This window comes from Hyperolius riggenbachi, chromosome 1 (assembly GCF_040937935.1).
Source record: "Hyperolius riggenbachi isolate aHypRig1 chromosome 1, aHypRig1.pri, whole genome shotgun sequence".
In the NCBI taxonomy this organism is placed as follows: Eukaryota; Metazoa; Chordata; class Amphibia; order Anura; family Hyperoliidae; genus Hyperolius; species Hyperolius riggenbachi.
In genome coordinates, this window is record NC_090646.1 from 651,246,006 (window position 1) to 651,448,753 (window position 202,748).

A 202,748-nucleotide genomic window follows, 5' to 3' on the forward strand; every position below is an offset into this window, starting at 1 on the left:
AGTACAAGCACTTGTCCTAGAAATGGCTCAGCATGCCCTGGTGCATTCCCTGCTGCACAGGAGCAGCTCTGTCCCTCCCATTGGAGGTACAGTACAAGCACTTGTCCTAGAAATGGCCCAGCATGCCCTGGTACATTCTTTGCTGCACAGGAGCAGCTCTGTCCTCCCATTGGAGGTACAGTACAAGCACTTGTCCTAGAAATGGCCCAGCATGCCCTGGTACATTCTTTGCTGCACAGGAGCAGCTCTGTCCTCCCATTGGAGGTACAGTACAAGCACTTGCTGCATAGCCAGGCTCGACCTATTTCTGGTACAGTATCTCATCCCTAGCTGTCACTGAATAGAGTCAACCACTCACTTCTTCCTGTGAGTGGCTCTGATAAAATCCGTGGGTGGGATTTGCAGGTCGTGTCCTGCAAAACTTTCTGCTCACACTTGAGCCAATCAGGAACCCTCTCTTCAAAATGCAGCCAATCATGATAAGGCACTCCCATCTGTAATGTGAGTGGCTCTGATATCTCCACAGGCAGGACTTATTGCTCTCCTCTCCACTCTCCTAAAGGTGGCCACTAACGGTCCAATTTCTAGCAAAAAATCGTTAGAGCGATCAGAAATTCTGATCGGATTGGTTGTAAATTATCTCCATTGGTGGACACAATCGATTATGAACGAGTGAAAAAAATGTCGTCCGAATGAATTTTCGTCAAACCAAAATGTGGATTTTCTTGTTGGTTGTAATAGATAGGAAGCAAAGATTAATTCGTTGATGGTGTAGTGAACGCTGTATTACAATATTTCACTTCCGATCAGAAGTTCTGATCGCTCGAACGATTTTTCGCTAGAAATTGGACCGTTAGTGGCCAGCTTTAGTTATGCAGCACGTATGCCTGTTCTGATCTGCAATACAAGTGAAAGTAGCCTGTACTGCGCTCCACAGGCTACCAGGAGCGTTATCACTAATGGGGGAAGAGATACTCTGGAGTGAATACAATCCCATGGAAGGACTGTGGTGATACTTTTATCAGTGATTGCAAAGTGGGAGTGGTAATGCTACATTCTCCTTTGTTTACATTCTCATTATTCCTCATTTTCCCAGGCTGCTTATTTGTACAGTACTGTATATCCAGCACTGGGGCCATATTTCTTGGTTTACAAATGTTATCAGGCATTAACTCACCTGCAACCAGCCTGAACAAAGCAGCTGACCATGGGTATCACACTGACATATGACGCATGCACCGACCCCTGACATATGACGCATGCACCGCCCACTGATTACTATATCCAGAGTCAGCATCCCGTAGGGGTCAAAAAACATGTTTACCATAACAGAAGTTTTATTATATCAGTTTACTATACCAGGTGTTGCTCCCGTACACTTGTAATGGAAATTGGGTGGGACCTGCCATGATAGTTTACTATACCCAAATGTTTATTATAACGAGATTACACTACAAATTATGTAGAATTATCAACTCTCAGTAGGACTGTAACATACTGCAGAAGGATTTTGACACCATTACTATTTAGGCAGGCATATGGCAGATAAAATGTAATAAGTTTAGTGACCATATTCCATACTAAGCAGTAGCATCTAAAGTTAACTACTTGCAAACCACCATAGTTGAAATCTACACCGTTTTGATGGCTTTCTGGCTGGCAGGGCGTAGATTTCAACTCGCTGCCGCTGCGTGCATACACTGTTTTCGTCGCTCCCACCAATCTCGCTGCTGAATCCCCGCTGTCTCCCGCTGCAGCTCACTCGCTCTGCCTGTCTATAAGATGGCAGAGCCCTGTGAGCGGGTCAGGAGCTGATTTCATTGGTTCCTGACCCTGTCTTTCAACGTAACTCTGCCGTCATAGAGTGGGTGGCCCGACGTGCGGTGGTGGCGGGTATGTGTGGCTATTCGTCTGTGTTCTGCTATTCCTGGTACCTCCGGTCTCTGGTCCTTAAAGGACCACTATCACGAAACATTTAGTTTTTAATCACCCCCATAGTAATTAAAGCAACAATACAGAAACTTAATTGTGAAATTATTTTCATTTTCTAGCATGTACCTTTAAAGATTCACATAGCACTATATCCTGCAGCGTCAGCCCAGGCCCTAAACGCTGACGGACTTCTGCAACTTGAAAGCCAGCATAGGGGAAGAATTGTTCAGTAAACGAACTGTTGGTCTATGAAAACTCTCGCTGTAACCTCTGTTCATCCAGTGCAGTTACTTCAAAAGGGGGGGCCTCGCATTCTCCTCCCTGCAGGCATTCAGGGAGACAGCGTCTCCCTGCATACATGGCTGTGTAATGAGCCGGTCTCTCACACCATACGATCGCTGCATAAGGGGAAGCAGGGCAGCGGTGATTGTATGGTGTGAGAGACGGGCTCATTACACAGCCATGTATGCAGGGAGACATTGGGCCATATGCAATTAACCTTTTCACCTGAGTTTTCTCCAAGGAGAAAATTTTTCATCTTCGATTTTAAATAACTTTCCAGCACTTTTCAACTAAAAAAGTAGGTGAAAAAGTACTATCAAAATTATTTTGAGTATTTTCTTGCTTTCTGGTGGCTTAAAAGGCATTTTATTGACAAGTTTGAAAATATCACCTAGGAGAAAACTCAGGTGAAAAAGTGAATTGCATATGGCCCACTGTCTCCCTGAATGCCTGCAGGGAGGAGAATGCGAGGCCCCCCTTTTGAAGTAACTGCACTGGATGAACAGAGGTTACAGCGTGAGTTTTCATAGGCCAACAGTTAGTTTACTGAACAATGCTTCCCCTATGCTGGCTTTCAAGTTGCAGAAGTCCGTCAGCGTTTAGGGCCTGGGCTGACGCTGCAGGATATAGTGCTATGTGAATCTTTAAAGGTACATGCTAGAAAATGAAAATAATTTCACAATTAAGTTTAGGTATTGTTGCTTTAACTACTATGGGGGTGATTAAAAACTAAATTTTTCATGATGGTGGTCCTTTAAAGAGAACCAGAGAGGAAAAAAATAACATATTTATACATGGGGCTTCCTCCAGCTCCATCAGCCTGGATTGCTCCCACGCCACCTTTTTCCACCGGTACCGGGTCCCGTCATTTCGGCCTGTTGACGCAAGCACAGTGCGCTTCCTCCGTAATGTGCAGGTGCATGCATACAGAGCCAGAGGGAGCCCCTGTGCATGCGGTAGACTGTACCGGTGATAGAGGCAGCGGAGGATGGTAGCGTTGGAACGATCCAAGCTTATGGAGCTGGATAACATCTTTTTTTCATTTTTAACGGTAGTCTCTGGTTCCCTTTTTAAGGGGGCAGAGACTGCTGGTACTTAAGTGGTTAATAACATATTGGAATCCATAAGAATGAAAATAAATACAGTACCTAGTGTTCAACTGAGCCTGTATAAATCCTCTTTAAAAAGGATAACTGAAGTGAGGATTTGGAGGGTGCCATATTTATTTCCTCTTAAGAAATACCAGTTGCCTGGCTGTCCTGCTGATCCTCTGCCTCTAATGCTGGGATTACACAGCTCGATTTTCGCGCCCGATCATTTTCCGCTCTCTATTCTGCTGTCTATTCTCTTAGCTTTTGCTCATTTTTCTTATCTTTTTCCATCAGGAGATCGGACATGTCTGAAATGATCAAATTGAGGAAATAAATTAAATGTAAAATCTGACAAAAGTTAGGCAAACAGTTGAAAGAGGTGACCTTATTAATATGTATAATGGCTGGAACCCACTAGAGCGATTTTCTGAGTGTCTAGGGAGCAATTGAAAACCGCTAGCGATTTCCCTAAACGCTCAGCTAATGTTAATGGATGGGCCAAATTCCACTGGAGCAATTGCGCAGGAAACGCAGGACATGCAGCATTTTTTGCGTTTAGCCTTTCTGTAATGTAAGTATATAAACGCTGGGGTAATCGCTCATCAAAACCTAAACAGAGCGATTTTGCTAGCATTTTGAAGTTACTGCACACTGTAAACAAAATTAATTGAATGGACCAATCAGAATTAAAAACTTAATCACTACACAATTGCTGGCACAATGCTTACTTTTTTAAATCGCTACCAAAAATGCTCATGAAATTGCTTACAAAACTCTCATACAAATTGCTAGCGATTGCGATTAGTGATAGCGATTTGTAATGGGTTCCAGGCCTAAATACAGTCAAGAGCAATGTTGCAGCTTGGCAGATGCTTTTATCTCTAGGCTGAACCAGACCCTACAGGAGCGTTGTAAATAGTATGGGCCATGTGGGGCAAGCATTACCTACCTTGGGGGTTTGCTTCCTAGCCCCTCTGACTTTATACATTCTGCCATCTTTCTCCGGTCAGACCCCCGTTGCAGCAGTATCCAGCACCACGAATTCTACCGAGTGAGTATGGCTGCAGAAGATGACAGCATGCAAATCGATAAGGCCTCCCCCCCCCCCCCCCAAAGGTAAGTATCGTATGGCGTAGCACAGCTGACGCTGTAATGAGGACAGCACCACCTGCTGACGTTCTAATGCACCCTGCTCTGCTGAAAGAAAACAGGATCGGTGTGTATGGCTCAGGGGAGCTTTATAACATTGGGGGCACATCATCTGGCTATCTAAACTGGGGGGGGGGGGGGGAGGACATAAAGGTGTAGGCACGCCTAGGTGGTCTAAAATTAGAAATTTTAGGCCGATCACAAACCTTGGAAATGCTCTAGTATGAGTCTCATGATTGGTCTGAAGTTTCGCTGAAAAATTCTGCAGCCTATGATTGGCCCAATGCAACTTTGAAGCATTTGGCCAATCAGAGTAATCGGTAGTGTATTGAAGATGTCTGCATAACAGCAGCCAGCTACAAAATATAGCTTTATTAACAAAAATGGCAAAAAAACAACCTCTGTGGTACAAGAAATACTGATTTCTGCAGAAATCCATAATCAGAGATTGCATGAAATCATAAATCTGCATTTCTGACAATCCCTACTGCTTACAGGAACACCATAGTTTCCCATATTCCCTCTAAATATAAAATGAGGCTGTGTTAATAAATAAATGCCCCCTATTATCGAGTACAAACAGGATACTGTTTGTTCACCTTGGTAAAGCAGGTGGCCCTGACATAGTTGTCACTGTGACTGTGGATTACCTGGTTCAGGAATTGGCTGTGAATAAGATCCTGGTGTGCTGTCTTTGCGCTTAGATTACACCATAAACCTTTAGGCCAGGCCCCTTTTACACTAAGGGTACGTTTCCTTTGGTGTGGTGCGATTCTAGTGCGGAAAACGCATGTGCGATTTTGCATGCGGGTGCGTTTTTTCATGCGATTTTGCATGTGTCTTGTGGCCAAGCCGTTTTAACCATATCAATGCTGGTGTGCTTTATACATTGTTTTTACACAAAAATGCATGCAAAAATGCATGCGTTTTTCCTATTAAATACATTGTATGCGAATCGCATAGCGGTATGCGAATTCTGATGGCTCTGCCGTGTAGATTTTTTCTGCACAGAAAAACGCTAAGAAATCCTGATAAGTGGAAACCATCCCATCCACTTGTATTGGTTATGTGAATCTGCATGCAGAAAACGCATGCATATTCGCTGTAGTGGAAACGGGCCCTAATATACCGTGTTGCATCCATTGCGTTGGCCTTTCCATTCCTACTTCAACTCATCACAATGGCTATTAAAGCCAATGGAACATGACACACTTCCTGCGATGTGACGGTAGTGCTCTAACGCAGACGCTGCAGTGCGTTACTGTGCGCAAAGCCCCAAGCAGTTAAAGCCAATGGTAACGCACAAATTTCTGTGCGGTGCGCAGATATTCAGATGTACTTCCTGTCCAGCGTTATACACCTGACTGAAGGGTGCAACTTTTAGAAGGCATTTGGGAAATAAGAAGAGTGAGGCACTGTAAATTGCAATTGGATACCTTCAATCTCAGTGCTTAGACATCGGGAGATGCAGTGGGGGTGAAGGAGGCCTGACAGCCGTTTCACTTTAACAAAAGCTTCCTCAGACCAATAACGTTGGCCTCTGAGGAAGCTTTTGTTAAAGCAAAACGGCTGTCAGGTCTCCTTCACCCCCACTGCATCTGCCGATGTCTAAGCACTGAGATTAAAGGTACCTTATTTGCCAAGTGAATATTGTTTTTCTGAGAGCACGTTTTTGCCGGTACACAATCCAGTGGAGCCAGTTAGCTTCCAGTCAGCATCTAGTGCCAGCTTTTCTCTTCAAGGTTTACGACTTTTAGAAGGCAGGTTGCCTCTAATTTCCCCATCGATGCAGTCTGTCGCATATACTAAAGTGTGTGTAAGGATCTGATGTGTTGCTATTGCTTTTTTTTTTCATGCCAAGCGCAAATTGCACCCCATTATCCTCTCATTACTGGGCCAGGGGTTGCCGGTGTTATGTCTGATCGTGCTGCCCGGAAGCTCCCTTCCACACTCACTTTCACGCATGCTTGGTTGGAAGTTAATTATGCTGCTGGTAATGAAAAACTAAATATCTGTGCTTCCACATCTCCTACATTTCCTAAATTTTCACGGTAGGGAGGGGACCCCAAACTGCCTGTATACCAAATTGCAGCCCCGAGCCCCGCTGGTTCCCAAGATAGGTTACAGAAACCTCGGGAACCAGCGGGGCTAAGAGAGAGTGTAAGAGCAGCATAATTATACCGGAAATGTGGCCGCACAGGCTCCTACTGCCCATGCGGGGCAGCACACATTTCCAAACAGCACAATCGGACACATCACCGGAAGAGCCGGACATGGTCCTTTGTGAGGAGGCCATTTCCTTCATAAGGTGCGCACCACATGCAACAACACTGACAACCATGTGTGGTGCAAATGCAGAAGTACAATGAGGACACTCAGTGCAGACAGTGGACAAGTAACGTATAACTGCTGGGTCCAGGGGCTTCATAAAACATCTGCTTTGAGGCAAGTTCCCACCGGGCGATACTTGCTGTGATGTTAACTGATGTCGGGCAATATTGTTTAACAAAAGCATGTTAAACTATGTTGCCCCACCTCGCACACCTGCCGATCGCCAGCGCACCCGTCTGCACATGCGCAGTAGCAGAAAGCACGGACCCAGCTACACAGGGACAGCGTGTCGCAGGGACACAGGGGTTTTATTATAGAGAATGATCAAATATCAAGTTTTTTCCAACAAGTCTGATTGGATTTTTATTGAAAAAACGAGATAATCGTTCGTTTTTCTTGATTAAAAAAAAAAGTTATTTTTCACTTTCATTCGATTCGATCGTTTTGGTCGAATAAACTGGAAAATCAAACATTTTTATTGTACCGTGTATGGGCACCATTGGTCTAATAGCAATCAGTGTGTGACGGCTGGAGTGGGAGGGATGGAAGGGCGCACTTTGGTGTCTCAGCCTTAGGTGCTGGAGGACCTTGTCCCGGCTCTGCTCCCTGCAGCAATCGCGCATCGTTAAGCGACAGACACTTGGTTCAGATCAGGTAGCAGGGCTGTGGAGTCGGAGTCGTGGAGTCGGAGTCGTGGAGTCGGGCAATTTTGGGTGCCTGGAGTCGGAGTCGGGAAAAAATGCACCGACTCCGACTCCTAATGAATTTGTAACTGTAATTAAAATAGAAAATATGATAAAATGTTCTATTTTTCAGATAATAGTCATTAAAAATAATGTATATATACAGTATATATACAGTAATAGCTGTGCTTAGTCCACAAAAAAGAAATAAACCAATCAAAATTAGTTACTTGTGCTGCTTCAATAAAGCAGTCCCCGTATTTTTAAGGTCAGATATACATATCTGATTGTGACTGTATATATGATGTGTACACAGGAATCTTTTATGTATACTAAATAACATCTATGCTGTAAGAATAAAGCCTGATGTGTAGCTGTGTCACTAATAGAGATAGTCAATGAGATGGAAAGAATTCTGCATTGATGCTGATTTATGCAAATGTATGCACTCCCTTTGCTGATGAAATCAAATAATTTGATATGTTGTTAAAATTTGGTTTGGTGACTACAAATTAAAAGGGTACCTGAGACGGATGAAAAGTAAAGTTTTATACATACCTGGGGCTTCCTCCAGCCCCCTTCAGGCTAATCAGTCCCTCGCTGTCCTCCACCACCCGGATCTTCTGCTATGAGTCCTGGTAATTCAGCCAGTCAGAGCAGTCTGGCTACGTGCCGCTCCCACAGCCAGGAACATTCTGCACCTGCGCAATAGTGCTGCACAGGTGTAGTATGTTCCTGGCGGTGGAGTGTGTGCATGCGCACTACGCCCGACTGGCTCAAGTACCTGGACTCATAGCAGAAGATCCAGGTGGTGGAGGAGGACAACGAGGGACTGATTATCCTGAAGGCGGCTGGAGGAAGCCCCAGGTATGTATACAACTTTAATTTCATCTGTCTCAGGTTTACTTTGTTACACAGTAGTACTATACTCTACATATGCACTCCCCACAGAGCTGCAGGGAATCCACTGAGAATGTTGTGCACATTGAACACAGAGGGGTTGTTTGTCACCCATAAACCTTGTTCAGATTGTGCATGAAGAATGTGTAATAGAGGAAGAATCTCCTCATTCCCCTGCAGAGTACCTGCACATCATTCTTACATGCACCCACACTTACATTGCCTAGGGCCTGATAGATGTTCTTTGTTCCGGTTTGTACCTTTTACAAGTACTCTTACCAAGGACTAGTTTTAGTCTAAAGGGAATAAATATAGTAGTCTACATATCCTTCTCACTTCAGTTGTCTTGTAAAATTCCTAAGCATTGGCAGTTAAGAGACGAATTTCATGTTACATACTTTTAATCAAAAAAATTGTAATATGCAAATTAGAGGAGTCGGAGAGTCGAGGAGTCGGAGTCGGTGGAATCCTAAACTGAGGAGTCGGAGTCGGTGGATTTTTGGACCGACTCCACAGCCCTGTCAGGTAGATGCCTCATGACTCCTGTGCAAAGTACCGCGATTGCTTGAAGTCTTGTCACGCCCGTCGTGTAACATTGCGCATACCCAGCAGCGCGACGATGGAGGAACATGGATCGGCGGAACGCTCATTGTCAGGGAAACGTCGCTGGATGCATCTCCCTGCATCGCGAGGTGAGTACTTAGCTTTAATACTACAAGCCAAACACACAGCTGAACGCTGAAAATGAGGTACAAGTGAAAAAAGGTTCTCCAGGAATATTTGTTTTTGTGTCCAGACAGTCTTGTTGTTCTAATAGGCCTGATATTTGGGGTATAATCCGGTTGCTGTCTGCCTCAGAGAATGACGCATTTATCTAAAGACTCATCTATCCTCTGAAATTCCCAGAGCGAGAGGAGCTTGGAAGTGTTTGTCGAATTGCATTATTGCTATAACATAAAGCGTGAAAATCTATATGTACAGTATCCTCGGAGACCTGACGAGCACATGGGGGGGGGGCGCTCCTAAAGGACGAGGCAAGCTTTGTAACCATGACAATGCCGTGTTACCTTGCACTGAGGCACAAGAAGGGCCATAAGTCTCTTTCAGTCCTGTTGCCTGGCAACCATCTGAGGCCTTTTTTGGTGTTGCCAAATGATCTAATAAGTCTAAAATTTACTTGATAAATATTTCAGAGGCACAGACCAGCAAACTGCTGCCGGGGCTCAAGAATCAGGATGGAACAATGGCCAAAAACCCCAACCTTTCCAGGGGTGGAGGGCAGAGTGTGAATAATCTCCAGGAGTACAATGTAATTTATACCTATTATGTATTACTGTTGTCCTTTTGCCTGCGAATTTGTCAGAGAAATGATTAGAGAGACAAAGGGGTCGTCTCTCATAGCTTCTATCTTGAGCTGTCTTGCTTTATCTGTCTTTCACTGTGTTTAAAAACTTTTCAGTACTCAAGGACCAGAAAAGTTCTAAAAAAAATAAAGTGAAGGTGGCGCCATTTTGCGATTTTTGCAGTACGATCGACCATTCGATTCGATCATTTTATTGAATAGAGAAGGAATCGAGTGTGTTCCAGAAGTCGCAATCGATGAAAAGTGGCTGATGATATGAATCTGCCAGTTTACTCGCTCAAGCAGGATGCAAGATGTCGATCGCACAGGAATCGGCTACTGTTCACATATCGCTCGATCGATTTTTGCATTCAGAGCATGGAGACACAACATTGGTCAGATCGATTAGTAAAGTTGAATCGCATAAGAATCGCTTGTAGTGTAAGGGGGACTAGTCGATCAACTATACTTGAATCGATTCCCCAATAAAGTTGATCGCTTTGTTGATTGAATCAGAATTGCTAGATGTATGGCTACCAGGAACGGATTTACCATAAGGCACTATAGGCACATGCCTACAGGCGCCCGATGATGGAAAAAGGGCTCACTCCCCTCCCTGAGAGTCTTTCTCCCTCCTTCCTTATGCAGATTCCTGATGAGATTGTAAAACTGAGGTTTCTCTAGCTACCTAATACTAAGGGGCCTACACCAGACAGAGGAAGTAGGGAATGGGTGAAAGTTGGGCCAGCCAGCACACTTGCAGTGCGGTTTGTTGGGGTTTGTAGGTTCATGGAGTGAGCCAAGTCAAGTCTAAGGTGTCAGGACATTTGTGCCTATAGGTTTCTATGAGGTAAATCCAGGCCTGCGTTGCAGTGTAACAGAGGTTTTCTAACATGGCATACCGCACTGTAATGCACCACCTATACCATGTTCACAGGGCAGTGGTAGCGTTATGGTAAAACGGGTTGCGATATGGTACTGCACTACATAACACTAAATGCATGTGTAACGGGTTCAGTGAAGCATACATTTCATTGACTGTATCCTTTACTGTATGATATGCAACACGGCTGTAACGTGCAGTATTTCATACCGTTGTGTTCCTGTTGTACAGGGAACGCAAAGCAATGTCCCACTGTGAATGTGGCCTAAAGAGATCGACGATACGACCAATTTCAGGCCAAAATTGGTCACATGTATGGATCGGACGTGCTGCAAGATGACATGCTTGATCCGGTGCGCTGCAGTAATGGCGTGTGATATTGGAAAAAATGCAACAGAACCCCTGGTGCTGCCTCCCTTAATGTAAAATGTGCCCTTGTTTACCTGTTTGTGTCCTCTGTTGGCTCAGGGCTCCGCCCGCAATCCGTGTAACGTGGCGCATGTGGATGGAGCATGGAGCTAGTGGCCGACACGGACAGATAAAGTATACTGCACCGGCAGGCGCATTTTACATTGCGGGGGGAGGCGGATGTGGCGTCACAAGACCGATTCCCGAGATATTTCATCCTGAAATTGATCAGGAATCGGCCTGCGGTGTATGGTCAGCTGACAGATCTTTCTCCAATCAGATTCGATTAGAGAGAGATCTGTCTCTTGGTTGATCTGCCCATACCGTGACCAAGAATTGAACTTCATCCCAATCACTAGCTGATACCCCCTTTCCCATGAGAAATCTATTCCTTTTCACAAACGGGTCATCAGGGGGCTCTGTATGGCTGATATTGTGGTGAAACCCCTCCCACAGTGTGATGTCAGGACCGTGGTCCTGGCAGTTTCCCATCTGTGAACCTCGTTGCGTCGTGGGAAAGAGCTGTTTATAGCTGTTTCCAATCTATATATATAAAATCGGATGTGTGTGTGTGTGTGTGTGTGTGTATATGTATGTGCCGCGATCACTCGAAAATGGCTTGACCGATTTGAACGAAACTTGGTATACAGATCCCATACTACCTGGGATGATATGTTCTGGGGGTCTCGCGGCCCCCCTGCACACCTGGGCGGAGCTACAAACAGCAAATCAGATTTCACCCATTCAAGTCAATGGAAAAAATGTAAAAGGCTGCCATTCTCACAGTAATCAAGCCAGAGTCCCCACACTTGGCACAGTTGGTCACTTGGTGACCGAGGTTACGAATCCAGGAAAAGTGGGAGGAGCATAAAACAGCCAATCAAATTTCAGCCGTTCATCTTAAATGGGAAAATGTAAACTGCAGCCATTCTTAGACTGTTAATCGCAGGGTTCTCAAACTTGCCACACTTGGTCACTGGGTGAATGTGATTAAGATTCAAGAAAATGGGTGGAGCCTACAACAGCCAATCAAAATTCACATATTGATTTTCAAGGGGAATATTTAAACTGCTGCTATTCTTACACTTTTAATGGCAGAGGCTTCAAACTTGCTACAGTCGGTCATTGGGTGACTGGGGTCCAAATTCACAAAAGGGGCGGGGCCACATACAGCCAATCAGTTTTCCTTGGTGGATAAACTGCTTCCATTCACACATTTTTGATGCCAGGAACCTGACAGCTCACAAACTTGGTCATTGAGTGACTGTGTGTCAAGGTTACAAAAAGTGGGCGGAGCCAAAACAACTTTTACTGGGAAAATATAAACTGCAGCCATTCTTACACCGTTCATGGCAGGGTTCTCAAACTTTGCACAGTTGGTCATTGGGTGACAGATTAAGATTTTGGAAGGTGGGTGGAGCCTACAACAGCCAATAAAAATTCACCTGTTGATTTTCAAAGGAAATATTTCATCTGCTACCTGTAACGATTGTGGAACTTTCCCCGTGATCAGCGCACAACGCGTGCGCTGACACGGCGGAAATCCTCCACAAGCGTATAATTTGCAGGAACCCAGCAAAAGGTGCTACGCACCCGTAGAGGGAAAATTCCTGTCGGCAGATGGCGCTGGGGAGTGCAGAGGAACCAATCCTCTGTACCTCCACAAATGCCAGACAGGAATTGTACAAAACGCAGAACGCAATCGCAAGAGAGGCGATTGCGAATGAGAATGAGCAAAGGGACAGGTTGTATGTGTGTGTGCCAATCCAGTCGCCACCCCGCAACCGCACACACACAACAGCAGATATGAAATAGGAACGCGATCGCGAGAGGTGCGATCGCCAGACAAGACACAAGGCAGATCAGAACAGAATACGAGGTTAGCAAAGGCACAGCAAATAATACAATGAGGAGATACGGAAAATAACAAATGCTAGCTAACCGCGAACACCGCACTCATTCGCAACAGTGCACGCGGTTATGCGCGGTCTCCACGTGATAAGCACAATAGAGACAAGCACGCCTAACTAACCATTAACAGACAAACATGAAACAGAGGACGCGAGCGCTTGCTTAACGGTTACCTCACCGAGCCTCCAGCAAGCGTAGCAGACAGACACACGAAAACAGGGACAAGCGAGAGATAGGATCCACAGCACTAGCGAAAAGTGGCTAGCGCGATCCAAGTACAGAGTAGCAGAACAGAAGGATCCCCAGCGCCAGCGAAAAGTGGCCAGCGCGATCCCCGAAGACAGAACAGAAGGATCCCCAGCGCTAGCGCGATCCCAGGAGACAGAACAGAAGGATCCCCGGCGCTAGCAAAAAGTAGCTAGTGCGACAGAACAGAAGAGATAGCTGGTAGCAACCGCTGCACCAGCTATACTCCAAGAACAGAGATCAGAACCATTTCCTGTCAACCACCATAGGGACAGGACAATGGCAAACAGGCAAGACAAGACAGAACAGGCAATACAATCCTAACAGCACTAGGGAAATCTGCCTAGCGCAGATTTAGGAAGCTGATGTTCAAACAGAGAGCTGACACCCCACCAGGAGTGTTACATAGGACGAAATCCTTATGAACAGCCAAGCATTGTGGGAAAGACATAGTACTTATAGTACACGCCTCCAATGAATGTGGCCAGGCAATTTGCATGACAACGTATGCAAATTCCTCTGCAAGCACAAGCTGCAAAACTGACAGAAGCTTTTCTTTCCAGAGTCCTGCAGCATGCAAATCAAAACAATGGTCAAAAAGCTGCCTGCCTGCACAGGCAGCTGAGCAAATCATCACACTACCATTCTCTTATACTGGTAAAAGCAGATGCCTCAAACCTGGTACAGTTGGTCACTGGGTGACTAGGGTCCAAATTCAGGAAGGGAGCGGAGCCACAAACAGCCAGATTTGTTTATTTTTCAATGGGAATATACAAAGTATTGATACCAAGGACCCCAAAGCTGATAAACTTGATAATTGAGTGACAGTATGTCAAGGTTAGAAAAAGTGGGCGGTGGCAACAACTTCATTTTTTACATTGCAGGGTTCCCAAACTTTACACAATTGGCCACTGGGTGACTGGGATGAATATTCAGAAATGTAGGTGGAGCCTACAACAGCCAATCAAAATGTACTTATTGATTTTCAAGGGGAATATTCACATTGCTACCATTCTTACACTGTTAGTGGCAGAGGCCTCAAACCTGATACAGCCAGTCATTGGGTGACTGGGGTCCAAAATCACTAAAGGGGTGGAGCCACAAACAGCCAATCAGATTTGTTAGATTGATTTCAGCCATTCTGTTATTGGCAGGGTTCTCAAACGTGACACAGTTGGCCACTGGGTGACTGGGACTAATATTCAGAAAAGTGGGTGGAGCCTACAGCAGCCAATCAAAATTCACCTTTTTTACATTGCAGGGTTTTTTACATTGCAGGGTTCCCAAACTTTACACAATTGGCCACTGGGTGACTGGGATGAATATTCAGAAATGTGGGTGGAGCCTACAACAGCCAATCAAAATGTACTTATTGATTTTCAAGGGGAATATTTACATTGCTGCCATTCATTCACTCTTAATGGCAGAGGCCTAACATCTGCTACAGTCAGTCACTGGGAGACTGGGGTTTAAATTCTAAAGGGAGCGGGCCAAAAACAGCCAATCAGATTTGTTTGATTTCAATGGTAAAATGCAACTTATTGATGCCAAAGACACCAAAGCTCATAAATTTGGTCATTAAGTGACTGTATGTCAACATTAGAAATAGTGGGCGGAGCCAAAAACAACTAACTTTTTACATGGGGAAATGTAAACTGCAGCTTTTCTTACACTGTTAACGGCAGGGTTCTCAAACTTCACACAGTTGGTCACTGGGTGACTAGGATTAATATTAGGAAAAGCAGGTGGAGCCTACGAGAGCCAATCAACATTCACCTATTGATTTTCAAGGGGAATATTGTAACTGCAGCCATTCTCACACTGTTAATAGCAGAGGCCTCAAACCTGCAACAGTCGGTCGTTAAGTGTTTGGGGTTCAAATTCAGCAAAGGGCGGAGCCAGATTACTTTGCTGCATAAACTGCTTCCATTAGCACAATTTTGATGCCAGGAACCCAAAAGCTTACAAACTTGGTCATTGAGTAGTGGCTGTGTGTCCAGGTTACAAAAAGTGGGTGGAGTTAAAAACAGATTTTTCTGGGAAATTGTAAACTGCAGCCCTTCTTTACTGTTAATTCTCAAACTTAGCATAGCTGGTTACTGGGTGACTGGGATTAATATTCAGAAAAGTGGGTGGAGCCTAAAAATGCCAATCAAAAATCACATGTCACTTTTCAAGGAGAATATTAAAATTGCTTCCATTCTTGCACTGTTAATGGCACAAGCCTCATACCTGGTACAGTTGGTCATTGGGTCACTGAGGTTCAAATTCAGAAAAGGGGACAGAGCCACAAACAGTAAATCAGAATTGTTTCATTTCATGGGAAAATACAAATTATTGATGCCATGGACCCCAAAACTCACAAACTTGGGCATTGAGTAGGTACTTTGTGTCCAGGTTACAAAAAGTGGGCGGAGCCAAAAACAACATTCACTGGGAAAGTGTAAACTTCAGCCCTTCTTACACTGTTTATTTCAGGGTTCCCAATCTTTGTCCAGATGGTCACTGAGTGACTGAGATTAATATTCAGGGAAGTGGGTGGAGCCTATAATAGCCAATCAAAATTCCCCTGTTGATTTTCAAGTGGAATATTTAAATTGCTGCCATTTTTACACTGTTAATAGCAGATGCCTCAAACCTGCTACAGTTGGTCATTGGGTGACTGGGGTTCAAATGCTGGAGAGGGGTGGAGCCACAAACAGCCTATCTGATTTGTTTAATTTCTATGGGAATATACAAATTATTGATGCCAAGGACCCCAAAGCTCACAAACTTGGTCATTGACTGTTTGGGTGTTAGGGTTAAAAAGTGGGTGGAGCCAACACCAGTCAAATACATACCCGGGCAACGCCGGGTCATCAGTGGGTGGAGACAAATACAAATTTCACTGTTAAAATGTAAACTGCAGCCATTCTGTTAATGGCAGGGTTTTTACACTTTGCACAGTTGGTCACTGGGTGACTGGGATTAATATTCAAAAAAGTGGGTGGAGTCTACAAAAGTGAATCAAACTTCACCTGTTGCTTTTCAAAGGGAATATTTAATTGCTACCATTCTTGAACTGTTAATGGCACAGGCCTCAAACCTGGTACAGTTGGTTATTGGGTGACTGGGGTTCAAATTCAGAAAAGGGGGTGGAGCCACACACAGCCATTCAGATTTGTTTCATTTCAATGCAAATTATTGATACCAAAGACTGCAAAGCTCACAAACTTGGTCAGTGAGTAATTGTGTGTTAGGGTTAGAAAAAGTAGGTGGAGCCAACACCAGCCAAATACATACCCGGGCAACGCCGGGCAATCAGCTAGTTGCCAATAAAGCAAGCAGCATCTCCTTCCACTGACATCACCTGCCAGCAGTAAAAATGTCACCATGTGATAAATGCCACAATGTAAATCAGGGAGAGGAAAGATTTTACAATGGGCAAACACTGACTAAATCGTTTATACATAATTATTGTAAAAATGAAGCACTTTTTTATTACATTATTTTCACTGGAGTTCCTCTGTAAGTGTGTTCTGCACATCTTTTTGTCTGCTCTGGGAAACCTTCTGGCAGTGAAACTGGTGTAAATGTAATTGTTTTCAACTCAATGGGGTAACAGGATGGCTGAAGCCAGACATAACTGGAATTCAACACAAAATGAAGGGCCTGTGAGAATCCACACTTGCTGGCTGCAGACTGAAAAAGTCATTTGTGTCGCTTTACATTTCTGTTTACAGGTCATTTGCATTCTGTTGGTATTTACATAGCATTTGATTTCAGTTTGTGCAGCCTTTGAACTCCCATTGAATTCAAAACAACCAGGGAAAGAATTTAAACCCGAGGCTTAGTTAATTTAGAAAAACAAAAACAAAGTAAATTAAATTCAGGTGTAGAATAACATTGTTCCTTCTTTTAAACATTAAACTCATGCTTATACACTCATTGTGTGAGGTTCTGCCATGAATTTAGCTTGTGTACAGATGTCCCATAATGAAGTTTAGTGATCAGGCATACTGGATCACTAACAGTGACATTGTTTGCATACTGGCCATACACAAGGGCATAACTAGAAATGTCTGGACCCACCTAAGAAACGTTGGATGGAAAGGCAGGATATTAAAAAACAAAAACAACTTACAGTATAGGCCCCCTCCCCACCACTGTGTGCCCACTGCCCTCTTTTGCGCCCTCCCCCCTCCTGCTGCTACAAATGGCCCTGGGCGGGCCCCCTATCAGGCTTGGCCCCCCCTGCGCCTGCTTCCCTTGCAGGGTCTTTTGCTATCTCCCCTGGCCATACATCTGTAGACTTGGCGACCAACTATCAGATTTGATTATTATCGAATCTGATGAAATTCGGTGCCGCAAAGAACATGCCTGATCGACACTTTGACCAATTTTAGACATGCTGGAAATATCAGGGAGTAAAGGAGTGTGATAGTTGCGAACAATTAATGTGAGGGAAACCCCCAGCCACGTGCATTAAAAGCTTTCTAAACTTTTACTGCTGTTATGGTTTTGAGTAATCACATACCTTAGGTGCACTGGCCCTTTAATTGCCATTGCCAAAAAGTTGCATGCTGGGGGATCTTTTTATCTATAATATATTCCTCTTCCCTTTAGTTCCCCCTCCATCTAATGACATAAGACTTCCTAGTATAGACCTCAGTGGGAGTGTCTGAAGACTCTGGGAGGAGGGCGGGTAATGAATAAACAATTAGCAAGAGGAGAAAAAAAGTGAGGGAGGAAATTGTCAAGAGGTCAAAGGTAACAAATATGGAAACTGCCTAGAATAGGATTCTCTGCTTTTCCTTTATAAAATTCACAGGAAAATTAAAAAAACCAAGAATAGCATTGGCAAAATTAAAAGCTCCCATTTCACACATCGGTCTTAATTTTCCAGACTTGAGAACATACAACTTGTCAGCACTATTCAGACATGTTCGTGATTGGTTGGGGGGAACATCTTTCTATACGTCCATAGAGCTAGACACAGCAATGGTGACTCCGCATTCTCTCATAGGAATACTCCATACTCCTTGGCGCAACTTACCTGCGAATATCAAACAAAATATACTAATAAGAGACACTATAATCACGTGGAAGGAGGTTAGAAAAAACTATGATTTGCCATTACATATCTCCTCACAATGGCCTTTCACTAAAAACCCTAATTTCAAACCTGGGAGCATGCATGAAGCATATCAACAATGGGAAGCAATGGGAATAACTAATCTACAACATCTACTAGATCCAGAAGGGAAATTACTAGAATGGGAAGAAGTCCTTAAAACAAAAGAGGTACTCTCCAACCATGACTATTATTATAGGCAGGTCAAAAGTTTTGTAATGAAGGCTACTGGAGGAACAGGGATTATTAAAATACACCCTAAATTTGAAGATTTGCTAAGCGGCCCAACACAAAAACAATCCTTGTCCTGGATATATGCTTTTTTGAGAGACACACGAACCCAACGCAGAGGTTATTACTCCCAAATGAATACATGGGCAGATTTAATGAATATACCCAGGGATGAGGTCATAGAATTGGCTAAAAAAGGGTGGGAAACTGTTAGACAAGCGATAACAGGAGAAGAATGGAGAGAAATGTTCTTTAAAACCTTATATAGAGCTTACATTCCTATCATGAGGCCCTACAAACCTCAGAACCCAGATACAGAAGTAAAATGTCCTAAGTGTGGTAGTTTGGCCCCAAATCTAAACCATATGCTATGGCTCTGCGAGTCTATCCAGGAATTTTGGAAATCAGTAATAGACATGATGAACAACATCTCCCATAATCAGAGAGATGTTAATCCCTTATTTTGCCTATTTCATACCATAAAACAAACAGAGGAAAGAGAATCTCCTTTGATCTCTAAATGGGAACACCTATGCTTACTAGCAGCTAAAAAAACAGTCATGAAAAAGTGGCTAGATCCATCTCCACCACTACTACCAGAAACATTGGTACTCCTTAATCATCTACTACATCTAGAACGCCTACTACTGGAACGAATGAAACCTAAGACAATACTAAATTTTTTTAAAACATGGCAACCATATATTGAAAAAACATATAACAGGCCCCAAATAATACAATTGATGAAGTTCTTTGAGGATACTGAGTGGTATCTAAAGGGAAAGATTGGGGGTTATCTGGGCCTGCTGGAAATATAAAAACTAACTACACAAATAACTTAGTTGAGGGGCTCATACAGGAGGGGTGGGGAAGGGAGAGGGAATGATGGAGAACCATAGTAGTGAGTAGCTGTTCATAGATAAAAAGTTGATACATGATCAGAATTAGGTAAGAGTTTAGTTTCACCATATTGATATATGTGTTATTCAACTGAAATGCCTAGTTAGTATAATATACCATATGTTTAGCAGGAGTTAATGAAACATGGTTAAATAGCTATAAAACGAATGGCGTTGCAGAAGTGTTAAAATGTCTGGTGAACTGTATTAATCTGTATGCACAATACTAATAAAAATATTTGAAAAAAAAAAAAAAATTCACAGGAATCATTCATAACGTGGACAGTGCAATACTTATGTTATGTAAGTAGAACTAGTATTTATCTACTGCATTTTGCCAGTGTGTATGGTATTTATCTACTTATATACAGTATGTGTTTTTTATTTCTAGGTTAGCATGGGTGTCACTTGTTCTTTAAGGCCTTGTTCACACTATACGTGCTGGCGTGTGCATTTTGCCAGTGTGTATAGTGTGTGATACGCAAGAATATCAGAAGTGCATAGACAGCACTTCTGACGTTCAGACTGTATGGGCTGCGCAGCAGTGCAATGCGCTATCGCACTGCTGCATGCATTTTTGACAAAGTGTAGCACTGATCCCATTCACTGTAATGAATGAGATCAGCAGCGCAATGCACTGCAACGCAGATGGTGTGTGCATGCATACCAAGCCAAGCGCATGACCATCTGCATTGCCTTATGTAAATTACGCCTCATCATACTGTTGCTTATCCTATAAAGCAGAGAGGAAGTTCTGAGTTCAGTTTCAAGTGTACTGCTGTCAGTCATTCATGTCAAAGAGCCCTTAAGATGAGCAGTTCAGAGCTAATGCAGATTTTCTGTCACATCTGTGTTTACATGGAGATTCAGGATACTATCAAAGCATATTGTGACTGGTTCTCTTTAAAGGGGCACTACAGCGAAAAACTGTAAAATGTAAAATATGTGCAAACATATACAAATAAGAAATACATTTTTTTTCCAGAGTAAAATGAGCCATAAATTACTTTTCTCCTATGTTGCTGTCACTTACAGTAGGTAGTAGAAATCTGGCAGAACTGACAGGTTTTGGGCTAGTCCATCTCTTTATAGGGGATTCTCAGGGATATATTTATTTTCAAAAGCACTTAGTGAATCGCAGATGCTCCGTCCAACTGTCAAAAAACTATGTAGGGAGCAGAGAAGCTGGCCAGCATCATTGTTTAAGTCCTTTTTCGGGAATATCTTTATAAAGAATAAAAGCCTTGCTGAGAATCCCCTATGAAGAGATGGATGAGTCCAAAATCTGTCACTTCTGTCAGATTTCTACTGCCTACTGTAAGTGACAGCAACATAGGAGAAAAGTAATTTATGGCTTATTGTACTCTGGGAAAAATGTACTTCTTATTTGTACGTTAGCACACATTTTAAATTTTACAGTTTTTTGCTGTAGTGCCCCTTTAATGTAGAGAAATTGCTGCATTTGTATTCTCTGTAGACTAGCTCCAAGTGACAGTTATGTCACTATGAGATAAGGGTTAAGGAGTGCGCTGCTGTCCAACAGATAAGGATAGCTAGTAACGGCTTGTGTTGGAGGCATAGCAACCAATCAGGAACTGGCCTTCCGCGGTCACAATATTGGCTGCAGTATTGATTGCGCATGGTTACAGAACAGCACAAGTTTGCAGAGCAGCAGCTAGCACAGCTGAAGTGGGTGGGCCAGCAACAGCTGGAGAGGATGCGCTATTAATAGACTGCCTTCTAACAGACTTCCTTCTAACAGGCTAGGAGGTGTTCACAACACCGCATGAGAGATCCAAAAGTAAAACAATTATCCCTTCCTATCAGCACTGCTGTGTCATAAGCAATGAATCTGCCCTTCAGACACTGCACTGACTTAAAGAGGAACTCCAGTGAAAATAATGTAATAAAAAAAGTGCTTCATTTTTACAATAATTATGAATAAATGATTTAGTTACTGTTTGCCCATTGTAAAATCTTTTCTCTCCCTGATTTACATTCTGACATTTATGACATGGTGACATTTTTACTGCTGGCAGGTGTCGCTGGAAGTAGCTGCTGCTTGCTTTTTTGGCAGTTGGAAACAGCTGTAAACATCTATTTCCCACAATGCAATGAGGTTCACAGACAGGAAACTGCCAGGACCTTGGTCCTCACAGTTTCCTGTGGGAGGGGTTTTACCACAATATCAGCCATACAGAGCCCCCTGATGATCCGTTTGTGAAAAGGAATAGATTTCTCATGTAAAAGGGGGTATCAGCTACTGATTGGGTCAATTCTTGGTCATGGGTACTCTTTAAACAACAATAATCATCCCATCTGTTTAAGGGCCGTTTAACACGGGCTTCTGTCCGGCTTTCAGCGGCGTCCCGTTCTGTGGCGTCTCATTCGGGGGCTTTCTGCAGCTTCCCGTCGCAATCGCGTTTTTTGTCCCCACAGGGGGCACAAAGACATGGCGGTAATCAACCCTGTTCGCCGCATGCAGTGTCCAGGGTCGCCTGGAACTGTGCGTTCGTGCAAATATCAGTAAACTATATACGCCGCCTGATACAAATGCTCCCATTCACTTGAATGGGAGTGTTTAACGATGAGTCCTGGATGCTGGCGGTAAACACCCCGCCAAGCGTCCTTGTAAACTGACCCTAAAGGACACCTAAAGCGTGAGAGGGATATAATGGCTGACACATTTATTTTCTTTTAAACAATAACAGTTGCTTGGCTACCTGCTGATCTACAGCAGCTTCTGGTTCACACACCTTAAAGGGACCCTGAGCTCTCTGTAAAATCGCAATTTGGACTTACCTGGGGCCCTCTTCAGCCCACTGTAGCTCACGAGGTCCTCCGCCAGGTGACCTCATGGGCTACGGTGGGCTGGAGGAAGCCCCAGGTAAGTCCATATTGCGATTTTACGGAGCGCTCAGAGTCCCTTTAAAGAGAACCTGAGATCAAGAAAAAGGGTATATTTATACTTACCTGGGGCTTTCTCCAACTCCATGAGGTCCATAGGCTCCCACGTCCTCCTCTCCGGCCGCTGCATTATCTTTTAATCAGAGCTGGTAACTGGACCGGCTACGCTCTTCTGCATGCACAGCAGCCCGCGACAGGCCAGATTACCTGGGCTGATTAGAAGATGATAGAGCAGCCGGACAGGACAGCATGGACCTCATGGGGCTGGAGGAAGCCCCAGGTAAGTATACCTACCATTCACCCTACCTCTCAAGCCTGCTGTCTGGGTGTCACCCTGGACTCCGCACTCTCCTTCACTCCCCACATCCAAAACCTCACAAAGTCCTGGAACTTCCACCTTCGTAACATCTGTAAGATTCGCCCTTTCCTGACCCCTGCCACCACCAATCTCCTCATCCATGCCCTCATAATTTCCCGCCTCGACTACTGCAATGCCCTTCTGTCTGGTCTCCCTATGACCCGAATAGCCCCACTGCAGTCCATCATGAATGCGGCAGCCAGAATTATCCACTCCTCCCATCGCTCCGCCAGGGCGGCTCCCCTCCGTGAATCCCTCCACTGGCTTCCTATCCAGTCCAGAATCAGATTCAAGATATTGTGTCTGACCTACAAATCCGTCCACAAAACCTGTCCAACCTACATTTCTGATCTTACTCAGAGGTACACACCTAGCCGCTCACTCCACTCTTCCAATGAACTTCGCCTAACCGTCTCCCGCATCACCCATTCCAATGCACGCCTCCAGGACTTCTCAAGAGCTGCCCCAACACTATGGAACTCCCTACCTCCACCCATTAGGGCAGCCTCCTCCTTCAACACCTTCAAGAAGGCCCTTAAAACTCACCTTTTCACTCTGGCCTACCACCCCTCACAATTGCTCTAAATCCACAGCTGAACTCTGGTCCCCTACCTCTCGTGTCCCTACCTCTCCCTCTAGATTGTAAGCCTTTGGGCAGGGTCTTCCTCCTTTTGTGTCCTACCTGATCATGCACCTCCATTACTGTGCACCCATGCTATGCATTTGAGTGAACCAAACTTGCCTAATCTCCATGCTCCCCTCCAGTGACTGACTAAGCATTACCTTGTACTCATACTGTGCTGTGTGATCTCCATGCTCCATCCAGTGACTGACTAAGCATTACCTGGTACTCATACTGTGCTGTGTGATCTGGTTTTCTTGTATTCCTGTATTGTCATATTGCTGTTTGTCACCCCTAAATATTGTCTGTAACCTAAATTAATGTCCATCGCTGCGTAATATATTGGCGCTTTATAAATACAATAAATAATAATAATAATAATATAAATATACCCTTTCTCTTGATATCAGGTACCCTTCAAAGGAAACCCGAGGTGACATGTGACATGATGAGATAGACGTGTATGTACAGTGCCTAGCACACAAATAACTATGCTGTGTTAAATATCAGGTATGTAAGTGGCTGACTCAGTCCTGACTCAGACAGGAAGTGACTACAGTGTGACCCTCACTGATAAGAAATTCCAACTATAAAACACTTTCCTAGCAGAAAATGGCTTCTGAGAGCAGGAAAGAGGTAAAAAGGGGAATTTCTTATCAGTGAGGGTCACACTGTAGTCACTTCCTGTCTGTGTCAGGACTGAGTCAGCCACTTACATACCTGATATTTAACTCTATCAGGCAGAGAAAGAAAAAAAAAGGAACACAGCATAGTTATTTTTGTGCTGGGCACTGTACACACACATGTCTATCTCATCATGTCACATGTCACTTCAGGTATCCTTTAAACAAGCATGCAGCTAATCCAGTAAGACTTCAGTCAGAATCATCTGATCTGCATGCTTGTTCAGGATCTATGGCTAAAAGTATTAACCTCCTTGGCGGTAATCCCGAGCTGAGCTCGGGGTATGCCGCCGGAGGTCGCCGCTCAGGCCCTGCTGGGCCGATTTCAATTTTGTAAAAAGCAGCACACGCAGCCGGCACTTTGCCAGCCGCGTGTGCTGCCCGATCGCCGCCGCTCCGCGGCGATCCGCCGCGTGCAGCGGCGAAAGAGGGTCCCCCCAGCCGCCCGAGCCCAGCGCAGCCGGAACAAACAGTTCCGGCCGGCGCTAGGGGCTGGATCGGGCGGCTCTGACGTCAGGACGTCGACTGACGTCCATGACGTCACTCCGCTCGTCGCCATGGCGGCCTATCTTGTTACTTTCGATTGCCGGAGGCGATCGAAAGTACGCTTCCGGAGCGCCCTCTAGTGGGCTTTCATGCAGCCAACTTTCAGTTGGCTGCATGAAATACTTTTTTTTTAATTTAAAAAAAACCCTCCCGCAGCCTCCCTGGCGATTTTAATAGAACGCCAGGGAGGTTAAGGTAGCCATACATCTAGCGATCATGGGCAGATTTGACCAAGAGACAGATCTCTCTCTCTCTGATCGGATCTGATTTCAATTTCAGCACGTAATCTTGTGCGCCCCCGGTGCTGTTCTGCCTAATGCAAAATGTTGTTCCAGGCCCACCTTGGCACGTGGCTGGAACCATGCATAGCCCGGGCGGGATCCAGCCAGGTTGCAGGCTTTACACTGGAACAACGGAGGACATTGAGGGACCTAACAGACTACGGGGGCTGGAGAAGCCTCAGCTAAGTAAAACTCAACTTTTTTCTTCATCACCATGTTTACTTTAAAGAAAACCTGTAACAAGAAAAAGTTCCCCTGGGGGGTACTCACCTCGGGTGGGGGAAGTCTCCGGATCCTTTCGAGGATTTCCCCATCCTTGTTGTTGGGCTGTGATAGCTCCCAGGATGTTTGTTTTTTTTGTATTTATTCATTTTTTTTAAATAAATAAACATTTTTAAAATTTTAATGACTACTTTTGCCTCCTGGACGTAGAAGCTACGTCCAGGCCATGTGCGCTTCCGCAGCCGATCGCACGCGTGCACGTGCGCTCCCGGCCCGCGGTTCGTTAGCCAGGGAATCAGTGAATCAGGCCATGGTGCCCAATCACGGATTCCTCTCCCCCGCAGAAAAAGCGACAGCTTCTCTCGGAAGCTTTGCTTTTTCTGCTTCCTATGTCCTCCTACGTCCCTCTAAGCGTACATGTTTCGCTTAGAGTGACGTCATTGTAAACAAACTCATGGCTGCCATCTTGTGGCCAAAAAGTAAAACTACATCTAAATGTAAAAAAAAAAAAAAAATACACATATATTTAAAAAAAAAAAATATATTATTTCCATCCCACCCTCCCAAAAATACCCACATAAAATGTTTAATAAAAAAAAAAAAAATTACAATAAAAAAACAAAAAAACACAAATATTTACCTAAGGGTCTAAACTTTTTAAATATCTATGCAAAGATGAAATATTTCTAATTTTTTTTAATTATAAGCTTGTAAATAGTGATGGATGCAAAACGGAAAAAATGCACTTTTATTTCCAAATAAAATATTGTCGCCATACATTGTGATAGGGACATCATTTAAATGGTGTAATAACCGGGACAAATGGGCAAGTACAATATGTGGGTTTTAATTATGGAGGCATGTATTATTTTAAAACTATAATGGCCGAAAACTGAGAAATAATGATTTTTTTTCCGTTTTTTTCTTATTCTTCCTGTTAAAATGCATTTACAGTAAAGTGGCTCTTAGCAAACTGTACCCCCTCCAAAGAAAGCCTAATTGGTGGCGGGAAAAACGAGATATAGATCAGTTCATTGTGATAAGTAGTGATAAAGTTATAGGCTAACGAATGGGAGGTGAACATTGCTCGGATGCATAAAGTGAAAACGACTGAAGGCTGAAGTGGTTAATAACCCTCGCACAGCTGTCCCCAGTGCAACGCTGCCGTACATCATATCGCTGTACCATGTAAATGGATGGCGGTTTCGCCATCTAACAGTCTCTTAGCGGTGATCGCCGCTGGGAGACCGATGACGGAGTAGAGCTCCGTCATCCTCAGAAAGACACGCCCCCAGGACTGCGTGGCTAGCGAGGAGTCTGTACAGCGCCCGCGGTGGCAGCCCCAGGACTGCCTAACGTCTATCGGCGTGATTGACATTAGGCAGTCCTGGGGCTGGCGCCGCGTGAGGCGGTCGTTAAATAGTTAATAATAGCATGTCATGTGACCTGCCACCAGTGGCGTAGCAATAGCGGATGCAGAGGTTGCGACCGCACTGGGGCCCAATAGGCACCCTCCTTGATATATCTTATTAGCTTTTCATTGATGCTATGCTGTTAATTTACCCCTCTATACATGCATTGCATAGCAGTAATCCTTAACAAACCGTTTCCTAAAGGATTTGATTTTGAGTATTCCAATCCAACTTTCTGATTGATTGGAAGTTTTCGATCACAATCTTCGAGGTACCACATACGCATATTCGAGATTTCGGAATAAAAGTTTGTAAACTCTGAAAAAATTGGTTGGTTAGAAAAATTGAGAGAAAAATGTCCTGAATAGCTTTTTCTGGTTGAATGCAATTTGCAATTTCACAATCCATCATACACCATACAATTCTTGATAAAATTGGTCTGAATTTTCCAACATGTCCAATCTCAAAAAAAAAATCATAAAAAAAACGGGAAATTCAGAGTTCTCGATCGAAAACTAAAAAGCTTTCGATTTTTCAGGACAATCGATCTGATTTATTGAATTGGCGCATGGTGCACGCTAAATACACCTCTCAGACAATGCAGCTGTCCTTGATAGGTTTCGGGGCCCCTTATCAGTAGAATGCTTGGGGCCCCAAGCTCCTTAGTTACGCCACAGCCTACCACATTGCTGAATACCGAAGGTCAACAAACGCGTAAGTCTTCTTTAAGATGCCCCCGGCAGACATGATGTACCAGCTGACACTGGCTGCTGAGATGTAGCGGAAGGAGCTGGGTCACTGGCTCCTTGGTACAAAACGTCTTCACAGAAGAGAGGCTGGAGCTCTGATTGTTGTCATGGAGACACAGAAGTTCTTCAGGCATCGGAGAGTGGAGACCTCACGTCAGGTAATAATTCAGCTTCTGCATTTATTTTTTTCATTGTGCGATTTCCTGGGAAACGTCTTCTGAGATCGGCAAAAATACGTCCCGGGTACAGAGCTGGGTGTTACAAGGACGATAAATTGGCCTTTGTATCAGTAAAGGGAACCTGTCACGATGGCTGTTCTTTGTCACAGCTGAGGCTTCCATCCAGTTTTGGCGTCAGGCACTGCAGGACTGCCAATGTCATGTCTTCCCTGTGGCTGCTAAGTGGGCACTCTGGCCCAGCATTGCACCATCCAGTCTCCAGCTCTAGAACAGTCAGAGGCTAAAGTGGCATGGAGAATAGCTTTACTTTTATGTCTGCATCATGCTTGATGGTTCTTGGCTGATGCAACCAGTCGGAGCTGACATCTAGTGTGTGTACAGCGGCTCCAATGAATCGCACAGAACTCCGGAGTACTAGACCATCCTGACTGAGCGCATTGTTCTCCACCTTACCCCACCAACTGGAAGCTGATCTGTCATGTGCCACGCTGACTCCTCCTCTACCCGGTAGCAACAGAATGGCTAGCGATGAGTCTGTACAGCACCCGCCCCAAACTGTCATTGAACGGATTGAGTCCCAGTCCCTGTTGGCAACAGCAGGGCAAACCTCCTCTTAACTTTTTGAGGTGAGAAAGAGGGACACTTAAGCCATGCCCCTGCCACACCCCTGATAACGCCCCCAGCACACATACTATAAAGATTTCATAAGAAAAATATGTTTTATAATTCAAACCAAACTGGTCCTTTCTATCCTGGTTCATTTTCCTCCATATTAACATTTTAAAATTAGTGATATATTCATTTAAAGGGACTCCGAGCAGTGCAGAAACTATGGAAAGATGCATATCATTTTAAAGCTCTCTTTCTCCTGTTTCCGATGATATATAAACCGCTGCCCTAAGCCTTTTAGTTTTCGCTATTTTCGTGATTGAAATTTCCGCGGCCACGATTTTAATCGTGAAAATAAAGAAAACTAAAAGGCGTAGGGCAACGATTTAGGTGTCGCCAGAAAGAGGAGAAAGAGAGCTTTAAAATGATATCCATCTTTCCATAGTTACATTGTATTACACAGGGCGACTTTTTCTGCTGAATGGAGCTGCTGACACTGGGGAAAGTGTCGTCCTGTGTAATACAAGTAACTATGGAAAGATGGATATCATTTTAAAGCTCTCTTTCTCCTCTCTCTGGCGACACCTAAATCGTTGCCCTACGCCTTTTAGTTTTCTTTATTTTCGCGATTGAAATCGCGGCCGCGGCAATTTCAATCACAAAAATAGCTAAAACTAAAAGGCGTAGGGCGGCGGTTTATATATCATTGGAAAGAGGAGAAAGAGAGCTTTAAAATGATATGCATCTTTCCATAGTTTCTGCACTGCTCGGAGTCCCTTTAAAGGATGGGAATAAAGTTTAGAGTCAATCAAACACTTTTTAGTAGAAAATATACAGTGGGATGCAAAAGTTTGGGCAACCTTGTTAATCGTCCTGATTTTCCTGTATAAATCGTTGTTTGTCATGATACAAAATGTCAGTTAAATATATCATATAGGAGACACACACACAGTGATATTTGAGAAGTGAAATAAAGTTTATTGGATTTACAGAAAGTGTGCAATAATTGTTTAAGCAAAATTAAGCAGGTGTATACCTTTGGGCACCACAAAAAAAATAAATGAAATCAATATTTAGTAGATCCTCCTTTTGCAGAAATTACAGCCTCTCAACGCTCCCTGTAGGTTCCAATGAGAGTCTGGATTCTGGTTGAAGGTATTTTGGACCATTCCTCTTTACAAAACATCTCTAGTTCATTCAGGTTTGATGGCTTCCGAGCATGGACAGCTCTCTTTAACTCACACCACAGATTTTCAATTATATTCAGGTCTGGGGACTGAGATGGCCATTCCAGAACGTTGTACTTGTTCCTCTGCATGAATGCCTTAGTGGATTTTGAGCAGTGTTTAGGGTCGTTGAAAGATCCAGCCTCGGCGCAGCTTCAGCTTTCATTCCTGGACATTGGTCACCAGAATCTGCTGATACTGAGTGGAATCTATGGCCTAAATTCACTAAGATCATGCTGGAGATAAGAAGGCAAGAGAAAACTTACCTCCACACAGTAAGAGAGTTATCTTATCTCTTCATTCCTTACGTTGCCTCTTCTGTAGTTAATTTACCTCCTCTGTAGTTAAAATTACCTCCTCTGTAGTTAAGTTACCTCCTCTGTAGTTATTTTCACACGCAGTTAATGAACAGCCTGTCTTTAACTCTGGAGTTATTTTAAGGATTAAAGAGTTAACTTAAAGACAGAAGAGTTAACTTTAGGTTTGCCTTAGGTAAAATGTTTCCTGAATACTACATGCCTTATCACCATGGTAACAACTCTAGAAGAGTTATTAAAGACAGGAGATAAGTTTAGTGAATTGAGGCCAAAGTGTCTCTCAACTTTGACAAGATTCCCAGTCCCTGCACTGGTCGCACAGCCCCACAGCATGATGGAACCACCACCATATTTTACTGTAGGTAGCAGGTGTTTTTCTTGGAATGCTGTGTTCTTTTTCCTCCACGCATAACACCCCTTTTTATGCCCAAATAACTCAATTTTAGTTTCATCAGTCCACAGCACCTTATTACAAAATGAAGCTGGCTTGTGCAAATGTGCTTTAGCATACCACAAACGGCTCTGTTTGTGCTGTGGGCTTCCTCTGCATCACTCTCTCATACAGCATCTCCTTGTGTAAAGTGCGCCAAATGGTTGAACGATGCACAGTGACTCCATCTGCAGCAAGATAATGTTGTAGGTCTTTGGTGCTGGTCTGTGGCTTGACTCGACTGTTTTCACCATTCGTCGCTTCTGTCTATCCGAGATTTTTCTTGGTCTGCCACTTCGAGCCTTAACTTGAACTGAGCCTGTGGTCTTCCATTTCCTCAATATGTTCCTAACTGTGGAAACAGAGAGCTGAAATCTCAGGGACAGCTTTCTGTATCCTTCCCCTAAGCCATGATGGTGAACAATCTTTGTCTTCAGGTGATTTGAGAGTTGTTTTGAGACCCCCATGTTGCTACTCTTCAGAGAAAATTAAAAGAAGAGGGAAACTTACAATTGACCCCCTTAAATACTCTTTCTCATAATTGGATTCACCTGTGTATGTAAGTCAGGGGTCACTGAGCTTACCAAGCCAATTTGAGTTCCAATAATTAGTTCTAAAGGTTTTGGAATCAATAAAATGACAACAGTTCCCAAATTTATGCACCTGCCTAATTTTATCTATCGCTAATCGCAATCGCTAGTGTTTTGTATGAGCGGTTTCCAAGCGATTTCATGAGCGTTTTCAGTAGCGATTTTAAAAAGTGTATTCATTTTGCCAGCGGTTGTGTAGCGATTAGCGTTTTTAATTTCTGATTGGTCCTTTCAATTAATTTTAATTTTGTTACAGTGTGCAGCAACTTCAAAATGCTAGCAAAATCACTCTGTGCAGGTTTTGATGAGCGATTTATGCCAGCGTTTATTTACTTTACATTGTAGAAATGCTAACGCTAAACGCGAAAAATGCAGCATGTCCTGCGTTTTGTGATTTGGTGATCGCAATCGCTCCAGTGGAATTTAGCCCATCCATTAACATCAGCTGAGCATTTGGGAAATCAGTAGCCGTTTGAATCACTCCCTAAACGCTCAGAAAATCGCTCTAGTGGGTTTGAGCCCTTTGCTGTGCTTGCGCAATTATCTTGCTTTCCAGACTGTCAAAAAATAATGTATGTATTTTGCATAATAGGTGTTATTTTTGTCTCATTTTTGTTTGAGTTCACTTTACTGTGCATACAGTGATTCAAGTTAATATCCGGTTTTGTTGCCGATTTTTAATAGGTTTCATGCTGAAATCTATCAGAATTCGGTGTGCTGTGTATGGGCAGGCAACAGGGTTCTTCGCCTTCTTCTGGATCAACAGGGATATGTGAGGGTGCAGGGTAGTGTTATCTTGAAAGGTATGTGGCCAGGTTAGAGCAGGATCATCCACAGGGCAACCTAGGCAGGAGCCTGAGGTCTAGTGGGTGTCATGAGGCCCAACTACCACTTTCTCTGACCCGGCTCCCACCTCGGATTACCAAAAGGGCCATCAGGATGAGCCAAAGCCACTACCTTGCCTAGGGCACTATTTAATTTTAATCCAGGCCCAGGTATGGTAAAGAAATGGGAAGGGGAGTACATGTCCTCCTGGTTGCTGAAGCTGAACGCCTAATTAAGGGTATAGCCTAAGGGCTCTTTCACATCAGAGCTTGCGTTGGAGAACGCTCAAAGCATACGTTTTGTTGTATGCGTTTTTAATGCGTTTTCAATGCGTTACAGCACATAGGTAAACGCAGGTAATTTTTTTTTCTTTTACTTTTCTACTTTCTACATTGTTCCTCTGTTGCATTCTGGGACTGATTGCCTGCGTTAAAGGATTAAAAACGCGCATAATGTGCGTTTTACATTGACTAACATTGTAACGCATAAAGCTAGCGTCGGCCGAAAAACTGCGCCTGCGTGCAGTGTAACGCAACGCACAAAAAGGCTGCGTTATATGAGAATGCTAAAATGAAAGTCTATGGACTTTCATTGCACCTTGGGTAACGCAAACTTTACCCGTTGCGTTGAAACGCAGAAAATCTGCCCTAATGTGAAAGAGCCCTTAGACGTGTGTGTGTGTGTGCTTGTTTGTTTGTTTGTTTTTAACTATGGTTTATGAAGTCTTTTAGGAATCTCTAGGAACTTCCAGAGTTTGATGAAGTCTAAATATTAAAGGATACCCGAACTGAAATGTGACATAATGAGATAGACATGTGTATGTACAGTGCCTAGCACACAAATAACTATGCTGTGTTCCTTTTTTTCTTTCTCTGCCTGAAAGAGTTAAATATAAGGTATGCAAGTGGCTGACTCAGTCCTGACTCAGACGGGAAGTGACTACAGTGTGACCCTCACTGATAAGAAATTTCCCCTTTTTACCTCTTTCTTGCTCTCAGAAGCCATTTTCTGCTAGGAAAGTGTTTTATAATTGGAATTTCTTATCAGTAAGTGGCTCACTGTAGTCACTTCCTGTCTGAGTCAGGCCTGAGTCAGCCACTTGCATACCTTATATTTAACTCTTTTAGGCAGTGAAAGAAAAAAGGAACACAGCATAGTTTTTTGTATGCTAGGCACTGTACATACACATGTCTATCTCATTATGTCACATTTCAGTTCGGGTATCCTTTAAAGGACACTTGAGGTGAAAATAAACTGATGAGAAAAACAATTGTATCTATCCTCCTCCTCAAAATGACTTTTTTTTTTTTTTTTTTTTTAGATATCCTACAGTTTTATTTTATATTTAAATCTAGTTTTTAAGTTTTTACTGTTTCATTGCCTCTGCTCAATGACACCTTCATTGAAATATGCCAGAGCTAACATGTATGAATCATTGCCCCTTTTTATCTCTTTCCTGCTCCTGGAAGCCATTTACTGATAGGAAATTATTTTACGGCTGTAATTACTTATCAGTGAGGATTATACTATAGTCTGACCTAGTCCCGACCTGGACAGAAAACTGTCACTTTCATACCTGATGTTTAATTCTTTCAGGCAGACAAAGAAAAAAAGGAACACAGCCTAGTTATTAGTGTGCTAGGCACTGTACATACACATGTCTATCTCATCATGTCACATGTCACCTCGGTTGTCCTTTAAAGGGAATATCCAAGCTGCCCGAAAAAATTACACCTACTTACCCGGGCGTCCTCCAGTCCCTAGCAGCGGCTATGTCCCTCACCACAGCTCCGCTCTCAGCTGCTGGCTCCTGGTCCCCGATGGTGCAGAGGCCGACCTCGCCAGGTCGTTCTCTACTGCGCCTGCGCTGCTTTCAATCACTCGCACGTCGCGTGGAGTGTACTGCGCAGTAGTTCTGCAATTTTGCAGTACACTACACGCCACAAGAGAGTGATTGACAGCAGCGCTTGCGCAGGCGGGGACGGCCTCTGCACCGTCGGGGACAGCGGCTGAGAGAAGATGCGCGAGGGACATAGGGGCTGGAGGAAGCCCCAGGTAAGTAGGTGTCATTTTTTTGGGCAGTTCGGACATTCCTTTTAACCTCCCCGGCGTTCTATTGAGATCGCCAGGGAGGCTGCGGGAGGGTTTTTTTTTAATTAAAAAAAAACTATTTCATGCAGCCAACTGAAAGTTGGCTGCATGAAAGCCCACTAGAGGGCGCTCCGGAGGCGTTCTTCCGATCGCCTCCGGCGCCCAGAATAAACAAGGAAGGCCGCAATGAGCAACCTTCCTTGTTTGGCTTTCCTCGTCGCCATGGCGACGAGCGGAGTGACGTCATGGACGTCAGCCGCCTCCGATCCAGCCCTTAGCGCTGGCCGGAACTGATTGGTCCGGCTGCGCAGGGCTCGGGCGGCTGGGGGGACCCTCTTTCGCCGCTGGTCGCGACGGATCGCCGCAGAGCGGCGGCGATCAGGCAGCACACGCGGCTGGCAAAGTGCCGGCTGCGTGTGCTGCTTTTTATTTGAAGAAAATCGGCCCAGCAGGGCCTGAGCGGCAGCCTCCGGCGGTGATGGACGAGCTGAGCTCGTCCATACCGCTCAGGAGGTTAAAGAGGTCCTGAACTGTTGCACAGGACAGAAGGAAAACAGAGAGAAATGCACCCTGTATGTATTTAGAGTGTTTAGCCTGTCTAATACTGCTTCATCTGTGACTAATCACAACAGTGCTTCGATCTCTTAGCTGGCTGCCCTGGCAGAGCAGCTTATTTGTAAACACGGGATGTTAACCCTATGTCTGCTTCCATGAAGGCAGGAAGTGGACACACTGCAGATTTATTGCAACCTTTGTAAAAAAGAAATGTGTTTCTTTAAAGGTTATTCTGCTGTTGTATAGCGATTAGCGGTTGTATAGCGATTAGCGTTTTAAAGTCTGATTGGTCCTAATTTTGTTACAGTGTGCAGTAACTTTGAAACGCTAGCAAAATTGCTCCTTGCAGGTTTTGATGAGCGATTACGCCAGCATTTATATACTTTACATTGAAGCTCCAACGCTCCCAAAATGCTGCATGTCCTGCGCTTGCGATTTCAGGAAGCGCAGTCGCTCCAGTGGAAGTTGCCCCATCCATTAACATTAGCTGAGCGTTTTGGCAGAATGCTAGCGTTCTGTAATGCTCCAAAAATGCTCACAAAACCGCTCTTGTGGGTTCCAGCCCTGACACTTTTAAAGAAAAATATTAAATATGCCACTGTTCAAAGTTACAAATCTGTTTCTAATTATATTCATACTCCTTACCTTGCCCAGATAAGGAGTGAAGATGATATCACATTGTGAGTAATCAGGGTCACTTTATACAGAAAGATCACAGCTACATGCACAGGTCCTCTTGTTATCTGCCAGTTGTTGTATACCATCTGTCAGTCAGCCACCTGCCATTACGTGACACCTGTTACTACACCACCTGTTATATACCATCTGCCCTTATATTGCACCAGTCCTGACTCCAGCACACCTGTAATTATTCCATTCTCCTTACAACTCTGGCTTATCCTCTTAAAGTGCACTTTCTTACATGCACAGGACTAAAGAAATACATAGAGAAATGCACCCTGTACGCATTTAGAGAGTTTAGCCTGTTTAATTCCCCCTCATTTGTGTCTAATCACAAGTTGTAATCTGATTTCTCCCCTGTGTCACATGACTGCCTATGGCAGAGATGGCAGATAAGCCCATTTGAAAGCACGGAAGATTAATAATATGTCTGCTTCCATAAATCAGGAAGTAGAAACAGTGCAGATTTATTTTAGGATTTGTATCAGTTGTAACAAAGAAATGTTTTCTTGTGTAAAGGTTATTATGCTGCTGCTTATTTTTTAGATCAGAGAGGAGTTCTGAGTTCAGGACCTCTTTAACTGACCTCTCTTAGATAAAGAGATACTACAGTTTTATTTACTTTTATGCCTAGTACCAGGGGCGTTTTTTAGGTTCCTGGGAGATCTGGGGCACCAAGAGGAAAAGATGGGCGTGGTCATAGCTGGGGCCAAATGTACATGAACATAGCAGTGGTGTAACTTAAATACATTCGATAGGCAGTATTTCACATAAGTAAGCCCCTCACCTGGCTTCTGTCTGGGCTGGTGCACACCAGAGGAGTTTTTCTGAGCGTTTTGAGTTTTTAAATCTGCTGCTAATGTTATCCTATGTGTCTGTGCACACTGGAGCAATGAGGTTTTGTAAAAAAAAAACCCATAGCATTACATTGGGAAGAGCTTTTGAAACCTCTAGCGTTTGGGCGCTAGAGGTTTCAAAGGATCTCCCCAATGTAATGCTATGGGTTTTTTTTTTACAAAACCTCATTGCTCCAGTGTGCACAGACACATAGGATAACATTAGCAGCAGATTTAAAAACTCAAAACGCTCAGAAAAACTCCTCTGGTGTGCACCAGGCCTCTGTCTTGTTTTTGAAGGTAAAGATGCTGAGTAAAGCCCTCCACCAGGTCACTTCGCCTGGTCCGCCGGTGCTCAATCCCTCCGTGGGTCACCACTCCACAGCGATCATACACAAGTTTATGTACACTTGAGAAAGGGGTCCGCCCCGAAACATGTCGTGTTTTGCTACTTGAATATAAACGCAAGTTTATTCGCCACTAGAGTGCCTCCTTCATTTATCTACCTCTGTCTTGTTTTTGGCTGGCTGGCCTGCAGGGCCGGTTTAAGCAACAATGGGGCCCCAGGGCAAAATAAACCTGGGGGCCCCCCCAACAGATACCCCGGAACAAAAATCGGCATTAAGGGACCTTTTTTGCAGCTGGTATAGTCAGGGTGTGAAGCCGCAATCGGTCGGAGCTCCACATTCTGGCTACCCCAGCCTGCATGGGGGACAAGGGGTTAAAAAGTTTCAGGAGGGGGGACCCCACATACTTTTTTTTTTAAAAAATTCCCGCACTCTAAACATAAAAAAAAATTGGGAATATAGGAAAAAATGCCAGGGATCTTCATACAGCCATATTGCGGCTGTATTGTGATCCCTGGCCAAAGCGCTGTGGCTGCGTATAGACCTCCTGGAAACCCCATCAGGAAATGTATTGCTCTTTCTTTTGATGCATGTAAAATTACACTACCGTTAGGTTTGCTACTAAAAGTGACATTTACCGCATTTAAAAGTATACTTTTTTCCTTAGAAATTTTAAAATAGGTTTTCTCAAAAACTATAAGGTCTTTTTGAAAAATAGTTTTTTCCTCTTATTCCCAATGATCTCCTTAACATATCCTGCAAATTTAGGGTTTCTAGCATTTAAGGTGGATTTGCTATTAACCATTAAAATCGTCGGGTTTTTAAATGTGTATTTTTGTTCCTTTGAAACTTTAAAATAAGTTTTCTCAAAAACTATAAGGTCGATTTGAATTTTTCTTTCCTCTTGTAGCTACTGGGGGCCCCTACAAGCTCTGGGGCCCTGGGGCAATTGCCCCCTTTGCCTCTATGGTAGCGCCGGCCCTGCTGGCCTGTGTGCTGTACTCGGCTGGTGGTTATGCTGGGCTTGCTGGTGGTGATGCTGGGCTGCCTGGCTTTGCTGGGTGCTGAGCCTGGGGCTTTGCTGGGTGATTTGTTGGGGGCTTTGCTGGGCAATTTGCTGCAGGCTTCACTGGGCTTTGCTGAGCTGGGAGCTTTGCTTGGCTGTACGCTTTGCTGGGCTGGGGCCAGGAGGCTTTGCTTTGCTGGGGGCTTTGCTGGGGCCCCGGGGCTTTGCTTTGCTGGTCTGGGGGCTTTGCTTTGCTGGGATAGGGCCCTGGAGCTTTGCTTTTCTGGGCTGGGGGCTTTGCTTTGCTGGGCTGAGGCCCAGGGTCTTTGCTTTGCTGGGACCGGGGTCTTTGCGTTGCTGGGGCTTGGCTGGGCTGAGGGCTTTGCTTGGCTTGTCTGGGGCCCAGGGGCTTTACCTTTGCTGGGCCTGGGGGCTTTGCTTCAGCATGGGTAGCTAGGTATAGATGGGGTCCTCAGTATAGGTAGGTAGGTATGGGGCTTTCAGTATAGGTAGGTAGGTATAGGTATGGGGCTTTCAGTATACAGTATGTAGGTAAGTATGGGGCTTTCAGTATAGGTAATGGGGCTTTCAGTATAGGTAGGTAGGTATGGGGCGTTCAGTAAAGGTAGGTAGGTATGGGGTTATCAGTATAGGTAGGTAGGTATGGAGCTTTCAGTATAGGTAGAGGGGCTTTCAGTATAGGTAGAGGGGCTGGGCAGCCCCCCCTGGTCCCTCCGCCCACTCATCAACAAACAGCGGCAGCTTACCTATGCCTGGATTCCAGCGTGGAGCCTGGGACCAAAGCCGCAGACCTCTCTCCTCCTGCTTTTTCCCCGATGCTTGGTTTTTGCTAATGACGCGATCAGGGAGTGAAGGGCGGGTGGAGTCGCTGCGATTTGAGGTCTGAGGAGGAGAGGGCGCTTCGCGGGGGCACATAATAGATCCGGGCAGAGCTGGGACAAGGTCCTTCAGCACCCAAGGCTGAGACACCAAAGTGCGCCCCTCCATCCCTCCCACCCCAGCCGTCACACACTGATTGCTACTAGACTAAGAGGTGCCCCAGGGCCCCCAACCTCCCTAATACCTTAATCTCTAGTTATCTGATTTGCAGTCACTGACATGTATCCCCTTTTCCTATTTCTTTCTGCTTCAAACACAATTGGGAATGACAACTGAATGAATTGTGCGCCCCCTCCTACACTGCGCCCTGAGGCTGGAGCCTCTCCAGCCTATGCCCCGGCCCGGCCCTGGATCCGGGGCACCATGACAACAGGTTTGTGGGCGGTGCCCCAGATCAAACGGCTTAGCGACGCCGCTGCCTGGTACACACAATGCAATTTCCCAGCAGAAAAACATTTCTTTGTTACAGCTGATACAAATACTGAAATAAATCTGCATTGTGTCTACATCCTGCTTTCATGGAAGCAGACATATTGTTAACATCCTGTGCTTTCAAATGGCCTTATCTGCCCTGGCAGTCAGGTGACGGGAGAGATCAAATTACAACTTGTGATTAGACACAAATGAGGGGGAATTAGAGAGGCTAAACTCTCTAAATACATACAGGGTGCATTTCTCTCTGTTTTCCTTCTGTCCTGCGCAAGAGTTCAGGTCCACTTTATTTACCGGGCTCAAAGTGGCAACACACGTTACAATTTTTCTGTGTGTTTTTACCCCAATTCGATTAAGGGTAGGTGCACACATAACATAATATGAAAGGCTGCGTTTTAAAGTCATGTTTTTTTTTGTGTGCGTTTTTGGTATGTTTGCGTTAGCTTTTTTTTACCGCAGATGTGTTTTGCCTGCGTTTTTAATGCATTTGCGGTATTTTTTTTTTTTTACAAAAACGCATACCATTGTGTTTCCATTTACTTTTATTATGTGCGTTTTGCATAGTATGCAACAAAACCAGCGTTTATGAAAACACATATGCGTTTTTTCCTGCGGCCCATAGACTTTCATTAGTGGCAAACCTGCGTTTTCTGCAACGCTAGCGTTGCTGATAAGTGTGCACCTAGCCTAAAACAATCGGTTGTAGCGAAAAATTGAAAGATTTTGTTTGTTTTCGGTTGCGAAATCTGATTAAATTTCCTGTTTTTCTAGATTTTTTTTTTTTTAGAGATTAAATGCGGTAGAAAATTCATACCAACTTTACAAAAAATTGTTAGGTGTGTGACGGACTGACGGATTGTCAAATTGTATGCTGAAACCTGCAGTGCATGTGGCTGGTGTCACATGCTGGGACTTGCAGTGCATGTGGCTGGAATCATACGCTGGGACTTGCAGTGCATGTGGCTGGTGTCACATGCTGGGACTTGCAGTGCATGTGGCTGGTGTCACATGCTGGGACTTGCAGTGCATGTGGCTGGAATCATACGCTGGGACTTGCAGTGCATGTGGCTGGTGTCACATGCTGGGACTTGCAGTGCATGTGGCTGGTGTCACATGCTGGGACTTGCAGTGTATGTGGCTGGCGTTGCATGCTGGGACTTGCAGTGCATGTGGCTGGTGTCGCACGCCAGGACTTGCAGTGAATGTGACTGGCGTTGCATGCTGGGACTTGCAGTGCAAGTGGCTTGTGCCACACGGTGGGACTTGCAGTGCATGTGGCTGGTGTCGCATGCTGAGACATGCAGTGCCTGTGGTGTTGCACGTCGGGACTTGCAGTGCATGTGGCTGGTGTCGCATGCTGAGACATGCAGTGCCTGTGGTGTTGCACGTCGGGACTTGCAGAGCATGTGGCCGGTGTCACATGCTGGGACTTGTAGTGCATGTGGCCGGCGCCACATGCTGGGACTTGCAGTGCATGTGCCCGGTGTCGCATGCTGGGACTTGCAGTGCATGTGCCCGTTGTCACATTCTGGGACTTGGAGTGCATTAGGCTGGTATCGCATGCTGGGACTTGCAGTGCATGTGGCTTGTGTCGCATGCTGGGACTTGCAGTGCGTTTGGCTGGTGTCGCATGCTGGGACATGCAGTGCGTGTGGCCGGTGTCGCATGCTGGGACTTGCAGTGCCTGTGGCCGGTGTCGCATGCTGGGACATGTAGTGCGTGTGGCCGGTGTCGCATGCTGGGACTTGCAGTGCCTGTGGCCGGTGTCGCATGCTGGAACTTGGAGTGCATTAGGCTGGTGTCGCATGCTGGGACTTGAAGTGCATGTGGCCGGTGTCGCATGCTGGGACATGCAGTGCGTGTGGCCGGTGTCGCATGCTGGGACATGCAGTGCGTGTGGCCGGTGTCGCATGCTGGGACATGCAGTGCGTGTGGCCGGTGTCGCATGCTGGGACTTGCAGTGCCTGTGGCCGGTGTCGCATGCTGGGACTTGCAGTGCCTGTGGCCGGTGTCGCATGCTGGAACTTGGAGTGCATTAGGCTGGTGTCGCATGCTGGGACTTGAAGTGCATGTGGCCGGTGTCGCATGCTGGGACATGCAGTGCGTGTGGCCGGTGTCGCATGCTGGGACATGCAGTGCGTGTGGCCGGTGTCGCATGCTGGGACATGCAGTGCGTGTGGCCGGTGTCGCATGCTGGGACTTGCAGTGCCTGTGGCCGGTGTCGCATGCTGGAACTTGGAGTGCATTAGGCTGGTGTCGCATGCTGGGACTTGAAGTGCATGTGGCCGGTGTCGCATGCTGGGACATGCAGTGCGTGTGGCCGGTGTCGCATGCTGGGACTTGCAGTGCCTGTGGCCAGTGTCGCATGCTGGGACTTGAAGTGCATGTGGCCGGTGTCGCATTCTGGGACTTGCAGTGCGTGTGGCTGGTGTTGCATGCTGGGACTTGCAGTGCGTGTGGCCGGTGTCGCATGCTGGGACTTGCAGTGCCTGTGGCCGGTGTTGCATGCTGGGACTTGGAGTGCATTAGGCTGGTGTCGCATGCTGGGACTTGAAGTGCATGTGGCCGGTGTCGCATGCTGGGACATGCAGTGCGTGTGGCCGGTGTCGCATGCTGGGACTTGCAGTGCCTGTGTCGCATGCTGGGACTTGAAGTGCATGTGGCCGGTGTTGCATTCTGGGACTTGCAGTGCGTGTGGCCGGTGTCGCATTCTGGGACTTGCAGTGCGTGTGGCCGGTGTCGCATGCTGGGACTTGAAGTGCATGTGGCTGGTGTCGCATGCTGGGACTTGCAGTGTGTGTGGCCGGTGTCGCATGCTGGGACTTGCAGTGCCTGTGACCGGTGTCGCATGCTGGGACTTGGAGTGCATTAGGCTGGTGTCGCATGCTGGAACTTGCAGTGCGTGTGGCCGGTGTCGCATGCTGGGACTTGCAGTGCGTGTGGCCGGTGTCGCATGCTGGGACTTGCAGTGCCTGTGGCCGGTGTCGCATGCTGGGACTTGAAGTGCATGTGGCTGGTGTCGCATGCTGGGACTTGCAGTGCGTGTGGCCGGTGTCGCATGCTGGGACTTGCAGTGCCTGTGGCCGGTGTCGCATGCTGGGACTTGAAGTGCATGTGGCTGGTGTCGCATGCTGGGACTTGCAGTGCGTGTGGCCGGTGTCGCATGCTGGGACTTGCAGTGCCTGTGGCCGGTGTCGCATTCTGGGACTTAAAGTGCATGTGGCCGGTGTCGCATGCTGGGACATGCAGTGCCTGTGGCCGGTGTCGCATGCTGGGACTTGAAGTGCATTATTATTATTTAGTATTTATATAGCGCCGACATATTACGCAGCACTGTACAGTGTATATATATATATATATATCTTGTCACTAACTGTCCCTCAAAGGAGCTCACAATCTAATCCCTACCATTGCCATATGTCTATATTATGTAGTGTAAGTACTGTAGTCTAGGGCCAATTTTTTTAGGGGGAGCCAATTAACTTATCCGTATATTTTTGGAATGTGGGAGGAAACCGGAGTGCCCGGAGGAAACCCACGCAGACACGGAGAGAACATACAAACTCTTTGCAGATAGTGCCCTGGCTGGGATTCGAACCAGGGACCCAGCGCTGCAAGGCGAGAGAGCTAACCACTACGCCACCGTGCTGCCCCAGTGCATGTGGCCGGTGTCGCATTCTGGGACTTGCAGTGCGTGTGGCCGGTGTCGCATGCTGGGACTTGCAGTGCGTGTGGCCGGTGTCGCATGCTGGGACTTGCAGTGTGTGTGGCCGGTGTCGCATGCTGGGACTTGCAGTGCCTGTGGCCGGTGTCGCATGCTGGGACTTGCAGTGCATTAGGCTGGTGTCGCATGCTGGGACTTGCAGTGCGTGTGGCCGGTGTCGCATGCTGGGACTTGCAGTGCCTGTGGCCGGTGTCGCATGCTGGGACTTGAAGTGCATGTGGCTGGTGTCGCATGCTGGGACTTGCAGTGCGTGTGGCCGGTGTCGCATGCTGGGACTTGCAGTGCCTGTGGCCGGTGTCGCATTCTGGGACTTGCAGTGCCTGTGCCTGTGGCCGGTGTCGCATGCTGGGACTTGAAGTGCATGTGGCCGGTGTCGCATGCTGGGACTTGCAGTGCCTGTGGCCGGTGTCACATTCTGGGACTTGAAGTGCATGTGGCCGGTGTCGTATGCTGGGACTTGCAGTGCATGTTGCTTGTGTCGCATGCTGGGACTTGAAGTGCATTAGGCTGGTGTCGCATGCTGGGACTAGCAGTGCATGTTGCTTGTGTTGCATGCTGGGACTTGCAGTGCATGTTGCTTGTGGTGCATGCTGGGACTTGCAGTGCATGTAGTCGGTGTTGCATGCTGGAACCAGTAGTAAGACATTTACTACATAATGCTGCTGTGTGTAGGTTGGGCCACGTAGTACCCTCAGGCAGTAGCCTGGCGCCGCACACACAAAGGGAGGCGGTAGACGCTGTGCCAGGCCCCGTCTCCCTTGGCAACTAGCAGCGCGCATACCGTGACGTCATCAGGCCGCGCCTCCCCTCACACAGCCCCCAGAGAGAGGCCGGAGCGGAGCGTAAGCCTTGGCGGACAGAGCGGCGGCTGCCGGTAAGTCTCTCGGCACCAAGACGGTGCTGCGCGGGGAGGGGGGAGCACGAGGGGTCGCGGTCCGGTGACGTCATGCCGGGAAGCTGTCCGCGAGGCCGGGGGAGGGGAGGAGTCACGTGACGGCGCTTTGTGAGGCGCATCGTGCTGCAGGTGAGCGGAGGAGCGGCGGCCCGGCACGGTCAGTATGAGCATCAGCACTGCGGCTCCCCGAGACCCCTCGCCCGCCTGAGGAGGGGGCCTCATGCTCGAAGCCAGGGGGAGGGGGGATGCGGCCTCATCATGGCGGACAGTGGACAAAGGAGAGCCGCAATCCCGGCCCGTGGGCCTCCTCTCTGCCCGGTGACCGTTATTGTGTACAGACCGGCCAGCAGCGTGTATGCTAACCCATATACTATCCCATCACTATCAGTAGTGCATCTCCTCATTCCCTCCATACCAACACAACACTATCAGCAGTTTATCCCTGTATACTCTCCCATCACCAACAGTAGTATATCGCTTGTCTGGTGACCCGGCGGCGGCGCATCGCTTGTCTGGTGACCCGGCGGCGGCGCATCGCTTGTCTGGTGACCCGGCGGCGGCGCATCGCTTGTCTGGTGACCCGGCGGCGGCGCATCGCTTGTCTGGTGACCCGGCGGCGGCGCATCGCTTGTCTGGTGACCCGGCGGCGCATCGCTTGTCTGGTGACCCGGCGGCGCATCGCTTGTCTGGTGACCCGGCGGCGCATCGCTTGTCTGGTGACCCGGCGGCGCATCGCTTGTCTGGTGACCCGGCGGCGCATCGCTTGTCTGGTGACCCGGCGGCGCATCGCTTGTCTGGTGACCCGGCGGCGCATCGCTTGTCTGGTGACCCGGCGGCGCATCGCTTGTCTGGTGACCCGGCGGCGCATCGCTTGTCTGTTGACCCGGCGGCGCATCGCTTGTCTGTTGACCCAGCGGCGCATCGCTTGTCTGTTGACCCAGCGGCGCATCGCTTGTCTGTTGACCCAGCGGCGCATCGCTTGTCTGTTGACCCAGCGGCGCATCGCTTGTCTGTTGACCCAGCGGCGCATCTCTTGTCTGTTGACCCAGCGGCGCATCTCTTGTCTGGTGACCCAGCGACGCATCTCTTGTCTGGTGACCCGGTGGCGGCGCATCGCTTGTCTGGTGACCCAGCGACGCATCTCTTGTCTGGTGACCCAGCGACGCATCTCTTGTCTGGTGACCCAGCGACGCATCTCTTGTCTGGTGACCCAGCGACGCATCTCTTGTCTGGTGACCCGGCGACGCATCTCTTGTCTGGTGACCCGGCGACGCATCTCTTGTCTGGTGACCCGGCGACGCATCTCTTGTCTGGTGACCCGGCGGCGCATCGCTTGTCTGGTGACCCGGCGGCGCATCGCTTGTCTGGTGACCCGGCGGCGCATCGCTTGTCTGGTAACCCGGCGGCGCATCGCTTGTCTGGTGACCCGGCGGCGCATCGCTTGTCTGGTGACCCGGCGGCGCATCGCTTGTCTGGTGACCCGGCGGCGCATCGCTTGTCTGGTGACCCGGCGGCGCATCGCTTGTCTGGTGACCCGGCGGCGCATCGCTTGTCTGTTGACCCGGCGGCGCATCGCTTGTCTGTTGACCCAGCGGCGCATCGCTTGTCTGTTGACCCAGCGGCGCATCGCTTGTCTGTTGACCCAGCGGCGCATCGCTTGTCTGTTGACCCAGCGGCGCATCTCTTGTCTGGTGACCCGGCGGCGCATCTCTTGTCTGGTGACCCGGCGGCGCATCGCTTGTCTGGTGACCCGGCGGCGCATCGCTTGTCTGTTGACCCGGCGGCGCATCGCTTGTCTGTTGACCCAGCGGCGCATCGCTTGTCTGTTGACCCAGCGGCGCATCGCTTGTCTGTTGACCCAGCGGCGCATCTCTTGTCTGTTGACCCAGCGGCGCATCTCTTGTCTGGTGACCCAGCGACGCATCTCTTGTCTGGTGACCCAGCGACGCATCTCTTGTCTGGTGACCCGGTGGCGGCGCATCGCTTGTCTGGTGACCCAGCGACGCATCTCTTGTCTGGTGACCCAGCGACGCATCTCTTGTCTGGTGACCCAGCGACGCATCTCTTGTCTGGTGACCCAGCGACGCATCTCTTGTCTGGTGACCCAGCGGCGCATCTCTTGTCTGGTGACCCAGCGGCGCATCGCTTGTCTGGTGACCCAGCGGCGCATCGCTTGTCTGGTGACCCAGCGGCGCATCGCTTGTCTGGTGACCCAGCGGCGCATCGCTTGTCTGGTGACCGAGCGGCGCATCGCTTGTCTGGTGACCGAGCACTAACAGTAGTACAGTAGTATATCCCCGTAAGCTGACCCAGCGACACATCTCTGAGAACACTGACCCAGCACCTCATCCCCGTATACTGAACCAGCGATGCATCCCCTGTATGCTAACACATCACTATTGGTAGTTATGCACATCGTCCATGAGCTAACCCAGCTGCATATTGCCCATATATTGACTCAGCGCCACATCCCCTGTATACTTACTCTTCACTAACAGTAGTGTATCCCCGTATGTTGACCCAGGGGGACTCGCCGGATGGCAGGGCGTCGCCGGTATCATGACCTAGCGGCGCATCCCCTATATACTTCCCCAGCAGCGCATTGCCCATAAACTTATAAATTTCAGACTTCTCTACTCATCAGCACAATTGTCTAGGCTTGCCATCACCTGTATTATTATTATTTATTTTACAGTGCCAACATTTCTATAGCACGCTGTACATAGTACAAAACAAATATTAGGGAACATATATACATGAGAAATTCAAGACACTGTACAGTCCTGACGTTCAATAATACAAGTACAAATAAATACATAGTTAAAGTAAATCTAAAGCAAAATAAAAGCAAGATACAGTTACTCACGTAAGGAGAAGTTCCTCTCACGGTCCCTGCGTTCCAGCGCTGGATCCCCGGTTCAAATCTCCTGCCGCAGGAGACTTTGAAAGTTTTTGATAATTTCTGACTGGTCCAACCTGATTTCTGATAGTTTTTCTTCATTTTTCAGCGCTGGGTAATGTCGGCGCTTTATAAATAGAATAAATAATAAATACATTTTGTATACAAGTGATCGGAGAAGTGATCAGAATCAGATCAAACCTGTCAGAAATTATCAATTTGATCTGACGAGAAAGTGCATGGTGTGTACCAGGCATTAGTGTATGGCATCTCCATGTACTGATTTTTCCCTGTTCTGTGTACTGTACATAGGCATGTCACAAATGGTTATCTCTGTATAACGCATGATGCACATGGTTCCAGTGTGTACCAAGTCAACATCAGTATTTGCAATGTATTATCACTGTATTTAGAATACCTGATGTAGTATTATAAAATGTACTGTAGAATGAGGGCCAACAGATTTTGAATACATTAAAAGTCCCGTTATCCAGAACTCAATTAAAGAAGTCTCAAGCAGCCAGAAAAAAAAATTCTGGCCTTGCAGGATGCAAAAATCTACTTCTACATTTTTTTTATACAGTACTAAACCTCCTGTTACATTATGTTAAGTCTATCCTTTGTCCTAATGGTGAAATACAATAATTAATTAAATACAGAGTTTATGGTAAGTACACAGTGTGGGGTATAGTACTGTTTGTTTTGTTTTTTGTTTTTTCTAGCTAGGCCTAACTTTAACATAGACTCTCAAGCAACCAGAAACTATACTTACCTGGCATCAGCCAATCCCCATTGGTGCTGGATAATGGGGCTTTTACTGTACTATGAACAGATTGCATAGGTAAGCTCTTACATTAAAGGGAGTCTGAAGTGTAATAAAATTAAAAAAGATACTCACCAAAGTAGAGGGAAGGCTCTGGGTCCTATAGAGCCTTCCTGTTCCCCCTACGGTTGCGTTCCACCGATGTGTCCCCTGTTAGCAGTCTCTGACTGATGGGTCAGAGACTTCTCTCTCTTCCGCTGTGGGAGGCTTCGGCAGTCTTCGGGAGCCTGAGTGCTCCTGAAGACGGGCCGCTCTGTATTGCGCATGCACAAGACTGCTAATGGGGGACACATCGGTGGAACGCGGGGACCATAGGAGGAACGGGAAAGCTCTATAGGACCCTGAGCCTTCCCTCTCCTTAAAGAAAATCTGTAATGAAAAAAACTCCCCTGGGGGGTACTCACCTCGGGTGGGGGAAGCCTCCGGGTCCTATTTAGGCTTCCCCGTCGTCCTCGGTCCCACGGTGGCGGCGAAAATCCTCCCGGAGTGGCGGCGTTGTAAATATTTGGCTCCAGCGCAGGCGCAGTATCCGCTCTCTGCACGGAGAAAAATAGCCGATTTCCGTCGGGCCGCTCTACTGCGCAGGCGCAAGTCCCGCTGGAGCCTGGAAAGCTAAATATTGAACAGACTCTCGGATTTGTCGCCTGTGTGTTCTGTGGGCTGCAGCAAGACAGCCGTGGGACACAGGAGGACGGGGGAATCCTCAATAGGGTCCAGAGGCTTCGCCCTAGTGAGGTGAGTACCCCCCAGGGAAATTTTTTTTTTTCAGTACAGGTTTACTTTAAGTGCGTATTTGTTTTTGTTTTTTTATTACACTTCCGACTCACTTTAAGGCCTGGTGCACACCACAAACCGCTAGCAGATCCACAAAATGCTAGCAGATTTTGAAACTCTTTTTTTCTTATTTTTCTGTAGCGTTTCAGCTAGCGTTTTGCGGTTTTGGTGTAGTAGATTTCATATATTGTTACAGTAAAGCTGTTACTGAACAGCTTCTGTAACAAAAACGCCGGCAAAACCGCTCTGAACAGGCGTTTTTCAGAGCGGTTTGCGTTTTTCCTATACTTAACATTGAGGCAGAAACGCATCCACAATCCAAAAAAATGCCTCAACCCGGGAGTATGCGTTTCAGCAAAATGCCTCCCGCTCTGGTGTGAACCACCCCATTGAGATACATTGACCAAGCTTATCTTCAGCCTCAAGCGGCTGCAGAAACGCTGAAAAAGCCGCTCGGTGTGCACCAGCCCTAAATGCAAATTGAAAAATTGGCCAATCAAGATTGAATGTGCGTATGCACCCTTATGCTGGGAATACACGGTTCGTTTTTGCCTTCGTTTAAACCTTCGTTTCGATTGTGCCTTTTGTCCTTTTCGATCCCGAAATAATCGGTCATACGGTTAATATCACCACCCACGGTTTCGTTTTTTTTTTCGATTCTGATGGTTTCGTTTTTCCAATGATCGAAGGCTGCAAAGAAACGAAACGAAAATCCCTTTTTACAGGGACGGACTAGCATAAACGAATATATAATCGATCTGAACAGCCATCAAGCCTACCAATGGCTCGATTAGATGGATAAAGAGAGATAATATCAAACATGTTCGATCACTAGTCGTTCGTTTTTGGGGTCTATTAATCGAAATTATAATGAGATTATGACTATTTTCACATACGTTTTCAACACTCGATTCGTTTACCGAACGAATCGAAGGTTTAAACGAAGGCAAAAACGAACCGTGTATTCCCAGCATTACTCCCTTCCCTTGGAGGCGTGGCTATTACAGAGGTTCCTGCCCTTGAAGCAGGCGAGTCATCATATATCCATAGCAAGAATACTTAGTGTGCAAACAGACGTTACATTACACACATGTGCGCATTCTGTAAAACATTGTCGTTTAACATTGTACCCACGTGGCCAACTGCATGATATCTTACCAACAGCAGATTTAATCCGCAGGATGGATCGGGCAAAATGTCTGATATCGGTCGCTAGTCGTCGTCGTTCGGTTACATTTTTTTGTCACTCGATACGGCAAAATCTGTAGTTTTGTATAGTATGAGATTACATAGCTTTAGATCATCTTACATGGCGGCATTATGGGGGAGGGTCTTGTTGCCGAGTGATGTTTCCACTAAAGGTAAATAATCGCTCTAAAAGAGGAACCATTGTGGCCAGACCAGCTCCTTGGAATTGGGGTTGAGTAGCTGAAACTTAACTTGTTTTTCTGCTTATTTATGCTCCGTTTCCTTACCACTTGAGCAGAAAATATAGCAGTTTGGTATGTTTTTAGTAGTCCCGAGCAACGCAGGAAGCATCCTATCCTTTCATTAAAAATGGGGTCCGCTTCCACTTGCCATGTAATAAATCGGTTTTCTGGACGGGCGGATGCATTGCCCATAGCCACCTAAGCACACTGAACTTGTCTGTGCGCAAGTAGGAGCCGAACCTTAGAGCGCACCTGAGCTTAGAACTTTCTCTGTGTTCTAAAAGATATGCAACAATTTATTACCTTTAAAGAATAACATTTCTTTGTTACAGCTGATCTAAATCTGAAGTTTGTCTACTTCCTGCTTTAATGGAAGCAGACCTATGGATGACATCCTGTGTTTACAAATTTGCTGCTCTGCCAAGGCAGCCAGCTGACACGGCTGAGAGGTCAAATTACAGTTGTGGTTAGTTGAGGGGGGAATTAGACAGGCTAAACTCTCTAAATATATACAGGGTGCATTTCTCTGCAAAAATTCAGGTCCACTTTAATGGCGCATACACACCTTTGATGGCCCTATCCCTCGGGGATCCGTGACATCACTGGGCCAGGCTGCACAGACACGAGTCAGCTGTGTAGCCTGACGTAGCGCTGTGTTGCTATGCAGTGAGGCAAAAGGAGTAGACAGTGGAATTGGCCTTGAAGAAGGTGAGTTGACCCTCCTTGCGGGTCCGGGTTTGCGAGCCTGATTATCGGTTGAGGCGATTATCGCCCGCCTCAGCTGACTAAAGTCAAGCATGTGCAGGTAGTCCCCGACTTACAAACGACCCGCTGACACAAACGGCACGGATTCTGTGTTTCCATGGGAACAAGTCAAAAATTTTTTTTTCAGATTGGACTTGTAGTTTTTGAGAAAATCGATTTTATAAAATTCAAGAAAAAATGCCTTTTAAACTTGTATAAACAGGTACAGAGGGCAGAGGTGACACAGAGGGGGACACTGGAGGCACAGAGGAGGTACAGAGGGCAGAGGTGACACAGAGGGGGACACTGGAGGCACAGAGGAGGTACAGGGGGCAGAGGTGACACAGAGGGGGACACTGGAGGCACAGAGGAGGTACAGGGGCAGAGGTAACACAGAGGGGGACACTGGAGGCACAGAGGAGGTACAGGGGGCAGAGGTGACACAGAGGGGGACACTGGAGGCACAGAGGGCAGAGATGGCACAGAGGGGGACACTGGAGGCACAGAGGAGGTACAGAGGGCAGAGGTGACACAGAGGGGGACACTGGAGGCACAGAGGAGGTACAGGGGACAGAGATGGCACAGAGGGGGACACTGGAGGCACAGAGGAGGTACAGGGGGCAGAGGTGACACAGAGGGGGACACTGGAGGCACAGAGGAGGTACAGGGGACAGAGATGGCACAATGTTCCAACTTAAGAACAGATTCAGGTTAAGAATGAACCTGCAGTCCCTATCTCGTTCGTTAACTGGGGACTATACCTGTACGAGCCCCAAGAAAAGCTTTTATATGATGGAGAAACCTGCTGAAGCAAATGCTGGTGGGTGTTCCGTTTGTATACAAGGAAAAACAAACAAACCTCGTACGAGTTGCCTTGTATTCATATATCGGCTGTAGAAACAGGGCAGATCCTGGAAGCCAACTCCTGAAGCCACAACAGGCAGATCTGTCATCCTCTTCTAGTCTGAGTAAATAAATAAGAGCTTCTCTCAATTCAGCTCTGTGTGATATCATGTCTTGTGGACCCCTCTAGACCCCCCATCCTTTGTGGTCTTAGTAGGAATTGTCAGATGGGGTGAGAAAGTCTTTTACCGTTCACCAGAATAGTGAAAGTGTTGAAAAGGAGTAACAATGGCTCCTGCTTTGTGCTGCATATTAGATGGGAATTTCTGGATAGTTAAGGTAGCCATACACTGGTCGATTTGCCATTAGACCGACCAACTGACAGATCCCTATCTGATCAAATTAACCCCCTCCCCCCCGTATACATTACCTGAAGCTGGCTCCGGGTCCTCTTCTCCGCACCGCATCCCAGCGCACACTGTGTCATTCCGTGACCAGGAAGTTCAAATAGAGCGCCCTCTATTTGAACTTCCTGGTCACTGGAGTGACACAGGAAGTTAATGTACGCTGGGATGGAAGCAGGAACAGAGCGGTGCAGCGCGGAGAAGATGCCCGGGAGCCAGCGTCAGGTAATGTATATCTGTATCGGATCGGCCGCCGCTAGCGATGCGCTCCCTACCCGCGGGCGATCGACGGTAATTTCCCGCACGGCGCGATCCATGGACCGATCCGATTTTAGGAGGAAATTGGATCGGCGGGTGCGTTTAGCGCGAACGATTGGCAGCAGATTCGATCCCAGTGATCGAATCTGCTGTCGAAACGGCGGCAAAAGCGGGCCAGTGTATGGCCAGCTTTAGCGCTCCAGAAAAAGATGCCATACCAGCTGGGATGGCTCCAGGACTTCATTCTCAAACATCTGGCACTTTAACATGGTGGGAGGAGGGTGGATCTGGAATGCATTTGTCAGGTGGAGGGGGGCTTATCTGGGTGATTGTCCAGGCTTAGCCGGTTCCATAGCCCCTCAGAACAGGTGGTAGAGCACAAGAAAGGATGAATGTAGGTCATCATGTCAGCTGACCCAGGCAGGACAGCCAAGCATATGCTATTCGGTCCTGTTAATTGTAAACAGTAAGGGCCCGTTTCCACTTGTGCGGTGCGGAATAGCCGCTGATTCCCGCTGACGGGTGTGATTCCGCATACATTTTTTTTTACCGCGATTTCGCATAGGTTAGTATTTATGCGATTTTAACCATGTCACTGCCTGTGTGATTTAACATTAGTTCCTATGCGTAATCGCATGCAAAATCGCGGTAAACGCATGCCAAAACCGCATGCGATTTCCCTATTAAATACATTAGCGGCGATTCGCATAGCGATGTGCGTGGTGCGAATTCTGAGGGCTCTTCCGTGCAGATTTCTCCCGCACAGAAAAACGCTCAGGATTACTGACAAGGGGAAACAGGGCCATCCACTTGTATCGGCTATGCAGACAACGCATACCCTAACTGGTATTTGCTGCCTACCATCACAAGACCAGGAGGTGGTGCTTTTGAAGAAGGGAGGGGCCTTTTGACGACGCATCTCTCTCTGACAGTGATGGGAAAGGTTCTGTGCCTGGCTGCCAGGAACCACAAAACGGGGAAGTTCTGACCCCACATCTTCTTTCTTCATATACTGAGGAGAGAGGGGTTAATGAGAAACTGTAGTGAAAGTATGATGAATATTTTTTTTTTTTTTTTTTTTTTACAGTATTCATTGATGAATTAGTTATGCACTATTTGCCCATTGTAAAATCTTTCTTCACCCTGACTTACATTCTGAAATTTTCTAAAAGGGAGGAGGGGGGAGGAGGTAATCTTTACTGCTGGCAGGTGTATCACTGCTGAATGTATGTTGTGCGTTCCGAAGTCAGTAGAAACAATACCTGGTCTTCCAGAATGCTTGAGGATGAGAATTCTGCACGGTTAGTCAAAAAATACTTGGAGGGCGGGGCTACCTATCAATGTATAGATATAGGAAGTAAAAAAAAAAATCCTCCTTAGCATTTCCCATTTTAACTGTGGCTATTTTGAAGCCAATCCTGGCGTCATTTCCTCACTTACTCTCCTCTGCCTGATTGTGTATACATTGTTGGCCCTTCGCTATAGAAAGTGCATTGTCTCAGCATGAGAAATACTGGCCAATCAGCGAAGAACAAAGGTGTGGGAGGGGAAAACAAGAGGGAAAGAGGCTTCAGCCAATCAGGCTGCATTTGTTAAGTCTGAGGGGAAGTACAGAAGCAAAAAAGGACAACCCAGCATGCCCTGCAACTTCCCTTTTGTGTACCAAATTGTGTGTGTACCAAATAAGAATCAGGTAAACCGGGGAAAGATCATTTATCAACAAGAAAAGTAATAGTGATTTTAACTTTTGGATTGCCTGGTTAGCATCCTTATTACTTGTTTACCAGATAAAAATAAAGAATTGTTTTTTGTATTTTATGCCTGACAGTTACACTTTAAATATGCATTTCTAATGCATTTTCCAAAGACAAACAGATATATGTACTTAGAGAAATGCTTTCAGCAGGTCTCCTGTAGAGTGTAGTTGATAAATCTGCTAACTGGTCAGCATACTTTAAGAATTTTGTTGTACAATTTCGGTTGTTACAATGACTATAAAGATTTTCTATACTACACTTGATCACTTGGTCACATAACTGACCTCATGGGTCATAATGCCAAGAGAGAGGAACAGACATCTGACCCATACAGTGTTTTTAATGTACATCTGTTTCCATCTTTAGGGTGATGTAACGTTTGTATTTATTGCAGTGCCTTATAGCTGAGCTAAAGCCAGAGTACAAAAACAAGCTGCAAGAGATCTATGATGCACTCTCGGCCTGCTCTTTCCATGCTAAACGCACCTAAAGGAAACTTTGTACAATATTTTAAAAACTTTTAAAATGAATCTTCCCCCTAAGGGAGGTTCAGTAATTGTGTGGGCTTTGGGGGTGCAGCAGGCACTTACTCACAGGGAGTTGCTCGGCAGACCCAATCTATATGGAGGCCTCTCTTTTGTATGTCCCTGTACTGCAGAACCACGGTTGAAGTTCCCTCTGGTATGTCCTTGGCCGCTGCAATGCATGCCGGGAGATGTAGTTCATCGATGTGGCTACAACAGCCAGCGCAGGAGATGTAATCACCGCAATGGAAACTATATCTCCCTGCATGCATTGCAGCAGCTGGAGACGCAGGACATCACAATGGGAAAGTCAAGCTACGGTTCTCGGACACAGGGACATAGAAAATGGATGCCTCCTTATAGATTGGGGGGGGGGGTAACGGGGCACCCGCTGTAGATATGTAAAAGCCTACTGGACCCCCATAAGACCACACAATTTAAAGCGGACCTGAACTCGGAACTTCCCCTCAGTTCTAAAAGATGCGCAACATCACAATAACCTTGTAAAGAAAAACATTTGTTTGTTACAGCTGATATAATCCTGCAACATCTATAGTGGGTCTACTTCCTGCTTTCATGGAAGCAGACATAGGGTTAACATCCTGTGTTTAATAATTAGCTGCTCTGCCGTGGAGGAAAATCCAGAGGAAAATCCTGAGCTGACACAGCTCAGAGATCAAAATTACAGTGGTGATTAGTCAGACGAGGGGGTGATTAGACAGGCTAAACCAGCGCTGGGCAATCTACGGCCTGACTAGTGGGTGAGCGGGCGATGAGTGGGGGGTTAAAACTCACCTGCTCGCCAATCAGCGTTGCGACTGCATGGCAACAGAGTGTCACGTGTCGGGACGTGGCAGCGCGTTACACACTGTCAGCGTGTCATATGCTGGCGCGCCACGTGACGCCCTGTTGCTATGGAGACGTAACGTAAGAAGCAGCAAATAGGTGAGTTTTAACCCCAGCTAATCGCCCGCTCTGCAGGGAGGGAGGGGTCCAGGAATGTGGTCTCTGTGTTCTCCCCAGGCCCTTTTAGCCAGGTGCTTCACCCAGCTAGTTTTGGTGAGCATCCGGCTGTCATTGGCTCACTTCCTCCTATGCTGTAAGCAGAGTTGTGCACAGAAGCACCGGCCCTGCATTCTCTCATCTCGCCCCACCCGGCTACTTTTTCATCCACCCGGCTGGAAAAAAAATCTGGGGAGAACACTGGGTCTGCAGAATGCGGCCTGGGCAGCCAAAGTTTGCCCAGGCTTGGGCTAAACTCTAATTACATACAGGATGGGTTTTTCTGTTTCCTTCCTGTCCTGTGCACGAGTTTAGGTCCACTTTAACAAGCTTTCCTTAGGGGGAGATTCGCTTTAGAAGTTTATTTAGAAAAGTCGTGGCATGTTCCCTTGTGGCGTGCACAGAGCAGGCCTGCAGAGCTTGCGTTAGGATGTTTAGCTGTGTGTGCAGCAGAGGGTAGCTGACTGGGGCTGAGGTCAGGCAGGGTGGGGGAGGCAGCTGCTCCTCGGAGAGAAGAAATTGGAGCCAGACTTTTTCTGTGTAAACGTCTGTGAGTCCTCGCTTACGAAACACATACTCATATTTCAGGTGTGGGGATAGGGATTACTGCTTGCCTATTTGAGGCGCTCCCCACGGGTGCCGCACGGTATCCCTTAGCAAAGCAGAGCCGTCTGTATTTTATTGATCTGTATTTCTTTCTTTCTGTTTTTGTGGAAGCTGTTCATTCTGGTAGTGTTGCATGAGCAAACTGCCCCGAGCAATTCTTGCAGTAGCTGCAGGTGGGAAGATGCTCGAGAAACTATCCTGATAATTTTTGTCAGTTCATTTCTGCTGTATTCCACTGAGAACGGATGCCATGATCCAGGTAATCTGTTATCAGTCAGTGATGGGGAGGCAGGAGAATCTTATGAACAAATGTCTAAAGGGGCCCATACACTGGTCGATTTCAGCGTTCGGTCGATCGCGAATCGAGGCACTGTCGGACGGCCAATCGGTTGTGTGGCCAATTTCGATCGATTTGATCTATCTTGACAGGATGGAAAATCTAGGTCGATCTGGTGCTGGGAGCGGATCGATGGCCAATAGAGTTGATAGAGTTGCATTGGATCTAATGGTGCAGTAATGCCTTTATGCTAGGTACACACCATACAATTTTCTGTTAAGGTGGCCATACACTGGTTGATTTGCCATCAGATTGACCAACAGATAGATCCCTCTCTGATCGAATCTGATCAGAGAGGGATCGTATGGCTGCCTTTACTGAAAACAGATTGTGAATCGATTTCAGCATGAAACCGATCACAATCTGTGGAGCTGCCGCCCCCTCTGCATACATTACCTGCTCCAGCCGGCGCGAGTCCCCTGGTCTCCGCTGTCTCCTTCTCCGCGCTCGGCTCCAGCTTCACTGAACTTCCTGCCGGGGGATGTTTTAAACAGTAGATGGCGCTCTACTGTTTAAACTTCCTGCCGGGACAGGAAGTGAAGCCAGCCAGAGCCCAGCGGAGAAGACATCGGAGACCAGGGGACTCGCGACGGCTGAGTAGGTAATGTTGGTCGTCGGGCATTCGAACGCCGCTATCGACGCGCTCACGACCCGCCGGCGATCGAGCAAAATCTTCCGCACGGACGGCTCGACTGGAATCGACGGGAACTATTGATTTCGGACGGAAATCGATCGTTCTGTCAGCGTTTGCGCAACGTTTTTACAGCAGATTCGATCACAGTGATCGAATCTGCTGTATATAGGCGGGAAAATCGTTAGGTGTATGGGCCACTTTAGATTTGCCTGCCAGATAATTTCCAACATGTTGGAAATGTATCTATCTTTCCATCTATCTGCCGAGCAATCAGGCATTGTTCTATTCAGCAGGAGATAACCAGAAGACAATGCACCAGAGATCATGACCAGTCTCTACAGAAAATGCTTTTTTTTCAGTCGATTTTCCGTCCAATCGATTTCCGATTCGATTATCTCTTCTTATCTATTTCCATTCCCTTTTATGAGAAATCGATCTGAAAAACGATCGAAAATAAGACCGGACATAGCAAAAATTATCTATCGAACCATCTATCTAATGACTAATAATCGAGCGCAGAATCGTGTGCGGAATCATGACGAAAAAATTATAGGATCGCAAAATCGCACGAAACATCGTAATGTGTGTACCCAGCATAACTCAGAATTGTATGGTGTGTACCGAGCATAACAGAAAAATCGAATGCTGGGAATACACGGGTCGTTTCTGATGCTCGATTCTGCGCCCGAGCGTTTTGCCGCTTGATTCTCTTATCTTCCACTAGTTTTTCTTATCTTTTTTTCACATCAATGAGAAATCGAGCGGCAAGCTAATGGAACGGTGATCGGACATGTCGGAAATCATCTATCGAGCCATCTTATCAGCTCAGAAATGATCCGTGTATTCCCAGCATTACAGAAAATTGTATGGTGTGTACTAGATCGATTTCCAATAGATTTCATTCTGAAATCTATTGGAAATCTGTTCCTACTTTGTGGCGCACATCATGCTGGGCATACACGGCTCGATTCTCCCGCTCTATCATTTTGCCGCTCAGTTACGCAGTCTATTCTTTTATCCTCCTTATTCAGCCTTCTGCCCCAGTGCACTCTGGGAAACTGGGTGTTTCTGCTTGCTTTAGATTCACACAAAAACACTTCCTATATCTGTATATTGGTATGTAGTCCTGTCCTCTCAGTGATCTTTAGCCTAGGGCTAGGCTGTTTATTATTTGGAATTCTCCCCCAGAGCATTCTGGGAGACCAGGTATTATTGTTTAAATTCTCAGAAACAAACATTCCGCAGAGATTATCTGACAGGACTAAAGATAACGCCACCTGTGAGACATTTCAGAATGTAAATCAGGGAGAGGAAAGATTTTACAATGGGCAAACACTGACTAAATAATACTGTAAATAAATATTGTGGGGAAAAAAAATGGCTTAAGTTGTATTGGGGGTTGTTCGCATGCCTATAATCTGTACACACTTTGTAGACTGCCTACAAGCTCCTTGTTTGACTGAGCTGACAGCTAAACAGAGCAGGAGCTGATGTTAATCATTTTCCATAGCTGGATCAATCTATTGACTAGTGTGCGAAATCTGGACCCTCCTGTATCAGTTCGTTAGGAACCCTATGAAATAACTTTTCCATAAAGTTTGCCATTAAAGTGGAGCCAAGATGAAAAACTAACTATTACAAGTAACTTGTCTATATATCTTATCTGAATTTTAGATGGTTTATACAACAATTCTAGCCGCAAACAGCTTCAACAGTTTAATTTCTTCCTGTGATATGACAGCAGCCATGTTCTGCTTGTCATCATTACACACAGGCAAGCTGATAGCATCTCCAGCCCTCAGCCTGTAAAAACTTCACTCCCTTCTCCTCCACCCTCCTCCTCCCCTCGTCTCTGGCTAGTAACACCTCCTCCTGCCCATACTGAGCTCCCATAAGTTCTTGCTACATGGCTCTTAGAGTGCTATGGCACTGGAGAAGCTGTGGGCGATGGCTTGTTTAGTTTATAGGGAATTAGAGTTATTAAAACCATAAAAAGTATTTGGCTTGAGGAATGCCCTACAAGATAAGGTAAGAGATGAGAAGTTCATTCGCCAAGTACGGCCGAGCCATACCTGGAAATGCTTTTGGTACACATGGCTTAGGCAAAAAAAAAAAAAAAAGCACTCCACATTAGCGGAGTACAGTGCATGCAACATGTACAGAACATAGACAATGTTAACATTATCAGCACATTGACATTTCTGCAATAGTGTGTGCTACCTATAAACTATATGAAAGGAACACAACTATGCAATGAGTAAGAGATAATCTCAGATCCACTTTAATCTTTGCAGTCTTGAACTGAACTGAACTAAATGGATTGCATATCAGCTGTATTTGAGTTTTACTTTAGAGGCCCTGTAGTGACACATAGTAGGATTTTATTATTATTAATATTTAGTATTTATATAGCACCAACATCTTCTGCAGCGCTGTACAGAGTATATATAGTCTTGTCACTAACTGTCCCTTGAAGGAGCTCACGATCTAGTTACTACCATAGTCATATGCCTATATCGTGTAGTGTATGTATCGTAGTCTAGAGCCAATTTAGGGGGGAAGCCAATTAACTTATCTGTATGTTTTTGGGGTGTGAGGAAACTGGAGTGCCCGGAGGAAACACACACAGACACGGGGAGAATATACAAACTCCTTGCAGATAATGACCTGGCTGGGATACGAACCGGCTACCCAGCGCTGCAACGCGAGAGCGCTAACCACTGCGCCACCGATGCAATAAATTAAAGATACCCACATTTACATTCATTTTCCAGGTTTTAGCATCAGAAACCCTTCTTATAATCTATTGATATGTAGCTCCGCCCTCCCAGCGATTCTTAGCCTAGGCTGTTTAGCTTAGGAGACCAGGCATTATTTTCTCTGGCTTCGGAACTCTGAGTTTTCATTTCCACTACATGTGAATTCGCCAGTTCTGTGAAGTTGGCACAGAAATCATCGGACTCACTGGTTTATCAAACCACTGACTCCAGGTACTCAACATTGCTCCGACGACTTGACTCCACAGACTTGTCAGGGCTATAGAGTGGGTACAAAAATCATCTGCCTCCAAACCTGACTTAGTTTATCAAACCTCCGACTCCAGGTTCCTAAAAAAAAAATTGCTCCGACTCCTTAACTCTGATTTCAGAGCCCAGGAACTCGTGTGCATTTTCTGCACACAAATTTGTACAGCAATGCATATCAATAGCCCTATTTTCGTTCCAGAATCTGTATGCAGAAAAAATTTGCACAGCAGCGTTTTCAGTTTCTGCACACTGCATGCAGGGTAACTCGAATTGCACGTAATGTCTTTGATAGAAAATGTGTAAATGTGTGTTTTTTTTTTTTTTTATCTGCATGATTGTTCCGGGTGTGATTCACTAAATAAGTGGCTTAAAAAAAAAAAAAAAAAAAAAAAGTAATAGTAATGTCAGCCTCCAGGCTTCCTTTAACCTGCCTCCAAAAATGACTTGAAACTGTATGGATGATTCAGGCCTATTCAGCACTTCCTCACACTTACCACTGCCGACCGCGGTGCCTCCACTCGCTTCGTCCAGTTTTGCCGGCATCTTTTTGTCGTCCCACACTTTTGTCGTCCCTCTAGCCGCAGGAATCCTCTGTCCATGCAGGATCCTGGTCCGGTGAGTAAAGATGGCGTCCCCCAGGGAGAGTAATGATGCTGTACGTGCACCACCTACTGACGAGCGCATGCATTACATCATCAAACAAAATTCAAAAGTGTTTGTTTTAACACAGACACCTGTATTGAATCTAATCCTATATAATAAAACCCCTGTCTCTGCGTCCTGTCCCTGTGTGTGCGTGTCCGTGCTTCCAGACTTGACAGTTTGCTGTCTGTGAACCTCGTTGCATTGTGGGAAATAACAGCTTTTTCCAACTGCCAAGCAAGCAACATCTCCCTGTGTGCATATACTTTGGACAGTGGTGGGAGACGGGTGAGCAGGACGCATCAGTATGCGTGTTGCCGGGGTTTAGCGGCCATGGCCTAGCGACCATTTTTTAATGGGCGGGCCTTTTTTACTGTACAATATAAATAGCTTGTAAGTTATTCCCTTTTTTTCCAGAGTCCCAGTGCAAGTTGTTATAACCGCTCCTGTGATTTCTGTGCTTTAGATTGCTTACTTGCCTGATTTCTTAGATTCATTCAGAGTTGCAGTATAGTTGTTCTAACGACCGCTGTAATTTCTGGTGATCTTTGCTGCAATTTTTTTTTATTTTTTTAGTGGACCCTTGACCTTTGGCTGACCTTTGACTGACCAGTGTCCTGCCTGCTGTGATGGCCTCAAGCTCCAAAAAGCGTCTCTCCGACCAAGCACTGATGGACATCCTGGAGGACAGTGATGCGGAGTCCCTGGCGGAGTGGACTGACAGCGAAGGGCCGGTAGACCTGTCATCAGGATCTGAGTCCACCAGTGACAGCGAAAACGAAAATCCAGTTAGTGATGTGAGCACGTGGAGCGAGATGGAGTGTCTGACTCAGGCACCGCCCCCTAGGTTCCCTTTTACTGGGTCACCCGGGCAGAAGCGGGAGTGTGACCACAGCCCCCTGGCCTACCTGGAGCTTTTCCTGAGTGAGGAGGTCATCGGCATGATTGTGCAGGAGACCAATCGCTATGCAGCTCAGCAGCTGGCTGCTCCTTTAAGCATGTTTTCCAGGAGCAGGAGGTGGGAACCGGTCACTAGCGAAGACATCTGGCTGTTCCTGAGCCTTGTGATCCTCCAGGGAGTGGTGGGTAAGCCGCTGCAGAAGTGGTACTGGTCCACAAACCAAATTCTGGCCACACCGTTCTTTGGTTCGGTGATGCCAGAGTACCGCTTCTCCCTCATCATGAAGTACCTGCACTTCACAAACAATGAGGGCTTTGATGAGGCCTCCCATCCTGCACCCAAGCTTAAGAAGATTTGGGAGATATACCAGCTAATCGTCTCCAACTTCAGAACCTCCTACATGCCAGAACGACACGTCACTGTCGACGAGAGCATCATGACCTATAAAGGTAGGCTCAGCTGGGTGCAGTTCATTGCTTCCAAAAGGGTTCGATTCGGGGTCAGATCCATCATGTTGTGTGAGTCCCAGTCTGGTTACATTTGGAACTCCGTGGTGTACACAGGAAAAGGCACCAAGTTTGACCCAAAGTACAATGCCTATGGGTTGGCAACCTCATCTGTGCTCACTCTTATTGAGCCGTTGCTGGATAAAGGGTACTGTCTGACAACAGACAGTTTCTATACCACCCCTGAACTCTATGAGCATCTGTTAGTGCATAAAACAGACGCTTATGGAACTGTAAGGCCTAACCGGCACCAACTACCACACACCTTTTCTGCCAAGAAATTGAAGAGTGGGGAGATCGTGGCTTGGCAGAAGGGGAAGATCATGGCGCTACGGTGGCACGATAAAAAGGATGTGTCCTTTCTCAGCACTGTGCACAATGCCGCCACTGCCCTCACCAGAGCTAGAGGTGGCAAGGAGGCCCAGAAGCCCATAGTAGCGCTCGACTACCATCGCACCATGGGGGATTTGGACCGAGCTGACCAGGCATTGACCTTTTATCCGGCTGTTCGGAAACAGCAGCGGAAGTACTATAAAAAACTTTTTCGCCATCTGCTGGAACAGTGCCTCTGGAACGCTTTTGTTTTGTACAAAAAACGCAACGACAAGCCTGTGCCACACCATGATTTCGTGTGGCAAATTTGTGAGGCGATATGCGTGAAGCATCGTTCGGCGCAGTCTGTGGCAAGCAGAGTGGGACGGCGGGCGTCCTACGTGGTGAATCCGGCCCGACTCACCGGACGTCATTTTGTAGAGTATCTGCCACCGACCGCGCATAAGCTAACACCCACCAGACAGTGCAAGGTGTGCTGCTCAAAAAGAGGCCCTGATGGAAAAAGGGTCCGGAAAGAGACCCGCTTTTATTGCCCGGACTGTGATGTGGGACTGTGCCCGGTCCCTTGCTTCAAGGTGTACCACACAAAGGAGGTTTTCTAGGTGAACATTATAAAGTACCAGTAGTCCTTGACCCATCAACACCTGACTTATGAATGACCTGCCGATACGAATGGCCCAGAAATGTGAAGTTGGTTTCTGTGGGAGCAATACAAAACTTTTTTTTCTCTTTGCTCTCAAAAAGACCTTTGTTTTTGAGAATATTTGTTTTTTGAAAAAATTATGATTTTTAAACCAGTAAAATTATACTTTGCTGTGGTATAGTGCACTATATAGTGAGTTTTTAGCTCTGCATACACATTTTATACATTTTAAAGCAAACCTGAGATCCAGTGTCGGGACAGTCTAGAATTTTGCGTTGATGCTTCCGTCCGTAAACGAGCGCAGGACACCTTACGCCTGTGCAGTACCACGGAGCCGCTCTACTTTTCCTGCCGAGCCCAAGCTGCTTCGTGGTTCTGTACGAGCCATCCTGCACAGTGCGCATGGATGGGAGCGCAACTGCAAATTTCTAGAGGGTCTCAGTACTGGATCGGTGGTCTCAGAATGCAGGGAGCCTCTGGAGGAACTAGAGAAAGGAGGCACAAAGATGGACAGGGAGGCAGAGGTGGAACAGTGGGGGGCAGAGGTGTGGTACAGAGCGTGACACTGGAGGCACGGGGGAACAGAGGTAATGCAGAGGGGTATACTGGAGGCACAGGGGGACATGGGGCAGGTACAGGGGACAGAGATGGCACGGTTTCCACTTTTGGACAGATTAGGAACAGACCTACAGTCCCCATCTCTCTGTGTTTGTTTCTGCATGTGTACATTTTATTTCTGAATCTGTTTCTTCATCAATATAAGAAGACTTTTTTTTCTGTTTGTGATTATTAAATTCCATTCATTATAATTATTTTTTTTTTGACGTGATTTTGTTTTTTTACACTTGAATGCCAGGGAGGTTAAAATGAAGTCATGTGCAATTTTTATACTTACCTGGGGTTTCTCGGTAATAAAAAAAAAAATTCTGCACTGGTGCTGTTACAGAGAAATGGAACGCAAGAACAGGAAGATGTAATTAGTACACACCTGCTGTATCCCGGCAATGTGAGCATTTGTTTACCCCCGCCGCTGCGTCTCCCCTCCACCTGGCTACCTATTCTGGCTGCTTCAAGCCCTGGCTACCTATACTGCGGGCACCTATTCCTGGCTACCTATACTGCGGGCACCTATTCCTGGCTACCTATACTGCGGGCACCTATTCCTGGCTACCCATACTGCTGGCACCTATTCCTGGCTACCCATACTGCTGGCACCTATTCCTGGCTACCTATACTGTCTGCACCTATTCCTGGCTACCTATACTGTGGGCACCTATTCCTGGCTACCTATGCTGGCTGTATCTGTTCCTGGCTACCTATACTGTCTGCACCTATTCCTGGCTACCTATACTGTCTGCACCTATTCCTGGCTACCTATACTGTCTGCACCTATTCCTGGCTACCTATACTGTCTGCACCTATTCCTGGCTACCTATACTGTCTGCACCTATTCCTGGCTACCTATACTGTCTGCACCTATTCCTGGCTACCTATACTGTCTGCACCTATTCCTGGCTACCTATACTGTCTGCACCTATTCCTGGCTACCTATACTGTCTGCACCTATTCCTGGCTACCTATACTGTCTGCACCTATTCCTGGCTACCTATACTGTCTGCACCTATTCCTGGCTACCTATACTGTCTGCACCTATTCCTGGCTACTTATACTGCGGGCACCTCTTCCTGGCTACCTATACTGCGGGCACCTCTTCCTGGCTACCTATACTGCGGGCAACTCTTCCTGGCTACCTATACTGCGGGCAACTCTTCCTGGCTACTCATACTGCGGGCAACTCTTCCTGGCTACTCATACTGCGGGCACCTCTTCCTGGCTATCTATACTGCAGGCACCTCTTCCTGGCTATCTATACTGCGGGCACCTCTTCCTGGCTATCTATACTGCGGGCACCTATTCCTGGCTACCTATACTGCGAGCACCTATTCCTGGCTTCCTATACTGCGGGCACCTATTCCTGGCTTCCTATACTGCGGGCACCTATTCCTGTCTACCTATAATGCGGGCACCTATTCCTGCCTACCTATGCTGGCTGTACCCGTTCCTGGCTACCTATACTGTCTGCACCCGTTCCTGGCTACCTATACTGTCTGCACCCGTTCCTGGCTACCTATACTGTCTGCACCCGTGCCTGGCTACCTATACTGTCTGCACCCGTGCCTGGCTACCTATACTGTCTGCACCCGTGCCTGGCTACCTATACTGTCTGCACCCGTGCCTGGCTACCTATACTGTCTGCACCCGTGCCTGGCTACCTATACTGTCTGCACCCGTGCCTGGCTACCTATACTGTCTGCACCCGTGCCTGGCTACCTATACTGTCTGCACCCGTGCCTGGCTACCTATACTGTCTGCACCCGTGCCTGGCTACCTATACTGTCTGCACCCGTGCCTGGCTACCTATACTGTCTGCACCCGTGCCTGGCTACCTATACTGTCTGCACCCGTGCCTGGCTACCTATACTGTCTGCACCCGTGCCTGGCTACCTATACTGTCTGCACCCGTGCCTGGCTACCTATACTGTCTGCACCCGTGCCTGGCTACCTATACTGTCTGCACCCGTGCCTGGCTACCTATACTGTCTGCACCCGTGCCTGGCTACCTATACTGTCTGCACCCGTGCCTGGCTACCTATACTGTCTGCACCCGTGCCTGGCTACCTATACTGTCTGCACCCGTGCCTGGCTACCTATACTGTCTGCACCCGTGCCTGGCTACCTATACTGTCTGCACCCGTGCCTGGCTACCTATACTGTCTGCACCCGTGCCTGGCTACCTATACTGTCTGGACCCGTGCCTGGCTACCTATACTGTCTGCACCCGTGCCTGGCTACCTATACTGTCTGCACCCGTGCCTGGCTACCTATACTGTCTGCACCCGTGCCTGGCTACCTATACTGTCTGCACTCGTGCCTGGCTCCCTATACTGTCTGCACCCGTCCCTGGCTCCCTATACTGCGGGCACCCGTCCCTGGCTCCCTATACTGCGGGCACCCGTCCCTGGCTACTTATACTGTGGGCACCCGTCCCTGGCTACTTATACTGCGGGCACCCGTCCCTGGCTCCCTATACTGCGGGCACCCGTCCCTGGCTCCCTATACTGCGGGCACCCGTCCCTGGCTCCCTATACTGCGGGCACCCGTCCCTGGCTCCCTATACTGCGGGCACCCGTCCCTGGCTCCCTATACTGCGGGCACCCGTCCCTGGCTCCCTATACTGCGGGCACCCGTCCCTGGCTCCCTATACTGCGGGCACCCGTCCCTGGCTCCCTATACTGCGGGCACCCGTCCCTGGCTCCCTATACTGCGGGCACCCATCCCTGGCTCCCTATACTGCGGGCACCTATCCCTGGCTCCCTATACTGCGGGCACCTATCCCTGGCTCCCTATACTGCGGGCACCTATCCCTGGCTCCCTATACTGCGGGCACCTATCCCTGGCTCCCTATACTGCGGGCACCTATCCCTGGCTCCCTATACTGCGGGCACCTATCCCTGGCTCCCTATACTGCGGGCACCTATCCCTGGCTCCCTATACTGCGGGCACCTATCCCTGGCTCCCTATACTGCGGGCACCTATCCCTGGCTCCCTATACTGCGGGCACCTATCCCTGGCTCCCTATACTGCGGGCACCTATCCCTGGCTCCCTATACTGCGGGCACCTATCCCTGGCTTACATGTGCTGTCGGCACCTATTCCTGACTACCTATACTGGCTGCTTCTATCCCTGGCTACCTATACTGGCTGCTTCTATAGCTAACTAACTATACTGGAGGCACCTATACCTGGCTGCCATACACAGGGAGTTGAGGGAGTGGAGCTCTGTAAAACAGTGCTGGTGATTTGGAAGCCACCATAGGGCATAATAGGAATTATGGCTATAGCGGCGCTCAGTGAGTAATTTGGGCACCGTCAAAAGACTGAGCACAAATTACTATAAAAACACTGTAATTGCTATTGCTGGCAGCCGAGTTACATCTTTCCCCACCCATGGCGACCTGGAGGGGGAATTGTATTTAACGCCACCGGGACTTTTCAGGAGCAGGGTGTGCCGGTTTACACCATTACCATGCGCCCTAATCTCCCGGTGGCTTAATCATATGTATGCCGAGGGAGAGGGGCACATCTGGCTACCATCCTGGGGTGGGGGCACATTATTTAATGTAAGGGGGAGGTCCAGGTCCAAATAAGTCTCCTGCGGCGGGGAGTTTGAATCAAGGATCTAGCGCTGGAACGTGTGGACGGGGAAGGCTCTATAGAATCCAGAGCCTTTCCTGTCCATAGGTAAGTATCTGACACTTTTTTTTTTTTTTGTTTTTGTTTTGTTCAGCTTTACATTCAGTTTATAGAGGTCCTTTAACCCAGGATTGCAGGATTGAACCTCCTCCAAAACTTCTTTTCCCACGAGAATGTGTGTAAGCTTATCACAAAGTTGGTGGGTGTGTGTTTATGCATAAGGGCAGTTGGTGCGGTTTGTGATTTTGATATCTGCCAGAAGTAAAGAAGATATCCTGCAGGCTCACAGTGGGTCAAACTACATGAACATTTTACACAGCGAGTAATCAGAGCTCTGACTTGGGCTATTGCTGGGGGAATGTGTGTGTGTATGTGTGTGTGTGTGTGTGTGTCTTCTGTATTGTTGCTCCTGATAAAGCCCTTTTGTAGGGTGAAACTGTTGAGTTTGTAGCATGCATCCCTTATTTTTGACTCCTACCATTTATATGTTCATCCGCCTTCTATGAAGGATGTGAGCGGATTTTTGCAACGAGTTTGATATTTTGACTTGCGCTATCTACACCTGTAGTGCGAGTGAGGGGTACACATTTGGTGTGCACCACTGGGGCTACGCTCTTGGCTGGTGTATTAATCTCTCCACCTTGTGTGCTCATTTGCAACCACTTTTTATTTTTTTTTAGCCTTGAACACACTACAACTCGCTAGCATGCAATCGCTAGTGCTTTTGAGCATTTTGTAAGCGATTTCATGAGCGTTTTCCGGTGACTTTGGTAACTATTTTAGTGTAAGCTTTTTTTTCCAGCGTTTGTGATAACGATTTGCGATTAGCGGTTTTAATTCTGATTAGTCCTTTCAAATTATAATAATTACAGTTTGCAGTCATTTAAAATCGCACACAAATCGCTATGTGTAGTGATTCATGAGCGATTTGCCAGCGCTTCAATACTTCACATTGAAGCGCACATGCTGGCAAAATGCTGCATGTCCTGCAACTGCAATTTTGCTAATCGCAACAGCTCCTGTGGAATTTGTTACAGGGGCATCTATACTCCCTATACTAGGATACTGGGGCAATTATACCTAGATACCTTAAACGGGGCACTATGAGCTGGCGGCCGCTTCCTCTCTGATTCCCCCCGTAGCCCCTCTCCTCTTTGCAGCATCTTCTATTTACAGCAGCGCGTCCCACGGCTGCTGTAAAGAGGGAAGGAAGCAGGACAGCGGCTTCCTGTAGTGGAGATCGCCATTACCATGGGAACCGCTGTCTCGCTTCCTTCCCTCCTTACAGCAGCCGTGGGACGCGCTGCTGTAAATAGAAGATGCTGCAAAGGGGAGAGCCGCTGGGGGAATCCGAGAGGAAGCGGCCGCCAGCTCATAAGGTAACGAGCAGCGGGGGGAGTGGGTCGAGAGGCCAGACCCGCCGTGGCCCAGCTGGAAACTGCCCACGGACCAGCAGTGGGCCGCGGCCCGGTGGTTGGGGATCCCTGGGGATAAACGTAAGCCGCTTCATCAGGTCATATACGTGTCTCGGGCTATGAGGGCAATGAAGCTTCATTGCCCTCATAGCCTGAGGCACATATTTGACCTGATGAAGCGGCTTACGCTGAGAAACATTTTGTCAGAGTGCTATTATTATTTATAAAAATATTGAAAGTTTTTTTTTTTACTAAAATTCCTTGTTAGTTTCCTGTAAGATATTCAACCTTCTTACAATTAATGGTCTACTTTTTGGGCGCCTCCTATACTAGTTCCATACATTGAGGGCTCCATCGGTGGAAATTGCTACACCGCACAGCCCACACAGGCACAAGAGAGGGGAGATCAGCATAGACCTCCCCCCATTGGTTGTCCGTTGTTGCACCTTGTATACGATACTATTTCTACAGACCATCCAAATTCTGTACGTTTGCAGGCCTCTGCACTATTCACATTTGTGTTCCATTTTTAGCATCCTTTATACTTTTATTGACCTGCCGGTTACTAGTGAATAACGTCGTCATTTATTGTACATAATAGGTTAGGTCCTGATGGACAAAGTGTGACAAGGCTCTATAGGACCCAGAGCCTTCCCTCTCCTTAGGTATGGCTTTTTTTTATTTTTGCTACAGATTTAACAGTGACAGTGAAGCATACTTTTCATTGATTGTATGCTTCACTGTATGCGACGCAACCGTAATGTGCGGTATGACTTTTGCGTTCTGTTGCGTTCCCTTTTATACAAGGAACACTAAGGAATGTCCCACTGTGAACCTGGCCTTAGGCCTGGAACCCACTACAAAGCGCAAATCGCAATCGCTAGCGTTTTTGAGTGTTTTGTAAGTGATTTTGGTAGAGATAAGCATTTTTTATTCTGATTGGTCATTTCAATTTTAATTTTTTTTTTTTCAGTGTGCAGTAATTTTAAAACGCTTGCAAATCGCTCTGTATAGCAATTCATGAGCAATGTACGCTGGCGTTCATATACTTTGCGGAAACGCTAATGCCACCAAAATGCATGTCCTGCGATAGCAATTTTGGTAATCGCAATCACTCCAGTGGAATTTGGCCCATCCATTAACATTAGCTGAGCGTTTAGGGAAATCGCTAGCGTTTTGAATCGCTCCCTAAATGCTCAAAAAATTGCTTTTAGTGGGTTCAGGCCCTTAGAGTTGCTTTTTTGTAGAAAGGGCTGGTGTTTGTGTTCTCTCTATGTCTTATGCAGGACATGACCGGTCCTCTGCTTATTCTCCAGCAGGAATTGCAGTGCTTCTCCCTGCGGTGACAGCCCTCATCTCACTACCTGGAGGGACAGGTGGTGGCTGAACAGCTGACAGGCTGTGACCGCCAGTGTCCGGAGATGTTTGCTGCTGCGGTCTAGCAGAGGCAGCTGTGACGTGCACCTGTGTCGTCTCCTGAAAATCTTGTTTGTAGGAAGCCATTGGGCCGGCTATTTTTAGGAGGCAAGTCGCCCATTTGAGACTGTTCCAGGAATCTCATTTCCTGCCGCTTCCACTCTGGCTCTCTGCAGTCCGAGCTGGGCAGAGGAGCTGAACTGTTTGGCAAGATTCCTTCTTCCTTGCAGGGGGGAGGCCGGATGGGGTTTGATTCTCTCTGCTTTTTGCTAAATGTTGCTTAGTGAGCAGTGTTAACCTAAGAGCCTGCGCTCAGATTCTTCCCTTTATCCGGATTAGCCAGCTGCTTTTCTGGTGGAACGTCTGATGTATGGGTGCTACTATGCTGATGGCAGTAGGATCTGTTCACAGCTAGGGATTTTTTCATTAAGCTCTCTTCCCTAGGCTACGACCAGAGAAACCTGTCTTCTCAGTGTCGGCCCTGCAATATTTCCCGAGGGATCGTGCACTGATCCCCGCCAGGTGACCTTTCCTGTACGTGTGCCAGAGCTGTGAATAAAGTGAGATTCAGTACTTACCTGGGGTTCCTTCAGCCTCCTACGCACATGCGAGTCCCTCACCGCCCTCCTGCGGTCTGCCCTACAGCCTCAATCAGCCCTGCTAACAGGCTCGGTCGCGTCAGTGCCTTCTGCGCATGCCTTGGGAGGTCTGCACATGTGCAGAAGGCACCGGCTGACGCGGCTGAGCATTTCACCGGGGCTGATCGTGGCTGAACGGCAGACCGCAGGAGGACGGTGAGGGGCTCACACGTGCTTATGGGGCAGGAAGAAGCCGTGGGTAAGTATCAAATCTTTATTCACAGCTCTGGTACACTTTAAAGCGGACCTGAACTCAGAACTTCCTCTGTTCTAAAACATAAGCGACAGCATAATGACCTTTGTTACGGCTGATGCAAATCCTGCTATCAATCTGCAGTGTGCCTGCTTCCATGGAAGCGGACATATTGTTAACAATCTGTTTTCCAGTTGGTTCTATGCCATGGTAGTCAGCTGACACAGCTGAGTGATCAAATTACTACTTTGGGCTACTCACAGATGAGGGGGAATTAGGCAGGCTAAACTCTCTAAATACATTCAAGGTGTATTCCTCTGTTTTCTTTCTGTCCTGCGCAAGCGTTCAGGTCCACTTTACATGCATCATTTTTAGATTCCTTCCTACATTCTTGAATTGTTAATTTATTCTCACTTTGAGTGGGCCATAGGAATGTGCCACAGAATAACCCCATGTGCTAGGAACGACTTGAGCGCAGAATGAATGAACTTCCCCCGTAAAGGGAGTTTATAATGGGGTGTGTTGTTGGTGGAGGGGGGGGGGGGAGGTTTGATGGGAGCTACTCTACCTGCGGGGTGCTGACACTCTGGCCATCATAGGCAGCGCGCCCGTAGGCAAGTAGTGAGGTTCACCCCCAACTCCCTCAAACACCCCCCCTCCCCCGCCCCTCTCCGGTGCACACCATTACAGGGTTCCTTATGGAGTTGAAGGACAAACATTCTGGTGCTCAGTCTCTTTAAGGGCTAATAAACACACATGGTTTAAGCACATGCTTCAGCTGTCAGTCAGCTGGGGACTAAATACCACTTGGTTGCTCTATAACTGAATGAGCATGTTTGCATTTGACAAATGGTCAGCAGCTGTTGACAACCATCACAATTAACACGTTACGACTGTTTGTTGCCAGCTCAGAAGACATTACGTACTATTGTGCTGTTGGAGAGATGAAGCACTGTCATCATGAGATGCCTCCGACCACCCACAAAATGCCAGTCGCCATTCTTGTTTAACGAAGCCACAAGGCTACGCACAGATTAGGTTTTTAAGGATATTCAGTAAAATCAAATAGAAAAATTGTATCAAACTGTTCCTTGACATATCTCAATTGATCTTGTACAAAAAAAATAATGGTACTTATCCGTTAGCCGGGCGCATCCGGCAGGTGGCGCAGTTGTAGCTAATTTCGATGCGCGGTTGTAGCGAATTTCATTCATACTTAGTTACAGTAGTACTGTGTGAATGGAAGCGCCGCAGGTGGCGCTAATTACATTGATACGGCACGTAACAATAACAGTGTTAATGGGAACTAATATGTATTTCAAGTGGCCGGAACCGTCACTTAATGCAATTAAAATGAAGGCGGCGGCAATGTAGCAGATGAAGCCGCCGCCTTCGTCTGTTCTTCTTCTTCTCCTCCCCCTTTGCCCTCCTCTCGCTTCTATACAATGCTGGCAGCTGGGGGGACACGCGTGTCCCCCCACAGTCGTTCGTCGCAAGAAAACAAGCAGGATTCCCTGCCGCGACGAACGACTCTGGGGGGACACGCATGTCCCCGCAGGCTGCCAGCATTGTATAGAAGCAAGAGGAGGGCAAAGGGGGATAAGAAGAACAACAACAGACGAAGGCGGCGGCTTCATCTGTTACATTGCTACCGCCTTCATTTTAATTCCATTAAGTGACAGTTCCGGCCACTTGAAATACAATGTATTAGTTCCCATTAACACTGTATTGTTACGTGCCGTATCAATGTAATTAGCGCCACCTGCAGCGCTTCCATTCACACAGTACTACGTTAACTAAGTATGAATGAAATTAGCTACAACAGCGCCACCTGCCGGATGCGCCCGGCTAACGGATAAGTACCAAAATAATAATTGCCTGAATGGGCATGTTAAAAATTTCAATCTGTAAAATTGATAGTTTGAGACCTAGTTCACAATGCTCAGTTGCGTGGCAGAATAATGATGCTTGTCAACTTTGTCCATAGAATTTTATGGGCCTGCATTGTAACTGATTGCGTTAGTCTAACATGCATGCAGGCTTTGTATTAAAGGAGAACTGTAGCGAGAGGTGGATAGAGGCTGCCATATTGATTTCCTTTTAAGCAATGCCAGTTCCCTGGCAGTGCTGCTGAGCCTCTGCCTCTAATACATTTTGCCCTAGACCCTGAACAAGCATGCAGCAGATCAGATGTTTCTGACATTTTTGTCAGATCTGACAAGATTAGCTGCATGCTTGTTTCTGGTGTGATTCTGCAGGCACATAGCTCAGCAGGGCTGCCAGGTAACTGGTATTGCTTAAAAGGAAATCAATATGGCAGCCGCCATATCCGTCTCACTACAGTTCTCCTTGAAAGGGGTTCTGTTTACCTTTTTAAAAACAAAACCTGCCACTTACCTGGTGCTTCTATCGCCCCCCCCTGCAGCCGGAATGTACTGCGTCGTCGTCCTCTTCCGATGCGGCACTAGACCTATAGAAGTGCGGCTGCGTGGCCGCACGTGTCAGCGGGAGCTTACTGCGCAGGCGCCGTACAAAGTTTTCCTGTACTGCCCCTGCGCAGTAAACTCTCGCTGACGCACTGCAGCAAGCAGGCATGTGGCCGCGCAGCCGCACTTCTATTTGTCTAGTTAGACGAATAATTACACCGGTGTCGGCGGCGGGGAAAGGCGCATCGGAAGAGGACGGCGCGGGACATTCCGGCTGCAGGGGGCGGATAGAAGCCCCAGGTAAGTGGCAGTTTTTGTTTTTAAAAAGAGAAACCGAACCCCTTTAAAATCTGTGTCCAGTCTTGTGCTCATTATAACATGTGCGTTACGCAACCTGGCCACAGTGATTCTAGTCTAAAGAAGAAAAATCGAACTGTGTATAGTCATTTTAAAATGACATGTATCTAAAAACACTATGGAGAAAAGAGAGAGTTTTTATAGTGTATCGGGTACAAGAGGCAGCGACGTGCGATTGGCTGGTATATAGCTAAATACTGCTGCAATTGGTACTAAGCTAGTGATGGAGGCAGCAGTATCGAGTTTTTTCAACCTTTTTATACAGAAAAAATAATTCCTACATTTGTATAGCGCTTTTTTTCTGGCGGACTCAGAGCTTGCGAGGCTGCCACTAGGGTGCACTATCAGTAGGCAGTAGCAGTGTTAGGGAGTCTCGTCCAAGAACTCCTTAATGCATAAGTGCTGGCTTACTGAACAGGAAGAGGCGAGATTTGAACCCAGGTCGCCTATGTTGGAGGCAGAGCCCTTAAAGAGGAACTGCAACCTGATTGAAATGCAGTGGACCAAAGCAATAAAGGCCTGGGTACACTAGAATGCTTTTAGCCGCTTTTCTCAACATCGTTGCGTTGCTGTAAAAGTGGACAGAAGCGCGGTTCTGTGCTCAGGGCTGTTTTCCTTTGCAAAATGCCGTGTAGTTTAATTGTGATTTTGTTCTGCGATCGTTAGTGGATGCCGGGAACAGAAGCAATAAATAAAAAATACAGCAGGAAGGACATTTATGATTAGGCAAAATCTGATCATATTGTGATCGGATCGCATCAGTGTAAGGGTAACTGGCAGTGATCCCGGCACAGGCACCCTGTCGTAGGCGCACCACACCGCACAAGTATAAAATAGTCTGAATGCCAATCGTATGCAGCTTGGACCAAGTCAGGTGCACGTCCTACCGGTTTTGATTGGCCAGAGTCTGAGCTGCATGCAGTTTGCGGTAGATTTAGATGCTAGCAGGGGTTATCAGCATTGCCTTGATCCTCTTTGTGACGGAGTGCATGCTCAGCAGGGCGTGCTCTCCTTCACCCAGGCAGCTGCATTGCTCCACACATCACTGACACAGCCACATGCATAATGTATGGAATGTCTCACCTTCACTGAAGTTGTCAGTTGTGAACTCCCCCTGACCCGTTCCTGAAGAGCAGGAGCCACTGGCAAAAATTAACTCAGTCGGGTGAAGCATACTTTTCTTTCTTCTCAAAGCATACAAACCATTTCTGATTCTTGTTTTTTTTTTTTGTTTTTTTTTTGTACTTGTTTTTCTCCTGAACTCTACCAAAACCTCATGCTGACCTGCAGCAGATGTGAGGCAGAGAAAATTGCCTAGATGGGATAATGAGGGATTAATGCATACAGGCAGTTACGTCCTGCATGCAATAACGGCACTGGGAAATTTGGGCACAGGGTGAAGCTGAAACATTGGATCACCCTGTGGTGGCAAATTTCACGATTACGAATTACTCTGTTAGCAGCCACATAAAGTAAAACTTTCTGTGGCTGCAGGGCCGAAATTTTTTTCTGCTGCTGAAGTGTGAATTTCCCAGCCTGGGAAGCTATGCAGAACAGCACAGGGAGCTTTCATTGTTACCTGTTGGGACACTGTAGCAGCTTCTTTTTCCTCCACCCGCGCTGCTGGGGCTCAGAAGATAGTGTTAGCAGTGCAGCACCACCCGGTGGTGGAAGAGGGGTGATGATTACACCTCTTTCACCACCAGGTGGCGCTGCACTGCTAACACTATCCTCTGGGCCCCAATCGCATGTAGTATCATGTGATTGGAAGTCAGAAGAGGATGCCAGGAGTGCAGCGGGTGGATGAGGAAAAGCAGGTCCAATGTCCGGAACAGGTAAAAGCTCCCTGCTGCCCACTCAACATGACCTCATTAGGCAGAACAGCGCATTCTGACCCCCTCTGAAATGTAATTCACTGGGGTAAGATGTCATTTGGCTTCCAGCTATTGTTGGTTTTTGTCAAATTACGGCGTTTTTTTCCCCCGTAATCTGGGCTCTGGCTTTTGGTGGCGCCCAAATAACTCACTGAGCGCCGCTATAGCTGCCAAATTCCCCTCCTCCCCGTGCCCCCGCTCTGCTCAGCCGCAATATTCAGCTGGGCAGATTGTCCATTATAGGCAGGGAGGAAGTGTCAGGTCTTACTTCTCTCTCCCCGTGCTTAGAACCAACCCTCCCCGAACCCCCCCCCCCCCCCCCTTTAGTCGCTTCTTATAGTTCCCAGGAGTACTTCCTTTCACTGAGCTTGCATGGTTCAGAACTGGCGCATGCCCAGTTTTAAAAGCATTTCTTCCTGGTTTTGGCGACGTTCCAGGATGCCGTGAATGAAGAGGCAGAACGGGAGGGACCCTAAAGACGAGCAGTAGGCTTCCCTCTACCACGGTAAGTATGTGACTTTCTCTCTTTTTTTTGAAAGTCACAGGTTTGCTTTAGTGAAAACTCATAATCTGGGTATCCCCTTTTTTCCTTTTTTTGTTAGCCTTGGCTGGTTTATGGGATTCGTCCAGCCCTGTTGGACTCCTTACAGGATACAGTATTAGCTCTCTGGAAAGTATTGAGGCTTAAAATACTTGCAGTGGGGGTCGGGCAGGGGGCAGTGCACGGGCAGCCATAGTTCCTGAAATCTGAAGCCGGCCCTGCTAGCGGTTGTTAAATGACTTGAGCAGATAGTTGTGCACAATGTGCAGTGAATGCTGATTCCTTGTAGCAGCTGTTTGGGTGGCAGGCCTGCAATGCGTGTCGTCAGTGAGTTTAGCTGCTGGTGGGGCAACATCTTATGTCCAGGATGTGTGTCATTAGATGTAAGGTTCATGTTGCTCTCTTTAAATCATGATACAGGATAGTCTGCTTTGTGGGGGTAATATTTGACTCCTTTAAGTTACATATTACCTCATTAGCTAAATCCTGTGACTTTCATGTCCAAAGTATTTCCTAAATGTGTTCCTTGCTCCCATAAGAGGCTCCTACAATGCTTGTGCATGCACTAATCATTGCCCATCTCAACTACTGCAACATACTACTCTGTGGCTTTCCCAAAGCAGACGGGTGCCTCTCCAGTCCCTCCTGGACTTTGCTGCTCATGTCATTCACCTCCCATCCCACTTCTCTGATGCTGCTCCTCTCAGTCAATTCCTCCATCGGCTGCCAAATAAACAGAGAATCCTGTTCAGACTCCTAACCCTCTCGTACAAAGATCTCCATAGATTTCTTCAGTATTATCCATTCATATACCATCCCATCCTGAAAGCATACCTGAAGTGAGGGATATGGTGGCTGCCATATTTATTTCCTATTAATACCAGTTTCCTGGCTGTCCTACTGATCTTGTTTGCTGTAGTAGTGTCTGAATCACACAACTGAAACCAGCATGCAGCTAATCTAGTCAGACTTCAGTCAGAAATACCTGATCTGCATGTTTGTTCGGGCGTTATGGCCAAAATTATTGGAGGCTGATGATCAGCAGGACAGCCAGGCAACTGGTATTGTTGAAAATTAAATGCCAGCCTACATATCCCTCTCTTGCTTCACTTCCCCTCTAACCTTCATCCTCCCGTGAAACTCCACTGTCCTCTAGTTTGGTCACAAGATTTTAGCACTTTCCAGTTCTTTGCAACTCTCTTCCAGAGGTTGTGCACCATAGTCCAAGCATGGTAACTTTCAAACTCTCTTCTTTGGACAGGTAACATATTTTTCAGACCACATGACAAACCTTTTCTCTCACAAAAGTGTGTATGGAAAGGGGGGGGTCAGAACGTGTTATAGTCCAAATAGAGCAATTAAGATGGCACCAGGTATCCCACCACATCTCGATCACAAGCACATACTGCAGCGCCATCAGACCCCCCAACCACCGCCACTCTCTTCTACCTTTGGTAACTGGTGCAAACCTTCTGCAGGGACTGTTCTTATGTCACTGCTACTAAGTGAATACAGTGATTGGTCCCAATGACTGCGCTGTGGTCCCGCCCCCGAGACCATTGTCACCAGTTACCAAAGGGAGTAGCCGGGTGGCTTTGATTGGTAAGGCTAGTAGAAAAACACACACTCAGCGATTGGCAAATGCAGTGTATGTGGATCCCACCCGCGGAGGCATACTTGAGGGCTGGTGTACTTGCAGAACTGGACTTAAACTCTTGCACAGGGCAGTAGGAAAACTGAGAAATTCACCCTGTATGTATTTAGATTTAGTCTAATTCCTCCTTATGTGACTAATCACAAGTGTAATTTGATCTGTGTCAGCCCAGGAATCTCAGTAGTAGTCCTCAGCAGAACAGCTACATTGTAAACACAGGATGTTAACCCTATGTCTGCTTCCATTAAAACAGGAAGTAGACACTGCACATTTATTGCAGGATTTGTATCAGCTGTAACAAAATGTTTTTCTTTAAAGATTATGCTGTTGCTTATCTTTTAGAGCAGAGAGGAAGTTCTGAGTTCAGGTCTGCCTAAAGATCTAAAAAGTGAAACTTTAAGTAGAGCAAAGGAGAGCATGATTTCCTGCTTACACCGAGGAACTTCCTCCTAACTCTGGCTTTTTCCTGACGCTCAACAACAGATTCCTCCAGCTCTGGAAGAAAACCTTTTGTTATGCCGTTTTTCACTGACAGTAACCTCTGATTGTTTACTTAATCTTATTATACTTAATTCAGGGTCACTGAACTGATCACTTTCACGTTTCTTCCTTGTAAATAGGGCCATTGTTTTCCTGTGTTCTTGCTGTGGTGACCTGGCTGTATTGTGTTTCCTGCATTGAGATGTTGACTTGTGGCTCTCGTTCTTTTGTCTGGATCATCCAGCTGTCAGCGCAGGCCGACTCCCCTGGCTGTCTCCAGTCTTGGCACGCAGCGCGGCTGTTGACTGAAACGCGATAGGCACGTTGGGTAACGGCCGTTCACCTGATTTCCTCCCATCGCTGTGATTAAGGATGAACCACATGATGCCAGGAAGGGGGCTCGGCTTGCCTTCGTCAGTCCGCTGGGAGTTTGGGGGATTAATGACCATGTACAGTGCTGGAGGCTTGTGCCTTTGTGTGAGGCTCACATACAGCATTGGCGTAAGCTGTGAACCATGGGATTACAGAGCTCTTCCTGGCAGCAACTGCAGCGCTTATCTTCCATATGTGTGTATTCCATATGTGTCTTTGTTCTGCAATTAGAGCACTGCAGTGCACTCCATTTAATGGGGTCAAAAAAAGTAAACCCGAGTCAAGCTTGGGACGGAAATATGCGGCTCAGCGGTAATCCCGTGCCTGAGTGAGTTAGAGACACTGAAGCGAAAAAAAAAAGATGATATAATGAATTGGTTGTGTAGTACGGATATTTACTAAAACATTAGTAGCAAAGAAAATATTCTCATATTTTTATTTTCAGTTATATAGTGTTTTTTATAACATTGCATCATTCTCTAACATTTGCAGTTTACACACTACTCAGCATTCTAAATGATTTTACAGAGCAGGCTAGTGAACTATTGACCTGTCCTCTGCAGAGAAAAAAATACAGTGACTGACAGTTGAAGATAACAAGCTTCAGAAGACAGACCTCTCTGCAACTTTGAAAGTCGTGGGGCTCAATGGCTCTTTTGCATAGATAACTGGAGTTTAACTCTTCCTGTACTGGAAACAATGTTAGACTTATGTCTCTGCTCCTAATTTTTTATTTCTTAGCTAAACTACACATAGAAATCATTATATATATTTTTTTCCGCTTCAGTGTCTCTTTACATGCAGATCTTGCTGTGGGTTTTTTTTTTTTGAGGGTTTAAAAACTTGTGAAAAAAATTGCAGGGCTTTTAGAACCTAAATTTGGAAATAATCATAAAGCCAGGGGGTTAAAGGTGCATAAACACCTTTGATTGATGTCGGAGGTTGGGGGCTGGTCCCCTTGGGAGACATTGCAGGGTCCGGCTGCACAAACGTGTCAGCTGTGTAGCTGACGACGCACACTGTTGCTATGCAGGGGGCGACTGAGGGACGACGGCACATGCGTGATGTCATGTGGCGTGACCAGTGGCATCGGTATTATGATTGGCATTGCTGGAGTTGAGTAGATCTGCCCGGCAGATCGCTAGAGGGTTGGGGATCGCCAGGTACTGTACACGCGTCGGTTTGTCGGCTAAAGTGGTCGTTATCGGCTGACTTAAAGAGAAACCGTGACCAAGAATTGAACTTCATCCCAGTAGCTGATACCCCCTTTTACATGAGAAATATATTCCTTTTCACAAATGGATCATCAGGGGGCTCTGTATGGCTGATATTGTGGTGAAACCCCTCCCACAGGAAACTGTGAGGACCATGGTCCTGGCAGTTTCTTCTGAACTTTGTTGCATTGTGGGAATTAGCTGTTTCCAACTGCCAAAAAAGCAAGCAGCAGCTACATCACCTGCCAACAGTAAAAATGTTATCATGTGATAAATGTCAGAATGTAAGTCAGGCATGTGTATGAGGCTTTAGACCTACTTTAAAGATCACCCGAGGTGAAAATAAACTGATGAGATGAATAATTACAGGTGTCATCTTTCTTCTAGAATGGACTTTTTTAGACATCCCAGTTTTTTATGTCATATTTTAGTCTACTTTTTAAGTTTTTACTGTTACCCCCCTCCCCCCCCCCCCCCCCCAAGTAACAGAGCGTGTCGCTAGCTACAAAAGTGACTTTGCATCTGTCAGTGTTGGCACAGTGATGTCACCTGATCCCTGAAGGGCGACATCAGTTAGCTGTATGTACGAGGTCTTAAAGTGAACCAAAGATTAATCCCCCCCCCCCCCCCCCCCCCATGTATTTTACCATAAATATCAGTGGGAACATTATGCCGGGCATAGACTGGTCGATCCGGCGGCCGATTAGCCGCCAGATAGACCCGAGCCGCATCCCCGCTCGTCTGCGTGGATCGACTCCCGCTCGTCCCCGTTGGCGGTCCTTATCAACTGCTCGATTCCCTTCCATGATCCGCCGGCGGGAATCGAGCGGGCGCGGGTTGAGCGGCATGATCGGGCCACCTGAATATTATCAGCTGGCTGGATCAGCTTGTCGATACACGGTGCAGAAACGTACCGTGTATCACCAGCGTTAGAGAGGACACCTACCCTGCTCTCTGCTTCTTTTTTCCTTGTTTAGCCTGCTTCTTATCAGCCCTAATAAAATCCCCGACTGAGCATTCAGTCTGGCTTTGCTCAGGAATCATTACAGCTGAGTCATTATAACAGAGCCAGAAGGGGGCAGGCTTGGGCTTGAAAAGACATCAGAGAAGACAGACAGACTCAGCTATGATTCCTGAGCAAAGCCAGACTGAATGCTCAGTCGGGGATTTTATCAGGGCTGGTAAGAAGCAAGCTGAGCAGTGCAGGATGAAGCAGAGAGCAGGGTAGGTGTTTTCTCTAATGTTCCCACTGATATATATGGTAAAATACATGAGGGTGCTTCGTTTGTGGTTCTCTTTAAATTTGACACCTACAATAAGAGAGGCTGTCATGTTTATTTCATTTTTAAATACGGTTATACAATGTGCTATCAGAATTTGTGTTTAGTTGGGTTATAAGAGGCTGCTGATAAGTATGCATACTAGCTGGTTTCCCACCCTGTCAGTGGTGAACGAGTCAGATCAGAATGTAACTGTGACCCAGTTTCAGTTTCGCCCTGGCTTCCTGACCATTGTTTATCTAGCTTGAAATGCTTTTGTCATTCTTTCCAGTGACTCTCTGCAGAAGTGATATCGCTGAGCAGCGTGTTCTGATTTATGGGAGAGGGTAGAGCCCAAAAGTAATGTTGTGTACACACTTGAAAGATTAACCCATTCGCGTTCCGTCGGTTTCACTTGAGAAATGTTCACCTCCCATTCATTAGCCTATAACTTTATCACTACTTATCTCAATGAACTGATCTATATCTTGTTTTTTCCGCCACCAATTAGGCTTTCTTTGGGGGGTACATTTTGCTTAGAGACACTTAACTGTAAATGCATTTTAACAGGAAGAATAAGAAAAAAACTGAAAAAAATCATTTCTCAGTTTTCAGCCATTATAGTTTTAAAATAATACATGCCTCCATAATTAAAACTCACGTATTGTATTTGCCCATATGTCCCGGTTATTTTACCATTAAAATTATGTCCCTATCACAATGTATGGCGACAATATTTTATTTGGAAATAATAAAACAAAATATTTTAATTATAATAATAAAAATTACGGGCAGCACGGTGGCGTAGTGGTTAGCTCTCTCGCCTTGCAGCGCTGGGTCCCCGGTTCGAATCCCAGCCAGGGCACTATCTGCAAAGAGTTTGTATGTTCTCTCCGTGTCTGCGTGGGTTTCCTCCGGGCACTCCGGTTTCCTCCCACATTCCAAAAACATACGGATAAGTTAATTGGCTCCCTCTAAAAAATTGGCCCTAGACTACAGTACTTACACTACATAATATAGACATATGGCAATGGTAGGGATTAGATTGTGAGCTCCTTTGAGGGACAGTTAGTGACAAGATATATATATATACTGTACAGCGCTGCGTAATATGTCGGCGCTATATAAATACTTAATAATAATAATAATAATAATAATTTGGAAATAAAGGTGCATTTTTTCCGTTTTGCATCCATCACTATTTACAAGTTTAAAATAAAAAAAATATAGAAATATTTCATCTTTACATTGATATTTAAAAAGTTTAGACCCTTAGGTAAATATTTACATGTTTTTTTTTGTTTTTGGTTTTTTTTATTGTAATGTTTTTTTTGTTTTATATTAAACATTTTATTTGGATAGTTTTGGGAGGGTGGGAGGTAAACAATAATGTAAATGTGTGTTGATTTTCATTTTTTTTTACTTTTAGTTGTAGTATTACTTTTTGGCCACAAGATGGCGGCCATGAGTTTATTTACATTGCGTCACTCTAAGCGTAACACACGCTTAGAGCGAGGCAGGGGGGAGGTAACAGCCAGAAAAGGCGCAGCTTCCGAGAGAAGCTGTCGCTTTTTCAGCGGGGGAGAGGAATCAGTGATTGGGCACCATAGCCCGATTCACTGATTGCCTGGCTAACGAACCGTGGGCCGGGAGCGCGCGGTAGCGTGCATTGTTCCTGGACGTAGTTTCTACGTCCAGGAACCAAAATAAGTTAATGAAAGATCAGAACAATTTTACCCCCTTCCATGTAATTTGAGAGCCATACTCTACACCAGGGCTGCCCAATAGGTCGATCGCGATCTACCGGTAGATCGCGACCGCCTGATTGGTAGATCGCGGCCTCCTGGCCGCATCCCATTGAATTTTGTGGCCAGCAGCTGTAGAACGCGGCCGCTTGGCCGCGTCCTATCAGATTCTGCTGCTGGCCGCTGATTTGTTCAGGAGAGGAGAGAGGCGCAGCTGAGAGGCCAGGGCGGCAGTGTCATGGCTGGGGGCGGCGCTGGCAACACTTCCGCCTCCTCTCACGCTGGCCATTGGAGCGCTCCCTCAGCAGCCTGTGTGATGAAGGCTGCGCGCACGAGGTGTCATGGCTGCCCGCATCGCTGCTGCACATGGCCTGTACGGGGAGGCCTGTACGGGGAGATGACAAGCCTCCACAGTTGAAGGGAGGTAAGTGATTACATGTGCCCGCCCTATACCTAACTAACCTGTACTGAAGGCACATATTTAGCTAACCTGTACTGAGGGGGACTTATACCTAGCTAACCTGTACTGAGGGGGACCTATACCTAGCTAACCTGTACTGAGGGGGACCTATACCTAGCTAACCTGTACTGAGGGGACCTATACCTAGCTAACCTGTACTGAGGGGACCTATACCTAGCTAACCTGTACTGAGGGGACCTATACCTAGCTAACCTGTACTGAGGGGGACCTATACCTAGCTAACCTGTACTAAGGGGGACCTATACCTAGCTAACCTGTACTGAGGGGGACCTATACCTAGCTAACCTGTACTGAGGGGGACCTATACCTAGCTAACCTGTACTGAGGGGGACCTATACCTAGCTAACCTGTACTGAGGGGGACCTATACCTAGCTAACCTGTACTGAGGGGGACCTATACCTAGCTAACCTGTACTGCGGGGGACCTATACCTAGCTAACCTGTACTGAGGGGGACCTATACCTAGCTAACCTGTACTGAGGGGGACCTATACCTAGCTAACCTGTACTGAGGGGGACCTATACCTAGCTAACCTGTACTGAGGGGGACCTATACCTAGCTAACCTGTACTGAGGGGGACCTATACCTAGCTAACCTGTACTGAGGGGGACCTATACCTAGCTAACCTGTACTGAGGGGGACCTATACCTAGCTAACCAGTACTGAGGGGAACTATACCTAGCTAACCAGTACTGAGGGGACCTATACCTAGCTAACCTGTACTGAGGGGACCTATACCTAGCTAGCCTGTACTGATGGGGACCTATACCTAGCTAGCCTGTACTGATGGGGACCTATACCTAGCTAACCTGTACTGAGGGGGACCTATACCTAGCTAACCAGTACTGAGGGGAACTATACCTAGCTAACCAGTACTGAGGGGACCTATACCTAGCTAACCTGTACTGAGGGGACCTATACCTAGCTAGCCTGTACTGATGGGGACCTATACCTAGCTAACCTGTACTGAGGGGGACCTATACCTAGCTAACCTGTACTGAGGGGACCTATACCTAGCTAACCTGTACTGAGGGGACCTATACCTAGCTAACCTGTACTGAGGGGACTTATACCTAGCTAACCTGTACTGAGGGGACCTATACCTAGCTAACCTGTACTGAGGGGACCTGTACCTAGCTACGTTTCGGGGGGGGGGGGGGGGGTTTGGTGCATTTAAAACGTCGGTAGATCTCCTGGCCTCGGCGAATTTTAAAGTAGCTCGCGAGCCGAAAAAGTGTGGGCACCCCTGCTCTACACAGTCTATTCTATTGAGCTGAACTCCCCATCAGATAAAAATCTTTGCAATATGCTGTACACAAAGATGCTGTACACTTTCATTAATCTTTCAAGTGTGTACTTAGCATTAGATTACTCTCAGATCATATAACTGGAGTTTAGAGGGTCTTGACTGGCTTCCAGATCCTACAAGAGCACTAGTAGCAGCAGACCAGCTGCTGTGCACCTGGGGAACGCATTTGAGGGAGGAATAATAATACAATGGTAATGCAGCACTTTTGGATGAGCTTGTAAACTGTCTATAGTTAACTTAGTTTTCAGTATCAATATCCAGCCAAGTTGATCATAATAATCTAGACTGGCAGAGGTAGATGCTGCTACATGGCCACTTTTCGATTGACCAGGCTGGAATCCCCCCAAGTGTATCTGTAGCCCCCAAGGCCCATGGTTGGTATTGCAGGTTCACCTGTCACACCAGCGTGGCCCTCGCCCCCTTCGGTGTCCTTTTCGGTTGCCTGTACGAGCCACTGTACCACGTGGCATGTACTGACGTCACTATATGCAGCTGTGTCATGGTGTACAGGTGCTCGCAGTGCACACATGATGGTCGATCCTTCTCCACTCACCTCAGGCCCTGAGAGGGGTACACATTCACTTGGTGGAAGACCAGGCGGAGTCCGATAATGGGAGGGGGGACAGCTCAGCTGGAGGAGGTGGCAAGTATTACATGGATGTGGCGCGACCTGGTAGGCAGAGGTGGCATATGTTACCAGGGCTGTGAAGTCAGTCGGAGCAATTTTGGGTACCTGGAGTCGGTGGTTTCATAAAATAAGAAGTCTGAGTTGCATGATTTTTGTACCGACTCCACAGCCCTGTATGTTACGTGGGGAGGTGGGAGCGGAAATTTTTAATATGGCTGCATAAGACAGAAAAATAGATCTTTAGTGCACTGTATAGATGCTTGCTTCTTGGCTTTTGTTCTATAGAAAACTAGTTTGCCTTTTTAAAACAGAAGGTATTTGCGATTCAGGTTGGAGTGAGCATATGCCTCCCACAATGCATCACTGCTGAATATGCAAACCCTCCCTTTGTTGTCCCTGTAAGCTAGCCACACCTCCAGAACAGCTGGAATGCAATGATGTGTCAGCTTGTTAATATTACAGAACCAAACTAATCCATCATGCATACAGACTATTTTGGATTGGGTGATCACTATCAGTGCATGGCATGGATTAATGCGAACTCCTAGGAGTTCTGGGTAATCTGTAACTCTGTATGTTCTATGGAGAGGGCCAGCATCAGGGGGCACTAAATGTCATTGTGGGACACCTATTTGTGCTAGATTTCAGTCCAGCTCTATCTCCCTCTGCTCTGTGTTTAGTTGGAAAATGGCCGCCGTTGTCTGCATTTGTGGACATCGGCACCCATTTTCTTGTAGGCCTGCTCTAAATAGACGGTGGATCTCAGAAGTGAGGAGGGGATAGAGGTGTGTGTGTGTGTTGGGACGTGGCGAGCGGCGATGCTTAGCTCCACCCATTGTTTCGTTCCCCTCCTTTGCCAGCTAAATGCCTGATGTCGTGAGTACGTCATGCGCTTGCACAGAGCACTCCCAGCCGCACACTGTGGGACGCGCACAACCGGGCCAGCGCCTGCGCACTGCTGCTCGACTCCGGCGACCCGGAGGAGGTTGTCGGAGGGCATTTAGCTGGCAAAAGGAGGGGAGCGGTGGGCATCAGGACATCATCAGCTCGTTTCGGCTCTGGTATCCGTTAAGGTTTACTGATAAGTTAAACGCCACCCCCCAACAAAATCGCTAATGATTAATTAGGACAGCATCAGAATCTATTCACAGCGGCTCCCGACGCTTCCCGACGATGTGTTGGTGTGAGATTCAGCCTGCCGGATCAGAACGTCTGGCCAACACTATTGTTTTACCGTCTTGCCCCTCTTTCTCAATCATGCGCCGCGTGTCGTTCCAGGTCGTTTCAGGTGTGTTCAGACGTTGCTACAGCCAAAGCGGTCAGCAAGACTGCCAGACAACTGGTATTGTTTAAAAGGAAATAAATATGGCAGCCTCCCTATCCCTCTCACTTCAGTAGTCCATCAATGCTGATTGTGTACAGCTTGGAATTGGGACAATCAAAGTTGACAGGAAGTGCATTTGATTGGCTCAGTTCCAATGTGCATATAGCTGGCATTAAATTTGCATGCAAGGCAGAACTATTCGCATCTCATTGACCGTCTCTAATGACAGCTGAGAAATGAATGGCAGGGAGTAAATATTTCTTACATAAATACCGCAGAGCATCTCTGGTTCCAGGACAGTTGGCCAAGCTCCATGGCGATAGGCTGCCAGTCTCATAAGCTTACTGTACCTGTCCCACTTCCAAGCCTGGCATTACCGTCACTGGGCCGCTAATCATTAGCTTCATGGCCTCCGCTGAGACTTCACGGCTTTTACAGACTCCAGTTATCTCATTAAACTTTTATATAACAATGTAGCCTGGGCCGTCTGTTCAGAAAGTTGCTCAGCCGGCACTCTGCCCTGTACACTTCATCAATGAAAGCTGGAGGGTTCTTTTTTTAAACACCTAAGCACTAGTTCATTCAGCCCCAGTTTTTCAAATATTTGCGTTAAAGTGGGGTAAGACTGTGACATAACATTCAGTAATAATGGCGTCAATTCACCAGAGGTTACCAACCTATTTATCTCTTGGGAGGTAATTTACCTCCTGTGATATCTCCAAATAGCAATTCTCCAGAAGTATAGGGGAAAATATCGACAGAGAGAAATGCAAGAGATAAATGTGAGATAAGTATGAGATAAATAAGTGATAGTAGTTAGTTTTTCTCCAAATCACAATTCACCAGGGAAGAAAGGGGGTGTGGCCATTCGTTATGTTTTCATCTCTTTATCCCCTGAATGAACCTGGAGATATCGTGGTTTTCACACAGCAGCTGCTGCTGTGGAAGATGGAGCCTTTTGAGCTTACTCTGTTAGGCCTGGTGCACACCACAAACCACTAGCAGATCCGCAAAATGCGAGCAGATTTTGAAACGCTTTTTCTTATTTTTCTGTAGCGTTTCAGCTAGCATTTTGCGGTTTTGTGTAGCGTTTTTGGTATAGTAGATTTCATGTATTGTTACAGTAAAGCTGTTACTGAACAGCTACTGTAACAAAAACCGCCTGTCAAACCGCTCTGAAGTGCCGTTTTTCAGAGCGGTTTGCGTTTTTCCTATACTTAACATTTTTTTTTTTTTAGATTCTTTATTTCTCATAGTGATTTACAAACATAATATACAATCATATCCCATAAAACTCAAACGGGTTATTCTAAATACATAAAACACATCACTTCCCAAAGGCACATGGAGGCCTGCTTTATCCATTTGTTCTTTTTACATGCAATTATATTAATCAGTTCTAATATCCCCCCTTCTAGTTCAATGTTGGCAAATTACCCTCACTCCATTTTCCTTCCCCCTCCTGTTCCCAACCCGCTTGTCACACTTCCCACCCCCTTTCCACCGTGAGTCCGAAGACTCCCAAACAGTCCACATAAAAAAGACCACAAAAAAAAAAAAAAAAAAAAAGGAAAAGAGACCAAAAAAAAGAAAAAGAAAAAAAAGAAAAAAAAGGAAAAAACCCCCAACCAAGACCCTTCACCTGTTTCCCTGCTCCTCATCCCTACCCCCCTGCCCCAGGTCTGCCCTCCCCATATTTTACCACCTCTCTAGAGGGCTTCCGAGCGAGGACCATAATTAATCATGTCTGTGCCCCACCATCCCCATACAGCCTCTTATATTTTTCAGTGTGTTTAAACTCTTCCCATTTCTCCCAGGTTTGTCTATGTTGCTCCTCTTTACCCACCAAATATTTTGTTAGTTCCTCCAGTCTTTGTGTTCTAGTTATTTCTCCTATCCACTCCGTTAGTGTGGGAGGTTGCTGTGTTTTCCAATGCCTTCCGATAAGTATTCTTGCAGCGTTGACCAAGTAACTGCATAGGGATTGTCTATATTTCCTAATTCCCCATTCATTATGGTGCAGGAGAAAAAAAGCTGGATCCGCAGGGAGCTCCTCCCCTAGGATCCCCCCCCCCCCAGCCGTCTCACTCCCCCCCAAAATCCACACAGTCTATTGCAGCTCCAAAATATATGGAGATATGTACCCCTCTCAGTCTGGCACCTCCAGCACCCGGGGTCAAAATCTAAATACATAGTCCCTAATCTATCTGGGGTGAGATGCCACCTGGTTAATAGTTTAAACCCTATTTCTTGTATTCTGGTCGATATTGAGGTTTTATAGGAAAGTGTTATAATTTTGTTCCATTGAGCATCTGTAAATTGGTAATTCAGTTCATCCTGCCATTTCTTCCTGTAGGGCTCACTCGCATCTCTCTTATCATTTATCATTCCATAGATCTTAGCTAATGACCTTCTGCCGTCCCCTTCCAGACTGCAAAGTTGCTCAAATTGCGTCAACTCTCTAGCAAAGTCTTGTTTTCGTCCTTTTGATAGTAGAAACTGCCTAAATTGCATAAAACTCCACCAGTCTAAATCTTCTCGCCCCCTTTGTTCTTTTATTGTATCTAGGAGTTTCCAATCTCCCCCCTCCATCAGTTCACCTGCTCTAACCCCTCCTGAGTCTCTCCATCTCGCATATTGCTTTCTACTAGACCCCTGCATAAACCTGTCATTATCTACTATCGGCATGAGCGGGGGAGGGCAATGGAGACAACTCGTGCTTTACCTTCAGACTGTTAAAGATTTTAAGCGTGTGATTCACATATATTCCTGCCGAATGTGTAGTCCTATAAGTATGTGTGGTCCACGGGGACAGTTGTAGAGGGATACCAACCATATTCTGATCCATTTCCACCCATAATTTATGTTGTATATTTTTATGCCAGTCTACAATTCTAGCTATTATTGCCGCCAAATAATACTACTTAGGGTCTGGCAACGCAAGTCCACCATGGGCCTTCCTTTGGGTCAGCAGTAGGTACTTTGCTCTAGGAGGCTTATCCTTCCATACAAATCTTGTAAATTCTCTTTTTAGTGTCCTGAAGAAGATCTCTGGTACCGGTATTGGTACTGTCTGATATATATAAAGCAGTCTGGGGAGCACATTCATTTTTAATATATTAGTTCTTCCTATACTTAACATTGAGGCAGAAACGCCTCCGCAATCCAAAATCTGCTGCAGCCCGGGAGTATGCGTTTCTGAAAAACGCCTCCCGCTCTGGTGTGCACCAGCCCATTGAAATACATTACCCAAGCGTATCCGCAGCCGTAAGCGGATCGCAAAACACAGCCGAACCGCTCTGGTGTGCACTAGGTCTTAAAGCTTGCTTCTATTATGAGGAGACGAAGGCGCAGGAGGGAGGGTCTGTTTAATCACCCCTCGTATTTTTCATGAGAGAGCAGTTCTTGATAATTTTACTGAGACAGAGGTGGTGAAGAAGTTCAAACTCACTCGTGATATGATTTATGATATGATCCGGCAGTAAAAGGCGGGAATACTCTGGTCAGGTAGTGGTAAAACTCTGCCTCCTACCCACAATGCTTCACTTTCAAGCTTACAGAGAGGAAAAGTATCCCATGTAAATCATTAATACCGATTACCTAACTCTCTGCTTTCTCACACTTTCCTCATGCATATCTCTCCATTATCCCCTGCTATCGAACACTTTTCTCTCTGTCCTCTCACACTGGTGAATTGACTCCAGAGTGTTAAAATACCTCATGAGATAAACTACCTACCTTTTTTCTCTTAGTAAATCCTCTCTGGTGAATTGACGCCAATGTGTTTTCCTACATTTTAATTACCCTTACAGTTACTATATGTAGTTTTGTGCACATGTAATATTGTCTGCCAAATTCCCAAAGTACGGTTTATCTGCTCTGCAAGTTGCCGTTGCATTTAATTGCATCGCTGCTGTATTTATATATTTAAATCTATCTAGTGATCACTTCTCAGCTCTTTCTGCTTCTCAGCTCAGTTTTGGCAGTTTGGTAATATTTATATTTACATTCCTTTGTCGGATACATTTTATTAAACAAAAGATGTTTACTAAACCTCTTCAGATGCCGTTTAACCACTTCGCATCCATACCTTGTTTTCAACTTATTGACCAGAGTAGTTTTGACAGTTTAGCTATGTCCCTATTTAATCAGAAATAACTTTATCCCTACTTATGACACAGAAATGAAATATATATTGTTTTTTTCAAGACAAACTAGGCTTTCATTGTATGCCATTTTTTTCCCTCAAACAATTTTGTTTTCTAGGAGTTTTAATTGCAAAACACAGAAAAAAATAGAAAAAACATGTATTTCTCAGTTTTACCAATTCCAGTTTAAAAATAAAAAGTGCTACTGTAGATAAAACACACAAATTTTGTTTGGCTATTCTTACTGCTTATCACAAAACTTAGATTATGTTCCTGTCACAATTTATGGTGAAGATATTTGATTCTGAAATAATGCTACGGAGTGTGTTTTTCACTATGAAATGAGAAAATACAAGTATTTTTAATAGTAAAAATCAATCTCATTCGCTCAGGAAACTTATATTCCCATTCACCAATTAGTCCTGCATCAGATAGTACCAAAAATGTGCACAGGAGCAAGCCCAATTCTGCACAGCACTGCTTCTGCTACAAGACGTATATCTACTGACCTGTGGCTTAGATGAAGTCCCAGAGGACGTATATCTACTGACCTGTGGACGAAGTGGTTAACTGTCTGAATGCTGTTCTGCTACAAATTTTTTTTTTTTTTTTTTTTTTTTTTTTGTGGTAGTAGATTTTATGCTGTAAAACTTTTAGAACAAAGGGTAAATGCTGGGTTTCATACCCCTTTAATTAGCAATAGGTAAAGTTTTTTTGTGCAAACTGCGGTACATGCAGTTCTGAATAGAGTAGATTGCAGAGTACTACATCTCCCAACATGCACTGCGGTGACTGGGAACACACACACACACACACACACACACACACACACACACACACACACACACACACACACACACACACACACACACACACACACACACACACACACACACACACACACACACACACACACACACACACACACACACACACACACACACACACACACACACACACACACACACACACACACACACACTTCCAGCACAGGCGCTTCAAGCTAGGGAGAAGCCTCCTGAAGGTAAGTAAAGCTTGCCACCGCCCCACACTATTTACGTGCCTCCCTCAGTGAGGTTTGTTTTATGAATTTGAAAGCCTTGTACACGCTGTAGACTGAGCAGAGGCATGAGTTGGACTGCTTCAACTTAAAATCTAGTGTGTGTACAGCGGTCCCCGACCTCCCTCGGTGCCTCGGCCAGCAATTAGTCTGGCTAATCGTCTCAGCTGAGCGCATTTTTCTCCTCACTCACCCCGCCCACTCTCGGTGCTCCAGCCCTTCTCCCCATTGCATAGTAACAGAAGTTGAAAATGGCCTTGACAGCCTAGGCGCTGAACTGTTGCCTAAAGCTAAATACCCACTGGCAGATAATGGCCAGGCGCCAATGGGCAATCGTTCTGGCCAAATCTGCAAGCATCGGTTGCGCCGTCAGAAACAAATGATTGTGTACACAATCGTAGCTAAACCCACGAAAGTCAATGAGGAGCAGATCGGTCCTCTGACTTAACAGGACATGTTGGTGGTTCAAAAATTTAATCGCTGTGGTTGGTGTGCGACATTAAACATTGTTTAACAAAAGTTTAAGATGTTGCACAATAGCATGAAAAATATCCTTAGTCGCAAAAAATTCCTATGCAACGGAAGAGATGGTCGCACCACGTGGCAGGTCCAGAACTACGTTACTGTGCGGCTTCTGCGTTGAGTTGTAGCAGTCTGCATCGGCCTGGAAGTCATGTTAGTCTATGGCGATGCAGGCATTTTCAACCACTTAATGACAACCAGACTTATAAAAACGTCTTGCTAGAGCCTCTTAATGGCTCCAGGACGTTTTTATAAGTCAAACGGTGCTGCTGTGTGTGTGCACGTGTGCGCTCCCGTGCACGTGAGATTAGTGAGGGGAAAAAACACCTTTATTTCCAAATATATTGTCACTATACTTTGTACTAGGGACATAATTAAAATCTTTTGATAACCAGAATAAATAGGCAGATAAAATGTGTGGGTTTTATGCACAGTAGCACTGTTTATATTAAAACTATAGGGGATGAAATTGGAGAGAGTGAATTTTTTCCTTGTTTTCCCTTTAAAATGCATAGAAAATAAAGTAATTACTGAAAACAAATAACCCCAAAAAGCCCAGTTGGTGGTGAAAAAAGATATAGATCATTTCATTGTGACTAGTAGTGATTAAAGAGAAACTCCGACCAAGAATTGAACTTTATCCCAATCAGTAGCTGATACCCCCTTTTACATGAGAAATCTATTCCTTTTCACAAACATACCATCAGGGGGCGCTGTATGACAGATATTGTGGTGAAACCCCTCCCACAAAGAAATTCTGAGTACGTACTCTTGGCAGTTTCCTGTCTGTGAACCTTGCTGCATTGTGGGAAATGGCTGTTTACAGCTGTTTCCAAATGCCAAAAAAGCAAGCAGCAGCTACATCACCTGCCCACAGTAAAAATGTCACCATGTAATAAATGTCAGAATGTAAATCGGGGATTAAAAAGATTTTACAACAGGCAAACACTGACTAAATCATGTATACATAATTATTGTAAAAATGAAGCACTTTTTTTATACAGTATTTTCACTGGAGTTCATCTTTAAGCTATTGGCAAATGTAAGGAATGAGAACGGAAAGGTGAAAATCGCTCTTGTCCGTTAGGGTAAAAATCGCTTTGGGGTGAAGTGGTTAAACAATTACAGCTGGGGCCGCGGAAGCGCATTTTTTTACAATACACTTCCGTGCACTTCCGCACACCCCAAAAGCAGGAAGTGACCGCAAGCACACATCACTTCCTGCTTGGACAAATGCCAGATGGGGAATACCGCGTAGTAACACTGTATTCCCCTAATGCCTGTTTTGTGCGACGTAGCTGCCTCACCGCCATTTTGCAGTTTTAAACCGGCCTCAGGGATCGAGTACCAATTCCCTCCCACTCCCTGGTGACAGTTGCCATAGGTGTTTGAGGATTTAGTATGCAGTTATATTTTTCACTAATTTTATTGGCTTTTTTTTTGTTTTTGTTTTTTTTTCATCTGCTGCAAATTTCCCACAAGCAACGCAAGTGCAGTACTGAAATATAATTGAATAGTATTCTCAGATTCAGATGTAGAAAAAAATAACTTGGAAACTGTTGCTACATTGTAACAGACTTGCGGGTTTCAGTCCAGTTGATGTGCTAACAGAGATTTTCTTTTCTCTCTCTTTCAGATTTTCTATTTTGTACATACATTGTTTTGTATATACTGTATATGATGACTTCGGTGGGAAATGAACGTACCCGGGGCACTCGGGAAAAACCACAGATTCCAACTCCACAGACACAACCACAGAAACAGGTACAGGTAGGTCTTCACCGCTCCGTCGGGTGATTTAATCTGTAAGTGTGTGGGGGAGGAGAGACGGTTTTATGACTTTAGTATGTTTTGCCGTTATTAAAGTGGACCTGAACTCTTGAACAGGACAGAAGCAATACCTAGAGAAATGCACCCAGTATGTATGTATGTGACTGTGTGCTCCCGGCCGCAGGTACTTGATCTAGGATGCCCACAGCCGATCTGGAAAAGGCTGCAGGGAGTCATTTAGGCTACAAAGGAGGGGGGCGGAGGAGAACAGGGTGCGGTGGGCTTGAGGACAGCTTCCCATACATGTCTGCTCCCCCCTGTTTTTCCAATTTCTTTCTGCTCTCATATCCTTTAAGGGTAGTCTGAAACTAAATCCCCCCCCCCACCCCCTGAAAGAAATAAACAGATACTTGCCTAAGGAGAGGGAAGACTCTGGGTCCTATAGAGCATTCCTGTTCCTCCTACGGTTCCCTTTCCAGCACTGGCTTCCCTTTAGACTGATGGGCGGGTGAATGCTCTCTGCCGTTGTGGGAGGCTTCGGAGGTCTTCGGCAGCCCGAGTGCTCCTGAAGACAGGCGGCTCCTTGCTGTGGATGTATGAGTGCGTGAGAATACATGCTAGCGCATGCGCAGTACAGAGCGGCCCCAGCACTCAGGCTCCCGAAGACGGCCGAAGCCTCCCGCAGTGGGGAAAATGAACGGGGGATCCTGCGCGGGAGCGAGTGGATCATGAGAGGAACGTGAAGGCTCTAACGCAGTTCCCCAACCATGTCCTCAAGGTCCACCAACCGTATGTTTAGCTGAAAACCACAAACCTGCACAGGTGGGGTAATTAGTACCTCAGGAAGGGCCCGCTTCTATAGCACTGAAATGTGATAGCCGGGAAATCGCCTGAAAATGGTGCAGGCTACAAATTTGCAATTGGCGATTTGCGTTAATCGCCAGCGATTAAAGCGGAATATAACCCAGAATTTCTTCTTTGCGCTAATAGATTATTCATAGAACATCATTCAAAGGGTTGAACACAGGCTTTAGAAGCTCACAAAGCAAAAAACGGTACTTTTGGGAAGCTATAACTTATAAATGAATAATAATACTTATGCACAAATGCAAATATGATAACCGTATGGCATATAAAAAGTAGGAAAACATGTTTTTATTGAATATTATGTCAGGGTTTTAAACCGCTTTTATGCAGATGGCCCAAGTGAGAATGGGCCTATAGGATATTATTGCACTAGCGCTTTAAAAAGCGCTAGCGCTTGAGCAGTTTGCCGAAATTGCTGGCTAAACGCTCTAGTGTGAATAAGCTTGAAAGCTGATTAACTACCTCTGTGGGTTTCCACAAAACATGCACTGTTGGCCTTGAGGACAGGTTTGGGGAACATTGCTCTACAGGACCCAGAGCCTTCCCTCTCCTTAGGCGATTATCTGTTTTTTGGTATGAATTTCACTTCAGACTCTCAAGATATTTCATGAATGCCCTGTTGGTTTGTCATGCAGTATGTCTTGGGATCTTCTTCATGACCCCACCTCGCTGGCATCCAGTTCACAGCTGTAACTCTGCGAGCTGCTTGTCTCCGATATGAGCTCAGAACCTTCTGTTCCCCGCAGGAATGCTGTGCAGGCTGATGGCTTCATTGAGGAGCCCTTACAGAGTGCAGATACATAACTCTCTCATTATAGCCATACGGAACTCGCCTAGCTGAGCTGTCCAGGTTATCAGAGAGACCTCTGCACTGCATTAAAATATCATTTAAACACAAAGAAACAGCATAACAAGCACATTTTAGAGCCACCTCCCTAAAATCGCCGGAGTCGGGCAACAGAGCACAGGTGCTGGCCCGGCTGTGCGCGTCCTCTGCGCATGGCGTAATCGTGACGTCACGTGCAGAGTGCTCTCAGCCGCGGACATGCGCAGACGTGCCTGAGCTCTGATGCCTGACTCTGGCGACCCGACAGAGGCTGCCGGGGCATTTAGCTACGAAAGGAGGGGGGACAGAGGAGAATGGGGGGGGGGGGGCTTTTTGGTTCTAGTATCTGTTAAAGAGGAACTGTAGTGAAAACATGGTTAATAAAATAGCTTATTTTTTTACAATATTCAGTTATAGATAATTTAGTCAGTGTTTGCCCATTTTTAATCTTTCCTCTCCCTGATTTATATTCTGAAATTTATCTCAGGTGGCGACATATTTAGTCTCATTAGATGATCTGTATGGAATGTTTACTGAGAGTTCTATGCACAGAGGGAGATATTACTGCTTGCTTGGCAGTTGGGAAAAGCTGTTCTTTCCAACAATGCAATGAGGTTCAAAGACAGCAAACTGTCGGGACCATGGTCATGACATCACACTGTGGGAGGGGTTTCATCACAATATCAGCCAAACAGTCCGTCTCTCTCTCTCTCACACACACCACACACACTTACCTACCTTCTGTCCATTCTTGTGTTGCCAGGAAGTGGATGTATTGGCTCTATGGTATAGAGTTAGGACCAGCACTAAGAAATACCCAGAAAGCTCATGGGAACCCAGTACCATGTAGAAGGTATAAAGGGTTTAAAGTAAACCTGAGATGGTACACTAACACTAAATTATACTTACCTGGGGCTTCCTCCAGCCCCATAAGCAATGTGGCTTCCCTCACCGCCCTCCTCAGCCTCTAGGCGTTATGACTCCCAGTAATCCAGTCAGTCGCCGCTAGTCATGGGCTTCTGCGCATGCTCAGGTGTGCGTACTCCCCTGAAGCATTCTGCGCCTGCACAGTACTACAGCACAGAACGCTCCAGGGGACGGGAGCGTGACAAGGTGTGTGCCCACGGCCAAGCTGCACACCCGCTGAAGGCAGCGACTGCCCGGATTACCGGCAGTCATGGAGGCCTAAAGGAAGGGACAAGGAGCATGGCGAGGGAGGCCAAGGTACTTAAGGGGCTGGAGGAATCCCCAAATAAGTATAAATTGGCGCTAGTGAACCATCTCAGGTTTACTTTAAAGTGACCAAAAAGCCCTCTTTTAACCACTTTTTCCCCTGCTACAGTATATCTACGTAATCTGTGGCGCCCTCCAAGCCACGCAGATATACTGACTTGCCCTGCTGTGCACGATCGGATGCGCTTCAGAGCGCACCCCCCGGCACTGACAGCTGCATTACTAATTGGTGAAAGGGAACATGTCCCTTGTAGCCAATTAGTGACCCCCCCCCCCACCACCACCACCCCCGTGGATGAACGATCACCTCTGTAGCCAACAGCAGTGATCCTTCATCTCTCCCCCTCCGTGGTCGGATCGTTAAATTCCCCTGCAAGTTGAATATCTCACCTTACCTGGTTCCTGCGATCATGTTGCAGCTCCAGCCTCCATTCACCGTTCTTCACTCAGCCCTGTGACGCTGAATATCCAGGTCCCGGCTTGATGAGGGGACCCGGGTGTTCGGTATCACAGGGCTACGTGCACCGTGGTGAATGGAGGCTGGAGCTGCAGGATGATCGCAGGAACCAGGTAAGATGCGAGATTCTCCTTGCAGGGGCATTTTTTTAACGATCTGACCATGGGGGGAGGGCGCTAAGTGTTAAGGGGGCACATCTGGCTATTTATAACAGAGGGTGGGGGTTCTAAATCTGAAGGGGGGGTTAGTTTGAAATGATTATTGGGGCCCATCAGGGTAACGGGAGTGGGGGATTTCATAATGGAGGGCACATCTGATGGTCCTGGGGGACATGACTTAATACTGGGGGCACGTATGGCTATAATGGGTCGGGGGAGCTAATCCTGGGGGCACATCTGGCTATAATGGGTAACATTGATCCTGGGGACAGATCTGGCTATAATGAGGGGTGCTTTATTGGGTACGCATCTTTCTCGGGGAAACATCTGGCAATAATGGAGGCTGATATTAGGGGGCACATCTGGCTATAATGGAGGCTCATATTGGGGGGCACATCTGGCTATACTGGGGGGGGGTCTGATACTGGGCACACATCTGGCTATCTATACTTGGGGGACTTAATACTGATGGCATGTCTTTTAGCTACTGTAGCACTTTTTATTTTTTACTAGAATTGAAGAAAACCTGAGAAATAATGCAATTTTAACGGTTTTCCCTCTTTTTTTCCCGCTAAAATGCGAAGAAAAAAAAAATTCTTGGGACAAAATATCCCCCAATGAAAGTCTAGTTTATCCTGAAAAAAACGATATCCAGATCATATTTAGGTGTCGTGAGTAGGGATAAAGTTATTGCTGTTTAAATAGGGACATAACTACAATGTCAAAACTGCTCTGGTCCAGAAGGGGAAAACAAGGTCTGGATGCGAAGTGGGTAAGGAACTTACGTGGTGACATTTAGTAAAAAAAAAAAAAAGTTCAGTGCCAGACTCCTGGTCGACCTCACCGCCCAGGTCGGGTTATCATGCCACAGGTAAAATGGCAGCTGGAGCTTGCCGGCAGTCCGCATTGATGCAAGTGCGGCTGCGCAGCTCTAGAGCCTCCCCACGATCCACGTACAGGAGACAGCCTGTAGCGAGGACATGGCGGGAGGAGCTCTAGAGCTACACAGCCGCACTTGCATCAATGCGGACTGCCGGCAAGCTCCGGGCGGCCATTTTACCTGTGGCGGAGATAGGCGGAAATAGCCAATCGCTGTCGGACCGCTCTACTGCGCAAGTCTCCTGCGCAGTCGAGCGGACCCGACGGAGATCGACTATTTTCACTTATCTCCATGCGGAGAGCCGCAACAGCGCCCCCCGCTGGAACCAGGAAAGGTAAATAAATCGGCAAAAAGGTAAACGGAGCTATGGTCCCGCCTGCGACACCATCTGCACTATTAGAAACATAAGATGCTGTACGTCTTCCCCGTAGGCTGAAGCTCCGGGACACAGCAGCATAGAGCTGGGGGTAAGAGGAGGATGCAGCTGGACATCAGAGAACTTGGTGGATGTGGGGAACAGCGGAAGACCCAGCAGAGGAGATAGGGGGACAAAGGAGGACACGGCTACAGAGGGGGACACCAGGAGGAAAGAGGGACAGAGGGGCACACCAGGAGGACAGAGGGGCACACCAGGATGAAAGAGGGACAGAGGGGCACACCAGGAGTAAAGAGGGACAGAGGGGCACACCAGGAGTAAAGAGGGACAGAGGGGCACACGAGGTGGATCCAGCAGAGGAAGAGGCGGCACTGTGGGAAAGGCAGGAGCACACACAAGCCAGCAACTTATGTTAATAGAAATATAAGACATCCCCTAAAAATAAGCCCTAGCACATTTTTTAATTCAAACCATATAACACGGGTATGCAAGTCTCCACAGGGGTTAGCAGCATGCAAACTACTCCACATGATCATTGGTAGTATATCCTCCACAGCAAGTTCGAATCAAGGACATAGGGGCCCATATGCAACTTTTTCTTATGAGTTTAGTGATATTTTTAAATCTAATATAATAAAACCTAACTGTCCCTGCTTACACCTGTCCCTGTGTCATCAGGTCGCTGCTTTTTGCTATTGTGCATGCGCGCAGCACGGACAGCCGTTGGGACAGGAGGACGGAGCCAGTTAGCCGGGCGGACGTATGCGCACTGACATGCTGCGGTGTGAGACAGACCTAGAGCCCGGTTTTTTAAACAGGCTTAGGTCTACTAGTTTGTCAATAAAATGCCCCTTTAAATCACCAGCAAGCTAGAAAACAAAATATTGTTCATAGTACTTTTTCACCTATTTTTCGTAAGTTTTCAACTGCAAAGACCTGAAAAATTATTTATAAATGAAGATGAAAAATGATCTCCTAGGAGAAAACTCAGGAGCAAAAAGTAACTGCATATGGGGCAGGGTTGCTAACACTCCGGTAAGCCCTATAGTATGGCGGTGGGCACTTGTGATTCGCTGCAGCGCCAGTGCTGTATTTACTATAGTGGATTCAAATACAAAGGTCTGCAACAGGATCAGTTTAAGTTTTTGTATCTTTTGTAACACATAAGGATCATACAAATACTAATTAAGTCTGAGGTTGAAGTGTTTTGTTGCTCTTCTTCCGTAGGCAACAGCCGAGCAGATCCGCCTCGCACAGATGATCTACGATAAAAATGATGCAGATTTTGAAGACAAAGTTAAGCAGGTAGGCTGAGCAGCAGTAGAGGGTAAGCTGTATTTCCGTGACAGCGGAGAGGTTACTGTGTTTAGCTGTATGCGAGTGGTGCGCCTGTGACAGCTGAGAGGTTACTGTGTTTAGCTGTATGCGAGTGGTGCACCTGTGACAGCAGAGAGGTTACTATATTCTGTGGTTTAGCTGTATGCGAGTGGTGCGCCTGTGACAGCAGAGAGGTTACTGTATTCCGTGGTTTAGCTGTATGCGAGTGGTGTGCCTGTGACAGCAGAGAGGTTACTGTGTTTAGCTGTATGCGAGTGGTGCGCCTGTGACAGCAGAGAGGTTACCTTGTTTAGCTGTATGCGAGTGGTGTGCCTGTGACAGCAGAGAGGTTACTGTGTTTAGCTGTATGCGAGTGGTGTGCCTGTGACAGCAGAGAGGTTACTGTGTTTAGCTGTATGCGAGTGGTGCGCCTGTGACAGCAGAGAGGTTACTGTGTTTAGCTGTATGCGAGTGGTGCGCCTGTGACAGCAGAGAGGTTACCTTGTTTAGCTGTATGCGAGTGGTGTGCCTGTGACAGCAGAGAGGTTACTGTGTTTAGCTGTGTACGAGTGGGTCGCCTGTGACAGCGGAGAGGTTACTGTGTTTAGCTGTATGCGAGTGGTGCGCCTGTGACAGCTGAGAGGTTACTGTGTTTAGCTGTATGCGAGTGGTGCACCTGTGACAGCAGAGAGGTTACTATATTCTGTGCTTTAGCTGTATGCGAGTGGTGCGCCTGTGACAGCGGAGAGGTTACTGTGTTTAGCTGTATGCGAGTGGTGCGCCTGTGACAGCGGAGAGGTTACTGTGTTTAGCTGTATGCGAGTGGTGCGCCCGTGACAGCGGAGAGGCTACTGTGTTTAGCTGTATGCGAGTTGTGCGCCCGTGACAGCAGAGAGGTTACTGTGTTTTGCTGTATGCAAGTAATGCGCCTGTGACAGCTGAGAGGTTACTGTATTCCGTGGTTTAGCTGTATGCGAGTGGTGCGCCTGTGACAGCGGAGAGGTTACTGTGTTTAGCTGTATGTGAGTGGTGCGCCTGTGCCAGCGGAGAGGTTACTGTGTTTAGATGTATGCGAGTGGTGCGCCTGTGACAGCGGAGAGGTTACTGTGTTTAGCTGTATGCGAGTGGTGCGCCTGTGACAGCAGAGAGGTTACTGTGTTTAGCTGTATGCGAGTGATGCGCCTGTGACAGCAGAGGGGTTACTGTATTCTGTGGTTTAGCTGTATGCGAGTGGTGTGCCTGTGACAGCAGAGAGGTTACTGTATTCTGCGGTTTAGCTGTATGCGAGTGGTGTGCCTGTGACAGCAGAGAGGTTACTGTGTTCTGTGGTTTAGCTGTATGCGAGTGGTGCGCCTGTGACAGCAGAGAGGTTACTGTGTTCAGCTGTATGCAAGTGGTGCGCCTGTGACAGCAGAGAGGTTACTGTGTTTAGCTGTATGCGAGTGGTGCGCCTGTGACAGCAGAGAGGTTACCTTGTTTAGCTGTATGCGAGTGGTGTGCCTGTGACAGCAGAGAGGTTACTGTGTTTAGCTGTATGAGGTGCGCCTGTGACAGCAGAGAGGTTACTGTGTTTAGCTGTATGCGAGTGGTGCGCCTGTGACAGCAGAGAGGTTACTGTGTTTAGCTGTATGCGGTGCACCTGTGACAGCAGAGAGGTTACTGTATTTAGCTGTATGCGAGTGGTGCGCCTGTGACAGCAGAGAGGTTACTGTGTTTAGCTGTATGCGGTGCACCTGTGACAGCAGAGAGGTTACTGTATTTAGCTGTATGCGAGTGGTGCGCCTGTGACAGCAGAGAGGTTACTGTTTAGCTGTGTGCGAGTGGTGCGCCTGTGACAGCAGAGAGGTTACTGTGTTTAGCTGTATGCGAGTGGTGCGCCTGTGACAGGAGAGAGGTTACTGTGTTTAGCTGTATGCGGTGCGCCTGTGACAGCAGAGAGGTTACTGTGTTTAGCTGTATGCGGTGCACCTGTGACAGCAGAGAGGTTACTGTATTTAGCTGTATGCGAGTGGTGCGCCTGTGACAGCAGAGAGGTTACTGTGTTCTGTGGTTTAGCTGTATGCGAGTGGTGCGCCTGTGAAAGCAGAGGGGTTACTGTGTTTAGCTGTGTGCGAGTGGTGCGCCTGTGACAGCAGAGAGGTTACCTTGTTTAGCTGTATGCGAGTGGTGTGCCTGTGACAGCAGAGAGGTTACTGTGTTTAGCTGTATGCGAGTGGTGTGCCTGTAACAGCAGAGAGGTTACTGTGTTTAGCTGTATGCGAGTGGTGCGCCTGTGACAGCAGAGAGGTTACTGTGTTTAGCTGTATGCGGTGCACCTGTGACAGCAGAGAGGTTACTGTATTTAGCTGTATGCGAGTGGTGCGCCTGTGACAGCAGAGAGGTTACTGTGTTCTGTGGTTTAGCTGTATGCGAGTGGTGCTCCTGTGAAAGCAGAGGGGTTACTGTGTTTAGCTGTGTGCGAGTGGTGCGCCTGTGACAGCAGAGAGGTTACTGTGTTTAGCTGTATGCGAGTGGTGCGCCTGTGACAGCAGAGAGGTTACTGTGTTTAGCTGTATGCGAGTGGTGCGCCTGTGACAGCGGAGAGGTTACTGTGTTTAGCTGTATGCGAGTGGTGCGCCTGTGACAGCAGAGAGGTTACTGTGTTTAGCTGTATGCGAGTGGTGCGCCTGTGACAGCAGAGAGGTTACCTTGTTTGCTGTCACAGGCACACCACTCGCATACAGCTAAACAAGGTAACCTCTCTGCTGTCACAGGCGCACCACTCGCATACAGCTAAACACAGTAACCTCTCTGCTGTCACAGGCGCACCACTCGCATACAGCTAGAGAGGTTACTGTGTTTAGCTGTATGCAAGTGGTGCGCCTGTGACAGCAGAGAGGTTACTGTGTTCTATGGTTTAGCTGTGTGCGAGTGGGCAGCCTGTGACAGCAGAGAGGTTACTGTGTTTAGCTGTATGCGAGTGGTGCGCCTGTGCCAGCGGAGAGGTTACTGTGTTTAGCTGTATGCGAGTGATGCGCCTGTGACAGCAGAGAGGTTACTGTGTTTAGCTGTATGCGAGTGATGCGCCTGTAACAGCAGAGAGGTTACTGTGTTTAGCTGTATGCAAGTGGTGCGCCTGTGACAGCAGAGAGGTTACTGTGTTCTATGGTTTAGCTGTGTGCGAGTGGGCAGCCTGTGACAGCAGAGAGGTTACTGTGTTTAGCTGTATGCGAGTGGTGCGCCTGTGCCAGCGGAGAGGTTACTGTGTTTAGCTGTATGCGAGTGATGCGCCTGTGACAGCAGAGAGGTTACTGTATTGTGTGGTTTAGCTGTATGCGAGTGGTGTGCCTGTGACAGCAGAGGGGTTACTGTATTCTGTGGTTTAGCTGTATGCGAGTGGTGTGCCTGTGACAGCAGAGAGGTTACTGTGTTCTGTGGCTTAGCTGTATGCGAGTGGTGCGCCTGTGACAGCAGAGAGGTTACTGTGTTTAGCTGTATGCGAGTGGTGCGCCTGTGACAGCAGAGAGGTTACTGTGTTTAGCTGTATGCAAGTGGTGCGCCTGTAACAGCAGAGAGGTTACTGTGTTCTGTGGTTTAGCTGTGTGCGAGTGGGTCGCCTGTGACAGCAGATAGGTTACTGTGTTTAGCTGTATGCGAGTGGTGCGCCTGTGACAGCAGAGAGGTTACTGTGTTTAGCTGTATGCGAGTGGTGCGCCTGTGCCAGCGGAGAGGTTACTGTGTTTAGCTGTATGCGAGTGGTGTGCCTGTGACAGCGGAGAGGTTACTGTGTTTAGCTGTATGCGAGTGATGCGCCTGTGACAGCAGAGAGGTTACTGTATTCTGTGGTTTAGCTGTATGCGAGTGGTGTGCCTGTGACAGCAGAGGGGTTACTGTATTTTGTGGTTTAGCTGTATGCGAGTGGTGTGCCTGTGACAGCAGAGAGGTTACTGTGTTCTGTGGCTTAGCTGTATGCGAGTGGTGCGCCTGTGACAGCAGAGAGGTTACTGTGTTTAGCTGTATGCGAGTGGTGCGCCTGTGACAGCAGAGCGGTTACTGTGTTTAGCTGTATGCGGTGCACCTGTGACAGCAGAGAGGTTACTGTGTTTAGCTGTATGCGAGTGGTGTGCCTGTGACAGCAGAGAGGTTACTGTGTTCTGTGGTTTAGCTGTATGCGAGTGGTGCGCCTGTGACAGCAGAGAGGTTACTGTGTTTAGCTGTATACGGTGCGCCTGTGACAGCAGAGAGGTTACTGTGTTTAACTGTATGCGAGTGGTGCGCCTGTGACAGCAGAGAGGTTACCTTGTTTAGCTGTATGCGAGTGGTGTGCCTGTGACAGCAGAGAGGTTACTGTGTTTAGCTGTATGCGAGTGGTATGCCTGTGACAGCAGAGAGGTTACTGTGTTTAGCTGTATGCGAGTGGTGCGCCTGTGAAAGCAGAGAGGTTACTGTGTTTAGCTGTATGCGAGTGGTGCGCCTGTGAAAGCAGAGAGGTTACTATGTTAAGATGTATGCGGGTGGTGTGCCTGTGACAGCAGAGAGGTTACTGTGTTCTGTGGTTTAGCTGTGTGCGAGTGGGTCGCCTGTGACAGCAGAGAGGTTACTGTGTTTAGCTGTATGCGAGTGGTGCGCCTGTGACAGCAGAGAGGTTACTGTGTTTAGCTGTATACGGTGCGCCTGTGACAGCAGAGAGGTTACTGTGTTTAGCTGTATGCGAGTGGTGCGCCTGTGACAGCAGAGAGGTTACCTTGTTTAGCTGTATGCGAGTGGTGTGCCTGTGACAGCAGAGAGGTTACTGTGTTTAGCTGTATGCGAGTGGTATGCCTGTGACAGCAGAGAGGTTACTGTGTTTAGCTGTATGCGAGTGGTGCGCCTGTGACAGCAGAGAGGTTACTGTGTTTAGCTGTATGCGAGTGGTGTGCCTGTGGTAGCGGAGAGGTTACTGTGTTTAGCTGTATGCGAGTGGTGTGCCTGTGGTAGCGGAGAGGTTACTGTGTTTAGCTGTATGCGAGTGGTGTGCCTGTGACAGCAGAGAGGTTACTGTGTTTAGCTGAATGCGAGTGGTGCGCCTGTGACAGTGGAGAGGTTGCTGTGTTTAGCTGTATGTGAGTGGTGCGCCTGTGACAGCGGAGAGGCTATTACTGTACCCTGTGCCGGAAGGCCTGTATTAGGTGCAGACACACACTGACAGCTGCTGAATTATTGCCTGTGTGTGGTTTCTGCATGGAGGGCATTGGCTGCCCCAGTGTGAACAGCTGCACAGGGCCTCTATTTATGGGCCAACGAATGACGACTTTACCCTGTAGTTAAAATTGGTGTTGTGCCTTTGGAAGCACATGTCGTATGTGTTGGTAATTCTGTATATTTTTATTCCAGGTTGCTTAAAATAGTGGCTACAAAAATTGCCTTTAAAGAGACTCCAAACAATATAACAAAAGAAAAAGTTTTCTGCTACCCATATATGTAAATTTAAATCCGTCGTCCAATAGATTGTTTTTTTGGGGATGTTTGCTTTTGTTCTACTCGAGAAATAGACTATAAAATAGTATAAACCCCTCCCCACTTGGGGGAAAAAAAAATGATTGCGCTTTTCTCCAGGCAGACTAAAAGCACCAGAGCTGCAGCCACTAAGGCGCGCTCTATAGGCTGTAGCAGTGTTATGGAGTCTGGCCCAATGACTCCTTACTGAATAGGGGCTGGCTTACTGAATAGGAAGAGCCAAGATTTGAATCCAGCCACATCCAGTACAATACTCCCCCGGAGGATCCAGTCACACTCCAGTCAGGGCTGTGGTCGGAGTTGAGAAATTGGAGTCACAGCAATTTTGGCGTCCCTCTGGTCATAAACTGAGTCAGGGGGTTTTTTTTTGTACCGACTCCACAACCTTGACAGCAAAAAGATAAACTCAATGAAATGATCAGAAAAGTTGGTCATACATTACTTTTGATATATGGCCAGATCGACCATTAGATAGATCCCACTCTTATAGAATCTTACCATACCTACTAATACATTTAGTTGGTACTGGAAGGAAGTAGTCTCCATGCTCGCCTTACATCATGACGTTTGTGTTTTCTCCAAGTGATCTTGTTTCCTCCCATAAGCCAAAAACAGGCTGGTCCATTTGGCTTCCCCGCAAGACCGGTCCGTAGACCGTGACGAGGTCATTAGATGCGATCTGACTGTGTCATTGTACTCTGTGTATCCTAGGAGAAATCTGTCAACGCTGCATAAATGCGTGACATAGAACAATGAATGAAAATGTGTGTGTAATTGCAGTAATTAGGAATTCCCTGCTAACCATTCCCCCGTTTTACTGTGTGCAGCTAATGGAAGTGACAGGAAAGAACCAGGATGAGTGCATCGTAGCTCTACACGATTGTAATGGGGATGTGAACAGAGCCATCAATATACTGCTGGAAGGCAACTCCGATACGGTGAGATCAGCCTCTGTGCTTATACTGCGAGTTAGTAAGAATATATACTGTGCCCCCCCTTGCAGAGCGTGCATTGGAAGCACCCAGAGAAGCATAGCTACCTCTCCCCACTCCAGCTTGCAGTCTTGCATCTCCCCAACTGCTTCTTAAAGGGGAACCCCAGGTGAGAAGGATACAGAGGCTGCCATATTTATTTCCTGTTAAACAATTCCAGTTGCCTAGCAGTCCTCCTAAACCTGTGTCTCTTAACCTGCTGAGCGGTCTGGACGAGCTCAGCTCGTCCAACACCGCCAGAGGCTGCCGCTCAGGCCCTGCTGGGCCGATTTTTGTCAAATAAAAAGCAGCACACGCAGCCGGCACTTTGCCAGCCGCGTGTGCTGCCTGATCGCCGCCGCTCTGCGGCGATCCGCCGCGAGCAGCGGCGAAAGAGGGTCCCCCCAGCCGCCTGAGCCCAGCGTAGCCGGAACAAAAAGTTCCGGCCAGCGCTAAGGGCTGGATCGGAGGCGGCTGACGTCAGGACGTCGGCTGACGTCGATGACGTCACTCCGCTCGTCGCTATGGCGACGATATAAGCAAAACAAGGAAGGCCGCTCATTGCGGCCTTCCTTGTTTATTCTGGGCGCGGGAGGCGATCGGAAGATCGCCTCCGGAGCGCCCTCTAGTGGGCTTTCATGCAGCCAACTTTCAGTTGGCTGCATGAAATAGTTTTTTTTTTATTTAAAAAAAACCCTCCCGCAGCCACCCTGGCGATTTAATCAGAACGCCAGGGTGGTTAATACATTTAGCCATGGACCCTGAACAAGCATGCCGCAGATCAGGTACTCTGACTCAGCTGACGTGGATTTTACTGGATTAGCCATATGCTTGTTTCAGGGTTTTGACTCAGACGCTACTTATGCCAGAAGATCAACAAGGCGGCCAGGCAACTGGCATTGTTTAAAGAAAACCCAAGGTGAGTTTGGAGAATGCTATTAGGACACAGGCTGGTTCTGCATACTATCACCAGCCTCTGTGTCTGTATGGTGGCAACCGATCGTATTTATCGAATTGGTGTAAAATTGGATCTTTTAATTGCATAGTTTGTGGCAAGGTTAATACTTTTAGCCATAGCCCCTGAACAAGCATGCGGCAAATCAGGTGTTTCTGACATTATTAGCTGCATGCTTGTTTCAGCGTGATTCAGACACTACTGCAGCCAAATAGATCAGCAGGGCCGCCAGGCAACTTGTATTGTTTAAAAGGAAATAAATATGGCAACCTTCATGTACATCTCACTTCAGTTGTTCTTTAAGTGTCCTCTGCAGCACCAGGCTCACCAAGGTCACATGAAAAATTACAAAAACTGTGAATATGTAGAAAATATCCTTAGTGGTGCTCCACTACACATTCCATAATCCTCTTTACAACCAAAGGATATCAGTCTCTCAGAAAACTGATTTTGAAAAATATCTGGAAATTTGGGCACCACCATAGGCTGTAATGTAGCGGTGCACAGTATGGGCTCTTGCTGCACATTCTCAGATCGCTCCGCATAACCAGCATACAATGGAGACTCTTCCATTGCCGCGCATTGGTTTCAGTTCGCCTGCGGTGTGTCTATGTAGCCGCATCGCACCACGTGTAGTGGAAATGGGCCCTAATATAGATGCCATCAAAAGACTGAGCCCAAATTGTTTTATAAACTGTGTAAATCTGCAACAGCAGTAGCTTGCAGACAATTTGTCTTTCCCTTAAAGCAGGGGTCTCAAACTCAATTTACCTGGGGGCCGCAGGAGGCAAAGTCAGAATGAGGCTGGGCCGCATAAGGTATTTCACAAAAATAAGTCCTCAAATCTCATTCTTAACAGTTTTAATTATTTCTTTTGAACATAAAGTGTCCTACCTTATAGTTTGCTTCAGTGCTCCCATTACAAGTAATCCGCCATGTCCCCGCTGCAAAACGAGGCCTGCAGAGCCCCCAAATCGCACGGGGGGCAATCCACCGGCATTTCCTGGAAGGGGCAGAGCTTTCAGCTTTAGCTCTGCCCCTCCTGACGTCAATCGCGGCGGATAGCCGCCTCTGCCCGCCCCTCTCACTCTTCCTTCACAGAGAGGGACGGGGAGAGGCGGCGATCCGTGCGGCGATTGACGTCAGGAGGGGCAGAGCTACAGCTGGAAGCTCTACCCCTCAGCGCAGTCGTGGATGTTTGCCCGGGGGATTTGGGGGCTCTGCAGCCCTCGTTTGCCCGCGCTGGCCATTTGTGGCCCGCAAATGGCCCGCGGGCCGCGAGTTTGTGACCCCTGCGAGACACCGAAGCCTTTTTTTTTTTTTTTTACTTGGCTCAACTTTATCTTCATGAGCCAAGCAGAATTGCCACATTCTGTGTAAAAAAAAAAAAAAAAAAAAAAAAAAAAAGTGGTTTATGCCCCTGAAATAGGCAGGCAAAATCCCTACGGCTTTTCTGGTCGCAGATTTTGCTGCCTTGCAGGGACAGGAGGAGGCAGAGCTGTCTATAGTAACACTGCCTCTTGGTGTGCCGATCTCTGCCTCTCCCCATCTCTCTGCTCACTGTCATAATTTATTCCTCCACCATGTCTGTGACTCATAGACTCCTCCTACAGAGCGAGTGAGTCATACAGCTGCTGCAGAGAGGGAGAAGCTGCGTTCCTCAGCGCCGGTCTCTCTGGTGTACATTAGAAAGGCATGAAGTACACAGGGGAGTGAAAAAGCTGGAAAAACATTATATATTAGCTAAATAATTAGTGTTTATATGTGATGTGCAGGGATGTGCTGGGAAACGGGAAGAGGGGTCGCAGCCATTTTATCCAGGAAGTCATGGATTTTTTAAAAAATGTAATAAAACAAAAACTTAAGGGCTCTGATCGGGGAAAACGGGGAACAGCATCCTAAAAGTAAGTGCTTCATGGAAATGTAATTTCTTAAAAAAAATAATTTCACTTCAGACACTCTCTAATTCATTCGCGTTCCGTCGGTTTCACTTGAGCAATGTTCACCTCCCATTGATTAGCCTATAACTTTTATCACTACTTATCACAATGAACTGATCTATATCTTGTTTTTTCCACCACCAATTAGGCTTTCTTTGGGGGGTACATTTTGCTAAGAGCCACTTTACTGTAAATGCATTTTAACAGGAAGAATAAGAAAAAAAACGGAACAAATTCATTATTTCTCAGTTTTCAGCTGTTATAGTTTTAAAATAATACATGCCTCCATAATTAAAACTCACGTATTGTATTTGCCAATATGTCCCGGTTATTACACCGTTAAAATTATGTCCCTATCACAATGTATGGCGACAATATTTTATTTGGAAAAAAAGGTGCATTTTTTTCCGTTTTTCATCTACCACTATTTACAAGTTTACAAATAAAAAAAATATAGAAATACTTCATCTTTAGATTGATATTTAAAAAGTTTAAACCCTTAGGTAAATATTTACATGTTTTTTTTTTTTTATTGTAATGTTTTTTTTTTTTTATAATAAACATTTTATTTGGGTATTTTTGGGAGGGTGGGATGTAAACAATAGTTTTATAATGTAAATGTGTGTTTAGTTTTATTTTTTTTACTTTTAGTTGTAGTTTTACTTTTTGGCCACAAGATGGCGGCCATGAGTTTGTTTACATTACGTCACTCTAAGCGTAACATACGCTTAGAGAGACGCACGGAGGAGGCAACAGCCAGAAAAAGCGCAGCTTCCGAGAGAAGCTGTCGCTTTTTCAGCGGGGGAGAGGAATCAGTGATCGGGCACCATAGCCCGATTCACTGATTGCCTGGCTAACGGGCCGGGAGGCCGTGGGAGCGCGCATGGCTCCTGGACGTAGAAACTACGTCCAGGAACTAAAATAGGTTAACCACTTGAGGACTGCGGTGTTAACCCCCCCCTAGTGACCAGGCCATTTTTACTTAATTGGGCCACTGCAGCTTTAAGGCAAAGCTGCAGGCCCGTACAACTCAGCACACAAGTGATTCCCCCCCCTCCTTTTCTCCCCACCAACAGAGCTCTCTGTTGGTGGGGTCTGATCGCCCCCACATTGTTTTTTTTATTTTTATAAACATTTATGTATTTTATTTTTAAATAAATGTTACTATTTTTTTATTTTTTTTTTACTTTCCATCCCTCCCTCTCCCCTGCTGGCCAATCACGCGATCGGCTTTCATAGGCTTCTGCCAATAAGAGCCGATCGCTCTCTTGTCCTCCAGGGAGACAGCCGTGTCACACGGCTGTCCCCAGTACAGCGTTGCTGCTGATCGCAGAGCTGTACAAAGCAGTTAGACAGCGCCGTCTAATAGACTCCCGAGCGTCGATCGCCGCATGGAGACTGAAGGCGGGGCGGAGTTCTGCCCCCCAAGCAGGAGATGTGCACGCAGCATGCGCGCGTTCTCCTGCTAGCCCCATAGAAGACAGTTCACGCCAATGGGCGTGGAGTGGTCCTGGGGCTGCCGCACTGCTCACGCCAATTGGCGTGGAGCAGTCGGCAAGTAGTTAAGTCCATGGCGGCCTGGAGGGGGAATAGTAATTAATGCCGCTGGGACTTTTGCTGGAGCACGGTGAGCAGTTTTTCAGCTTGACCCTGTGCCCAAATTTCCTTGTGCCATTTTTGTATGTACGCCTTCTATTTACTCACCCACTCTGTTTTGTATTCGACGTCTCCGTTCCGGAATAACGCCATGGTGTTTCTGTAGGTGGGGTCACTGCTACCATAGCCCAGCCTCCAGCCAGCCCCCAGCTCTGTGGTAACTGCGTAATAGTGCGAGATCTCCTCTGTTCTCAAAGAGTAATGTCTTGTGATTATGCTGTGGTCACAGTGCTGGGGGCTGGCTAGAGCTTGGAGAGTGTTGTGGAAAAGGTAATACTGACATTACTCTAGAATGGAAGTGGGGCCTTCTCCTTATATGGAATATATATTCTCAGTGTCCTTCTGTGCGGCGCCCTCTAGTTGCCTAAGCTGTGGCGGCTGTGTTAATATGAGCTTATTTCCCGCAGACTTCCTGGGAGACGGTCGGTGGCAAAAAGAAAATTGTCAAAGAGAGTTCAGAAAACAAAGAGAACCGGGAGAAGAGGGGAGACAGAGAAGTAAGTCGCGGAAGAGGAACATCCAACAGACGAGGCCGAGGAGGCAGCCGGGGAAGAGAGTGTACGCCATCCATTTCACGTTCTCTTTATCGAGCTTTTCAAAACCTTTGAGAGATGTACGCTGATTTTTTTTTCTCCTCTGTGTAGTCAGAGTAGAAGAGAACGGAGTGGACAGTGGCCATGGTGACAGACCTGTTGAACGTGGGCCACGTGGGCGAGGCAGAGGTATGAGTCATGATTAGGGGAAAAAATCCAGGCCAGCTACTTTCAATGGCAGTTCTGTAGAGATGATGATGGTGGTGGTGGGGTGATGGCGGTGGTATTGACTTCTGCCTTGGAGAAGCAACTTGTCCTCAGTAGAGTTGGTGTAAATAAACATTTTGGATCATGCAGTTTTACAAGAGCAGCTATGTTGTTTTTAGTTATTTTTGAAAGCAAAGTTTTTAAATGCTATGATTACAGTAGTTAAAGAGGAAGAAGCTTGTACATTAATAAGGTCGAAGCGGTCCTTACCTTAAAGAGAACCTGTAACAAAAAAAAAATTCCCCTGGGGGGTACTCTCCTCAAGAGGGGTAAGCCTCAGGATCCCAATGAGGCTTCCCCCTCCCCAGTAGCTGCAGGCAATCCAGCGCTGGCTCCATCGAAGTGTCGGAATCCTACCTCGACAAGCCTGATAAGCGCTGATTTATTTACCTTTCCTGGCTCCAGCGGGGGCGCTGTTGCGGCTCTCTGCACTGAGATAGGCGAAAATAGCCGATCTGTCAGGTCTGCTCTACTGCGCAGGCGCAGGAGACTTTCGCCTGCGCAGTAGAGCGGCCCGACAGCGATCGGCTATTTCCGCCTATCTTTGAGCAGAGAGCCGATACTGCGTCTGCGCTGAAGCCGGGAAGGTAAATATTTACATCCCCGCTGTTCAGGGAGCTCTATCGCTGCCGCTGTGGGACCGAGGAAGATGGGGGAAGCCTCAATGGGATCCGGAGGCTTCCCCCACCCGAGGTGAGTACCCCTAAGGGGAGGTTTTTCTTTTCATTACAGATTTTCTTTAAAGCTTTGTTAGAGCTGTAAGGTTCACGTGTGTCAATGCCAATTGAGGGAGGGCTGAGGCGACAGGTGAGGTTGATTAGAGTTCGGAACACTTGTGAAAACTGCCACAGTGGTTTTGCTGATGGAGGGGACGGGCTAGGGTTTTAAGTCAATGGGAATTGCTAAAAAATAATAATAATAATAATAATAATTCAGATACTTATGGAGAGTTAATGCTTTGGGTCCTATTGAGCCTTCCCGGTCCCCTCCGGTAATCGCTGTCTCCCCCGTTAGAAGCTCCCCCTTGGGGGGCTTCGGAAGCCGAAGTGGTCCCGAAGAAGGGCCACTCCGTACTGCGCAAGCGCTTTATCTTCTGAAGACTTCTGAAGCCTCCTTCCTGAGAGAGAGAGGTATTTGACCAAATTGGTTGAATACTGCTACCGGGAGCCAGCGCTGGAACGGGGACCAAGAGAGGAGCCGGAAAGCTCTATAGGACCCAGAGCCTTCCCTCTCCTTAGGTAAGTATCTGGCTTTCCCCCGCCCCCGATACCCATTGATTTTAAGATATTGCCGCAGACGCATGCCGATCCTTGCAGTGCTAATACATAACTTTACATTAACACTTATTGTTTAGTATTTATATAGTGCCAACATCTTCTGCAGCGCTTTACAGAGTATGTAGTCCTGCCACTAACTGGCCTCAGAGGAGCTCACAATCTCTAATCCCAACCATAGTCCTATGACCATCGTAGTCTATAGCCAGTTTTTAAGGGGGAGCCAATTAACTTATCTGTGTGTTGGGGTGGGGGAGGAAACCAGTGTGTGCCTGGAAGAAACCCACACAGATATGAGGAGAACATACAATCTCTGTGCAGCTAGTGCTTTGGCTGGGACCCAGTGCTGCAAGGCGAGAGTGCTATCCACTGTCACCGTGCTGCCCGATGCTAATTAAAATTACTACCCAGTAAGACACAGTCGCAACCTATTGGAAGAGATGGCAGACTATGGCAGTCTGCAATGGATATAAGGACACTGTAGTAGTGCTGTTTTGGCTGAAGTTTTAATAAATAAAAGGCCGTATATGTGTACTGTTTTTGTTACATCATTCACTTTTGCAAATTTGTTTTTTTTTTCACTTTTGCAAATCGTGTTTCTTGTAAAGGATATGGTGGTCGTGGTCGAGGCCGGGGGGCTGGAAGGTTTTCTGCACAAGGCATGGGGTACGTTATTTATGTGCAACAATGTATATCTTTAACATGTGCTGAAGGCTTGAGAAGGGATTTCTGAATTTTTGTTTTCTTTATATTTTATAGGACTTTCAATCCTGCAGACTACACGGAGCCCAGCACCAACGATGGGTTTGGCGTAAAGTCAGAAGTCTGGGAAACGGGCCAGAACGATGGTGATGATGGTACCAGTACACTTTTATTACGCTTTGCCCCGCCCCTTTTTTTAATATGCATTCAGTATCACACAGTTTGATGTTTTTCCAAAACCGGAAAATTACCTGTTACCATAACTCTATTATTCCTCAACTACCTCCTTCTGCCGTCTCACTCCCCACTCCCATCATTCTTAAAGGACATCTGAAGTGAAAAATTAATTTCAGTCTTAAAGAGAACCCGAGGTGTGTTTAAAGAATGTTATCTGCATACAGAGGCTGGATCTGCCTATACAGCCCAGCCTCTGTTGCTATCCCAAACCCCACTAAGGTCCCCCTGCACTCTGCAATCCCTCATAAATCACAGCCTTGTTGTGAGGCTGTGTTTACATCTGCAGTGTCAGTCTCAGCTGCTCCCCCACCTCCTGCATAGCTCCAGTCCCTGCCCCCGTCCCTTCCATCCAATCAGCAGGGAGGGAAGGGATGCAGGCGGGGACTGGAGTTCTGCAGGAGGCGGGGAGAGCAGCAGACTGACACTATAGAGATAAACACAGCCAGCTCTGACAAGCTGTTTGTCAGCAGTGTGGCTGTGATTTATGAGGGATTGCAGAGTGCAGGGGGACCTTAGGGGGGTTTGGGATGGCAACAGAGGCTGGGATGTATAGGCAGATCCAGCCTCTGTATGCAGATAATATTCTTCAAACCCACCTCCGGTTCTCTTTAAAACATAGCTATGCAGAGGAAAAGATCTGGATATCATAGAGCCTTCCCGATCTTCGGTCCGTCCCTTTGTTCCTGTGCAGTCCCTGATGAAAGCTACTCGTTCTATGTCTTCAGCGCTGCTTGTGCAGCCTTTGGGAACTACTCACATCCTTAAAGGAACTCTATCAAACCAAGTGTTCTAAAATGACAATGTACAAATAACGTCTAAGTAGCTGTGTAAACATGTTCCTACTTTTCATGTTCAATATCAGAGGCAAAAGCTTTAATTCATTGTGTGTAGATTTTAGCTACATTTGGAATGTCTGTAAGAATCTCTGCAACTTGACATGCTAAGAACAGTGTAATATTGAAGCAGATTTCCTGACAGGCGTTTTCATAGATCAGGTTTCACACACACAATTACAGATGTTTATGTTGCACATACATACATTTCCTCTGCTCTCTGTGAGAGAAAACTCTGCCTGTCTCTGACTGAGCTCTCTGCACACAGAGTTAATGATGCACTGTGAAGAGAATCCCCCCCCCTCATGGATGAGTCTGTCAGAATTTCAGCAGACTGCCAACTGAAAATTGTGAAAGGGAGTAGATAACAGTAAACAGAGAGATAAGGATTCAGATGTATATGTTACAGCCAGAACCCAAAGTCTGGCCACTTCGGGTTCTGGCCGATCAAAACGCGAAGTGGGCGTGCACCTGCAGCCAATGTGAGAAATGAAGAGGATTCCCGGCTCCCAGCGGCGTTAAATTAATGAATTTAACCCCCTTCCCCCGCGGGAAAGTAACAGATGAAGCCGCCGCTTCGGTTCTGCCTCCTCTCCTCCCCCTGCCCCTCTCCTATGCAGCTGTGGCAGCCAGGGACACGTTCGTAGCGGCAGGAAAGCAGAGTGGGGAGGCTGCAGACATTACCCGCTCTGAAGGAACGAACGGCAGGATTACCTGCCGCTACGAACGACCCTGGGGGACACGCGTGCCAGAGCTGTTTAGGAGAGAGGCAGGGGGGAGGAGAGGAGGCAGAGCCGAAGCAGCGGCTTAATCTGTTACATTGCCGCCGGGGAGGGGCGGAATTCATTAATTTAACTCCACCGGGAGCAGGGAATAGCGTTCATTTCTCACATTGGCCGCAGGGGCACGGCCACTTCGCGTTTTGACAGGCCAGAACCTGAGGTGGCCAGACTTCGGGTTCTGGCTGTAACATGTACACTAACACTTAGCAGCACTTCCCAAACATTTCCTATCTCAATTGAAAAAAATATCAGTTGATAGTGTCCCTTTAAGTACTTCTGAGGACCAGCACACCTGCAAGCTGGCCTTACACATGCGCAGTGCGGATGCCCTTCTCTTGAGAAGTACTTGGGGGGAGGGTACTTCTGAAAGCTGCCAGAGCAGTAAAGTCCTGGTACGGGTAGCTTTCACTGGGGACGGTTCAGTAATTATGAGACAGAGCTTGGACCGGGAAGGCTACATGGTATTCAGAGCCTTCCCTTTGCATAGATCTCAATTAAAACTAAAGTGATTCTGCTTCAGATTTGCTTTAACCCTCCGGGCGGTATGAAAAAATCCGCCAGGAGGCAGCGCAGCGTTTTTTTGTTTTGTTTTTTTAAATCATGTAGCGAGCCCAGGGCTCGCTATATGATAGCCGCTGCTCAGCGGCATCCCCCCGCCCGCTTCGATCGCCTTCGGCGATCTCCGATCAGGAAATCCCATTCAAAGAGGGGGGTCCCAATCCACCCCTCGGCGCTGCCTGGCACTGATTGGCCAGGCAGCGCATGGGGGGGGGCGCAACGGATAGCGGCAATTGGTGTGCTAGCGCAGCTAGCAAAGTGCTAGCTGCGTCCAGCACAAAAAAAATTATGTAAATCGGCCCAGCAGGGCCTGAGCGGCACCCTCCGGCGGCGTGTGTGACACGGGGTTACCGCCAAGGAGGTTAAGCCACACCTCCAAACTATAGGCTGATAGTCATGATATAGGCTGTCACTATCACCACTGCCTGCCCATGTGAGTCAAGGGGGATCGGTTCAGATGTACTGGGAGTGAGCAGGCTGTAGTCAGTTGCTGAGGAGGAAGTCTAGATATATTGGTGTAATAGGTATTTTTTCCTATATTTAGCGAAAGCTTTTTTTTTTTTTTTTTTTTTTACTTCATAATTAGAGTCAGTGTTTTACTGTATGCATAATTACACATTACCCGAAATGGCCTATAGAATACTTTTTATCCTCATAACCAAGTGGGCGGAGACAAATACAGATTTCACTTGGAAAATGTAAACTGCAGCCATTCTTACACTGTTAATGCCAGGGTTCTGAAACCTTGCACGGTTGGGTGACTGGCATTAATATTCAGAAGGGTTGTTGGAGCCTACAAAAGCCAATCAAAATTCACCTATTGATTTTCAAGGGGAATATTTAATTGCTGCCATTCTTGCACTGTTAATGGCACAAGCCCCAAACCTGGTACAGTTGCTCATTGGGTGACTGGGGTTCAAATTCAGAAAAGGGGGCGGAGCCACAAACAGCCAATCAGGTTTGTTTCATTTCAATGCAAATTATTAATGCCAAAGACCCCAAAGCTCACAAACTTAATCGTTGAGTAATTGTGTGTTAGGGTTAGAAAAACTGGGTGCAGCCGACACCAGCCAAATACATACCCGGGCAACACCGGGTCATCAGTGGGCGGAGATAAATACAAATTTCACTGGGAAAATGTAAACTGCAGCCATTTCAATGCTAGGTACATACGATGCGTTTTTTTTTTTTGGTTTTTTTTTAAATCATGTAGCTAGCCTAGCGCTAGCTACATGACAGCCGCTGAGCTGCGGCATCCTCCCACCGATCAAGCCCATCAGGAAATCCCGTTCTGAACGGGATTTCCATTAGGGCTTCCCCTGCCATCGACGTCGTGACCTCATAGGGAGTCCCGATCCACCCCTCAGCGCTGCCTGGCACTCATTGGCCCAAGGTAAAATGTGACATGAGATAAATGTGTATGTATAATTCTAGACTTATTAATCACCAGACTGATTTTTATTTATTTATTTATTTTATTTTGCTGCCTGAAAGTGTTAATTTTCAGGCATGCACGTGGTGATAGTACCTTGTCGGGATTATATTATTTTTAGGAGTAGGAGGATAAATACAATTGTTTCTTATCAGTTTATTTTCACCTCGGGTTCACTTTAAGATGTATTTACTTGTGCTCCTTATGCAACCTGTCCTAATTGTGGGATCTTGTTGGCCTGTCAGGTGCATGGAGGAATTCTATAGAAGAATGGACGGCAGAGGACTGGAATGAAGATGTGAGTATAGTTACTGCACACATTCAAAACGGGTGACTGTCAAACAGCAGACTGTATATAGTGCTTCCTTTCTACATTTATACCGGGTCTTTCTAATTACATGGTGGATCAGATATACTTGGATCCACTTTGGAGCCCCTTTAAGTTCTAGCTCCACGTGTGACAGAGCTGCTTTAGGAACGTTTCCTGCCCACGTTTTGACTCTGGACTTCCTTCTTCCTGGAATAGGGCTGTCAAGACACGGGCCTCTATTTTTACTGACCAGAGTCATCCACTTGTATTTTTATAACCCTCTCATTCTTTCTCAGGCATTCTAAATTTAACACACATGATTTCTCCGTCGTGCCTATTTAGGCTGTCTTAGATCTCTTTATTTCCAGGCTTGTACGATTTTTCCTTGGCGAGATTAATTAAAGGAGGCATGACAAAGAGAGCAGCGCAGCGCATTTCTGTCCACTTCTCGCATCTCATAAAGGCTAGATCTAGTAATGAAAAAACAAAATGCAGAATTTTCTGCTATTGACTGTATGCCTCAGATAGGCAGATGCTGCCTTTAGGAAATCACCTCTTCACTCACTTCATAAATTTCTAATTTTCTTTTTTTATAAATTTGTAAGTACAAAATACAAACATAAACCTCACCAAGTAGGCCTGAAAGATAGATCGAATTTAAACCGAAATTGCGATCACCAAGATTACAATTTTGGAATTGTCAAAGCGGCGATTATCAAGATCACGTCATTTCCACATGGGGGAAGTTTGATGAATGGCTTCAAACTTTCCCAAAGTCCTGGCGCGTGCGGCCCGCAGTGTTGGACATACCTTCCGCACGAGTCCAACGCTGTCCTTGGCAAAACTCTGGGTTCCTGTATGTCACATGACATACAGGAAGTATTGCGTACATTAGAGCCTGCAGGAGGCATGATTGGACTTGTGCTGGAAACTATGTCCAGAACTGATGCAGCTTGGGGGACAGAGGAGGCACAGAGATACACAGAGGGGGGCAAGAGAGAGAACCAGAGGATGCAGAGGGGGAACAAACAGGCACAGAGGGGAACAAAGCTTTATTTGGGGGAAATCGTTAATCGAACCGAAATCACAATTTTGGGCAGAAATCGCTCAGTTCAATTTTTTCCTAAAATCATTCAGGCCCATCACCGAGTACAGCAGTACAGGCAGTAACCTACTTACAAACAGGTTGCATTCCAGGAGTTTCTAAGTTGGATTTGTTTCTAAGTTGAGTCCTGTATATAGCCTATATAGCGCTATAGCCTTAAAAGAAACATCCGTGTAAAAAAAAAAAAAATATGCAGATCTACTTACCAGGCTTCCTCCAGCCCCTGGCAGCCGACTTGTCCCTCGCTGTGGCTCCAATGGCCCAGGGTCTCCTCCGTTGCAGATGCCGACCTCGCCAGGTTGGTATCTACTGCGACTATGCGAGCGCGCGGCAGGTGCAAACCACTCCTGGCCAAGTGCGCAGCTGCGCGCTTGTGCAGACAGAGAAGATGCCGACCTGGCGAGGTCAACATCTGCAACGCAGTGGATCCTGGATCACCAGAGCTGCGGTGAGGGACATCTCGGCTGACAGGGCTGGAGGAAGCCCTGGGTAAGTTTATCTTTACTTTTTTGTTATATACTCGGACCTGTCCTTTAATTCACATTGCGGCCTGTGGTGGCGCCCAAACATCGAGTGCAGTTTTCCCTTTTCTGGAATTGCCATATAATATAAAACAAGATGATAGACATGATAAAATGTATGTAGTCTATAAATAAACATTAGTAAGATGTGGGACGGAATTATCGAGAAGGAAGAAAAAGAAATTGAGTATGTAAGAGGAGAGAAACAGGTAACCCTGGTCACACTTAACTGATTATTATTATTATTGATTTATAGAGCGCCAACATATTCCGTGGCGCTGTACAAAGTAAGAAACAAACATGGGGTACATAATACTGACAATGGTGTACACTAATATACAAGATACATAATTTGTGACAAAATACAAAAAAATGATACAGCATACAGAATACAAAATACAGAAGTGGTAATGACCTTGCTAAAAGTAACAAGATGAATAAAATGTATAATGATTTCCAAGACACAAAAGGGGGAGAGAGCCCTGCCCTTGCGAGCTTACAATCTAAAGGGAATGGGGGGGAAACAAGAGGAGGGGTAGTATATGATAAAATATATAAAGGCTTTGTGTTTTAGGATACCTAGTGGGAGTGCAATTTGGTCTTAGGACAAAGGGAAGTGGCTTAAGGTAGCGCATATGTTTGTTGGAACAAATGAGTTTTTAGAGAGCGTTTAAAAGTAACAAAGGTTGGCGAGTGACGGATGTGTTGTGGGAGGGGATTCCAGAGAAGGGGTGAAGCGTGTGCAACTGATGGCTAGACATGCAGTTTTTAATCAGCCACACAGCTTTAATGAAGTTGATTATTATTTAGTATTTATATAGCGCCGACATCTTCCGCAGCGCTGTACAGAGTATGTTTAGTCTTGTCCCTAAACCGTCTCTTAAAGGAGCTCACAATCTAGTCCCTACCATAGTCATGTCTATGTATGTATTGTGTAGTGCCTGTATATTTTAGTCTAGGGCCAATTTAGGGGGAAGCCAATTAACGTATCTGTAAGTTTTTGGGATGTGGGAGGAAACCGGAGCACCCGGAGGAAACCCACACAGACATGGAGAGAACATATAAACTCCTTGCAGATGTTGACCTGGCTGGGGTACGAACCGGGAACTCGGTGCTGCAAAGCAAGAGCGCTAACCACTACGCCACGTAGATCAAAGGATTTCTTATTGTGCATTTAGAAGGATTATTTGAATTTTATAGATACTTTTTTACCCCTCTAGCCAGCTGACTTTTTGATGTTATTGAGACACATTACTAGTGAGCTTTATTATTTGAATTACAGCTTGGCGGACATATTGCATAAACCCAGCCCTGCCATGCATATGCTGTTGGCTCATCCACAAGGTTTAGTAGCAGTTTGTCATTTTTACTTCTTTGTTGCCTTGCAGCTTTCCGAAACAAAGGTTTTCACTGCGTCTTCTGTGCCGACAGAGAATCACATCGCAGCAGGACAGAGGTAAGATGAGGGAGCTCGCATGGCAGCCAGTTGTACGCAGTGAGGCTTCTGGATTTAGCAACCCTGAGAGGCATGCGAGCAGTTTGATCAGCTGATACATTTGTAAGGTTCTGATTTGCTGGTCATGATCATGTGTTAAACCAGGAAGTCGTTACAGCAAATCTGAGCATTACAAAACGATCAGCTGATCAAACTGATCACATGCTTCTCCTAAGCATTGCCTTTCCTAATCAATATACCATAGCGATGTCCAGAGGATAATTAAAACTTGATAGCCCCTTGTAAAATGCATAGCAATTTTCATACTGCTGTGGAAGTTGCCCGTTTCTTTTCTACCATGTGGCCCCACCCAATGCCCAGTGTGATCACCCTTGGAGCCCACCTTCAACCCCAAGTGACCCACCCAATGCGTAAAAGAACTGGACAGGGCCCATTTCCCTGCAGGATGCTGTCATCCTGCATTCACAAATGTAGTGATTGAAATCTATCGGGGGAGGGGGGGATACAAATGTATACATACCTTCCTCCAGCCCCCTCCGGCCTCTTCGTTCCCACGTCTTCCTCCGCCTGGATCCTTGGTAACAGATCCCGTATGTTGGCTGGGAGTGTTCTGCGCCTGCGCATGCACAGAACACTCCTAGCTGCGAGAGCTTGAAGGAGCGCGCACGTGGCCGGGCTGCACATGCGCAGTAAGCCCCAACTGGCTAAACTTAGAGGACCCATTACCGAGGATCCAGAAGACAGAGGATGGTGGTGTGGGAGCGTTCGGGCCGGAGGAATCTCCATTTATTGCATTATGCAAATTTAGTTGTACATCATAGTTTCGGAGGGTAAAAATTCTTTATCAAGCCATGCTGAACATCAAATAACAATAACATTTTGCATTGCTTATATAGTACTAGGAATTAGCCAATCATAATCCAGATCCAGCCAGGTCTGATGGGGATCTTAGTGGCTGTCTCACGATTTGAATGAGATAAGTGGATGCCCGCCCCCACCCCAACGTCAGTCGCATGCTATGTAGCTCCAAAGACTGCCTGCCTACCGCACTGCCCACCTCACCACCCATGTGGCTGACCTAGTGGGAGACTGCAGTGGCATGTGGAGACCCGCTGCTCGCACCCCCGTCAGGACTGCGACCTCAGCATTGTCCATCATTATAATAAGCCACACATATAGTGCATATTAACAGCAGCATAGAGAGGAGTGAAAGAGAGGCAGAGAGGCAAGAGCAGATTAGCAAACAGGATGGTGATTAGACATTAAAGGAAACACGGTTGAGACTATTGAGATCCCAGGACAGACTAACGAGAAGGGTTGGAGCAGGCCACACTTTGTGTTCTCCTCTGTCCTCATGCCTTCTCTTGGGCTTGTTTTGTGTCCACAGCATTGACTTGGTAGCACTTCTCCAGAAGCCTCAGACTGGCGGTACTGAAACAGAGACTGTCGGTTTTGAAAGCTCGCAGCAGAACTTTGGTCAAGCCCTGGTGTTCACAAACTCTCAGCACAGCACTCAGATAACGCCTGCAGCCAGCAGCTCCAGCGCCGTCAACAACTACACTCCCCAGAGCCTGGTAAGTCCCGATGCTGTCTGTGTGGCTGCCTTGTCCTCATCCTCTCAGCATTCCATTACAGTTCAGGCTCTGTGAAATGATGGGGCTTGTACTGGCATTACCATGAAAGCACTTGTCAAGAAGACTGTGAAGCAGCACACTTCAAAGCTGTGTAGAGCCTTCTCCCTTAGCTATGACTGTGAAGCAGCATGCTTCAAAGCTGCATGGAGCCTTCTCCCTTAGCTATGACTGTGAAGCAGCACACTTCAAAAGCTGTATGGAGCCTTCTCCCTTAGCTAGGACTGTGAAGCAGCATGCTTCAAAGCTGTATGGAGCCTTCCCCCTTAGCTATGACTGAAGCAGCACGCTTCAAAGCTGTATGGAGCCTTCTCCCCTAGCTATGACTGTGAAGCAGCATGCTTCAAAGCTGTATAGAGCCTTCTCCCTTAGCTATGACTGTGAAGCAGCACGCTTCAAAGCTGCATGGAGACTTCTCCCTTAACTATGACTGTGAAGCAGCACGCTTCAAAGCTGCATGGAGCCGTCTCCCTTAGCTATGACTGTGAAGCAGCACGCTTCAAAGCTGCATGGAACCTTCTCCCTTAGCTATGACTGTGAAGCAGCACGCTTCAAAGCTGCATGGAACCTTCTCCCTTAGCTATGACTGTGAAGCAGCACACTTCAAAGCTGTATGGAGCCTTCTCCCTTAGCTATGACTGTGAAGCAGCATGCTTCAAAGCTGTATGGAGCCTTCTCCCTTAGCTATGACTGTGAAGCAGCATGCTTCAAAGCTGTATGGAGCCTTCTCCCTTTGCTATGACTGTGAAGCAGCACACTTCAAAGCTGTATGGAGACTTCTCCCTTAGCTATGACTGTGAAGCAGCATGCTTCAAAGCTGTATGGAGACTTCTCCCTTAGCTATGACTGTGAAGCAGCACACTTCAAAGCTGTATGGAGACTTCTCCCTTAGCTATGACTGTGAAGCAGCACACTTCAAAGCTGTATGGAGACTTCTCCCTTAGCTATGACTGTGAAGCAGCACACTTCAAAGCTGCATGGAACCTTCTCCCTTAGCTATGACTGTGAAGCAGCACACTTCAAAGCTGTATAGAGCCTTCTCCTTAGCTATGACTGTGAAGCAGCATGCTTCAAAGCTGTATGGAGACTTCTCCCTTAGCTATGACTGAAGCAGCACGCTTCAAAGCTGCATGGAGCCTTCTCCCTTAGCTATGACTGGGAAGCAGCATGCTCCAAAGCTCTATGGAGACTTCTCCCTTAGCCATGACTGGAAAGCGATACGGTTTAAAGCTGTATGGAGCCTTCTCCCTTAGCTATGACTGGGAAGCAGCACACTTCAAAGCTGTATGGAGCGCTCTCTCCTTTAGGCTGAGTTTCCACTGCTGCGATTCTTGTCTGTTTCCCCACACGCAAATTCAGACAGGGAAATGCATGACACGCCTAGAGGGCTTCAGGTGCATTCTCACATTTGTACAAGTGCTGGCATCACGTCTTGCAGACACACATGCCGGTGCAGTGGAAATTGAAAGGATGCCGAGGTGAAAGACCTATGCTGGGTATAGACGGTTCGAGAATGCGCCGGTATCTATTCCCGCTCGTCCCCGCGGGCAATCGTTATCAGCCGCTCGATTCCCCGCTATTGTCCGCCCGCGAGGATCGAGCGGGGGAATCTATCCGGCGGGTCATCGGACCTGTCGGATATTATCAATCGAGCCATTAGCGGCTCGATTAATAAGGACACAAACGAACCGTCTATGCCCAGCATTATGGAGGCTGCCATATTTATTTCCTTTAAACGATGCCCGTTGCCTGGCAGCCCTGTTCATCTTTCTAGTAAGCAGTGTCTTAATCGCACTCCTGAAACATGCAGCAAATATTGTCAAATTTTTGTCAGATGCATCTGATCTGCTGCTTGCTTGTTCAGGGTCTATTGCTAGGAATACGCGAGCCGCTGATGGCTCGATTGATAAAATCCGACATGTCCGATCACCCGCCAGATCGATTCCGCGCTCGATACCGCGGGCAGGACAGTGGAAGAAAATGAGCAGAAGATAAGAAGCGCCTGCGGGGACGAGCCGGAATCGATCCAGTGGCTTGATTCAGCGGTACAAAACGTACCGTGTATTCCTAGCATAAATAAAAGTATTTGAGGCATATGATCAGCAGGACACCGACAATATGCACAGTTTAAAAAGGAAACACATATGGCAGCCTCCATATGTCTCTCACCTCAGGGACCCTTTAATGTGTACCTGAGACAGATGTGACAAGGGTTTATACTTACCTGGGGCTTCTTCCAGTTCCTGTAGTCAGTCAGCTCCTCTGTTTCCTCCGGATCTGCTACGTGCTTCAGCAGTCAGCCTTGGTAACTGCGCATGCGTAATTCCCTAGAAACATAACTGCATGCTTCTGGCTTCTGCCATGCGATCAGGAGGTGTGCGCAGCTGGGACCGTGCATTTCATTGGGGGATTCACTATTGCCAAATGTTTTAGACCTGTCCTTAGACCTGGTCTAAACCATTTGGTAATTAGGTCGGTAAAGCATGGGGAATGATCAAAAGATGCAATTCACAAACAAGTAGCTATGATGACTGATATCCTTCTCCTTTGATGAGCTCTCTGCATACAATTAAACTCCTGCATACTTCTAAAGGTTCCATCCTCACATCTAAAATACCTCACAGAATTGCTTTAGCAACAGAAATCAGCTGGTCTAATCCCTGTCACAAAAAGTGGGCGTGGTTACTCCTTGTTTGCCTTTGTGAATTGTGTAATTAATGAATGTTAGACCAGGTCTAAAAACAGGTCTAAAGTATTACACCAAACCATCAGTAGACTAAAAACCATCTGTAGACTAGTCTAAACTGCTTAGTGAATTGAGGCCCTTGTCTCGAAGGTGCTAACACTTTGCATCAGCTTGGAGTTCTGGCCACCCCCTGAGACCCTCCCCTCTTAGTACTTGTGTGCAGAACCCTCCCTTTTCCCCCAAGGTGGCCTAAACTGAATGACCAGCTGCTAGGCCTGAGAGTCCTCATGTGGAGGTGAAAGTATCTACAGAATTCAAGAAAACTTACATAGTAGGGATTGGGTATGAGGAGCCGATTGCCAGGAATGGTAGGAAAAGGAATGTCACAGCTTGTTTTGCTTTCATCTTTCAGCATGGTATTGATATGGGCTTTCCATATCTGAATTGCTACGTCGGCTTGTCCACTGCTGGCTTCGCTGACGTTTTTGGTTTTGTATTCTAGTCTTCTGTGCTTGGATCTGGGTTTGGTGAACTCGGAACATCAAAACTGACAAATTCCTCCGGGTCTCAAATACTGGAACAGCTAAAGAGTCCGGGCTTAGGACAGTTCACGTCACAGAATCCTCAGCAGAGCAGCGTTAATGTGACGACCTCCTGGGACATCAAGCCCTCCGTGCCACAATCTTCTGTCCTGAGTCAGTTTGGTAAGAGCATCGTTTGACCAGAAGCCAATTAGGACTACAGAGAGCACAATGTGTAAAGTCAGATGTCCCTTAATATTGCGCTGGTGCCTGAGGGTGCTGACGTCTTGTGTTTCAAGAGTAAAACTAATGCATGGTACACACAATGCAACTTCCCATCAGATTGACAGTCAAATCGATTATTTCCGATCTGATTTCTGAAGTTTCCTGATCGATATTCCAGTCACTTTTATACAAAATTGATTGTAAATCAGATCGGGTCTATTTCAAAATCATTGATTCGACCATCAAGCTGACGGGAAATTGCACAGTGCCTACCAGACGTTAGTGTTCCTGTTCTGTGGGTCTGACTTTACCCCAGCTCTGTGACCACATTACACACAAGCCACAGTATGGATCATGGAGGGGGGACAGATCAGAGTTGCACATCGAGATCGCGATTTCGTACAAGGGATTTGGAGTGTTAGCTTACAGAGAATCGCGACTGGTCTTGAGGTGTTTTTTTTAGGCTATCCAGGATACAGTGATGTTTTAATTTCCAAGCACATATCTGAATGCTACATGTGGAAATAACTATTCTGAGTGTCCTGGTAGCTCCACCCCTTCCTGTAAGAACGAAACCGGGCGTTGTGTGTGTGCGCGCAGTCATGTTGCTGGGACATGAATGACTCTGCCATCTCATGTACATTGTGTGCTTTCATTAGGTCACAGTTGGATGACTGCAACACACTCTACACAAGGACATGTCTATAGCAAATACAGAATGTACTTGTAGATAATAGTGAGCAAAATAAATGGCAGATGCAGCAATGTTTATTCTGGAATCTCAATTGCTACCTATAAGCTCCCCATATTGTAGGGGGCTGCCAGGCTGAAGAGTAGACATGAGGAGAGATAAATATAGTAACATAACTCTGCTGCAGTGTGTTGGGGTGGGTGGAGGTCTGTAGGGTGGCCCTGGATCATTTTGCATGGGGGGGGGGGGGGTGTCACTGGGCATGTAGCATGTTAGATTTGGTTATACTTTGATTTTCCAAGTTTGGTAAAGCACATCAGTACATTTAAAGAGGCACTGAAGCGGGAAAAAAAAAGTGGTTTAATGAGTTGGTTGGGTAGTTCGGATAATTACCAGAACGATGGCAGCAAAGAAAATATTCTCATATTTTTATTTTCAGTTATGTAGTTTTTTTATAACATTGCATAATTCTCTAATATTTGCAGTTTACACAATACTTAGCATTCTAAATGATTTTACAGAGCAGGGTAGTGAACTTTTGAACTGGGTTCTGCTGAAAAAAAATACAGTGCTAGACACTTGAGATAATAAGCTTCAGATAACAGAGCTCTCTGTGACTTATTCTTCCTGTACTGGAAACAATATTAGACGCATGTCTCTGCTCCTAATGTTTAATTTCTTAGCTTTATTACACATACAAATCATAAAGTATTTGCAAATACATGGCCTGTGTTTATACCACCTCCCTAAGTAATGTCCTCTTTCTGTCTGTCTGTCTTGCTTTAGATTTCAAATCCCAGCCGGAGCCCTCCCCGGTGCTCAGCCAGCTGGCTCAGCGGCAGCAACAGCACCAGATCCAGCCGGTGCCCGTCCCGCCTCCCGGACTGGAGTCCTTCTCCCCGCAGGTGAAGCTGAGGGAGACTTCTCCAGTGGACAGCTCTACCTCTGTGGGCAAAATGCTGCAGCACCCCAGCCTGTCGCTGGACTCCCAGGCCACGTCCGCCCAACAGACCCATCAACAGAAACACATCAAACCGCAGAAACGGAGGATACCCCCCACTTCAAAGGTCAGCAGTCGGGGGAACTCCCCTCTATGACCTGCAAACTGCTTGTTATTGGAAAGCTTTAGAATTTTAATTCTAATTTTTTAGGGAAAAGTTAAGGTTTACTTACCTGGGACTTGTTCCAGCCCTTAACAGTCTATCTGGTCTCACGCTGCAGGTCCACTTCTCTCCAGTGGGCCGCTAGCCCCTCCATAAGATCACCGGCCCCAGCTGTGGTTACAGGCTTATGCGCATCTGAACACCTCTCATGCTCACGTGGCTGGGAGTGTTCTGCAGTTTACAAAGGCTTAACCTGCATAAGTGCAGAATGCACCAGGCTACGGGAGTACGATCGAGAGGCACGCCAATGCGCATGCACAGAAGCTCGCAACTTTTGGAGGGGTTAGCCTCACACTGGAGGGAAGCGGAACTGCAGAGAGGGATCACTTAGACTACTAGGGGCTGGAAGAAGCTCCATGAAAAGCTTAACTTCTACTTTTCAACTTGGATATCCTTTAACCACTTGAGGACCGCCCCCAGCCGATGGGCGGTGGCAAAGTCAGGGCCCAAACGACCGCAATACGCCCATCGGCGGGGGCCGCTGCGGGAGTGGCTATGCGGAGATCGCGTCATTCGTGACACGATCAGCCGCCGGGGACTGGCTCCGCCCACCGTTCGCTGTAACCCGCCGGCCGTTCGGAAGCGCCGGCGGGTTACTAGCACCCGGATCGCCGCTGCACGCATGTATAATAGGCTTTGTAATGTATACAAAGCCTATTATACTGGCTGCCTCCTGCCCTGGTGGTCCCAGTGTCCGAGGGACCACCAGGGCAGGCTGCAGCCACCCTAGTCTGCACCCAAGCACACTGATCCCCCCCCCCCTGCCCCCTGATCGCCCACAGCACTCTCAGACCCCCCCTGCCCACCCCCCAGACCACTGTTTGCACCCAGTCACCCCCCTAATCACCCATCAATCACTCCCTGTCACTATCTGTCAACGCTATTTTTTTTTTTTTTAGTCCCTAATCTGCCCCCTACTCCCTCCTGATCACCCCCCCACCCCTCAGATTCTCCCCAGACCCCCCCCCCCCGTGTACTGTATGCATCTATTCCCCCTGATCACCTGTCAATCACCCGTCAATCACCCCCTGTCACTGCTACCCATCAATCAGCCCCTAACCTGCCCCTTGCGGGCAATCTGATCACCCACCCACACCAATAGATCGCCCGCAGATCCGACATCAGATCACCTCCCAAGTGCAGTGTTTACATCTCTTCTCTCCTCTAAACACCCACTAATTACCCATCAATCACCCCCTATCACCACCTGTCACTGTTACCCATCAGGTTAGACCCTAATCTGCCCCTTGCGGGCACCCAATCACCCGTCCACACGCTCAGATTGCCCTCAGACCCCCCCTTATCAATTCGCCAGTGCAATATTTACATCTGTTATTCCCTGTAATAACCCACTGATCACCTGTCAATCACCCATCAATCACCCCCTGTCACTGCCACCCATCAATCACCCCCTGTCACTGCCACCCATCAATCACCCCCTGTCACTGCCACCCATCAATCTGCCCCTTGCGGGCAATCTGATCACCCACCCACACCAATAGATCGCCCGCAGATCCGACATCAGATCACCTCCCAAGTGCAGTGTTTACATCTCTTCTCTCCTCTAAACACCCACTAATTACCCATCAATCACCCCCTATCACCACCTGTCACTGTTACCCATCAGATTAGACCCTAATCTGCCCCTTGCGGGCACCCAATCACCCGCCCACACCTCAGAACGCCCTCAGACCCCAGCCCTGATCACCTCGCTAGTGCATTGCTTGCATCTATTTCCCCCCTCTAATCACACCTTGAGACACCCATCAATCACCTCCTGTCACCCCCTAGCACACCTACCCATCAGATCAGGCCCTAATTTGCCCCGTGTGGGCTCCTGATCACTCGGCCAAACCCTCAGATCCCCCTCAGACCCCCTTTCGATCACCTCCCCAGTGCATTGATTGCATCTATTTTCCCCTCTAACCGCCCCCTGAGACACCCATCAATCACCTCCTGTCACCCCCCTAGCACTCCTATCCATCAGATCAGGCCCAAAACATCCTGTCATCTAAGAGGCCACCCTGCTTATGACCGGTTCCACAAAATTTGCCCCCTCATAGACCACCTGTCATCAAAATTTGCAGATGCTTATAACCCTGAACAGTCATTTTGAGAAATTTGGTTTCCAGACTACTCACAGTTTTGGGCCCGTAAAATGCCAGGGCAGTATAGGAACCCCACAAGTGACCCCATTTTAGAAAGAAGACACCCCAAGGTATTCTGTTAGGTGTATGATGAGTTCATAGATTTTATTTTTTGTCAAAAGTTAGCGGAAATTGGATTTTTGTTTTTTTCACAAAGTGTCATTTTTCACTAACTTGTGACAAAAAATAAAATCTTCTATGAACTCACCATACCCCTAACGGAATACCTTGGGGTGTCTTCTTTCTAAAATGGGGTCACTTGTGGGGTTCCTATACTGCCCTGGCATTTTAGGGGCCCTAAACCGTGAGGAGTAGTCTAGAAAACAAATGCCTCAAAATGACCTGTGAATAGGACGTTGGGCCCCTTAGCGCACCTAGGCTGCAAAAAAGTGTCACACATGTGGTATCGCCATACTCAGGAGAAGTAGTATAATGTGTTTTGTGGTGTATTTTTACACATACCCATGCTGGGTGGGAGAAATCTCTCTGTAAATGGACAATTGTGTGTAAAAAAAATCAAAAATGTGTCATTTACAGAGATATTTCTCCCACCCAGCATGGTTATATGTAAAAATACACCACAAAACACATTATACTACTTCTTCTGAGTACGGCGATACCACATGTGTGACACTTTTTTGCAGCCTAACTGTGCTAAGGGGCCCAAAGTCCAATGAGTACCTTTAGGATTTCACAGATCATTTTGAGACATTTGGGTTCAAGACTACTCCTCACGGTTTAGGGCCCCTAAAATGCCAGGGCAGTATAGGAACCCCACAAGTGACCCCATTTTAGAAAGAAGACACCCTAAGGTATTCTGTTAGGTGTATGATGAGTTCGTAGAAGATTTTATTTTCTGTTACAAGTTAGCGGAAATTGATATGTATTGGTTTTTTTTTCACAAAGTGTCATTTTCCGCTAACTTCTGACAAAAAAAAAATCTTCTATGAACTCACCATACTCCTAACAGAATACCTTGGGGTGTCTTCTTTCTAAAATGGGGTCACTTGTGGGGTTCCTATACTGCCCTGGCATTTTAGGGGCCCTAAACCGTGAGCAGTAGTCTAGAATCCAAATGCCTCAAAATGACCTGTGAATAGGACGTTAGGCCCCTTAGCGCACCTAGGTTGCAAAAAAGTGTCACACATGTGGTATCGCCGTACTCAGAAGAAGTAGTATATTGTGTTTTGGGGTGTATTTTTACACATACCCATGCTGGGTAGGAGAAATCTCTCTGTAAATGGACAATTGTGTGTAAAAAAAATCAAACAATTGTCATTTACAGAGATATTTCTCCCACCCAGCATGGGTATGTGTAAAAATACACCCCAAAACACATTATACTACTTCTCCTGAGTACGGCGGTACCACATGTGTGGCACTTTTTTGCACCCTAAGTGCGCTAAGGGGCCCAAAATCCAATGAGTACCTTTAAGATTTCACAGGTCATTTTGCGACATTTGGTTTCAAGACTACTCCTCACGGTTTAGGGCCCCTAAAATGCCAGGGCAGTATAGGAACCCCACAAATGACCCCATTTTAGAAAGAAGACACCCCAAGGTATTCCGTTAGGAGTATGGTGAGTTCATAGAAGATTTTATTTTTTGTCACAAGTTAGCGGAAAATGACACTTTGTGAAAAAAAACAATTAAAATCAATTTCCGCTAACTTGTGACAAAAAAAAAAAAATCTTCTATGAACTCACCATCCTCCTAACGGAATACCTTGGGGTGTCTTCTTTCTAAAATGGGGTAATTTGTGGGGTTCCTATACTGTCCTGGCATTTTAGGGGCCCTAAACCGTGAGGAGTAGTCTTGAAACGAAATTTCTCAAAATGACCTGTGAAATCCTAAAGGTACTCATTGAACTTTGGGCCCCTTAGCGCAGTTAGGGTGCAAAAAAAGTGCCACACATGTGGTATCGCCGTACTCAGCAGAAGTAGTATAATGTGTTTTGGGGTGTATTTTTCCACATACCCATGCTGAGTGGGAGAAATATCTCTATAAATAGACAATTGTGTGTAAAAAAAAAATAAAACAATTGTCATTTACGGAGACATTTCTCCCACCCAGCATGGGTATGTGTTAAAATACACCCCAAAACACATTATACTACTTCTCCTGAGTACGGCAATACCACGTGTGGCACTTTTTTGCAGCCTAACTGCGCTAAGGGGCCCAAAGTCCAATGAGCATCTTTAGGCTTTACAGGGGTGCTTACAATTTGGCACCCCCCAAAATGCCAGGACAGTGAACACACCCCACAAATGACCCCATTTTGGAAAGTAGACACTTCAAGGTATTCAGAGAGGAGCATAGTGAGTCCGTGGCAGATTTAATTTTTTTTTTGTCGCAAGTTAGAAGAAATGGAAACTTTTTTTTTTTTTTTGTCACAAAGTGTCATTTTCCGCTAACTTGTGACAAAAAATAAAATCTTCTATGAACTCACCATGTCTCTCACTGAATACTTTGGGATGTCTTCTTTCCAAAATGGGGTCATTTGGGGGGTATTTATACTATCCTGGAATTCTAGCCCCTCATGAAACATGTCAGGTGGTCAGAAAAGTCAGAAATGCTTGAAAATGGGAAAATTCACTTTTGGCACCATAGTTTGTAAACGCTATAACTTTTACCCAATCCAATAAATATACACTGAATGGGTTTTTTTTATCAAAGACATGTAGCAGAATACCTTTCGCGCTCAAATGTATAGGAAATTTTACTTTATTTGAAAAATGTCAGCACAGAAAGTTAAAAAAGTCATTTTTTTGCCAGAATTCATGTCTTTTTTGATGAATATAATAAAAACTAAAACTCGCAGCAGCAATCAAATAGCAGCAAAAGAAAGCTGTATTAGTGACAAGAAAAGGAGGTAAAATTCCTTTAGGTGGTAGGTTGTATGACTGAGCAATAAACCGTGAAAGCTGCAGTGGTCTGAATGGAGAAAAAGGCTCTGGTCCTTAAGGGGCGAAAAGACTGTGGTCCTCAAGTGGTTAAGGGAACCTGAGGCTAGAGTTATATGGAGGCTGCTTTATTTATTTCCTTTTAAATAATACCAGTTGCCTGGCAGCCCTGTTGGTCTATGTGGCTGCAGTAGTGTCTGAATCACACCAGAAACAAGCATGCAGCTCATCTTGTCCGATTTGACAAAGATGTCAGAAACACCTGATCTGCATATGCTTGTTCTGGGGCTATTGCTAAAATTATTAGGGACAGAGCATCAGCAGGATAGCCAGGCAACTGGTGTTGCTTAAAGAAAAACAGTGACCAAGAATTGCACTTTATCCCAATCAGTAGCTGATGCCCCCTTTCCCATGAGAAATATTTTCCTTTTCTCAAATGGATCATCAGGGGGCTCTGCATTTTTGTGTTGAAACCCCACCCACAAATGTCAGCACCTTACAGCACTGAGGTACTGACATCACACTGTGGGAGCCTTGTTGCATTGAGGGAAATAACAGCTGTTTTCAACTGCCAAAAAAGCAAGCAGCAGCTACTACCACTGACATCACCTGCCAGCAATGTCACCATGTGATAAATGTCAGAATGTTTCTCAGGAAGAGGAAAGCTTTTACAATGAACAAGCGCTGACTAAATCATTTATACATAATTCTTGTAAAAATTAAGCACTTTTCTATTAAATTATTTTCACTGGAGTTCCTTTTTGAAAATAAATAAATATGGCCGCCACCATATACTTCTCACATCAAGTGTGATTTAACCACTTAAGGACTGGGCTGTTTATGTGTGATCTGTGCTGCGTGGGCTCTCCAGCCCACAGCACAGATCAGCAGGCACACAGGGCGATCAGACTTCCTCCGTGAACTGGCATGGAAACACCCTCCGTGAACTGGCATGGAAAGGCCGCTCGAACGAGCGGCCGTTTCCATGCTATACCACTAACGACCAGCCGACGCCTATCAGCGTTAGGCGGTCGTTAAGTGGTTAAAGCAGACTTGTTTAGGTCACTGGAGTCCGTGCGGTGTGAAGTTGGCTAAAGCAGAGATGCCCATTGCTAAGAACACTGTAGTTGTAGTCATGTGTTACTGAGGGTTGTTGGCAACTATAACAGTCTTGGCAATCCTTTAACTCTGCAATCTAAAATGTAAAACATCATCCAGATCACAATGATGTGTCATTTCCAAGCACATATCTGAACTGTGTATGTGGAAAACAGTATTGCTGAGTGATCTGGATGTACTTGGTTTTTTTTTTCTGCTTCTTTTTCTTATTTGCCCTTTTCAGTGCCTTAAGTCCCCTTAAAGTGGATCCGAGATTAACTTTTACTCATTGCATAATTGTGTTCCTTTCCTATTGTTTATAGGGCATTCCTCAAGCCAAATACTTTTTTGTTTTTGTTTTAATGCTCTAATTCCCCATAAACTAAATAAGCCACTCCCACAGGTTTTCAGAGAGCCAAGGCACTTTCAGACAGTAGTAAGGGCTCATGGGAGCTCAGTCTGGGCAGGAGGAGAGGGAGGTATTACTAGCCAGAGATTTCAGAGGCAGAGGGGAGGATGGAGGAGGAGGGGGGATTAGTTTTCTTTGCTCAAGATACAGATAAGCTTGCCTCTGTCTAATGTTTACAAACAACATGGCGGCTGTCGTATCACAATATTCTATTAAAGCTGTTTGCAGCTAGATTTGCTGTGTAAACTATCTAATCTTACTTACCTTTAGATAATATATATAGACTTGTTACTTGTTATAGTTAGTTTTTCATCTCGGATCTGCTTTAAAGAGGAGCTGTTAGGTATAAGGTCTCAGAGAAAATAAACACATATATCAGTAGCTAAAGATTGGCTGTACTTACATTACATATGCATTTCACTGTCCACGTTTGGATTTCACAGAATTTTTATATAGTATATGCAGAGAATGATGCTCCTGACAGCCCATGGCAGGTTCCATGTTTGTGAAGCCAAATGTGTCGTCATGTCCTGCCTGCTTCCTGATCACAGAGGAGCTCGTACAGAATAACACAGTGTGCAGTGAATATTAATGAGCCATGTGGCTAGGAACAATAGCGGACTCCTGCAGTGTACTCTGCCCAGAGATTTATCTGTGCTGTGGCTGGACTGAGTTAGAAGCTGCTGAAACTTGATCCCGTCTTCTCCTTAGCAGCCGAGGGGAGGGCCCCAGAATGCTTTGCAGTATGGAATGCGGCTTGCGTCCTCCTTAGGAGCTTAGCTTTGCTGATAAGCTACATCAAATGTAAGAGAGATTTTTATCTTTAGTAATGCCTTTTTGGCTTCTGTCTAAACTGTTTAACACAGGAGAATAGAGGTTTAAATTAACTTCTGCAGCCTGACAGTTACTCTTTAAGGACCAGAGACCTGCTGGTACAGAAACGGGGCTCACCGACATCACGCCGCTTGGACCCATCGCTCTCGGCGTTTGCTCCGCTCACTTGTCGGTGAAGCCCTTTCACTCTGCCGTCGCTATGACAGCAGAGTTCTGTGGCTCCTGACCCTGTGATCATTGTGAGCCAATGTGATTGGCTCCTGACCAACTCACAGAGCTCTGCTGTCATAGCAACGGCAGCAGGAGTGGCCTGCAGCGACTGGGAAACGGCGGGAGCGCGCAACGCGGAAATTGAAATCTACACCCTGGCAGGGTTAACAGGTTCCAGACATGACGTAGATTTCAATTAGCGCGGGCCAGCAGTGGTGAATGGATTTCTGCATTCTCTCCCCAGTGTAAGTTATTCCCGCATGCATAAACACACCTGTCAGGGCTCTTTTAAAGTGGAATGAAACTCAATATTGGCTGGGAAAAAAAAAATCCAATAAGAAATTACTAATTTAGCTGACCTGTCCTGTTGATTTTACAGTTCACCGTCAAATTTTGGAGAAATGTTTACCCGAGGCAATTCTGCACATGACAAATGGTACACAGAGGCGTGTACAAATCCAAAAGAGCCACCTCTCTGTACCCCCCTGCGCCTCGCTAGCACCTTGGAGGAGAACACAGAGCTGATCAGCAGCTTCATGGCCCCAGGGTCGCTGCTTTTTCTTTTTCTTCTACATGACATAGAGACCTAAGGGAAAACAGGAGACTAGAGCGGCGGTTAAAAATCCTACCTGATCCAGTTTGCCCGAACCCCCCCCCCCCCCCCCCCCCCTCCCCCGGATCAGGTAGTAGGATTGTTTTTTGTTTTTTTTTATGTTGTGCAGTCGGCTCGGGTTCTCTTTAACCACTTGAGGACCACAGTGGTAAACCCCCCCCCCCCTAAAGACTAGGCTGTTTTTGTCGTAATTGGCCACTGCAGCTTTAAAGGGATACTGTAGGGGGGTCAGAAGAAAATGAGCTGAACTTACCCGGGGCTTCTAATGGCCCCCCGCAGACATCCTGTGCCCGCGCAGCCGCTCACCGATGCTCCAGCCCCGTCTCTGGTTCACTTCTGGAATTTCTGACTTTAAAGTCAGAAAACCACTGCGCCTGCATTGCCGTGTCCTCGATCCCGCTGATGTCATCAAGAGCGCACAGCGCAGGCCCAGTGTGGTCTGTGTCTGCGCAGTACACTCCTGGTGACATCAGCGGGAGCGAGGACATGGCAATGCAGGCGCAGTGGTTTTCTGACTTTAAAGTCAGAAATTCCAGAAGTGAACCGGAGGCGGGGCCGGAGCATTGGGGAGTGGCTGCGCCAACACAGGATGTCTGCGGGGGACCATTAGAAGCCCTGGGTAAGTTCAGCTCATTTTCCCCCGACCCCCCCTACAGTATCTCTTTAAGGCCAAGCTGCAGGGCCGCACAACAGCACACAAGTGATTTCTCTCCCCCCCCCCCCCCCACCCCCACCTCCTTTTCTCCCCACCAACAGAGCTCTTTGTTGGTGGGGTTTGATTGCCCCCCTTGTGTTTATTTTTTATTTTTTTTATAAATATTTGTTTGTGTTTTTTGTTTTTTTTAAATCCCCTCCCTACCCCCAGCCGGCCAATCACGTGCTTCTGCCTATGAGAGCCGATCGCTCTCTTGTCCCCCAGGGGGACAACCATGTCACATGGCTGTCCCCAGTACAGCGCTGCTGCTGATCGCAGCGCTGTACTATGTAAATAGACGGCGAGCACGCCGTCTAACAGTCTCCCGAGTGGCGATAGCCGCTCGGAGACTGAAGAGGGGGCGGAGCTCCGCCCCCCGAGGAGGAGATGCGCGCGATCTCCTTCAGTATCCGGCTCTAGGACCTGACGCCAATTGGCGTTAGGCGGTCCTGGGGCTGCCGCCGTGGCCACGCCTATTGGTGTGGAGCGGTCGTAAAGTAGTTTAAGAAAGAAAAGAATATTTCTGATGGTTTCTTCTTGATGCCAAAATTGTCATAATTTCTGCCCTTCTCTTTTTCCCAACCCAGAACATTGTTAATTTTCCCTACTGGTACAGCTTACCGTCCTTTACACAGCAAACATCAGTTAGACAACATGCTTACATCACTGTATAGTACCTTCTGATCATAGTGTCCTTATCTGAAATGGGAAGCTCTCTGTTATTTACATGTAAGCTTGTCATATAGCTTAATAAAAAAAAAAACTTCCCACAACCCTGCTGACATTGCATAGTTCCTACAGTTAGGTGAGTTCCTTCCTCGGCTATGAGTCAGAAATGTAAGTCCGACTCAAGTACAAGTCGACCCCATACTTTTATTTAGTGAGTCAAAACTAAATTTCTTGACTTATAGTAGAGTATATAATTTCTGACAAATTACTAATTTTTTTTAAATGATTTTTTTGCATTGTGCCCGCTGTCCAGTAATTAACTATAAAAAATAATTTAAAGTTACAAAAATAAAGTTTCCAAACTCAGTTTGAACAGAACAGCAGTGGTCACTTGACTGCAGTTGAATTCCACAAAATGGAAATCCTTAGGGCCCGTTCACACTGCACGCGTTTCCAGCCGCGTTTTGGAAACGCGTGCAGGTGGCCAAAACGCACGACATCAGACATTGCATAGAGTGCAATGTCTGATGTTCACACTGCATGCGTTCCGGACCTGTGCGGTCCAGGAACGCATGCTGCACGCAGATTTTGCAAAAACGCGTGGCTGTCCCATTCACTTTTCAGTGATGGGATCAGCCACGCAACGCACACAAACGCGGATGGCCATGCGTTCGTACGCGTTGCGGTCCGCACGCGTTCCGCACGCATGGCCATCCGCATTTCTGATCTGAACGGGCCCTTAGTCTCTCACAACCCAAGCTTGGCATAAACTGAGAACAAGCTGTACATAGTTTATGCTTGATGTAGTAAGACGGTCTAGCAGTACAAGTGTGTGTGGTGTTCTGATTGATCTAGTACAGTAAGACAGGAAACAGATGGGAGAGCCCTGCCCTTACATGTTTATAATCCAGAACAGAGAAGTCTTGGTTGTAAGAGTCTGACGAAGAGACCAGTCTGAAGTATAGGAGGGATTTGTGTACAAAGTAAAGGTCTGACTCTGAGATCATAGCTGGACGTTCGTGAGAAGTTGGTTCTTGGTTGGAGGATGTGTTAAAGTGTACCTGAACTCTTGCACAGGACAGAAGGAAAACAGAGAGAAATGCTCCCTGTATGTATTTAGAGAGTTTAGCCTGTCTAATTCCCTCTCATTTGTGTCTAATCACAAGGTGTAATCTGATCTCTCCCCTGTGTCACATGACTGCCTGCGGCAGATACGCTCATTTGAAAGCACAGGATGTTAACAATATGTCTGCTTCCTTGAATCAGGAAGTAGAAACAGTGCAGATTTATTGCAGGATTTGCATCAGCTGTAACAAATAAACGTTTTTCTTTAAATAGGAACGGTTGCGAAAATCTTAAAATTTAAAACACATACAAATAAGAAGTATGTTTCTTACAGAGTAAAATGAGCCATAAATGACTTTTCTCCTATGTTGCTGTCACTTACAGTAGGTAGTAGAAATCTGATAGCACCAACATGTTTTGGGCTAGTCCATCTCTTCATGGGGAATTCTCAGCATGGCCTTTATTCTTTATAAAGACATTCCCTGAAAAGGATTTATACAAAGATGCTGGTCAGCCTCCCTGCTCGCTGCACACTTTTTTGGCAGTTGGATGGAGCAACTGCCATTCACTAAGTGCTTTTAAAAATAAAGAAAACCCTAAGAACCCCCTATGAGAAGATGGGCTACTCCAAAACCTGCCGGTTCTGTCAGATTTCTACTACTTACTGTAAGTGACAGCAACATGAGAAAAAAGTAATTCATGGCTCATTTAACTCCAGAAAAAACATACTTCTTATTTGTATGTGTTAACATGTATTCTAAATTTTAAGATTTTTGCAACAGAAGTTCTTTAACCACTTCACCACTGAGGGGTTTTACCCCCTGAGCACCAGAGCAATTTTCACCTTTCAGCGCTCCTTCCATTCATTCGTCTATAACTTTATCATTACTTATCGCAATGAAATGAACTATATCTTGTTTTTTCCGCCACCAATTAGGCTTTCTTTAGGTGGGACATTATGCCAAGAATTATTTTTTTCTAAATGTGTTTTAATGGGAAAATAGGAAAAATGTGGGGAAAAAAATAATTATTTTTCAGTTTTCGGCCATTATAGTTTTTAAATAATGCATGCTACTGTAATTAAAACCCATGAAACGTATTTGCCCTTTTGTCCCGGTTATAAAACCATTTAAATTATGTCCCTATCACAATGTTTGGCGCCAATATTTTATTTGGAAATAAAGGTGCATTTTTTTCATTTTTGCGTCCATCCCTAATTACAAGCCCGTAGTTTATAAAGTAACAGTGTTATACCCTCTTGACATAAATATTTAAAAAGTTCAGTCCCTAAGGTAACTATTTATGTATTTTTTTTAATTGTAAATTTTTTAATTTTTTTTTTAATTACAAAAAAAAAAAAAAATGGGGAGTGTGGGAGGTAATGAATTAATTTTATATGTAAAAGTCATTTATTTGTATGTGAAAAATGTGTAGGGTGTAGTTTACTATTTGGCCACAAGATGGCCACAGTAACTTTTTGTTTTAATGCGACCTCCAAGCTTCCTTCCGGAAGCTTGGAGGAAGTATAAGGAGGCTGGACACGTGAGTTTTTTCTCACAATGATCGCGCTGCCCATAGGAGAGCAGCTGATCATTGCGGGGCTTAGATCAACGAACGGGAATGGATTTTCCCGTTCATTGATCTCTGGGCGAGCGGGCGGGCGGCGTGTTTACTAGCGGCGGGCGGCGTGTTTACGAGCGGGAGCGCGGGCAGCGTCGGGAACGCGGAAAGTACGTGTTTCTCCGTCCCTGGTTGTTAAAGGATGGAAAAAGGGGCGGAGAAATACGTACGCGCGGGGGTAAAGTGGTTAAAGGTTATTATGCTGTTGTGTATCTTTTAGAGCAGAGTGGAAGTTCTGAGTTCAGGTCCACTTTAAAGGACAACCGAGGTGACATGATGAGATAGACATGTGTATGTACAGTGCCAAGCACAGAAATTACTATGCTGTGTTCTTTTTCTTTGTCTGAAAGGGTTAAACATCAGGTAGGAAAGGGACAGTTTCTGTCCAGGTCGGGACTGGGTCAGACTATAGCGCAACCCTCACTGATAAGGAATTACAGCCATAAAACACTTCCCTGTTGGTAAATGGCTTCTGAGAGCAAAAAAAAAAATGATAAAAAGGGTCAATAGTTCATAGATTTGAGCTCTGGCATACTTCAATGCATGGGTCATTGAGCAGAGATAATAAAACAGTAAAAATGTAAAAACTAGATTTAAACATAAAATACATCTGCGGGCGTTCTAAAAAAAAAAGTCATAGATACAATTGTTTGTCTCATCAGTTTTTCACCGCGGACTTGCTTTGAGGAACTGTATTAAAAATACTGTAATTAATAAAATTGTTGTTTTTTTCCCTTGTACAATGCTAATAAAGTTGTTGTCAGTGTTTTCCCATTGTAAAATCTTTCCTTTTCCCTCTTTTACATTCTGAAATTTCAAAATGGGCAAAATCTTTAGTCCTGGTAGGGTCATTGCGTGCATAAAAAGAGACACCGGGAAACTGGGGTGTCCAATTTCGACAAGTAGAATATTGGTAAATTTACTGATAGTCTACATTTTTAAATTGGCAATCACAGTAGTAAAATATCGGCTCAGTCGCGCCAGTCGGGCTCTTCTGCGCATGCTCTGAGGGGCCGCACATGCGCAGACGTGCCGACTGACGCAACTGAGCCAGATTACCTGGACCAATACGAGGAGAACGGAGGCACTAAAGAGGATGGCAAGGGACGCATCGGTGCTCATGAGGCTGGAGGAAGCCCTAGGTAAGTATAAAATCTTTTAGTATGCCCATCTCAGGTACACTTTAAATAACCATTTTTGGCATAAGCGTATCTACTACTTACTCCTACATTACATATTATTATTTGTCCAGCTGGTAAAAAAAAACAACCTGTTGGTGGTAGTGTTACCATGGCATTGTCTTTACAGATTCCTTCATCCGCCGTAGAGATGCCCGGATCGGCTGACGTCACCGGATTAAACGTGCAGTTCGGAGCACTGGAATTTGGTTCAGAACCCTCCTTGCCGGAGTTTGGTTCAAACACAGGACCTGACAACAGCAGTCAGACGCCCAACACCTTGTATTCAAAAACAATAAGGTGAGAGCGGGAGCGTTTTATATAGCTGAGCAACCTTCATTTTAAAGTAGCAGTATACCAGTAAAAGTTACTTTTTTTTTTTTGTAACAATGGTGCTTTCTATAAAGGTTTTTTGGGATTCCGGAATTGAGTTGCATTAAAAGACCCCCTTAAGTGAGAGGGATATGGAGGCTGCCATATTTATTTCCTGTCAAACAATACCAGTTGCCTGGCTGTCCTGCTGATCTATTTGGCCACAGTGGTGTCTGAATTACACCAGAAACAAACATGTGGCTAATCCAGTCAGAGACATCTGATCTGAATGCTTGTTTAGGGTCCGTGGCTAAACATATTAGAGGCAGAGGATCAGCAGGATAGCCAGGCAACTGGTATTGCTTAACCACCAGAGCGGTATGGACGAGCTCAGCTCATTCATACCGCCACAGGGGATTGCATGGCCCCGGGTGGGTTTTTTTTTTTTTTTTATACAAATTGTTTTAAATCATGTAGCTAGCACTTGGCTAGCTACATGTTGCCCCTGATCGCTGCCGGCACCCTCTGATCCCCCTTCATCGCTGCCCTTATACTTACCTCCCCCCCCGTAACCCACGATGGCGCAGCCTCTCCAATAGCTTCCAGGCGCCACTATGGGGAGGACCGAGACTGCGCATGATGTCATGACGTCGATGACATCAGACGTCATGTCCGATCGCCACCATAGCGACGACAGAAGCGGTTCGGGGAAGTTGCGGTTCTAGGTAAATATAGCCGGCGGCGATCGGGGGGATCAGTGCGGTGCCGGGGGACTTGGGGCACATGTGTAGCCAGCATAGTGCTAGCTACACTACATAAAACAAGTTTGTAACGCCAGGGAGGTTAGAAATAAATGTCAGCCTCCATATCCCTCTCACTTCAGGTGCCCTTTAATGACTTGTTTACAAGTTCTGTTTGATGGATGTTCTCAAGCCTGTTATGTGTGTTGCAGCGACTCCCTGAATACCTCTCTGCCAATCTCCAGTACGGTGCAGGACACGAGCTATACCGCGTCTGTCATCACCACCTCCAGCCACAACAGCTCCTCCCAGAGTGCCAGTCCTGTCACCATTTCCTCCTCTTCCTCCTCCTACGACCAGACGTCTGTGCACAGCAGAATAGGATACCAAAGTTCCATGTCGGCTGCTGAAGTTGTGCCGGTCACGGTAAGTTTATCCACTGAAAGTACTCAAGAATTAAAGAAAACCCAAATACACATACATTTCCAATACTTGCCTCCTGCCAATTCAGGCTGTGGTCCACCTGCCCTCACCTGTCCCTTTCACCTGCTTTCCCCATACAAAAAACTTCTCAATTTTTAAAATGGCACCAACTCCAGAACGGCTTCCGGTTCACTGCTCAGAATATACTGGAAGCCCCATACATGAGCTCAATGATCTTCTGCACTTGCGCGAGGCTAGCAATGACAGGAACAGGAGCGAGAGTGCAGCTAATAGGTGGAAAGGGGACGTATACTTGGAAGGAAAGCAGTGACAACTAGGAGGGATGGGGTGTGGGAAATCAAGGTCAACTGCCGTCTCCTCCATTTGATGGGCGACCCAGACAAATAATTGAGTGGCAGATTGTGGAGACCCAGGGGGGTGCAGAAATGGGGGCGGGCTGCTGTGAGCTGTATCATATCCCTGGCAGCATACACGTAACTTTACTTTCTCATTTTTACTTTTTCAAGAAAATCTTACGGATAGGGAAGGCTCTGGGTCCTATAGAGTCTTCCTGTTCCTTTCCTTAGGCTCCTCCGTTCAAATCTCCCGCCTCAGGAGGCTTCAGGAGCCCGATTGCTCCCAAAGACTGGCAACTCTGTACTGCGCATGTACCAGAGAGCGTGCTTGCGCAGTCTGGAGCGGACCATCTTCGGGCACCTGAGTGCTCCCAAAGAATTCCGAAGCCCACCCGCAGAGTAAGAGAGCAGTCTCTGACCAATCGGTTGGAGACTGCGAATGGTAGAGCCAATGCAGGAATTAGAGGATGAGAAAGAAACGGGAAGGACCCAGAGCCTACCCCCTCCTTGGGTAATTTTTTTTTTTTTGGGGGGGGGGGGGGGGGGGTGGTCAGACTTAATGCGTTGTCACCAGTGGCGTAGCAATAAGGGGTGCAGATTGCGACCGCATCGGGGCCCTTGGGTCAGAGGGGCACCTAGGGGCCCTCCCTCAAGCACAATATTAGCTCTCTATTAGTCCTGTGCTGGTAATAATCACTTCTATAGATGCTTTAAACAGTAGTGATCATTAACTGTTTTCAATCCACTTCTTGCACCTCTGACACTGTGGAAATCCTTGGCAGTTTTTGGTGCACCATATCAATTGTTATGTACAGAGTGCATGGGGGACCCCATGTAAAACTTGCATCGGGGCCCATAGCTCCTTAGCTATGCCACTGGTTGTCACCTTGCATCCCATTTGCCGAAATGGGATGTAACTTAACGCAACACGTAACTGTAAATAGGGCGTCAAAGAAACCAGATATTTGAATAAGCAGCTTTTATACTTACCTGGGGCTTCCTGCAGCCCCATGCCAGTTGTGGGCTTCATCGTCGTCCTCCTGGGCCCCTCCGTTCCTCCGCTGTGTCCCCCAGTATTTTACCCAGTTGGGGCCAGTCGTGGTTCACCCTGCATGCCCAGCCACACGCACAGCCCTGTTAGTACTGCCTGGATTATACAGAGGCTTCCCTTTATTAAGCGGAGTACCCCTTTGGGGCTTTTTTTCATACATGTAGACTTAATAAAAATAAATAATCTGAACATTTGTATAGCGCTTTCCTCCTGGCAGACTCAAATCACTCAAGAGCTGCAGCCACTGGGACACGCTCAAGAGGCCACCCTGCAGTATTAGGGAGTCTTGCCTTGGACTCCTTACTGAATAGGTACTGACTTGGCCAGCATTCAAAGGCAGAGCCCTTGACCAGTACACTATCCACTTGCAGGATCTTGTGGTATTAGTTGTCAAACCTTGTGAACTTGACAGGTTCTCTTGAAGGTGTGCTAAGCAGACTGTTGTGCAGGATGTTAATGTGATACTCTTTGTGTTTCCTCTCTTTAGAATGGACACAATGGAATGCGAACACAAGTGTCTTTGAACAGTAAGTATCCAGCACATGCTTACCTCATGCTTGACGTGACGCACATAATCCCTATTCACCAGTCTGGACACGTTTCATGCACAGCCGTAGTACTCCTGCCCCGCCGTGTGCGTCATATGTGGCCTCTCAAATCTCGGCCCCGTCCAACGGGTTCTGGTGGAAGACAATGATGCTGTAATTCAAGCACATATCTTAATGATTGTGTAGACAACAGTTCACTGAGTCTTCCCTTGCCAATCCCAGAATCTTATAATCCGCTGTAAACTGTAACCGTAATCTCCGAGGCAGGCGAGCTGGCTGCCCACCGCTCTGCTCCTGCCAAACAATTTCAAGTGCTAGGCCAAATATCTCATGTAAACACTTCCTGGAATAGGCTTTCCCCGAACCCAGGTCATCTTGCAGGTACAGTGATTGGTTAAAAGGGCACTCTACCCTGAGCTAGCCAGGCAGGTTTTCAGTATTACGTAGATTGTAGGAAATGTATATCTAGTGAGAGATCTGAGTTCCGTCCACCCAGTGTGTGATGGTTGGATCTTTAAAGGGAACCTTTACTGAGAGGGATATGGATGTTTCCTTTTAAACGATACTAGTTGCCTGGCAGTCCTGCTGGTCTCTTGGGCTGCAGTAGTAGCTGAATCACACACCTGAAATAAGCATGCAGCTAATCCAGTCTGACTTCAGTCAGAGCACCTGATCTGCATGCTTGTTGAGGGGCTGTGGCTAAAAATATTAGAGACACAGGATCAGCAGGAGAGTCAGGCAACTGGTATTATTTTAAAAGGAAAAAAACACATCCTTCTTAGTTTAGGTTCCCTTTAAACTACAAATTTTTTGCTAAGGATGCACATTGCAGAAGGTTCCACCATGCTGATCAGCCATCCTATATAATTCCCTGTCCTTGTGTCGTCCTGTGTTGGTACGCCTGTTGTGCCTGACGTGCATGCGTGGCTTGTGGGCAGACTTAGGACAGTGGTCACGGATGGATGCATGTGGCCGGGCCTAGCGGGCTTTTTTTATTTATTTATTTTTTTTTACTAGTTTATATAGAATTTTCTACAAAAAAAAAAGTTTAATTTTATTTTTCCATTAAATAAAACGATTTGGTTGTATCGTGTAGATATGTGCCTGGAGATTGGCATTTAATCTTCCTCATTCTACTGAAGTATTTTTAACTTTTCTTGCCCCTTAACTGTGGGTAAATCCTCTCCAACATGGCTGCAGACAGCAATAAAAACCCCAAGAGGTGCTGACCAGACCTGCTGATCTGTTATGCATCACTAGAGTCACACACCTGAAACAAGCATGCTGCAAATCCAGTCTGACTTCAGTCAGAAACCGCTGATCTGCCGCATACCTGTTCAGGGTCTGTGGCTAAAAGTGTTAGAGGCAGAGGATCAGCAGGACAGCCAGGCAATATGTATTGATTAAATCGCTATGTCAGCCTCCATATCACTCTGTTGAGAACCAGTGTTGGGGGAGCCAAATTAACTTTAGAGTGTGATTTGGGGTTGTAGGACGAAATTAGAGCAATCAGAGTATGCTGAAAGGAAACCTGATGTGAGAACGATATGGAGGCTGCCATATTTATTTTATTTTAAATAACACCAGTTGCCTGGCAGCCCAGAAGCACAATGATCCCAGGCAGGTCATTTGGATGTAGCCATAGACTGCAATGTTAATTACGGGTACAGCAAGCCCTCGTGTATAATTGAAACTAAGGACAACTGAAGTGAGAAGTATATGGAGGCTGCCATATTTATTTCCTGTTAAATGATGCCAGTTGTCTGGCAGCCCTGCTGATCTATTTGGCTGCAGTAGTGTCTGAATTACACCGGAAACAAGCATGCAGCTAGTCTTGTCAGATCTCACAATAATGTCAGAAACACCTGATCTGCTGCATGCTTGTTCAGGGTCTATGGCTAAAAGTATGAGGCAGAGGATCAGCAGGACAGCCAGGCAACTGGTATTGCTTAAAAGTAAATATGGCATCCTTCTTGCTACAGTTGTCCTTTAAGCGACAGACGTAGCCGAATCCTGAATTTACGGCTAGGCGTAGGGTTTACAATAGGGTTATATTAGGGTTATATTTAGGTAAAAACCATGGTAGAATATCAGCACTTTGTTTTGTTTTTATGATCCATGTTTCAAAGCAGAGCTGCTTATGGATTTAGAAGGGGAACACACTAGCAGTGTTTGTGCGCATTTTGTTGTTAACGGCAAAACGTGCACAATTCTACAGGCTATTGAAGTCAGTAGCCTTGCACGGAAAACGCATGCATTGCGTCTGTTTCTGTTTTCTTTCGCGTTTTCATAAAACACAGTGTTCTGCTTTGTCCCGCACGCTCGCATACAGTACATGCCGCATAAATGCAGGCGGAAAAACTTGCGCATTAAAAGCGAACGCAAAAACCCAACAGAAATCTGAATGCTTATGATGTTCCACTCTGTTGGTGGGTCCAAATGAGTGTTTCTGATCGATCACAACTATCTGATTGGACGGTCAATTGTTCGGGAAATTGGATTATTAATGTGCACCTTTAAAGGACAACTGAAGTGAAAGGAATATTGAGGCTGCCATATTAATTTCCTTTTAAACAATTCCAGCTACCTGCTGATCTATTTGGCTGCAGTAGTTTCTGAATTACACCAGAAACAAGCATGCAGCTAGTCTTGTCAGACCTCCATGCAGATGGTGCTATGACTCTGATTAGACCTTGGGCCTCTAGTGCAGCCAGGCAGTCTTTCACTCTAGTGCTGTATTGTCCATTGATCTGTGCACTGCATGCCTCACATACTGTTTCTCCTCTCCTGCAGCGACTCCCTCCGTCCCATCGGTGAAGTCGGAGAATTCCCAGAGCCTGACATCTGTAGGGTCTCTGTCCAGTCCACCCTCCACCACCTCCGCTCTCCTCCCTCCTCCTGTGTCTCAGCATACGTCAGCCGTGTCTCTGTCCAGCTTACCGCAGGCCGCCGATCTCTCAAGCAGCTCCCTGTCGCAGCTCAACAGGTGGGAGCCCGCCCCTCCTTCACTCCAGTGTGACACATAGGCACATATAAGAACTATCATTAAAGGATACCCAAAGTGACATGTGACATGAGATGGACATGGGTATGTACAGTGCCTAGCACACAAACTATACTGCCATTTTTTTCTTTCTATGCCTGAAAGAGTTAAATATCAGGTATGTAAGTGGCTGACTCAGTCCTGATTTAGACAGGAAGTAACTACAGTGTGACCCTCACTGATAAGAAATTCCCCTTTTTTATCTCTTTCTTGCTCTCAGAAGCCATTTTCTGCTAGGAAAGTGTTTTATAGTTAGTATTTCTTATCAGTGAGGGTCACACTGTAGTCACTTCCTGTCTGAGTCAAGGCTGAGTCAGCCACTTACATACCTGATATTTAACTCTTTCACACCAAGAAAGAAAAAAGGAACACAGCCTAGTTATTTGTGTGCTAGGCACTGTACATACCCATGTCTATCTCATCATGTCACATGTCACTTCGGGTATCCTTTAAAAACTCTTACCAAATGAAAGAGGACCTGTGTGCTCATGAAAGCTAACTGAATCTTATCAATACTGCTACAATATTAGATGTTTGCTAATCCTGAAACTTTTCTCAGTGGCAGCTTGAAGGCTTGAGGGAGTGCTATAAGGGCGTTAGGTCTACCTTGTGCTCAATACTTTTCCCTTTTACAGATACTCCTGTTGAAAGGAAGACATACTCCTGACTGAAGGTGCGTACACACATGCGACTATAGTCGTTTGAAACGATCGTTCCCCGATCGTTCCAAACGACGATCGTTTAAAAAAAAGCAACCAACGATCATTAAGTCTAACGACGGACGAGCTAGATTGTTAAAACCGAACGATCTAGCTTGGCGGATTTTTTCCAATGACGATCGTTTGCAAAAGTAGTACATCGTTGGAAACGGTCGTTCGTACTAGGCTTGACATGCGCATTTCGATATTTCTCCATGGAACTTCTCATTTTTATGCGCAAGCGCAATAGTTGCTTTACGTGATGTAACGTTCGTTCTAACGATCAGATTGTTACACACATTTAAAAACTAACTTTACTCAGGTCGTTCTTTCGTCAATTAAAAGTTCGTTCGTCGTTTACAACAAACGATCGTTGTCGCATGTGTGTACGTAGCATTATAGTATGACTAGTTACGATGGGAAAAGAGTGATTAAAATAATTAATCTGCTCCTCCAATGAAATGGAGCAGGCCGCTGGCTTGTCTCTTCAGTTCTCGCTCGGAAAGGGTCAACTGAAAGTTTTCTTGTGTTTCTTAGTAAGGCCCTGTTCACATCACAAACGCGGATGGCCATGCGTGCGGAACGCAACGCATGCGAACGCACGCCATCCGCGTTTGTATGCGTTGCGTGGCTGATCCCATCACTGAAAAGTGAATGGGACAGCCACGCGGTTTTACAAAAAATGCGTGCAGCATGCGTTCCCGGACCGCACAGGTCCGGAACGCATGCAGTGTGAACATCAGACAGTGCACTCTATGCACTGTCTGATGTCGTGCGTGTCTGCCTCCTGCACGCGTTTTCAAAACGCGGCTGGAAACGCGTGCAGTGTTGAACTTCAGTGTGAACTAACTTCAGTTTGTGTATGTGAGACAGTGGAAAGGAATGTAGATTTTTTTTAAATTTTTTTTGCCTTCGCTTCCTATAGGTCACATTGTGTATAGCATGTATTAAGGTGCGTACACACGTCTGATATTTCTAAATGACTTGTAGTTCAAACACGTTGTTCAGACGACATGTACACACTGACCAACAAGTTTGATATGCTAATTTACATGTAGTTTAACCAACTTGGTAATGGACAATGGACTGGATTGAACAATGGACTAGATTAAATGACTCCTCAAACAACTTGTTTTTTGAATGTCTTTTAGTATCAAACGAATAGACTTTCAAACAAGTCGATTGTACACATGAATGGACCTGTCGCTTGAACGACAGTAAAGGTGCCCATACACTCGTCAGATTGGCAGCAGATAGATAAGAAATGCATCTGATGATCTATCTGATGCGTTTTTAGAACATTTTTTACCAGGATAGAATTCCAATAGATTTCAGTTTGAAATCTATTGAAATTCGATCTGATGGCATTTTTTTGCCATCAGATTTCCATTAAGGCCAATGCAAACTGATAAGCAATCTCATCAGATCGACCTAAATTTTCCACCCTGCAAGTTCGATGGAAATCCATCGAAATCGATCGAAATCGGCCGTCGATCGGTCGATTGGCCAACCGATTTGCAATCGATCGATCGGGATCGATCGGTCGGCCAGAAAATCGGCTGAGTGTATGGGCTGCTTTAGTTGACTGATCCGCCAAGCGGATCAGTCAGAACTTCTGCTATCAGTTTAACGATCGTTTGTACACACGCCAAACTGTCCAAACGACCGGTTTGAATGACAAGTCATTCAGAAATATCAGACGTGTGTACGTATCTTTATGCCTAGTACATACCATGAAATTTCCTGTTATGCTGGGAATACACCATACAATTTCCTGTTAGATTTTCTGTTAGCGTATTGCAAAAAGGGTGTGTGCAGCAAACACCAAGTGAACCCTTATATACCTGGCTTTGCAGATAAGGCCTAATTAGCTTATTCATGAGACACTGCTCAAGCAAATCTGCATTCGCTTTTGCATGCCAGGATATGCAGGGTTTTGCCAACTAACTCACCGCAACATTTTTGCCCTGCGGGGGATTAGTTCGCGCAGCAATTAGCACTTATCCAGGATCGCCACGAAGGCCCCCCCAGGATCCCAGGAAAAGGGGGGCCAACAGGGCACTCCAAGCACTCTCACTGCTCAGAGACTCTGCAGCCAGCCCCCCTGGGGGGAGGTTAAGAAGGTCCTGCCACCGCCAGGAAGGGCTGCCCGCACCCACCTCCCAAAGGATATGACTTACCTTATTTCGTATTGCGTCCAAGTGCATTATTATGCCAGGCCAAAAGTGCGCGACTTGGGACCACTACAACGGGGGGAGTGAAGCATAGGTCACCCCAAGCCCAGTAAAGCTCAAGGGTGACTCTACAGCTCCACACCCCAATGGCGAAACAGGCTGCAGACAGCCCATGTAAAGAGTTGTCCACAACCTGCCTCCAGAAGAATGGAACTGAAAACGTATTGCAAAAAGGGTGTGTGCATCAAACACCAAGTGAACCCATATGCCGGGCATACACGGCATAGATTATGCGCCGGATCGAGCTGCTGGCTCGATGCCGGCGCATCACCGCTAGTCCACTCGTGCGCGCGGATCGATCCCAGCTCTTCCCCGTGGGCGGCTGCTAATCAGCCGCTCGTTTCTCCCATTGTTCTCCCCGCCGGTATCGAGCGCAGTATCGATCCGGCGGGGTATCGGACAGGTTGGATCTTATCAATCGAGCCATCAGGCTCGATTGATAAGCCTCCCTCCTGTCCGTGTATGCCCAGCATTATATACCTGGCTTTGCAGATAAGGCCTAATTAGCTTATTCAAGAGACACTGCTCAAGCAAATCTGCATTCGCTTTCGCATGCCAGGATATGCATGGTTTTGCCAACTAACTCACCGCAAAACTTTTGCCCTGCAGGAGGTTTAGTTCGATCAGAGAGGGATCTATCTGTTGGTCGATCTGATGGCAAATCGACCATTGTATGGCTACCTTAACTCTTACAGAAAATTGTATGGTGTGTACCTAGCATTAGACTTCTGTATACAGGTATTTTCTGTTTGGTTTGCATTACACTAGTGTTTTCTTTGTTTTTGAATGGGATTCTGGTTACAACCACCAACTGAATACTTCATAATCAGCAAAGCACTTCAAATGCAGGAAAACCGGACTGGCTGTATTCAGAAAATTGCACATAACAAAAGCTGAATCTCATTCCTCTTTAAAGGGAAGGTTCAGGGACTAAGTAAAAAAAATAAAAATCCATTTCCACTTACCTGGGGCTTCCTCCAGCCCGTGGCAGGCAGGAGGTGCCCTCGGCGCCGCTCCGCAGGCTCCCGGTGGTCTCCGGTGGCCGACCCGACCTGGCCAGGTCGGGCTTCTTCTGCGCTCCATGGTGCGTTTCACGCCGGCGCGATGACGTCATCGGACGTCCTCCGGGCTGTAATGCGCAGGCTCAGTAGTTCTGAGCCTGCGCAGTACAGCCCGGAGGACGTCCGATGACGTCAGCGCGCCGGCGTGGGACGCAGAAGTGCCGGGCCTTGGAGCGCAGAAGAGCCCCGACCTGGCAGCCGGCCTGGCCAGGTCGGGTCGGCCACCGGAGACCACCGGGAGCCTGCGGAGCGGCGCCGAGGGCACCTCCTTCCTGCCACGGGTTGGAGGAAGCCCCAGGTAAGTGGAAATGGATTTTTATTTTTTTTAGTTAGTCCCTGAACCTTCCCTTTAAAGGACATATGAGGTGAAAATGAACTGATGAGAAAAACAATTGTATCTACCCTCCTTCACCTAAAAATGACTTTTTTAAGATCTCAGTTTTTTTTTTTTTATTTAAATCTATTTAAGTTTTTAATGTTTCATTGTCTCAGCTCATTGACACCTTCATTGAAGTATGTCAGAGCTCAAATCTATGAATTGTTGACCCTCTGTCTCTTTCCTGCACTCAGAAGCCATTTACTGACGGGAAAGTGTTTTATGGCTGTAATTACTTATCAGTGAGGGTTATGCTATAGTCTGACCCAGTCCAACTCGGTCCTGACCCTGGCAGAAACTGTCACTTGCATACCTAGTGTTTAAAGCTGAGTACACACGTACGATAACGATCGTTCAAAAACGAACGATAACGACAATCGGAACGATAATCGTGCGTTCAAAAAGTGTGAACGATCGTTTTTGTGAACGATAACGATCGTTATCGTTCAATCGGACCGATCCAACCCGGCGGATTTTTTCGAAAGATAATCGTTCAATCGTTGCAGTGTGTACAAAGATCGTCCGATAACGCATGTTCTTATTGCCTGTCATAACGTCACTTCCGTTTGCGCACGCATTTTTTTAATCGTTCGTCGTTCAGTACTTTATACTTATATCGTTCACGTGTGTACACAATCGTTCATTACGAACGATCTTTTCCGTCTAATTTGAATATCGTGTAAACGTCACGAATCGTTCGTAACGAACGATCTTTATCGGACGTGTATACGAACCTTAACTCTTTCAGGCAGAGAAAGGAAAAAAAGGAACACAGCCTAGGTATTTATGTGCTTGGCACTACATACACACGTCTAGATCATCGTGTCACATCGGTTGTCCTTCACCACTGAGGGGTTTTATCCCTGGAGCACCAGAGCAATTTTCACCTTTCAGCGCTCCTTCCATTCATTCGTCTATAACTTTATTATTACTTATCACAATGAAATGACTATCTTATGTGTTTTAATGGGAAAATAAGAAAAAATGTGGAAAAAAAAAATCATTATTTTTCAGTTTTCGGCCATTATAGTTTTTAAATAAAGCATGCTACTGTAATTAAAATTCATGAAATTTATTTGCCCATTTGTCCCGGTTATTACACCGTTTAAATTCTGTCCCTATAAACAATGTTTGGCACCAATATTTGGAAATAAAGGTGCATTTTTTTCAGTTTTGCGTCCATCCCTAATTACAAGCCCAAAGTTTATAAAGTAAGGGCCCGTTTCCACTGTTGCGACGCGATTTCGCCGGCACCCCGACGCTTGTAAAAATGCATGCGGATGCGTTTCCGCATGCGCTTTTACCCGCGATTTCGCGTGCGATTAAATTAACCATGACTCTGCCAGGGCAAAATAACATTAAAAAAGGTGCGAAATCGCACGCGAATCGCGGGTACAAACGCATGTAAAAAACGCATGCGTTTTTCCTATTAAATACATTAGCGGCGATTCGCATGTATTCCCGACGCAGGCGATTTTTGTGGGTCCCGTCGTGCAGATTTGGCCCGCCGCCAAATCGCTCCCGCACACCGCACATATGGAAACCGCCCCGGCTACTTCAATGTACCAAGCGAATCCGCATGTCGGCGCCGCATGCGGATTCGCTATGGTGGAAACGAGCCCTAACAGTGTTGTACCCTCTTGACATAAATATTTAAAGAGTTCAGTCCCTAAGGTAACTATGATTTTTTTTATTTTTTTTTATCGTAGTTTTGTTTTCTTTTTATTACAAAAAATTAATAAATTGGGGAGTGTGGGAGGTAATGAGTTAATTTATAGTGTAAAAGTATGTATCTGTATATGAAAAATGTTTTGGATGTAGTCTTACTATTTGGCCACAGTAATTTTTTGTTCTTGCGACCTGTAAGCGTCGGAAGTACGCTTACAGGATGTTCAATGAGGCTGGCAAACTTTTTTTTTTTTTTTTTCTTTCACAATGATCTCGCTGCTTCTCATAGAAGCGGCCGATCATTCCTGGGGGCTGAGATTAACGAACGGGAACGGTTTTTCCCGTTCATTGATCTCTGGGCCGGCGGCATGCGGGAGCACGGACAGCAGCAGTAGCGGCGGGAGGTGCGCTCCTGGTGGGTAAAGGAGCGTAGATATACGCACCGCTGGTGGTAAAGTGGTTAAGATCCCATTCAATGGTGAAACGGTTTATTGAAAGATTCATTTAGGACTTTTCAGACCAGCACAGACCAGGACATGTTATTTTGCTGGTATATGGCTTTTACATACAGAGCAGACCATGATGGCTTTAATCCAAGCACATATCTGACTATTGTTATATGATGCTTTTGTATCACTGAGTCTTGCCACAAAGCAGCCATGCTTTTCATGTAAGGTGTACTATGTCCTACTGACACGGTTTCCCTTTTCTGTCCTCCGCCAGCACTTTGTCCGGGCACCAGAACAACCTTCCTGCAGCATCAGTATTGTCCTCAACGGTTCCCCATACGGTAAGAGTAGATTTTTCTACCATTTATTTATTTTCAGGTACACTTTAACTGTTTCCTGTTTCCTCCTTTTTTTTATTTATTAGGAGAGACGGTTTATGTTTTCATGCCAGTAACTGTTGCTTGTATTCCTCGTACGTTTAGCACACGAGTGTGGAGAGCACAGTCACCCTCCAGCCCAGCACAACCTACTCTACGGCGCCAACGTCTGCAACAAGCACCACCTCCTCAGTAGTGAGCATGGCCAGCAGTATGAACACCACCAACAGCTTAGGCCTGAGCGTGCCCAGCGTGAGTGTGCCCACTGCTGCCACCTCTAACCGCACTGCTCAGCTAGTGTCTTCAGGTCAGTGTGTGCCAGGGAAACTGCTGCTCTGCAGATAAGCTATATAAATATATGGGGGGTCCATCTGGGGACTCAGGATCAGGAAGTATCACCAGGCTTGGAGTTGACAGTTATTTATTTTTTATAAAGCCAGCGGACAAACTTAATCATTTTTTGTTTGCAAAGCAGTTAGTTAATTACAAGACAATCTGTTAAAGAGGACCTGTCAGTCTAGGCCCATACACACAGCGCATTTTTGCGAACGACTGGTCGTTTGAACGTCCTGTCGTTCAGTCATCCACACCCCAAATCAGGCGTGTGTACAGACTGTCGTTCGGGTGATGACTGCTTTTGAGTGATCCGCGCGGATCGCTCAAAAGCAGTCTTATCACCCGAACGACAGTCTGTACACACACCCGATATGGCGTGCGGACGACTGAACGACGGGACGGTCAAACGACCCGTCCGCAAAAATCCGCCGTGTGTATGGGCTTATACTATCTCAGAAAAAAATATATATAATTAGATAAATAGCTCTACTTACATAACATATGTATTGCACTGTCCACTTTTTAATTTTAGTGATTTTTCTACAGTTAAAAAAAGAGAAAATTCTTCTTAGCATTTCCCATTTTATCTGTAGCTATTTTGAAGCCAATCCTGATGTAATTTCCTCCCTTAGTCTCCTCTGCCCAAGGCCGGGCCGCTCTGCCTGATTTGCCCGCCCTTCACTATAGGAAGTGCATTGTCTCGGCGTGAGAAATATTGGTCAATCAGAGAGGAACAGAGATGTGGGAGGGGAAAACAGGAGGGAAAGAGGCTTCAGCCAATCAGGCTGCATTAGTTAAGTCTAAGGGGAAGTAGAGAAGCAAAAAAGACAACCCAGCATGCCCCGCAATTTCCTTTATGTGGCAGTGTACCAAATAAGAGTCAGGTAAACTGGAGAATGATCATTTATCAACAAGAAAAGTAATGGTGATTTTAACTTTTGGATTGCCTGGTTAGCATCCTTATTACTTGTTAACCAGATAAAAATTAAGAATGGATTTTATGCCCGACAGTTACACTTTAAAGCGGACCTGAACTCCGAACTCCTCTCTGCTCTAAAAGATACACAACAGCATAATAGCCTTTAAACAAAAAACATTTCTTTGTTACAGCTGTTACAGAGCCTAAAATGTATCTTCACTGTTTCTACTTCCTGATTCCTGGAAGCAGACATTCTGTTTACCTCCTGTACTTTCAAATGGGTTTATCTTCTTTATCTGCCATAGGCAGTCATGTGACACAGGGGGAGATCACATTACAACTAGTGATTAGATACAAATGAGGGGGAATTACAGGCTAAACTCTTTAAATACATACAGGGTGCATTTCTGTTATGTTTTACTTGTGTCCTGTGCAAGAATTCAGGTCCTCTTTAATGTGTCCTCCAGCAGGCAATCCTATCAATTGGCTTTGGTGAAGCATGATCCTGCCTTTCAGTGACCTATCAGTCTTTTCAGGTGTCCTACCTATTTTTGCTGTTTTTGTTTTAGAGCAAGAATTACATTTTTAATTTCAACCCACTTTTAAATTATGTGCTGCCTGTGTGTGCATTAAAGTATACCAGAGACGAAACATCCTCATGTATTTTACCATATATATCAGTGGGAACATTAGAGAAAACGCCTACCCTGCTCTGTTTCATTCCTCACTCTTCATTGTTCAGCCTGCCTGTTATCAGCCCTGATAAAATCCCCAAATGAGCATTCAGTCTGACTTTGCTATAATGACTTAGCTATAATGATTCCTGAGCAGAGCCACAAGGGGGCAGGCTTGGGCTTGAAAAGACATCAGAGAAGACAGACTCAGCTTTAATGATTCTTGAGCAGAGCCACAAGGGGGCAGGCTTGAGCTTGAAAAGACATCAGAGAAGACAGACTCGGCTATAATGATTCCTGAGCAAAGCCAGACTGGATGCTGGGCTGATAACAAGCAGGCTGAGCAGTGAAGAATGAAACAGAGAGCAGGGTAGGTGTTTTCTCTAATGTTCCCACTGATATATATGGTAAAATACATGAGGGTTCTTTGTCTCTGGTTTACTTGAAGGGGGTCACAGTTGTGCGGTTTGCCGCAATGCGAAATCTCTTGCTTAAACTCCTTGAATCATTTCTGTGGAGCCGCTGCACTTTCAGGGGGTATCTTGACCCTTGGTTTTTAGAGAGGCCTTGTCAACAGCGTATACTGACATATAGAAGCCATTTCAGCCCCCTGTGACAGTGGAAAAAATAAAATAAAATTTTAAATCTTAAAAAATCCCTGTAAACAATACCTCAGATACTGAACACACATGTGCTCTGCATTTATGCTTCGGCTATTAGTATGGTGGAACATAGAATTATACAAAATGTATCTTTACATGCAAAAAAATAAATAAATTATAATTGTGATTTGTGACTTTTTTTCCCCATCTTTTGGCTTGTATAAGGGTCCTTTTTTATCATTATTAAACCTAGTTTGAGACAGACAAGAGTATATAATACAGAGTGAACACCCGAAGTTTCCTTTTTTGGTTCTGCACGTTTGTTTTTTTTTATATAAAGATAAAATATATTGCTGTAAAACTCGTTCTCTGGCTCCTGAAAAGTAAAATCTGGCTTGGCTGCCATTGGTGCAATGTGAATGTGAGAGTTTGGCGATGAAAAGCTTTATACAATAACATTACTCTCTCTCTTTCTTTCAGGAAAGGCCCCCCCAAACCTCCCGCAGGGTGTGCCCCCTCTGCTACACAACCAGTACATTGTTGGACCCGGAGGCCTTCTGCCTGCCTACCCAGTAAGCCCAGCGGCTGTGCCGTGGAGTCTGGACAAGCGTGCGATGCAATGGCAGATGAGTGAGGAGATGAGAGGCCTGTGTATGCAAAGTGCCCCTGTTGTGAGTGTCTCTTGTTCTGGGGAGTGACTGTGGGACAGAGCTGAGTCTGGGTAATGGGCCTGGCTGTCCTTCATGTTTGTGGTCAAGAATGTGGAACATCAAGGGGTGTATCTATATAGATTCATACATTCGCATTACTTTTCTGTTATTTGTAGACTTGAATTGTGGATAAAGTGGTATGAAACTTAGCATTTCCTTTGTTCTAAAAGATTTACAGCCTTAAAGGATTCCAGAAGCCAAGAAGGCTCTGGTAAAATGAAACCTGCGCTGGGTAGGGAGAGAAAATGAGATACTTACCGCTTCTGTCGTTCCCCACCATCAGCCACCGGTCTTCTCCTATTCCTCCCGTGTGTCCTGGCGTGACGACTTGGCTGACCTTTAACCTGGATTCTTTTCGCCACTGCCACGCGCATAATGACGGCAGAAGTACGCACACTCTCCCACCTCCACCATCTTAGCGTCTGCGCTCCACTGAAAAGAAAGCATCAGATGCTAATCACTTAGCATCCTTAAAGAGAATCTGTACACTCAAATTCTTACAATAAAAAGCATACCATTCTATTCATTATGTTCTCCTGGGCCCCTCTTTGCTGTTTCCGCAGCTCCCCGACGCGACCCTGGCTTTTAATCGCCAGTTTTAAGCAGTGTTTACAAACAAACATGGCTGCTGACCAGGAAGTGATGTTTGTATATGTCTCATGTTACAGTATACTACAAGTTTTTATTACAAAGAGAATTATCTGCACTCAAGTCTGGGATTCTCACAGTTCACAGCATGAGACAGGCAGCTTCCTTCCCCCTCAGAGAGCTCTGTCTGTGAGTAGTAAACAAAGCACACAGAGCGTGGAGGGGGAATGCATAACTTCTCCCTATCACAGCAGAGGCAGCACATTCCTCCCTGGCTCGACAAGGCTTGACAAAGAAAAGCAGATTAGATATATTACAGAGACAGTGCAACTAGAAAAGGCTGCAGTAATCCTGACCACATTAGAACAGGTATAAGAATTATAGGATACAGGAAATGAGGCTTAAAGTTTTGTTGCAGAGCCTCTTTAATCACTTCTGCTCGTCCTTATGCCCTGGGCAGAAGCAAAGATAATCCAGGTTAAAGGTCAGCCAAGTCGCCAAGACACAGGGAAGGAATAGAAGACCCGGCGGCTGACTGCAGGGAACGACAGAAGCGGTAAGTATCTAACTTTCTCTCCTTACCCAGTGCAGGTTTCATTATACCAGACCCTTTTGGCTTCTGGTATCCTTTAAACCTACAAACACAAAAAAATTGTAGCAGAACAGCGTTCAAGCAGTTAAACAGCACTTTCTTCTTCGGTGGAAAGCTTGTTTCTGAATCCAAAGAGGCTATAACATTCTTATCTTGTGTTTACATTCCTTTGTCGGCTACAATTAGTAAACCTTAGTAGCAGTGCTGAAACAGAGTTGCACACAAATATCAATTTAGCAGTTGCGCTCTCCTATTTCACCCTCACCCTCTAGACATAGGTCTGCTGCAACTCCCATATATTTACAAATTAGTCCTGAAAAATCCTACTATATTAGTCCTCATATATTGCATCCTCTTTCACTCAGAAGCCACTGGTTGTCTAGATACTCCAGGGGGATCGGTCATAAGAGACACGGCACATAGAAAAAACAAAAGAGGAAACGCATAGTGCGATCTGTCTGTGTCAACTTCACAAGGGGACCATCACCCTAAGGGAGCCCAAGGTGCAAGTTCTACTGTGGGATCACCTCTGCCACCCCATACAGTGACACCAAATGGCATGCTCACCTTACTGCAAGGTTGCCCCGCCTCACAGACAGCAACTACGCTTAGGTTGTCACAGTGGCTCTCCTCCGACACTCTATGCAAACTCGATCTCAAATAAAACGATAATAAAACGTCATAGTGCAGTACGTCTTACAACATTGGGTTATCACAGTAGACCACACCTATTGTCTCCTGCTCACCCTTTTGGACTGCTGCCCACCCTCACAGACAGCCGTCTTCGCTTAATGGGTACACAAAACCTCTCCACAATACTTCGTGGTAATGTGCTACTCTGGATATTACCGTATTTCACGCCGTATAAGACGCTCCGGAATACAAGACGCACCCAGGTTTAGAGGTCACAAACCAGGGAAAAAAAAAAAAATATATATATATATATATATATATATATATATATATATATATATATATATATATATATATATATATATATATATATATATATATATATATATATATATATATATATATATATATATATATATATACTAAACCTGGTGCGTCCATATTCCAGGAGCATCTTATACATGTTCTCCCCCAAATGGTGTCCGCCTGTTTCCCCATGTCCCCTCCTGTGTCCCTTATGTGCCCTCCTGTGTCCCTTATGTGCCCTCCTATGTCCATTATGTGCCCTCTTGTGTCCATTATGTGTTCTCCTGTATCCTTTGTGTTCTCCTGTGTCGCTTTACGTGCCCTCGTGTCCATGATGTTTTCACCTGTGTCTATTTATGCGACCTCCTGTGTCCCATATGTGTGTACCCGTGTCCCTTTATGTGTCCCATATGTGTGTACCTGTGTCCCTTTGTGTCCCATATGTGTGTACCTGTGTCCCTTTCTGTGTCACATATGTGTGTACCTGTGTCCCTTTGTGTGTCCCATATGTGTGTACCTGTGTCCCTTTGTGTGTCCTCCTGTGTCCCATATGTGTGGCCATTCCCTGGTGCAAAGTGGGTGGGCGCTCTCTCCCCGTGTCTCTGATGCCCGTGCACAAGTGAATCAGTAATGTTCAGGCAGCCGGATCACATACCACATGGCGGCCGCCGCCGCCGGGAACTGCCTCCTGTGTAATGCTGCTGGCGGCTCTTGTCCCGTGTGCCCGCTCGTTCTACTGCATCTCCGCTCCACCATTTGCCAGTGTTAATATCGGGCAGCTGGCTTCCCCATCGCCGCGAGGATTGCAGACCTTGTCCCCCTGTGCGCGGCTGGCTCTATTGAAAGGCTCGTACTGATTGCGTCATCAGTACGAGCCTTTCAATAGAGCCAGCCGCGCACAGGGGGACAAGGTCTGCAATCCTCGCGACGATAGGGAAGCCAGCTGCCCGATATTAACACTGGCAAATGGTGGAGCGGAGACGCAATAGAACGAGCGGGCACACGGGACAAGAGCCGCCAGCAGCATTACACAGGAGGCAGTTTCCGGCGGCGGCGGCCATGTGGTATGTGATCCGGCTGCCTGAACATTACTGATTCACTTGTGCACGGGCATCAGAGACATGGGGAGTGGGCACACACAGGCAGGGAATCCCCGACATGGCGGCGGTTCATATCGGCGGGCGTTCGGAGGTCGGGGATTCCCTGCCTTTGCCGTATAAGACGCAGGGACTTTTTCTCCCCATTTTTGGGGGAGAAAAAGTGCGTCTTATACGGCGGAAAATACGGTATGTCTTGAGACAGAGTTGGTTGAAAATCTAGGGCTAAAACACCTCCAGTAGTGTAAAACCACTTAATTTATTCCATAAAAATCAGAATCATACTCACAAACATAGGATAAAAAAGCGCATATCAAAGTTTAAAAGGCTCAGGGGACGTCTCCTCCTGCTGCTGGTCGCTTCCCTTCCTTGCTCCGACTAATTTGTAAATATATGGGAAAGGGTAGAGCACTCTATAAAGAACTTTGAGTTGCACACATAGCAGAAGCAGAGAGAGCTGAGAAGTGATCACTAGATAGATTTTAATATATAAATACAGCCACTATGCAAAAAATGCAATGACCGCTTTCAGAGCAGATCAACTGTACTTTGGTAACTTGTAATTTGTAAACTGACAATACTACTAGTGCACAAAAGCAAATATAACTGTGTAATAAAAGATAACACCTTTTTATTGATTATGTCCAAGTTTTATCCCACTTTAAGGGTTAAGCTACTTTCTCATGGGAAAGGGGGCATCGGCTACTGATTTGGAGGAAGTTAATTCCTGTGTTCAATAGATTGACACTCAGTTCCTCTATGATTGGAATAAAATCAGAGAGGGATCGATTCCTACCTCACACAGCACATCAATTTTCAATAGATTAGATTTGAAAATCTTTTGAAAGTCGATTGAAGCACAGCATTACACTTTTTGATGCAGTTTAGTGTTATAGTTTGCCGATCAGCCACAGCTCCTGCCCCAACCCCCTACTGACAGACGTTTTCTGTCCTGTCCATTCGTTACTCTTTTCGATTTTAGGTCAAAACGATTTGAAATTTGATTCATCAGACATGTTGGGGCAATAGATTTCTGGCAGATACGAGTGGTTGAATCTGCCAGTAATTGAGCGGGAATTGGTGTGTGTTGCCATGTTTGGTGTGAGAAACGAGTGGTGTAGAGTGTTTTGTAAGAGTATCTGACCTGCCTTGATCCGCACGCTCGACAGATTGATTGCAATCTAGCAGGGATCTATGCTGTTTTACACACTTCCTGCATCTTCTGTTTGTTTTCCCAAATGTAACAAGTAGAATATTCCTCCCTTATAATCCAGTCAGCTTGCATGTAGGTTCCAGTATTAGGGGACTGTAATTTATGTTTAACAACCTCCAATGCAAAGAGCAGAAACAAGCATGCAGCTCAGCGCATGTCTTATTGCGTACGTGTTCCACATAGGATGTGTAGTCAGTGCTGACAGCCACAGAGCGTAAAGTAATACTGAAGCAACTGTGATAAAAAGTTACTCAGCTATGATATAATGGAAGGCTTGGAACGAGGCGGTTAAAAAGGGCTCTGCCATATACTGCAATGTGAATTATGGTTGTAGCGTCACTCAGAGGGTAATTTAGGTCCCGGCAACAGTTAGGTCCCGGCAACAGACAGAGCTCAAACTATGAAAAAAAACAGTGCTATTCAGTTGCCAGCAATAGCTGAAAGACGAATTGCATTTTACCCCTGAGTCCATGGCGGCCTGGAAGGGGAATAGTAATTTAGGTCGCTGGGAAATTTGCAATAGGAGGATGAGCTGTTTTACAGCTTCACCCTGTGCCTAAATTTCCTGGCGCCCTTTTTAAATGCAAGCAACTCTGAATCCCATAGAACCTTCCCGGTCATCTCTCTGTACCAGTTGGTAACACCCCACCCCCTGAAACTGAGGACAGGGTTGAGGAACTGTGCTTTATGGGATTCATATCCTTACCTTTGCATAGGTATCTAAATTTTTTTTTCACTGTAACTTCAGATTTGCTTTGAAGGCTAAAAACAAGTTAAAAATATATTCTCACTTGCACTGGTTTGTCCTAACACATCCGGTTTACTTACTAAACATCCTCCTTCTGAAGCCTCAAACCCTGATTCATGTCCATGTTCTCCCCAGAATTTTTTCTTCCAGCTGGGTGGGGCGCCACAGGAATCCAGGGCTGGCGCAGCTTTTACTTACAGCATGGGAGGAGGATGAGGCGGTGAGCCAATGACAGCCGGGTGCTCACCAAAATTAGCTGGGTGGAGCATCTGGCTAAAAGAGTATTGGGGGGGGGGGGGGGGTGCACTGCATGTTAAGACTGGCAACACTTTGCAATATAGTCCAATACATTTTGATTGGTTTACTGTGCTGGAGTTCCCAACCCCAAATTCTGGTATGTGTGTTTTTGGAAAGTGTATTCGAAGACTGGAGTGTAATGTTTGTCTGCGCCAGTGCTACTGTAAAGCGATCCTTGCCATAGACGCTGAGTGTGTGAAGGAAAGATCCATCTGTGGAGAGTGCATGTCACAGTTGTGTAGTTCCGGAGATACCAGCTGCTAATGCAACTTGCAACCCGAATTATGTGCTGTCAGATTTTTGCCCTTCTCTATTCTGAAGCCTCATCCATACCGTACAATTTTCCATCAAATCGAATCTATTAAATGGATCTATTAGATCATTTCCAATTGGTCCAATTGGATTGTGTCAGATTTTGCGATAGATTTTGGGTACTTATCAAAGCAAAATGATCTGAAACAATTTGGATGCCTACACACGATGCAATTTCTTATTAGATCTATCTAATAGATCCGTCTATCTGATGGAAAATTTTACCGTGTAGATGAGGCTTAAAGCCCCATCTACACGATACGATTCTTTGTACGATTCGATTACGATTCTATTTACGATCCAATTAAGTCTGACATGTCTGAATGATTTGATTCAATTCGATTGAATCGAATCAAATCCCAATCGGACATGTTGGATTTAATCGGATCGTAAATAGAATCGTAATCGCACAGTGAATCGTATCGTGTAGATTGGGCTTTAGACTTGCTACCGGGCCGTTTGTCTGATGGCTTTGCTGATTAAATGCCATAATGTATTCTTATTAGTGCTCTCTTGTTAGATTGACCAACAATATCTGACTGATCCTGTTTACCTGGATAACCGCTGTCACGTATTACTGTGACAATTGATATGTGACCGATACCGCCATACACTCTCCATATTAGGGTGCCCATACATCTAGTGATGATGGGCAGATTGACCATGAGACAGATCTCTGATTGAATCTGATCAGTGAGAGATCTGTCGGCTGTCGATACACGGCAGCTCAATTTGCCTATTGACGCTATCTGCCTGGCTGCCCCCAAGTGTAAAATGTCACTCGTGTCCGCTGCTAGTGCATGTACCTTGTGACACCAGTGCAATGTAGTAACAGTGCACATGTTTGTGGTCACAGCCGGGAGTCGCGTCAGTGGACAGTTTACAATTTGAAACGTGGGCACAGGGGGACATTTTATACTTGGGGGTACAGCGACTGGGGGTCTGTTGTGTACATTGGTCATTGCAATATGAATGTGGTTACCCTCCGCACCTGACTGAGCGCTTTCCTCTAAGGTTTTCCCACATGTCCGATAGACACTTTCGATGAATTCAGCCAAAAATCGATCAAAACACCAGTCGGGCAGGTGTGGCACCAGTTATCCCCGATTAGATAAAATTATCTAATACGGTGGTCAATTGGTCTGCAAATTGCCTGATGTATGGGCACCTCTTCTGTGAGAATTGATATCTGACCAAGTTCTCCTTGAATAGCGCTGCACACATCACATTACTGTCAGCAGGCGTGACATGACATTAATCTGACCTCTGCAATACAAAGTTCAAGCCCAAGCACTCTTAACCCCCCCCCCCCCCAATTGTATTGCCGCCATTTTATCCCCCCGCGCCTGCCCAGGTCAGTCTGTTTTTCATTGGATTCTTATTAAATTAAGTGTATAACAGAGAGGCTCAGATCATTTTCTTTTCACTTCTGATGCTTTTATCTCTGGAACTACTGATCAGTCTGACATGAGCTTTTCACGAACTGTAACACCTGATGATTATTGTTCAGTCATGTGACAAGGTTGTTTAGTTTATTTCCCAGAGTTCTATTCTGTGCTCTGATCCTTCATCCTACTCTTTCTTTTAAGCAGATCTATGGGTATGACGATCTCCAGATGCTTCAATCCAGGTTACCAATGGTAAGCAGCGCCACCTACAGGGAGACACAGCACATGGAACTGTTTATTTAGTCATTCCTTCCTTCATAGTTAACGGAGCACTAACATGAAAAATTGTCCAAACGCAAAATACATAGTATAAAATGCACTATAAATTACTTTTTCCCTACATTACTGTCATTTAAGTTGCCGTTAATGGTATAACCTCCCTATCGATCGACCGTTTGTCTGGTTAGATCGGGTGCCACTAATGGTGCCGATTGAAGATGAACGATCGCCCTATTGATCATTCCATCGATCTGAATTTTGGAATGATTCTTTCAGTCTGATTGGATTGCGTATAAGTTTATCCTCTGTTTGTTTCTGATCAGATAGTCAATCATTCGAGAGATTTTATCATAAACGTGCACCTTAACAGTAAAGATCTTACAGGTTTTGGACTAGTTCAGCTCCTCATGGGGATTTCTCAGTATTACCTTTTATTCTTTACCAAATTACTTCCTGAAAAAGCTCTATACAAGGTGTCGGCCAGCTTCCCTACTCATACGTTGGACTGAGTAAATGCAGTTCATTTAGCGATATTGTCCAAAAAAAAATAAAAAAAAAAAAAAAAATCTGAGAATCCCTCATGAGGAAAGTAAAGTTGTCCAGTTTACTCTTAGAGAAAATGTACATTAATATTTATGTATTTTAAATTTCACAATTTTATTGCTATATTTGTCCTTTAAGTCCTAACACTTTGCCGATAAAAGGAATCTGCTCTGTTTCTAGGATTACTATGGCATCACGTTTCCTGCCCCAGCCACACTGACAGGCCGAGACGGAGGACTCGCAAGCAACCCATACTCAGGTAGTTATGCAGGATCAGCCTTAAACTGTTGCTTTGGAAATGCCCCCGTTGTCCCCATAGCAGACAGAGGTACACCACATCGATTTGAAGCGGACCTGAACTCAAAATTTCCTCTCTGCTCTAAAAGATAAGCAACAGCATAATAACCTTTAAAGAGAATATGTACAGTGAAAATCTTACATAAATGTACCAGCCTGTTTGTTGTCTTCTCCTAGCCCCCTCTGACATTTTTGCCGCTCCCTGCTGCTTTCCTGGTGATAAAATCACTGCTTGTTGTTTTTGTGAACAATGAAGATGGCCGCCAAACAGGAAATAAATAATCAGAGCAGGTGCCTGTTTGCAGAGGCTCCTCTCAAATGTGACTTGATTGCTGGAATGTTACTCCACTTGTTCACTTAGCTGCTTGTCTGAGCTCAGCACTGATCTCTCTGCACTCCCAGCTGTTTGAAATGTCTCAGCTCCACGAGCCTTGCAGAGATGCTGGCTGTGAGTAGAGACATTGCCTGTGACTCATACACACACAGGAAAACCTGCAGGGGGCGTGCATAACTTCTCCCTATCACAGCAGAGGCAGTGCATTCCTCTTTGGCTCGACAAGGCTTGACAAAGAAAAGATTATTGCATATATTACAGAGACAGTGCAACCTAAAAAGGCTGCAGTAATACAGAGCACATTATAACAGGCATAGGAACTTATAGGATAGAAGAAATAAGGCTGACATTTTTGTTAGTCTCTTTAAAAGAAAAACATTTTTGTTACAACTGATACAAATCTTGCTATAATTCTAGTGTTTCTACTTCCTGCTTTCATGGAAGCAGACAAAGGGTTAACACCCTGTGTTTTTCAATAAGACTCTGCCGTAGCAGCCAGCTGACGCAGCTGAGAGATCAAATTACACTTGTGATTCGTCACAGATGAGGGGGAATTCGACAGGCTAAAGTCTCTCTAAATGCATACAAGGTACATTTCTCTGTTTTCCTTCTGTCCAGTGCAAGAGTTGGGGTCCACTTTAATTTTTTAACTGAGCGATAGTTGGGTGTTGCCTTTTGATTTTTTTCAAGCTTCCCATTGGTCCTTTAATGTGATAAATGGCTTCACTCACTAATAGGGAAGCTCAGAAGATCAGCTTGCATTACTGTTCCAGTCTCTGCAGCGGCTGATTATTTAGAAACATAGAAGTTTGTTTATGAAGTAACATTAGAAGCCGTTTTAATGAAGAAAGTAGCCAGCCTCTCCTTTTATAGAGGTGGAATGAGACCCGTCACTAGTTCTACATCAGATCTCTGCAAGAATAGCTTTGCAAAGGTAGTGAATGCTTTTCAGGTTTAACCACTTAAGGACCGGGCTTGTTTTATCTGATCTGTGCTGCGTGGACTCTCCAACCCACAGCACAGATCAGCAGGCAGCCCCCCCTTTTTTTTCCCCACTAGGGGGATGTCCTGCTGGGGGGGGGGGGGGTGTCTGATCACCGGCTATTTTTGTTTAGGGGGGCTCATCAAAGCCCCCCTCTGCAGCAATTTTCCGCCTCACTGTACTTCCCTCCCTCCCTCCCCTCCTCACTATGGGCGGCACAGGACGTCGATCCGTCCTGCACCGCCTCTGATAGGCTTCAGCCTATCAGATGCCGGCGATCCCTGGCCAATCAGAGGCCGGGAATCGCCGATCTCTTTTACGGCGCTGCTGCGCAGCAGTGCCGTATGATGTAAACACGGGATTTTTTTTACTGCTGGCAGGTAATCCACTGGGGCAGCTTCTTCCACTGACATTACCTGCCAGCAGTAAAAAAAAAAAAGTCACCTTGTGATACATGTCAGAATGTAAATCGGGGAGAGGAAAGATTTTACAATGGGCAAACACTGACTAAATCATTTGTACATAAAAAATGCTTCATTCTTACAATAATTACATTATTTTCACCGGAGTTTCTCTTTAAAGTGCACCTATAGGGAAATAAAGTGCCCCAAATAGATACCTCAGTAGAGGGAAGTATGAATAATCCAGAGGGTTCCACCTCACCGGTCCAGTGCTGGGACCCCCTGAACCTCCATGACAAGCAGTCATGTGCCTGCACCGTGTGAATTTGGACTTTCACATGATCTCAGGCAGCGATGGTCGTCTAGCGCAGTGCTGTCCCATCTTCACGGGCAAGTGGGTGTGTCTAGCACCGGATTTTTGGCTAAAGAGGGCAGAGCATCAATGTCCTGGCTTTGGGGGGCAGAGCCAAGTGCAAACAAAAGGTGGGCCTGGCAGAGGAGGGGGCTTGACACACAAAATAGCCTGTGCAAGTGAGTGCTGCTCGGGGCCCACATGCAACCCACGGGCCTCCAGTTGGACAGCCCTGGTCTAGAGGAGGAGAATCCAGGGGCTTTCCTTTTCCAAGGTAAGTATCATCTTCCTCCCATAAAGTCACAAGGTTGCTTAAAAGAACCAGTTACTCACCTCAGTAGTTGGAAACCTCTGGATGTTCCGGGGCTTCCCTGACCCTCCAACTTCAGGGGAAATTTGTTACTGTAATTCTGCTTTAACCACTTCAGGTCCGACATACTAGATACTCTTGCTTTCCAGATGAGTTTTTTACAAGTGTGTGCTACATAGATTTGATTTTTTATACACACAAGCTCTCTCTCTTTCTTTCTCTCTCTCCCCCCCCCCCCCTCTCTCTCTCTCCCTCTCTCTCTTTCTCTCCCTTTCTTTCTCTCTTTCTCTCGCGCCCTCTCTCTCTCCCCCCCCCCCTCTCTCTCTCCCTCTCTCTCTCTTTCTCTCCCTTTCTTTCTCTTTCTCTCTTTCTCTCGCGCCCTCTCTCTCTCTTTCTCTCGCGCCCTCTCTCTCTCTTTCTCTCGCGCCCTCTCTCTCTCTCTGTCGCTCTCTCTTTCTCTCTCTCTGTCGCTCTCTCTTTCTCTCTCTCTCTTTCTCTCTCTCTTTCTCTCTCCCTCGCGCTCTCTCTTTCTCTCTCCCTCTCGCTCTCTTTCTCTCTCTCTCCCTCTCGCTCTCTTTCTCTCTCTCTCTCCCTCCTCTCCATCTCTCTCTCTCTCTCTCTCTCTCTTTCTCTCTTTCTCTCTCTTTCTTTTTCTCTCTCTACTCTTGCTTTCCAGATGAGTTTTTTACAAGTGTGTGCTACATAGATTTGATTTTTTATACACATAAGCTCTCTCTCTCTTTCTTTCTCTCCCCCCCCCCCCCTCTCCCCCCCCCCCTCCCCCTCCCCCCCCCTCCCCCCCCTCTCCCCCTCCCCCCCCTCCCCCCCCTCCCCCCCCCCTCCCCTCTCTCTCTCCCTCTCTCTCTCCCTCTCTCCCTTTCTTTCTCTTTCTCTCGCACCCTCTCTCTCTCTCTGTCGCTCTCTGTCGCTCTCTCTTACTCTCTCTCTCTCGCGCTCTCTCTTTCTCTCTCTCTCTCTCGCGCTCTCTCTTTCTCTCTCCCTCGCGCTCTCTCCCTCTCGCTCTCTTTCTCTCTCTCTCCCTCTCTTTCTCTCTCTCTCTCTCCTCTCCATCTCTCTCTCTCTCTCTCTCTCTCTCTCTCTCTCTCTCTCTCCTACAACATTCATTTTGATAGGTGGTCATGCACTAGACTATCTGATTTTACATTTTACATTACTTGTGCAGAATGTGTTTTTGTACTGTCTTTTATTTTCTGACTCATATTTACAGGTGATGTAGCAAAGTTTGGCCGAGGTGACTCCGCCTCTCCGGCTCCTGCCACAACGTTGGCACAGCCTCAGCAGAATCAGACGCAGACTCATCACACTGCTCAACAGCCCTTCCTGAACCCAACCCTGCCGCCTGGCTACAGCTACACGGGATTACCTTACTACGCCGGGGTGCCGGGCGTACCAAGCGCCTTCCAGTACGGTCCCACAATGTTTGTAAGTATCCTGAGCTCTCATGGAAGTTGATGGTGACCAATCTGGCAAAGCAATCGATCAGATACCAGTGATCACCTTTACAATGACGTTCTAGCAGAATGCTTTTCGGGTAACACCATCCATCCATTCAGATGTAGTACCCTTAAAGGGGCACTATGGCGAAAATGTATAACCTTTAGAATTCGTATTTACACCTCCAAATGAGATGTGCATTTGTCTCAGAATAAATGCAATGTAAATGTTTAATTTTCTATGTATCTGTAACTTACAGTAGGCATTATAATGCCAATTCTGAATCCCTTGCCGACAGGTTTTGGACTAGTCAATTTTCTCCTATGGGATTCTCAGGATTTCTTTTCTTTTCAAAAGCAGTCCTTGTATGGCAGTTACTCAGTCCACCTTCCAGAATTGTGTGCGCAAAAGTGTGCAGGGTGGCTAGCATCTTTGTCTAGATCCTTTCCAGAGAATGCTTTTGAAACAAAAGAAATTGAGAATCCCCCATGAAGAGATGGACTAATCCAAAGTCTGTCGTTAAGAGCATCAGAGCTAAGAGACATGATGCCTATTGTGAGTGACAGCTACACAGGAAGCAGGGGCGTAACAATAGACCCTGCAAGGGATGCAGCTGCAGGGGGGGGGGTGGCAGAAGCCACAGGAGGCCCCGTCTTGAGATTGTCAGCTAAGGGCACAGAGAAAAAAAACTTTTTGCTCTCTGCACATTTGTTCTAATGACTGGATCTGCTTAACCCCTTATAAGGAATCATACAAAGTGTTTTAGACAAAGATTTGTAGACAGTCCCTATTCAGCATGGACTCCAGCAGTGTTCCCCAACCTTGTCCTCAAGGCCCACGAACAATGCATGTTTTGTAGAAATCCACAGAGGTATGTAATCAGCTCTGCTGAGTCACTAATTACCTTACCTGTGCATGTTTGTGGTTTTCTGCAAAACATGTACTGTTGGTGGGCCTTGAGGACAGGGTTGGGGAACTCTGGTCTACAGGGCTGTTCTAACCCAAGCCTTTCAGGGTTGGCATGGGGGGTGTCGGGGGGAGGGTGCCCCATTCAAAGTTTTGCAGGGGGGCCTAGTGGTTTCTAGTTACGCCCCTGACAGGAAGTATAAAATTAGTCCATTTATTATGGGACAAGTGTGTGCATGTGTACATATGTTTTTTCAACTTTTCAGCATAGTGCCCCTTTAAGGCTGGAGTCACACTGTACTCAGTTGCAATCCACTTCGTCTGGCTGAGCCGGGAAAATCGTGCAGGACCAAAATTTGCATTTCACTTGACAGAATGGATCCGTTACAAACGGTCTGACGTGCGCAATTCCTGTTGCTTTGCATAGGATCCGTTTTGTTCAGCATTGATAAACTGAAGCGTTTTACTAGTAGTCTGAAAGGAGCCTAAGGCTCGACACACACCATAAAATCTTGGTTGTTCAATCTTACCACTTTCATGTAGTATAAGAGCTGATCCAATCAATCCTGCAAGGTATTTTCAATCTGTTGGTCCTTATACTACATAGATTTGGCCAATCTGTACAACCAAGATTGTATGGTGTGTGGTGAGCTATAAGGTGGCCACACACCATATTATATTATTTTTATTCAGTATCTTTTCAATTCAAAAATTGCAATCAATTTTTCTGACTGATTGTAACATTTCAAAAATCTGACCAATGTACCACACACACGTAACATTTTTCCTCAATTATGAAAAAAATGATTGAAAATGCAGAAAAAAATTGCTTGGGTCTGTATATCAAGTAATTGATAATCTACCACACACCATTCAATCCTCATAAAAATTGATCAGAAAAATCCAACACTTTCGATCTTCTTTTATCGAATAAGGACAGGAAATTCGATCACGTTTCTCAAACGAATGAAAAAAAAAAAACACTTTCGATTTTTCGAGACAACCAATTGTATTTATCGAATTGGTGTAAATTGGATCTTTTAATTGCATGGTGTGTGGCTACCTTGAGGCTTCTGTATCTAGGAAAGTGCAAAACCTACCCTATCATTTTGCTTGTTTCCCAGGTACCCCCCGCGTCAGCCAAACAACATGGAGTAAACCTGAACGCGGCGTCCACTCCCTTCCAGCAGGCCGGAGGATATGGGCAGCACAGCTACAGTGCAGGTAACAACGTCTCGGTCAGCCCCCTCATACCCGCCCCTCCTTAGGGATTGGTCCACATCACGTGTATGTAATTAGTCTCTTTTCCCGTAGGGTATGATGACCTCACCCAGGGGACGACAGCGGCGGATTACAGCAAAGGGGGATACAGCACCTCGGCTCAAGCACAAAGCAAGGCTGCAGGTTCCGGTCCAGGCAAAGGTAATTCACCACAGAGCTCACGGATCTGCTTACGGGTGCATGACGGTTTTTAAAACTTAGCAGAGATAGTCTATAGCAGCGCTGGGCAAACTATGGCCCGCGCGCGCTGTTACTCCGGCCCACCAATAGGCAGCCGGATCCCTCTCATGTCCCCCTCCCGCAGAGCTAGGGAGGGGGACATGAAATTCACCTCAATCACTGATTCCTGCGTCAGGTCTCTATGGCAACAGCACCTCAATACTTTACATTGAAGCACAAACGCTCCGAGAATGCTGCATGTCCTGCGATTGCGATTTGGCTAATCGTAATCACTACTGTGGAATGTGTTACATTTATTAGCATTTAGGGAAGTCTCGAACGATTGAAAGCGCTCTCTAAACGCTCAAAAACAAACGCTCTAGTGGGTTCTAGGCATGACACATGCTCCACGGGTGACCAGAATCATTAGGGAGCCTTGCCCAGAGATTTCTTACTGTTTTACACACTGGCTTGAGCCGGGATTGGAACCAAAGGCTCAAAACCCTACATCAAAGGCAGCAGCCTTACCAGTAAGTACGCTATCCAGCTATTGGCTTGTGGCAAGCGCAATAAATCTGAGGAATCGTGAAGCCTTTCATAAGGCTCAGTATTAAAGCAGCAGGAACAGCCATACTGTCCCAGGAAAAAAAAAACACATATAGAAACCGATAAATACTTGCTCTACTTAACCACTTAACCTGCTGAGCGGTCTGGACGAGCTCAGCTCGTCCAACACCGCCAGAGGCTGCCGCTCAGGCCCTGCTGGGCCGATTTCAACCAAATAAAAAGCAGCACACGCAGCCGGCACTTTGCCAGCCGCGTGTGCTGCCTGATCGCCGCTGCAGCGCGGCGATCCGCCGCGTGCAGCGGCGAAAGAGGGTCCCCCCAGCCGCCCGAGCCCAGCGTAGCCGGAACAAACAGTTCCGGCCAGCGCTAAGGGCTGGATCGGAGGCGGCTGACGTCAGGACGTCGGCTGACGTCCATGACGTCACTCCGCTCGTCGCCATGGCGACGAGGGAAGCGAAACACGGAGGGCCGCTCATTGCGGCCTTCCGTGTTATCTCTTGCCGCCGGAGGCGATCGGAAGATCGCCTCCGGAGCGCCCTCTAGTGGGCTTTCATGCAGCCAACTTTCAGTTGGCTGCATGAAATAGTTTTTTTTTTATTTAAAAAAAACCCTCCCGCAGCCACCCTGGCGATTTAATCAGAACGCCAGAGTGGTTAAGGACCAGGGGGATTCTGGCTGATCTGTGCTGCGTGGGCTCTCCAGCCCACAGCACAGATCAGCAGGCATGCAGGGCACCCAGACAGACGCCCCCCCTTTTTTTCCTCACTAGGGGATGTCCTGCTGGGGGGATCTGATCGCCGGCTCTCACATGTGCCTAGTGGGGGGGCTCTTCAAAGCCCCCCTCCGCAGCGGTTTCCGCCCTTTGTGGCTTTCCATCCCCTCCTTTCCTTGGGCGGCGCAGGACAGATATCAGTGATATCTATTTGGATTTCAGTGATTTATTTATAGTAAATAAAGCGAAAACTGCTTCAGACATTTTCCATCTTTACTGCCTGCCAATCCTGATCTCATTTCCTCCCTTAGTCCTTTTTTTTTTTTTTTTTTCCCTCCTCCTAGAAACTGTCATCTCTAGCTTGCTTTGTAAACACATGTGAGCACAGCATAGATCAGATTTCAGCAGCTTTTGCAGAAATGGGCTTCTCAGCCTGTCGCACTGAACTGCCCTCACCCAATCAGTGAGGAGCAGGAATGTGGGAGGGGAGATAACAAGCCTCCCTCTCCTTGGCAATGTACCAAATAGAGCCAGGCCGACTGAGAACAGACAACAGAAACATTTCTGATTATATTAGAATGCTTGCAATGCATGATCTGGTTGTAGACTGCATAATAAACACAGAGCAGTGGGTAAATAAACATTTGATTTTATTGCTGACAGTCGGGCTTCAATAGTATTTCTTGTTATTCTTCTTGAAGGGGTGTCTGTGAGCTCCAGTAGCACAGGAGTGCCCGATATCAGTGGATCCGTCTACAACAAGACTCAGGTGGGTAACTGTTTGCACAGACAGCGTAGGTGTGAGAAGTCAGGGTTAAGTCTGGTTGTTACCTGCTGCAGTTTTGCAACTATCAGCATACAGACTTGGTCTGGGGGAGGGGGATTCGGGAGGCACCACATTGTGGGAAGCTCCCACAGTGAACAGATGACATCAGCGAGGCGGTTCATCCATGCATGCAGCAATGATGTCTGGGGACACCTGTATGTACTTTGTCATGATTTCTTCACAGAGTGAATATATAGTGTGTACTTGAGTTTAGGTTTCACTATTGTATCCCTTTGTTTCTTCCAGACATTTGACAAGCAGGGATTCCATGCGGCCACACCGCCACCCTTCAGCCTCCCATCTGCTCTGGGCTCCACCGGACCTCTGAACCCCGGGGCCGCCGCTGGATACGCTCCTGCGCCCTTCCTGCATATCCTGCCCGCGCATCAGCAGCCTCACTCTCAGCTGCTGCACCACCACCTGCAGCAGGACGGACAGGTGAGAACTCCCTGCCTGCAGGAGAGATGCAATCCCACTGCAGCAGCTGATCATGTGACCACTGTGTGTACAGCTGCTGGAGAAGCCCCTTCCATTCCCGGTACTGTTTGTTACATAGTTAGTCCAGTTTAAAAAACACATGCGTCCATCAAGTTCAACCATAAAAAAAAAAAAACAGCATCCTGAACCAGCACAAATCCCAGTTTATCCAGGGGAAGACAAAAAAACCTTACATGGCCTGAGCCAATCAGCCTAAAAGGGATAATAAAAGGGAAAACTTCCTTCACGATTCTAGATGAGTCAGATAAATCCCTGGATCAACTCTTCTGAGAATTACCTAATATAGCCGTGGATGCCCTTCAATGCAAGGAAAGCATCCAAGCCCTCTTTAAATGCAGATATAGAGTTTGCCATAACTACTTCCTGAGGTAAGATGTTACAAATTTTAACCACTCTTACTGTGAAGCAACCCTTTCTAAATAGATGGCAAAAACTTTTTTCCTTCATACGCAGATGTTGTCCATTGTACTATCCTAGGGACAAAAAGCTAATCTACCAAGCTTTTGTATTGCCCTCTGTTGTATTTATACATGTTGTTGTTTTTTTAATAATTCTCTGCTTCTATGTTAACCGCCCTCAGTCCTTTTTAGTAGCGCTGTGAGTTTTCTTGCTTTCTGACCCCTCCTGCTGTCCGTCTCTTCCAGGGCGGATCAGGTCAGCGCAGCCAGGCCACCTCCATGCAGCAGAAGACTCAGGCTACCAAGACCGCTTACACCAGTTCCCCCTACTGGACAAACTGAGGCATTTCACCTGAGAAGCACCCTGCAGGCCATTCCTGGACCGCCACCATTAGTTTTGAATTAATTACAGAAGAGACAACTGTGATCAGCCAAAACGTCTGCGCGGGAGGAGTCTACAAACACATCCTTAGTGTGAAACTTATACCCGCTTTCTTTTTGGTTTGCCGGTGTATGTAATATATTTATGTATGTATTTGTATATGTAATAGAGCCTAAATGTGGTTTTTCTGCATTTTGCAGCCGTTTATTTTATTTTTTTTTCTTGTTTATTATTATTATTTTTCCTTTTAGGGGGCATTTGACTTAACACCTGCATCCGTGCAAAAATATATATAAATATATATATTATATATATTTTCTTTTGTTTTAAGCTCATTGGTTTGTAAGAAAAAGTGCCATTTTAAAAAAGAAAAAAACGAAATGTGGTATCGCCCCTCTTTATTTAAGTCCGATTAAATGGAACGGCAGACGACTCGCAGAGTTTTCCTGTCCCGTCCTTTTTCTTTGCTTTTCCTCTTCCCCCTAATTTTATTAATATTATTTTTACCCTCCTCTGATCCACGATGGTTTCATTTGGTATCCGAATGAGTATATTAAAAGAATGGTGGACCCCGGCACTCCAGCCGTCATAACATCACTTATTTCCTTTTTTTATTTTAAATAAAACGAAAAGGATCATCTGCAGCTAATCGTTATTCTTTAAGTTGGATCCAGCCGCTCTGCATGGCATTTGCACTTTACCCAGTTATAGAGGTAGATCCGCCCACCCGCCTGTCCCTGGATGAAGTGCACCTGTAGTGTTTAGAAGCAGACTTGCACTGAATCATGGGAAAGTAGGTATGGGCATTCTGAGATTTGAGGGCCCTAGTGTATTCCAGAATGACACAGGTGTACCAGATCAGCTCCAGACTGGTCCCTGATCAACAATTACATTCTAATCAGGGGCAAATCCAAGTGCAAACAAAAGGTGGGCCTGCCACAAAAAATTGTCCGGGCAAGTGAGTGCGGCTTGGGGGCCATGTTCCGGGCCGCCAGTTGGACAGGCCTGCTGTGGAAGATGCGGACTGTGCTCCTCTTAATGCATGAACATGGCCACGTTGCACCCAAGTGAGCGTGGCTACACCTGCGCAGCAGCACAGAACCGCTAATGCACGAGTGGCTCCAGTTTATTGCGCAGCTGCCAGGGCTGGTCCTCTCATGAAGCGAGGTGAAACACGTGCATCAGGCTGCAGAGATTACAGGGGCAGCATGTTTGTACTGTGTTTACACTTACAGCATGCAGTCAGAGTAGGAGGAGAAGCGAGAGGAGAGTGAGGCAAAGAGATCATCATTGGGGAAAAGCAGCTTGTTGTGCTGTGTGAGGAGTCCGACAGTGATTGAGGAGGAGGGAGGCAGTAAATTGTCGGGTGCTGTGGGATCATTCCGTATCGGGAAATGGGGGTGCATCCTCACAAGTTTGCCTCAGGCAGCAAAAAGTCTAGAACCGGCCCTGGCAGCCGTACTCGTGCAAACACAGTACAGCCATGCTTGTGCATGAAGAGGAGCGCAGATCTCTAATCTGACAAGCTCTCCGCAATAGAGGACAACGTCAAAAGTAGTTACAAGATTTTTTTTTTTTAGGAAAGTATGTGTTTTGTTTGGTCCAAGGTTTCTCTTGGGTACACTTTAAAGAGGGAGGGGGGGGGGGCAGCGGTGGGCAGTGTTTGTAAATAGACACTGCTTGTACACCTGTACTGTTGTGGTCCTGCCTGCTGGTCACCCTTCTCTTCTACACACGGGTAGTGCAAGACCTGTTCTATCGGCCTGTTAGTGATACTTACTCCATATTACTCCAGCTTCCCGACCTCCGCTTTATCAGTAGAGACAAGATGCCATCATGTCACAGCCTGGCTGCCTGCACAGTGGGTGTGGTTGCTGACTGCTGCAGGTAACTACTCTTTCGGAGTTGCAGTGTTTCCTGCATTGTGCAGCTCATTGCTAATGTAGGAAGAGAGGTGTACCTGGGTAGGATGTACTTTACAGTAAGTAGATCTTCAAGGCCTTTGCAGCTGGCTGCAAACCAAAAGGGAAAAAAAATAACATTTAATTTTAGATTGCTTGCGTGGTAATAACAGTGCAGCAGCACAATGTTTATACGGAACACCAGCTCCTTTCACCACACTCCTGCACTTTTCTACTTCTGTTTTTCACGCCACAAACGCTGAGATAAAATTGTCGAGTAAGTTGTTTAGAAACTCATTTCCCCATGCTGTTCTCCCAATTTAGTGCAGGCACTAGCTTTGGCTGGGGAATGGACTGGTGGGCCAGTGACTACACACAAGGGCGTTGATTCACTAAACTGATATTGAATAGCACTACATTAATTATGCGCGTAAAACTTTACGCGTGTTAAAACTTGTAGCGCGCATTAATTTAAGCAACCCAAGATGCTCTGTATAGTCACAGGCTCAGCTCCTGTTCACCCACATCTGCCATCCAGCAGCAGAATTCAACTAATACTGATGACATAACACCATCCGTGATGGACTGGAAGTTAACTTACAGCATCACTAGATAGAAAACATTGCCGAATGGGGGCCCAGTCGCTTGGTAATGCTGGCATTGCATGAGGGGTTGGTCATTTTTATGTATTATATGGCAGTATATTGGATGCCTATACCCAAGTGACACTTTGACATGGGAGACCAGGGTTCAAATCCTGGCTAGGGTCAGTACTTCAGTAAGAAGTTCTTGGGCAAGACTCCCTAACACTGCAGGGTGACTTCTTGAGTGCGTCCCTTAGTGGCTGCAGCTCCTGAGCACTTTGAGTCCAACAGGAGAAAAACGCTTTACAGTACAGATGTTAAAATTATTAAAGGGAACCAGAGACAAAGCACCCTCATGTATTTTACCATATATATCAGTGGGAACATTAAAGAAAACTCCTACCTTGCTTTCTGTTTTATTCTGCACTGCACAGCTTGCTTCTAATCAGCCCTGATAAAACTGACCGACTGAGCATTCAGTCTGGCTTCGCTCAGGGATATTTATAGCTCAGTCTGTGTTCTCTCATGTCTTTTCAAGTCCAAGCCTGCCCCCTTGTGGCTCTGCTCAGGAATCATTATAGCGCAGTCATTATAGCAAAACCAGACTGAATGCTCAGTCGGGGATTTTATCAGGTCTGATAAACAAGCTGTGCAGTGCAGAATAAAACAGCAGGGTGGGTGTTTTCTCTAATGTTCCCACTGATCTATATGGTAAAATACATGAGGGTGCGTCATCTCTGGTTCACTTTAAACTCCATGTTGCCAAACCACACTAAAGCCATTATCCTTATAAGAACTAAAGCCAGTGCCTGCCTTCCTATCCTGCTTTCACAGCATTTTCTGATATGAAACAGGTGCACTTTGAATTTCCTCCCTGCATTCTCCTGTAGGATGTGACATCTTATTTCCCTTGTTTGTAATCCTCTATACATTATGATGATGCTCTCTGACCTAATCAGTGGTTGCTAAGTTACAATCCCAAAAAGAGAGGGGAGAAAAAGAGTTTAATTTGTACAAATTTCAAGGTAGTCACCATGTAGCCAGAATTTCTAGAAAACTTATTAGAAGTTTCACCTGTGTAGTATGCTGTGTCTTGCACTGACCCCTTCCAGACCCCTCCCCTCAGTAATATGGGAGCAGATTATGCGTATTGGCGGATAGATTCCTGCATTGCCAGGTTATTAGTTAGGGTAAGGCATTGGGAGGGGATAGGGTGAGAATAGGTTTAGCTTTAGTGTTAGTAAAATATTGAAATTTACCATATTTTACTTGGACTTGATCTATTACAGTGCAAAGGTGTGCACATGCCCATAGAATTGTATTAGCAGTGTGAAAGGAGAAGTGGCACAAGGACTGATTTGAATGTGTCATCTGCAGACACTCATACAGCACTGGTCAGTTACTGAACCTGCCTGGATTCTTGAAAGTACCGCAATGGCTACTGGAAGAGGTTGTGCCAAAGCTTGCTGTAGAGCTTTCCTGAACCAAAAAGTATCACCTCTGGGAGTCAAAATGTGAAAAGTTCCTGAAATGGCAAAAGACAACTGCCAACTGAGAAACATACACAGTCTGGGGGGACCGTTCTCTACTGCTCCCACCACAAGCATGCAAAATGGGCAATAGCTCACTTCCAAGCAAGCAGCACCTGCCTTATAGTCTGCAGTGGACCGCTAAGGTGGCCATATATCAGGCTACTTGGTGGCCAATCGACCATCCAATTCTATTATCAATCAGATTGGATAAAAATCTGTGCAGTTAAGAGCATGCTCGATCAATGATATGACAAATTTTGGGCCAAAGTCGGTCGCATGTATTGATCAGACAGGCTACAAGCTGTAGGGCTGACATGCTCGATCAGGTGTGTGGTGGTAACAACTTGTGATATTGGAACTAATGCAACAGAATCCTGGCGCTGTCCACCCTCTACTGTAAAATGTACCCTGTACAGTGTACTTTACCTGTCTGTCCACTGCTGGCTCCATGCTCTGTCCACATACCCGCCACTCGTGGTTGCTGGTGTATATGTCAGTACATGTGACATCACTCACGTTACACTGGCAACCACGTGTGCCGCCTGTATGTGGATGGAGAACAGCCAGCGGTGTCTCAAGGCCGATTGCCGAGAGATTTTGCATTGCGGCTGCTGTTTAACAAAACACACAAGAGGAAACAGCCTGAGGGTCGGTTCGGACAGACTTTTTTGCAGTGGTAAACATTTTTAGAAACTTTGCATTAGTTTAGCAACAAATGCTAGTGAATGTGGCCGTTTCCATTCAATGCAAATTTCCGTAAGTGAAAAAAAAAAGAAAAAAATCTGAGGTCCTGCTTTATTTTTTTGGATACTTTATGCGTATTGGCCACGATTTATGTATAATGCTTTGCAATAGCGTAGTTTTCAGTGCAAATTTTCATGTTATTTGCATTAAATGCATGGTTTCAGGAAGTTGTTAGCAGTCATGACACTGTTCCACATCTAACTCCTCCCCCTTGCATGTCCGCCTCACACTGCTCCAAAACATCCCTGTAAATGCTTGCAGTCCCTGGGGTGAAGAAAGAGCTCACTGAGGGCAGGCTGGTTGCTGGTGTCGTCGTGACCTCAAGTGGTGGTGGAGGCCTGCTGCGGACCGGAATGCTGGCGGTGGTGGCAGTGGTCTCGCTGGTGCTGGAGCTCTGGCTGGAAACGGTGGCTTGCTGCTCCGCCATCATTTCCACCACAGCCGTCACACGCTGTTGCGCCTCTGCTCCCTCCTTCACAACTCTGCGGTCAGTGGCTGGTAGCGGACCAGTCACAGACCTGCTGGTGCTGGCAGTGGTTGCTGCAATGGTGCTGCCTCTCCTGCTGGTGCCTCACCCTCTACCTCTGCCAGTCATTGTACAATTAAACAAATACTACAATAAAAAAAAAATGTGTAGAAAAGTGCGGGAAAGGGTGTAAACTTTAAAAAAAGAATATAAGGAGAACAGAGGCGCCAACAGAATAAAATATATCTAAAAACTTTAAAATTCCTCGGGAGGCGGTGGTGGACTCATCTCCCCGAAGCAGACATGATACTTCTTCAGACAATAATTAACAGGAGTACACACAGTGCAGTCTTTAGGTCACGATAAGCGCCCCGACAGAGGCGCTTATCGTGACCTAAAGACTGCACTGTGTGTACTCCTGTTAATTATTGCCTGAGGAATCGGGAATATACCAGTGAAACGCGTTGCACTGTATGTTGGAGTATATAAATAAATGTGTTTGTACTAAAACCGTCAGTATCATGTCTGCTTCGGGGAGATGAGTCCACCACCGCCTCCCGAGGAATTTTAAAGTTTTTAAATATATTTTATTGTTGGTGCCTCTGTTCTCCTTACAATATCAGCATCCACCCCTGGTGGAGGGGTTGAATTCCCTTTCTTCTCCTAATCTACAGAGAGCGACATCTTAATCCTGAGTGAGGACAGGCCTAATCTCCTCACCTGCCTATATAGTGGTTGCCTAATTGGTACCCCTGACTTGTGAGTATATCTATCATATACTTTTCCATTTACCCATCACCCAACTTACTACACTATATTGGGCTCTCGGTGTCCTTTCTTTTTCTTTAACCTCTTGACGACCAGCTAACGCCGATTGGCGTAAACTGGTCATCTGCGGGTTACCATGGAAATGGCCGCTCGATTGAGCGGCCTTTCCATGTCAGTTCACGGAGGGTGTCTCTGTGAACAGCCGGAGAGCGGCTCGCCGGCAAAATGTAAACACGCGGGGAAGGAATCCCCGCTGTTTACATCATACGGCGCTGCTGCGTAGCAGCGCCGTAAGGCAGATCGGCGATCCCCGGCCTCTGATTGGCCGGGGATCGCCGGCATCTGATAGGCGGAAGCCTATCCGTTCCGTCCTGCACATTACAGAGAGAGGGAGGCAGAGGGCAGAAATGGCTGCGGAGGGGGGCTTTGAGGAGCCCCCCCCCCGCAAAACGCAGATCAGATGGCCGGCGGCGATCAGACCCCCCCCCCGGCAGGACATCCCCCTAGTGGGGAAAAAAGGGGGGGGAAGTCTGATCGCCCTGGTATAATACTGATCTGTGCTGCGGGCTGGAGAGCCCACGCAGCACAGATCAGGCAAATCACCCCTGGTCGGCAAGTGGTTAATAAAGAAGAGTCTGGGTTAGTGGTGACTGGTGGTGACAACAAAAAATGAGTTTTTTTTTTTTTTATTTAAATAGTTAGTAGTACTACTAACAGCAGTGTAGTCTACAGTAGTCGCTAACTTACTCGTGTTAGACAATTACAATTAAAGTCGGTGACACACAGATGCAATCAATAGGGTCGGGCAGATGACAGTCACAAATCACAACAGATATTTGCTGGCCTGTGAAGTAACTATTACACAGTACAGAAGCTAATAAACAGTAGAAATTAAGTAAACTAGTAGCAGAAGTGGTAGTAGTAGTGTAGTACGCAACTAACCATAATCCCTAGTGTAGTACACTATAACTAAATCGTGTGGCAGACGGTGACAATTAAAGTCGGTCACACACAGACACAATCAATAGGGTCTGGCAGACGACAAGTCACAGATCACAACAGATGCTTGCTAGCCTGTGAAATAAGTTAACTATTACGCAGTACAGAAGAGCTTATAAACTAACAGTAGAAATTAAGTAAACTAGTAGAAGTAGTAGTAGTACGCAACTAACTATAATCCCTAGTGTAGTACACGATAACTAAGTTGTGTGGCAGACAGTGAGTGAAAATTATAGTCGGTCACTCACACACAGATGCAATGAATAGGGTCGGGCAGATGACAGTCACAGATCACAACAGAAGCTTGCTGGCCTGTGAACTAACTATTATACAGTACAGAAGCTAATAAGCTAACAGTCGAAATTAAGTAAACTAGAAGTAGTAGTAGTAGTACGCAACTAACTATAATCCCTAGTGTAGTACACGATAACTAAGTTATGTAGCAGACAGTGAGTGACAATTACAGTCCGTCACACACAGACGCAATGAATAGGGTCGGGCAGATGACAGTCACAGATCACAACAGATGCTTGCTGGCCTGTACACAGTCAGTAACTAACACAGTACTGAAACTAATAAACTCAGACTACAGAACAAATGAACTAAACTAGTACTAGTACACAACTACCTATAAATTACCCTAACCTACCTAAGCTAGTAGTAGGCTAAGGCTACCTAGCCTAGCAGGCCTAGGCTGCACACAGACTAAGGCCCAGTGCACACCGAGCGGTTTTTGGAGCGATCCGCAGGCCGCATCCGCCTCTAAAAACGCTTGTCTAATATATTGCAATGGGATGGTGCACACCGACGGTTTGCGGTTTTTGCCAAGCCGCAAACGCACCTCCTGCTGCGCGTTTGCGGTTTTCGGAAGCGTTTTGTCCTCAATGTAAAGTATAGGAAAAACGCAAACCGCTCTGAAAAACGCTACTTCAGAGCGGTTTGCCAGGCGTTTTTGTTACAGAAGCTGCTCAGTAACAGCTTTTACTGTAACAATATGTGTAATCTGCTACACAAAAACGCACCCAAAACCGCTAGGTATGTTTAGAAAACCTCTCTAAACATACCTAGAATCGCTCTGAAATCAGCTCCCAAAACCGCTAGCGTATTGCGGATCTGCTAGCGGTTTTGGTGTGCACTGGGCCTAAGACTAGCCTAGCACAGTATATATGTCTGGCCAGGCAAAATGCGAAGTGGCCAGGTACCTGCAGCCAATGTTAGAAATGAACGGATTTCTCCGCTCCGGCTCCTCCTCCTGCCTTCCTCCTATTTCCCCTCTGACAGCCGGGGACACACACCTGCACCCAGAGTCATTCGTGACTGCAGGGATTTGTTCTGTTAATTCCTGCAGAGCGGGTGCTGGCAGAAGCAATGTCTGCAGCAGTCCCGCTCTGCTGTCCTGCAGCCACGAACGATTCTTGAGTCCATGTGTGTCCCCGGCTGTCAGAGGGAAATAGGAGGAAGGCAGGAGGAGGAGCCGGAGCGGAGAAGTTCGTTAATTGCTGACGATTGGCCGCCCGTTGAGGAGCGCGAGGAGAGAAAGAGGGCACGGCGCCGGAAGCACTGCACTTATCGCCAAAGGGAGCACTGCGCTGATCGCAAAGCCAGGAATCATTACATTTCTAACATTGGCCCCAGGTACCTGGCCACTTCGCATTTTGGCCGGCCAGAACACGAAGTGGCCAGACTTCGGGTTCTGGCCGTAACATATACACTAGCTGACTAAAAACAATCAAATTACTAGCTAACTATAAATGAGTATAATATAAGTGTTTAGGAGGTGATTAGGAAGCAAAACGCTAGGTTTTGCACAAGAAGCACTTGCTCAGACACGCAGCAGCACTGGAGATACTCTCAGTACCGCGCTCAGTTACACGCAAAGATGGGCTCTGCAACATGGCCGCTGCCTTATATAGAGGAGGGGAGGGCCAGGCTCCCCTCCTCTGATTGGTTGCTAGGGCCTCGGCTGGAGGAGTTCTGATTGGTCCTATGACGTCATCCCCGAATACCGAAGTCGAACCCGTGATCACCGCATCATCCGGCCGAATTCAAGTGCTCCAATTCGGGAACCATGCGAATTCAAATTCGGTATTAGCATCGGGCTTCGACTTCAGCAAACATGAAAACTACCCGAAAAATCTGGGCATATTTGAATTCGAGAGTCCTGATGAGCACCCCTGCTTACCTGGACCTTCTACCGGCCCCCTGCAGCTGTACTGTCCCACGCCATCGTCCAACGAAGTTTTCTTGTACTGCGCCTGCGCAGTGAGCCCCCGATGATGCGCACGGGAGCGAGCAGCTGCAATCTAATTAGATGGATTAGACCGGATTAGACATTGTTGGAGGCCGGCGTGGGACATTACAGCTGCAGGGGGCCGATAGAAGCCCCAAGTATGTGTCCGTTTTATTTTCAAGCCCCCCTTCCCCCCCAACAGAACTAATTTAACCCCTTACCTCCCACACTCCCAAAAAGTTACACAAATAAAACTTTTGTGAAAAAAAAATATACAATTTAAAAAAATGCATAAATAGTTATCCTAGGGACTGAACTTTTTTTAATATGTATGTCAACAAGAGGGTATATTAATGTTACTTTAAAATGATGGGCTTGTAATTAGTGATGGAGGCAAAACTGACTAAACACACCTTTATTTCCAAATAACGTATTGGCGCCGCCATACATTGTATTAGGAAAATACTGTATTTTAAACGTTGCAATAACCGGGACAAATGGGCAAATAAAATGTGTGGTTTTAATTATGGTAACCTGTATTATTTTAAAATTATAATGTCCAAAAACTGAAAAATAATGGATTTTTTTTCTTTTTATTCCCTCTAAAATACATTTAGGATAAAATCAATCTTAGCATTTTTAGTGGTGGTGAAAAAAACAATGTATACATAATTTCAGTGTGATAAGTACTGATAAAGTTATTGGCAGATGAATGGACGCAGCGCTGAAAGGTGAAAATTGCTCTGGTTTTTAAGGAGAAAAACCCTTGGAGGTGAAGTGGTTAATCTTTTCCTGCCGCGGCAACAAGTTCTTTCTACTGGGCGTGTGGACCTTACTTGCGCATGCCCAATCTGGATGTGCTGGTTTAAGAGCGCCTGAAATGAATAAAAAAAAAATCCTCTGGGGGAATAGGTACCACAGGAGGAAGCCTCTAGATAAGGGGTTCTCAAACTGGGTGCCGCGGCGCCTCGGGCACCTTTCAGGGGTTCCTTGCCATGCATCCCGATCCTTTATGCAATACCATCAGGTAATGCAACTGCACATTGATATACAACGTGGCTGCATTACCTGCGAGTTAACCTTTAGTCCCCGCAACCATGGTTGAAGTTGAACATGAGAGGAATCATGGTGCCTAATAAGCATCACTAGCTACTTGGAGTGAGTCGTCGCCTGCTAAGGGTCATAACGGCATTTCTGTAGTTGTTTTTGCCGAGGGGTGTCTTGAAAAAATTTCAAAGCCATCAAGGGTGCCCTCATCCCAAAACAGTTTGGTAACCACTGCTCTAGAGCCTAATGGATGGCTTCCACCCTCCTCTAGCTTCGAGGATCCAGGGCTGGAACATCATGTGACTATTTACAGCAAGTTTCCCTCAGGCTCATGTGGTTGGCTATTTCCTCCGGAGCCCGGCAATCTGCACAAGAGTACAGTTTGTAAATATTGCCGTGCACTGCAGCGCCTTGAGGGGGGCGGGGGGACGCTGGATCCCGGAGGATGAAGAGGCTGCCGGAAGCCTCATTAGGATCCAGAGGCTACGAGGTAAGTACCCCATCGGACACTTTTTTTTTTTTTCATGTCCACTCAGAGCTAGAAGAAACCCGTTACATAGTTATTTGGGCTGAAAAAAGACATCCATCAAGTTCAACCAGACAGTAAAGTACAAAACCAGCCTTCTCCCTCACATATCCTTATTGATCCAGAGGAAGACAAAAAAAAAACCCCCTTAAAGTGAACCTCCGGACTAAAAATCGACTCAGCAGCACTGAAAAGGCTTTGTGTTTCTTTAACAGTTTCACAGCATCAGAAATTTGTTTCTCTTATACAAGCCTCATTTTTAGCTGCACAGAAGAAAACTGCCCGGGCTTTTTTCCCCTGATGCTGTGCAAAGCATGATGGGATTTCTGATTTTGTTGTTCTCGTTCTGCTGTTTTGGTGCAATTTTTTTTTTTTTTTACACTTTGAATTTGACATTTGAAGCCTAGCGTGTGCAGCTGGGAGGGGTAATCAGGACACAGGATAGTTCGAACTGTGTCTCCTGCTCCTTGTCACCTCCTTTCAACCAAAAAGATGGCTGCCCCCATGACAAAGATGGCAGCCCCCATGAATCACAAACATTTGCCTGTTCTTTTAAAACAGGGTGGGTAAGAGATTATATTACCTATCTATTCTAATTAACATAAGTAATGTAACTTGATGACAGTATGTTTGTTTAGGCTGAAGTTCCCCTTTAAGGTGGCCATACACTGGTCGATTTGCCATCAGATCGACCAACAGATAGATCCCTCTCTGATCGAATCTGATCAGAGAGGGATCGTATGGCTGCCTTTACTGCAAACAGATTGTGAATCGATTTCAGCATGAAACCGATCACAATCTTTGAAGCTGGCGCTGCCACCGCCCCCCGCAAGCTATACATTACCTGATCCGGCCAGCGCAAGTCCCCCGGTCTCCCCTGTCTCTTCTCCGCGCTGGGCTCCTAGTCCACAGGCTTCACTGAACTTCCTGTCCGGGGGAAGTTTAAACAGTAGAGGGCGCTTTACTGTTTAAACTTCCTGCCGGGACAGGAAGTTCAGTGAAGCCTGCCAGACTCGGAGCCCAATGCGGAGAAGAGGACAGCGAGCAGGGACTCGCGCCGGCGGAGCAGGTAATGTATTGCCGCTGTATTGCATCGGTTGTTGGGCATTCGAACGCCGCTATCGATATACTCCCGACCCACCGACGATCAAGCAAAATTTTCCGCACGGATGGAACGACGGGAACGATTGATTTCGGACGGAAATCGATCGTTCTGTCAGCGTTTGTGTAACAATTTCACAGCAGATTTGATCACAGTGATCAAATCTGCTGTATATCGGCAGGAAAATCGTTAGTTGTATGGGCCCCTTTACAAGGCATGGTCCAATTAGCCCCAAAAGGAAAAAAAATCCTTCCCGACTCCAGATGACAATCGTTCTGTCAGCGTTTGCGCAACGATTTCACAGCAGATTCGATCGCAGTGATCGAATCTGCTGTATATCGGCAGGAAAATCGTTAGTTGTATGGGCCCCTTTACAAGGCATGGTCCAATTAGCCCAAAAAGGGAAAAAAAATCCTTCCCGACTCCAGATGGCAATCAGATAAAATCCCTGGATCAACATCACTGGGCATTACCTAGTAATTATAGCCATGGATGTCTTTCAATGCAAGAAAAACATCTAAGCCCCCTTTAAACGCAGATATAGAATTTGTCATTACTTCCCGTGGCAATGCATTCCACATCTTAATCACTCTCACTGTAAAGAACCCTTTCCTAAATAAAAGGCTAAAACGTTTTTCCTCCATGCGCAGCTCATGTCCTCTAGTCCTTTGAGAAGGCCTAGGGACAAAAAGCTCATCCGCCAAGCTATTATATTGCCCTCTGATGTATTTATACATGTTAATTAGATCCCCTCTAAGGAGTCTTTTCTCTAGACTAAATAACCCCAGTTTATCTAACCTTTCTTGGTAAGTGAGCCCTTCCATCCCACATATCAATTTTGTTGCTCGTCTCTGCACCTGCTCTAAACTGCAATATCTTTTTTTGTAATGTGGTGCCCAGAACTGAATTCCATATTCCAGATGTGGAATTACTACCGTTATGGTGCTGAGTGAACTGGGTATAGAGGGACTCTGTACTGGGCACAGCAGACTATAGGTGGATCCAGGAAGGCTCAGGATCACCCAGAGCCTCCTTACCACCAAGCAGAATTTCTGTTTTTCGAGGCAGGGAACACACTTACCTGACTGCGGTTTTCCCCGCTATCACCGGGTTTCCGTCGTTTGTGTCTAGGTTTTCCCTCGCCTGGGTCCCCCGATCTGCGCTCCCCTCCAGCTGTAATAGGAAGCTGCCGATGCCCAATAGTAAGAGGCACGGGCGGGGAGGACTCACCTTATCCGCGTTCCAGCGTGCACTCCACTGACGTCACTTCCTGCATCGCCGCCCACTGTAATGTAAGTGGACGGCGATGCAGGAAGTAACGTCAGTGGAGCGCACGCTGGACCGCGGATAAGGTGAGTCCTCCCCGCCCGTGCCTCTTACGATTGAGCATCGGCTGCTTCCTATTACAGCTGGAGGGGAGCGCAGATCGGGGGACCCAGGCGAGGGAGGGGGGGGGTTCCGACCCCCCTCCCCACCGCTAGGCCCAATACCCCCGTCCTGCCCGCTACCCCTCCGGCTCGGCGGCCGGCCCCCCGCACATACGGACGGGCGGGTGTCGCCCCTAGAAGTTTGCCGCCTGAGGCAAACGTTTCACCCCCCCTCATGAGCGGGCCGGCCCTGTGTGTGTGTTCCCTGCTTTGCTCACTTCAGGTGTACCGAAAGTGAAATTGACTTTGTTGTCAGTATGGATTCTGGTCACTAGGTGGTGGTATTGTTCTGTTACAGTTTGGCGCTTCAACTAACCTGTCCTCTAATAGCAGCAATTCAGCAGGCGTCTCTTATTTATTTATTTATTTATTTGTTGTATTTATAAAGCGCCAACATATTACGCAGCGCTGGACATTAATTTAGGTTACAGACAATATTTAGGGGTGACAAACAGCAATATGACAACACAGGAATACAAGAAAACCAGATCACACAGCACAGTATGAGTACAAGGTAATGCTTAGTCAGTCACTGGATGGGAGCATGGAGTTAGGCAAGTTAGGTTCACTCAAATGCATAGCATGGGTGCACAGTAATAGAGGTGAATGATCAGGTAGGACACAAAAGGAGTGAGGACCCTGCCCAAAGGCTTACAATCTAGAGGGAGAGGTAGGGACACGAGAGGTAGGGGACCAGAGTTCGGCTGTGGGTTTAGAGCAATTGTGAGGGGTGGTAGGCAAGAGTGAAAAGGTGAGTTTTGAGGGCCTTCTTGAAGGTGTTGAAGGAGGGGGCTGCCCTAATGGGTGGAGGTAGGGAGTTCCATAGTGTCGGAGCGGCTCTTGAGAAGTCTTGGAGGCGTGCATGGGACTGGGTGATGTGGGGGACGGTCAGGCGAAGTTCATTGGAGGAGCGGAGTGAGCGGCTCTTCCAGATTAAGGGCTGGTTTACGACGGTCGGTCGGTAAACGACAGCCTCTGTGCTTCCCGTTTAAATTCTGTCCATACAGATGAATGGATAACCGTCAGTAAGATCGCTTACCATTGGTTACTGTTGTTTGTACAAACGCTGCATTTTGATCCCGATTTTTTCCATCATCTGCCTGGTGCTTAGCTTCCAGGATAAGTTACAAGTGAGATATAACAGTCCAAAAAGTCAGAAATTAGAGCAAACATACACTGTCTCTGCTTTTTCTCAGTGTTCTGGCAGCTAAATATTTGTAGGGGGGAAAAAAAGTCGCCCTGCTTTGTAGATGTAAAGGCTTGTAGCCCTGTACCCACTACGCGATTTCTACGCCAATTATTTGATGACCAGCGATTTTTTTAGAGCGACGGGCAATCATTTTCGTGAACTTGTGACGTGGGTTCAGGCCTGCGATTGCGTAAATGAGGTTTGGCAACGCGCGGTGATAACGACCATCACAGCGGATCTTTAAGATCCCGACAACTCTGCGCAAAGTACCACGATTGCTTGACTTCCCGTTCACACCAGTCGTGTGCCTGTAATGATTATAGCTGAGTCAGTCTTCTGTGATGTCTTTTCAAGCCCATGCCTGCCCCCTTGTGGCTCTGCATTCCTGCTATGTATCCTCGTAGCAGGAAAGCAGAGCCACAAGGGGGCAGGCATGGGCTTGAAAAGACATCACAGAAGACTGACTCCGCTATAATCATTACAGGCAAAGCCAGACTGAATGCTCAGTCTGAGATTTTATCAGGGCTTTTAACAAGAAGAGTGAGCAGTGAAAAATGAAAAAAAGAGCAGAGTATGCTCAAATGACAAAAGACACGCCTGTGCTCTGGACCAGCCGCAGACGCTGGTCATAACTAGACATGTTCCCCGAGATGCTAATTATTCGGGCTTGAATGGAAAAAATACTGACACGGGTCAGAGGGAGGCGCAGGGGGACAGAGGGGGCACGGGGACTGAAAAGGCACATGGAGACAGGAAGCAGAGGGCGACTGAAGGAGGAACAAGGGGCAGAGGTAGCACAAGGGGACAAAAGGAGGCACAGGGGACAGGAGGCTCAAAGGGGCACAGAAGGTGACACAGGAAGGCAGAGGTGGCACAGTGGGACTGAAGGAGTCACATGGAGACTAGAGTTGGGCCGAACGGTTCGCCTGCGAACGGTTCCATGCGAACTTCAGTGGTTCGCGTTCGCGTCCCGCAGGCGAACTTTTGCGGAAGTTCGGTTCGCCCCATAATGGTCAACTTTGACCCTCTACATCACAGTCAGCAGGCCCAGTGTAGCCAATTAGGCTACACTAGCCCCTGGAGCTACTCCCCCCCCCTAATAAAAGGCAGGCAGCGGCGGCCATTAGGCTCACTCGTGTGCCTGCGTTAGTGAGAGTAGGGCGAGCTGCTGCAGACTGTCTCTCAAAGGGAAAGATTAGTTAGGCTTAGCTTGTTCCTGGCTGCATACCTGCTCTGTTGCATACCTGTACTGTGAACCCACCACTGCATACCTGTTCAGTGAACCCGCCACTGCATACCTGTTCAGTGAACCCACCACTGCATACCTGTTCTGTGAACCCGCCACTGCATACCTGTTCAGTGAACCCGCCACTGCATACCTGTTCAGTGAACCCGCCACTGCATACCTGTTCTGTGAACCCACCACTGCATACCTGTTCTGTGAACCCACCACTGCATACCTGTTCTGTGAACCCACCACTGCATACCTGTTCAGTGAACCCACCACTGCATACCTGTTCAGTGAACCTGCCACTGCATACCTGTGCTGTTCAGTGAACCCGCCACTGCATACCTGTTCTGTTCAGTGAACCCGCCACTGTATTCCTGTTCAGTGAACCCGCCACTGCATACCTGTTGTGTTCAGTGAACCCGCCACTGTATACCTGTTCAGTGAACCCGCCACTGTATACCTGTTCTGTTCAGTGAACCCGCCACTGCATACCTGTTCTGTTCAGTGAACCCGCCACTGCATACCTGTTCTGTTCAGTGAACCCGCCACTGCATACCTGTTCTCGCCATGGTGCGCACCAGTCCAGCACGGCCGTCACTACACAAACAGCTGTTTGCGGTGCGTTACACGGTGAGTTTGGTGTGTCAGTGTGAAGCAGTACCTTAATTACACTACCTGATTGATGTATACACATGCAAGATGTTTTAAAGCACTTTAGGCCTGTCATTTAGCATTCAATGTGATTTCTGCCCTTAAAACGCTGCTTTGCGTCAAATCCAGATTTTTCCCGGGGACTTTTGGCATGTATCCCACTCCTCCACCTGGGGGTCCAGGTGTTAGACCCCTTGAAACATCTTTTCCATCACTTTTGTGGCCAGTATAATTTTTTTTTTTCAAAGTTCGCATCCCCATTGAAGTCTATTGCGGTTCGCGAACTTTTACGCGAACCGAACCTTACGCGGAAGTTCGCGAACCCGGTTCGCGAACCTAAAATCGGAGGTTCGGCCCCACTCTAATGGAGACAGAAGGAGGCACAAAGAGGGATAAAAGGCGGCACAGGTGTACAGAAGAACAAACTGGGGAAGAGATGGCACGGGGGACTGGAGGAGGCACAAGGGGACAGAAAAAGGCACAAAGGGGGAAAGCGGGTGCAGGTGATAGAACACTGGTGGGGGTGGGGCTTAGTCTGGGGCAGGGATTCGTTCAGAGAGCAGGGCTTAATCCAGGGGCATGGCGCCCCCAGGAGCAATGGCACTACAGGCAATGGCCTGTAATGCCTATGCCTAAAAAAGCCCCTTTAAACTCAATAAAAAGAATGTTATTAAAAAAAAAAGTAAGTCTTAACAGTCCTTACATCCCACTAAAATGTTTTTAGATTCATTTAGATTTTTAAGTCTCAGAACATTTATAAGCTATAAATTGTAAACAAACAAAATGTGATACAGAATAATACTAGGCGTCTGGTGTTTTCTGAGAGCTCAGAGAGGACGGTGGGTGAAGCAGAGAATGGGAGTGATATGTTTAGCAGCTTAGCTGAGAAATCCCAATAGCAGAGGAGGTCCTTTTCTGTGACTCCCCTCTCCCTATATCCTGATGGCGAGGATCACATCCGCAGCCAATGAGATATCCTGTGTCCCCTAGCAGAGGAGGCCCTTGCTTGTGACTCCCCCTATCAGTGTTGTTATTTGACAGGTCACACCAGTGGGATTTGCTCCAGCGAATGCACTTGCAGCTGTCTGTCACTGCTGTGCTGTCACACCTGCTGCATGTGACCCTGATGGGGAGGGGGCTGCATATTGTCAGGTGACATCTGACCCATCACATGATAAGAGGGTGACAAGCAGCTCTTTGCAATAAAGAATGTTTCTCCTGCTTGCAATGCTTTTCCCTTCTAAGCATGGAAACCAAGAGGGAATCGTTTTTATTTTGGGAGACTTTTCAGGGTTGATATTCAGGAAAAGATCTATATAGTACAGATAGTGTTAGGACCGATTTTGCACATCTACTCCCTTCACTAAAGTGTCTGAATTACACACCTGAAACAAGCATGTGACTGATCCAGTCAGACCTCAGCCAGAGCACCGGATCTGCATATGCTTGTTCAGGGTCCATGGCTAAAAGCAGTGGTGTAGCTAAGGATCTGTGGGTCCCCCAAGCACTCTACACATAACAATTGATACGGCGCACCAAAACCTGCCAATGGTAACTACTGTATGAGAGGTGCAAGAATGGGATGGAGAGCAGTTTGTTAATGATTATCACTATTCAAAGTATCTATAGAAGTGATTATTATGAGCACAGGACCAATAGAGAGTTAATAGATAGTGTGGTTGAGGGAGGGTCCCTTGGAGCCCCTCTGGCCCAAGGGCCCCGATGTGGTCACAACCTCTGCACCGCCTATTGCTACGCCCCTGGCTAAAAGTATTAGAGGCAGAGGATCAGCAGGACAGCCAGGCAACGTGCATTGTTTAATAGGAAATAAATATCTGAATAATAGCAAATACCTTCTGTTTTAAGAAAGCAAACTTCTTTTTTCCATAACATTTTACATTTTAGTAAGGGGGCTTTTTGGTCCATTGTAGCCCCTTACAGACTGGTTCACCATGAGCTTACTGGTTAGTCTGTACCTCTCGGTGTTACAAGTGCTACTGCATAGAGCCACATTAATCCATGCCATGCACTGATGAGGATCAAACAATCCGAAACAGTCTGTATGCATGTTGGATTATTATGGCTCTGTACAAATTAACAAGTTGACACATCATTGCAGTCCAGCGGATCTGGAGGTGTGGCTAGTTCACAGGAACAACAATGGATAATATGCATATTTCAGCAGTAATGCATTGTGGGAGATGTCTCAGAGCTCATGCCAACCTGAATTATTGCAAATACTTTTTGTTTTAAGAAAGCAAACTTTTGTTTTCCAGGAAATAAATATGGCAGCCTCCATATCCCTCCCACCTAAGGTATCCTTTAATGTGAAACAGTTCTGAGCACAAAATTGAAACTGTCCTGGCATGTTCGGGGCAGAAGATAACCTACCTATATCGCCATATCGCTACCACTAGCCAGTGTGCTGCAGGCCACTGTCCATCTTCTTGAGACTTCCGCAATCAAAGCTTAACGGCCAAGTTGCGAAAGCGGAAGTGTCAGGCGAATGGAGAGCAGCACAAAGGCTAGAGGCGGCGACATAGGCGAGTTAACCCCTTCTGCCGCAGAGCTCACCCCGTACACACCAGGACAGCAGCCCCGTTTCTATGGGCGTGCGACACGTGTCATCGCCCGGGGCGCTTTATTTCGCGGCAGGAGGGGGGCGCTGGGGGAACAGACATAATAGTTACAACTCACCTTCTCCAGCCGTTCCCCCGCAGCTTCAATGTCTTTCCTCTCCCGGGCATCCGTCGCCTGGTAACAGTGCCCCCTGTGATGACGTACCGCATGTCATCACAGGGAGCGCTGTTACAGAGACAGATGCCGGGAAAGGAAGGACATTGAGCAGCGCGGGTTCGGCGGAAGGAGGTGAGTTGTAACTATTATGTCCGCTCCCCCAGCCAGCCACACAACTGCGGGTCACCTACCTAACTGACCTAAACTGCGGGCACCTACCTAACTGACCTAAACTGCGGGCACCTACCTAACTGACCTAAACTGCGGGCACCTACCTAACTGACCTAAACTGCAGGCCCCTACCTAACTGACCTAAACTGCTGGCACCTACCTAACTGACCTAAACTGCTGGAACCTACCTAACTAACCTATACTGCGGGAACCTACCTATCTAACCTAAACTGCGGGAACCTACCTATGTAACCTATACTGCAGGCACCTACCTAACTAACCTATACTGCGGCAACCTACCTAACTAACCTATACTGCGGGAAACCTACCTAACTAACCTATACTGCGGGAACCTACCTATCTAACCTATACTGCGGGAACCTACTTATCTAACCTAAACTGCGGGAACCTACCTATCTAACCAAAACTGCGGGAACCTACCTATCTAACCCATACTGGGGGAACCTACCTATCTAACCCATACTGGGGGAACCTACCTATCTAACCCATACTGGGGGACCCTACCTATCTAACCTATACTGCGGGCACCTACCTATCTATACTGGGGGCACCTGCCTATCATACCCATACTGGTGGCAACTATATGGGCTACCCTATAGTGGAGGCACCTACGTAGCTAACCTATACTGCAGGCACCTACCTATCTAACCTATAATGGGGACAACTATTCAGGCTACCCTATACTGGAGGCACCTACGTAGCTAACCTATACTGCGGCTCCATGGGGGGGGGGGGGGGATTTTTACACCCTCGCCCTGGGTGAAATTTAGCCTAGAAACTGCCCTGCAGGACAGTTTCATCATTCACAAAACGCACCCCTAGTTCTGAGATCATCTTTACAGCCAGGGGCGTAGCAATAGGGGTTGCGACCGCATTGGGGCCCTTAAGCCAGAGGGGCCTCGAAGGGCCCTCCCTCAACTACAGTATTAGCTCTCTATTATGGTGGCCATACATGGTACAATTTTTTCATACAATCTTACCATTTCTATGTAGTATAAGGGTAAACTAATGGTGGCCAAATATGGTACAATTTTTCATCCAATTTTACCAATTCTATGTAGTATAAGGGAACTGCCTAAATTATCCTTTCAGTATATTCACTTAATTTACCCTTATACTACATAGAAATGGTAAGATTGGATGAAAAAATTGTACCATGTATGGTGACCATTGGTCCTGTGCTCAGAATAATCACTTCTATAGATACTTTGAATAGTGGTAATCATTAACAAACTGTCCCCATCCCCTTCTTGCACCTCTGACACTGTAGTTGCCATTGGCAGGTTTTGGTGCGCCGTATCAATTGTTATGTAAAGAGTGCTTGGGGGGGCCCCATTGTAAAACTTGCAGTGGGGCCCACAGCTCCTTAGCTACCCCACTGTTCACAGCTAAGCCACAATTCTATTTGAAATAAACTTATGTCAAAAGTTAGCGACAAAGTTCAAACCCCCGAATACATCATACAAGTTTTTAATCATGAGATTATTGATTTATGTAGCCTGGGCACCCCATTTGCTATGGAATTTTATGCGTTCAGAAAATAAACTGATGAGAAAAACAATTGTATCCACCCTCCTCCTTCTAAAGATGACTTTTTTTAGACATCCCACAGTTTTATTTTATATTTAAATCTATTTTTTTTTAATTTTTACTGTTTCATTATATCTGCCAGAGCTCAAATCTATGCATTATTGACCTTTTTTTATCTCTTTCCTGCTCCAGGAAGCCATTTACTAACAGGAAAGTGTTTTATGGCTTTTACTTATCAGTGAGGGGTTATGCTATAGTCTGACCCAGACAGAAACTGTCACTTGCATCCCTGATGTTTAACTCTTTCAGGCAGAGAAAGAAAAAAGGAACACAGCATAATTATTTGTGAGCTAGGCACTGTACATACACGTCTATCTCATTATGTCACCTCGGTTGTTCGGTTGTCCTGTAAAGCAGGGGTAAACTCCCCTCCCCCCCCCCATGAAGCCTTTCCAGTCCTCTCTCTGTCTAGTATTTCCGGCACCATCCAGTTATAGTGTACGGAAATACTCGTGTCCCCAACTATGTTTAACCTCTTGAGGACCACAGTGTTAAACCCCCTAAAGTCCAGGCCATTTTTTGTAAAATAGGACACTGCAGCTTTAAGGCCAAGCTGCAGGGCCGCACAACACAGCACACAAGTGATTCCTCCCCTTTTTCTCCCCACCAACAGAGCTCTCTGTTGGTGGGGTCTGATCGTTCCCCCATGTTTATTTTTTTTATTGCAAATATTTATGTTTGTTTTTTTTTATAAAAAAAGTGTCTTTTTTTAATTTATTTTCCCTCCCTCCCCCAGTCAGCCTATCAGTGCGATCGGCTGTGATAGGTTTCAGCCTATCACAGCGGATTGCTCCTGTGTCCCCCAGGGAGATAGCTGTGTCATACGGCTGTCCCCAGTACAGCGCTGCCTTACATCACAGCGCTGTACATGGTAACAGTCTCCATGCGGCGACTGAAGGCGGAGCAGAGCTCTGCAAAAGGAAGCCCCAGGACTTTACGCCGATCTGCGATAGGCAGTGCTGGGGCTGCTGCCGCGGCCATGCCAATCGGCGTGACGCGGTCTGCAATAAGTTAAAGACGAGCGGATCTGTACTGTGAATGAACGCGTGTGCAGTACAAATGAGTCTGCCTTTCGTAATCACTCCGGAACGCAAGCGTTTCCAATGCCTTCCCAAAGGCACAGAACTTCACCTTCTGAAGGCTACCCGAGGAACACTTCACCAGGGGCAGAGGGGGACGAGGGGACAAAGAGAGAACAGTGCAGGCTCTCAGGGATCCACAGCCTCTCCTCTACTTAGGCAAGGATCTCATTCTTTTTTTCCTGCTGCTTCACATTTACTTTAACCACTTGCCGACCGCACGCTTATACCGTGCGTCGGCAAAGTGGCAGCTGCAGGACCAGCGACGCAGTTCTGCGTCGCCGGCTGCAGGCTAATTAATCAGGAAGCAGCCGCTCGCGCGAGCGGCTGCTTCCTGTCAATTCACGGCGGGGGGCTCCGTGAATAGCCTGCGGGCCGCCGATCGTGGCTCGCAGGCTAAATGTAAACACAAGCGGAAATAATCCGCTTTGTTTACATTGTACGGCGCTGCTGCGCAGCAGCGCCGTAAGGCAGATCGGCGATCCCCGGCCAATCAGCGGCCGGGGATCGCCGCCATGTGACAGGGGACAGCCTGTCACTGGCTGCACAGGACGGATAGCGTCCTGTGCAGCCCGGATCACCAGGGGGGCCAGGTAGGAGAGGGAGGGGGGGGGGGGGGATTTCGCCGCGGAGGGGGGCTTTGAGGTGCCCCCCCCCCGCAACACCCGGCAGGCAGGAGCGATCAGACCCCCCCAGCACATCATCCCCCTAGTGGGGAAAAAAGGGGGGTGATCTGATCGCTCTGCGTGCCCGCTGATCTGTGCTGGGGGCTGCAGAGCCCACCCAGCACAGATCACTAAAAACAGCGCTGGTCCTTAAGGGGGGGGGGGGGGGTAAAGGGTGGGTCCTCAAGTGGTTAAAGGGAACTTGAAATAAAAGGGCTATGCAGGCTGCCATATTTATCTCCTTTTAAGCAATACCAGTTGCCTGGCTGTCCTGCTGGTCCTCTGGCTCTAATACTTTTAGCCATAGCCCCTGAACAAGCAAGCAGCAGATCAGGTGTTTCTTACATTGTCAGATCTGATAAGATTAGCCGCATGCTTGTTTCTGGTGTGATTCAGACACTACTGCAGCCAAATAGATCAGCAGGGCTGCCAAGCAACTGGTATTGTTTAACAGGAAAAGCGGATTGTTTTCTGATGCACTGCAATGCTATGAGCAGGGCCGGATTTACACTAAGGCAGTATAGACACGTGCCTACAGGTGTCTGATGATGGAAAGGCGGCTCACTCCCATCCCCGAGTACCTCCCTCCCTCCTTCCCTATGCAGAGCACTGATGAGTGTAAATGAGAGGTTACTCACTGTAGTCAGCATTTCTACTGATGAGATCTCCCTTCAGTCAGCTACTTAATACTGAGGATAGCTGTGTCTACACAATACTAAGGGGCACCTGTAGCTACCTATGATGGGCAAGGGAAGTAAGGGAGAAGTGACAGCTGGGCCAGCCAGCACACTTGCGGTGCAGTTCGGTGGGGGTTTGTAGGTTTATGGAGGGCGGAGTCTAGGGTGCCAGGACATCTGTGCCTATAGGCTCCAGTGATGCCAATTCGGGCCTGACTATAAGCCAGGCATTCTCAACCTTTTTACCCTGGAGGAACCCCTGCAAAAATTTTTTGGATTTTTAAAGTAAAGCAGAGACGAAGCACCCTCATGTATTTTACCATATATATCAGTGGGAACATCAGATAAAACACCTACCTTGCTTTCTGTTTCATCCTTCACTGCTCAGCCTGCTTCTAATCAGCCCTGATAAGATCCCAGACTGAGCATTCAGTCTGGCTTTGCTCAGGAATATTTATAGCTCAGTCTGTGTTCTCTGGTGTCTTTTCAAGCCCAAGCCTGCCCCCTGCTGGCTCTGATCAGGAATCATAGCAAATGCAGACTGAATGCTCAGTCAGGGATTTTATCAGGGCTGTTAACAAGCAGGCTGAACAGTGAAGCATGAAACAGAGAGCAGGGTAGGTGTTTTCTCTAATGCTCCCACTGATATATATGGTAAAATACATGAGGGTGCTTCGTCTCTGGTTCACTTTAAGTAACCCCTGCTTTTATTTTGCAGGAGGCATGGTCTTTAGAAGTAGGTGTGGCTGTTTATTTCACTACCCCCCCCCCCCCCCCCATTACATTATACAATCTCCTTTTTCTAGTGCTTATGAATGTGCTCATTAATATTCTAACCCACAATTTAGTGCTTCTTTTTGCAGTATGCCCTATATAATGTGCTTTATTATACTTCCACCACGATTGGGGAAAATGCCAGAAAACTCCTGCAGAGTACTCAGGGAACCCTGGTTGAGAAAGCTGCTACTATGAACCATCGATCTACCCTAAAACAAGATTAGCTGACCCATCGATCATTCCAATTGATTATTGGCCAAAAGTGTCCTTGAAACAGTTGTATATCAGCAGTTTCAAGGAGCACAACACTTATTCTGAGCATGTGTGATGACATGCAGGCCAAGCAAGGTACAAAATGACATGACACCAGACTTGTGCAAGCAAGGCACATGGCCCACATTGACATATTTATGTGTAAGCTTGGAAATGAACTTTTTTTTTTTAGACTTCTATAGAAGAGCTGGCGCATGAAACAGTCATCAGCCTTCTTATGTCCTCTGCAACCACCAGGGCCGTGCAGAGGGTCCTTAACCTTCCTGGCAGTAACCCCGAACGTAGTTCAGGGTAAGCCGCGCAGGAGGTTTTCTCAGGCCCTGCTGAGCCGATCTGCGTAATTTTTTTTGCTGAACGCAGCTAGCACTTTGCTAGCTGCGTCAGCACACCGATCACCACCGCCCCGCGCCAATTCACCGCTATCCGCGCCGCCACCCCAATTCGCAGCTCTCCGCGCTGCTGCAGAGCCCCCCCCCCCCCCCCCTAGACCCCTGCAGTGCCTGGCCTATCAGCGCCAGGCAGAGCTAAGGGGTGGATCGGGTCTCCCTTAGACGTCACGATGTCCATGACGTCGGTGACATCATCCCACCCAGTCGCCATGGCGACGGGGGAAGCCCTCCAGGAAATCCCGTTCTTTGAACGGGATTTCCTGATCGCCCATCGCCGGAAGCGATCGGAGGGGCTGAGCAGATTTTAAAAAGAAACAAAAAACCCAGCAGCGCTGCCCCCTGGCGGTTTTTAATAGAACGCCAGGAGGGTTAAGTGGGGGTGATCAAATATAACCACTTACCGGTAAGTACCTGCAGTCTCTGCCCCTTAAGGACCAGACACTGCTGGTAAAAGAAACTGCCGGATACAGACAAATTGCCACACACGTCGCCTCAGGCCACCCACTCTGCTGTCTCTTATGACAGCAGGGCTCTGACCATGTGATCAATGTAAGCCAATGGGAGTTGCTTACACTGATGACAATACACTCCTAACCGGCTCACAGGGCTCTGCCATTATAGAGACTGCAGAGTGAGTGAGCTGTGGTGGGGAGACGACAACAACAAGATCAGCGGGAGCGGCGAGAACGCGCGGCAACAGTTAAGTAAAATCTACGTCCTGGCAGATATTAGTGGATAAAAACGGCGTAGATTTCAATCACCGCCATCGGTAAAAGTTTAAAAAAAAAAAAAGCCCACCCTACCGAAATGCATAGTGGAACCAACAAGTAGTGGAGGACATTCCCCCCAAACCTCCTTACCCTGCAGTGACTTGTGAATATTCCACCCCCCACCTCCCAGAAATGCACAGCAGTACCAAACAGAATAGTAAGGATCTCCCACAACATCCCCAAGTCCCTATTCTTGACACACACATTCAGTCACAGAGGCGCTGGCTGCCTTCAATAATATGGAATCAGTCAGACCTATCACCGGTGGCCACACGTTCCCTCCTACTCTTTTCTGTCTCCTTGACAGCTGCGTCTCCACTGGCATGATGTCCACAACACTACGTGACATGCGGGGCACGGTTGCTATGGGGACACCAAGCTTTGATGAACTTCCTACTTGTTGGCGCGTGTGCTGCCTGAGTCCCTGCATCCGACTACAGAGTACAAGTTTCTTACTGCAAACCTGCTGCAACCCTCTAGTCCACTCCACACACATAAGGAGAAAGTCCGGCGGAAGGGCCAAGGGTAGTGGGTCACACAAGGGGGGGGGTGCTTGAGAACCTAGATACCAACACCACCCCGCCCCCCTTCTGCACATGCCTAGCAACCACTCCCCACACTAATTAGGTAAATGCCACATGGTTTCAGCTGAAGTAAAGACAGTCTCCACTATTTCTTGACCATACAGAGATCCCCTGAGCTTTGGTGTTCTGCAGAGATTTGCCCCATGCCATCAGTGAATTCCAGAACTTCAGTACACTTGGGGTTGGCATACACAAACACAGGTTGCCAAGTTTATCCTGGCTACCATGTGAATTTATTGTTTAAATTATGGAATATGTGAATTCCATGCATGTTTATATAACACAGCCCTGGCCTAAGCTCAAACCACCCTGTACTGAAACTGTGCATTATAAGGAACCTGAAGGGAGAGGGACAGAGAGGCTAACCTATTTACTTCCTTTTAAACAATGCAGATTGCCTGGCTGTCCTGCTGATCCTTTGCCTCAAATACTTTTAGCCATAGACCCTGAACAAACAGCCGATTAAATAAAAATCTGACAAGATAAACAGCATGCTTGTTTCAGGTATGTGATTCAGACACTACTGTAGCCAAATAGATCGGAGCAGTGCTTTTCGGCACTGCTACATTTGGGCGCAGCCATAGACTATAATGGGAATCAGTCTATAGCGGCACTCAGTGAGTAACGTCGGCGCCGTCAGAAGATGGAGCCGAAGTTGCTTAACTACTTTGGCCTCCTGGACGTACTAGCTATGCCCAGGAGGCCATGTGCACGTCCACACACTCCCGGCCCGCGGTTTGTAGGCCGGGCAATCAGTGAATCGGGCTATGGTGCCCAATCACTGATTCCTCTCCCCCGCAGAAAAAGCGACAACTGCTCTCGGAAGCTTCGCTTTTTCTGGCTGTTGCATACCCCATGCGTCTCTCTAAGCGTATGTTACACTTAGAGTGACATCATGTAAACAAACTCATGGCCGCCATCTTGTGGCCAAAAAGTAAAACTACAACAAAAAGTAAAAATTAATAAATAAAACTCCCACATTTACATTAAGAAACTACTGTTTACATCCCACCCTCCCAAAAAATACCCAAATAAAATGTTTAATATAAAAAAAACACATTACAATAAAAAAAAAAACCATGTAAAATATTTACCTACGGGTTTAAACTTTTTAAATATCAATGTAAAGATGAAATATTTCCATTTTTTTACTTTTAAACTTGTAAATAGTGATAGATGCAAAACGGAAAAAATGCACCTTTATTTCCAAATAAAATATTGTCGCCATACATTGTGATAGGGACATAATTTTAACGGTGTAATAACCGGGACAAATGGGCAAAAACAATACGTGAGTTTTAATTATGGAGGCATGTATTATTTTAAAACTATAATGGCTAAAAACTGAGAAATAATGAATTTTTTTCCATTTTTTCTTATTCTTCCTGTTAAAATGCATTTACAGTAAAGTGGCTCTTAGCAAAATGTACCCCCCAAAGAAAGCCTAATTGGTGGCGGAAAAAACAAGATATAGATCAGTTCATTGTGATAAGTAGTGATAAAGTTATAGGCTAATGAATGGGAGGTGAACATTGCTCGGATGCATAAAGAGAAAACGGCTGAAGGCTGAAGTGGTTAAAAATCAATAATTCGGCCTCCAGCAATCGCTGGAAGCCGAATTATATAAATTCCCCCACTATACATGGCGGCCCGGAGGGGGAATAGTAATTAACACCGCCAGGATTTGTGCAGAAGCAGGATCAGCAATATACCGGCTGT

General features: G+C 46.5%; 3 protein-coding genes and 3 non-coding genes across 15 annotated transcripts in view; 5 read left to right on the forward strand and 1 right to left on the reverse strand.

Moving 5' to 3' along the window:
* Positions 1-42,700: 42,700 nt before the first annotated feature.
* On the forward strand, positions 42,701-175,544 carry UBAP2 (ubiquitin associated protein 2). 10 transcript variants are annotated; one of them, XM_068251723.1, is made up of 28 exons: positions 42,701-42,803; positions 92,857-92,990; positions 99,015-99,092; positions 105,407-105,517; positions 110,509-110,659; positions 110,746-110,823; positions 112,784-112,841; positions 112,935-113,032; positions 116,965-117,017; positions 120,044-120,111; positions 121,499-121,685; positions 124,931-125,132; positions 126,652-126,932; positions 140,598-140,767; positions 141,732-141,945; positions 143,837-143,876; positions 146,691-146,883; positions 153,701-153,767; positions 153,909-154,110; positions 156,815-157,005; positions 164,420-164,470; positions 165,221-165,299; positions 168,945-169,159; positions 171,202-171,301; positions 171,377-171,499; positions 173,498-173,565; positions 173,869-174,060; positions 174,765-175,544. In XM_068251723.1, exons 2-28 carry the CDS (start codon positions 92,898-92,900, stop codon positions 174,858-174,860), a joined length of 3,459 nt encoding a protein of 1,152 aa, XP_068107824.1. In that variant the 5' UTR covers positions 42,701-42,803; positions 92,857-92,897; the 3' UTR covers positions 174,861-175,544. The 10 variants fall into 10 exon arrangements, with proteins under 10 accessions (XP_068107824.1, XP_068107850.1, XP_068107837.1 ...); XM_068251749.1 differs by having other exon boundaries at positions 171,392-171,499; XM_068251736.1 differs by having other exon boundaries at positions 164,423-164,470.
* LOC137531816 (piggyBac transposable element-derived protein 4-like) lies at positions 42,907-62,673 on the forward strand. Its single transcript, XM_068251780.1, has 2 exons — positions 42,907-42,981; positions 60,104-62,673. Exon 2 carries the CDS (start codon positions 60,157-60,159, stop codon positions 61,867-61,869), a length of 1,713 nt encoding a protein of 570 aa, XP_068107881.1. The 5' UTR covers positions 42,907-42,981; positions 60,104-60,156; the 3' UTR covers positions 61,870-62,673.
* On the forward strand, positions 125,641-125,722 carry LOC137532952 (small nucleolar RNA SNORD121A). Its single transcript, XR_011024086.1, has one exon. It is a non-coding gene; the product is annotated as a small nucleolar RNA SNORD121A (small nucleolar RNA).
* LOC137532946 (small nucleolar RNA SNORD121A) lies at positions 133,290-133,371 on the forward strand. The gene has a single exon (XR_011024084.1). It is a non-coding gene; the product is annotated as a small nucleolar RNA SNORD121A (small nucleolar RNA).
* LOC137532959 (small nucleolar RNA SNORD121A) lies at positions 144,031-144,109 on the forward strand. The gene has a single exon (XR_011024088.1). It is a non-coding gene; the product is annotated as a small nucleolar RNA SNORD121A (small nucleolar RNA).
* A 25,784-nt stretch (positions 175,545-201,328) lies between the features above and the next one.
* UBE2R2 (ubiquitin conjugating enzyme E2 R2) overlaps positions 201,329-202,748 on the reverse strand; it is a 74,349-nt gene continuing 72,929 nt past the window's right edge. Inside the window, exon 6 of the mRNA XM_068265089.1 lies at positions 201,329-201,367. Within this exon, the coding sequence (XP_068121190.1) occupies positions 201,329-201,367 (39 nt within the window). The remainder of the gene's footprint in view (positions 201,368-202,748) is intronic.

Bases quoted from the DNA above. Each gene is read 5' to 3' on its own strand.
- LOC137531816 (XM_068251780.1), top strand. From the start codon at position 60,157: ATGGCCTCAAGCTCCAAAAAGCGTCTCTCCGACCAAGCACTGATGGAC.
- UBAP2 (XM_068251723.1), top strand. From the start codon at position 92,898: ATGATGACTTCGGTGGGAAATGAACGTACCCGGGGCACTCGGGAAAAA. The intron at 120,112-121,498 runs GTAAGATGAGGG...TTGTGTCCACAG, and splicing joins CACATCGCAGCAGGACAGAG to CATTGACTTGGTAGCACTTC. The intron at 121,686-124,930 runs GTAAGTCCCGAT...TTTGTATTCTAG, and splicing joins ACTACACTCCCCAGAGCCTG to TCTTCTGTGCTTGGATCTGG.